The 288358-nt window shown below is 39.5% G+C and overlaps 14 protein-coding genes across 32 annotated transcripts in view; 3 read left to right on the top strand and 11 right to left on the bottom strand.

The window, feature by feature from the left end:
- The window catches only part of LOC127352010 (uncharacterized), a 62091-nt gene extending 26109 nt beyond the window's left edge, over window positions 1–35982 (bottom strand). The window contains exon 1 of the mRNA XM_051380094.1: window positions 34873–35982. Within this exon, the coding sequence (XP_051236054.1) occupies window positions 34873–34983 (111 nt within the window). The 5' untranslated portion in view covers window positions 34984–35982. The remainder of the gene's footprint in view (window positions 1–34872) is intronic.
- Window positions 35983–45729: 9747 nt separating this feature from the next.
- Window positions 45730–58693, bottom strand: LOC127352372 (dual specificity protein phosphatase 19-like). Of its 8 annotated transcripts, none has more exons than XM_051380742.1 (7): window positions 58454–58625; window positions 55966–56038; window positions 55532–55781; window positions 51672–51718; window positions 50380–50451; window positions 49275–49427; window positions 45730–46811 (listed from the first exon to the last, which is right to left on the bottom strand). In XM_051380742.1, the coding sequence occupies exons 3-7, from the start codon at window positions 55755–55757 to the stop codon at window positions 46629–46631; spliced, it is 681 nt and encodes a 226-aa protein (XP_051236702.1). In that variant the 5' UTR covers window positions 55758–55781; window positions 55966–56038; window positions 58454–58625; the 3' UTR covers window positions 45730–46628. The 8 variants fall into 8 exon arrangements, with proteins under 8 accessions (XP_051236702.1, XP_051236661.1, XP_051236707.1 ...); XM_051380701.1 differs by lacking the exon at window positions 58454–58625 and adding an exon at window positions 56171–57719; XM_051380747.1 differs by lacking the exons at window positions 55966–56038; window positions 58454–58625 and adding an exon at window positions 58635–58693.
- On the top strand, window positions 57720–89122 carry nckap1 (NCK-associated protein 1). 7 transcript variants are annotated; one of them, XM_051380200.1, is made up of 32 exons: window positions 57720–58011; window positions 63404–63421; window positions 68927–69037; window positions 71688–71774; window positions 71870–71926; window positions 72422–72564; window positions 72756–72846; window positions 73421–73558; window positions 73679–73727; window positions 73819–73975; window positions 74279–74335; window positions 74771–74867; window positions 75714–75820; window positions 75972–76104; window positions 76409–76490; window positions 76726–76784; window positions 76918–77063; window positions 77265–77397; window positions 77476–77631; window positions 78580–78719; window positions 79267–79398; window positions 79912–80130; window positions 81015–81145; window positions 81276–81373; window positions 81710–81803; window positions 82164–82246; window positions 82992–83072; window positions 83162–83255; window positions 83884–84000; window positions 85139–85248; window positions 85916–86005; window positions 86655–89122. In XM_051380200.1, exons 1-32 carry the CDS (start codon window positions 57904–57906, stop codon window positions 86769–86771), a joined length of 3435 nt encoding a protein of 1144 aa, XP_051236160.1. In that variant the 5' UTR covers window positions 57720–57903; the 3' UTR covers window positions 86772–89122. The 7 variants fall into 7 exon arrangements, with proteins under 7 accessions (XP_051236160.1, XP_051236151.1, XP_051236169.1 ...); XM_051380191.1 differs by having other exon boundaries at window positions 71682–71774; XM_051380226.1 differs by having other exon boundaries at window positions 57721–58011; window positions 71682–71774; window positions 77512–77631.
- Window positions 89123–93647: 4525 nt separating this feature from the next.
- Window positions 93648–104432, bottom strand: LOC127352452 (protein phosphatase 1 regulatory subunit 1C). Of its 3 annotated transcripts, XM_051380859.1 has the most exons (6): window positions 104241–104431; window positions 101530–101587; window positions 99642–99679; window positions 99115–99169; window positions 95578–95781; window positions 93648–93977 (listed from the first exon to the last, which is right to left on the bottom strand). In XM_051380859.1, exons 1-6 carry the CDS (start codon window positions 104319–104321, stop codon window positions 93922–93924), a joined length of 492 nt encoding a protein of 163 aa, XP_051236819.1. In that variant the 5' UTR covers window positions 104322–104431; the 3' UTR covers window positions 93648–93921. The 3 variants fall into 3 exon arrangements, with proteins under 3 accessions (XP_051236819.1, XP_051236825.1, XP_051236808.1); XM_051380865.1 differs by lacking the exon at window positions 95578–95781 and having other exon boundaries at window positions 104241–104420; XM_051380848.1 differs by lacking the exon at window positions 93648–93977 and having other exon boundaries at window positions 94001–95781; window positions 104241–104432.
- A 4504-nt stretch (window positions 104433–108936) lies between these two features.
- On the bottom strand, window positions 108937–112588 carry LOC127352269 (uncharacterized). Its single transcript, XM_051380534.1, has 4 exons — window positions 112278–112588; window positions 111367–111434; window positions 111150–111226; window positions 108937–110081 (listed from the first exon to the last, which is right to left on the bottom strand). The coding sequence occupies exons 2-4, from the start codon at window positions 111389–111391 to the stop codon at window positions 109062–109064; spliced, it is 1122 nt and encodes a 373-aa protein (XP_051236494.1). The 5' UTR covers window positions 111392–111434; window positions 112278–112588; the 3' UTR covers window positions 108937–109061.
- A 115-nt stretch (window positions 112589–112703) lies between these two features.
- plekha3 (pleckstrin homology domain containing, family A (phosphoinositide binding specific) member 3) lies at window positions 112704–123055 on the bottom strand. The gene is made up of 8 exons (XM_051380795.1): window positions 122688–123055; window positions 120629–120745; window positions 120387–120536; window positions 119931–120052; window positions 119476–119580; window positions 119079–119122; window positions 117436–117530; window positions 112704–116960 (listed from the first exon to the last, which is right to left on the bottom strand). The coding sequence occupies exons 1-8, from the start codon at window positions 122725–122727 to the stop codon at window positions 116851–116853; spliced, it is 783 nt and encodes a 260-aa protein (XP_051236755.1). The 5' UTR covers window positions 122728–123055; the 3' UTR covers window positions 112704–116850.
- A 1553-nt stretch (window positions 123056–124608) lies between these two features.
- On the top strand, window positions 124609–132048 carry LOC127377729 (follistatin-related protein 1-like). The gene is made up of 11 exons (XM_051425864.1): window positions 124609–124871; window positions 125220–125294; window positions 127830–127919; window positions 128471–128600; window positions 128715–128744; window positions 128942–129063; window positions 129312–129430; window positions 130219–130331; window positions 130655–130765; window positions 130899–130999; window positions 131497–132048. Exons 2-10 carry the CDS (start codon window positions 125220–125222, stop codon window positions 130997–130999), a joined length of 891 nt encoding a protein of 296 aa, XP_051281824.1. The 5' UTR covers window positions 124609–124871; the 3' UTR covers window positions 131497–132048.
- Window positions 132022–137684, bottom strand: runx2a (RUNX family transcription factor 2a). 3 transcript variants are annotated; one of them, XM_051425842.1, is made up of 7 exons: window positions 137525–137684; window positions 136905–136962; window positions 134647–134837; window positions 134297–134456; window positions 133583–133687; window positions 133426–133491; window positions 132022–132617 (listed from the first exon to the last, which is right to left on the bottom strand). In XM_051425842.1, the coding sequence occupies exons 2-7, from the start codon at window positions 136951–136953 to the stop codon at window positions 132274–132276; spliced, it is 915 nt and encodes a 304-aa protein (XP_051281802.1). In that variant the 5' UTR covers window positions 136954–136962; window positions 137525–137684; the 3' UTR covers window positions 132022–132273. The 3 variants fall into 3 exon arrangements, with proteins under 3 accessions (XP_051281802.1, XP_051281813.1, XP_051281792.1); XM_051425853.1 differs by having other exon boundaries at window positions 136905–136959; XM_051425832.1 differs by lacking the exons at window positions 136905–136962; window positions 137525–137684 and having other exon boundaries at window positions 132023–132617; window positions 134647–135252.
- supt3h (SPT3 homolog, SAGA and STAGA complex component) lies at window positions 135575–143205 on the top strand. The gene is made up of 12 exons (XM_051425821.1): window positions 135575–135671; window positions 136748–136851; window positions 138255–138339; window positions 138813–138899; window positions 139267–139363; window positions 139462–139604; window positions 139764–139839; window positions 141067–141179; window positions 141292–141396; window positions 141504–141632; window positions 141818–141907; window positions 143091–143205. Exons 2-12 carry the CDS (start codon window positions 136760–136762, stop codon window positions 143130–143132), a joined length of 1059 nt encoding a protein of 352 aa, XP_051281781.1. The 5' UTR covers window positions 135575–135671; window positions 136748–136759; the 3' UTR covers window positions 143133–143205.
- Window positions 143206–143333: 128 nt separating this feature from the next.
- Window positions 143334–151759, bottom strand: cdc5l (CDC5 cell division cycle 5-like (S. pombe)). The gene is made up of 19 exons (XM_051425809.1): window positions 151545–151759; window positions 151066–151169; window positions 150745–150906; window positions 150415–150542; window positions 149981–150080; window positions 149719–149845; window positions 149512–149603; window positions 149109–149253; window positions 148801–148992; window positions 148151–148299; window positions 147772–147943; window positions 147373–147537; window positions 147186–147266; window positions 146602–146853; window positions 146361–146468; window positions 146124–146213; window positions 145893–146024; window positions 144330–144410; window positions 143334–143731 (listed from the first exon to the last, which is right to left on the bottom strand). The coding sequence occupies exons 1-19, from the start codon at window positions 151587–151589 to the stop codon at window positions 143618–143620; spliced, it is 2439 nt and encodes an 812-aa protein (XP_051281769.1). The 5' UTR covers window positions 151590–151759; the 3' UTR covers window positions 143334–143617.
- A 1024-nt stretch (window positions 151760–152783) lies between these two features.
- napba (N-ethylmaleimide-sensitive factor attachment protein, beta a) lies at window positions 152784–162022 on the bottom strand. 2 transcript variants are annotated; one of them, XM_051377476.1, is made up of 10 exons: window positions 161770–162022; window positions 159148–159227; window positions 158398–158514; window positions 156054–156100; window positions 155890–155967; window positions 155704–155759; window positions 155042–155126; window positions 154486–154590; window positions 154311–154379; window positions 152784–153896 (listed from the first exon to the last, which is right to left on the bottom strand). In XM_051377476.1, exons 1-10 carry the CDS (start codon window positions 161865–161867, stop codon window positions 153744–153746), a joined length of 888 nt encoding a protein of 295 aa, XP_051233436.1. In that variant the 5' UTR covers window positions 161868–162022; the 3' UTR covers window positions 152784–153743. The 2 variants fall into 2 exon arrangements, with proteins under 2 accessions (XP_051233436.1, XP_051233440.1); XM_051377480.1 differs by lacking the exons at window positions 156054–156100; window positions 159148–159227; window positions 161770–162022 and having other exon boundaries at window positions 158398–158505.
- Window positions 162023–163816: 1794 nt separating this feature from the next.
- On the bottom strand, window positions 163817–190469 carry LOC127379475 (1-phosphatidylinositol 4,5-bisphosphate phosphodiesterase beta-1). The gene is made up of 32 exons (XM_051429106.1): window positions 189903–190469; window positions 186898–186975; window positions 185624–185692; window positions 184170–184310; window positions 183988–184067; window positions 182805–182858; window positions 182069–182144; window positions 181426–181526; window positions 180522–180685; window positions 179491–179637; window positions 178592–178749; window positions 178016–178098; window positions 177759–177843; window positions 177440–177605; window positions 175637–175692; window positions 174159–174255; window positions 173570–173654; window positions 172933–173057; window positions 171911–172065; window positions 171532–171699; window positions 171329–171428; window positions 170440–170544; window positions 169764–169876; window positions 169525–169675; window positions 169320–169373; window positions 168736–168913; window positions 168365–168497; window positions 167883–167959; window positions 167295–167384; window positions 167072–167129; window positions 166789–166875; window positions 163817–166236 (listed from the first exon to the last, which is right to left on the bottom strand). The coding sequence occupies exons 1-32, from the start codon at window positions 189999–190001 to the stop codon at window positions 166084–166086; spliced, it is 3486 nt and encodes a 1161-aa protein (XP_051285066.1). The 5' UTR covers window positions 190002–190469; the 3' UTR covers window positions 163817–166083.
- An 11783-nt stretch (window positions 190470–202252) lies between these two features.
- On the bottom strand, window positions 202253–207595 carry crls1 (cardiolipin synthase 1). The gene is made up of 7 exons (XM_051428735.1): window positions 206991–207595; window positions 206034–206171; window positions 205330–205459; window positions 205153–205238; window positions 204904–204972; window positions 204009–204100; window positions 202253–202867 (listed from the first exon to the last, which is right to left on the bottom strand). The coding sequence occupies exons 1-7, from the start codon at window positions 207438–207440 to the stop codon at window positions 202774–202776; spliced, it is 1059 nt and encodes a 352-aa protein (XP_051284695.1). The 5' UTR covers window positions 207441–207595; the 3' UTR covers window positions 202253–202773.
- Window positions 207596–207770: 175 nt separating this feature from the next.
- Window positions 207771–217086, bottom strand: mcm8 (minichromosome maintenance 8 homologous recombination repair factor). The gene is made up of 21 exons (XM_051428720.1): window positions 216931–217086; window positions 216089–216423; window positions 215730–215795; window positions 215517–215599; window positions 215195–215344; window positions 214532–214629; window positions 214244–214442; window positions 213964–214049; window positions 213571–213716; window positions 213273–213347; window positions 213043–213178; window positions 212906–212936; window positions 212609–212746; window positions 212423–212483; window positions 212237–212317; window positions 211089–211284; window positions 210752–210965; window positions 210448–210657; window positions 210204–210280; window positions 209422–209611; window positions 207771–208939 (listed from the first exon to the last, which is right to left on the bottom strand). The coding sequence occupies exons 2-21, from the start codon at window positions 216414–216416 to the stop codon at window positions 208847–208849; spliced, it is 2658 nt and encodes an 885-aa protein (XP_051284680.1). The 5' UTR covers window positions 216417–216423; window positions 216931–217086; the 3' UTR covers window positions 207771–208846.
- Window positions 217087–288358: the final 71272 nt, after the last annotated feature.

The following is a 288358-nucleotide window of genomic DNA, read 5'->3' as shown; positions in this document are numbered from 1 at the left end:
GTCATTTTTAATCTTTTGCAAAAGAGAGAAAATATGCACGATATGTTGATCATTTTGTGGTCCCATGATGTGGCAGATTCATCACTGGGTCGCTTTAAAAACGAAGGACAAAGTCACAACCTTTTCTGAGACCTACCGTGATAAAAGGCAAGAAAATTGATTTGGTGGACAACTGCAAATATCTGTTGCTGATTGCAAAGGGTGCGTCAAGAAAGAACACAATCATACATGGAATGTGCAGCGCAGAATTTGCAGATTACCTTTTCTAATGTTTTTCCATTGCAGATTTTTGAGCATTTTGAATTGCAGCTTGGGTTAACAATAAAAACAGATTAGTGAGCTAGGTGAGAAGTAGCCTGGAAGGTTACGGGCGTGCAGCAGGAAAAACTGACTCAACCTATGTGAAGCATATGGGCGAGGAGAGCTAATTCTGCTCCTGACTGCCCAGGTCAGCCCCTTCGAGGGCAATGTGAGCCCCCTGGGTAACAAATTCAAGAGTAAAATAATATGACATTAACTCTGTCCCTACAGCGGGGTAATTGCTGTATTTGTAGACAAAACCATGTAGCTTTTTATCTGCGCGAGAACGTTTCCACTGATAATCAACTTTTTATAGGACTATATGGAGCTATTGACTCTGAAGCTATTTTTTTTGTCTGTATATTGTTTGCTGTTGTAATAGTCCATGTGTTTTATTGTGCTGTTTAATTGGTTTTATTATTGTATGTTTTTCATCATAAATCCTGTCTAGAAAAAATGCCTTCTGGGACAATAAAGGTTTAAATTAAAAGGGAAATGAAGTGAAATGAAATGAGTGTGTATGGGTGTGTTTGTGTGCCCACATTAATATATACAGTACACTATGTGTGTGTGTGTGTGTGTGTGTGTGTTTAGTGGCCAAAATCCAACATACAATCAGAATAAGTGCATTCTTCTAATTAAAAGGAATGGAAAACATCTAGTTGACCTTCGCACCACTGCCTTATAACGTTTTACCAAATGCACCACTCAGCTCTCATAAAAGGAACTATTATATTGTATTATATTATATTAAAGTGTATTATATTAATGGACTGTTCTGGTCTTCTAGAGGGAAATAAGAGTTTATTAATTTGTTGTGAGGACATCCAGACTTCCACATTAGCAGACCAGCAAACATAGAAACCAACGTTTGGCTTGTAAACTGTAACTTTAAATTTACAGCAGCTCTTTCTGCCCAAAGTAGATCTTCTGTTTCAAACCAAACAACAAGTTTTATTCTTTTAATTTTCTCTGTGGGAGTTAAATAGATTACTGCTCGCAAGGTCTGTTAGCTGGGCAAATGCGTTGTCTCTTGTTCATTTACTGGAAATTGGATTTAGGTCAAGAACAGAATGACCCTTCCTCCTCTCATTTACATAGATATAACAGAAAACTGAAGTGACCAGTCATAGAAGCTTAAGAGATGCTGTGTTTGTTAAAATGAGGCAAGCAGATTCGTTCATCATCCATCTTAGTATATGGACAGAAAATCACAGGCCTCTGCTTTTACAGAAAGACAAGACTCAGCACTTGTCCTTGCAGCACTGAACAAGCTTTTGGTACTTTGGTTGAAAAAGGATGCACTTGCAATTTTTCATGACATCTAGATCTTATTCATGTCCAGTTTAAATTATTGTACATTGCTTTGGACAAAAGTATCTGCTTGATCAGGGAAATCTAATGAAACTAACGAGAGAGAAAATAAGAAAATTCATTGTGGAACAGATACAGAGGCTCTCGGTTCTCTATCGCCATTTTCTTCAAAAGAGAGAAGAGGGGGCATGTATGAGGGGTGTATAATCACCTTAATATAGGAATCATTATGTTTCTGTTGTTTCGAATGACCCTTAGTTTCTCCTTAATAGATGGAAGGGGAGGGTAAAGCGAGGAATTTGAAATCTGCAACTACACCACTAGATGCCACTAAATCCTACACACTGGACCTTTAAGTAACTAGAGACAGAATCTAGTATTTTGAGATATTTTCAGTAAAAATACTCATTTGTAAACATTTGTAAAACAAGTCATTGAAAAATAAACCCCCTCAGCACCTAAACTCTACTGTACAAACCTCTCCATTAACACTAAATATTAAGACTAAAAAAAACCTGGCAACCCAAGCTAGCCAGTCTTGTACTTGCATCCACAGTTATCTTAATTAGCAAACAGGCAACAAGTTCATGGTTTCAGAATTCAGATTCATTATTTCAGGAATGTGATCCATTAGAGGTATGATGTGCATTATTTCCCCACAGTAATAGCTGAAAATATGTAAATATTCTTGTGGTAGTTGAAAATTGTTGCCAGTAAGGGCTTTATAACCAACATGTTGAATAATCAAAAAAATAAGGGCAGGGCAAAGTTTTGCAGATTTTCAACTCATCAATCATCGGTGACAATAATGTTCTGTTTATCACCGCACTACCACTCCCGTACTATCCACTGGCATATTCTCACATAAGCTGATGGTGAAAGGGCTACACTGTAGAGTTTGGCTGCTTTTCAGGTCTTTGCCTCTGGGGAGCGCTCTCCTGCTCACTCAACCGTGGGAGTTGCTGCATTTCAGCTTGCCAAAACAACTTTCCAGTTTGTACGCGCAGGGGACCTCCTGGATCACTTCACATTTTATAAAACGTTGTCAGAGTCAAAGCGTGCTTGTGGAGCCAGAGCTGTGCAACAAACAAAAAGAGGCTGAGGCTCAGACTGCTGCCCGGCAGCGGGAACTTTAACTGGGACTACAGAAGCTGAGCCGCCCGGAGCCGACTGGATGTATCTGTTCTCCAACTAACCACCGTGCTGCAATGAGAGTATCTCTAGACTATCTATTTTTTTGTTGTGGAATTTTGTTGCTGACACCAGCACTGGAGGAGTGTGTTTGACAGTGGGGGGCTGAAAATGTCCTCAAAGGCAAACTGAAAGAAACAACCAATGTACATAGAAGCAAGAGAGCTTTAATTAGCATCAATGAACTAACTAATGTTTCTGTAGGCTTACGCTACCCATGAGTATTAACTTGGTGATTTACAGGACCTCAAGGCATCAAGGTGAAAACTGCATTAAATTTGGTTGAAAGGGAAATTTACATACGGGGTACCTTAAATCACAAACATTATCATCCAGTTATAACTGAGATGCCTTGTTTTCTTTTGTCCTGCAGATCAACAAAAGGTGCAGTGTGTTTGCACACAGCCAGGAGTGTGAGAATATATTATTTCAGAATGCTGTATGTGGCTAGTATAGCCTAAACATAACCCATAGTAGAGTTAAACGTGGGGAAATTAATTTGCTTGCCTCTTTCTATTTGCATTAAAAGACCCATTAATTGTTTGTTGTGTATTGTTGAAAATGCAATAATTATTGTGTTTCATATTTGGCAGATAGGTGGAACAGCATGCTTTCTGCAGTTGAACACAAAATGCCTACAATACAGCCAAATAAATGTACTTCAGTCTGAGGGTTTGCCACATTCTCGTCACATCATTCAGTGCCTGAATACGAGCAACCAAATGGGAAGACATTCACGTTAGGCTCATAGCCTAATATAATAACAAGTAGTGAATATAGGGAATTTCAGATGGCTACCAGATCTCCCAGTTGATGAAAAAAACTGCAAAACTGCCAACACATCAGTGCCAAAATGGCAGCAAAGCCACCGTTACCATTCAATGTAAATAAAACCTAATACTTCACTATTACAATTGATTCGACTAAGTAGAAATGTAAAGTATAACATTATGTTCCTTTGTATGGGGTTTAACTTGTTCATTTAGGCTTCATTTCTGTATATCTGGTGTGAGTATGGCTCTAGCAATCTTGAAAACAATGTGTGAATGCTCCTAAGTCATAGCTGTGGTGTGTTTTTGTTCTTCTCATTGTGCCAACATGGCTTGCATAGATTGCAGCATATGGAACTCACATGCAAAGCGTACTTGTACATGAATGCACTGTATGGTAGGATCTCTTTACTCCACTTGCCACCAGCACAAGACATTTGAATTTGCACAAAAACTTGCACAGCCGGTAACTGAAAATGAGACCATTCTTACAATTTTCATGGCAACTGGAGAGATGTTTTGATCCAGCAACATTTGTCCCACAGTGAGCTGAAGTCCAGCATCAAAGATGCAAAAACAGAACACAGTAATTCATGAAAAAAGTCAGGTTAAGGGTCAAGAACAGATCTGTGTCTCTCTGTGTGTAAGGAGATTTGGCTCATGTCTTCATAGCACATTAAAAGGACTTCTTTAGACCCACACCCACATGCGGAGTCTCAAACACAAGGGAAGATACTGTGTGTGAATGTGGGCTGGAGCCTAAAGACGTGAGAGATCAAACGTATGGCAGTGCCTCTGGCTTAATATTTGTTATGGAGAATTTTATGCATATTTTACAAAGTTGTGTTGTTTAAAGAGGCAAGGATGAGTAACATTTGGAACGAGGCTGTGCCAGAATTTAAACTGATCCTGGTCCTGACTACCTTTGACAATAGCAGATCCAAAGAACAGCTAGTGTGGATCATGAATGAGTGTAAAGGTCTGAATTGAGTATAAAAAGCCATATATGCCTTTGGTAGGGCTTGTTTTGAAGAAGTTTTTTTTTCTCCTTGATGGGTCATATTTTTCACAATGTTTTCCTACAATGTTTTAGACGTTTATTGGACTGTTGTCATCTGGTTCAGTCCAGTGTTTCGTCCCCTCTGCGCCTGGTTAATTAGAACAAGATAACTTAATTATCCTGATGGGATATTACTTCACTTAGAGCTTTGATTGACCTCTGTCAGGAACCAGGTAATTGCTACAACATTAAAAAGTCTGTGGCACTATCTGTAGCCTCCGTTAATGGACAGCAACCATTCATTGGGTCAATTGCAGGTCAAAAGAAGTTTAGCTCAAAACTGGGCTAAATTCGTTTGAGAAGTTTGTATGGATAAGGTCCTAATTAGTTATTGTTAAACAACAATTGTAGCTAATGGTGACAAGTAACAAAACTTTTCACATGTAGCTCTGTTTTAAAGGAGGATAACATTTCAGAGGATCTAAGAACGTAAATATTGGACGGATTTGCAAAACCTGGCTTGTGTATAACACAATGTTTTTGCCTTCTGCAATCTGTACACAACAACTACAGTATGGTTACGTTTAGAAAATTGAAAATTGAAGAAAATTGTGAAAGGTCATTCGTGGAAAAGCCATAATTTTAAGACAGTAATGAGTAAGCAAAATACAGTACACAGAGAAAACTGACAGGCCTTTATAAACCAGAGGTCTTACTTATTACATCTTCACCATCAGATACCATCAAACTGTTACACACAGTACTGGCCATTTTTCAGTGTTGTGCTTTAATTTCGTGAATTTTCTTGTGAGATTTCTGGCTGAGATCTCCATGAAACATCCTTTCTCCTTGGATGGTCAGCTGTGCAGCAGCCAGTGAATTCACAATTTTTAGCAGCCAATTTGATTTTGTGCCTGCCAAATTATTTTTTGGATCACAAAAGTCGGATCGAACATAGGTGGGCTACCTTCCAGAGCGGCTAGTAGACCCGACAGACTTCAAAGCCAGAGTCAAAATGAGCCACACACACACACACACACACACACACACACACACACACACACACACACACACACACACACGTATGTGCACAGCCTGCCACCCACACACATATACACACACTCAAATACACTCACAGAAACTCTCTCTGTGTCTTGATGGCGAATATTTCATGGCTCATTTGTCTGAGTGTCTGAACAACAGAAAGCGAGAGAGACAGAGAGATAAAAACTAATGATAGAGACAGGAAGAGGGAGGATGAATAATAGAAAGAAAAGATGAGAGGGAGCGCGAATAATAAAAAAGAGAAGATGAGACTGTAGAGGGAGTATGGGTGTTGGAGTAATGATGCAGGGATAACATCCTCCTTATTGTCTCTGCTTCTCCCTCTGTGTCTCCTATCTTTGTCTTGTTCTCCTTCTGTCTCTTCTCTTTGCCTCTCCATATCTCCGTCTTTCTTTGTCTGTCTCTCATCTTTCAAGTCATTTCATCATCAGCCACGCAGTTGAGACAAGGCCAAGTGAAAAATCATTTCAAGACTTTTTTTTTTTCACTTGAACTGAGACCGCAAAGGACCTCTTTCTGGTTCAGATCCATGGATGGATGACTGAACAGCTCAGTGAAAGGGCCGCAAAACAGCCGCAATACGGTCGCACAGAGCCACAAAACGACCATAAAGATCTGCAAAATGGCCACCGAGAAATGCTAAATAACCACAAAGAGACGTAAAATGACTTAAAAGAGGCGCAAACGGGCTACAGAGATGCAAAACAACTTAGAAGAGATGCAAAAAAACTACAAAGAGGCGCGGAACAAGTTCAAAGAGACACAAAACAACTTCAAAGAGGCACAAAAAGGCTACAGAGAGATGCAAAACAACTACAAAGAGATGCGAAATGGGAACAAAGAAACGCAAAAAAAGAATACTGTAGAGAATTCCAAAACTATAGTAATTGAATCCAAAACAGCTGCAAAGATACACAAACGTCTAGAAAGAAATGTAAAATAACTACAAAGAAACCCAAAACTGGCACACACCTTCCAACAGATGCAAAATGAGTACAAAGAGATGCAAAACTACCATGAGATGCATTTTGTGTCACTTTCAGTGTCCTGCTATTATGTCGGAGGGACGAGAGGCCTTTAACTTTTTTAGGGGCCCGTCTATGTTCACATCTGATCATCTCAACTTTCAAGAGCCAGAGTAGGATTCTTAAAGCAGGGCTTTCTTTCACATCTTCAATTAACATGCAGCTCATATACAGGTAGATCCCAGACAGGAATTATCACCACATTTCTGTTACATCTACCATTTAATAATGAAATTCAAATATATCACAGCAAAATGCACATAGGTGTCCCCCCGCCAGGCACCTTTCTCTCACAGCTCATTTAAAATGACTGGATTCGTGTGTTTGAAATGTCGAGTTTCCATCTCCAGGGAGGTCCTTAGGCTGCACGTTACATTTCTTTAACTTTTGAAACTAGCCTTAATTAACACCCCACAGGCATCAGCTGCTTCTCCTTTTCAGAACGCTCTTTTTGAATCAGCGACCAAATATGTGCATTTTATTATTCTGTTACTTTGAATTATGTAATGGCAAATAAGCTTTTAATAATACAAAGGAATACAGAAAACTCGGCAAATCTTCAGTGGAAGGGGGGATGAGTTGCATGTCTGAAGAGCAAGTTCTTTTGATAGGAATGTGACATCCCCGTCTCATGACTCCTTTCTTCTCCGTCTCTTTCTCTGACCCTCCCCTTTCCTCCTCCTCCTCTCCTCCTCCTCTGCTCTCTCATTATGAGCTGCTTTAATTAGCCCGTCTGATATGGCAACTGGACTTCAGAGAGACAGCAAGAGAGGAGGATAGAGAGATAGAGACAGGAATGGAGGAGGGAAAAATAGAGAGATAAAGGAAGAAGTAAAGAGGGTTTTTGAAGTCGACAGTGTACTTTGTAGGTTAATTACACAGGCTTTTCCTCCCACTTCTCCTTCACTTTTTTATTTTGTGAAAGAAAAATATGTGCAGATGGAAGGTGTTGCTGTTGGATGGAAATTTCCTTGCAATAAGATAATAAGATAAGTGGATAACAGAGGCATATTATTATATGATATATATATATATATATAACTACGATAAGTAGATACATTTTCCCATGCTGCTTGTTTTGCCATCTTTTGACTTATTGATTACACTATGATAAATACATTTTATATTGTTTAAGAATGAAAAGAATCCAAAGTTGCCTCGTTTTTCCGACACTAATAAGAATGAAACATTGGCAAACTTTTTGCATTAAAAGTTAAAGCTCCAATAAACATTGGATTTGAAGTTTGATCGAATGATTTTTCAAGCAAGCTAAACATTCTCTGAATTTGCTGCTTTTGTGTTTGTTTTCTATGTTAGAAAACTGAAACGTTGGAGGTTTTGACTGATGGTCAGACATAACAAGGAATAAGTCAACTTGTAGTGGGTAGAGTACTGAAAAAACTATACTCGAATAAAAGTACAATTATTCCCATGAAAAATGACTAAAAAGTAAAAAAGTACCTGGTTGATTACAAGTTAGTAGAAGTTATATTCCATTTTAATATTTTCTTAGGGTGTGATTACTGCAATTATCAATGTAACTTTGAAGTCATTATATTAACTGCTTTCTAGCACACCCATTTAAGACCAACACACCACTACCTACAAGCTAAGTTATTGTCATTATCACAACATCAAAGATGAATGTTACATGTGAACAAATTAACAAAATTAACGTTAGCTAACTTACTATATTTTCACCTACAGTCTGTGCAGCTTCAATGTGGTTGCAGAGGTTAGAAGGGGAGTTTTTAAACCTCTCAGTATTTTAAGGAGGCACAACAAGCACTTCATGTAACTGTTGTCTTTATTTGGAGTTTGTTATAAAAAGCATCCAGATGTGGCGAGGGATCACAGGAAGCTTTCTCTTGTTCTGGGTTTTATGATGACGGACCATGGTCAAAAGACAGGTGGTACTTATTTTTTTTCCCAGGCAGCTGGCAACTTGGCATCTGCAGTAGAGGTGCAGTGGAGGTTTTGACTGATGGTCAGACATAACAAGGAATAAGTCAACTTGTAGTAGGTAGAGTACTGAAAAACTATACTCGAATAAAAGTACAATTATTCCCATGAAAAATGACTAAAAAGTAAAAAAGTACCTGGTTGATTACACACACACACACACACACACTCAATCCCAAAGTGACAAAGGCAAATATAGTGAAGTAAAAAGTAGATTACTACTTACTTACTACTTAAAATATACTCGGATAAAGCGTATGAGTATAAAAAGGAACACTTTTGTGTTGCTTGCAATCCGTCACTACCCACCCCTACAGATTAGCTCATGAAAATAATAATTGCAGGTCTAATAAAAAATTGTTTCAAAAATAGTGTATATCTGCTGCTGGTGACTTTGGTCTGAAAATATTTGTATCAGCCTTCTGACACCATATGGGTTCAACTTCATTGTGTACGTGTTGTTGTTGTTGTGCCTCAGCATGCTCCCACACAGGCCGGATACTGGCCAGATTGCCAATTGGTGTTTAATGCCAACAACTTTTTAATGGTGATTTCGTACTCAGTGTGAAGTGTTATTATATGGGAGTCATGCTCATTCATGCATCCAGTCGGATGAAGCTCAAAGAGTGAAAACTAAATGTATTCATGGTAACTTTGATGTTGCACCTGATAATATGTGTATCATTATGGTATGAGTAGATAGATAGATAGATAGATAGATAGATAGATAGATAGATAGATAGATAGATAGATAGATAGATAGATAGATAGATAGATAGACAGATAGACAGATAGATAGACTTTATTAATCCCCGGAGGGAAATTGGGTCGTCATAGCAGCCAGGTACATTAAATTACAAATGAGTACAAAGTTTAGTTCCTTTATTTATCCTGTTGTCACTGATTCTTGAAAACAATATACATTTACTGCCAGTTGTGTTTTTCTGCCTCATCCCTCACTGGCTTCCCACATATTAAACAAAAAGAAACCTTTTTTGGCATGTGACTCTTTAAAACAAACCAATGCCTCTTTGAGACCCCTTGAGGCTCATTCGTATGAGTTGTGAACAGATCAACAGAAGAGTCTTTAAATTATTTTTAGAGGCCTGAACATGTAAAACCATCCAGAGTTTCACAATAATCTGCAAATATTAGAGAAAAGTCAGAAAAAATATTTTTTATTTCCAATGCTATTAGTTACCTTGCAACCCTTGCATGCACCTAGGTCTTTGCACTAAAACACCTAATACTAAAATGATTTGTTATTATTAGGTGTTGTGTTAATGTGTTAGTTAAAATCTGTGGAATAAGTAGTAAATAACTCTGTGTTTCTGTTTCTGCTGGCATTAAAACAAGCGTGATTGGCTCTCCTGGTTATCGCTCGCATTGTGTCAGAGGATATTTGCATAAAGCTGAATTTTTCTCCTTTGAAATCTCTGTAGCTCAGTGGGCAGCAACGGGCTGCAGCACCAGGTCCCATTCATAATGAATAGCAGCCTATCGCTCTCCCAGCTTTTGGGTCCGTATGAACTGCCCATTAGTTCCCAGTATGGGTCAAGCTGCTGGATGATTTGCTGGATCCTTCATTTCCCATAGTGCTTTTTTTTTTAGACCGTCTTTGCTGAGAAATGCCCACTGATGACATTATCAGTGTTATTTGTTCAGACTAGAGCCACAGAAGACATTATACAAGTCGAGCGCCTGTGACTTTTTTTTTTGTAAAAGCAGTGGAGTTCCTCTTTAGAAGTTGTGTGATTAAATTTCAAAAGACTTTGACGCACTTCTTGCATGCAAATCCATCTCTAATGTATGGTAAACTTTTCATGAATCTGGCCCTTTAAGAAGTCCCACCAAATCTGCGACGATGAGATGAAAATGAGAGGGGCATATTGACATTAATATTGCATCACTTTCAAGAGTGTTTGCCATGTTGTTTCATGAACACGACCCAGAATCTAGCCAAACAGTCTAATCCTATGAATAAACATTGTTTAAATTAGGCAAGACACACAGACACACAGACACACAGACACACACACACACACACACACACACACACACACACACTGTTTACAGGAGAGTCCTCTTCACTAAGGCTTTAATGCTGGACTCTCTCTCACAGTTATGGCAGTTATTTCATGTTAGACTGTTCACACTGGATAAAAGAAGGAGGCAGTTGTGTTGTTTTTGATGAAGAGGGAGGCTGAGCATCACCTTTCCAGCTCTTAAAAAACGAGAGGCTAGGCTGCTCTGAAATGAGCCGGTGGGTCTGCTATACACCCTCCACCTCCACTTTACAGTCAATATTAAAGGCTTTTATCCGGCAGACTACAGAACCTGGAAATCATAGAGAACCACGCTGATTGAAGATGTAGATTAAAATGCATTTGAGGGGCGGCTTTGATAAAATGTTGTCAGTATTATTTTCAAAAAAACGTTTCAAGTGTGGTGGGTGAGGACCTTGGCACACCGTGGGAACACCAGTGCCGAGTGGATGTACCATGTTAGTAAATGTGTGTGTGTGTGAGTGTGTGATGTAGCAGAGAAGTATCTGCAGCCAGAGGGCCAGATGGAGACAAATGGATGATCTTTCAAGACAACAGCCCTCCAATTAACACACAGACACTCTCACAAATCACACTCACACACCCCACATCCACACACTCATGCAAAGCAAACACACACACACACACACACACACACACACACACACACTCACACACACACACACATCAGCCATGCACACACGCTCTCACACATTACACACACACTTAGGGTACAGTTCATATATTCATAGAGATACATATGCAAACAACTTAAAGTATAACAGGGCCAGTCATAGTTTTGACTCATTTTCTAGTAAAGATATTGGACCACTCAAAGGTACATTGGTGTCATGTTGGAGTGATTTGAGAGAACTTGTTTTATCCACTAATTTTCTCGTACTTTAAATAAACACCTGGTCAAACAAACAAACGATATATGTCTAAAAGCTGAAGAGTGTAACCGGTATTGAATTCCAAATGGTTTGAATGTGAATGACACCCAACCCTACTCTTGTTTAAAACCGGGCTAAATTTAGTTTGAAAGTTAAAGCTAAGGTAACATGACTGGTTTCAACACCATTTTATATCAGTGTGAAGCAAATCCTAACTGCACATTGAAATAAAGTACACACACAGTTAGTGTACATATTACCTAGACGTCTAGAAAAACTTTTCAACTATATTTAATGCAGTTTTTTGTTGTTATTTTCTTCTTGACAACAAATCCCATTAAAGACCAAAACACACCATGCCTCATATAGCTAATTTAAATGCCAGCCATTAAACTGGAACGTTTGGCAAATACGTACAATATTGATGTTCTGTCTGTTTTATCTAAAGAGGAACATGAAATAGTTGCATACAGCATATGTAAATTAAAGATAAAATAAAGACAGTCCTGCACACATGAATTCGGAAACACACTAACGCTCAACCATATGGCAGCCAGACATCTTAGCTGTAGCATCTTATATCTCTGATTCAACAACTCTAATGGGAGGAATAAGCAGCTGATGAACTGCCCAACATGTCAGGATTGGGCGATGCTCGTATGGATTTCTTAGAACCTCGGAAAGCAGTGTGACCAGGAATAACGATTTTGGATCACGGCTTCCATCGCGGGATCTGGATAGGTTAGTGCTGCTTGTAGTTTCACAGCCCTGTCTTTAACCTCCAAACCACTCCACCCCACCTTGTGCGCTGCCTATCCCCTTCCTCCCCGAGCGGGCATAGCCGACGTCCGCCTGAACCACTTGAGCAAAGATAGCGTGACCAGGAAGAGGCTTAGTTTCTCTTACTACCTCTGTCCTTTCCCGGCACATTTAATAAAGTGACTTTTTGTTGAACCTGAACTCTCCCTCGCTGCATTCAGGGAGCTGAGTTTACGTCCACGAGGCCGTATCACAAATACACGCTCATATAGATGCCTGCACATACCGTACATACACATAGACATGTACACACACATTCTTGGGGCAGATACTCCAATCAGCCCATGACTCTGTATCAGAGTCAGACACACATCGACAGGCTTAGTTAGGATTAGACCACACACACACACACACACACACACACACACACACACACACACACACACACACTGCAGATATCCACTCGCATCCGCACACACACAAACAGATGCTCGTTTTGTACACACATCCTTTGTCACACTGCCTCTCTCACACACATACACACACACACACACACACACACACACACACACACACACACACACACACACACACACACACACACACACAGTGTTTCTCATTATCATGCATAGTGGTAGTGGTTGCATTGATTTCCACTCTGTCTTAAACTTAGCCCACACAGTGTGTGTGTGTGTGTGTGTGTGTGTGTGTGTGTGTGTGTGTGTGTGTGGTCAGCTTGGCAGAGCTTCTCCAGGCTGAGTGAAGATTATGGCTCAGAGATTTTTCACTTCTCCTCTTTTTTTTCCCTCCGTCCCTCCCTCCCTACTCTTTCACTCTTCCCTCTATTATCCCCCCCTCACTCTTACTCCCTCTCCTCCTGTCTCTTTATTGCTGTTCACTCCATCAATCTCTGTCTTTCCTCCAAAAAAAAGTGCCGTTAAGGAATTTGTAAGAGGCAACTAGAGGGAATGAGAGGAAGAGACAGAAATAAAGAGATGGAAAGAGATTGAGATGAATATGTAGAGAGAGGCCAGGGAGGAGCATAAAGAGGAAAACAGATAGGAGGAGGGATGGAGGAAGACAAGGCGATGAAAGAGAGAAAATGCAGGTGGGTAAATAATGGACAGATAGGCTAGGAGACAGAGGGAAGGAAGGATAGACGGAGGAGGTTTCAGCTAAGATCAGAAATTATTTTGCAAATCATGAAGTGGTGACAAAATCCAGTGGAAAGAATTGATGAAGGAAGCTGTGAAAAGCACATCGTCGCCTCGCTACGCCGCTTTCGGTATCCGACCAGCCTCTTGGACGTCAGAAAATACAGTTGGAAGACTAAGCCTGATCCTCCAGTCAGAGAGGTTGTTCAGCCGAGATCTCTCAGGCATTATAGCTATATTATGGGATGCCTTAACCGCTGGCATTGCTCCATTCTAATTAACTACCTCACAGCGTATATCTGGCTCCTCAGACATTTAGTTAATGGTTTGCAGCAAGGCATGAGCAATCCAATACTGCAATTAGAAAGGTTTACTAACTTCATGCAGGAGGTACCTGCAACATAATTACTTAAAGCCTAAACCCAGAATGGCAAGATCACAGATTTAAATAATGAATTTTAGAGTAGAATAAATGCGGTTAATCCGCTAAAACACTGTCAGATGAGATGACTTGAGTTGTAAAATTTAAAGCACATATTCACATATTTGGATAGTGAATAATAAATGAAATACAGACTATATATATATATATATATATAACAGTTGTGCATTTACAAATTGGTAACAAAAAGTAAATAAATACTGTTTCCTTCAGTAGAAGCAAGCTCAACACTGTTCATAAAAGTTGACATTTGGTAGGAATGTGTTTCCTACAGACAGTATGTTGTTTCTAATGAAGGTGGCTTTTGTCCATTTCATACAGCCGTGTCTGGCACAAATGATTTTATGATTAAGACCAGCAGGATATTTAAAATCCAGCCAGCTGATCATTGTCTGAACACCTTTCAGGAAGATGTCTAGACCTCTCAGTTAAAACTGAAGTACATTTGTTTGAAAAGTGAAAGTGTAGGTGTTTCAGCAGCATTATCTATCAGTGTGAAACAAGCTCTAACTACACTATGATTGAAACAGATATACACAGTTAAATGTCTGGGAAAATGTTCCCTTTTCAGCCATATTTTAATGCAGTTTTAAAGGATTAAGCTGATGATATTCTGCAATTTTCTTATTTAGCATAAATATCAAAAGCGACGGAAACAGCTAGCCAGACGTTGTCCAAGCTAGCACGTAACTCCCCATAAAAACAGCTTGTTCTTTTTAGATTTCTGTTTAAGATGGTGGTAATTATTGGGCTTTAGGTGAGTTGGTGTATTACTTACAGTAACTTTAGAGTAAGCCAACAAAGGAAGTTAAGAGCATAAAGACTGCTTCCAGGTTAAATGCTAAGTGAGGCTAATCAACTCACAGAATCATTAGATCCTGTAAGAATCCATCTTGCCAGGCTTCAATCTATTTGGCCAAACTGGCTGGCAACTATGGGTTGGGCGGGAGCGTACCTATGTTCCCCGGGTTCTATGTCCCCCGCTTTGTATGGGACCGGGGAACCCTAACCCTAACCCTAACCTTAGCGGGGAACATAGGACCCGGGGAACATAGGGATGACCCCGGTTGGGCGCATAGAGGTTAGCGTAGATGCTGCTAGCCTCTGTTATATCAGAACTGGAGATTATTTCTTAATTGAAAGAAGAGCAAAGAACTGTACTGAAGGCTTTTCTCAATTGAAAATATGTTTTTGCTCTTCTCCTGAGTGACTACAGTAAGAGTTCGACTGTGTTATATGGTTCATTGATCAGACTGGCTGAAGTCCAGCCGGGATAGATGGTGATAGACAGATGGTTCATCCAATCACCTGCCTAGGATTTCTTTAAGGTGCCTGCCCTTTTCCGAACAGTTTCCAATAACGACTTCCCAAAAGGTTCTGTGTAACAAATCATTTGGCACAGTCGTGTTAGAAGGTTTCAACCAGTCTTCAGGTATGTCCCAAGCTTAGGTTGCATATTGGATCATGACTGGCTTCCAAACGAGTGCTCTACTACAGTCTCAAACTCAGATTTACGACCCATTAGTCTTCTATTGTCAAACTCTGCACATACGTCATCCTGCACTGTGAAGGTCAAACATCCAAGTGAGGTTACAATCAGCAAAAGACATTTTTGAGGGGGACTGGTAGAAAGTCAGAAAGTATTGATAAATGGATCAACACATTATTGATTTTGATCATTTCATTGGATCTAATGACACCAACATTAACCTAGAAGTCTAGTTATAACTGCTTTGTGCTGCAGGTTTCAGAGCTGTACCACCAATACACTATCAGCCCATTTATTTATAAAGAGGCTTATTTGCTTAAACATCAAATCCCCCAGACTGCTTACTTGTCCTTTCATATGTTGTAATCTGCATGTAATTGCCCCCTACATGAGGAAATTATACATTATACAGTAACAGTTGCACTGACAAATGCAAAGTACAACCTTGCTGCGCCCTACCAATCCCTCTTGTCTCCCCTCTGCACCAGCCATAACTAATTTTTCCCTCTCACCTAATCCCTATACATCTCTTTTTATTCTCTCGCCCTCTATCACTCATTTCCCCTCCTCTACATCTTCCTCCGTCGTCTCACTTTTTCCCTCGTCCGTCTCTTTCCTCTTTCTCTCTCCCTTCTTCTCATCCGTCTCCCGCCTCTCCACCTCCCTCTCTACTCCCATTTCTCTGCCATCTTCATATCTATCTCTCTCTCTGTCAGGGGTAGAGGAGGCAGAGTATCATTTAGAGAAGATAGCTTTCGCAGACATGCCAATGCGCGTGCACACACACACACACACAAACACACACACACACAAGTTAGCCTGGCTATCCATTGTCTCCCAGTGCGTCTCCATGTTTGGTGGGCAGCTGCTAAACTAGATGTTATAAAGTGCAACTGGTGCTCTATTTGGGGAGAGCTGGAGAAGCGAGAGTAATGGAAAGAGAGGAGTAGTAGGTAGAGAAATGGGGGGGCAGGAAGGAGGGGAAACAGTGGATAGAGAGAGACGAGGCGGGGGAGATGGAAACAGGAATGAAACACAGGAAAAAGCGAGGCGGGGGGAAAAGCAATCCTGTTGGCGCTGATAGATTTCTGGGAGAACAATGTTATCTCTGTCTCCCTCTCCACACACACACACACACACACACACACACACACACACACACACACACACTTTCAAATACACACACAAACACTCAGACACACACCTTGTAATAGAGAGAGCTAACAAATCTTTGTGGAGAAGTACATGTATCCAAAGCCTTTATTTTACAACCAAGAAACGCTCTAAAGGCGGCGCAGTAGACTTACAAAGAAGTCGGAACCGGCCAGAAATAGAAACACGGTCGAACCCCGCATACAAATCTGTGTGTGTGTGTGTGTGTGTGTGTGTGTGTGTGTGTGTGTGTGTGTGTGTGTGTGTGTGTGTGTACTTGCTGTGGCATCTCAGTGTCGGTTTATTTACATTCCACGCTGCATGGGGGCGTGTGGTGAGGAATAAGGTAAACTGAGAATGCCGGAAATAGCGGTGACAGAAAATCTGAGACAGGTGATATCCAAGCTGCGGTGACAGAGTGACAAAGACGGCTGTGGAAATATCCTAAGAGCAGGTGATTGGTAGAGTTGACCACAAGATGTTTGAAAGCAGACTTGGCACAATTACTAAGTGGCTAAAGGAATACTCCGCTGTAAACCTTGTAAATATTTTGAATATCAACAACACTCACTCCCCTGTAGGATTGAAATCTGGCTCTAAAATGTTTGGAGCTTGCTCCCTCACGCAGAACGGCAGCTGTATTCAGCTCGGATTCATAACAGCTACAATGGATGAATAGTTACAATGGATGAATAAAAGCAACCAATAGTCACAGCCAAAAATAAAAGGCACAAAACATCCATAGAAACGTCTCAAACCACTCATGCAGCATAAACAACTTCTCCATGGGTGATTTGTATATCCAGAATTCTTCATACTATTGTTGCTTTGCACTTTAATGAGGAGACACAGATGTTGTGAGAAGCTACGAGTGTTTGGAACATACTAATCAGTGTTGCCAGGTGTATGATAACTATTGTATTTGTGCCATAATTTAGCCTCAGTAATTCATTAATTAATCATTTTGATGTCATAGCTTCAGATTTTTTTTACCATATGGTGAAGAGGTTGATTTGTATTATTGAGAGTGAATATTTACTCTAACTACAGTATGCTTGGAATGGAAAATGAAAAACTGACCCTGGACCTTTTAAAAATAATCCGATCTAATATCTGCAGAGATCTTCTGACACAGCCACTGCTGCTGATTAGACAGCTTACAAACTCTTCATAGCTTTGGTATGTGAACACAACAGTTTCCTTTGGTCTGTGGTTCAAGAATTCTGTACCTGTAACGTATTTGCTTACATACTGTGATGTGCAGTGTATATTGTATAATAAATAATGACCTACTGTTGGAGCCTATTTCTGTCAGCTTGGTGAACCTATGAATGTATTATCATATCTTAGGGACAGAATAATAAACTCAGTTCTAGGTTTCCTGCAGTCTGAATTTATTTATATGTACAATGATTTTCCCTGAAATAAAACAATCCTGGAGTCTGGCAACGCTGACACTGAACATACAGATAAATGGTGGAGGGTTGTGTTGTAAGAGTGGTTTGAGACATTTCTGTGGACATTATGCTGAGTGTGTGAATCAACAGCTGTTAGTCCGTAATGAAAGAGCAAGCTGCACACTTTTCTGGCCCACGTGGTAAGTATTTAAAACTCACAACAAGAAGGTCTTAGCTGGGTTCAAACCTGCAGCCTTTACTGTGTAGAGCGCAGAAACTAGAGCACCCAGAGAGTCAAACTACATCAAGGTGAGGTGAAGAGGGAATGTGTGTGTTTGTCCCTGCACTCTGACACAACCAAGTAAAGTGGACCAAGAAGTCAAACTGACCTGAAAAAGAAGACAGCCTGGCTCCTTGTTGCATCCAAATGTTTGTGTATACTCTCATTTCTCACTAGTCGCTTATTTGCACTCCCCTCTGCAAGGAGGCAGCTGGTGATTAACTGCAAACTCCTCTCTCTAACATACAAGACCTCTGGGTTACAACTGGGCTAAATTTGGCTGAGAAGTGAACTTTTAGAAAAAATATACTTTTAAGTTAATTACAGTACAACCGGGCATGGGACGATCTGAATTATTTAACCTGGCCAAAATAATTGTGATTCATATCATGATAATTATATATAAATATGCTTTAAAATGGCACAAATACATACTGGAATATCTTTAAATTTAGTTAAGAAAGAACTATTTTTATTGCATCGCATAGAGGACACTCCCTATCGCTCTGTTTGGAATCTGTAGTATTTCTACACATCCAGGGTGATCTTTTTTTGTAGGGGATACAATGGGCCAGCCAAGCCTCAGCCATTGTGATAGGCTTATAGGCTGTATATTTCAATATGATGCAGATGCCTAACTACATATCAAATTATAGTTATAGTTAGTTAAACACTGTTGAAAGTATGCTTCTAAGTTACACCCAACTCTTCTCACTTTTTAACCAAATTTAGCTCAGTTTTAACCTTGATGTCCAGACATCTTTTCATGTATATTGGGCTGAGGAAACGGGGAATATCAGTGACAAAATGGTCAACAGGCTGCGGTGAAGGAGCAACAAAGGCAGTGGGGAGAATTTGAGAATCTAAGACGGCATCTGATCCGCAGAGTCGACCACGAGGCAATGAACCAGACGGCAGGAAATGGAGATGCTTTTCCACAACGCAACACAACCAATCATGTGGCATTTTACACTTATCACAGACGGTCACAAAGTGGCGGCTGGTGTGTGAAACACTCGACCGGTTCAGCCTGCGAGCCTGTACACATTTGGAAGTACAAAGTCAATGTGGCGCTTCGTGATTTTCTTTTTTTTTTTTTTTTTTTTAATAAATGTGGCCTTTTGTCTGTGCGAACCTGTCAAAATTAGATTAGTTTTCCACAGCAAGCATGGCCTTTACACATATACAAACACACTCCAAGAAACACACAGACAGCTGGGCTCACATTCACACACACATAGAAGGACAGACGGATACACACACACACACACTCAGGGATAGACTCAGCTTCCTATGTGTGAGGCCAATTCATTTTGCCACAAGTGGTCCCAGATTGGATCTGGTCAGAGTCCCATTACGCCTCACCTTGGCTGACCTTAAGCTGCCCTACCCCACCCCACCCCACCCATCTCACCTCACCCCCAACACACACACACACACACACACACACACACGCTTACACATGCACGGAAACACACAGACAAATGTGCTCTCAAAACTATATTAAGGCTCACATACACACACACAGGTAGCCTCACCAAGACACAGGTCAGGTCATCAGGAACAAGCACAGACACACACACACACACACATAGACAGACACACACAGAGCATTATTGATTGAGTGTAACGTTATCTAGATGGGATCATTTCTATTGATTTAGAAAGAGGGGTCACTCTGATCAATGCTATCTGCCCGTCTGCTGTGTCATTAGAGCAGAGCCTGAGTGCCAAAATATCTGACTATCTTTTCTTTCCTCTTAGAAAGGCCACTGAGCACGAGAAGGAATTACTTGTTTGATCTCAGGTATCAACAGCGCCCGACACTGCCGACGTGCCCCGGAGCAAGGGCATCTATATGTCATCTGTGTTTACGCTGTCCACTCTGCTCAAAGGACTTGTACAGAACGTCAGCTAACAACCGCTAAACAGAGATAACAGGGGTAGTAGATCACGAGGCGAGTCCTTTGTAGTCACAGAAGAAGGGTCGACTATGTATGCAGGGTCACTAGGCTTCAAATGTGATGAGGAAATCTGAAAGATATGTCGTCTTTCTGCATTTAAATAGAAAATGACAAAATGGTTCGACTCATCTCTATTAGTGTATCAGGGTAGTAGTAGTGGTTATGTCTGCCTGTAGGGGCTACAGGTTGAAATTAGCTCGTAGCTAAATCTGGTACATCTCTTCTATTTTCACATCAGCCATTTTGCCATGAAATAGTAGGGTAAACAGGTGTCCCCGGTGATACTAATTATGCTCCGTTCCATTCAGGTCAAACAGAGTTAGGATGCTGCTATAGTGTGCATGTTGGGTGACTGGAAATGCTCTGCTACTCTAAATGGAACAGAACCTTAGTATCATCACCTGTGTTTATCCTACTATTTTATGGTAAACTGGTTGCAGTTAAAAAGGTTTATTGCGGGCGCCCGGTTAGCACAGTGGGTAGACCTGGTAACCCATGTACCGGGGCTGAGTCCTTGCTGCAGCGTGTCATCCCCTCTCTCTCTACCCCCTTTCCTGTCTGTCTTTGGCTATAACTATCAAATAAAGGCAATGAAAGGCCAAAAAAATAACTTAAAAAAAAAAAAAAGGTTTATTGCAAAGGTTTACTGAAAATGTAATAAAAAATAAACTGGTAAGTCCATCAAGGCCTCACAAATGTTAAATTCATGTTTTCACAGGTGAAATGTCACATTTCATGCATGAAATGTCTTCTCTTTTATGTGAATGTTATCATATAAATTGTAAAAAGCAAGGATACATTTTATATGGAGTATAATATTCATAGGTATGTTTTCATTAATGTATAATCTCTGTCCATTACAGTGTGTCAGTTGGAGTCGTTGCAAATATTATATGTACAAATGTGTGTGTGTGAGCATGTGTGTCCCTCGAGCTGTTTTGACCAGATGTGTCCCTTCTGCCCATCATTTTTTGCACCACTGCTCCTTAAACTTAATCAAGCACACACTTGTCCACACACACATACACACACACAGGTTTGTATTAATACATACATCATCGATCGCGATGTGAAAAAAAAGCAACAGGATGTTTAAGAAGGTGACAGCGAGAGACATCTTATGACTCAAACGCAAATAAAAATAAATTAGTCAACAGGATGTTTCAATCAACAAGCTTATAAAAAAGTCTTTCAGTTAAATATTATTCACTCAGTCATGGTTTCTGGAGCCTAATCAGAAGTCACTGCAGTCTTTTCAGCTTGATTACCGGTTTCCACTCATTTTATTTTACTATGACGGGAGAGACGCCGCTTCCTGACCTCCAGGTGTCTTTAGTCTGAAATGTTCCCTCGAGTATCGACAAAAATGTTTGAGGATTTATGTCATTTTCCTGTGGCTGTGAGGACATGAGGTTCACACAATGACAAGAGTGAATACTCTCCCTGTTCACACACACAGTCTCGCTTTATCTCTCTCTCTATCTCCTTCACACACACACACACACACACACACACACACACACACACACACACACACACACACTGCAGAGTCGCCTCCAGTCAAGCGTGTCTTATTGGCCTTCTGTTTGACTTCCTATTCAGCTCAGTGTGTGTGTGTGTGTGTGTGTCTCAGTGTGACGGTGTGAGAGATCCAGATGGAGATGGGTTTATAATCACGGGACAGTTGTTGTTTTTATTATTATTTTATCGTTGTTTTTACTGCTCACTAAACTGAGAATGAAGAGTGGAAGGGAGAGGAGAACATGGGAGACGAGAGGAGAGGAGAGGAGAGGAGAGGAGAACAGGGGCAACGAATAAGAAAAAAGAGGGGAGGAGAGGAAAGCACTTACACAAATAGAAAGTAAGGGGTGCAAAGGTCTTGTTGAAACAAAGAGAAGATGGGAACAAACAGGACAGAAAGGACCGATGATGATGAGAGGAGCAACAATTAAGGAAGAAAAGGGAGGAGAGGAGAGAAATGGAAGGAGGAAAAGTAAGGTTGTCAATGAAGAGAAGAGAAGAGTATAGGGGAGGGAATTAAAAGATATGAGAGAAGAGAGAAGTGGACAGAAAAGAAGCAAAGGGAGAGGAAACAAAGGTAACACAAAGTGAGGAGGAGAGGAAAAGTAGATAAGAGGGGCAACAAATGGGAAGGAGGAGGAGAGGTATGGAGTGATGGAAGGAGGAAATACAACAAGAGTAAGGGGGAGGAGAGCATGGAAGTGATGGAAGGAGTTAAGGATAAAAAGCAAGGTTGCCAATATCTTGTAGAAAGGGAGAGGAGGGCAGAAACGAGGGCAGAGGGGAGCAGAGAAGTGATGGAAATGGAAAGAAATTGAGGGGATAAGAAAAATGAGTGAAGGAAAATGAGTGAAGAGGAGAGGAGAAGAACAAAGGACAAGACCAAATGAGGAAAGAGGAGGAGAGAAATGAAAGGATGAATAGAAACCAAGGATGAAACATGGAGAGAAGAAGAAAGTAAGAAGACAGGGTAAGAGATGTAGCAGAGAAATTAGGAAAGAAAGCAAGATGGCAAAAGTCTTGTTGAAAGGATAAGTGGAGAGGAGAGAAAAAAGGGGAGGAGAAAAAAAGGACAAAGAGGAGACGAGCTGAGCAACACATACAAAAAGGGGAGGAGAGAAAAATGAGAAGAAAGCAAGGTTGCCAATGTCTTACTGAGAATAGAGAAGAAAACAGGAGGGGAGGAGAGGAAAATAAAAGAAGCAACAGATAAGAATAGAGCAGAGCAGTGAAAGAAGGATCACAAGATGAGTACAAATGAAAAATGGCAGTGGTGGAATGTAAACAAGTATGTCTACTGTTATTAAAGGTCCAGTGTGGATGTAGTGGCATCTGGCGGTGTAGTTGCAGATTACAACACCCTCGCCTCACCCTCATCTTGAGAAGAGATACTACAGTGGCCGTGAAAAATATGAAAAAGCTCTATCTAGAGCCAGTCTTTGGTTTGTCCATTCTGGGCTACTGTGGAAACATGGTGGTTCAACATGGCGGGCTCTGTGGAAGAGGACCTGCTCCCTCTGTAGATATAAACGTCTCGTTTTAAGGGAATGAAAACACAACCATTCATATTTTGAGGTAATTATACACTAATGAAAACATACCTATGAATATTATTTTCAATTTATATCCTTCAAATAGATCCTTCTAAATGTTACATACTACATCTTGAAATATCCATATAAAATAAATTGTGAAAAGCTACTCTGAATATTTATTATTCATATGCCATATGAAGATTCAGGAGAATGTTGCCATGTTTCTACAGTAGCTCAGAACGGACAAATCAAACACTGGCTCTATATAGGGCCTTTAGTGTTCTACTCCATTACATTTCATATTAAGATTTGCAGAGAAAACATGTGTTCAGTTTACAAAATGAGATAAAGATTTAAGTAATTAAAATTCGACTTGACATTTTGATTACGGGACACTTACTTGTATTTGAGTATTCTATAGTGTGGTATCACTACTTTTTCTTAAGTAAATGGTTTGAATACTTCCTCCACTACTAAAAAAAGGGGATCAGAGGAGTTAGATTAGGGAAAAGACAAAAAGATGAGTAGAAAGGGAACAGAACTGCAGCATCGTACCCAAAACAACATATGTTGTTGTATAAGTGACTACAAGGGAGACTGAAGAAGAGTTAGACAAGACAACAAAGCAGTAGGGAGATATAGGGGAAGGAGGAAAAGATGAGTAAAGCTTCCCAATTTTTTTTTTCAGAGAAGAGGGGAGGACAGAAAGCAGATGAAAAGAGAGAAGCGAAGGAAAAAGGAGGAGTTGCAAACTTCTTAAAACAACAAAACTTCTCTCATCTCTGAGCATTTCAGCGTTCCTTTCTTACTTTTCTCCATCTGCTTCCTTTTCCTCTGTCACTTTCTCTCTTTCTGACTGTGTATCTCTCTCTCTCTCTCTCTCTCTCTCTCTCTCTCTCTCTCTCTCTCCGTCCCTCCCACCACATTCACAGGGTTCATCTAAGTCGCGTTGACGCCCACTCACCTCCAACATGCTACCTCAGTTTCCATGGTAATCGAGTAGCGACTGTGCTACATAAATATATACTTTAACATTCAGCACTCCACAACTCATTAAGAACATCTTCGGATGAAAAATTAATCTCTCAGGGTGTTGTTCTTCTTAAAGGGCCACACGACAGTGACATTAAGGACTTTGTGTTTTTTTAATTTCTGTGAGTGTTTGTGAGAAAAGCAGCGAGAGAGCGCATGAACCTGTGAGGTCTTTGGGATGTGAAAGCGGGAGCTGCTCCGCGGAGCGTGACATGATGGTAAATGTGACCCAAGGGGATTTCATGAGTACGAGGGAACATTTTCTAGTTCACGACTCATGAGAGAGTCAGAACAAAGCTTATTTGGGTATAAAAGCTCCAGCATTGTGTTCACAAAATCACTCTTCCATTCAGCTGTCTGTGAAGCATCCCTATGTGTGATATATTTGTGGGTGCTGAAAGATGAGAGTTGTTTCTGGTCTCTTTCTGTACATGGAAGCACTAAAAAGTTTGATATAATAAAGGTAATGGTAGTAAACAAATTGTGGCTGACATCATGACTGACCAACACCATCAGACAGACGGAGTCCCGCCCCCTCTCCTCGCTTGCATCTGTTCCACCAGCTTCTGTATCTCAATGGGTTTTCACATTAATGTTTTTTATTGATTTTTCTGAAAAGCCTTTATTCATAAAGGGATTCTAAATAGACTATCATTTAACTTATCCTCATTTCTCAGATCTGGAACTTAACAAACACAGACTGGCTTCAACTTCAGGTTCCAGTAAACGGTAAATACTGAAAAAGTCAAGTAAATACATCAGAAGCTCAACAATTCCTTAATAGCCCAAATCAGCCATATTTGCAATTAGTTTTTAAGTGCCGTTATCTTGAGATCACGAGTAAAGTCAAGAAAACAAGCTTTGTTATCCCAAGGTAACCAGAGATTATCGGTTATCACCAGAAACCAAAAGATGGTTTCCTGTTATTACTTCTAATGTTTAACAGAGATCAGGACTGCCATGCCAGCATGCATAGATGGCATATAATAGATGTGTAGCATTAGTTCAACATAATGGACAATGCATGGACGAATGGCATGCAACCTGTCAGCAAATACTTCTTTTCATAGTGACCAAAATGAACCAGCAGCCAGGAAAAAGTGCATCAAATCTGGACACTGCCGGGATCATCGAGCTCATTTAATAAATCTAAATCTCCTCCTGATACATTCTGTCAGTACTGCATCACATTGTCAGGAAATGAATAGCTTAAAGCCCCCTACAAGGAACTTTACTTTTGTGTTGATTCTGGCGAACCACGTGGACTAAAGTGTTTCTACCACCTCGTTTCATTGATTTCAAGGGGAATCCGACCAAGCATTAAGAATAACTATAGGAATAGCCAATTGTTCTCGCTTATGTTTTTGTTTATGTAGGTCATATAGGGGCATCAGTATTACATCGAGACTCCATAACCAGTTAAAAACTCACTGTAGTATGTTTAAATGAACTCTCAGATGGTAACAACTCTATTCAGTCCAGTTATGAAACCTCCTCGACAGTCATGAAGGCTGAAATCAGATGTGATCAAATGAACCAGACACTCATTTTCAAGTTCTCCATTATTATCCTGTGATCTAAAAAAAAAACAAAGTTTTCTCCTGATAAATTATTACATTATCTCAAGGAGGAAATCTTGAGATACCGGCATTGTTTTGTTGGTTTTATTTATTATTCTTTGTTAAAGGAGGGCTCTGTTCCTCCACATGTTTTTTTCCTTTCCCCCCTTATACGTATACTATTATATCTCCGTTCCTGGAGTTTTCTGTCTGTAAATGGATGGATGGCTCAATGGATACCTACTGTAATGCTGTGGGTGGTAAAATACTCTGCATTGTTTTAACAAAGATAAAACAGTTATCATTCTGTGAGCATTTAACAACAACATATGTCTTAGCAGCCGGCTTATTGTCAAAGCCTAATGGGAGTTGGACGAATGCAGAGAGTCTCTGGATTTTGTGGAGATGAAATTAAATCCATGAAGATTTCATGGAGCAGAAGCTTGTGGATTTTGCAAAACATGTTTTTCCAAAGTTTAACTGTCATGAAGCAGCTCATTAAGTCTGATTTTGGTGATTTGCTATCTAAAAAATGTCTAGAAGACTAGTAATACTTTTTCTTTTAATGCCTAGACCTCTAGCTTACATAAAACCTGTAGAAGCCATTTCCAATTTTATGTATTCCTTTAAACACCATCCCTATTTTGAAGAAACTGGGAAGGGATGTATGTAACGAGGGCCAGGTTATAAGGAGTGTCACTGCTTTGTTAGAGAAGCACACAGTGTTTAACCCAATGTCCCTGTTATATGCGTCTATTCTTGGGGTTTTGTACTTTGTGGGGTTTAGTTTTTATGGGAAGGAAACAATTAACTCTGCAGCAGTGCAATGGTTGAGCTGTATTAAGTTGTATAATTAATCTTTTGTTTGTGGACAAATTGGGGTGATACCAGAAGCACATGGCTAAATCTTTCCGAGTAGAAGTCCCTCAGTGGCCTTTTAGGGGATCTTGTGGACATTATTCTTGGCTGTAACAATATGTAATGAAAGTCAAATCCTCCTTTCAATTGGACACAATTACATACAACTGTAACTTTTAAGTATTAAAATGTCTTTCTATTTGTCTGCACATTTGTTCAATAACATTTAAGGACAATGTGATTTTATTGATTTCAGAGTTATAGCATTTTCACTAGATGTGCTTTAGCACTAATATACCATGAATAGACTTGCAAAAGGAAGTGATTCTGGTTGGTTGTGATTGTATTGTTTTATTGTAACTGTGATATATATACATTTTACAGTTGTATACATTAAAAGAGCACAGCCCTCCTACACACCAGGGCTATATACACATTTTTAATACCTACAGTATATTACATTTGTTTATCATTTTTAGCTTTGAAATGTTATCCTTTATAGTTATTATTTCTCATTGTTCTTTTTACCTCTTTTTCTAATATAATATATATAATATAATATAATATAATCGTTCTTTATTATACAGTTTTTAGCATAGCATCAAGAGGAATCATTGAGTCTTTGAGTCAGCAGACCTCACTAAACACAGTGTGGCTATTTGTTAGCATTCAAACCACCACACCCCCTGGAAAACGTCCACATTTAAATGAGAGGAACTGATTAAAAATAGGGAGGACTGAGATTATTTGAGGCCATGATTCAAAGAAAACGACAGCATCAGTTGTTTCAGTGAATCCTCCAAAATGACATATGGTTACATTCAAGTGACAAAGTCCATATAGTGGTATTAGTAATGATGATGAGTAATGTTCTTATGGAGAGATAAAGCTCATGTAAAGAGGAGGTTGGGTTACATCACTGCTGTTTGTTTCCTGTTTCCAATCAACAGTCTTTGTGTTTTTTTAAAAGCATGTTGGCAGTCGTTCCCTAATCTTAACCTCATGTTTATTATTGGGACGGCAAAGGTCCCCTGACCTTAACATTTTAAGCCAAATCACGCTGTTTCATGTTTCCCTCAACCAATCCTTAACCACAGCGTTGCCACACCATAAAACAGATTTGCACTAATTTGTGCCGATAGAAGCATCAGATCAGTAAACACTTGTTTTCTTTCTAGTGGACAGTTACAAATGAGGTAGTGTGTAACACTGAAGATGATCTATTGGCAGAAATGGAATGTGATATGCATAAATGTGTTTTCATAATTGTATTTGAAGTTAGAATGAGCCTTTTATGTCTTCAGCTGTTGATGTACTGTATGTTTCTACAGTAGCCCAGAAGAGACAAGACGCTTTCACAGCCACCATGGCTGCCCTTTTTGTATTTTGAGAGGGAGGGTGAAGTGAGGGAGTCGCAATTTGACCAGACTGCTAGATGCCAAAAAATCAGTCAGTCATTTAATGTAATATCTGAAATATTTGTATCGAATTATTCTGTATCTGTTATCAGATCATAGAAACTAAATGATTCTGGGTGTCTGAAGCATGAACAAAGTATATTTGACAGAAACTGTGTTTGAAAGTATTTAAATATTTTAGCTTAGTGGTACTCTGCTTTGAAACTTCATGATGTCCCACATGCACAAAAAAAACAACTTGTTGGTTCAGCCAAGTAGTCAGACTGTGTCAGAAATTCACACACACACACACGCTGGTATCGCGCAAACACACTCATGCGTAGAGAAGAAGATACATGCGCACACACACACTATCTCTCCCTTTGGAGCAGATGGCTCCACAGTCATAGCTGATGTTTCACACATCAATGAAGCACACCATGTACTCACAACTACTGAATACACACACTCTCTCTGTCACACACACACTCATGCCATGTAAGTCACAACCACTGAACACACACATGCTTGCATACGCACACATGCGTAAGCGCTCGAACCCAGACGGACCGACCATTTCACTCACAACTGTTAAACGCACACACAGACAGTGATATACACACACATACACACACACAGACAGACAAATGCACACGCATGCACAGAGTGTCCTCGTTGGCGCTAATTTATGGAGTGAGGAGCCATGTTGCTGGCGACTTAGCTCAAACCTCAAAACACACACTCCCTCTCTCTCACACACACAGGTTTAAAGCATTAACAGCTGAGAGGCAGTGGGTTATAGTGTTGTATTGTCATGGGTGTTGTTAGGCGTGATGTCAAATAGCCGTTAGCACCAAGTGAGAATATTGTACCATAACCCGGCGGCTCAAGGACATTATTGCTTTTACAAGACAGTCAGCCGCACCTGTGGTTTTAATTGAAAGCAGTTGTCACTTAATACACACCTCTGATAAAGAAAGTAAACCAGGCCACAGTTAACTCGGCTCAAGCTGGAGCTTTTAGTCAGGAGCTCTCAGACAAAACGGAGTCACTTCCTCGAGAGAAACTTCACACATCCGGCACAGGAAGCCTCTCAAAACAAATAAAGTGCTCAAATATATTGCAATATAGAGAAAAATAATTGCTCAGAAGGAATTTGATGTCAACTTTTTGTGCCAAGTAGGGTGTAGAAAATCAGCGTTATTTAACTTACTGGAATCAATGTTTCTATAGCAACACAACTCTGGCCTGGCTGATATTGGGAAAGGTGTGAAATATTCCCTGACAGCTGGTGGGCTATCATGAATTAATGTCGCCGCAGAGTCACTGTGAACTACCTGATTTACAAAAAACACACATATAAACACAAGAAGAGACACAGACACGCCAGGGAGAGCAGCGGATTGAGATGTGCGTACACTTCTTGAATGATTTTAAATGTTGTTTTAATAAATTTATCTTTGGACCACCCAGTGTGGGTTTGAAATGTGCTGCATTGACAGCTAGGATAGTAACACAGAGAAAACAGGCAAGGTGCCCAAATATCTTTTCCACATTCAAGCAATTGAGGTATAGGAAAAAACAACATTTGATTCACGGTACTGAATGATTTATTTTCCTTTAAAGAGGAGAGAATAGGGTGATATCGTATCTGTTTGCTCTCTGCTGCAGCTGAACGCTATCAGGTATCGATATCAGGGAATGAGGATTAAATCTGAAATGTAGTTACAGGAAAGTTTATGTTGAATTGGACATCATATTTTTCCTGACATAAATGATGTAAGTAGTTTTTTCTTAAAGGGTCAGTATACTCAAATCTCCACAAAATAGCAAGGAAACATTATTAGGAAAGAAACTGTATTGCTACTGACAAAAATGATGAATATAGTTTACCTATTATATAATTTCTGTAATATTGGTGAATGCACTTAAAATATATCTGATATGATTTCTAACCTCATTTTTATATTCCAAAATATTCCTATAATTGCAGAAAATAATCCCACCACAAGGTCACGTGTGATTGAAAGCCCCAGAACAGATACTAAAAGGACCCAGAGGTGAGATTATTTTCTGCAATTATAGGAATATTTTGAAATATAAAGATGAGAGATTGGGGGTTGTTACTCTGAGTCAAAGTCTTTATTAAAGTGAATGAAACCCTCATGAATCATAGATCAATAAAAGCCTAATTTTACTCAATACAAAAATAGCATATTGTCAGTATTTAAGAGAGCCCCTAAAATTTCACAAATCATGTCTCAGTCAATCCAGGAAATTCAACCAATCTCTGTGAACTCTGTGCGACCTTGTAACTTTGTCTAATCACTGCAACTTTTCAATTAGAATTTGACCAGTCATTGTTTCCTGCACAAAACATCGAGTCATACGTCACCAAACTCACTTCCTCGTTTTCTCTTGTGAAGATGCAGGCCATGCATGACCATGCCAACTTCTCACTTTTATCCTGTCCAAACAGTGTGATCTTATTCTCACTGGAACAAGTTGTCTTGCCTAAAAACATTGCTCCATGTGCTGCAATTCTTTAGAGAAGGTGCCATGAAATTTCACATTTTAGGCACCAACAATCTAAAAAAAAAAAAAGCCTGAGAAATCCTGGGGGACTGATCACTTCAAAAGTGTCTCAGTAAGGTGTTGGGCCATCACACGATCATTTACACACTCATCCAACTATTCAGTGAGCCCTGCTGCCCTGTGGATGAGGGCATTGTCAAATGTGCCTGCAGGGCATTATTGAACATGTCAGAGAGCATCATAGTTAATTGCTTTATGTTACCATACTGTAGTACACCTGTGTATAAGCAGCTGTTTTTGATGCGTTTCTCTACTGATTTATTCAGGTCTTCCCTTTAATTTGTCCCTCAGCTGTGTATTTACAGTATGTCTAATTTGGATGAGTTTACAGTTAAGGTTTGGTACATTTTTTTTTTTTGATTTACATATTACCATGTAACAATAATTTAAGGGTGAAAAAAATAAATAAAAGAATAAAAATAAAATGTATACAGACTTGACTGACTGTGATTTAGGAAAATTCAAGAATCCTTTATTTTAACATAATACAGAAATGATTAGGGTTAGGCCATTTATATTATGTGAAGTTAAGGAGCTAAAACTAATAAAATAATAATAAAAGCTCGTAAAGTTTATTTGCAGTAAGAATTTTTTTTTCATGATTGATAAAAAATGAAAACATCTTCGCATAAACATGGGACTGAACTTGAGTCATTGGAGTTGAAAGGAAACTGTAGACACTCATCCATCCCACTGATCTCCACACACTCACTTTACACTATTTTGGCTTCAAACTCTGCCACCTATTTCTGCTCATGTCTTTCTCATGCAATCCTTTTGTGCTGGCGCAAACATAACTCTGATTTCCCATGCACAGAGCATGTTATTTGAATTTTTAAGACTTGATCGTTTCATGCAATTTCATCAGACCTGCCTGTGCTAAAGAACTTAGAGATAAAATTAGCTCGGGAATATGAGGATCCAAGGTGACTGGTGATAGTCATGTGTGGTTGTTCGCCAATTAAATCTCTTGATATAGCTTTCTATTCCTGGATTAGGTGACGAACACAGTTGAATACGTGCCTTTGAAATGCCTCCGTTTTCTTGTGTGGGTAATTAAAGAACATTTATTTATGGTATTGTGTTAGCAGAGGAAACTTTACCTTATGTTTTCTGGGTTTGATATCATTTGAACACGTCTGAAAGCTCTAACTTATTAAAGGTGATATAACGGCTTCATTAGTTTGTCATCTATTTAGTGAAGCACAATAATTAATGTGTTAGAAGAGGAGTAAGTGAACGTCTATTTTTGACAGGCTTTAATGAGAAATTCCAACCACGAAGTATGTTGGAACAAAGTTGGAAAGATGCCGTCTGTGGAAGATATCGCAAGGAAGGAGAAGATTTAAGACCGAGAAAAACAGTCAGTTGTTTCAGCAAATCCCCAAAAACATTTGTTGACGTTCAAGTGACGTAAAGACTTTTTGAAAAATCTAATCAGTTACTCTTTTAAAAAGTAATAAAGAAAATTTACTTTCTCAAAGCAAAAGTAATCAGTTACATTTCTTTCATTTTTCAGCCCACCTACGTCACAATAGCTTTTAAAACAACTCCATACCCACACGTCACATTTTCATTGTTCAGAAACAGAAAACGACATTAGGATTGCCGGCCTATACGTTTTGAGTTTGTTAACTGACCATCAACAGCTAACTTAACATTAGCCACACGTCTCTAGGATTAATAACTGTGATGTAATTACCAAAATTACTCAATACTGAAAAATGTATCATAATCACATCACTGTTACTAAGCCTTACTTTACTGCCCAAAACTGACCTACAGTCCCCGTTGGCTCCTTCTGACCACGATCGTTCCCTTACATTAACCAGATGGTTAGTGTTGTAACCATGTCAACAAAGGTTGCCTAACTTTAAAGAAGTACTCATTTTAACCCAACCTACCAACCTGCCGAACACTGTCTTTTTTGTGCCTAAACATAACCAAACCTCAGTCACAGCAGTGTCAGATGAGGAAACAAATTCACCAAAAAGTAAAAAGCAAGGTTATTTCTTTCTGCTGTTGTTCCCTTCTGCGGAGTGCCGCCTTAGTTTTTTGGGGAAAAACTGATCACGTTATGGTGCAGATAGGGACGTCAGAGCAGACAATGCTCCTGTGCGTCATTCTAGTGGAGTGTAATTTGAAAGTTTAAATGGGGGGAAAATAAACTCCAAGTGTTTGTGGAAGTAAATTCACACTCAGGATTTTTTATAAACACTCATAAGAGCCACGTGTTTTGCTCAGCGTTTCATCAAGCTCATGAAAAGCTGCAAAGTGCCAAAGGCTTAAAACACTTTATTTTTTTTGACTACATGTTCATCTTGCAGCTGTCAGCACCTCTGGCTCTGCACGCTACAAGATTAGGCCTACAGCAGGACATTTGTTAACCTTTTCTCAGATCTGTGGTAATCCAGATTTGGGATTTGCCCTATAAGTTTTCATTTGCAGTCATGAATACCAGTATTATGCCAGTATTATATTACGTATTCATGTGAAAATGAAAAGGTCCAACGTCTGGATGTTGAGTTTTTGCTTTTTGTTGCTATTTTAATAAAACAACACAAACCGTTACAGCTGCAGAACACTTCAGTGCTGCTGCCGGCTCTATTATGTTCCTTCTAGTTAATTGCAGGCTAAGTCAGATGCATTGTTGATTTACTGCAGGCCAGTCACTCGCACAGACTTATAGCCCTATCATCCCACCATGACATGTCATCATAATTTATGATTTATGACGGTTATTAAAAGTATTGACATAACTAAAAGTGAAATATGATCTGACAGTGAAATCACATGAGGCAGAACAAAGACATTGTACTGTGCAACCTGTGTCAAAATGAGCGCTATGTTACCCAACACTTTTAATTTATTTCTAATGATCAATACATGACTCTAATCATGTTTTTGCTAAAACATTAAAACAACCTTGTTTTAAAGAGGTTCAAATTTGTATTTTTTGGTTAATTTGAAATGACAGATTAAACGAAAATGAGTAAATGTAATTAAAATTTTGTGAAAAAGGAGTAGCTAGTGCTTTATGCGTAATGAGCCTAGTGTAGCACTGCCCTCACACAACCTCTTGGCGTCTCATCCGATGTCTCTCTTTGAAGTCTGTAGGAATTTTCGGTGCATCCCTACATGGAATTATGTTTGCCTGTAACTTTCAGTAAGAGTGAAGGAGAATGGGTACAAGGTTTAGTTGGAGTTTAGATTAGGAGAAAAAAAATAAAGAAGCTTCTGACTCATCTGGTCAGCTAGAATCTTCCCACATACCGCCAGGACTGAGGATGACAAGCTGGTTCTCTAAACTCGTTTACATTCAGATTTTAACAAAATGCACTCAGGTCTATGGTTTGTCACCAAGTTGTATTTTTAACACATCAAAATGTATTCCAACTATACTATAGGATTAGTATTTTGACTACAGGAAGTGCCAATAAGCTGTTTTTCAAGATGATTAAAATATGGGGATTATGAACAGATTAGGTTAAAATCTGCCACCGAGAATGTGCATGAATCTGTTTGAACATGTGCCATCTGCATGCGTCTGAGGGAGTCCTGTTGTAAAGGTGCATAAGAGCGGAGTCAATTAAGGATTAATGGATACGTAAAGAGAAAAAAAACCCTACTTGACCTCAAACACTGAACACTTAAAAGGTAGAAAACAAGATGCAGAACGTGTTTAAGTGCAGACACCGAGCCAGAGGAGCTCTTAGAGTAAGAGGGAGACCCTCTCCAGCTTCCCCACCCCCATCGGCATCTTTCTGCCTCCAAAACCAAGTCAATTAACCTAATGGAAGTGGCAATTAATTAACTCAGCAAACACAATGATTAAGGACCTGACAATCAAGGGAGTGGGAGTGGTTTAAGCGATGCTGATTTAGAGGTATAATGACTTTCTGGTTTTTCTTTGATGCAGAAAATAAAAAATAAAAGACGCACATGCACTCTGGATTAGACTGGATTAATGTCAATTAAACATTGGTTGATTCAAAACTGAAATGAATCCAAAATAAAAAGCCTTTAAACACCAAAAGCAGTCAGACATGAGTCCCACAGTGTGGACACGCTTAACTTTTCAAAAATAAAAGCACTTCAATTTGACTTTTTTTGTGCCGTCTCACAGCAAACCTAGGAGCTAAAACAAAGCAACCACCGGACACGAGGCCTTACCGTGTTTCTTTGGCCATTGGTTCCTATTGGTCCCCTGAACACCCCTTTGATGCTCCTCAGTTGTCCGTCACGCAGGTGGGTGGAACTGATCACAATGTAGTAGCACGCCATTGGATTTGATTGGGTTTCATATATTTAAATATCTACCTATATATCTATCTCAACAAAAAGTCTGCTCCTTCTTCTTCTGCCTCTTCAACTCTCTCCCGCTCTCCTCATTTCTTCTCTCCTCCTCTGTTATATATAATAAAGTAGAGGAGGGACAAAAAAGAGAAAAGGAGGAGCGCGGTCCCCCCCCACTGCTCTGATTTATTCTCTCTCTTCTCTAAGTTTCTGCCGGTGACTCTTTGACTCTGCCTCCTCTCTGCTCATCTTCCCTTCAGCTTTTGTCTCTTTTTAAATATTTCACCCTCTGCTCCTCCTTTCTTTCCGCTCTTGTCTTCCTCTAAATGCTTTTTTAAAATTCTTCTGGGTTTTTTTTTTCTAAACTCCCTCTAGATTCCTCTGTCTACCTTTAAATAGTCTTTTTCTTCCCAGATGCTTTGCTCCCATCTTTCATTCATCAATCTTTCCTTGTCATTGACTCCCTTTCTCTCTCTCTCTTTCTTGCTGAGTTGAAATTTCTTCCCGAATTCTCAGCCTCTCATTGATCAGCCTTGCAGTTCCTCCAACTATCTCCTGTCCGCTACCTCCCTTTCTTTACTTCACAATCTCTCCAACCTCCTTTTGTTTTCCCTCTCTGTATCTCTCTAAGTGGAGAGGAGGGATACTTTTTCCCCTCCTCTCACTATCTCCCCATCTCCTGTGACTGTCTTTGTTTCTCTCTTTGTCTCTTTTTGCTCTCTGCCTCCTTGTTAGTGTGGAGAAGAAGTACTCAGTCTTCTCCTCCCTCTGTCTTTCTCTCTGTCAGAGCCGGCGTGCAGCTTCCTCTCAGATGCTCCTCTCCTCTCCTCTCCTCTGCTGCGCTGCATGTGTTGGCTCTCCTCCCTCCCTCTACCTCCCTCTCTCTGCTGATCTCTTGCTCTGTGGCCAGCAGAGTGGTTTGCTCCTCAGTTACCCGCGGTTACCATCTGCCCTTTTAACGCATGGAGTGCTGACGCTTGCTCTCTCCTCCCTCTCCCTCTCCATCCCTCCCTTCCTCCATCTCTCTCTCTCTCTCTCTCTCTCTCTCTCTCTCTCTCTCTCTCTCTGCCTCTCCTCTTGCTGTCTTTCTTCTCGCTTTAATCATCTCCTTCTCTCCCTCCTTCTCTTATTCTCTCAAGCCAAAGGAGACAAGCTCCACCTACTGGTAAGCAGAAAACATACAGAGAGGAAAGAGAGAGAAACAGCAGGAGGGATTCTTTAATTCAACCTATGTTGTTTGTAAAAAACAGTTTGGGTTTTTTTCAACCTATTTGCTGGTGATTTATTGTCTTGTTCAAGGGCGCTTAAGCTATGGAGCTCAAATGTGTCAGTTTAAATCCTGGTTCTGGTTCAAGGTCTTTACAACACAAACAAACAAAAAAAAAACACTTAAAGCAACTAGAGAAGGCAATATCTGAAGAAATTGCAGGTGTAAATGCTGGCTGTTGGAAAGCTGACACTAAACTGAATTGCTGGCTTTGAAATTGTGTGAAAGTTGTGGAGTATTTGAAGATTTCTTGAAAAGCGGACGCTAAAATGCATGAAAAGCTAAGCATGATGAAAATATATATACTCATAGTATTACTTAGTATGTCAAAATGTAGGCCTGCCATATATATTTGTTAGTTTGTGGCTCCACCGTAGTAAAAAACATGAAAGTCTGTCACTGATTTACTGAGTAATGAAGTTACAGCATTAGGATTTGACAGTCGTCAATTATGTTCTCATTGATTGTCGCTCACTCCAAATCTATTGCACACTAAGACAAAATATTCTGCTGGTTTTGGATAGTACTATCTGAAGACTAAAGATTTCTGCTTCATTATACATTTCACAAACATCTTTGAGGTCCAGTGCGTAGGATTTTTTTTTCATCTAATGGTGCAGTTGCAGATTGCAATTCCCTCGCCTCACCCTCCCCTTCCAAGCATTTGAAGATAAAAACAGTTAATTCTATGGTAACAACGACTGCTATTTTCAGGCAATTATACACTAATTAAAATATAGTTTTAGTTAATTTCTGCCAATAGAGCCTCCTAAATGTTACACACTGGACCTATAAGATATAAGTGGAAAGTTTTTTTCTTGCAACTGCATTTATAACATTTTCAGAGTCAAACCATGTAATGTTATATGCTACTCCAATACACTTTAAGAGCAAATATTACTGGGACCACTACAGAAAATTGCAGATTCACATTTAATATCCCGGAATTCGCATTATACATACTAACTCTGACTATCTGTAATTACTTGGCCACAGTTTAGCACAGTGACTACATATGGTCCAGCCATATAGGTTTTCAACGTAGCCTTCCAAATAAAATCCAAATTAATGCAAGACAGTCCTCACTGGAAAAACAAGAGCCCAAAACAACCAAATAATCTGATCAGCGTCACAGCAAAGTGTGTGACTTTTAGTTTCCTGTCTCCCAACAATAGTCAACATTGGTTTCTTTTAACCATAAATATAATCTTTTCCTAAATGTGACCATGTATGTTGGCCTGCTAATATAGTCGGTAGTCAAATCAGACAACATTCATATGGGTTGTTCAGGAAAGAACTGACTAACTTTGTCCGGGCTTGTTGTTGTAAATGTCATCGTTCAAAAACATTAGAAATACCTGAATAAATAAGTAATGTAAACAACCAAATACATATAAAGATATTCTACGCTACTCTACACTGCGACATCACTGCACACACATTTACAACCACCAGGACTAGAGGTGTTCAGTATGGGTACAAATGAATCTTCTCAGTGAACTGACACTTAACACACACTTAATCAACATTGTCACTGACCAAATCAGTGGCTCCTAGCAGAGGAGCTACTCTCACTGGTGACTGAAAGCACTGTTGTCAGGCGAGCTACAATTCATTACAGCTATAGTTAAAAGCTCACTGAATAAACCTGATCCATATGCACTAAACCTTGATGTGAGTACTCTGTTGCAAATAGGTAAATTCAGATCTTTATGCTCCCATAAGAGGAAATTTCTTTCTGCAGAAAGGCAACATAAAAGCAAAGAACATAAACACGAAGACGATTGAAGACATTAAACGTGCTGTACTTTGTACTCAGTCCACAAGACACATGGTGTATGATAAAAGCAACAAAAGCTGCAACATGAAGAACAGAGATAAGAAAGAAATTATTGCTAAGCTGCGTGAGGAACCGAGAGACAGTTTAAGAGCACTTATTGCACATGGGATGAATGAAAACTTGAACCTTTTGCACCTGTTTTTGGAAACATGTATTTTTGACCTGAGGTTAGGACACAAATTCCTTAAAGAGAGGATGGTTTACATTTGATAGGATGGTTAAATATCTGGCTGCAAGGCTATTAACTTGTACTGTGTAATTGAATGTAACAGCTTGAACAAGACAGTCAGATTCATGAGCTCATGCGGTCGTGAAGAGTGAACAAGCATACAGACAATTTAAAGGAAAAACCAACACAATCTTAGTCTCTGGACCCCTCTCCATTCTCCCACAGGTGCTCAACTGATTCACATCATTTATTATTCTCATCAAACCATTCAGTGACCCCTTGTGTCCTTTATGAAAGCATCTGCATTTTTCATGTTTCTCCACTCATTCATTCAGGTTTTTCCTTTAATTTGTCCCCAGTCAGTGACTATTAATCTTTAACTGAACTAAACTCAACTGAACAAAATGTTTCAAATCAGCAAAGGGATTTCTAACTGCCACCTCTGCAAGCAGCACAAGTTGCCAGACAAACAAATACCCAGTAACCCAAATAGCTGAATTATTTGAAGTGTGCGTGAAAGGTAAAAAATTAAATATCCATTAAAATCATGCACAGCATTAGAGGACTGTATTTTTGTGAGTTTTTAAGTAAGTAGGTCAAAGATTAACCTGGAAGTAACTCAATGCAGAAGGTAATGCACATTCACAGCTGACAGGTTGGATGATCATTTTGCAATAATGTTTTATTTTAAACTAAGATGTTTGACTAATGTGGTAAAATTGAGGAGTTGATGTTTACAACCTGTCTGATGTCTTTTATAAATGGACATTGTTCTAGTGGCATTAGTCATGTTAGTATGTCGTCATAACTGATGAGATTTGTGGGTAAATCTTCGAGCCGAGACTGCCGAGCTGCTGGTAGTTTTGGTCTGGGAACAAATAAAGAGTAATTTAGCAGAAGATCTAAGGGGCCTAAATTGAGGCAGTGGAGGTCAGAGATTATAAAGCAATGTAGCGCTTTAAAAACAAGTATCAGAACTTTACAATCAGCGCTCTACGGGAGGCCAGTGGAGGGGAGATACTGCGTCTCTGCTTGGTGTCACTAAGAAGCTGGGCAGGCGACACAAAGCTGTCTCACGCAGAGAATCACAAAGATCAAGATTGTAAGAAATGAAAGCATTTAAAACAGCCTCCAGATCTCCCAAACGAAAGAAGGCATTTTAGGTAAGTCTACTTTTCGGCTCAAAAGCTAAATGAGATCACTCTTTTAATCCATACCAAATTACGGTTCAGTTGAGAGAATCTACAGTAATCTCTGATCCACAAAGCCTTTCAGATGGAGCACAATCCACGTGTCTATGACCTACCTTGGGTTATATATTTATTTCACTGCCCTCTAGTTAATTTCTTTCAATTTGTAGGTAAACCTAGGTTTTTTGTCCTTTATAGGGAGGGAAAGACACAGTATAAATCCACAATATAAATGGTGGTTAGGGTTAGTCCTCACACTGCAACGGCAAATAATGTCATTGCCTTCCAGAATGATTTAAGCATTCTGTGATCTACCACCTAAGTCGGTAAGGTTTAAGCAACTTCTTGCAAACGAGGAAGTCGGGTGACAGTTACAAACTGTTTACTTATTTATTTTGGAGGATTTGTTGTTTTGTGATGAGTATTTGCATCTCTGCACTGATTTATTAGTTGACATGCATACAGCTATGCCCAGCCCACAAAGGCTTTCGTCAGCACAAGTTCACATTAGCCGGATCCACAAATAGTAGAAAGAGTAAAAAACACATAACAGATATCAGATTTCCTGACCTTAATGCCTACAACAAATTTCAAATACTGAATGAAAAATATTAAATTAAATACATTTTATTAGTACAGCACCAAAAGGAAGTTATCTCAGGACACTTTGCATATAGATCTAGATCATACTCATTATAAATATCAAACTTTGCCTTTTTTTTTAGGCTTTTGAGAGATTGCAAAACCAAACATATGTAAATAGAACAACCTTTCCAGTTTTGCATCATCTGTACAGCACCATATTTCAGAGTTGTTGCTTATTCTTGTGTATGCATGTGTTTAAAGCTGTTTTAATTAAACGTTGATGTGATATTCTCATGGATATGGTGTGATCACACCTGCTAATTGAATGATTGGGCATATTGTAGTCATAGTATCAATTGCTCAATTCACACATAAAGTGCCAAAACAGCTCATCTGCTGCACGTTATGTGTTCTCACATTTACTTTTACCTGAAGAACACCACTTGTGGTTGAAACCAGTGTATTTTTGTAGTCTTTTTCTGCATATTGTTACCGAGCCACCTGTTTAGAAAAAAGATTTTAATGTGCATGTGCCTCCTGATGATTGCACACCCCAGCTGGACCTTGTTAAGGCAAAGTGCACCTAATGACCTTTGGCAAGAACCTGCAACGCTTTACAAACTCTACTGCAGCTCAAAACAAACCTACAACTTTGTTAAATGCTCAAACATCACCTTTCTTTACTATTACTACACTATCCAGCACTGATGGGAATTAGAGCAGGTGTTTGTGTCCCCGCAGAAACACACATTATTTTGATTCTGTCCAAGTTAACAGAATAGCAGTCCACCATTTTTAAATCTGAAACACTTAACTTCATGTAGTACTGAAGCCCATTGCTGAGATTGCTTATTTTCTGGTGTTCCACTTAGTTTTCATTCCGTAAGAAGCAACACAAATCCTTTCTTGTGTTTCTCACTGAATGACTCTGAATTACTACATTTGCATCGGTGTTGGCTTGTAGAAGGATTTTCCTCAACAGGAAATTGTGGAGACCCTCCAGAGTCTCTCTCTGGTTTAGTGACCGAATATTGTTGAGAAAATAAAGCACAGAGTAAGAGGCTTATCTGATAAATTTCCTTCTACTTTTGGTCCCATGATCCAATACTGCAATAAGCTTAAACCTCCCATCGGCTCCAGTAGATTAATTTTACACAAATACAAATCTAACTTTTTACTCCCTGTTCAAGTCTTCTTGTGGTTCATGCATTGGTTTATACTGTATATATGTATCAGTTTGTTTTTATTTGCACAAATGTGCACATTTAAATGTTCCCCTTGTATCCCATTATTATATACTTTTGTTTGTTTTGTTAATGCAATGGCGAGATAATGGGGGTTGCTGGTGGAGTATAAGTCCTATTTGGGGGTTGGAGAAATAAGAAGGAATTCATGAAAATATATAATAATATTTTGTGTTAAATTAATGCCTGGTTTATTTAATAATATATCACACACACACACACACACACACACACACACACACACACACACACACACACACACACACACACACATACACACACCCATGGGAAAAAAGAAACAGAACAGAAGAAAACAGAAATAATGTTAATGTGTGTGTAATGTTGTATTGTAGTTCTTTGTTTCTTGGTGAGTGGATGCTTTTGGAAGTATTTTTAGTCGTGTTTTAGGACGTACGTGCACATGGGTGACAAATTAAAGAAAAAAAACAATATAAAGTGTCTTAGTAAGGTGTTGGTCCATCACACGCCTCCAGAGCAGCTTCAGTGCTCCTTGAAGTAGAAGTCGGTGAAGCTCTACTGGATGGAGGAACACCATTCTTCCAAAATACATTCCCTAATTTGGTGTTTTGATGATGCCGATGGAGAGAGTCATCTGCAGATTCAGAGTCTCCCATAGGCGTTCAGCTGGGTTAAGATCTAGGGACTGTGAAGGCCATTGCATACTTAACACAATTTTCATACTCATTAAAGCATTGAGCGAGTCTTCGTGCCCTGAATTTAAGCATCTGTATTTGTTATGTTTCTCAACTCATTTATTCATTTTTACTTAAATTTGTCACCCATCTGTAATCTGTAATGTTTTTACAAATACAACAAAAACATTATTTAATTGTATATATAAATATGGAGTAATTTTACACTGGATGCATGGATGGATGGATGGATAGATAGATATGTATTCCCATTACCAGGAAGCTGACATGTACAGAAACATACACTGTAAAATAAACACCTAATTCAATGACTAACACGTTAACATTTACACGTGGTAATGTGCACTTTTCTGAATGCAGATGGCATACATGCAGCTAATATGCATACGTGCCCATAATGTAAATAAATGCACATAAGAAACTGTGCAACCAGACAATAGCGCAAAAGCACTTTTGGCATTTGAAATTTCCTGCACCGTTTATTCTGTCCAGTTTGCGACTGGGTTTTTTTTTTTTTTTTTTTTTGAAAAGAACAAAGAAAAATGGCCATTCTGGATTCTGCATTTTGTACTTCTGCAGTTCATCAAATCTAATGAAAGCTAACAGGCCAGATAACATTATATCCCTTAAGGAGAAATTATTCAACATCCGGTATGTAACCTACATCTCTCTGTCTGTTAATATTCTCATAGCGAGGCCTGCACAGACTGAGATGGTGGTTGGACCCCACGAGACCCTGCAGATGGGACAGCTTGTGCCATACTGTGGGCCTTCACATCCAGACGGTAAAATGTCACAAAAATGTCAGGGGAAACCCAGTTGGCTTCATAGCAGATACTCGTCAGTGATACACCATTGAACAACACCAAAGAAAAGGCCAAACCCCCCTATACTCAAGTGCTGCCACAGACTGCATATTGGCACTGTTGCCATTAGTTACACACTGGTTCAATATTTTATTTGCCCCTTTTTCAACTTAAGACTATAACAAGCAGACGTGTGTATTTATTGGACAGTAGTGTACACATATTGGGAAAAACGAAGCTGTCTGCCCCAAATATTTAGTTATTAACAGTGACAGAATTGCAGTCAGTGTGTGGCTTTTAAGACGTGTTAAATAATCTATGACCTTTATAGGACTACTAGGAATTGCAACCAATTTGGCAGAACTTACCTCCTCCTCCAAGTCTCTGGCACAGGACCAACCTCCACCCCTGCGCTTCCCCTGAGCGACAGCAGCCTGCAACTGACACAGACTACAAAGCTGCATTTTCAAAAAGGGGACCAATAAGGTCTTTAACAGCAAATATGCAGCTGAAATGTCTCCTTTGTAGAGGTATTAGATCAAGATGCAAAATACTGGTATGATAATAATAATCCTAGTTAGTTGGACTAGACTTTAGCTGTGTCCTAAATCCATACTACATAGCCATTCTAATCAGTATACTGAATACTACATTGGCTACTAATTGCCATAGTATGGCTTTCTGTTTTAGCTGTTAGTGTAAAAATAATCATAAAAAAAAAAACATTTTATGCTAACAGGAAAGGGTACAATACATGCAACTTTATCTGTTGATCAAACTGGAACTTTGCAATGACAGCCAATAAAATAAACAGACATAGCAAAATGTTTTTCACCACCACTCATTTCATTTTTAAAAAATCCAGCTGTGAGCTAAAGGTGTGCTGTACATGTCCAGACAAATCTATAAAAGATCAGTGTGAAGGATTTAGTGACATCTCGTGGTGTAGTTGCAGATTGTGAACACGAAGGAGAAACTACGTTGGCCACAAAATATGTGAAAAAGGTGAACGCCAGTGTTTAATTTGTCCCTTCTGGGCTACTGTAGAAATGTCCGTCGGTTCAACATGGCTGACTCCATCGCCAAGGTGACCTGCATTGTCTGTAGATTACAACGATTACTCTATTCAGGTCATTATACACTAATGGAAAGATACCTATGGATATTATGTTCTATTTCTGCTAATAGATCTAAATGTTACACACTGGACCTTTAACACCACATTTTCAGTGAATGGATACAGAATCATCATTGTCACTGAAAGAAGTAGTGAGTAGTTTTAAGCAGTGACTGAGAGTGCCATTGTCAGACCAGTCGGTACATTAGTTCCTCTTTAAAAAGCTTAATAAAAAGACAGCGAACGCTACGGAATCATAATATCATAATGTGATAACTATCATAAATAATAGGCTGCTGAGCTTTAACTTCATATGCAGTGCTTGTATAGAGGGGCTACAGAACTGAACGTAACAGCTGGAACTAGCAACAGACTGAAGACAGAATCAGTGCTCAGTGTCGTGGCGTACAAACATTGATGGGCTCGCTTACTGTTGAAGTGCATTTGAACAGAATACTTAGCATGGAAAAAACTAACTGCACAGTGAGTGAGCACAAATCATGAGAGCATGCTGGTGTTTTCACCATCTTAGTTTAACATGTTAGCATGCTAGTGTTTATCATTCAACACAATGTACAGCTGAGGCTGATGGGAATGTTGTCGGTTTTGCAGCTTTTTGCTCAAATTTGACCCGATGATGGCACTAGATGAAAAGCTGAGGATCGCCAAAGTTCAAATTCATCCTGAGAGGGACTATGGGACTTTGTCGGATGTAGTGGTGGACTTGCAGATTGCATACCGCTCACCTCACCTTCCTGTTCCAAGCATGTAGGAGGAACTGTGCCTCTGCCATTATAGAGCATGCACAGTATGCATTCACCCAAGTAATTTCTTTACAGCAGGAAGTGACTTTTTTGGCATCATCTGCCACTGAATGGCTTTCATTGGAATGAATGGAGCGTCGCCTCCCATGCTGCACGTGATTCTCTTCATACATCCATGGGAGCAACATGGTGGAGTCGGCGCAGAAGGTCACTTTAGTGCTGGTAATGCGGGAGGGGCAAGTGCTGCTTTTTCCTTTGCCCATGCAGATTTTCCAGGCAGTCGGGTTGATTGAACCAACAAACTTTCTGTCTCAAGCTCACTTCTCCAACCTTTAGTCCACCTAATCCACAATTGTACCTGCATATTAATAAATAATAAATAATTAATAAATCCCCCTAAATCTTACACACTGGACATTTAAATCAAAAGTTCAGCCTGAAAACAGAATATTTAAAACCAGATAAATCTAAGCAGCTGGTGAAGTAATCACACAGTCACTATTATTATTCATAACTGCAGTTAAGTTATGGTCATTGTGCGCTTTGTGGCAGTAAAGTCAGGCTTCTTTTATGTCACTGTAACTTTGCAGATTATGTAACTCAGCATGTAGTTTCTGATTTTCTGTCTTACAATTGGACTAATGTATTTAAATTGCATATAATTAAGTGTGCAGAACATCTCCTCCTCCACAGATTGGACAGTTAACTCCAACACTGTGGACATTAATCAATAACAATAACTATCAGTAAATGTGCTTAGCTGGGGGAACAACAAACACACATCTATAGACTGTATTTCCATTTAAACAGAGAAGATTAGAATATGATATAGATTTGTGTCGAGTGAGTTTGCAGAATCAGGAGCTCGTCCCAGCGGTGTTTGTTGATTAGCGTGTGAGCCAACTGGATTCTCCCTCATTATCTATCAAGCTAATTACAAGTTAATTATTTCAAGGGAGCGAGGTTAGCGCATCAACTTTGCAAAGTTGTTAAATTGATAGAGACAATGCAGCAGTGAGGGTAATCATTATAATTGATGGTGTATGTGTTTGTGTAGTGAAAGAAGAAAGAAATCAAGTTGTACCTCATGAAAAACTGGTATGTCTTTAATTAGAAAGCAATCCATACTGCAAAGAAAACTAAGAGAAAGGTGCCTCCAAAATGAACGGCTCTAACAGGAAATCAGTTTCTTAACAAAGATTTTACTACTGTGGAATTAAAGGCTGACAGGTTTTCACTAACTGTGTTTTTATACAATTGTCACACTCAACACATGCATACATACTGGGCACGTGTATGAACAAACATATGGCACATTTTCATTATCTTTGATAAGGAGAACAACAACAATTTTCAAAATAAAATGTTTATCACAGGTAAAAGAAAAGCCAACCTAAAGCCCTTGAGTGTTGTATTCTTTTAAGATGAAGAAGATAGTTGTAGTTCCTTAAAGCAATGTTCTTTATATTAACAATGGATGAAGTCACAATGTGTAATGTGAGAAGAGTCGCTGTGACAAACACACTGAATTATCACCAAATCTGTAGTTCTCAGAACATTTAAACATCTTTCAATAAATTGCTTTTTGGTTCATTCTGACAGCTCTCATCAACATCATTTCCAGCAGCAGGCGGCTGGATTCAGTGAATACTATTATATATATATTATAATAAAAACTAACTATACACTGCCTGCACAGCACCAAATAGCAGGCAGACATTGTTAGCGACAAGCTGGTGAACACAGTGGAGCATTTAGCTGCTAAACAGACAGATATTGTCCTCAGGAGTTGGTGGAGACCAAAGCAGAGCTAGAAGCAGAATGAATATTGAACTCACTCTGTATTGGATGGGTAAAGAGGCAACTGTTTGCTGACAAGTTCATCATATTCACTTCAAAGGTGTTGATATGTCAGTGTTGTGTTCACAACTCGTTTATGCTGCTCCCAAATGGACAAAAAAAAAATCACACACAGCTTTAAGGTTTGTAGCTCTGTAGTTGTTGGTAGAAGCCGGGGTTGGGGTGAATTGAGGGCCTTGCCAGCTTCACCTGACTGTATGCATCATCAAAAGACAGCCCCTCCGTCAACATCAGGTAGCCAATCGCGATAGAGGAAGAGCGTGATACGCCTGCGTTACAGTGGACCAGCACCACACCGCCCTGAGGGAAGAGACAGTGAATAGAAAAGGAAAGGTTATGAGGGTAAACATAATAGAGAGCACATGTTCAAGTTCGGAAAGAAACTGAATAAACATGGATTGTCTGACCTAGATGAAATTATATTCCCCATAAAATGTTGCACTGTAATGATATGGTAAGCTCTGTTAACCAGTTAGCAATGGATGTAGCAACAAATGCAACTATAAGCTTACCAGCAAATGTATAGGGTTAGAAACATTTTTCTACTTATTGCTATCTGATATGCAATATAATATGATTCCTGCTGCCACGCCAATACAATGCAGGTAAATGGAATTTCATTGTACTGAGGTTGTGTCAGAAGTCTCAGAGGCTGATGTCTGAAAACATCAAAAAATAATCTATGAGGCCAGATACAGCTAGTGAGTAAATATGTTATTTTTTGTCATTTAAAAATTATAAACCACATCGGATAGATCAGAAAAATTACAAGTTGAAGAGTCATTTCACGGCATTTTTCCCTGAGAAAATCTGTAATTCCCGACTCTGTGAAAGCAGCATTAGACAGAGCATGTAGGGCAAGTTGAGACGGAATAAATATGTGACTGTGGTTTGTGTGTGTGTCCAAATTTGCGATATGATTAATATTAATGTTGATGTAATTATTTTACTGCCTAGAGTGCCTGGCTGGAAATGAATTTTTTAAATTCCAGCCACATCTTTAGACAATGCGTGCCCATGGCTCTGTTCTGAAGCTCAGCATATTGACACATTTGTCTCTTTTATTCAACATGGAGCCTCCCATCACAGAATAAAGTCTCTTTTGTGGCTGAGATGGAGCAGAACAGAAACCGTAGGCACATTTTTTATTTTACATGTCAATCAATACCCATTGAGGGACAGGAGATTTAAATTAGCTTTGGCTACACAAATGTGCAGAGCCTTGGTTTCTGTAATTGACATGTTATCAGTATTATCTGTGCTTTCATTTCAAAATATAACCCAATCAAGGTGGTCCTCTGGGGAAAATACAATCAAATGAAGCACATATCGAATGGCTATACCAATGATATCAGTCTTTTATATGTTTCTATAAATCAAAGAGGTTTCTCTGCTGCTTTATATTATTTGTGCTGGTGTCTGCAGTCACTATAGTTACATTGGGTCTTGTTTTCTTTCTGTTTGAAAAAAAACAGCAACAAAAAACTTCTGCAGACTGAAAATTGCCTGAGCAAGATAATCCATCACAGTGAACACGGAGACTTAATTTGGTTTTGTCAGAGTTTCTTGTTTTGCTGTTATTTCATTGCGCTCGAGTTGAGCGTTTTCATATCAGTGCTCACATCACATTATGTTCTGCTTACGGTCAATCTCCTGGCACACAGACACACACACACACTGGAAGAAATGCAAGTCTCTGCCAGGAAATAGTCCCTTAAAAAGGACTTTATACAGGATGTGAAAAGACTGAGAGAAAACTAATTGTAAGCAGAGAATATTCTGACTTTCTCCTAAATGAAATGACCCCATCAAGGTCTTCTAATAGGTAACCACCCTCCACCTACCTCGCCTTTGTGCTGAGTTACAGATAACCGACTGCTGTAGATGTCTAAAAATGCATCACAGTGAGGTAGCAGAATAGCTGTGTGCACATACTGGCATGGTAAATTAGCTGGCAGATATAAAAACAGCATTTTTAGGCTACATGAGCCTCCTGAGAAAAAGTGGATGAGAAATATTTTAATACATTTGATGCATTTTGTATCTTAAAAAATATGATGTGCGTGTGTATGTCTGCATCTGAAGGTTAAAGATAAGTACATTTTCTAAAGCAAAATTTTAAGGTACTTGCACTTTACTCAAATAATTTAAATTTCATGTTACTTGATATTTAGTATTTATTTATTTATTTATTTATATAAGTTTCAGCAGGAGATATTGAATTTCTTTACTTTTACAATATTATATATTGCTGTATTTACTAGAAGTTAAACCTATAATGGACATATAACGTATAACTAAACTAACTAAATAAAATTTGTTCATTAAAATGCTGCTTTTAAAAGAATATATATATATATATATATATATATATATATATATATATATATATATATATATTTCTGTACTTTGACTTAAAGAAATAGTTTTAGGACATATGCTGATTCAGTTATGGCTTAAAGTTAGAAGAGACGATTGATACCACTCTACCACTAGCAGGTGGCTAACTTAGCTTAGCACAAAGATTGGAAACAGGAGGAAACAGCTAGCCTGGCTCAGCTTTAAGCTTACGGTATCTACCAGGACTTCTAAAGCTCACTGTTTTATCTCATTCATTTAATGTGTAAAAACGACAATTCATAGTTTTGGTTATGTGCCAAAATATTTCACTGTCAACTATGTAAAAGTGGATCATTACATGCTAATTGTTTCTGTGTGTGTGTGTGTGTGTGTGTGTGTGTGTGTGTGTGTGTGTGTGTATACCTGTTTTCGTGCCTGATCTATGAAGGAGCTGCACTCCCCAAGATATGAAGTGATGTCAGTGTCTGGGAGGTCCAGGATCTGAAGTGTCTTATAAACCAACTGATCTGGAAACAGGTTAGTGACTCCATAGGCAACATTAAGCACATGAGAGACCTGACAGGGAGAAAGAGACATGAAATTCCCTGAGCATTGACTTGTCTGTTACTTTTCGCTTTGGCAAGAACGATATTCTGTCAGCCATATTGATGACATGACACCACCTGAATGTGACTGAGTGAGAGGAGAGAGTGAGGAAGAGGACTGAAAAAAGATGAAGAGAAAGTGAGAGAGGGAGAAAATAGAGGGGGGGGATACGGGAAAGAAGACAGATGGCTCCAATTCATTTTACAGTGTTAGTCTACTCTCACTTAAATTTGGCTTTTCTCTGAGGGCTAAATTCTCTCCAGCTCTACATCTAAGCAACGTACCGGTGTGTCCTATAGAATCAGATGAGTCTTCATAGTATTGAATGCGCACAGATGGTTCACAAGTGCAGGCTATTTTGTGAGTTATATCTATAAATAACTTTCTCAACAAAAACATTTTTTTTAATTCACACAAACATATGTATGTCCGTACATGAATGTAATAAAATCTACATATAAAAGGTTCATACATGTATTTCTGATGCACACTCAAATACTTCTTGTTTTTAAGTAAATGTAATATAAATTCACAAATATATGTATTTAAAAGTATTTGCAATTTTGATCTAAAACATCTCTGGATGTGAACTTCACTGCATTTGTGTGTGTTTTTTTTTTTTCCATGGCTCAAATCGCAAATGCATTGTCTTCAAATAGGGAAATATCTCACTCACACAGGCATAGATTCGAGGGTATGATTTAATGTGATCGCAACCTCAACATGGCGTCTGGCAGCTGCTCTCCACAGGTATGTTATAACTCTCTTGTGTGCATGATTAAAATGTTTGAGTTATGAATGCTGGCTAACTTCATGATGTGCCATTTAACACTAGTGCATACAGCTATATAATGCTGATAGACAGCTAGAAAACATTCATCCCTCAAAAAGATTTAATTATGCGCACAACAGAATTACTTACCTGTGGAGAGCAGCTACCAGACGCCATGTTGAGGCTGACCTCCGGGCAGGTATCTGATGTCCATTCTCCATCCTTCACAGGATTTGTTGAAAATAAAAATCTACAATAATAGCAGCCTTTCTCTTTAATAAGAATACAGGATGATACAGAGCATATTTCATCACTAATTAAGTGTGTTTACATGCACAGTGATATCCTGGTTATAATCAGATTTTTGGAAAATCCTGCTTATATGTTTATTTATTCAGTCATATGTTATTAAAGTAGTTTGACAATGAAAATGCTCTTTGATCAACTGAAAAAAAAGAACTGCATCTTCATTTTTTGTCCCTGCCCGATGTTAAAACTACAACCTAAATATAGAATTTTGCGCAGGTGCGTTCTCAAATCAAGTTATGTAGTAATTAGCCAGCGAAACAAAAAATATCATGATTGATGATGTAATTTGGGTCCACCTGCTGAAATAAAAGTGAATGTCTGACTTTGGTAACACACATGATACCATCCCTTTGTTTGCTCTTTTCATTCATTACTAAAGATTTGATAGAGAAGCTAAATACAGCAGAGTGGGAAATGCAGCAAAGTTTAAGCAGCCAGAAACAAAACTGGCATCATTCTCAACTGTTAACCCTGACATTATTAGAATCACTGAAACAGGGAGATAAATAAGAAGTTGCTTTGACCCATATTGTATTATAACCTGAATACAATGGAAACCAGTATAAGCCTTAAAAATGTGATTCTACAGTGAACATATTGTAAACAGAATCATACCTGTATTGAACAGAGATTTGCTTTCCCCACAGACTACAACACCACCTGATACAGTGTTTTGGTCTTTTTACTGAAACACAAGTTGGTGGTGTAAGAACAGATCCATTTATAAACTGTGATTCAAGCCCACAGTCAAGTCTCTGGACCTGTAATAGCTATCTGGGGAACTTTGGCTGGTTTGCTTATTAGGCAGTCAAAGGTTTCATCCCAGAAACAGGAAGTGAAGGTATTTGTAATCTCTCCAATTCATCATCCTGAGACTGCACAGGCAGCAATATGCTCATGCCTGGGCGCAGCCACTGCAGAGAGGAGTAGTCACATTTCTCTGATATAATCATTTACTCCCTCTACTGAGCTAAATTGTCACTGCATGAGTCATGAAGCTCCTCTGGCTATTGGCCGGTCGTTGCCGAGCCGCAGGAAGGCACACCTACGGGTTGCCTCTAATCTCATGTCACTGCACATGCGATCACAACAAGGCAAGGGCATGCTCGCTCTATTGATCCCTCTGTACTGACCTTATATCTCTGCAGGGTGTCAATGTCGTGGGCTGCATCCTGAGAGGCTGAAAAGGCAGAAAACTTGATGAGAAGACAGACAAGAGGGCATGGCTCCTCCTGCTTACTAAAACGTATCCGCTTCCTGCGGGCTGATAATAATTGCTCAGAGATAAAATGATTTAAAAAAATGATGCTTTTCCTTCTTTCTTTACATGAATATTAATTGGCATCTGCCTTATTATTTTTACATGAGAGAAAATGTACCACTTACAATAATTTAGTTGTATTGTATGTGTTACAGTGGTGATACTGCTGGTTTTGTTAAACTGTACTGCACATTTTTATTCCTAATTAGAACAAAAGCCAATAGTCAATCGGAAGATAACAACTTCGATAATCCATTATTCTTCTGAAACTAAAATGCCTAACATTTGCTGGTTCCAGCCTTTAAAATGTGAGCAATATTTATTTTTTTGTATCATTTTAAGTTAAATATCTTTGGGTTTTAGACGTCAGATGTCACCCAGGGCTCTGGGGAAAATGTGAAAAGCTTATCCCTGCAGCTTTATTCCTGATAAAATAAAGCAGGGAACAGTGTCTTATAAAGAGAGACCCCACAGAAATACAGAGTGGTAAAATCAAACCAGTGCTGTAAAACATCAGCAGCAGAAGGCAAATGCTGCTGGATATCAGCACCTATATCACTTAGTAGGAAAACATTCAGACAGAAATTCCTTTCTGAACAGCTGCAGCACCAAGGAGGGAAGATATCAGTCAGCGGAAACCAACAGTAAAATGCCTTAAAGCTACAGAAAAAACCCAGAATCAGATCATTTGTATGGCAGCTCTAGGGTAGGCTTAAAAACTGCTGAAATAAACATTCAATATTATCTACAGCTGCAGAGAAGGAAGTTTATGATTTAAATGAAAAGAGGGAGCAAATGCGTTTTCATGACAACAGCCTTCAAGAGTTTGAATGACTAATGCAGCAGAGGAAGCAGGTCACTAATGGAAGAAATACAATGAAAAAGACCATGCAGCAAGCCAACCTGAATGACTATTTAAGTTGACAAAGGCAGATAACCATTGAAGGAGACAGTTTAAAACAGAATGAGCAACAGTATCTTTCAATTTGTCAAATAACTCTTCATGGAGACAGCGGTCATAGTCTAAAATAGCAGGAGCTGGATAATTATGTGAAAGAGACATATGGGCAGGAAAGAGAATATGAAGGCAGGACTTCCTCCAGATTTCCAGAGTGGGTACTCTGCAGCAGCTCACTGCCTTCAAAGTAGCAATATTTGCACTCTTAGCAGTAGCCAAAGCCACTTTCACATAATGCCAAATTCATGGTGTTGAGAAGAAAATCTAAATCCAAAGGACAGAGTGTGTTTGGAAATAAGCCAGCTCCAGCCCATATGCCTCATCAGTGCAGAAGGAAAAGATTTAAACTGACACATCTGTGGAAAAATGCAGGAATGCCAGGATTTTTAGAGCATTTTTAGTGCGACACAGGACCAAATTCAATCTGCTACACAACAGACGACAGCTCTCAGTCATCTTTATTCTGCTGAGTAGCAAATGGTATTAAAAATGGCTTTAAATTCTATATTTAGAAATTAAATTATACTTTACAGTATGTTTGCTCAGCAAAAACCCTGAAAACCGCCTTCTGCCTCTCCATTGATTTCTCCTGTGCATTACAAGTACATATTGCCAAAAAAATGTATGTAAAACAATGATCTCAATATTTGATGATTTTTAGGTTTTCAGATGAAGGATTAAATGTTCTTTTGTTGGTTCAGAAAATTATCCACTATCTTAAGAAAAATAACTCTAATAACTCTTGAAATATCTTTACAAATGTAGTGTTTTAACATTAAAGAGCTTTCTTGTCATGTGCCCAGAGAACAGGTTCCTCTGTATAATGAAATTCTTATTTGCTATCCTCTTTGATTGCCATCTATAGAACAGAAATACTAGAAAGCAAATAAGTGTATTTCATAAAATGTTGAGGTGTTCCTTTAAACCAAGCAGTTTTTTCATATTTCATAAAAAGACAACATTTTGGAAATACACAAGCTATAAAAGCCTTATCAGTAATGTATTCATTTTACTGTAAACATTAAGGTCTGTCTGTATAGCCATCCAGGCGGGTTATAGTTATATGCATGGCAAAATAATAATCGTCACTGATATTTAGAAAAGGATGGCAGTTTATTATAAATATTAGATACTGAAATCACAGCATAGTGCTAAAAAGAGCTGAGGGTGTACAAAGTACGCAGAGCGGAAATCATCTCCAGTCTCACTGGGCATATACACATAATATGACAACTGTGACAAGAGCATCACATACAAGAGGCCTCTTGTCAAGCTGAATGATAGCCTGAAATGAAGAAAAGAAAAAAAAAAAAACCAAGCAAATCAAAAAGTGTCTCTATTGTCCAGGGGGACACTGTCAGAGAATCACAACGGCAAAGAGCCATTTCAGTATTGGAGAAAATCTGTCAAAAGTTTAACAAGGTGGTTTACTTAAGAAGTGATCCTGTAAGCTGTAATAACAGTTTATATTAACAGTGAACCGCTGTATGAGAAAGAGTCACCTCTATTGAGCCCAACAGATGTAATATTTTATTGATCCCTGCTGAGAAATTCTCTCTGATTGATTCTGTCCTGCAGTGAGGTCAAAGCACAGCATAAGCTACAGAAGTGAACAGCACCCCAGAGCTGTGAGGGGATTCAATGTCAAGCTCAAGAACACTTGAGCAGCATCGGATACATGCTGACATGTGAGGGTGTCAACCTGCGTTCTACAGCTGAAGGTTACATGCTTCTGGAGACAAATTCAAAATGAATGACATTGATTTATTTGTTATTAGGAATTGATTTATTCATTATTAGTAACAAACCATGACCTAGTGCCTTTGTGATCTGGAATACTGAAGTGACCTGATACACTATGAATCTAATGCTGCTGGATAGTTAAAACCTCACAGGCTCCAGCACAGTCTTTCCACTGTGCTACTATTAACATGTAATGAATTAACATCTGTCTATGTAAAATGGAAAGGGTCAACAGAAAAGTATTATTATTATTATTACAGAGCTGGTAGTAGTGGCAGTACTAGTAGCAGCTGTAGTGGTTGGAGTAGCAGCAGGAGTAGTAGTAATAGTGGCAGCAGCAGTGCTGGGTGTTTTATTTATTAATAGCCGTATTTGTGTAGAAGCCAGGGGTAGAAAGCAACTAATTACTACTAAGTATATAACTGTATATTATCACCATATCAACGTTATGTACAGGTATTATGTGGTGACACCTGAGCAAGTTCCATTTGCTGAAAAGGGTGTGAAAAAAAAAGCCAAAGAGTTTAGAATATTTGATCACAGGTACTTATTAGCACTTTAATTACTGCAGGTGAGGCTTTTTATATATTTGCAGTTTCTTTAATTGACATTCTACAGTCAGACCGTTCTGTTAACTTTACTACTGCTGTATTTTTTCTGTACTTGTAATTTTTTATTTATATATTTATATTCTAAAACACGTCCTTTGTCCTACTTTTACTTCAATATGTTTGGGTGGTGTAACTGCTCTCAACTATTCTTGGAAAAGTGAATAGAGAACAGCAGAGGGATTCTTTTGGAGAGAGTGTTTTACTGAAATGGTTTAGATATGGGACCTGTTGGGACCTCAGAAAGTCTTCAAAAAGGTACTTTTGTACTTTGTATTTCCTCTTAAATAATATTTAAGTCATGAGTACCATACATTATTTAAGTAGTTTCTACCGCCTGGTAGTAGTAAAAAAAATCAATAAAGTCTAGAAAACAACAGTACTATTAGTAGTAGTAGTAGAAGTAGTAACTGTTTATGTTACCCAGCAGTAGGAAGGGTCGAACGACACCGACTTGAAGGTCCAGACTTTTATCTTCCACAAATCCACATCCGCTTCCCTCCTCCAGCTCTTCAACCTGCTCCTCTCCCTCCTCTCCATCAGCCCTCCTCTCCAGCAGCTTCCTGCCTGTCACCGTGGTAACATGTGTGCACTGTTTCTTCAGACGGTTTTTGGAGAAGCCCTGGATCTCCTGAGCCAGCGAATGCATCACACCAGGGTTAACAGGAGTCAGCTGAAACAAACCAAACACTGTTAGGGGAGGCATTAGGTTAAACAGCCCAATATGACCATTTATATCCTGTGAGCTAAAGGTTAAATAAACTATGCTGTACAATACAATTACAAACACAGTTTGGATTCAGTCATTATTTCTAAGAATGTTATCCTTTCCCCACACCGGTTGCTCTTTAACTTACATTGTCAGTGGATTTACAGGATGTTACACAGGATGAACTTAACCTTTTGGTGCATTTACTCACAACAGCTAACCTATGTACAAAATGTGAGAAGTTTTGAATGGAAAAGTGGGCACTGAGGTACATAACACCTAGAAATAATGGTTGATTGTGAACAAAAACACGGAGCTTTTTTCATTTTAGTGTTCCTGCTTCGGGCACCCACATGCTCTAAATTTACTGAATCTATCCAAACTCCCGCAAAGACAAGATCATCGCTGCTTTAAGCCTGAATATAACATTATATTACGGCTAGAGTATTTAACAGAGGGTAACTGTGTGAGAAACAGCTACTGTAGCAGCAGTAAGAGCTTCAGCACTGACAGCGGAGTCGGAAGCTGCGTCAACAATGTGGTGCGTTCAGGATTCACAGTAAAATCGGACGAATCAGAATCAGAATCAAAATAGTTAAAGTTCCCCTCCACTCAAAAATGTTGTTCTTCTTGAGCCTACAGTGGGACGTTTGATCTTCACTGTGCAGATTGATGTATGTGCAGAGTCTGACACTAGAAGGTGGTTTTTACATTTATCTGCTGATAGTGGAAAGTTTCTCGGTGCCCACTGAGGATACCGAATTAAGGGACTACGAGCATGGACATGAACTCAAAAATAGTTTGGAAGTCAACCCTGGTCCAATTTTTAACTCAAAGCAGAAAACTTCAGAAATTAAGATATTATGCATATTCAGATTCTGGAAGTTTAATTACGTAGAAGGAATATAATTTTTAATGTCAAAATGATAGTTTATCCATTATAATTTAGAAAAATATATTTTGATACAGTTAAACTGTATTTTTAAATATCTCTCCACACTAACTAAATGCCAAGCTGTGTGTGCAGAAAATATAATAGTGCAACAAAGTATGAAAACAGACTGGGGCAAAATTTGCATTTTGACAAAAACATCAAAAAGGTTTACTTGTAATTTTACCACAAAAACATAAGATGCACTGATTAGTCAAAGCATGTCCTGATGAAGCACTATGAAGCAGTATTGTGTATGTGTTTATATACATCTACTCCCTCGAGGCCTTAGAATAAGCTTCTGAGATTTATTTTAGTCTATTATACCTTAAATATTTTAGTATCCATCTTGAAAATACACTTTGAGGTAGTTTGCATCAGTTAAGGATCAATGTTGGCCAGTAAGGACTAACTAGCAATAATATTACTTTCCCCAGTAACTAGAAGTGTAACTAATTACTAATAAATCTCCATAATTATATCAGTTACCCCACCCAAAATAAATTTCTAGTTACAACCTTCTTTTTGTTATCACCTCCTACTGATTTGAAATCCAACAATCCAAGATTGAACTGCTTACATTTACCGGCTAGAAATATTCCCATTACCTTTATTTTAACAAACAAAACTGTATTTTAATCGCCTTGAGTCTGAACATTGGGGAGAAGGACCACAATAACCAATTTTGTGGGTAACTAATTACTTGTTGACATGGAGTAAAAAATCAAGCAATACTAATATTGCATTTAAAAGGCATAATGACTAATGAGTAACAAATTACTTTTTAAGAGTAACCAGCCCAACACTGCCCATATTCGATTTTTAACATTATAACATCGAATAGTGATTAACTGGGATACAGTAGGATTATTAACGAGGGTCCGTGAACGCATCAGCAGCCAGCCTCGTTGTGAAAACCAGGACAACTCCTCATCCCTGTGACCAAAAAAAAAAAAAAAAAAAAAAAAACCCAGGCAGGGAGACGGTGGGGTGGAGTACAGGAAGCTGCTGTCCCCGAATATCTGAACATGGGCGAAATCTAAATAACGCCAAACACAAACAGCTTCTTTTTTTTCTTCTTTTACGGGCGAGAGGTTGCGGAGATTTGTGATATTTTTCGGGATTGAATTGGAGATTTAACCGAACAGCGAGAAGATGTCTCGGGGTGTGATCCAGCCCAGCCAGCAGAAACTGGCAGAAAAACTCACCATCCTCAACGACAGAGGCATCGGGATGTTGACCCGTGTTTACAATATCAAAAAGGTTCGCACACACACGCAGTTATATCCTCAGCAGTAACCAGATAGGACCGTTCACAGATCGATTATATGGACATTATCTGCACCTGCACCCCAAACGACTGTCAATATGAGCGCCACACACACTAGCACTGTATGCCAACGCTAGCTAGATTAATTTACCCCGGGTATTCTGTATATTAGCCAGTGTTAATGTTCTTTTAACAGGTAAATATGCGTCGATAGACACTTACATTTCCCTGAATATAACCCCCTAGCGTCCCTGGATATACAGCCAATGCTGTGGGCACTGCTAGCCACAAGCTGTCGCGTTAGCTTGCGGTAAAGCTGCCCGTCGGTTTTATCGTGTAAACCGATTTTCGGTTGCATTAAAGACTAATATAGACCGCTGTTGTAAGCAGTATTGTAACCGTATATCAACCAGAAACTGCAACAACAAGTGAAACCTGAGCAAATGAAGGCTGTGATAAGATATCGGCAACCCTCGGGCCTGCAGCAGCGTCAAGAGCTAGCTAACGTCGCCTGGTAATGGCGGCGGCTGGATAAGCTAACCAAGCGATACTAAGCTAGCGGTCGGGCGTCGTCTCTGCTCTCCACCAAAACACCAAAACACCAAACCACACATACAGCTGCAGTCTGATGCTAAAGGATATTCGGTTGAATCAGCCTGTTCTCTCGTTGTTGTTTTTTAACCCAAGCTGGCAGCTATAAAAATATGAGAAAATGAAGCGAAAGTAACAAGTAAAGGCTGCTTATATTATTGTCGTTTATTTTTTCGCTTCGTTTATCCGATTAATCATTAAAGTCACGACCAACGTTAGCAACTGGTCCAAAATAAATCTACCAATACTCATCATAGCATCATAATTATATACGATGACAAAAGCAGCCCCGTTTATCTGACAGTCAAAAAAATAAATAATACAGAATAATGAATGCATTATCAAATATAAAATGAAAACGGATAAGAGCAAATGTCTCCTAATGTGTGTGCCCTAGCTTTATCTAGTGTTGCTCACTTTATGTTGAACCTGTAATGTGCTTGTCAGTTCATTAGTACATTAACTTAACTAATTGTTTTTAACACAAGTGTATAGCATTTGATATGTAACCCTATCTCAGTAACACTGACATGACATATGCTGCTTAATTTTCTGTGTACATTATTACAGCGCGATGGATGCAGGAATATAAATGTAACACATTTATTAATGTAACTGACTCTTAACTGTGTTGCTCAAGTATTAAACCAATGGTTTGTGTGTGGGAGGAGAAGAGTAGTGGGTCTGTTTGTGTGGGACAAGCCTTTGTGCCTGGGTATGTATGATGTATAAAAAGCGAGAGAAAGAGGTCAGTCATATCCTACAAAAGTTTTAGAGAGAACAGAGTAGAAGTTAAACTGTCTGAATGCCCATACTGTTTCCTGTTGATTGACATGTCAGTTCTCCTAGGCCGTCATTTCCAAAATAAAGGAATTTAGTCGGTGGTCTGAAGGCACCTTGAGTCTACTCTATCATCAGATAATTGGATTCCCAACTAAACATTTCAGATAATTACTAATCAGAAACAAACGTGTATTTCTTTTATTCACTGGAAGTTCTCAGACAGTATGAGCAGTCAGACACAATCACTGAGATTTTGCTGCTGATTACTCTTCTTAGTACGCCCTTCCTTTCCTCCCTCCTTCCTTCCTTTTTTCTTTCTGTCTGTCCCATCATCTTCATATCTATCCTGATCTGCCTCACCATAAGGCTTCTGAACATATCCACCCTGAAATTCTGCTCTAATGTTTTTTTTTTTTTTTTTTTTAATGTCTTCCTTTTACCTTGTAATATTAGAAAACTTTCCAGCATCCAGTAACAACTACATCCCAAAGCTAGAAACGAAAGAACTGGGACAGTAATCTTTGATACAATCAGTGGGCTCATTCTGGACGGATTCTGGTACCCTCGATAGCAATTTGGAGACCAGTTTAATCTCTTTAGCTCCTGAAATTTCCCATGTAAATTCCCTGCTGAAGCGCTCACAAAGATGTCTCTAATGTATCATCAGTGGAGTAGCATTATTATGTTTCTTAATGAAAACAAAGGTGACAGATTTGGTTGTCTTGTTTCTACCTTTGGGAGAGAGTAAGTCATGCTCACTAACAGTTATCATCTAAGATCACAGTAATGTTCTTTTCCATTTTAAGCATATTCACTCATTACACATCATCGACTATCTGCAGAAAACCTTAAAATCTGTTCCTTATATTTTCCGTAACAGTCACCTTAATTAATCTTGGCTGAGTGGCATTAAAGTTTTTGTTTGCTTATCTTTCAGCCAGTGGACCTTCTAACATCATATTTTGTCTTGCACACAGCGCTTACAGGGTATTTATTTTCCTTAACCCTGCTTACACTCAGGTAACCCCCATAGTCTGCTGAGCAAATGTGCAGTTAGTTAAAAATACACGTTTTCAAATGTATCATGACTACAGTCAAAAACCGTCATGGTCTCAATGTTTTTAGCAACTTGAATGGATGTTCTCTAACACCAGCACTACAATGCATTGGCTGTATCCACAGGATGGACGTAACAACATGAACACCTGTAAATTATGATGCAGCTTGGTGTAACAGCCCTGCAGCAGAAGCCCCCTTGTAAGGCTGTAAAAAATGGTTTCATTAAAACCGTGTGAGAGAGATGTTGATTAAACTCACTGTCGATATTGGATCTGTAGCTTCTTCTGCTTTATAATGTCAGATCAAAAGTACCGTTAAGTGAAATAAACACCTCTCTGACACAGTTTTTAGGGGAAGTTTTATCTCTGCTACAACAACTGCATTGGATATTGGGAAATTAGCAGTCAGTTTATATGACAGAGGTTTATTTTAAAGCATAATGCAGTTTACCACCTTCCTTTTACTGGACACTCAGCTGGTGTTATTGAAGAGGAAATGACCTTCTCTGTTTCCAACCAGTTCAGTCTCCACTATTCGCCTGTTTTTTTTTACAACACTGATTGTTTTGTTTTTTGATGATGCAGTGGTTTGTGTGAGATTAGGATTTTCTTCTTCTGCTGGCTGTGTGGTGCCAACCTTTTCTACTGCTTCATACTGCATACTTACTGTCGCTGTTTTCTGATCAACAAAATCTGCTCTTTTTTTGTTGCCCAGAATGCACTGGAAGGTGTAGCCTTGTAATAGGCTTACCTATGGTGGCTCAGAGGGGACAGTAGCTGCAGTCACACATGAATAATTACGTACTGGGGGAAAAAAATTACAGGTTGACATTTAATGAAGGACACCCAGGGTAGTTACCGGGGGCAACTTTACCCCTCGTTTTTAATTTCAAGGGCATTTTATGAGCAGTTAGGGACAAATTGCCCAAGGCCTCAATAAATTTCTCATGGTCTGGATAGCATGTTCCCCTTGGAAAAAAGCAGCACAAACTGAATTCCTTCAGACTATAATATATAGTCTATAAATTTATATATAGTACTATACATTTTTATTTATTCTATTTAAAAACTTGTTTTTGGGGTGAGTTTGGTAACAAATGGGCAGTCAGGCTATTGAGGGCTGAGAGTATGCAGGTTTTCTTTGAAAGTGAAGACTTCACCAGGTGCTTCGTCCCTCCTTTTTGGTGGAATTTTGTGAAATCACCTGTTGTAGTGTTTGGTTTGGATGAAAACCTGCAGACTTCTGAATGTGTGCTGTGGTCAGCATGTTTGCTGAGGGATCATCAGTGCTCAATACATGCTGTTGGAAATACACTCTGAATGAAGTCAGTTTTTCATCATTCGTTTAAAGCAGAGCCAGTTATTCACTGGAAAACCAAGAAAGGGAATACATGAAAGTAATTTTTATTCCAAATCTGCCAAGCCTCTAAATGAATTCATAAGAAATTAAGTGGGTAAATTATAATGACTGGAGTGTTAATAATTCACCTTTTCTCTCGCTGTCTGCTTTCCTTAACTGTTCTTGTTCCTCTTTTTCTTCTACTTCCCAAGAAGAAAGTCAACAGATAAGAAAACCGACCAATCAACAGTGTGTAGTTAATCATGCATGTTTAGTTAACACTTCATTAGGTCATTGAGTCACTGAAGCACTCATTTATACTGTTAACAACCAGGTCATGATCTGCTCACACCGTCAGGACTTTCTAACATACTGAAAGTTGGCTGGTGCAACTTTGGTTCAGGTCACTTCAAAGCAAAAACCAAAGTTTATTTTTAAGCACTATAGCCAATATTATTTTACTTGCATACCTATATGTGAGCTAGAAACCAGTTAGATTGATTGCTGTAACTGCCTCATTATGGGCTGTAATCACCCATGATTCCTGTAGGGGGCAAACCTCTGAAGTCAAGATTGTACAAAGCATTAGAATTTGTATCATTCCTGCAGATTACTGCCTAACTGTAAACAATGTGAAGATGACATGATGAGAGTAGAAGACCACCAATTCAACTTTTTCTCTACTGATAGTCATCTCTTATTAAACATAAACAAACAATCTTGCAATCCTTAGATTTGTTTTTTCTTTGGTACACAAATGAGACACTGTTTCTAAATGACCTCATTTCTAGTTGAGCTTTTTGTTAAAGCACTTAATTGTTACTTATCGAACGTACCATTTTTAAATTTAATTTAATATATATTGGTATATCTCTCAAGCAGTAGAATTAGTACAGTTTCCCACAACACAGAGGCTTTTTTCTTGACCCACTATTTTGAACCAATGCTGAGCCACATATTCGTACCACTTCACAGCCAGGATAAACCCAGTTTCAACCAAAACTGCCAGAAATAGGTAGATAACCAGATATTAAAATAAGCACCCAATGCTTCAGCCATCAGGGAACAGTGCATTGACAGTTACTAAGCAACAGCCATGGAGCAGAAATGTGGAGCAAACATTGCAGCCTGCGAAAACAGCAGGGGCCAAACTTTGTCTTCACACTGTTCTTTATAAGACAGAGTGTCAGCCATATTATTTCAGCCCTACCACACTAAAATGGATGTGTAATTTTTAATGTGTCTGAGTGGGTAGGTAGGGATACTACACTTTGTGTTACTTTGAAGACAGCGTGCGTTCAAACAAGTGTTAATATGATCACATGTTGGTGCAGCCTGCGCTGTTTTTATGTGTTGTATTGAAAAGAAATGCCTGAACGGCTTCCCCTAACTAAACTCTCAGAGCAGTTGTTTTAAGACATGTGGGTGCGTGTGTGTGTGTGTGTGTGTGTGTGTGTGTGTGTGTGTGTGTGTGTGTGTGTGTGTGTGTGTGTGTGTTTGTGTTTGTGAGCAAGTGTGTAGACCAGTGATCCAGCATTTTGTCTGGGTGGGCTCTTTGTTTTGATTTCTTCTCTTCTTCTCTCCGTTCCAATGCTTCCCCCCTCTCCTATGCAGCAAGGACAAGTTTGGAAGGTTTGCAAAGTTTATCACCTTCCACTTATGAAACCCCACCCCTTTCACCCTTCCTCAACTCCCTCCTCTCCCTCCTTCCCTCCCCCTCCTCCTGGCTACCTGTACTGATCTGTTGGTCCTCTCCTTTGTGCCTCACTCCTCTTCATGTTTGAATCTCTAATGCTGAGAGTAAGGCTGGGCTCCATCCACTGTCAGATTTACCGACCCTTAAAATGGAAATTCAGTGTGTTCATTTGCTTAGGATACGGCATTCAAACAGATTGTTTTTCTGTGCTTTGTTTGGGAAAATAAAGATACTTTTTTTATTTTACTAGTTTGCAAAGCAGAAGCCAAAACTAGATTTAAATATGAATATGAGAAAAAATTAACAGGTGGTTAAGTCTTCACTTATGAATATGGCAATAAACTTTGCCACAGCACCTGACAAAATGAGTGAGAAAGAGTGGTTGCTGCATGAATCATAGCCCCCAGACACCATAGTGATATTGGGCTTTTACATTTGGCCGCGCCAAGTCAAACCATTCTGCACTGATTTGCTTTTCCATTACCAGTTTAACGTAGAGCCGCGCCTGAGATGGACCGTCTCCGGAATCGGCCCACAGTGTGTTCTTAAACTTAACTCATGTCTGTACAGCAGACAGACATTTTTAAAAGTCTTAATGTTGAATACCCAAAGCCAAAAAACACAGATTTCCAGGACAAAGTTTGATTGGTCCGCTCTCTGTGCTTTTGTAGCTTCTACCTGAATCACTGTGGTTTGAAGTTTAGTTTCTCTACCGAGTCCTTGTTTTTACTTTCAGATATCTGCTGTTAGTGGATATTCTTCACTAAAAACATGTCTGCATACTGGTTATTTGTGCTTTAGACTCTAACTGCTGTGAAACAATCAGAAAATAATGTTTTATTTATTTGATTCACTGCTTCAATCTGGAGCTCTCTCAACTATTGATGCACTCTCTGCCTTTAAAGACACACCTTCATGCTGGTAGCCCTGTTATAATGGAGATGCAAATCCCTGCCACGCTTGGCCAATGCGGCGAGTCAAACCGAGTAAAGCCAAGCCAGCATGTGTATATGGAAAATGGCTAATAGTCAATTTGATGATCACAAATATGAAAAAAACGTTATTGTATCTATTTTAATGAACCATAGAAAAGTGAAATATCTGCACAATATGTCCTACTGTTTATCAGTAGCCACCAACTAATCACTACTTAACCACTCTGCATGTCTAGAAATTCTCCTCCATAAAGTGACTTCTTTGGCAGACAATATATCACGTATTACAGTTGAAACATCCCAACAAGCACTTTTGTAGATGACCGCTCTTACATTTTTTGTGAATTAGTTTCCAGGTATTCTGGTAGTGAACAAGTACAGCTTTGCTGACAAATGCAAACTGATGATTGCCAACAGGCAGTCCAGGCAGTCAGCCAGCTCTTACCAGGTTGTAGTGGTTCTCTAGTGGTTCTGTTCCTAATCACATGGAACCGTCCATTCTTTGGAGCTTTTTTTTTTTCTTTTTACAGAAGTTAATCCCCCCACTCATGAAAAAGAGAGAGCTCACACTGTAAGGAATGACAAAAAGGAATTCATCTCAGTGAAGTATGTTCTGCGTGGTTTACAGGGACTCTGAAGGATCACTGAGATGGAGTGTTTTAATATTTCATCCGTAATTAGCGCTCAGATGTAGGTTACCCTGGCCCAGTGCTAGCTATTACGGGGTCCCCTGCCATATGTCAGTCAATGCGGGGACCCTTTTGAGAAGCTCAGCTGTTAATTGCTACCCGGAGTGGAGAAACGATGGTGGAGGCGAGCCTAAGGTCTGTTCTGGTATCCAGGCAACAGCTCCCTTACTCCTCCCAATGATTCTCAGCTTATTCCCATGCCCTGTCCCTTCATTCACTGCGTCCTTCCTTTCATCCATCCTTCCATCAGCCCCCACCCCACCCAAACCCAGCCAGCCAGCTTACTGCACTAGCCACCACCAGCACTAATGGACAATGCCACGCCATGTAAATGACAGAAAATGATTAATACATCTTTATGATTTTGTTCTGTGATGCTAAGCAACTAGGAAGCCAATTCTGTTCTGCACTTCTGATAGTAAAATGATGAATTATAGCTGAGTAAGTAATCTAGTTGAAGCTAAATCAGCTGATGAGACACTAATAGTGTGGCCATATCTAGAAAGAAATAATCTCTAGTATATTCGAGTGTAATAGAAATTAATTTGAAGGACCGTTTAACAGGTTTTGCATGTTTTAGCCCATTTATTACAACTAATTTATAACCAGTGCCAACCATTATCCAAATGTTTTGTTAAGTGCCTTTATCTTAGTCAGAGTCTTGTCACTGTCACCTGTAACGCAGTTCTGAGAACAGACAGATTAAAGCTATTCCTTTTTGTTGCTTTCAAGTGCTTGTGGGAATTTCTAATATCTAACATGTTAGAGTCAGCTGCTGTACAGCACTACACCCACAAACTATATAGTCAGAAAATCAAACCAGAACCACAGATGTTTAGAAAAATGTGATTTTGGCAGTTTCTTGCATCATAAAAGGTCGCTGTTGGTAGGTTACCCACAAGTCTTGGATGTTGGAGCTTCCTACAATCATTTGAATGCACCAACAAGTAAGTAAATAAATCAGTAAAGTTTATTTATAGTACCTATCTTGAGCAAGCATCGCAAAGTGATGTACAGGAACATTTTAGTTTAACAAGTTAACATTCTTGACCAACCTTAATGTGTAAGCTGTTGTAGAGCCTGTGCACCACGACAGCAAAAAACTTCCAACTTTATCTTTGAGTTTGGGCTAAAACATGGAAAACACTTGTACCGCCTCTTTAGTCAGCATACCAATGTCATGTAGTAACCGGACAGTGTTTTTTCACTCTACAGTTCCCCGGTGTGAGTCAAAGGGTAACTACATTTTAGTGGCCAATGTAGAGACTAGTCTGCTGTGTAGGGTGAGGCTAGTGGTGTGTTGTCATCAGAAGAGCACTGTATTAGCAAAAACAACAAGGCTTGTGCTTTTGCAACTGCATGGATTTCCCAGTCACATCTTGATTCCTTGTTTCTCATTTAACATAGTTAAAATTCAGTCCGTCTCTCACACACCTTAACAGATTTTCTTTGGCCTGTAGCTGTTGAGTAAACGCACAGTGACATTGACAAAGAGCACTGATGTCTGTTGAAGTTGGAAATCTGGTCAGGTGTGAGAGAAGTGGACGCAAGGAAACAAGCTGAGACTCAAGGTCCAATCTGTGTCATTGATGGGTATTGAAGTCATGTTGGTGTTGTGTGTTTTTGTTCTGTGTCAGATCCCCCCCCAGTGTTTTGTGTGCGAGACCCTGCAGTAGTAGTTGTGATTCAGACCGAGCTCTCCCAGAGCTCAGCATGCCGGTTTCTGGTGCTTTTAGTGAGCAAACTAGTTTCAGCTAACAGACACACTGAACTGGGTTTTGGCTAGGTAGCTAGCACGATAAATATTGTTCGGTTGATTTTGCTTGTGGGCTAACAGTGAATTAAACCTCTTTAACACCATTTTGCATCCCATGTTGAATTATATCAGATGCAAAGTGGCAGCAGATCAGTGATTCCTTTTGAACTTGCAGTTAGGCCAGCAGCATCTACAGTAGTTGCTCTGATGTAATTCTGTAGCTAATCTGTAAATGTAAATGGTGATGAAACTTTAAATCCTCAATGGCAGAAAACCCCTGATCTCTGTGGGATGCCTGTTGCACTGACCACACCCATTGTCAGCAGTGGGATGTATTGCACTTGGGACCGCAACGCAAGACGTAACTACTGTGCAATGCTTTGTCAGTTTTTGCGAGTGTAACTCTCCACTGCTACATGTCAACAAAAGCCAAATTTTCAGCTTATGTTTCATCACATTTGAATCCCCGGGGTTGTCAGTTACCTCCTGTGTGTGAACGAGCATGCGTTGCTGCTTTGTGGTTTCATTTTGTACTGGTTGATGCTGGAAATGTTTCAGCGCCATGCAAACTGAACCTGTAGGTTCATTAGCTGTGATGTGTTATTGCGGGTAGAAACATTACATCTATAGCATAGCTTTGTGTTGTGTAGATTTCATTTTGGTAAATTCATGTTACTTTTTATGGCTTTTCTAAATGTGTGCTTCCACTTCTTAAACTTAAACTTTAACCACGAGGAACTGAATCCTCAGAACGGTCAAAGGCACTGATCTCTTCTAGGATTGCTCCTCTGTGTTGGCAGCCAACAAACTTTATACATTCACTCTGTTTATGGCACATGCATGAAACACATCTTCCTCACCATTCACGACGACACTACCCATAATGCATGAGCGCTGTTGCTTCCTGCTGGATTCAGGGCAGTCAGGCAGATAAAGCAACGCCTACAGTGGATTAGATGAGAATAATTGATGGCAGCTCTGCGAGTGTAGAGAAATAATTAAAACATTGCTGAAGATTCAGCTCAGACAGGGCTTTCTCTCCACTTATCTCTCTCTTTCCTCACTCTGCCATTTCTCTTGAGTCATTTCTCAGTTGACCTATCTATGTGCCCTCTTTACTTTTTCTACCCCTCTTTCTCCCCCCTTTTTTTCCTTCCTCTGTGTGTTTCTCTCCTCTCTTTCATTCAGTCCCTCCTTCATTCTCCCCATCCATCACTCTGCCTGTCATGCAGTGGTACTAACCGGTGATGGCTCAGAGAGACAGTTTGAAACTGAAACCATCTCATTACCTGGGACTATCTCAGTGGTTCTCATCCTTTCTGTGTTGTGGATACCATTTTTTTCTTCTGTTTGATCAAAATGAGGCACACTAAATTATTAGATGCCAATCGAGATCGTAAAGAGGGCCAGCAAATACATTATGTTGTCCGATCTGTAAAAAAAAGTGTAATCACAAGTATTATTTTTATTTGAAATGAACATTTCAGTATCGAGGCTCAGCTCTCCACAACTCAGCAGTTGAGAACCACTGATCAATTCAGGCTCAGTCTTTATTTACAACAGTTAAACCTGGTTTATCCATACATGAAAACCACAGACTTCCAAACTTAATTCAGCAAAGTGGATATCTACCCTGCTGATTGTAAAACATTTTGGAATCTCCTTGTTGACACGTGCATCTTAATGGCAAATTAGACTGCACCGCTCACTTGCATCAAGTTTGTGTGTGTTCGTTTTCATGTCTTGAATATGCCTCTGGTCTGGAAACTTCACTAAATGTCAGTGGTGTCAGTATTTAACTCACCTGAACCCACCTTCTCATATTCTGGGCCGGGATAAACCAGTTTTCACTGTTCGCACTAAATGTTTCCCCTGGTGATGACCACACATCTAACATGCCTGACCATGAGGAAATAAAATGTGATATTAATAGAAATAAAATCTGTCTGATATGCTGAAATAAAGATTAAAGAGCCTAAGTATTTCAGTAGCAGCAGCAGTATATTAAACCATATTTTTCGCTTTGTTTTTCCTCACCTCGTCGTCTTCTCTCCTTTCCAGGCATGTGGCGATCCCAAGGCTAAGCCCTCCTACCTTGTTGATAAGAACTTGGAGTCTGCGGTTAAATTTATTGTCAGGAAGTTCCCCGCTGTGGAGACGCGGAATAATAACGTAAGTCCGCCTGCATGCATGTATGTCTGTGATGTGTTTGTGTCGTATAGAGAGGAAGAGAATGAAAGAGTGTCCGTTTGTCGGTACGGTTGCTTTAGCTACAGGTGTGGAGCTGCACATTCTTGCACAGTGATCACATTTTTTTCTGCACACAGCACAAAAAGATTGTCGCATTTGAACGGGGGTTCTTCAGCTGCACTGAAATATGTAGGTGTAGCTGAGCAGATCTGTAAACTGTATAGAAAAACCTGTTGCACCACAAACTTATTTTCAGATAGGTGGTGTATTGTACAGTATATAAAGGATTCAGAATGTATGAAAAAAGCAGCAGTAGTAGACCTCTGAAGTGACACAACAGCATAACACTACTGGCAGATTCTGTTTTCAGATTACCGTTTGTTTTGCCAATTCACTTTTTTATTTTCATTTGCAGTTTACAGTGTTTGGCCATATATACACCACTGTTTGATATCCCTGGGTAGTTCGCCATGCAATTACAACAAAACTTTGAAAGTGCTTTACATAGCAAGCAAAAAAGTGTGTGTGTGTGTGTGTGTGTGTGTGTGTGTGTGTGTGTGTGTGTGTGTGTGTGTGTTGAGTGAACTAAACTGAGTCATTGCTCATCAAATGTGTCTTTCAGCTTTACATGTTAGCTTAGCTTTTAGCTTCTGGCCTATGTGTTTATGTGAAACTGTGAAGCTGAGGAAACAGCAGTGTGTGTATGTGTGCGTGCGTGCGTGTGTGTGTTTGTGTGTCTAGCTAACTGCTTTATTCAGTATAACTGTGCAAAAATTGTCTCTTACGTTGTTTTCTGCTTTGTTTCTGTGTTTGTTTGTGTTTTGCATGCTAAACTTGGCTTATTCCGGACTTGTGCTTTTTGGTAAGTTTTTGTATCTAAGTTTCTGTAACTTTTGTATTTTAGTTCACGTACCTAAGTTTTGTAATAATGTAATTTTTTTGTACCTGTTTTTAAAGCTGTTTTTGGAGTGTGTTTTGCTTTGCTCTGCTTTCTCTCCTCTCTCCTCTCTGCTGGCAACATTTTTACTTTCTATCCTTCATCCACCGAGTGACTGTGTGGCTGGTCTAACTACCTGGTTTGCCGGCTGTTTGACTGCTAGTTGGTTAGATGGCTTGATGGTTGACTGGCCGGCTGTATGAGCGACAGGCTGACTGTCTGCACTACGGAGTGTTATGGAGCACATATTCTGATTTGACTGTATGTTTCGCAGTTTTTTGTTAGTCAGCCAGTGTCTTAACCGGTCTGAGGTCCTTATGTCTTCCTCTTTCAATGTAGGTTAATTGGTCATTCAAAATTTTGGAGAAAGGGCAGCTTAAAAAAAAAAAAAAAAGATTAAAAGAAGAAAATCGTTCCAAATTCTCTTATCGCTTGACTTTGGGTTGAGTAACAGAGGTTTAAACTCCTTGGTGCAGCAGCAGTGTCAGACACTCTTCACATCATTTCTTACACTTTTTTCCTCTTTATCTCGTACAGTTGCACCGGTTACAGTTCTGACCTGAAACACACAGCTTTGGGGCTGGGTTAAATTTACATCTGTCATTTCTGACATGTAAATGGAAGCTGCTTCTTAGTAGATAAATATAGAGCTTTCACATATTTCAGTTTGTTAAAAGATTGATGTGACAATCTTTTCAACCTGAGCTTAATTTTAAATTTGGGTTTGAAAACACATTGCATCCACAGCTTAACCTTTCCTGGCATCAACAGGTACACAAAAGGGTTTTGTCCTTTGATGCTTCACTTGTTGAATTTCCGTCTCACTAGTTAAAATTACTTTCAAATTAAGCAAGTATAAAATGAATGAATCTTAATTAACAATACATTGTCCCACACAGTCAATATTTATAAGTGAGCATACAGGAGGTATGTCAACTGTCCCAACAAATACTCGTATATATATGGATAAAATGTTCTACCAAAGTAAAATAACTTAGCAGAGTCTTTTTTAATGTATGCTTGTATCTAGTTATTAGTATTTCTCTCTCTTTGTATTAACTGAAAGAAAAGCTAGAGTTTTTCAATATCACTGAATTATTGAGCAGTAGTATCTCATTTATATCAGTTTGCTGATAATTGAGTCAAAATGAAGAGAAACTGTAATTCATTTGAACAAGATACAATAAACTATTGATCCCTGAAGATAAACTTAGTAATTGGATTTTTTTAGTTGGATGGGTTAGAACAACAGATGCAGATATTTCTCACTCTGGTTTAAAAAAAAAGGAAAACAATTATTTCCAGAATTGGATTAAACCCTGTCACAGTTTGAGTTTGACACAAGCCCCATCATCTGTTGTAGCAGCAGCTCGATAGTTGAATATTTAGTTCATAGTAATATAACATCTGCATAAAGTATTTCTGCTGCACAGATTTAAACCACAGTCAGTATGCTTGTAATTAAGAGTGATATGTGCGCTCAGCCTTAAAGTGGTGGAGCTCACAGAGAAACACATTTTAAGGTACATAAAGTATACCCAAAGGAGAGATACAGTAAGTGATAATACATTGACTTTATTACAACAGTCAGAGTAAACAGGCTTTACTGATATATGTCCTATATGCAGTAAATTGCAGATTACTTCACAACGTTTTTGTAACTGTGTGCACTGTGTGCCGTGTTTACAGCAACAGCTAGCTCAGCTGCAGAAGGAAAAGTCAGAGATTCTGAAGAACCTGGCTCTCTACTATTTTACCTTCGTAGATGTCATGGAATTCAAGGTAGGGAAATACACACACACACACACATCATAATATATAATATAATGTGAAAGATTTTATGTTTGTGACTCTAATGAGGGTATTTATATCGACAGGACCATGTGTGCGAGCTGCTGAACACCATCGATGCATGCCAGGTCTTCTTTGATATTGTAAGTGCAATTAAATACAAGCATTGACATTATACATGATTAAACACCAGTATATCTGTTCATAGACTTTTTTTTGTTGCCGTTCAAGAGTGAAACAAAGACTTCACAGAACAAAACAACAAAAATGTAATATACAGTACAGAATGGAAATAAAGTTAAAAAATATCTATTTTTGTTGTTGTTACCATAAAGGTCTTAGAGAAATACTTCATATTCCCTTCTTGCATATTCTTCTCCTCTTCTTGCCCAACATGCTGCTGTCTTGAAGAATCCTGCTGACCTTTTCTTTTCAGCGCTCATCTCTTCTTTACCCAGAACATCCTCTCAGACTTGATCCTTATAGAGCAAAAGCAGTATTTACATATGTTGTCATGTTTGCAGTGCTTATTAAACTGTTGCTCTCATTGTGATTTCTCTGCTGAAGAAATATAGTTCAGGTGAATATAATTTTAGCATTAAGAAAAATGCCCCTTTTTTCTTGTTGTTTTCTGTCAGACGGTGAACTTTGACCTGACCAAGAACTACCTGGACCTGGTGGTGACTTACACTACTCTGATGACAATACTGTCTCGCATAGAGGAGAGGAAAGCCATCATAGGACTGTACAACTACGCCCATGAGATGACGCATGGAGCCAGGTGACTGGAACGTACACACACAAACACACTCTCAAAGTATTCTCTGTTAAAAACTACAAACAGACAGACACAACCAAGACATTGTCTGAACCATCCATGTGTCAACAGTCTCTGTAATAACGGTTGTACTGTGTGTGTGTGTGTGTGTGTGTGTGTGTGTGTGTGTGTGTGTGTGTGTGTGTGTCTCGTAGTGACCGGGAGTACCCCAGGTTGGGCCAGATGATCGTGGATTACGAGAACCCTTTGAAGAAGATGATGGAGGAGTTTGTTCCACACGGAAAGGTGAGATGTTAATATTCAGTAGTGTGCCAACTTTTTCAAATGCATTTTCTTCTGTAAACACTGGCTCTCATTTAAATGGCGGCATGTAAACTTCAAAGGGTTTATAGTATGATTGTCAATGTGTTCAATATATTTGATCTTGTCTCTACAAAGGCACAGTTACCATAGTGTCTTCAGTGCCACTTTTAGATCAGTCAGAGTGGCAGCTCTGCTCTGCAACCGGGAGCTGAAATATCGACTCGAAGGGAGAATAAAGTGGTGGAAACGTCAACAGAACATCTCCACACCTCCGCCACAGTTCTTTATGCACAGACTGATGCAATACAGTGATACATGGTTATCAACAAGAGTGCCAGAAAGCTCAATGTACACTGGTGTTTACAATAATTTGTCTTACAGGTCATTCTCACAATCTTGTGTATCTTTAAGACTATGAAAAAAAACCAACTAATATTCAGTTTATTCCTCTCCTCGGCTCTCCCTTCTTTTTCTTCTTCCCCTCCTGTCTCTCCCCGTTTCTCTCTTCATCTCGTCTTTCTTCCCTTTCTCTTCCTGCCTTTCTCCTCTCCTCCAGTCCCTGTCAGATGCTTTGATCAGTCTTCACATGGTCTATCCCAGGAGGAATCTGTCCGCTGACCAGTGGAGGAACGCCCAGCTGCTCTCTCTCATCTCTGCTCCCTCCACCATGCTCAACCCTGCACAGTCAGACACTGTTAGTATGAACACGACTGCGCATGAAACAGTTAGAACTAAATCTGTGATCTTGATTTCTAATCATAGTGACTGATCTAAGGTGTAAAACGGAATTACTTTTGCTTGTCTCTGTCTTTAGATGCCCTGTGAATACCTGTCACTGGATACAATGGAGAAGTGGATTGTTTGTAAGTACTGTAGACACAGGGATTCAGACCGTCTAGGTTCATGTCAGGGCCTGTTTATTTAGTCATATATTCCTCTTTGTTCTCTCTCCAGTTGGTTTCATCCTGTGTCATGCGGTGCTGAACAGCGACGCAGCAGCGTTAACTTTGTGGAAGCTGGCTCTGCAGAGCTCCACCTGCCTCTGTCTGTTCAGGGACGAAGTCTTCCACATTCACAAGGCTGCAGAGGATCTGTTTGTGAACATCAGAGGGTAAGAGCATCTATATGTGAGGATGCAAATGTGCAGACAAACTTTTTAATCGTTTGTTTTACACAAAAATGCCCAAATCTCTCGGTTATAGCTTCTGAAGTGTGACGTTTTGTTGATTTTCTCAGTTTCATGTCTTTGTCATTTGAATATTTTTTGGGTTTTGGACTGTTGGCTGGACACGACAAGACGTAACTTGTCATTGAACCATATTCTATAGCAGACAAACATCACAGACATGCATACTTTATAAGATACAGTGCCTCACTAATGTTTTTGCGTCCTTTCTGCCTTTGTGTTTTGCAGGTACAACAAACGCATTAATGACATCAGAGAGTGCAAGGAACAAGCCCTGTCTCATGCGTATGTACATAATCCTTTTACTAATCCATTCATCGTATTCTTTTTGTTCCCCACACTCAAATATTTCAAATTTTATGGTTTATTTCACTGCCCACATTTTGGTGTTCTGTTCTTTTCCCTGCTCCTCCATCAGTTTAGCTCTCCCTCTCTCTCTCAGGGAGTCTCACACAGAAACTTCACCTTCATCTTATCTTTATCCTCTGTTGTTCCTGTTGTGTCCTCCCCTCTTTGTCTCCCCCGCTGTCTCATCTCTGCTTTTATCCTCATTACTTATTCCATCTTCTCCTTTCATCTTCATTCTTCTGCCATCACTGTCTTCCAGTTACCTTTGTCCTCTTGCAGGATTGTCCTGAAAGTGTCAAAATACTATTTAATCATGATGCTTGTATGTTTTGATGCTCTGCCCTGACTTCCTGCCCGCCTGTCTCTCTGCAGAGGCTCAATGCACAGAGAGAGACGCAAGTTTCTCCGATCAGCTCTGAAGGAGTTGGCTACTGTCTTAGCTGATCAGCCTGGACTACTAGGCCCTAAGGTAATACTAATTACCATTAATCAGTGAACACTCCTAGATTCATTAACAACTACATTCAGTTTTAGAAGAGTTAGATGAGCAGTGCTAAATAACCAACCTTCAAAAGTACGTATTACTTATTTGCTCAAGGTAAGATCACCTTCATTAGTTTTATTTAGTTTATTGATTTAAATATCCAGTACACACACACATGGCTGAAAAGCTTAGATTATAGTCACCTATGTATAATACCAAACTGCCTTGAAACACTAAAATGCTACCTTAAGTAGCCTTTAGTTCACCAGTTTAGCTCCTCAGGCGTTTGGTAACGTTTTAACAGTAATCACTGAGACCTAAAATAATATGTACTAGTTTCATTTCATCCATTTTCCTTCAATTAATGAAGTCAAGTCTTGTTGAAATTTAAATGCCACCTTAAAACATAACAAATTTGAACCTAACTGTCCCTTAGATTATGACTCTTCTGTGGGAGTGAGAGCCTGTGTGGACTATTGGAACCAAATGCAATGTACAGTTCCACCTTAAAACACTAAAATACCACCTTTAAATAATGGTACACAACACTCTCAACTTATTGGAACGGACAGTTTTACCACCTTTTAAAAAAGCCCTGCAAGTTCCTCTGGCCAGACGGAGACCCTCATAAATGTATAACAGAATATATTTGCTAAGCCTGAATGACTCTGTAAACACATTTGGTTCAGAGGCTGAGAATGTGGTTGCTCCAGCTGCTCTTGGTGATTTATCTATTTAGCTAATTTATACATTTGTTTCCCTACTTTAAAACTGTGTCTCTCACTGCTTCCCTCTGTATTTCTCTATTCCTTGCGCTTTCTGTCCTGCCAGGCGTTATTTGTGTTCATGGCGTTGTCATTTGCCCGTGATGAGATTATCTGGCTGCTTCGACACGCAGACAACATCCAGAAGAAAAGCACAGATGACTTCATAGACAAGTACGCAAACATACACACCTGCACCAACATACACCTTTATACACACAGTAACATAATTATTACCCCCTTTTGTTTATTGTCTATGTGGCTGCTTGTGTTGCTTTAGTTAAAGGTTTATTGACGTATTTGTGTGTCTGTGTGTGTTTTGCAGACATATAGCAGAGCTGATCTTCTACATGGAGGAGCTCCGAGCTCACGTCAGGAAGTACGGTCCTGTGATGCAGCGATACTATGTCCAGTACCTGTCTGGTTTTGATGCTGTGGTGCTGAATGAACTGGTGCAGGTATGAACACACACAGACCTCCTACAGTGTACACAGCTAACATACACACACTCCTACGCAAAGTGTAAACAGGAAGCAGGGTTCTACAATTTTGACAACCTATATGACATATTGAGACTGAAAATTGGCAGTGGAAAACTCTCTAATTCAAGGACATTCATCTTGGGTAACATTTCTGATTAAAGATTGAAATAAACATAGATTACATTTTGGGCCTTGATTGAAAGATGGCTTTTAGAATGTACATTTTTCCACCCTACACATGTCTTTTTAACCAGTTTTCTATCTTGTCTTTATCTGATAGAACCTCTCTGTGTGTCCAGAGGACGAGTCTATAATCATGTCTTCATTTGTCAACACTATGACCTCTCTCAGTGTCAAACAAGGTAAACCATTACCTCTTGTACTTTCAAAAGGGAAGAGTATGAGTGATATCAGGAGCAGTAGCAATATTACAGTAGTACTATAGTGACAGCTGCAGTAATTTAACAATACTAATAAAACAGATGCAGTAACTGGCCTTGTATTTGTTGCCAGAAGCTTGTTTAGTCTTAAATCAGGAACCAAAGTTTTAGTGATAATGTGAGGTTTTGAGTGAATTGTTGTGCTTTTGTCTTCCAGTGGAGGATGGAGAGGTGTTTGACTTTAGAGGAATGAGACTGGATTGGTTCAGACTGCAGGTGTGCACAAACACTTCTCCACTAAATACTTTCATATTCCATCTTTGTGGAATGGAGTGTAAATTTTAAAATTTGAATCTGGATTAGAACGATCTCTTCCTCATACTGTTTCTGACTGTTCTCCTTTCTGTAGGCCTACACCAGTGTCTCTAAAGCCAGTCTTGGTATAGCTGATCACAAGGAGCTCGGTAAAATGATGAACACCATCATCTTCCACACAAAGATGGTGGACTCTCTAGTGGAGATGCTGGTGGAGACATCAGACCTGTCTATTTTCTGGTGAGACACACACACACACACACACACACACACACACATATTAACATACAGAGTAACCCTTGCATTCAAATGCAAACGAGGCTCATATGAAGAAACAACTGAGACAATTAAACTGGCCTTTTACTTTAATATATTTGACATGAAGTAAAGTGTGTGTGTGTGTGTGTGTGTGTGTGTGTGTGTGTGTGTGTGTGTGTGTAGCTTCTACAGCCGTGCGTTTGAAAAGATGTTCCAGCAGTGTTTGGAGCTTCCCTCCCAGAGCCGACACTCCATCTGCTTCCCTCTGCTCTGCACACACTTCATGTCCTGTACACACGAGCTCTGTCCTGAGGAGGTAAATACACACATACAGATTTGCAGTTCATAAATTAAGAGTCCACGTTCATACCTAATGAGAAACATAATTGCTTAGTCGGCCTTGTGTGTTTTTACTCATCATCCTCCACAGCGTCACCACATAGGGGATCGAAGCCTGTCATTGTGTAACATGTTTCTGGATGAGATGGCCAAGCAGGCCAGAAACCTGATCACTGACATCTGCACTGAACAATGTACACTCAGCGACCAGGTAGGAACACAGCCATTTAAGGAAACCTCTCTCGTATCTGTATGGTGGGTATAGGGCTACAGCCAACAGGAAGAAACCGCTAGCCTGGCTCTGTCCAAGCATTAAACCTACCAACACTTGTAAAGTTCCTAAATTAACACGTTATATCCCGTACAAAAACCGAAAGCGTAAAAACGAGAGTTCGCCGTTTTATGTGATGGACTATTTCCTGGCTCTGAGCAGTTGCCAGGCAACCAGTGGACACTCCATTAAGTTACTGGTCCCAACCTAGAAATATTCAGCTAGAGCTATTGATCAGATCTGAGAGTGGCATTGATCTTCTTATGCAAGTCTCCACCAGAAAGCGAAGTGAATTTCCCAAAAGTTCAATATGTTCCTATAAGAATGAACACTTGCTCTGAATTTTAATGTTACAAGTCTGTGATAACTTGAAGTTGAGTGACATCAGGTATTAGATGCCCTGATGTTCTGGGGGTTAAATTCATCCAAAATAATGCTTGTTTGGATAATAAGTCATAATTGGAAGCAGCTGGTATATAAACGTCGAAAGAGTATTTCAAACAATGTAGCAGTTGTCACAAAGAAGAGCAAACTTAAAGCTTGTGCAGGTGCACAGTGAAAGTCCTAAAAGTTTTCTTACTCTAAGAAACTTTTTAATATCACAAGGTTTGACAGAACAGCAAGTCAGAAACACATGGCCACTTATACCCATTGCATAATATTAAATGCTGTCACATTAATGTTGTGAGTCCTTTGTTGATGCATGTCGTTAAAAGCTTCTTAAATTCTTCTATATCACGTCTTACTTTTAAGAACATCAGCCAGGCCATGGATAATCAGTCTCTTCCCATCTGTCTTTCCTTCTCTCAATCTCTTCTTTATCCCCGCCTTTCTCTTTCTTTGCCTCTGCGCCGTCTGTCTCTGTTCTTCCACGTTCCTGTCTCCTAGCTGCTTCCTAAGCACTGTGCGAAAACCATCAGCCAGGCCGTGAACAAGAAGAGCAAGAAGGCGACGGGGAAGAAGGGAGAGCCGGAGAGAGAGAAACCAGGAGTGGAGAGCATGAGGAAGAACAGACTACTGGTCACCAAGTTAGTTGAATAAACTTTTCTTAATTCTTTCCATGACTTTGGTAGAAGAAAGCAAGCCACTCACTCTCCTGTCTCCTCTTTCTGTTTGTTGTGTCTCTTCATGCTTCTGTTAATAAGTAATTACTATAAATTCTGTCAGAATTATTAGTAATAAATAGTTTTTATTATTTGTTTGACTGAGATCCCACCAACACCATTAAGCATCTATCATTTTTCATGCAGTAGTAATGATTACTCTAACAAACAGCTCAACAAATTAGTGTATTATCATTTTGTGCGTATTGAATCATGCTGTTGTTATTTTGCACACAGTGTTGTTGCTATTCCCCCTATGTGTCAGTGGTTTCTTTTTAAGTAGTGGAGGTTCTAACATTGTCACTACATATATCTATTCCTCCTCCATTTTTAGTATTTTCATTAGGTTCTACTGTTTTTTCTCGTGACCGTATTGTGTTGCTGTAAAGACCCAGCTTGCCCACACAGATTATTAAAAATTTCATAATTTTTTCATCAGTCCATTTTGACCTTGTTTTCTTTTTCCCCCTAGCCTGGATAAGCTCCACACAGCATTATCTGAACTCTGCTTCTCCATCAACTACGTTCCCAACCTGGCGGTCTGGGAGCACACATTCACACCGAGGGAGTACCTCACCTCGCACCTGGAGATCCGATTTACCAAGTAAACATAAGCACGCGCGCATAAAACACTTTTTTTTTTTTAGAAAAATCTTTTTTATTTCAAGCTGATTAACTGCTAGACAGCTCTCAATAAAAAGAAAGTGTCATTTTCTAGATCCTCATCATTACAGTACAGTAAGTAGTGCAAAGGTCACAGTCAGTGCTTTTAAACATCTTTTTAAAAGCAGATTGATTGTGCATGTTGTATAAGTGATTGGAAAGGAAATAAGAGCTTAAAAGAGGGCATCTACAAGAGATTTGCAACACTAACAAAGAGGGGAGACTGTTTAGTTTTTTTTGTTAATGCCAAATGAGTGCAGAGAAGTGGGTTGTCCATGGTGATTCAGTGTCTGACTGTGTGCATTTGTATCAAATCTTTCCTCTGGGGGTTGTTGGTACTTACATTTTTATGGGTTTGTGAGGTTTTAAAAGTGCTCTTACAAAAGTATGTTTTTTTTAATTTATTTTTTTATTTATATAAATGTCTTGACTGTCTAACTCTCTCTGTCTCTAGGTCCATTGTGGGGATGACCATGTACAACCAGGCTACTCAGGAGATAGCCAAGCCCAGCGAGCTGCTGACCAGCGTCCGGGCCTACATGACAGTGCTTCAGTCCATAGAAAACTACGTCACCATCGACATCACCCGGGTGTTCAACAACGTCCTCCTGCAGCAGACGCAGCACCTGGACAGCCACGGGGAACCCACCATCACCAGTCTGTACACAAACTGGTATGTTAGTCTGGGTCCTGTGACTTTAAGAATATCCAATAATCCAAAGCAAAAGTATCTTCAAAAACATTATGATGGCAGTGATAAAATATCAGAGCCATGGTGTACTTTCCACTTGGAGGACGTAAGAGCCATTTCATAAAAACATACTTTGGATTGTGTGATGTATTTGCCCAGGCTGTGTCAGTCTAAAGTTATTATTTTAATCTAATACTGTAGACTCTCTCTCAAACATCGCTTCTTTAGAGCTTGTGTTCACAGATTGAAACTCTTTTATTAAAGCCCCTAATAAATCAATTTCCTCTTAGTAGTTTAGCGCTGTACAGAAGGATTATTGTTGCAGGAACAACAACAACAACAACAGAATGCCAGACTTTATTTATTTTGTACAGAAGTTGCAGGATTGTTGTTTTTAATTTCAAGTTCATGACTGTATGTTTTGTGGATGTTGTTTTTCTCTCTCTTTGATTCGGGGGATAAGTTCAGGAGAGTAAGTTACAGTGCTTCCTCTTCTCAGTAATTATTATTAGTATTAAAACCAAACAGAAAACAAAAACAATCGAAATTGGTTCATCATTGTATTAATCAGCCATTCGCAGATTAGTGTTCTGAAGATGGGAGTTGCTGTTAGCACAGAAACCCCCTACTGATGGATTAAAATCCCATTTATTTTATTATAATTACAGATGTATTCATGAAATTCCCTTTGAGAAATGGTGATGGTCCGAATCGAAGGAAGACTATAACATGTAACCCATAGTAAGAAAGTATTTTCTGTGTGTGTGTGTGTGTGTGTGTGTGTGTGTGTGTGTGTGTGTGTGTGTGTGTGTGTGTGTGTGTGTGTGTGTGTGTGTGTGTGTGTGTGTGTGTGTGTGTGTGTGTAGGTACCTGGAAACGTTGCTCCGTCAGGTCAGCAATGGACACATCGCCTACTTCCCCGCCATGAAGGCCTTTGTCAACCTCCCCACAGAGAACGAACTGACTTTCAATGCTGAGGAGTACTCTGACATCTCTGGTACGCACACACACATTCACACAAACTGTGTGTGTACTTAATATTGCTGAATATTGACTGCTGTTGTTATTGACATATTTTCTGCTGTTGAGTTGTATTTGTAATTTTTTTTAATTGTCTGTTTTCACAGAGATGCGTTCTCTGTCTGAGCTCTTGGGTCCTTACGGGATGAAGTTCCTCAGTGAGAGTCTGATGTGGCACATCTCATCACAGGTCGCTGAGCTGAAGGTATACATCTACAGTCACATACTCTACATACAGAATAAAATGTTACCTTTATCGCAGGAACTACTTTCCAACAGTGGTGGAGGAAGTATTCAGATAATTTGCAGTATTAATGCCACACTCAGTAAATTTATGTAGTTATTCAATTCAATAATGAATAACCATTCAATAATTGCTGTGAATTTACAGTGTATTGGAGTAAAAGTAACAAATAATGGCCTCAACACTAAGTTGAAAATATATGAAAAAGAATAGAAATGAAAAGCATAATCCTACTGTATAAACAGGAAGTCACAGTTTGATTTAATGCTGACTCTTTGCGTGTGTGTTTCCATGTAGAAACTGGTGGTAGAAAACATGGAGGTGTTGACCCAGATGAGGACGAGCTTTGACAAACCAGACCACATGGCTGCCCTCTTCAAGAAACTCACCTGTAATTACACGCACACACACACACACACACACACACACATACACACACCCGCTTAGTAGATTGCTTTAATTACTGCTGAATGTGTGCTGTCTTTGTTTCATGTGTAAAGCTTCCCATGTCCATATTTTGAATTTTTACAGATCTGTTAACACTAGTTGTAAACTTGTAACTATATTAATAGTGGATACACAGGCTTGACTGAAAGGCAATTTAAAGTCAATACAGACACTCAGCACAACAAGTAAATTAATTCTATCTTCTCAACTGGTGAACTACTACATTAAAATTGATTAGTGTGACATATACCAACCAGTGTGTCAGACTGACCTTAATTGACTTCTTCTTTTCCTGTTTATGCAGCTGTGGACAGTGTGTTGAAGAGAATGACCATCATTGGAGTCATCCTGTCCTTCCGCTCCCTGGCTCAGGAGGCTCTGAGAGATGTAAGAGACACACACACACACACACACACACACACACACACACACACACACACACACACACACACACACACACAGATTATTGCGATCAATTAATACAGTTGAAAAGTAAATAACTGAAAATACTGTACACTTGTAGTTCGCTTCGTTTGGTCCTTCTGCACCTTAATGTTGATTGTAAGCATTATTAGACTGCAAATAGGCCGCATATTACGAATAATGACAACAGGTAGAGACAGGACGGAAAGGAGGCAGAGTGTACAGCAATATTGTGGGAGGTTTTACTGTGGGGTTGCTGTGTCACACACCTTTTAACACACTTACTGTCAAATGATTTACGTAAACATCCTTTGCTTATACACATCGATCATAAGGCTCAACTCCTGAACAGTCCACGATCAGTTAATGGATTTAATTGTAGTTTATATTGAAATCGTGCTAAAATCATGTCTACTATCAAAATATACTGTGGCTGGTCCTTTTGCTTTCACACCACACAGCGATCGAACCGTCCTCTTAGAAAGAGACCCTCATTTTCTAAAGGTCTTGATCTGGTTGTTTGGTCTGCGCCAGGGTTCGATTAACAGGTTTCACACCAGCACAAACAAACTATACTAACCAGGCAAATGCACCAGGGTTCGAACCAAACATATGGGCACCATAAATGTCACATTTTCTAAATATTTCTTGCCGAGCATTGATGCTGCATCCCTTTCTTACTGCACGGTCCCTGTCTCGCTCTCTCCAGGTGTTATCCTGTCATATTCCTTTCCTGGTCAGTTCAGTAGAAGATTTCAAGGACCACATTCCAAGAGAGACAGACATGAAGGTAAAACACACTTTAAGATAACAATAAAATAACCTCTTAACCTGATGTCAATGTTTCCTCATGTGTACACAATATTTGTGTGTTTCCAGGTGGCCATGAATGTCTACGAGCTGTCGTCAGCAGCAGGTTTACCCTGTGAGATCGACCCAGCTCTGGTAGTGGCTCTGTCCTCACAAAAAAGTGGTGAGACACACACAGGCATAAATTCAAACTGAATCCAGCTTCCACACATCCCATCTACTAATGACCCTCTGTGTGTCTGTAGCCCCTTTAAGACCATTAAGGTAATCTGACGGCAATTGAACGTGTCTGGTCAAGCACTCTGGACACTTTTATGTAAAAGTCACAACAGCAATCTTACCAAGTCGGCCCTGGTAACATTTCCATTTGACAACACAGTATAAGTGTGAATTGAATGCCGTCGGAATAACTTAAAGGCTGCTGCAAACATGCACAGAGGGAGAGATTAAATGCACATCTTGTATCGCCTTCAAAGATCACTGTAATAAATGATCAAAATGGGAAATGATGAAATGGGAAACACTGTGAACGAACCCATTTTAAGCCTTTGAGGAGTCTATAAAAACTATTAAAATAATAATCTGACCAAATAATCTGACCAACAGTGTTCACTATCAATACTTGTTTCAACTCACCGCTGTCCTTTTCTCTTTCTCTGCTCATTCTGTAAACTGAATATAGCCAATGTAAAAGTCAGCTCTGTCTGAATGATCAAACCCATCACTTTAACAGATAGATGAAGCCAGCAACGTTACGTATTCATGACTGAAATGAGCTTCTGTCTGTGCAGAGAACATCAGCCCAGAGGAGGAATATAAGATCGCCTGTCTGCTGATGGTGTTTGTGGCAGTTTCCTTGCCAACACTGGCTAGCAACGTGATGTCACAGTACAGCCCTGCCATTGAAGGTATGACACCATGCTACTGTATTGTATTTGGTTTTTAAAATGTGGGTGAAAGTCACTTTGAACAAATCCGGGTTGTTGTGTTTCTTTATTTTTTGAAACAAAAATGGGGGAAACACAACAGAGCTGCTGACAACTGTTTGCTGTAGATAGTTAGACAACACAAATTTATAATACACAGTCAAACTACAGTATGTTTGTGCTACAAACGGTATAAACTAATTTTGCATAATTATTTTTTCTTGCCCCATTTCACCCCCAACGTTAACTTGTAATAACTTTTTATTTTAATAAATAATGGCAATAACAAGCCTTATGTTGTGGCAGAGAACCGGCTCAGAGCCTGAGAGCAGTTCAAAAGAAAATACTCCACATTATAGGAAACATAATTTACTGCATCAGTGGTGTGAGACTGTTCTGCATGCAAATGAAATGGACCTTGTGCCCTCAGATTGATTCATTCCTGTGCACTAGAGCCACATCATCATCTTCATTATGTACACTTTTACAATGATTTTTTAAAAACATTTTTAAAGGTCAGTTTACTCAGTGTGACCTGTTTAACCTTATTTGTTGTATGTATTTCAGTTGAAAGATTCATTCAGTTAAATAAACCTGATATTCAGTGCAATGGAGACACTCTTGTAGTTAAATGAACCTTTTGATAAGGTATAAAGACTTTTCACTCAAGGATGAATTATCAAGACATTGCTTCCTAACAACCTTGAAATGAAAGCCGCCATTGTTAATAAGGGACATTTGAAATGGATAATGAGCTGTAATGGGCTCCACCATTGTTAGTATGCAGACTGCATATTGGCCAGCAATTGGTTTTCCGACAGCACATCTCAATACAAGGCGCCAGCGCAGGCACACCAACCATTTTGTGAACTTCGAATTACACACTGTTATTTTAGATTCACATACTTTTTATGCATCTCACACACGTAATGGCGGTATGAAACACAAAAATGAAATCCATACTTTACCCGCTGGAGGTTTCGCATTCGGGAGAATTTCTCTGCCGTGAGAGTCTTAAAGAGGCACATGTCAGAAATCAAATCAGAGTTAATTGATTTCCAATTACAGATGATGTCCTCATGTTCTCTTACTAATGACGTGTGTTTGCTGCCCCCTACAGGCCACTGCAACAACATCCACTGCCTGGCCAAAGCTATCAACCAGATCGCCGCTGCTCTCTTCACCATCCACAAGGGGAGCATAGAGGACCGCCTGAAAGAGTTTTTAGCTGTAAGATCATAAGATCTCATTTTAGTTTTTAATATTTTGTCACCAACAAATGATTTGAGTCATTTTAGATCCTGTTTATCTCGTACCTCACTGCAGGACACAATGCTGTCATGTTTGCTGTTTGTCTAGAATTTCACAAAAAAGAGTTAGGCTGAGGTGAACTTGGCTTCATGTGTCTCAGATATGGTTGGAGAGACATGTATCACCTTTATTTGTAATGCTGATATTATTATTATTATTATTATTATTATTATTAGAAAGGGCAGAGTTGTTGGAGGGGTACAGAAACACCACATCCCCAGAGTGGACAGATTATTGCTCTGTGTCACCGTAGCAGCTGATAAAAACACCACGAGGTATACATAAAACAAAAGAAATAAAGCCATTCAGAAAACACACAAAGGCCATCTTCAGCAGCAAGCGGTAATAAAATGTCATGATGTATCAGAGGCATTGCTGCTCCATTCAATAATCATCATGTCACATCCTCTTTAACACATTTGCACAAAGGAAGTTAATGGAAACACGCACCGATATTCACATTTTATTTTGCTGAAATTATAGAAAATAACTCAAAACTTGTGTGGAAAAATAACAAATGAGACAAACACTCTTTTCTCTATAAAGACAATCTTTGTAACAAGTTTCTGTGTGTCTTTCTGTGCAGCTGGCCTCATCCAGCCTGTTGAAGATCGGCCAGGAGACGGATAAGATGACGACGCGTAACAGAGAATCTGTCTACTTGCTGCTGGACATGGTGAGAGAGAATAAATATGGGAGCTTTCACTCATGTAGCTCGTTCATTTGGTCCAGACCAGGGGGAAAATCATACATTATTATTACTATTTTGCAATTTTACAGTTTGAATGTGAATGTGTACGTTTATTTTATTTCTGTCTCTCTTAGTGCACCACCACAATAAGAGTAGAAATAATAATATGTTAATTCCACTACAGGAAAGACTTGATATTCTCTGCAAATAGGTTGAAAATATATGTTCATATAGTCGGCCAAAATGAGCTGGAAAATATCGGCATAGCTGCAAAAATCCAATATCTTGCATCCCTAATTGCTACTTTTGCTTTCATGAACTTTAAATGAACCGCACCGGAGTCTGCTTGGAAGCAGATGGACACCCACCTTTTCATGGGTTCTCGTTACTTGATCTGTATCAAGGTTCAACTGACAGCTTTCATCCCAAACAAACACTAACATTAACCTGGCTGACGCAGCAGGGTTCATTTTAACTGAACCAAACAGGTTAGGTGTGAGAGCACCCTAAAGAGACTTCAAATATCGAGATGGAGGAAGGAACCAATATGGTTGTGCTATTGATGCATTAGGAATGAGAGTAGAAGAGTTCCAGTATTAATATTGTCTAACCCGTGTTATCCTCTGTGTTTCAGATTGTGCAGGAGTCTCCCTTCCTGACCATGGACCTGCTGGAGTCCTGCTTCCCCTACGTCCTGCTGCGAAACGCCTACCACGCTGTCTATAAACAGAGCATCAGTGCTAACGCATAGACACACACTAAACACACAGCGAAGGCCTACCATACTGTCTGCCATCAGAGCGCCAGCGCTCGTATATAGACGCATACACATTCTGAAATACACACTAACAGCAAACACTAAATACACACTAAACACGCTAAACTATGCCTACAATGCCTCAACGCACTATTCAGACAAAAAGAAGCATCGGTGTGCGACATGTACAGACAAATGTCGACACACGTAACACACTAAAGGCGTATTTAAACAATTCTACTCTAAATACAGAACAAATACACTAAACGCCAAAAGAACACCCACAATTCAGTGCACAGAGACGACAAAAAAACTCAATGAGACAAATATGAACAGAAACATTCAGACACACACACTAGCTGGATGAAGTTGGGGGATCAGTGTCTTTATTTTAATCATTGTACTTTTTCATGATGTTGCCAGGGACCATAACCATAGCAACACATAATATACCATATGTTTGGTTGGTATAAAAGAACAAAAATATAAATATATAGTATATATATAGTTGACACTAAAATATTATTTTCTTTTGTTCTTTTCTTCCGATGAAAGATTTGAGATTTTTAGTGGCCAGCTGACAACTTCTATGTGGTGATGGATTTGGATGCTTACTTTGGGAATGCAAATGATTCTGATGTGGGTTTCTTCTTTTTCTTTTTTTTTTTTTTTTTTGCTTTTATCGAGGAGGGGGGGGTGAGGTTTTTTGTGTCGATAACGAAAGACATGTTGCTTGTTAATGTAAGTTTATACACACAGACATCCTGAGAGCAGATATAAAAGTACATACACACTAATCTTTCAACATTACATAGTGAACACACACACACACACTTGTATAACATGGTGATGTTTTCTTTCTTTTTTCAAGCTAGTCGTAACATGGATTTTTTGTGGGTAAAGATATAATATCTGTATTCTACTTTGATGTGAACTGAACTCGTCTGTTTTTAATGTTTTGTTATTTTTATGATGACGACAATGATGATGACGATTTGCCAAATGTGTTGACACTAAAAATTGTGTATCAGGGCTTGGAAGTGGAGTGTTTGGGTATTAATGGGTGAAATGCCATTTTAAGTGTTTCTGGAAATAATGGGCCTGACTCTGCGGCAGCTTGGTTAACAGAAGGGGTTCCACGAGAGCGTTTACAGTTGGAACAAACTTTAAAACAATACAGCAGTAATACTACGGTATAGGCATGGAGCAGTGTACCTGCAGATATTCCTCACAGCTGTTGTTAGTCAACTCTCCAGATTAAGTACAGGTCCAGTAGGTGCTACTTTTTTCTCTCTAATGGTGTAAAGTAGAAATGAAAACAAGCCAGTGCAAAGTATAATTTATATGATCCTCCTAATTTCTCGCAACTTCTGGCATCTGAAAAGAAGGTGAAATATTCATCTTTATCGAGGGAAATTTTGCTTTTCTGTGTCTAATTTTTACAGTTGCAGTCTCGTAGTGCTGGCCACCAACAGGCCCTAGTGAAGCAGCCGGGGGAATAGTGCCTTGCTCAAAAGGCACCTTAACAGCAGCTGTCGAGGGTCCATCATCTACACGCCGTGGTTAGATTAATGTGTTAGTACTTAACTTTAATAGGAGCGATTAAACCGAACCAATTCCTCCACAGAGAAACCAGTAAATCCTAATTGATCTCAGACCTGTGAAAGTCTACAAGAACCTGGAGCTGCAATAAGACAAAAAATAAGTGTATATATATATATACACACACACACACTCTTGGTGATGTTTTCACTGGATTTGTGAACTGCATTCGCTGGGGCATCCTCCAATGAACTTTCCATATGAGCAGTTTTCACATTGGTTGTATGGGACCTTTTAGGACAGACAGCCTCCAGTCAGTCAGACAGACAGATGGCTTTTACAAAGTGCATTTGTTTTTTTTTTTTTTTTTTCCTCAATCAAGTCATGGCAAGGGCTACATATTGAGACACAAAACATGCTCCCTATATGCCAGCCCTTTGCTAATGTATTACTAACACCAGTGCTCTGTCTGAAAGCTCATACTGCATACTATTTTACACAGGACTGTTCAAAGTTAAATCCGAAAGCAAAATGAAGTCATGTACAGCATATAGCAGGAATACACTCAAATCTAGCAAATGACGTGTCTGCACTTTACAGTAGATTACATGTCTATGTCTGCTGTGTAATTTAGTCAGTAGTATGCATTATAAGCATGTTAGGACAGATCCATGGACACATTCTGCCATTTGATGTGGAATGGTTGCTGTTTTTCCTTCTAACCAATTTTTTTGTGTCTCTGGTTCCACCGTGTAACTTAAATTACATGAATAAAATAAACTTTAGGGCTGTGTCAGACCTGAGCTTTGAGTGTGTGAAGGTGGTTCGTGCGCATGGCCTCGGCTGAGCTGTGGTGAAGTGGAAACCGGTAAGTGGTGACACTCAGGTGACCGACCCTGCTTGATCCTATAACCAGTGGTATAATGTCACTAAGTACGGTTACTTGAGTACAGTCTTGAGGTACGTGTGCTCAAGTATTTTCATTCTATGCTACTTTACAGTAGTACAGAGGCAAATATTGTAGATGTTACTCCACTACATTTGTCTGACAGCTGTAATCATTAGTTATTTTTAACTTCAAGATTTTATGAACAAAACATGATCCATTTATAAAATATGTCACGTTACGGATTTAACTACCAAAAAGTACATAAAGGAGGTAAATAAGTTTTACCTCAACCAGCTATAACATTAAAGTTCTGTGTTAATGCATCAATAATAATGGCCCCATTATATAATAACAGACAGGACCCATTCTGACACAAGTGCTTTTATTTTAGATATTTATTTGAGTGAACTTTTGAATGCAGGACTTTTACTCTAAGTAGAGTTCTTCTATAGTGTACTATCACTACTTTTACTTGTGTAAATGATCTGAATAATTCTTCCACAACTGCTTATAACAAAGACAATATCTGCAAACTGTTGTCCAGAGCCACATTAGGCACTTAAAAGTATAATCACCTGAAAAGTGTATGCAGTATCCATTGTACCTGCACGTCAGACAGTTCTGGCCTCCACACGTTCATTAATTCATGATAATGGACACCTCATCTGGCATTTTCCCTTACACATCAACTATTTATTCATGTTAGGTCTTGAACAAAATTTAGTCCCATTTTATGGTATCTGGAACAACTTTTGTCCTATGTCTGAGAGAAAATAACAGCAGTCATGATGAGACTAGTAAATCCAGTCCTGATGTGTCCTGCAGAAACCACCAGGTGGCACACCAAGAAAACAGTATAAAAATGGAAAGAAGAAAAGGGGGTGTTACACATGGACATTAAAATTAGCCTTCATTTTTATATTCTGAGTTTCTTATGTATAAAATCAATGCTTTTTATTGCTATTGACATTGTAAGTCACAAGGAAACATACTGCACATGCGGAAGAAGGAAAAAAAGATGAAGAAAACATAAATCCCCTTATCATTTCATCCATTTTTGAGGCAAAACTTGTGGTGGTTACTTTAAACTGATATTTAACTTTGCATATTGCAGCATCTGTTGAAGGTCCAGTGTGTATCATTTAGGAGGATCAATGTCCAGAAATGGAATATAATATGCATAGGTATGTTTTTTATTAGTGTATAATCACCTGAATATAAGAATCATTGTGCTGTTACCTTAGAATGAGCTGTTTTTATCTACAGACGCAGAGGGTTGCCTTCCACAGACTCCACCATGTTGAACCGCTATGAAGCGCGTGAGTTGCAATCTGCAACTGCGCCACTAGATGCCACTGAATCGTACACACTGGACCTTTAAAGTAGCAGATCAGACTGCTTGATGAAAGGCAAATGGAAAATTCCAAATTGTTGTTTTGTAAAAAAAAAAAAAACAAAGATAGTCACAAAAACACTTTTATAATCAAATGCAATCTAACAGGCCTTTTTCACAGCAGACATTTGACTTAAGGAAAGGCACAGGTGTGATTAATGACAGTAATAATGGACCTATAAGTGCACCCGTCATGAATGTTATTTGCACTATTTCCTGTTAAAATGTCTGCTTTGAGAAATGTCTGTACAGTGCTTCAGAAAGGACTACAAACGAATAGCTTAACATTGCATTTATCTCATTACCTTCTGTATCGTATTCCAATTACTACAGTATATTGTACATGTGTTACTGTCCACCACCTGCAAGTTCCTCATCACACATTTGGAAAACTTGAGGAGAGAAACCCAGAAGATTAGCTGTAAACTAGTAAGATACGCGTCCTGGATCAACACTAGAACACAAAACCCCATTATATTTCTACAGTCGCCACAGAATCATTTAATTAGCTAGCAATCGTGAAATTATTGTATTGAATATAGAAGTTAAGTCAGTTAGTTTATTTTCTGATTTTTACTGTTTTTAAATTTGATTTTGAGAAACTGAAACGTGTTGACAAAGAAAAAGCTTTATATACTGTGAATTAATTCGCTAATCTTGGCTACACTGCAGCTTTTTTCAGCATGTATATTTTGAAATCACATTTATGATGTCAGTGTTTGTTGGTTTATAGAATTAGAACAACGAGTTTCCCGCCAGAAGTGTAAAAAAGTGTCAATGTGACTGTTAAATTTAACAGTTTTTATGTTGTATTGGGGGGGGGGGGATCATACTTCATATTTATTTATGAACTAAAACAGGGCAAACTAAGCTTTAACTGGTGAGTGTGATAAGTTTGTGTGGAGTCATGTTGAGGTGAGTCAGCTCTCACAACCAGGCTGTTTCCAGGCCAGTTAAGAGTGAAGCTGTGCTCGCTGGTTTGATGTGTTTCTTTTCCTACTCCAATTAAACATTAAACATTAACTGCTCTCTCAATGAACTGCAGGTCAACTCTCCCACTGATCAATATCTCGTCATAGGTGCTACGCTTAAAATGGACGCCAGAGTCTGTTGCTTTGTCCAGAATATCTAAGATGAATCGCCCGCTGCTTCTGTGCTCAGATTCCTCTCCTGGATCAGCCGTCCTGAGGGTCGGTTTCCTCCTCCTCTTCCTCGGGTACAGGACTTTTCAGCTTACCTACACACACACAAAACACACACACACACACACACACACACACACACACACACACACACGCACACGACTCAAATGTAACAATACTGAATGATTTAATTCATGTTAATTTAGACATTCCCAAAAGGTTGGTATTATATATCCATTATAAGTCCATTATATCAGATACAGTGATGGAAAGTAACTAAGAACATTTACTCAGACTGTACTTGAGTACAATTTTGAGGTACTTACTTAAGTATTTCCATTTCATGCTACTCTACTACAATACAGACAGAAACATTCTAGTTTTTACTTGACTATGGTTATTTGACAGCTTTAGTTACTTTGCAGATTCAGATTATTAATACAAAATATAAATTAGCTTATAAATTTTATTAAAGGACCAGTATGTAGGACTTAGTGGCATCTAGTGGTGCAGTTGCACATTGCAACTCCCTCGCTTCACCCTCATACACTAAGGCTAACCGCAGCAGCCGGGTTTGATTCCAGTCTGCAGCCCTTTGTTGAATGTCATTCCCTTTTCTCTCTCTCCCTCCTTCCCTGTTTACATTCAGCTTTCTCAATCATTAAAGGCTTGAAAAGCCAAATTTGAATATATATGTATTATTATTATTATATATATTATATATTATTATATATAATAATAATAATAAAAAGTTCCATATTTACCAGTGTCAGCATCGTCATATAGGCTACACGTCGTTGCTTACGGTCACTTTTTTTTGTTATCTGTTTTCTGTGCCCTGCAGACACCACAACCACCAGATCATAAAAATGGCCGGTAAAGTGATGACAATGAAAGAGAAACTAAAAACAAAGAGAAAGCAATATTGTTTTTGTTTTAATTTAGCATCTTACCATCATCCTTCCCCCATTCAAAATGTTGATATCAATTAAAATACCTTTGTAACTAAACTAATTAACCTTTAGAGCACATGATAAACTATATCCTTATATGGAGTCACAACATGTAAACAAATACTGTCATTAACTGAAATGGTACACAACTTTTACAAGTATATATAGAAGTACTGGCAGTAAAGGGTGAACAGCACAAAGTCCCTCTAATAAATCCTCCTGTTTCCAATTGCATGTTGGACGCAGCATCAACAGGAAATACCTGCTAAATCATTGAATAAGAGCAGGAAACAGGCAAAAAATATATCTGCGTCTATGATAGAGAGCTAAAGATGAATCACTTGAACGGAAAAAAACAAACGTGCGTATTAGGGTCAGTTTTTACGATAAACCAGAGGATTCCACGTATCACGAGCTGTTGGTGGATCCCATTTATTCCTTTCCTTCCCCTTTGCAGCACATCCCATCTGTGGACATTTAGCCTCTCAGGGCGTAAAACACCAGGACACATGCTGCATTAACCAACACACTCATTCACAAACACAGAGAGACATGTCAGCTGTTGACTCAGTGATAGGGGATGTTGATCTCCAAATAGTAGGGTCACGCAGATGTGAGGAAGGCAGGCATGTAATGCTATTTATTGCTGCATAAATGGTGCACACAAACAAAACATCATGTCCTTTCTAAAAACCTTTTTTTCTTTAATCTTGTACTCTTAATGTTTTAATCTCTTAATGGTTGTCCCAATGGATCTGTTCCATCCCCGCGTGGGTTTATATGGTACATTTTAGCTATCAAACTCCTGCATGTTTGTTATGGAAGACCACTGAGACATGGACAAACCCCCAAATACAACAAACGTGTGTTAGTGTTTCAGCATAAAATGCACGAGAATATCCAGAAAGACTTTAAGTCAAGGATAAAGAACTCTCACACATTCAGTAAATGTTCAATATAATACATCTTTATTCACAGCCGTTTCTACACAAGCACCAACATCACCTACGGTAATTTAAATTCAGACTGATTTAGTACATTTACTAAAATCTTTATGTGCATGTGTCTGCATGAGAGGGCGAAAGAGAGAGAGAGCAAATCAAAACACACAGTATTTATGTGTCGAGAGTGAAGCAGTGTGTTAATGGGATCAGATGAGCAGCAGTGAGTAAGACGGGAAAAGCTGGTTATTGGGAGACAAAGAGATGACAGTGAGCGAAGGTGGCTATCGGGAGACGGAGTCCGGACTGGACGCTTCCTTTTTGTGGTCACATGACAAATCTGAGAAAAACGGGGTAGTCGGAGGAGTTGGGGGGGGGGGTGTAGAAAAAGAGAATAGAAAGTTGATAGATCATGCAAAGCCACAAAAGGAGAACAGACAAGAGAAAGAGAGAGGAGTTAGTGCTGTTAGTAGTCAAGAGATTTACAGGATATTCACAGTGTTATTATGGAAATGTAAACAGAGTGAGTTATTAGGGACAGTGCAGTGTTCGTTGTTCTGATGCAGTCAAAGTTTAATGGAATATTTTTAGCTTTTACTGCACGTAACACTTTAGCTTAACCTTAAAGCTGCATTTTGCATTTGAAATTATTTTTGAGCAAAAAGCTAATTAAGATATTATGGTTATGGACAGAGCAACTTTATTATTCATTTAGAGCTGTGTCTCTATCTACCTGATGAATTTATGTACAATATTCACTCTCTTAGCTGAGTTCTCCTCTCTTAAGCTGCCAGATGTTCCAGCATGTCTTTTGGTGCTGGGCAGGTATTGTACAGCAGTGTGGAATGTACATTTACTCAAGTACTGTATTTAAAATCTAAGTTACTTCTACTTCACTCAAGTCTTTTCTTTTCATGCCACTTTCTACTTCTAGACATAAATATATAAATATTGTGCTTTTTACTTCACTGCATTTTCTGACAGATTTATTTACTAGTTACTTTACAAATTAAGATTTCTATATACACAAAACATGTTCTAGATGATTCTTACATTATTTTACTTGGGTAACATTTTCAAGTAAAGGCTCTGAATACTTCCTCCACCACTGGTGTACGGTTGCTTTATCAGGGCTTATTTGCTGAACACAGCTGCCTGCAGAGTTTGATAAGAGCAGCTCAGGCGTAGCAAAGAGCTGAGGGAGACAAAAAGTTCCTTAAAGCCCCAGAATTTTAATTTAGCCTTGATCTGGATGCTACAAGCCACTCCTTTCATGTTACATTTGATTCAGTGTTAATATAAGATTCATTGATTAATGCAGTTTTACTGCAGTTTTACTGCATTAATTTGGGACTAAATGAAAATGTGTACCAGTGAAGCAAACAAAGAGTTGGTGACTTATGGATGACAAGTCCAGATAACTTTATATTGATTTATTTGTAGTACGAAATGGTAGTTTGTTATTTTATTATTGCATTTAAACAATTTAAATATATCTGTTTGCTTTTGTTTTGCAACTAAGTGTTGATGAGAAGTAGATCAGCAAAATAATATAGTGGTTGCTGGTTATTCATAGTGTGTTTGTGTATGTAAGACTAACAGTATACTCCAAATAACTTGGATGAATGGGAAATGTTTGCACAATGCTTTTGGGCTTACAGCCAATCAGAAGCGTTCCCTTTTGGTATCATTTACCTCGGGTTGGTGAGACAAACATTAAAATTATTTCTAAAATACACCACTGGCAAACTGTATCATGCTATTGTTGCTTGCTGTGTATTTTTCTCTTACTTCCATGTAATAAAGCCAATTTATTTTTCATTTATCATCTTTAGTTGTAGCACTACGTGAATCTGACAAAAATTAACACAGCATTTAATTTATTTTGGAGTATACTGCTGGCCAAAAGTGTGTACGTTTTTCTGTCTTTAGAAGTTTACCCCCTGAACTGTTGCTCTCTGCCACTCCTCTCTCCTGATTGGCTAACAGCAGACTCGCCTCATTCCCATTGGCTTCCTCTGGCCCATTGTGATTGGCCCACAGGGAAGCAGTGGCATAGAGCTGTGCTGTGATTGGGCTCAGCTGATCGTCTGTGTCACAGAGCCCCGCCCCCAGAAGGTGTTGCTCCACCCCCAGCTGAAGCTCTGAGGAGAGAAGAGCGCCTCTAGTGGAGAGATACTTCAACTACAGGCACGTCGCAATAGAGCGGAAGAAGCCCAAAATAACAACACTAAAATTAATTTGTGATTCAAAATTGTAACTGAAAATTATAAACGCAACTGAACGAGAAAACCAGAAGATACAAAAATCCAACAGAAGATAAACAGTAGCTTTCCCTGACATCTTGTGTAAACCATAAATATTCCGCTCGGGCAGGAGCGTCGAGGGAAGGCGTCAGACAAATTTGTATCACTTAGCAGTATGTTTATAGAAGAAAGTTGCCGATTTATTATACAAAATCTTCTGCCATCCATGGAAAATATCACTAATTAACACCAAACTGTAAAATAGACCCAAAAACGCAAGAGCCAATGTACGTTTTTAATGTGGCCTACTTTTCCTACGGGTCATACGAGTTATATTCAGTTTGATTTGTAGATGTCCGTCAAAACCCTGCGTCATGAGCCAGCAGAGACTTAATATTTATGTAAATGCTAAACCACTAACATGAAATGATCATATAACACTGTAAAACCACAGTGTGAGAATAAAACTTAATCATATTAATAAATAAAACACATTTCTTTATCCTGCTCTATGTAAATCCATGCATTTGGTGCATAGGCTGTTACTCATGAGGCTATTAGCTATCTGGCCTACATAACACACACACACACACACACACACACACACACACACACACACACTCAGACGGGATCAATAAAAGAAAAGCTTTTATTGTCTCCACTTCCCGGAACCTATTCAGTGCTGCACTCACTGGCAGGGAGCTCGGCACACACACTGTTTTTCTTCCTATTTGTCTTCCTTACTTTTTCCTCTGAAGCCTGCACCTTTCCCCACAGACTCATTAAAATAGACTTCTCTGTCTCACATTTGAAGTCAAATATACGCTTTAAAGAATATGAAAGCCTTGCTAAGTCAACCTCTCTAAACTGTTGTGCTAAAGAGAAGTGCTGCAGCACTACTCCTTCTGGCCCAGTAACAGTTTTATAAATTATTCAGTACAGGCGATGATAACAACATGACAACAAAGTCTTACAGCAATAAAAGCCATCATACAGGTGCACTATCGACACTCACACTGTAAGAGTTGTATGTTACTTAGCCTGCACACCCAAGTAATGAAAATAATAATAATAGATAAAAAGAGAAACACAAAATAATAGTAATAAACTAATTTTCATAAACTGAACGGACTGTTATCAGAGAAAGGAGTCTGTGCTGCATTTAAGGAGTGTTTATAATGAAGGTTTTGGTAGAACAGATCAGCCAGACAAACACACACACACACACACACACACACACACACACACACACACACACACACACACACACACACACACACACACACACACTGTAAAACCTGATGAGTTAATTCATCTCAAATTGTTTGAGAAAACCGATTGTCTTAAACTGTTTAAATGTATTACCTCCAACAATTTAAGCATGTACAAGTAACTCAAGTATTTATTGTTAAGTTAACTTGGGTAATTGAACACATTTCACTAGTTAATTGAACTTAAAACTAGCAAGTATATTACACTCATATGCAGGATTTCTCCAAACTTACTTAAAATGTGTTATTAATCTGAATAAGACAACCATAAATACATATTCTGTTGTTGTTGCAACTTAAATTGAATTTACTCGTTTTACAATTTTTTTTACAATTCATCAATTATTATCAAAATGATATCCAATTTGTTTTGCGGTGTCGGGGCTTACATTTCTGTAATGATATAAAGTCACCTTAAAGAAAATGGAAACTGGAATTATATTACCAATTCTGAAAATACTGCACAAAGTTAGTTAGTTATTACTTCACCAATTCATTTTTGATTTGGGTTTAATTCATGGGAGAATTCAAGAGTGACTCAAATGATTTTTGGAGGATTAAGTTATGTTAGCTTACTTCTTTTGTTAAGCTATGTTGTTAGGATTGTAGAAATTTGAAGCCACCATTGCACATCCACTGAGAATGGACTTTACAGTGGGGAGACATCTTGTGTCCAGCAGGAAAAGTTCTGAAATAAATTAGCATATTTATAGATTCTGGAATGTTTTTAATTAGGTTGAAAGAGTAGATGCCCTTTCAAGGATTCAAATGAGGAAATTATACTTTTTTTCCCAGAAAAAAAACATCTCACACACTATTGTTCCAAGCAGACTGTTGAATGTCTCAATATGTCTGGAGGAAATCTTCAAATGTTTTACATTTTAAGGTAGAATTCTCAAAATGTGTTATATTCAAAACCTGATAAACAAAAGATCAAATGGATAAAAGTGTGAACAATAAGAAAAGAATGGATCCTATAAAATATATTTCTTCCTAATATTGTGACATAGAACAAGAACAAGCCCACGAGCCACCTTGTTTCATAATCCATACTTTAAGGAAGTACTCGCCAACCCCCACCACAATCCCCCATTACCATCCCCCATCACCCTGCCAGCTGAGCCTACTGATCTAAAAAAAAAACAGAAGTGGGAGTAAAACCAGAAATAGCTACAAAAACACAGAGAAAGACAAACAACATCTAATAAAACAAAACGAACTGAACTTCCATACAAAAAGCAAACATATAGATACCACACTGGAGACTGTGGAGAGGAGGGAGGAGACTGGTATGTATACAGCTGCAACAAAACCACCAGTACATCCACTGCAGAGCTTAAAGTACATACAGCATCAGTAGAAATTCTTACTGAGCTACGTTATAGAAGCTACGGTTTTCTGACATAAAGAACTGATGTGTCGCTGCAGTAGGTATTTGCTCAAAAAAAAAAAGTCACATCTTTAGTCTCATTATGAGAAACACTGATTTGATATTTAGCTTCTTAAGTGACGTTTTTTCCAACAACATGCTGATTGTTGGCTCGGTCACGCCTTAAATCAACTTTGACTGAACCTAATTCCTGAAGGACAAAAGATGGGTCTGTTGCTAGTAAACCAGAATTAAGAGATCTTTAGCATGAAAGACATGCAATGCTTCTTTCTGCCTCGGCTTTCAATGATATTTTCTACTGATGTTTACAGGCGGCATCACTTTTCTATCAATGCTGCCAAATGACTTTAGTTTGTATTACTGTAAATGTTTTTGTTGGTTCTGCCATCATATGCTGCCTTCCCCTTGTCATTTTCCCATTTTAGAGGCCGTAAGTAAATTCTCCTCATTATCCTCTCCTCAGGGGGAAATGGATTTCTTCCGCTTTCCTTGCACAGAGCATCTTTTATACATTTCCAGACATTGTGCAAAATCCTGAGAAGACCAGGCTGAAAACTGTCCTGTGTTTACCTTTCATGGTGGGCGGGGCGTAGGTGCTCTGCTTCCTCTGAGCGCCATCTGAAGCCTGGAGAACAGAAAGGAAAAACACTGTAACATCAGTCACGCAACTAGAAGAGGAAGCTGCATTTAAAACTATTCTAAAGCCATGCAATGTAATGTAAAAACAATGGATGTAAAGTGGAGGTTCTTTTGCTTATACATAAAAATGAATATCAAGTAGGAGACAGGATAGACCATGTTTGTCCTCCCTAATCTCATTATAGGGAAACAACATTGACTTTCCAGGCAAGCCATCATTTATCTGGCAGATTGTCTGTCCACTGACCGACTGCTGTGAAAATGTCAACCGCTCTCAAGAAACATATGAGGTAGAAGGAAAATATTGATAATATTTAAGTTTTTCCTCTTACTAATTAGAGTTTAATTAGCCCATAGGCCAAAAATTATCCAAGTGACTCTCAGAGATTTGGTGTTTTCTTGCTGGTTTGTTTCCCTACTCCTCCCAGCATGCATGTATAAACAGCATTTATACAAACCTGTGACTCTCCGCTGGCATTCTGTTGGTCTCCAACATCTGCAGGAGAGACGAGACAGCAGCATTGAGCTCTTTATTGATTTGTCGCTAGCTCACTTTTATAACTTGATGGCACATTGCTGTTACCAAATCTGCATGACCGATGTTTCTAAGCCCCACAAGCGAGAGCTCGGGGATCTAATGGTGTTGTGTCAGTCTGTTGCTCAATCAGTCTGCTAGTTCAAACCACATTGGTCAGGTTTGGCAGTGGGCCTTGTTTCCTCTGGGGCCTGAAGCTGTGCTGTGATCATGTTGGGACCAAACAGCTTTTAGATAAACTCCATATGAACAGAACAGCTCTGCAGTTTGTTCATTGTAAATGAAGTTTGCCAGTACCCAGTGCAGGAATTCCTGGAATCAGTATTAAGCACCTTTTTAACACCTGCAGGTGATTACAGTCTATTTAATAAAGGGCCATTGACCAAGGGGTTACTTGGCTAGATGCTGATATTTTTGGCTTTCAGAATACATTTTGTTCTATAACAAAAGTCTATTAACTCCCTTTAACTCACTCTCTCACCACTGTTACAACCAGCAATATTCTTTAGCTTTTATTGTCAATAAATCAAGTGCAAAACCAACAATCTCTTAGTACGTCTCTCAGTGCTTTCTAATTTCCCCAGCTTCTTACAACTACTACTGAGGATGTGAATCTTTAAAAACAGTGGCAAATACTTAAACAGGAAAAATAGTGCACTTGTTGGGGACTATTTTTAGTGGCGGATTAATCAACACTTGGTGCTCTAGTAAGTATTTGGGGCATCAGGATGTTGTATGTGGGACTGGGTCTGTGTTCATGGTAACAAAGGAATATGTCACACAGTGCAGCTTAATGCTCATGTTTTGAATCATAGCTGTAAACTAAATAAGTTTAAAACACCAACAGATTTTTGGCTCTGGAGGAAATAACACAAACTCAGGGGATGTATCTTTTAAGAAAGACCCAACACCATTATTTAAATGTCAGCATTTGTTGAGGACAAACTACTGAAAATAATTCAGTAACTTAAGACATAACATTTGCACTTTTTGTCATATTGATCTTTTTTGTTTCAAAGCTAAGAGCACACAGTTACTTATTGTTTCTACAGCTGGCAGCTGGTTTCCACTCTACAGACTCTGACTGTCAGTGGTATATTGGCAAACAAATAAGAATGAAAATTTGGAAGGAATTTTGTGCACAGATCAACTTTGGGCCAAGGAACACTTTTTAAGGTTGGAAGCACTAAATTTACGAGGGAGAGGGAGAGAAAATGAATTCCAAATTCTATGATATAATGTCTTCCTTGAATTAGAAGACACTGAAGTTTTGTTATGTTGTTATGTTTATGTTTCCAGTCTTCCTGGTGCTTTTGATACCAACATTCTTGTTCTCCGATTTCTTTGAGAAACAGAAAAAGGGCTGCAGGCGCCTGCAGAGCTTTATAAAGCTGCGCTGGAACCAGACTCACAGAGCTGAGCTCACAAAATGGAATCAGGCCGATTATTCAATCAGTCAGTTCCTGTGTAGAAGGATTTATAAGAGCTGAGAGCCGACACACTCACGCACACACACACACACACACACACACACACACACACACACACACACACACACACACACACACACACACACACACACACTTTAGGCATCCATCAGTCCAGTCTGAACACTGAGATCACTTACCAAAAGCTGCAGCACAAATCTAATAAAGGCTCCATTATAGCTGCCGCTTTTCAGCTCTCTCCATCTCCCCCTCATCTTCCCCTCACACACACACACACTCTCTCTCTCTCTCTCTCTCTCTCTCTCTCTCTCTCTCTCTCTCTCTCTCTCTCTCTCTCTCTCTCTCTCTCTCTCTCTGTCTCACCTGTGCCAGGTTGTCTGTAGATCTGCAGAGTAGCAGGAGTTGGTCTTCTGCGGCGGATCTGAGGTAAACAAACGCACAGATGTTTTGGTAAGATTTTCCTCTGATCCCATGTTGGACAATTATTCTCTTTACGTTAGAACAGAAAGCTCTGAGGTCAGACTTAAAGCTCACCTGTTTTCTTCGTCCTATAATGTATAATTTATTGTAACCATCTGGTTGGTTTTATTGCCATTGTTCTTGATGTTTTATCTCGGCCTCCAGCACAAAATGTCAGCTCACTGTCCAAATAAAAGTTAATAAAAAATGCTAACTGGAGCCCAAATATAGTCCAAAATTGGAGTTATGTTTTCTATATAATGAATATAGTTTAATAACTTTTGTTTCAGTAACCTCAGTAGCACTTCATTGACTAACTCGGTTTCTGCTAGTTGTTCCCTGAACTTATATATGAAACGAAAAATTTAAATCAACCTTGGTGTTCGGCCAGAAAGTTTCCATTATTCTTTTAGTCACTGGTCGAGTTAATGTGTCTTGTTTATTTCTGTTCAATAAATGCATCACTACAAACTGTGCAAATGCAAACCTGTTTCCAACGGGTATACGGCAATGGGAATTTACATACACACTTTGACCATAATCATTATTTAGCCAAATAATCACAAACTCACTACAGCAGACGTGTAAATGTATATTTGAAGTAGACAAAAAAAATTAAATCAACAAAGAGAAGATCAAGTGAGCTATTTAAATATTTACAAGCTCAAACTAATATTTACATTTAAGCCATAGAGAGGGAAGTCAAATGCGCCTCACACGCCACACCTACTGACTGCACACGGTGCAAGAGGAGAGGGAGAGACCCCGGCACTGTCGGCAGAAGAGCTGTGCAGCATGCATGGGAATTAATTACAATACAATACAGTATATACCGGTCACTTTTTAGAAATAAAGTCACTGAGAGTGTCTGCAAAGTCATTAAATCTATAGTGACAAAGTCGTCAAGTTGGCAGCACTGGTCGATTTTGTGTGTGTAAGCGTCTGACGTAGCATAGAGCTTGTGCCGGTGCCACCTCACACTTTCCAAATTTGGAAACCTAACAATTAAAATTTTGTATATCCCATAACTAACTGTCATAATTTCATTTGCAATCATACATTTCTCTACCATCCCAGAATTGTCCCAGACACTGCAGCTTTGTGTCCCAGGTGCTATTTTTATTGTCCCCGGGACATCCTTAATTTTGAGCACAGACTTTATTTAGAAGTAAGAATAGTATGACAAACATTCTCTATTGTCCTAAAGGCTAACATACACAACCCATAAATGTTTATTTTCCTGCCTAGTTCTGTTTAAAAGTAGGCTGTAAAAGGACAATGAGAAAAATGTCCTAATAATGACATTTTCTGCCAACAATTCCAATTCTTCTAACACGCTTGTACTGTCATAATAACTACATTTACCAATATAGCCAATGTAAAGATTGGATTACACCCACAGTTCCTTAAAACAAAACTACATAAAAATCCTTTGAGTTTACTCTGCTTGGCTCACAGCTCTCAGATGAAGGTAACAACACTGCAGGAATGTAAATGTTCATTGTCATCCTGGAGGGGAGACTTGGTTTACAAGATGGTATCTCATAAAACCATTGCTGAAATGTATCTTTGACTTCTGGGAATTCTGATGGTTTCCAACACAGGGGCTCCCCCAACAACCACACAGGGGCCCTAATCTGTCACTGTTTATTACCAACGCCGTTAGGAAAAAACAACTTCCGGTTTCCGTCGACTGAACGGTTCGTAAAGACGTCAGAGACCAGCATCCAACACTCACGCCTTACAGAGAGCTGCTCTAACTCACTGATGTAATGTGTAAGCGTGTATGAAAGACCAGCTTCTGTTTCTCTCAGAGTTCTTTAAAAGAAAATTACGCCTCAAGTACAGATACAATACACCTGATTCATCTGTGGCGTTCTGTTCATTTCAGGAGTTACATTGGCCTTTCTATCGCACTGCTCAGCTCTCCCACCTCTATGTAAGAGAGAGTGTCCCATGTTTATCAGAATGGCTTTTAAACACTCCCCCAAGAGAACGGGTGTGAACTTGCTGCAATCAGCTGCAGATTGTCCATGGTGGGGGTAAATTCAACTCAAACTGTGTCAGTTGACCTTCGTCACATTTACATCACCAGCTACTTGAAAAGTAAAGTGATTAGTGGGAGAGAAGTTTATGAGAAATTTGTAACACTGAAACTACAGTAACCATTTCAAGAATGCAGAATTAAACCTCACTGGATGTGTTTTTCTAGTGTTAAATAGTTGTATAAGGTATTTGAGGGTGTCTTTTCCCCTTTAATTCTCCAAACCACCTGCTCACAAACACACACACATTACACCTTTGAACTCTTTGCCAATTGACATTAAAACCAACCAGCTGGCAAAACACTCAAATGTGTCACATGCACGGCCGCTCAAATATGACGGACCCATTAAATACACATGCTGTCACCCAGATACACAAACAGTACTCCTCGTAAGACGGACTTATGCACACATGCTGATCTGCACCCACACACAGAAAATTCCAGTCAAGACTCACAAGATCACAGATAGAAGCTCCATTCAGCCCTCACATGCATGAACACATACCATCCACCCCACTCTGTAACACAAACACACACACACACACACACACACCTCAGATGCACTCACATGTTCGGCAGCCTGTGGGTCCAGCTGTCCCTGCAGCGGAGGTACAGCAAACTGGATCTTCTTCGGACTGCTTGGCTCCATTATTACTGACTGAGAGATAGAAAGAAAGACAGACAGAAGAGAGAGAGAGAGAGAGAGAGAGAGAGAGAGAGAGAGAGAGAGAGAGAGTGTGTGTGTGTGTGTGTGTGTGTGTGTGTGTCAAGGAGGGAGGGAGTAGAGATGGAGGGAGTGGTCTTCTCTCAACCGATGGGGTCCATTATCACTAATTGACAGAGAAAGAAAGAATAGTAGCCTAGTCATTGCAGCATTTTCCAAAACATATGCTCTGATGCAGAGTGAAGTAGAGTAATAATGTCAGACATGTGTATGTTACTTGTCTTTTTAAATCTTGTGATGTTATTCTGAACTGCAGTAACCAAAAAAGTACATACTATGTGCTCAGTCTGACTCATAACTACTACAACTGCTACAGCTATCAGTTTACTGCTAGTAGCCACATTTAAATGCCTGAAAAAGAGAATACCTCAGCCAACATATTTTCTCCTATACATGCTTGGAGGATGAGGCGAGGCCTTTGTAATCTGCAACTACACCGCTATGCCACCAAATCCTATACAGTGGTCCTTGAAGTGCATACCTGTCTTCATCATGGTTTGCATTGTTAGAATTCTGATGACAGAAAAGACCATTCAGATGCACATTTGAGTCTACAGACATGCTATCAGCTCAGTGAGCCTGTATTTGCTTTGAGCTAAATGCTATCGCTTGCTGTTGTTTAGCAGGTATAATGTTTACTAAGTTCACCATCATAGTTTTGCTTATTAGCAGTAAAGACAACACAGCTGAGGTTGATGGGAATGTAATTAGCTTAGCTGCTGGTATTTGGTCATACTGCTATTTGCACAAATTGAAGTTTTTGGTGAAGATGTACCAAATTTAATGGCAGTCCATTCAGTAGTCGTTGAGACACTTAACTCAAAACCTCATGCCAACCTTATGGTGATGCTAGATGAAAACTCAGAGGATCATAGTCTAGGAAACATAAATGTTTGTCTGTGATTCCCTGACATTTCATCTAGCGCCAACAGTAGGTCAAAGTCAGTAGGTGTCATCCTCCTGGCATCATGAATATCTGGGCATGGCAATCCACCCAATAGTTGCCATGGAATTTCAACTAAAAGTGTCAACTTCATGGATCACCAGAGTCTGTAGGCTCCATGCTCTATGGAATTTCTATACAAGATTTCATGTCAGTTCATCCAATATTTGTTGAGATATTTCAGTCAGTTTTGGACTGGCCAGTCGACATTACCATCGAGAACCATTGTTGAAAATTTTAACATAGATACAATACATGATGGGAAGTGTGTTCATGAATGCATGTTTTTACACAATTTGATAATTTAAAGGTTTACTGTGCAGGATTTAGTGGCATCCAACAGATACAGACTGCAACCAACTGAACACCACGCCTGTCTGTATTTGATGTCCTGGGAATGAAAACAGGCTGTGAAGTGTGTAGGAGAAACTACAGTGATCTTGAAAAGCACAAAAGGCCCTATCTATAGCCAGTGTTTGTCTGTTCTGGGCTACTGTAGGAACATGGCAGCTCAACATCATGGACAAGGCAACCTGCAGCATATGTAGATAAAAACTGATAATGAGTGTAGAGGAGGTTTGATACAAATTAAACATAAAACCAACTCAGAAAATTGGTTTTCCTGCATTTCACAAACACATTTACAGATCTTTCAAACTTTGAATCTCAGATTAAGTTATCAGGACTTGCTCACTTTTGTTGAACCAAGATATTAACACAGTTTGTTAATGTTTTATTTCAAAAGCTAATAATTTATATTCTAAGACCTAACAATTTGTAATCCTTATATATACCAAAAAATAATTGTGAGCATGCATCAAAGGGAGAAAGGGTAAAATTTGTTGTATTTGTCATATTTTATTAATTCAGGCAACAGCTCGGTTTCCTGTCATTTATTGCCTAACATGAAGGTCTAAATCCTGTGTCAAAGCCCTGTTCACACTGCCAGCTATATAAATACGGCTAGTAAAGACTTTATTTCACTACCTTTTATTGCATTGCTTAAAAGAAGTCCAATAATATGAGTCTATAAATACTTAAATCAGACAATAAAATACCCAACACGTATAGTTTTGGAGAATGTAAAGTCCCCCAAGGTTGATAAAACTGCTAAATTCCCAGAAAATTGAAAGCGGAGATGATTTCAGCCTTTAGCTACAGAACCTGTGCTTATGCATACTTAACATTATTTCCAAAACATTTTTTTAAGCTTTACCGTAAGTTCTCAGATTTATGAGAGAGAGAAAAAAAAAGTAGCCTATGTGCTGACGTAGAAATCTGTGCACACGGATTAATAAATGAATATCAAGGATCTGCTTTTAACAATTCATGTGCTTAAAGTGCTCAGCAAATATGCATTCATAAGGACAATGAAACTTTCAGTCTGGACCTCAAATGATGGATTTTGAGATCTAACATGCTGTGAGTTGTTGCCTTTTTTCAGTTTATTATGTGCAGGACATTGTATTATTGTTGTCATTAGTCTGTGCTTTAATTTAGCTGGTATGACAATTAAATACCGTATTACATTAAAAACCTTTTTTATGCAATTATACTGTAATATTCTGCTTTTAAATTCTAGACAGATATTCAGCTAGCTTTGCACTTGGTTATGTCCAGTTCAGTTGAGTTTTGTGCACACAGATTTCCACAGCAGGATTTTTCACCAAGGGAGGGGGGATGGCACGCAGCAGGGGGCTGCAGGTCGGATTGGAACCCTGGGCCGCTGCAGAAAGGGCTCAGCCTCAGTATATGGGTCGCCAGCTCAACCCACTGAGCTATCCGGACGCCCGGCTAACTACTCTTCTCTGCAGGTTACTACAGCTGCAGGGATTTCCAGACTGCTTTCTGATGATTTCTGTTTGATTTACGTGAATCCGTATGTGCGCACTCAGGTGTGTGTGTATTTGTGTATTCAGGAAACAGATTGAGATACAGTTTCACAACTCTACACACCTTTGCAAATGATATGGCAACAATAATACCTTCATATTTATAAAGTATCAGATGTCAGAGCTTACATGAGGCAACAACTACAGTTTTTAAAATAGTTACATCTTAACTCAATACCATAATATCACTTTGTCTAAAAATAAAGCAGACCGGTTTTTCTGATTTCAAACTTTAAATCTCTTTAACATTGTCAAAAGAAGTTTTGATGAATGAAAATATTGTCATTTTTTTCTGTATGTATTGTTACAAAGAAATGTATAATGTGAAATTAACAAGGTGAAAGAGATTTTCCATTTCACTCTGACTATAAATGATGTACAAACAGGCTAAGTAAGTAAAGAAAAAGAGAAGTCCTCCTCTTACTATACCTCTTTGTTTCTCTATGCATCTGCCACTTTCTACCCCCAACCCAGAAACCTGCTTTTGCCACCAGTGACATCAGTGTGTGCATGTGTGTGTGTTTGTGTGTGTGTCTGTGTGTTGGCAGTCATTGTGGAAACATTGTGTCTCAGTGGAGACATCTGGAGAGACTTAGTGGCTACTGTAGGTGGAACAAACCACACACATCATACAAAGAGCCTCTTGTTGTTTTTCATGTGGTTGGAAAATGTCCATCTCTGTGAAGGTGAGACAGAAAAGACTGCTCTGTTGTCTGTGGCAAACAAACACCTGCATTTTCCACTCATATTAGTGGCTACAATGGTCAACTTCCTTTGTTTAGGACATGGTGTGAGAATCAGGGTGCAGATTCTAAAGCTACATTGAGCAATGTATTAATAAATTGTTCCCTTTAATTGATACAGTCAAGAGAAGGCCTACTGTCGATTTCACTGAGAATCAACACATCATCAGCATGGCTTGAGTCCCTTTTGTCTCTCACAAACAAACCCTTAATAAACTTAAGAATTTAATACAAATCTAGGAAAGAGATCACCGGTCACCAGTCATCCTCAGGGATGGCAATCACTGTTGGAGGAGTTGAAAGGAAGTGGGTACTTTTTTCATTTAATGTGGGATTGTTGTTTTGTTTCTCTTTTCTGGAAACAAGTAATCAAGAGTAGGGTTGTTCCAGTACATTTTTTTCCCTTCCCAAAACAGATTCCAAGTACTGATCCGATACATGAGCTTTTAAAAAATGACTCATGTTTTGGGGTTAATAAATTACGTGCTCTTGGATTGTTGCACAGATGTGTACTCACTGATACCAATTTCCAATACTGGTATTGGTATCGGAACAACTCTACTCAAAAGTGCCAGAATCTCCCCAGCTGTACTTATTAGGAAATGGGTCTCTCCTAACACCAGGTAGGGGAATCAGTGCTAACATTAGCAAGTGCAGATAACTAGCCTGACAGTTCTTTCCAAATGCTGAATGTTGTAAAAGGACAGACGTGTTAAATCTTCAGTGGTGCAAGCGCACGTTTGTAGACCTCAGAGGTTGACAGTGAATCTTGTAGCAATGCCGACCCTCAAATGTTCATCAGCTGCTGCTATAGGAATATACTGTCAGCTAGACTGCCATTAGAGTATATCAATGCAAATGTTACAGATGAACCAGAGTTTAGGAAAGATAACATTTTCTTCAAACTGTAAAACCTGGGTGCACATTCAAGGTTCAATCACAAAATCACTGAACTCATTACCTCATTTTTAGATCTTTTTATTGTATCTTTCACATACTTAAAGGCTAACATAAAACATAAACATAAAACACTGGAGCTGTGTAAATCTTATTATCTGGGTATCTGTTCACCACTGTAACAGCTTAATTATGGAGAGTAGGGAAAGTTCATACTGTAACAGTACCAGCATGTTTGTGGAGTGAGTGCATGCAGATGTGTCTGGGGTGAAATTGGGACCTGCAGGGGTGCGTGGTGTGCTGAGGGGTGTAACACAGGAAGTGTGTGTAGGGGTGGTGGTAACCTTTGATCCTGAGCTGAGAGAGGGGGAAAGCGTTGAGGTTGTTGTAGCTGGTGTGGTTGTTGTTGGTACTGGTATGACTGCTGGTGTGGTTGTTGTTGGTACTGGTATGACTGCTGGTGTGGTTGTTGTTGGTACTGGTATGATTGCTGGTGTGGTTGTTGTTGGTGTTGGTGTTGATGCAATAGCTGGTGTGGTTGTTGTTGGTACTGGTATGACTGCTGGTGTGGTTGTTGTTGGTACTGGTATGACAGCTGGTGTTGCTGTAATGTTGGGAGTGACCTATGTTGCCACGGTAATCCAATCTGTGGAGGCATCAGATTGTTTCCTCCTCTAGTATTTATCTCCTTTTTCTTCTCCTCTCCCTCAGACAGATGTTGTTTGATGATGTAGAAGGCCTCATCATCATTCTGGGATAACACTTCTAGGTTTAGGGTGGAGACAACTCTATGAGGGCGGGGCAGGAGGGACAGAGGGATGAGGTGAGGAGTAAGGGTGGCGGGAAGGGAGAAAGACTTGACAAGTGGGGCTCTTCGAGTCATCCCCTTTGTCCTGCTCTTATCTTCCTCGCTCTCCAATGTCTCTCCCTTCTCCTCTGGTCCGTCACCATCTCTTTCTCCAGATTCAGGTTCAGCAGCATCTCCAGCGCCCGGAAAGGACTTCTCTGATTCAGGCTCCTCAAGTATTTCTGATAAAGCCTTCGGAGAGCAGCTGCTGCTGGAGCTAGACTCTGCCTCTGACTCCAAGTCCTCCTCGGGTCCAGAGTCTTCGGCTGAAGAGCTAGACTCGCCATGGTCCACCCACTGATTCGTCCGCCGGTAGCAGGCGGAACAGCGAGACAGATTGAGGAATGCAGGGCCTGAGCTGAACTGAAGAGAGGGAGACGGGAGTTATTCAGACGGTCAGTTAGTTGTTAAGAGTAATTTATCTAGTAAATGATACGTGGCTTTTTTTTCTCAGGTTGAACTTCAGTTTGGCATGCTGAGCTACATCAAGTCCTCAAACTAAAACAACAGAATATTGCAGGTCATTTGTCAGAACCTCAAAGCAGCAACAAGGAACTTTTTTTGTTGATTCTGACAGTGTATGTACACACCCATCAGTATTACATTTATTTAATAACCAGTTGAAAACTCCTCGTTGTAGACTGAAAAATTACTTGCATTAACATTCACTGATCTGCCACCGTTTGCCACAGTTTATAGTCTGATTAAAGACTGTGGTCAAAGTTTAGTTGAGAGAAATATTGTTTTAAGGGTAAAAAGAAAATGTCTGCAGAGGCAGGAGGTCAGGGTAGACTGGTGGGTCAAAACAACACTGTTTGTTTCCTGCTTCCTACTGACAGTCAACATTGGTTTCCTTGAACCATGACCACGATCGTTCCCTGACCATATTCAAGTGGTTATTGTAGCCATGAGGATGGAGATCCCCTTACCAGCTGCAATTTAAACCCAAACCACAATATTTCTGTTAACCTAACCTAACCTTAAGAGGAGTTGATTCAGCAATATACTATACAGTAGGTTGCGCTTATTCTCCAGCCAGGGGCCATTAGACCATTGTAAAAGAAAAGTGCCCAACCAGATGACGACATGTAGAAAACATGATGGAAATATGTAACTTGTGTTTTTTTATGTATTAATTTGAGGAATCTGATGTTTTTGTCGCAGACATGTTTTGTCTCCTCTGTGGAATCTTCAGTGGATGTTCAAGTCACGACATGCTTCGTGTACGTCACAATTTTTTCACCAAGTCTGTTTCCATTACACTTCCATTGCCGAATTTTGCTTTTACTGATATGCCAACTTTTAATCCTCAAGCCAATCATAAAAACCCAACCAAGAGTTTCCTTTCTGAGCTGCTTTGGAGGGATAGTAACAGAAACAGACTGTAACTTGGAAAATACCCAGGTTGTCATATAAAGCATAAATGGCTACCTTTGGTTGGTATGGAGTGTCTGCACACTGGTCCTCAGTGGAGGCTCCAGAGGATGACTGAAGTCCTCTGGACTGGTCTATACAGATTAAACAACAGGGAAGGATGGAAAACATTTTTAAAAAGCATAGAGCGACAGAAGCAGTTAGAGGAGGAAGATTGAAACAGAAACTGAGAATCACAAAGAAAAATTTGAAATTTTAATCCATACAAACTTACCATCACTTATGAGTCCTTCACTCATTGTTCCACCTTATTCACTGCATTCATTCATCCCTTTAAAAACCCTGTTGGCAAGAAACAAATGTGATTTCCAGTTAAAATATTTATTTCTCAATTAGCTCTTCAGTTTACAGCAGGTTCAAAAATACATAGTTAGTTAGTGAACTAGTAAAGACACCAGCTATTAATACTGTTGTTCAGACATTTCTGTGGGTTAAAATGGAGTCTGTCGAGCATATGAATGAATGTCAGACTCCACTGTAGTTGTGGAGGAACTATCCGGATCCATGACTTAAGTGAAAGTACAAATACCACACTGTGAAACAACTACTGTTAAAATTCGTTGCAACTGCATTGAAAATGCAGCTAAATGAAAAGTATGCATTAGTTAGTATCATCATCTTAAACTATTAAAAGTAAAAGTATGTAGTATTATGTCATTAGATTATTATTATTCATTATTATAAGTCAAGTCTCACTGTTGCAGTTGAAGCTCATTTTGAACTACTTTGTATACCTCTGCAACCAATAATTATTTTCATTATGGATTCATCTTAATCCTCCATTGATGAATTGATGGTTCGGTTTGTAAAAAGTCTGAAAATAGTGAGAAATGCCGTCCCATTTACTCTGAGCCCAAAATGAGTCTTTCGCAATGCTTTTGTCCAACCAACAGTTCAACAATTACTAAAAAAACTTTGAATACTTAAAAGAAAATAAAACTTGTTTAGTTTATATAAAAGCACCACATTTTATAAACTCTTCATGGTTTTCTTTGCAAAAACCTGAATTTTTAAACACTGGTAAAAAAATATACATAATACAATATGTCCTTCTGAAATGAGTAGAAGAATGAAGTAGCACGAAAAGAAAAAACTCAAGAAGTACCTGAAATGTACAGCACTTACCCATACTTGTACTTTCACTCCTCTTCAGGTCCAGGAGGCAGGATGAGTGTCAGGTTGTGTGGACAGCTGGGTCACGTACCTGCATTTGTTCAGGTAAATGACCGTTTACACCCAGGTGAGCTTGTGTATCTCCTTTGCATCTGTTGTTGTGAGAGTACACACAATTAATTCAACAACGTCAAAGACACAAAAAGCCCCACAGATAAGACACACACACACACACCCTCTGTAAATACACAGCAGGATCGTCCTCCAGGCCGCCCCAGTCTTCCACAAACTGAAAAAAACTCAACCCTCTCTGGAACCGACCACCAGTGATTGATTGATTTATTCTACTGTTACATTTTCATATCTGTTGACAGTGTTACGCTGTGTGTAAGGGGTTTATAAGCTTGAATAAACAATGAGAAACAGAATTAAATTCACTTCAGTTTAAAATATTTTTATTTGTTTAGACAATGAAAAGTCGCATACAACCACACACGTTACTTCGTGCAGAGACACTTAAGGCATGAAAATCTCTCCACTGGTTTGTCCAAAAAAAACTGGACAGACTGTAAAAAACACAGAATAAAGAAAATATGATTCAGTCGTAGTTCAGCGGTTTAATTCAGGTATTTTCCTCCTTCATCCTCTAAACAAGAAACAGAGATATTTGTGTTGACCAAAGCCTTAAAGGAATAGTTTCACATTCTGGCAAATTATCCACTTCCTTAGGTGAGAAGATTAATACCACTGTAAATATTAACCTAGAGCCAGGAGGTGGTTAGCTTAGCTTAGCTTAGCATGAAGACTAGAAACAAAGGGAAACAGCTAGCCTAATTCTGTCCAAAGGTTACAAAATCCAAAGTTCACTAACTAACACATTATATTTTGTTTGTTTAATCCATACAAAAAAACATACAGATTACCTTTTAAATACCAGACAAATATAAGAGTGGGATCAATCTTCTAACACGAAGACTAACTCTAAGAGAATAGGCATGATTCCCAAAATGTTGTCCTTTAAAGAGACCGTCTGTCCAATATGAATTCATAATGAAGGCCGTTAAAACTGCCAAAACACACAAGAAAACATTCACAAACTTGAGCTTTTGTATATTTTCTTCTTTATATATATTGTTTGATAACCTGTTTTTGTTTAACAATTAATTTGGAACAGATTTAACTGCTTTCCAAGCTCCTGCAGGTGCTTTAAATCCATCTTATGTTTCCATCATGAATAAAATTACCTGATAGGCAACAGGAATATAAATCATCATTTAAAGATAAAATATAGAACTACCATGCTGTTATAAATAATTATAAAATCACAATTTATTTGACATCAGAAGCTGAACATGGAGCCAACATGCGTGGGAAATTAAAAACTGCAGTGGCTAAACTGTCTGATGACAGACTGAACTCTTACTGGAAACAGCTGGCGGCCTCTGGAGAGACATCCTCACAGTATTTAGAGACAGTGAAGGGAAGTTCAAGAAAACGCAGGAAGATAAACAGTTACCTAACAAATACTGAACACACATTTTGGTAAAGGTAATACAAGAAGGAAGTTCTGTATGTTTACATAATGTTACATATAAGGCTGCTGAAACTCCAAAACATCCTTTCAAAATAAAAATATAGAGACTGACTAGAAACAAAAATAGTTTTTTTTTTTTTTAAACATTAATATCAGTTTCACAATCATCATCACTGTTATCCACCACAGTACCTTTGTCACTGGAATCCTTTTTTCAGAGCACCAACATTCAAAAAAGGACATTGTTTTTAACTCTAAAGTGCAAAAAACAACCACACCTATACACTGCATGTTGGGGAGAGTTACTGTACGTGTTTGGGGCAACTGAATTTATTTGATGCAGTCTAATCTCTGAAGGTGGAGTGAAAATACCTGATTGGTGGAGAGATTAAAGCAGCTGTGGTCAGTCTGTGTAGACATAATTCCCCAGGCCAAGAAAACATCAGAATATTAAAGTGTCTTAAAGGTAAATACAAAGTCACGCTAGCAAACGTGTTTTTGTCCAAAGCTGACATTTGTGAAGGAGTGAACTGTCCCCTAAGCTGCTGCCACACACTACGATGGCTTTACAGGTGAAGGTTCACCGTCGAAAGCATACCACAGGACCTCTCTCTCCATAAGAAACAGAATCAGGAGTTTCTTGTAGTTTCCCGTCAGTCCAGTCTTCTAGCAGGAAACTCCATATTCGTCACTGGGGATGATTGTTTACCTCACGATTGTTTGTGTTCAGATGACGTCTTTTGCATGCGTTGGAACACCACAGCGTGTCACAAGACAACAGTGGGCGGGCTTAGGAGGTCATTTTGGCAGGAAATTCGATTCACAACTTTAAGCCGACACTTTGGATTTGTGAGCTAACTGTTCTCCCTCCACCAGGTATATCATTTTTTACCTGAAGACTGATTTGTCTTATGGCAACCCAGGAAAATGAGATACTCCTACATGTTTTTATTTTAGAGGTGAATGCTGATTAATCCCCTTTTGACAAGGTTCTGTTGTTTGCTTTGGCAGAGGAAAGTGCAGCTACTGCTCAGACTGACGGAGAAAGACTACCATGTGCACAAAAGGCATCATCTGAACTCTCTGCTGAACTTCAATCCTCGACCCAGTTCATTCATTTAAGCACTTAATCTACGGCTGCAAATAAGTGAAACACCATCAAAGAAAGGAAACATTCTCAACAAACACATGCTTTAAAAAACAAGTCTGTGAGTATGTTTCCTAATGTTGTTAAGTGTTTAGTCTATTTGTGTTTATTAAGTTGCTGTTTTTGTTTTTCGGGGTCACGTTAGGCTGGAATTCATCACCAAAAGGCAAGAAAACACTCAAGAAATACAAACATTAAAAGGCAGTAACTTGCACATTCACACCTATCGGTAGTTTAGAGACTTCACCAGGGGTCTCATTTATAAAAATGTTGAACTTGAGTATTTCCGACTGTGTGCTTACGTTCCATTCACATAAAAAACCTTGCTTACGCAGGTTCTAAGAAGCGCATTTGTAACAACCACACCTGTGATCTATAAATCTCAAAGTAACTTTAAAGCGACGGCACCAGCCTTAGCGATCTCCCCCTTATATAACGCTTACACATATGAGGGTTTTGTGAGGAACAGCCGGGGCTTTCTAATTTGACACACTATTTATAGAACAGCGCAAACGGTTTTTATTTCAAAACACCTTGCGTCTGGCAATGAACTCCTCACACCTTTAAGGGATCATCCTATCACATTGTTCAAAAAGCGAATGTAAAGCTGACCACAGGCTTGGGTGCATTTACATCCCAAACTGCAACACCCTCACATAACCAGCAGGAAAATCATTTGCATCATGTCTAGACTTTGCTTAGAGATGACATCGTTTCAACGTCAAAGTAAGTTATTTATAAACAACGTGTTTTTCTGTGTGAGTCATACTTAAGCTCCATATTGATCATAAGTGAATTTTATAAATGAGGCCCCTGATCACGCAGCAGAAACAAACAGGAGGAGAAGGTGCAAACTCCTCCAGCAAAGAGCTGCAGATCAAACTGGAGTGTTGTCTTTCTTCTCATCCCAGTTTCAAACACCAAAACATTGTTCTGGCTGAGCATAACCAGCTGAACTGTGGAGACGAAGCTTTACTAGAAAACAGAATGACAGCACATTTAATGTAGATCATTACGTTTGTGCAAACTTTGGCATCTGAAGACCCAAGCTCCTCTCCTCTCTGTATTTGTGTACTCTAACAGAGATAATTGGCTCCAGGAACCTGCAGGGACGCTGTTTATCACTCTGGTTTCATCCTCAGCTATATCAGACCACTACGAGACGAGAAGCTGGCAGGAAGAGGGACGGAGTTCTTCTTTTTACCTTTGCTTTCAGCAGGCAAGCACAATTACGGAGGCCTGGAAACAGAATATAGAAGATGCTTGGGAAGTCTCAAAGGAAAGAAAAAGTTAGGAAAGTCTTCTTGAGTGAGTGGAAAAGGCAGAAAATACTTCACGAAGAGATGATTTCCTTTCATGGTTGCAGAATTTTAGTTTAAATTCAACATTTCCTGCACAATCTCTGGTCCATTTCTAGTAGTGAACAATGATCCCTGGCATCTAAACTGTCCAGAATTCAGTTATTCATACTGTGCCAGGTCACAATCCCTCTGAACTCAAAGGCTACCATCAACTCTTGGAGTGTGTCCATAGTGTGAATGTGGCTACCTGCTGAAATATGAGAGGATGACATTGCAGCATCCTCTCATCACATACTTTATACTCACAACATCTCAGGTTCAAGTCCAGCTTAGGGCAGCTGTGAGATCTCTCCCGCTGTCTTTTCTGTCTCTCCAGTGACAAGACTTAAAAACGTAAAATTAATTGTGACTCCAATGCACATGTGTTTGGCAATCAGCTGACTTCAGTGACCCAGGGGAGGTCAAACGTCGGTCAATTCATCCTTGGTTCATGGAGATGACGTCAACATCTCGAATGGATGCGGTCACTGTCGCTGATATTGATCTTGTCGTGTTCTTGACCTCTCACAGAGTCCAGCAAGTTTTTGGATGGAGGTCAGGTCTTCAGATGGACAGGTCAGTGTCTGTGTCAGTGGGTGTGGTCTTTTGGCTCACACTGCCTCCTCTCTCTTCGGGAATGGAGGGCGAGTCACCGTTGAGACTGGGCAGCACACCTGGAACACACACACACACACATGCAAGGAGTAAGTACACACACATCAGCTTTCACCAGTGGGTTGTCTTTATTTAGGAAGTGTCACACTTCCTACTGAGATCTTTTACTCAAACATATTTTTTTTATGTTTTCTTGAATGGTTATAAAACCGTCTCAATATAAAACTATTGCCTCTATAAACAAACAAGATCATCAGTGAGAAGATGGCTATTTCTATTTCTTTCTCTGCACTTTACTGGATTTTAATGGCTGTCGCTTTGAATGTTCTTATCTTTCATCACTGTCTTCCCTCTACCATGTTTTTGTTTCTTCTTGTTTTTTTATTTTAATTTTATCTTGCCTTTGTTGGCCTCAGTGCCTGGCCCTCTGCCTCCAGAGTGTCACATTGTAAAATATATAAATCAGTTATTATTATTTTTAATAAAAAGAAGTTTTACTTATGTGCGCTATTAAAAAAAGGCAGTGTAACTTACGTTCAGTATCATAAACAGAGCTGTCGGAGCATGTCCGGTTCCTGCGCTGAGTTGACCTTTGACCTCCACTCAAGTACTCCTTAAGCACACCTGACCTGAGGGGGAAAAAGGAAAGAATTATAAAAGCTGACAATCTTAATTAGTGTTTTGGCTGCTTTATTTTCAAACCCACAGAAAAGTTTACTTTGGCTTTTCCTCATTATTAACGACATTTTTTGTTGTTGATTTTTTGGGGGCTTTTTATATATTGATAGACAGGGTAAGGGGAGACAGGAAAGGGGGAGAGAGGGGGGATGAATGACATGCAGGTTGGAATAAAACCCATAGAAGTCACCATTTGCAATGCCCTTCTATTTCTCCAAGAGATTATAGTTATCAGTGATGAACAAAGTGAAAGAGTTACAATGTCTCTATACAGTACATGCCTGCTAAAAGTCCTCTAAAACCTGTGTTAGATCTACTCATAGATCAAGCCTGGAAGTGACAAAGCTTCAAGGGGGATTGGAGCATTTTCTTCATTTCTGTGACAAAAACTAAACAAAATTGTTTTTTTAATTTTTTTTATTAATATTTAAGATCTTACCCTTGAAGATTTGAACACAAGCTATATTCAAAGAGCCTTAACTCTTATCCTGCATTAGAAAGTATGCAGTTAAAACAACCAATGAGCTGATAGAACACTGGCCAACTCATCATCAAAACTCATCTATCAGGAGATAAATCTGCTTCAAATTCACCCAAGTTGCTCGTTTCACATAAACACTGAGTCAACAATCCGTAAAATGTCACTTGACAAGACAAAAAAGGGGCAAAAGGCTGGGAACCACTGTCATAGATAAAAACAAGAGGAGCCTTGGATTTTCACTGCCTTTTATTCTGCACATTTTGAGTTCAAAGGGACTTTTTGAGGAGGAGTCAAGGAACCACAATGTTTCTCATTCATCTGACCTTGACATGCTCGCCTTCATCTGTAGCTGATGAAGAATCAGCCAGAACAAGACAACAAGAGTTGTTTGGTCAGTAAAAGTCAGTTACTGACAAATGTTACTATTTTGACTAATTTTCCCCTACATTATAATATCATGGCTGTAAATGTTACCATATATCTTCCCAGATAACCCATTTTTCAAGACTGTATCTATCCTCTGAGGCTGACACTGGGTAGTGTAGTCTGGGGTAATCAAGCTGTTGCAATGCTGCCTCCTGGAGGTCATAGTTTATAGTAATTTATTATTTTTTGTCCACATGACATCCTAGTGCCATGCATTATTTGAATAAAATAATATATACTAATTATAATATAATAATATAGATGTTTTATCTATTATTTGGACAACAGGTCGGTTTTTAAGTTAAATTTAATTAAATACATAAATTTTTTATATTGCTTGTAATCCTGCCTTTTCAGCTCTTAGATGTTGATGTTTTTTCTTATTTATAGATTTTTTTCCATTTTTTTGTTGTTATTTTCATTGTTTTATGGTACTGTTATTGTTTAGTTAATTTAGTTTATTAATGATATAACACTTTGGGCTGCATCTTTGCTGTACAGATAAAGTTACTTTTACTAATGAGCAGTGGTAGGAGACTATAATAAGGTGGAATGAAGCTAGGTGATACAATATGTGTGTGCTTAAACTCACCTGTCAAAGCTGTATGTTCCAGGATGACTGATTGACCTCTTCATCTGGGCAGACAGAAGAACAGCTGTTTTAGTTTTATGACACATTTGCAATGCAAACATATATCTGCAGAACAAGAAGTTTGCATGGTGAGTTGTACCTCCACAGTTGCACCTACAGCTCAACAACTCCTTAATCTTTGTTTCTTCTTCTAAATAACTGGGTGTCATTCACAATAACTCCCAATATACAATATACATCTATTCAATTTGAGTTATTTTTTCTGGGATTATCAGGATATCCCCAGTTTTGACTTTTGTTCATTCTTACCACCCTGGGGCGATTTTTTTTACAATGTTACCAAAACATATTTCTGTAGAATAATTCTACTTGAATTAGCTGGAGTAAGTGTAATTACCCTTTCAGGAGGTCGGAGGTCAGGGGTCAAACTTTGGTTGGCCAGGGTCATACACTCCTCCAAAGTCCTGATGAAAGTTGCGCAGGTTGCACTGAGGAGAGAGGCCTGCAGAGACACGGAGAGAATGATAATTATCTGTAGTTCTCTCAAAACACAATAAACTTAAACTACAAATGGCAAACTGATCAGGATCTTTAAGACAAATAATACAATGTGTCATTCTACAGTAGATGTAATGCCTCCATCTAAGTCTAAAGTTCAGTTCTTTGATAGTACAAACTCCTCCTTAATAAACACTATCCGAAACTCTCCCCGTCCCTTTACAGGTGATACATGACCCTGCTATAAAACCTAGTGAGGATCTTTCTTAATTATGATAAGAAAAATATGAAAGCCTCAAAGTTATGAGTCTAACTTTGTGAAAATAAAGACAAATGTGACTGAAGATGTGCTACCTCTGAGGTGGGCATGGCCTCTGTGTCGTCGCTCTGTTGTGATTGGATCGTTTGGACCTGCTGGACGAGGAGGTCACAGTAGAGACGAAGTTCAGACATCTTCGTCTTCAGACAGTCAGGACCTGGCGGAGGACAATCAGACACACGCACAGTTGAGATATCTTTGTTATAACGTCACAATGACATATATCTATAGTCAGTGAGTCATACACAGAGCCTCTGAATACCAGCTTTTTATGAGAATTTATTGAAAATACTATTTTAACACATGATGTACAGCATGCCACAACCAAATAATCCAAAGGGCCAATTCAAAGAGAAGTCACTCACTTAACTGTATCCCAACAGATGTTTTCTGAATTTGTTTAAAAGCAATTTTCCCACACACACAGAGCGTCAGAAAGGGGAACAAACACAGATGTCGTACATGGACAGATTTACATACAAACTGTCTACCTTTGTGTTTGTGGCTGTCCAGAGTTCCAGCTTTAGATGAGCCTAAAGCCACCAGCCACCTCTGTCTCTCTGCAGCGTTCACAGCTCGGACGTAGAAATGCTGCTCGCCGGGGATTATCAACTCCAGACGCGTTGGATCTGTCGGATGAACTGAAATATAAGATATGAACAGTGTTTACCTTTAGTACCATGAGTGTGGACAGGTGGGTCGATCTGCCGGGCACATTAAACAGCGGTCTAACCTTTAATGTCACACACGGACATCTTGATGGATCCTTTGCTTCCTTTACCAACGTCGTCCTCGCTGTCATAATAAGAGATGACTCCATTCTCTAAGACGAACCAGCGTGGCTGCCAGCCTGAGAACAGAAATCAACCTTAAAACCGAAATATCAAATATGTGACTTTGTGTGAAGTTTTTACTGTTCCAAAGAACAATAAAAGTGCACATTTGTAGTGTATGTATGTAGTACAGTATTGCACTTCTGTAAAATTGGGAGACTAACAAGAGACACATTAAAATCGGTGCACAAAAAACCCAGATATTGCAAAAATGCTGCAGCCTGTGGTTGCCATTAATGATTATTTTTATTGTTGATTACTCTGCACCTTCTTTTCCGAAAAAAGTGCTCATCACAATTTTTATAAATCCCAAGGTGGCGTCTCCAGCCTGCTTGTTTTAAAACCCAGATATTCAAATAATTCTCACATAAATAAAGAAAAGCAACTTATCACCACAATTTGGAAGCTGGAACCTGAAAAAGAAAACTTGATAATTTATTAATACTAAATCATTTCAGCTCTACATATCCCTTAATGCAACTTTATAGTGTTTTTTCCTCAGATTTTCTGTGACTTGTAAACACAAATGTCTTTCAAACTCCACACCTCCAGGTTGTAACACAGGCTTTCTGTTAAAAAAATGTGTCAATCGAAGACGAAGCCTAGATAACCGTTATAACATCATTAGGGGCTATTTTCTCAGTTTTGACACAGCTCCTCCAGAGCCACAGAAAACATTACACATCTGTTTCCACGGGAAAAACTCCCCAAAAACTGGTGTAAACAAGGCTCTCTGATAAAGTCATAAACATAAGATTTATTTACTTGTTGCCACGTCGTCAAACTGTGTTGAATTGGCTTAAAATCAATTAAGACTATAGACATTATAGTTTCAGTGACATTTTCCTACTATTGTAGCAGAGCAATGCAAAAACTGAAACACCTAAAGGAAGAGTATGACAAAGGAAAACAGAATGACTGAAAATATGTTTAATGTATAGTTTTATGTACACAGGGGCATATGTATATCTAATATTATTCCATTTACTCTGCCACGTGCATTCTTTCAAACGTGACCTTTTATTGCAGTCTTTTTTATGCATCTATGCCTGTTTTATGTTTTTTATTACGTGTTTATGTTCTTCGATTTTATGTCCCCATGGCCCAAAGTTACAGTGCTTCATCTCTGCTATTTTCGCTTTATGGCTGACTTTATGGCACTTGAGTTTGTGCATGTTTAGAACTGAGATCTTTACGAGCAAGAGATCCTATGGTACAACAGACTCACAGACAAATGCAATGACCTACTTCCTCGTCCAAGTGCAATAAAAATTGAGAGATTTGTTCATATGACACTCATTTTATTCACAGATGACAGAAAGCAGGCCAGAGTGGGAGTCATTACAGTCATGTGCAGTGTATAATTGTCCTCCACCAGTATTATTTATATCATGCTATGCTGTTACACTGAGGTCAAATGCCATTATAGTCCCCGTTGCTGTGGGTTGCTGTTTATAGATATCAGCATATAATAATGTGACTGTAAAGTCGTGGGTTGCTCTCAGTTCTCCTGACAACAATACATTACTCAATGTCACATCGTAGCAAAAGCTGCAAGTTTAATGTGTTCAAATAAAGAATACAGAAAGGATACTGTGTCTGTTTGAGGCCGATATGCTACTGCTGGCTGCTCGGACTGTCAGTATAGTTTCACACTACATAAAGCAAAATATGATATTAGTAGGTTGAGACAGTTCAATTAACGCTAACAATCACGGCACTGGCACGCTGGCATATGGCATGTCGCATCCTTATAATAGTAATAATAGTAATAATGATAATATTAGCTCATTAGCGTCGGTTGTAACTGTTAACTTTAAGTCTGACTGCTGAAGATGTTTGAGGCTATCAGCACTGCTAACACAAACAACGTCGTTCATCCTCCAGACACTGTGTCTGTGGCTAGCTAGAAAGACACGTAGCTAAGACAGCAGTCGGACAGACGGACAGACGACTCACCTGTCATGTAATTCGTCCATTTGTACAGAATCCCCTCCATGGTGTCCCTTTACATCGGCTAATTTAGCCTGTTAGCTTTTCGCTGTCGCTCGGCAGGCTAACAGAAGCAGCGAGCTAGCTGGCTAGCTAACGTTCGCTGTCACGTTAGCTTAGCTGTCTCTCTTTCTCCTACCAGTGACAGCGGGTTAGAAAACAACCCCCATCATGAGCTGGTGCTTCTCTATAAATATGGGAACTGTCTGTGGTTGTGAGAGCGGAATGGCAGTGTTGGCAGGTTGATGTCATGTTGAGGGTTTGTTTGTGCTGAGCTGTTCATAAACTGGCAGCTAGCTAACTTGTGGGCAGTCAGCTGATGGAGAAAAAAATGTCAACAAAACAGCAGCTTCGCTACGGTGGACTGCTGGGGCCATTTCACAGGGAATTATACATCTTTGATAAAGTTACACTGCTACTGGAGGAAGTATGCAGATCATTCACTTCAGTAACAACAGCAAAACTACTATTACAACATTATTACAACATTTAAAATGCCACCTAGGTTAAGTAAAAGCATGTTGCTGTAATCAGGAAAATGTACTTAAAGTATTATTCCATTGCAGAAAAATGTCCTCTTATAATATATATATATATATATATATATATATATATATATATATATATATATATATATATATATTATACTAGGCTACAACATGGTTTTACTGTTGTAGCTTGCTGAGGTAATCTACTTTGTATATGACTGCAACTAATAATTGTTTCCATTAATCAATTGATTGTTTGATTAGTAAAAACTGTGAGAAATGCCATCACAATTACCCAGAGCCCAATGTTGCACCTTCACATTGTTTGTGTCCAACCAACAGCCAAACCTCAAAATTGTTACCAATAAATTTAATTAGTCAAATAATTAAAAGGAAAAGCAGCCAATCCTCACATTTGTGAAGTTGTAGCTATGACATGTTTTTGCATCACTAATCAATGAATCATCTCCACTGTACCTGTATATACTGTTGGGTATAGTTTAATTAATATCAAAGGGTCATATTTTATATATATATATTTTTTTTGTAAAGTAAAAATATTTACCACTGAAATGTAGTGGAGTAGAAGTAAAAAGTGTGTCATGAAAAGTAAATGTACTTAGTTACATTCCACCACTGCTGCTATATATATATATATATATATATATATATATATATATATATATATATATGTACAACTAGGGTTGTCAGGTCAGATGATCAGTCAGTTCCTTCAGTCATTTCAGCAAATGTGAGTTTGAACCCCCTGGTGACGCTGGGTCCTAAGCTGGTTTTAAAGGGAGGGCCTGCTCTGAGGTTGAGAGTTCAAATCCAGCTAAGGGCATCATAGCCAAATCCAGCAGTTGTGCAGGGATGATGAATGAGTTTGTAGCATTTAATACAACTTTACCTGTAGGTGGCACTAAAGAATGAAAAGCTGCTGCAGCTAACAGCCTGCAGCTCTCACACACATTGTCTATATACACATTCTAGTTACTAACAGAAAACTTGCTTTATTTCTGTTATCCTTCTGTAAAACAAAATGTAGAATAAAAATATCCTGTTTGTCAGTAGTTTCAGATGATTCAGGAGCAAACAGCACAGTTTAAACCTGTAGAAAGATGTCATCAGGTTTTTACAGGTCAAATGATTTATTATTTGCTGTGCGTTTGTCAGTCAGATGACGAATAACTTCACCTCCTCTCTCCTGTCGGCTGTGCAACACTGTCTGAACATGTCAGCTGGTCGCGTGCTTTCAACTTCTTTAACTTTCATGTGTGTGTGTGTGTGTGTGTGTGTGTGTGTGTGTGTGTGTGTGTGTGTGTTGGGGGGGGGGCAAGTCTCTTGACAGCTGGTCTCCTTTCTCTCCCAACATCCCTCCTCCTTTTCTTTCTTTTTGTAGCTCACACATTGTTTCACTGCAGAGTAGGCAGGCTGGATATAAACTCCATGCTGATAATAACTGGGATCCATACTGATCATTTGGATATTTGGATATGAAGTTACCACCTGACTGACTCACTTTTACTTTTTCAGTGCTGACTGACTGCTCATCAGATATTTTTGGGTGATACTGACTGACTGGATCTTACAGGCTGTTTTAATGCTGACTTGCTGATTACAGAGCAACAGCTTCTGGACAAACTGTTTTTAGGCTGGCAAGGTACGACTGCTTTAATAATATTATTAACAGTAGTGGTAATATTCATATTAGAAGATGTTGGAGTAATACTAGTACTACTACATTAGCAGTAGCAGTAGTAGTGGTAGCATGAGTAAAATGAGTAGTTTTACTGCCATTAAAATGCTTAATATTTGAGATTTATATTGAGATCATTCATTGATTATTTAACTCATAATTACATTCTCGTTTCCTCTCCTCTTTTCTTCACTCTTCTCTTCTTCTCTCCCGTCTTTCCCCACCTCATCCTCCTTTCCTCTCCTTCTGTCTGCTGTCCTCTGCTTTTTCCTCCTCTTTTCACCTCATCCTCATCGCTCCTCTCCTCCCCAGATGTTGACCGTCTCTGTGCTCCTGTTGCCGTTGCTCCTCTCCTCTCCTCCTGTCTCCTCGTCTCCTCTGGCTAAGGTAAACTCGGTGTGAATGCATTTTTCTTTACTTACAACACTGTGGAAAACCCGGCTGTTTACCTGACAAACTGGAGTTATGAGTTACAGTGTTTTCACTTGTTATACAAAAGTGCTAATACCACATTGCTATTACAGTTTTTCACAATTGCTACGATGAATTTCTTGAAACTGTCCACCCTTTTCTAAAAACTGTCCACCCTTTTCTAAAAACTGTAAACACAAAACCAAATCTTTGAACTACATTCACAAAACCTCTGCATCACGTCCTGTTATGTCCTGTTGTCTTTCAGAGCAGTAACACTTGCATAAAAAAAAAGGACAATGTTAAATGTAAACCAAGATCAAACATAGAGTTAGGGAAACACTACAAGGAGAATGGCTGAAAACACAACAGATGACTTCAAGGTTCAAATATTTCCAGTAATGACATTTCCAATTTTCACTTTTTGTTCATCACAAGACCGCAGTAAATCCTTCACAAGTACTCAGAAAAGACTGATGTTGACCTCAGGACTGAGGAAAACAGAGCTAAATATGGAATATCCCCTGGCATGTGTGTGATTTAGGAAGGTGTCGGCAGGAACATAGAAGCTGCACACACACACACACACACACACACACACACACACACACACAGACAGACATACAATGAGCAGGTTCTCAGGTATGTGTGTGATTAGGACTGTCAGCAGCTCATCTCTAATCATAGCCCCTCCAGCTGTAATGCTGTTTGTTTCGAGAACCTCTGGTGTTGGTTCACTATATTTTCATGTATCTTTATCATTTCTGACTAAAATACAATAAAACAAGAGTAAAGCAGTTGCGGTAGAATAAGTGAAGCTTCACCTACGATCCTATGGTCAAATCACGTCATTGTAGCCACACAATGATATAGAATATATAAGATTAAGTAGAGAACAGTAAACACATTTTCAGTATATTTTAAGACTGTATGTGTTGGGAGAAAAGGCTGGATTACATTGTTAGATTTACAGAAAAGAAAAAAGTAGAGAGAAAGAGCAAAAAAACTAAGAAAAGAAGACAACAGAAAGAATAGATACATGATGGAGAGAATAAGAAACAGAAGGAAGCATAAGTAGAACAAATAATGAGGATAAATGGGTTGAGGAAGAGATGAATCAAAAGTGAGAGTAAAGGAGGAAAAAAGGAGAGGCAAAAAGAGAATAGAAAAGATTAAAAACCAAGTGGACAAATTGTTTAACAACCAAAACAGGATCACACATGAACTTGTAATTGCACCACTGCAGTGTGTGTGTGTGTGTGTGTGTGTGTGTGTGTGTGTGTGTGTGTGTGTGTGTGTGTGTGTGTGCATGTGTGTGTGTGTGTGTGTGTGTTTTGCTGCAGTCAACTGGTTGCTAACAGCAGGTTTGTGGTGTAGCAGATGTCAGCTGGAGGCGACAGATGTATGTATTGTGTGAGTGTGTGTGCTTTTGTACATCCTTGAGTGGAACAATTTGAGGTGTAGATCATTTAAAAAAAATACATATATGTATATTTTTGGAAAGGTGAAAGCTGCGCTGTTAGAGTTTGAGCTGATAATGTAGGTCAGGGTCGGGCATGTATTTATGATGATTAAAGTTAGGGTGAGGGTATTCAGTATATCACTCCTCACAAGTACAAACGTGTGCATGTGTGTGTCGGGTTTGCTGACCTGTAAGTACAGAGGAATGTTTGGAATTTAAATGTCTGTTTAGGACAGTCTATGTTTTTATAATCTTGAGGGTGTTGAAGTGTGAAGTGTACACACAGTTGCCGGTTTATTAGGTACACATTGCCAAATCTAATGCAGTCTAATACAATGGTCCTGCTTTAGAGAGGTATTGATTCAACTTTATGATCATTTTGCAGTTTGTGTTGCTCTATACTGACAAGTGTCTTTATTATTTTGTCCACCTCATTTTCATAAATAAGGTTAGGCTAAATAACTAAAACACCTCTCTGTGTCACACAATACAGCTCGAAATACACTTAGATAAAAACCTCTCAAACACAGAACTTTATTGCTGAGATCTGGGGACACATCTTCAATGATTTATCATATTATTTAAACTCATTTAAGACAAATTGTCATATTTTTGTATGTTTACATTTAATTTCACTTCAAAATAAGCACTACATGTAAACTAGGAATTAGTTAAAAAGTTTCACCACTTGTTGCCAAATGGACCCTGCTGATGTCACCATGCCGCCAGATCTGGAATGGCGGCCAAAGCACAAAAAAGCCAACCTTTGAAGAAAAAAAAAAAAAAACTCTCAAAATGAGCTCTATCGCTGTCCAGCTGCCTCGATAATAATGTGTGTGTGTGTGTGTGTGTGTGTGTGTGTGTGTGTGTGTGTGTTGAGAGAGCCATTGTCATTCAAAACGGCATGTGCCTCTCCCAGTGGGAGGTTAAAGATCACCATCTGGAGTCTGAAGCACACACAGACTCACACCAACTTCCCATTTCTTCACATTGTTTACTATATACAACAGAAATACCAAGAAAATGAGATACATCTCTCTGTGCCTCAGGATCAGTCGGTGTGTGCCAGGACTTTCTGTGGTGCAGGTCGAGAGTGTGTATCAACGGACAGAGGAGAACCAGTCTGTCGCTGTTTACAGGTAAAGTTACTGAATTCACAACAACCTAAAACTAATTCTTATGGGACAATATACATCTGAACTGGACTGTTCCTCTTGTTAAGTGAATAGTCGCTCAGACTGTTTTCAAAATACTTTTTAAAATGTATCCGATTACTTCTTAGATTACAGAAACTCTGTATACATCTGCATCAGTCTCTCTGAGACTCGAATGCATAAAAGCCTTTGTCCCAAGATAAAAACAATCAGCAAATCACAGAAATTATTAATTGACTTAATGATACATATCAGTAGAGAATCTAACTGAAAAAAGCATATACATAGAATTCACATATTTGATCACACACACACACACACACACACACACACACACACACACACACACACACACTAATCATTTAGGTTTATAGGAAATATGGGTAAGCGTTCCCATGGGAGCCCAGTATTCACGTTAAATGGTGTGCTGACCTATCACTGGGCTCTGCAATGGGTGTCAGGTTCTGCCATCTTAAACCTACTTCTGCAGGTTCTTTTTTTGGGAAACGTCTCTTGACCGTCCTCTGTCTCTGCAGCGGTGTGATGTGACAGAGCACTGGGTGTGTGGCAGTAACGGCAGATCGTACAGAAATCACTGTGAGCTGCACAGAGACGCCTGCATCACCCAGACAAAAATACATGTGGAGCACAGAGGACACTGTCTGGGTCAGTATAAACACACGTATACAGTGATGCATGCACCTACAAACAGTATGTAGACATGCAGACTGTTAAAGCAGTATGTGACTCATGACAGTGGTCTGTGTGTTTTATTTGCAGAGAAACCTACAAAGACAGATGTGAGCCCCAGTAAGTCTGCAGCTTATTATAGAAATATAACAAAACCATGTAAAATTCAAATCATTTTCTGAGTTAGTTCATATTCTGTGCACTCATTTTGTTGTTTTTTTTAGTTTAAGGAGCTTACGAAAATTTTTATTGCCATTTTATATACATTTTATACAGTTTTATTTGTTGTTTGTGTGTTCCCGTGTTTGCATGTGTAGTCGTGTGTTTCCTGTCTGATCGTGATTGGCTGAGAGAGAGAGTGATCCAGTGGCTTCAGGAGGAGGTGGAATCTGCCTCAAATGTGTCCTCAGCCAATGACCTCCTGCAAACGTACTTCAAGGTCAGAACTTTCACCATCCCTCACTTTTTATGCCAATAGAGTGGTTTTACAAACCATGAACTTGATTTCAAATCATAAAAAGATGGGTTACCTATAATTATTTCTGTTTTTAAAAGGATTTCAGTTGCAGATTTTGCACCTGGACAAAACTTGACTAATTATGAGCCAAGTGTGCTCCAACTATAGGAGAAAAGCTGAAATTGATATTTTAAATTCAGTGTTTTTAACTCTGTGTTTGTATGTTACAGACGTATGACAATGGGGATTCAGAGCTTGATTCCAAAGAGTTCCTGAGCTTCCTGAAACATAATGAGACGGCCCTCAATCTCACATACTCTAATACTTTGGAGACAAACTTGCTACTGAGGTACACACAGACACAGTGATTTGATGAAGAAAACGGTCAGTGAGTAATAACAGTGAACAGTGAAGCAGAAGATTATCTGGAGGTAGTTGGGACTCATCTAGTTAGTGTGGTAGTCTAGCTGTTATACAGTATATAAAGGTTTCTTCAGTGCTACTGAGATCTTCTATTTAAGTAAAAGTAGAAATATCACAGTGTAGAAATACTCTGTTACAAGTAAAAGTCCTGCATTCAGAATTTTACTTAAAGAGCCAGTGTGTAGGATCTAGTGGCATACAAGGGTGTAGTTGCTAATTGCTGGGCTGCTGTAGAAACATGGTGGTTCTACATGGTGGCCTCCATAGAAGAGGACCTGCTCCCTCTGTAGATAAAAAAATCTAGAAAATGGAACCTTACAACTGTACAAAAAGTATAGCACACAATGTGCTGAGTTACTTTCCACCACTGGGTCTGTTTGATTATCATGGGTAATATATTTGGTGTTTTGAGCATCACATACTGTACAAAGTGTGGTTCACCACCTCATATTGAGATATGCAGCTCAATGAAGCTTTACTGGATGACTAATCCTTTCTCTATGCACACATACACCTTTCAGCTTCATATGTCAAATATTGGCTTAGTTCTTTGAATTGTATAAAAAATGTCAGTCTGCAAACATAGTCTGAACTATACATTTGATTTGTTTCAAATATGATTTACTGAACGAATGTTGTAATTAAATCCTTATAATCAACAGTTAATGTGTGGACTCTTCCATTAATGCCACTCTCTCTCTCTCTCTGTCTCAGGTCTCTGTGTGTTGATGCTTTGATAGAGCTGTCGGATGAAAACGCCGACTGGAAACTGAGTTTAACTGAGTTCATCAACTGTCTGACATCCACCTACCATCCATATGAGAGAAGTAATCTCTCACACACAGACACACACACACACACACACACACACACACACACACACACACACACACACACACACACACACACACACATACAAGTCCATCATCAGGGTCCAGAACAATGCCAACAATACATAGACATTACATTAAAATATATACATCCTGTCTGAATCTGACAAATGCATTTTTTTAAAAACCCAGTTTATGCAGATTATGTTGGAAAAAATATAAAAAATGACATGCAAAACACAGCAATATCAGATTGTGTTGACTAATAGCTGTTTTTCTTATACATCCATTTACCTGTATGTTTTCTGATGTGTGTGCAGAGTGTGCTCTGGAAGACGAAGTGCTCGAGGACGGAGCTGAAACTCAGATGGAGTGTAACAAGTGTGTGTGCGCCTGTGGAAACTGGGTCTGCACTGCACTGACCTGCACTGGTGAGGACACACACGCACATACTCACACTGCTATGTTTATTATCAACAAAAAAGATATTGTACTGCAATAATGGCTTTTCTTGTTCCATCTGCTGGTGTTTTTATCTTTGTAACATAATCAACTGTATTTCAGGGGAGCACCAGGTAGAGGAGAATGATAAGGAAGGAGCAGAAGAAGAAGAAATGACAGAAGAGGAGTGGAGCAGGAGAGTGGCTGAACTCAATGCTTTATAGGTGGGCAGTCAACACAACTGCTGCGATGGGGAAATGTAATGATTTTAATAAAATGACTCATTACTCAAAGAGGAAAGTATTCTCACCACTTCACTTATAGAAGACGGTGTTTGACTGACTAATAGACTGCAACATAATTTAAAGGTCCACTGTGTAGGATTTAGTGGCATCTAGTGGTGTAATTGCAGATTGCAACCCGCTCGCTTCACAAGCATGAAGGAGAAACTATGGTTGGTAATTAATAAAGCTGACATTTATTTTGATGGATTAATTTTCTCAAGCGAGTTTAAGTCTCTGCAAGTTAATTCTCTTAGAGTTCATAAACAAATAAAAAAATATAAAGTGTCCATCATCCATAGTAAGTTGTTTAAAACATGCAAAACAGTGTGGTCATTTCGAGCCAAAGTACTGGGACTGGGGTTTCTCTTCCTCTTAATTATATATACTATAAAGAATACCTAGAGGTGAGTGAACGCCCCTTTTATTTCTTCCAACAGGGGACCTGAGGCCACACCCACTGCACCTGTACCAGCCAATCAGCAGCCGAGTCTTCTTGAACTCCAGATAAGATGAACACATCATAGCCTCAGTTTTTTATCGTCACAAACGGTTTCTGTTTTTAGTGTCAAGCTAATACAGATAATGTTTTGATAGTTTCACATATGAGTCATCATGGACCATTAGCTTTCTATATTTTCATGGATCTGTGGATCTTTGTTGTTTTACATATTCAAAGATTGTTTGGCATCTCACTGTTTTCTGTACATGTGTAATACTGGCCGTTTTTAGTTCAACTTGTCTAAACCTTGAATTTTGTCACTATTTACCAACAAATATTTAAGATTTAAGTCACTATAAATCAGCAAAGAAAATTCCAAAAACTGATCATTGGTTGAGTTTGTCAAAACAGTTTGTATAGGCTTGTCAAACACTCAGGGGGTTGATTCAGGGTTAATTGTTTTATTGTTAATGAACTTTTGTGTATTCAGAAGTTAATGCTGTTTTTTAATACACTTGTTGCTCTAATAAATGCTTTTATTGTATCACAACTGCTGTTATTGTTTAACCCGAAGTATATGTAAAAGTATTAAATAACTATTAATAATAATTAATGAATAAATATTTTCACAACAGTACAATAAATAAGAACAACATAATCACTGTGGCACACAGAAGTTAGGCATGCTGAAAAACAAGTTTAAAGATTTCTTTTTACAGGTGGGTGGGAGGCTGATTCTATTATAAGATGTTGTATAACACAACACATCCATTTATCAATAAGGCCTCCACACAGGCTCCTCCCCCCTTAAAGAAAGACACGCCCCCTCAATATAATTGGTCAGAGCTGTGACAACGCTGCGATCATCCCCCGTTGTTTGCACCGGTTGGTTCGGTCCGTAATAGAAGCTGCTCGGCTGGAAAGGACCACCATGGCTCAGCGGAGGGGGAGGAGGAGGAGAACACAGGTACGAGCTGTATGGTGTGGGCTGGGTGGAGTAGGAGAGGGCAGGCAGGTGGTGCATTCTGGGACTTGGAGTGAAGGAGGAGGTCAGAGAAGTCACCTGGCCCAGGAATGACGGCTCACTGGTCCACATAGAGGAGGAAAAGGATCTACAGTCTGGAGAGAGACAACATCAACAGCTTGGCCAAACAAAAATCTGAAACATATAATAAAAGTCCATTGTTAAGATTTGAAAAAAAGGTTTTCCAGAGCTTTCAGCTGCATTGCATGGTCTTCCTCAGTGCATGGGGTTTGTGCAGTTATGACATAATTATTTAACCTCTGTTTTGACCCTTCTATATGACAGCTGAGCAAACTCCATCCACTGAAGAAGACATGAGATGCAGCTAAGTCAAAAGATAAGATATGATAATTTTTATGATATTTATTTCCATTTCTAATGATTTCAATTTTATATAAATTGTTACTATATATACTTATCAATTTTCCACTTCCCTGAGTAACACAAGCTATTTATTCAAGTACTATAATACAATTTTGTAGTAGTAGTTTCAGTTTAAAATTAAAATATAGTGTATTTTACTCCACTACAACTATAGTTATTAATCACTTCGCCTAGAAAACAAAATATTTAACATAAGAAATCCCCCCAAAATATGATGCATTAGGCTATTATTGTTCAGACCCCCAACAATATACAGTAATGCACAAGTACCTAATTATAATACAGCCACATCAGTGTGCATAATAAATATAGTAAGTATAGCAGTAATTAAGATAAATGTTGAAACATGCTTTTGTGGACAAATGCACACTGTTGCAGTCTTAGAACACTGACATGGTTTGTTGAGCAGGGAGATAAATGAGTGCTGAGGTTGGACAAACACTCAACACGGCTTTCTCACATTTCTACTTTCACCTAATTTAAAAAGTGAGGATTTAAATAACATCTGTCCTCTCGTACCTGATGATGCAGTGCTGCTGCTGGATGACCTGAACATTCCTGACTTCACATCCTTCTGCCTCTGTCCTGTGAGAGAGGCGGAGCGGAAGAAAGTCATTCTAACTGAACTAAACCTTAGATAATCATAATCATATCATTTTCTCTGGTGTGTACTAACGTCTTGGCAGCCGCTGTCCATCCACAGTAACCTTGATAGCTCTGTGTAAGGTGGCAATCTGAGGGGGCGACGTCAGCACATTGATGGAAAGTGTGAAACTCTTGCCTGGAAAAATAAAACACCCATTCACATGTACAGGTAAGTTATAGAGGTTTTAAAAGTAACCTAAAGTTAACAACAAACCATAGTTACATAGGATGACCTGTTATGGTAATTCATGTTTAAAAGGTACTCAAATCAAATAAATTTGTGTTCGTAGTTGGTTGTTCATTATACTGTCTGTTCTCAATCCCTCACTAACATTGTTTTGAGCAGTTGAATCAAGAGTGTAAGGATAGATATGTTGCAAACATTGATTGCAAAGCCCTCTGAGACAAACTTGTTCTTTTGGATCATATGAATAAACCTGACTTGAAAAAATGGTCACTTGATGGGTTGATACTGCTTGTATGTGATGAATAGTTGATTGAATCAGAAGTCTTCTTTCTGTTTATCCTAACTTTAAGATTATAGATATTAAGTGACACAGCACAACCCACCATACCGGAGGTTAGATTATGAGACAAAACTCCTAATTTCTGCGTGAGGGAGGGCATTTCAAGTACAACATTTGGAAATCAATCGAGGAGCAGGATGTAAGGATGATAGGCTACAATGTTTTCTTCAGTGTGTTGAAGTTTGACTCATCCTTCAGTTGAGTATCTATCTAGCTACCTCTCCCGCTGCGACCTATGAAGCGGAGGTCATTAAAGTGGGCGTAGCCTTGCTTCATGGTTGCTGTGGCATTGCGTAGCTCAGCGCTGCTGTTGTCTTCATTGCCAGCCATCACTGTGACAACCACGCCGTCTGGCACGTCGTTGCCCAGGGCAACCACCTGGAGGATGGAGAAAGGTTAGGACTGGTCCTTTACCCTAAGACATTTGACAGTCTGAGAATATGGCCTGTCTGGAAGGATACACTCTGGTTAAAAGATAGATAGATAGATAGATAGATAGATAGATAGATAGATAGATAGATAGATAGATAGATAGATAGATAGATAGATAGATAGATAGATTCCTCACAGTGAAGGCTCTCGGCAGGGTCTTGTTACACCTCCAGTGCTGTGGCAGGCTGCTGCAGAGGAAGTTCGGGCTGTCAGTCTGTACCAGGCCTCTGTGTGGCGCTGTGCTGCGCTGGTGGAGGGGCCTCACCTCCTGGTCATCCAGTTGGTGGTTGGTGGGTGATGGTGTTGGCCGATGCTTTACCACAGGATCTGAGAGGGAGCAACAGAGAGACAGAAAGATTTTTCTACCTTTGTTTATTCTTTCCTCTAAAATGTCGGCCATATCAGTCTTTAATATGTTTTTTTTTTTTTTTTGCTGAACCTGCATTAACTAATTAACTATTATTATATTAACTAACTAACTATATTAACTAATCTTTGTTCACCTATTAGTGATGACTGTAATTCAGCAATAAAGAACAATATAAAAGTGAGAGAAAGAGAAACAAGCAGCAGTAAAATCCCTTATATCTTTTACAACTATTTAACTTTTCCAACCGAGTCATAGAGTCCTTATAGTTTATTTATTTATTATTATTTTTAATACTTTAGTTCCCAAAGACTTACAGATGGCTGGTTTACCCTAAACCCTTAGTTACAAGTTTAATTTAGATATGAAGCTAATGACAAAGTATTTCTCTCACTGTGGTTTGAAGCCTCTCTATTTCACAAAAATACTTCCATGCAGGGTCCCAGTCTTTAGTCCAATAAGAAAAAGTTAATGTTGAACATCAGCAGTATGTGTTGTTGTTTTTATGTTGTCTAAGTAAACAAAACACAGATATTTAAACTGGTCTTTAACAATTATCAACTATATCAAGCTGGTTAAAGTATTTAATCAACCTAGCATTGATATTGATAAATAAATGAAAAAGTATTTCGAAAACCATTGAGAGGAAGCGTTGACCAGAAAGTGCAAAAAACTACAGCTACCAAAGTCCCGCGCTTCCGGAAACAAATTACGTCATCAAATCGCGCCGAAAATCATCAACCAAAGCGAAAAGTGTCAACAGGAGCAGCGAGTGCGTCTTCTTCACGACTTTGGTGAGAATTTTAAAAGCTTTTCTGTCTCTCTCTCTCTCTCTGTCTCTCTGTCTCTCTGGCTCCCTGTCCCTCTCTCCCTCTCTCCTCCTGTCCGTCTTTTTCTTTCTCTTCTTCTTCTCTGCTTTGTGTTTTATTCACCGCAGTGTTTGAATAGGAGGGAACGGCGCTGCATTATCATTCAGATTTTACTGCCGGAGGGGAAGTTACTGCGGTCACACCACCTGTCCCCCCTGTGTGTGTGTGTGTGTGTGTGTGTGTGTGTGTGTGTGTGTGTGTGTGTGTGTGTGTGTGTGTGTGTGTGTGTAGTCTGTTGATTTGCTTCCAATCTGTTCTGCTATGTTGTTATTTTAAGCTCAGTGTCTGTTCTGTACTTCATAGCTGAATAGGTTTGGTTTGGTTGAATGATCCCAAAATGCCAATGTCTACATTACAGACTACATTTAGAGCACTGATGTCTTTTGTTGACATTGACCATTGTATCTTTGTGTGTGTGTGTGTAAAGCTAATGCAGTCCTACAATAAAGGTGTAGCAAATAAACTGGCGATGGACTAAAAACTGAATATTAGTTTGCATTTCCATTAGTTTGCAACTACATTGTCTGCATTGTGTAAAACTGTCTCTGCCTTCACAACACAACCTTGAAACAATCTGAGACAATCAAGCAGGCACACAGCATCAACAAACAACAAGATTTAAAACATCAATACAATAAAGATTCAACGTTTGAAGGTTGATTGAAGCGTTTAAGATCTGGTTGTCACAGCAGCAGAAGATGTCAACTGAAGGTGATGAAGAAACACTTCAATATGTTTTCTCGAGCTAAATAAAGATACAGGTTTACAGGTTGGAATAGTTGTGCAGCCGTTTTGTTATCAGGTGTGCTGCTGGGAGAAAAGTGTATCCAGACAACAGAGGTCAAATGTTAATCTTGACATTATGGAACAACACGTTCGGCTTGGTTAGATTTACTGAAATGAGTCTGGAAATGCAGAATATGTACTTGTGGTGGGATGGTGAAAAAAAGTTAATTTCACTTTAATGTAACTTAATTTTTTTGTTTTGTTCATGTCGTCAGGTGGCTGTGGTTATGAGCAGTCCCATGGCTGGCTCCGCCGCCTCCAGTTCTAAAGACCGTCCAGTTTCCAGGACCAGTTTCATTCCAGAGCTACAGAGCATGATGTAAGACACACACACACACACACACACACACACACACACACACAGAGACTCACCCCAGTACATCATTGGGCTGCTGCTGCTGAACAGACTGTTGGAAGCCATAGAAACCTGCTTAACAAATGAAAGAGCCACAATAAGTATTTTGGCTAATGATACTTTGTACAAACCAAACTGCCTCCAGACAATAAAACTAAAACCTCAACCTTTCTTTTTGATACATGGTGTGAGACACTCTATAAAGCATTGTTAGAAAAATCACTTGTTTACTTTCTAAGTGTCAGTTTAAGTAAGAAAGTTACAACAAACAAAAGAAACATTAGATACAATTAAAAGTAAAATAAAATAAATTCTCAGGTACAGCCAAAATAATAAAATAAATTTCCTGAAACCAAAAATTAAAAAATGTTATCACAAGAACAAATGTATTCTAAATAAACAGACAATAAAAAAAATAGAAAAAGGACAAAGACAGTTGTACAACTGTTCTTGTTGTAACGTAAATATTAAGATTATAGAAAATCTGAATGATGTATGTGCACTTGAACTACATTCACTCTTTGACTGCTATGTAACCACACGCAGTTGTTTTTCTGTCACTAATTAGATCTTCCTTTCGCCTGTGGTGTGGCCTCTCATTAGTGTGAGTGAGTGTGTGTGTTTTTGGGGTACTCACCTTGTGTTGTGTGTGGGCTGCAGAGAGTGGTGGTCAGAGAGGCTGAAACCCAACTAAACCCCAAAACCTAAAACCAACTCTCAGCCTGAAGTCAACCCTCCGAACCTGAAGCCAACGTGCCCACAACCCCAAACCAAAGCTATTCTCAAGTCTCACCTGTGTGACTGACAGCTGCAAAACAGCCAATCAGAGCGCAGATGAGGGGTGGAAGGGTGGGGGCATAGAGTCAACAAGGGGGTTTGTACGTGGCAGGGAAAGAATAGATGGAGAGATGGAGGGAAAGAGAAGAAATGAGACAAGGAAGGAGCCTCAGGATGTGGGTTTAGGTTAGTCTGCCATCATGGAAGTGGCTTTTCTGGATGCAAATTCTGGTTTGACCAAATTGTGGTCAAAGTGTGTGTGCGGCCTGTCGACCCCAGCGGTGTGTGTGTGTGTGTGTGTGTGTGTGTGTGTGTGTGTGTGTGTGTGTGTGTGTGTGTGTGTGTGTGTGTGTGTGTGTGTGTGTGTGTGTGTGCGTGTGTGCAGGCAGGAGAGTGAGAAATGTTTAATTTAAATGTACATGCACTCCTGATTTAGTCAGATAGATGTGCTGATTTATTAGTTTTATTACTTAAAGTTAAATGAAAGACTGTATGATATTTATATATGAATAAATGCAATAAATGTCTACCTTACTCTGATTAATATTTTTGTGTGTGTGTGTGTGTGTGTGTGTGTGTGTGTGTGTCAGGTTTGCTCTGGGAGATGCTCGCAGGCCTCTGCACGAGACAGCAGCTCTGGTGGAGGACATTGTGCACACACAGCTCATTACTATGGTAACAGAAATGCAGTTCTGCCATCAGATTAAGTTAAAATCACTTTTTCAATGAAACCCTATCCAGAATAAATATTTAGTTTAGTTTGTTGACAATTTCAAAACTTGAGTTTTTATTTCATTTTAACAATCTCCTCAAACTCAATATTCTGTTACTGAATCTTAGTTATTTTACTTTATCAACTTCTGAAATTACAGATCTTTTTACAGTTTGTGCACTTTTTGACAGGCTTTAGATTCTTTTAGTTTTGCTTTATGGCAAATTAATCCAAGATTAGAACTAAAGATACACAATATATATTGTATTTCCATGACACAATACTTATCACCAAGATAGATAACTCCCCTGCTTCTTCTCAGTCTGCAGACTTCAGTGTGGTTTAGTTTAAAGACAGAGTACAGGAAATGTTTAATGTGTCTCTATTTATGTAAATAATGTTCTATAATGCTAATTTAACTGATGGAATTTATCAGCTGCATCAGGCCTGTGAAGGGGCCTCTCTTCGTGGGTCGAGGGTCATTTCAGCTGAGGACATCCTGTTCCTGATGAGGAGGGACAAGGTAAACAAAACACAGAAAAAAAAACACTTCAAGTACACAAAAGCAAAAGGTCCAGTGTGTAACATTTAGGAGGCTCTATTGGCAGAAATGGAATATAATATTCATAGGTATGTTTTCATTAGTGTAAAATCATTTGGAAAATAAGAATCATCATGTTTCCGCAGGTCGCCTTCAGTGGAGGCCACCATATTACAACTACACTGCTAGATGCCACTAAATCATCACACTGGACCTTTAACTTCAAAATATCATAGTCACCATTGGTGGTTCATAGCTTTGAAATGAATAACTAATAATATTAATTGTCCTCATCTTGCTTTTTCTGTTCATATCTCTCTCTCTCTCTGCCTTAATGTCTCTTGACCAGTTGAAGGTGGCGAGGTTATTAAAATATCTCCAGTTTAGAGATTATAAATCCAAACTACTTAAAACTCTAGACGATGAAGAATCACAGCAAGAAACAGGTATATGCACACTCACACATACACATCATCCGTGGTTTTAAATGAGAGAATATGAAATTGAAATTAGAAAATTACATTTTTCTGCCGGGGTGGTGCAGGTGCTGCTGGTGGTGTTGCCGGTGGTAACCAGCGGAGGCAGCGATTGGCCCAGGATTTTCTGGTGTGGATGGATCAGACCGGTGACTTACTGTCATTGGCTGAGCGGCACGAAGTAGACCCCGTCAAACAAGAGCGAATGGAGGTCAGAGGTCACGTCTTCAGTACAGCAACCACTCTGTTCTTAACCAGTTTTAATGTCCTTGACACACACTTGTAGCACTGATTTGATTTCCCTGAGATTGATGAAGATGATGGTTAAATTATTATTGATTGTTTATGTTTTGTGTGTCTCTATCTTCAGCGTTTAGAGCGTCAGACTCGAACAATGGACCAGGCTCAGTACTCTGAGTTCTGTGAGAGTCGGCAACTCAGCTTTGGTAAGATTTTAATCAAATAATGAAATCTGTCTTTAATCATCCGTTGATCAAACGAAAGTGATGGAGGACTATGTGCTATTCAACTACAGTACATCTTCTTAATGATTGACCAGGTTTAAATTAAATGGTAAATAAATCAAACTTAAGCAAAACATCTCAACAGTTGAATCCCTGTGCTCACTGCCTATAATTGTAGACCAAATATTATTAATTTACCATTCATACAACAGGATCTGCTGTCTGCACAGATCCATTAGGGATACAGTCAAAAACAATGCAACAAAGTTATGTTCCTAAAAGCAAAATAGGCAGACAAGACTACAGAGTAGGTGGGAACTTTTATTTCAATGGAAAACACTCATTGTTAGACTGTCATTTTTACTATTGATTAATCTGTTGATTTATTTATTATTGATTAATCTGTTGATTTATTTATTATTGTTCAGTTTTTAAAATGTTAGAAAATTGTGGAAAAATGCCCATCACGATTTTCAAGAACCCAGATCTTCTTCAAATCTTCTTTAAATGTGTGATTAAAACCAACAATCAGTCCCAAACCCTAAAAGCCCATATTGTTTCATATAATGGAAAACAGAGAAGAGCTCACATTTGAGAAGCTGGAACAGGCAAGTACTGACTGAGTATTTGCTAACTGACCTAAAACAAGAAATCCATTATCAAAATTGTAAGTGAATACTTGACTAATTGGTTAATCGACGAATTGTTTCAGCAGGAAACCTACTGAACTGTCAACTGAACGTCAAAATGAAATTGTATAATGAGAGGAGAAATGTACTATATTGCTCTTGCCGCTGACCCGCAGATGGGAATCAGCTACACAGACCTCATTGTGTGTGTCTGTGTGTCTGTGTGTGTGTGTGTGTGTGTGTGTGTGTGTGTGTGTGTGTGTGTGTGTGTGTGTGTGTGTGTGTGTGTGTGTGTGTGCGCTGTCGACCTGGCTTGTGTGTGTGTGTGTGTGTGTGTGTGTGTGTGTGTGTGTGTGTGTGTGTGTGTGTGTGTGTGTGTGTGTGTGTGCGCTGTCGACCTGGCTGTGTGTGTGTGTGTGTGTGTGTGTGTGTGTGTGTGTGTGTGTGTGTGTGTGTGTGTGTGTGTGTGTGTGTGTGTGTGTGTGTGTGCGCTGTCGACCTGGCTGTCTGTGTGTGTGTGTGTGTGTGTGTGTGCGCTGTCGACCTGGCTGTCTGTGTGTGTGTGTCAATGTGTTTCCAGCTAAGAAAGCATCAAAGTTTCGGGACTGGCTGGACTGCAGCAGTTTAGAGCTGAAACCCAACAGCATTGCCATGGAGATTCTGTCGTACCTGGCCTATGAGACTGTTGCCCAGGTAACGGGTCATGTTATGATGTCACACATATCCTGTAAATGTGTGATTAAAAACTTCCCAGCGTTATAAAAATCGGTCTGCTTTTTCTTTTCGCCATTCTCTCTCTCTCCAGATCGTGGATTTGTCTCTGCTGGTAAAGCAGGAAATGGCCACAAAGACCAATCCCATCAGTCATGTGATCTCTTCCAGCTACATCCACTACAACACTCACACTGAGGTACACACACACATTACACATTGAATTGTTTTTAATCACTGAAACCAAGGTACCACTGTTATATTAGTAAATAAATAACATTTGTCTTCAATCTTTCTCTCTGCCAGGTAAAGAAGGATCCAGACTCACCTGAAGCCACGCCCCCTTCCACCCCAGGCTCCTCCCACTCTTCGAAGCCCCTCTTACAGGGTAATGGCAGTCTGGACGGTCGCGCGAGACAGAGGAAACGCAAAAAGGTGTGGTTTTAGTCTGCAACCTTCTTACCTGTGAAATATAGGTTGTTTACAGGTTTGTTTGGTGTCAGTTGACATAAACATACTCAAACAAAGGTTGTGTGTGTGTGTCTATATATATGTATACACACACATACACATGACCTTTGGTGTCCTGTGTTGTATTAATGCAGTGTGATTTGTTTCAGAGCTGTCCGGCTGCAGTGGAACCTCCCAGTGGAGCCATCCAGCCCTGTCACATCAGAGAGGCCATTAGACGATACAACTACAGACACATAGTATGTACACACAGCCACGACACTGAAAATGACATTGACCAGGCTAGATTCACACAGTACATGTTTATCTTCTTTATTTTAAGGATTGCTTTATAGCATTAAGTCATTCCTCGTGTCCATAGTACTGTGACTACACTGTAACAGACAGGGAACAAAAACCAGTCCTAGTTCTGTGCATAAATGCATTTTAAAGTTCACTCAGAGCTAATAAGATGCTTCACCAGTTAAAGTGAGCGTCCTTGAACAGTAACATCTGTTGTTTCTTGCCGAGTTGCCTGTAGGTTTACTGATAGAACAAAAAGAGAATTTCATACTAAAATACTTCACCTTCGGCTACCTCAAACAGCAGATTGTTTCCCATCCTTTACAGCGGAGCCCAACTAGGACTCCGCTGCCAGTAGGGACAGAGTGAACAGGGATATGTAGTTCACACGTACGTTGAAAGTGTAGTTGTTGTAATTGTTGAACATATACATGGACATGCAAAAAGGTGGCTAGTGTGCACACCCAGTTGGGTGCAGGTGCAGGACAAAAAACAGAAAACAAAGAGAAAGGAGAGGTTGTTCACACACTGAAATTTGCAAACTCCCAAAAGTTTTATTGATGCAACGTTACATCCCAAAAGATCTGCATCAGGCAAAACGGTCAATGAAGGAAACTTTGCAAATTTCAGTGTATGGAAAATGTACTGTGTATCATCGGTTCTTTGCATATTCAATATAGAATCCAAAACCAGAACATTTAAAAATGTAACAATGTAGTATTTTGTCAGAGGCAAATTTTCCTAGATGTAGACAAAAAAACCGTCTCCCATTACTGCCCACAGCCTAACTCACTGTATCCATGGCAACATTCTATCTCCTGTTTCTGTTCAAACAAGTGAAAACTTTTAATGTGACATTTTCCAAAATATATACTTATGTTCAAGCTAATATTACTATTAGTGATATTGCATTAAATCAGATAGTGGAATCAGCCACGTTTATTTGTTGCCCAAAATGAAGCTTTTGGGATGGGATTTTCCCATTTTGTGTTCTATATTGAATTTTAAAAGAACAAAGGATAAACAGATTGTGGACAACCTCTCATTTTTCGTTTTAGTAAGACTAGAATGTCTCCATTAAAACCTCACACCCGATTCAGTATCAAACTGTATTTTAAACAAATCCTTTTTCTCTCTCAGCGTGCTTATTCGAGGAGTGGGATGGCCTTCCTCAGCTGCTGAAGATGCAACACATTTTACAAATACCTGCACAATCTTTTTCTGTTCTATTGTTGTAATAAAGATTTTTCAGTAAGCTTCTGTTTGTATTCATGACAATGATTCAAAAATGTTTTCCCACCAGTGTTGTTCAAATATACCAGATTTGTATTATTTTACAGTTTGCATAAAATCTACTCTAGACAAACACTTACTGCAACTCTGTCATTGTTGAAAAGAAACTTTATTGGTCACTAATACAGAAACACAAGGGACTACTGAGCATGCTCAAAACTCAGCTTGTGACATCATAGCAACAAGAGCACATGGAGGCGGGACTTATCTCTGGAATTGCCGCAAATATTGAAAAATGACAGACGGGCTCAATACGACAATCGGCTTTAGAGGGAGAACTCTCGATTGTGATTCTCACAGCAGCTGTTAGCTTGATGTCAGTGTCTCTACGATGAGTGTGTGTACGATGTATGTATGATAAGCGTGTGTGGGGCTCAGTATTTCTGAGCACTGTTGATCAGTGCCTCCCTCTCCATCAGCAGCTCTCCATATCTCTGCTGAAGTTCTCTCTCCCTCTCCATCTGCCTCTCCACGTCCTCCCGCAGGGCCTAAAACACAAACACACACACACACACACACACACACGCATGATAATAATCTGACGGCAAAATCCAGAGACGGGATATTAGCATTTTGTTTCCCTAGAAGTACTTAGGTCTGAAGCATTGATAATAAGATAAGAACTCCAAGAGTTTGGTAATCATGGTAATCTTGTTCTTAGGATATTTGGCCTACTCAGCCTTTTACACATTTAACCCTCACAGGCTTTAGATCTTTAACAGAATATTTCTAACTGCCCACAACTTTAGAAAATGGAGTACTATGGGGAGACAACGACAAATCATTTAATTAATAATTTGTTCAGTCTATAATAATTCAGCAAACTGGAAAGTCTGAGGTGAAGTCCTAAAAGTGCTTGTTTTGTCTGACTAATATTCCCAAAGAGATTCCATTTGAAATTATACATACAGAGGACATTTTACTTAATAAATAATATATTTGTTAAACAGGTTTAGCTAAATAAATGCCCTAAATGATTCATCAATTATCAAAACTACAAAATAGATTGATTGAGAATTGTTTCAGCACTGGAAAAGAAAGTATTTTGGTCAATGTTGTAAATTATTGTGTGTCAAATGTCTTTACCTCTTGTCTCCTGGGAATTGCAGTATCCTCTTGTTTCTTCAGCTGATTAAAGGTCTGGAGTTCTGTGGCTGACTGCTCCACCTGGTGGACACCATGAAACAATAATACATTTGTAAAATACTAATTTATTACAATTTCCAAAAATTGCATTGTTTTAGACACCACTATAATGTACAGTCTGCAGGGAAACTGACTATCAAGTAGGTAGTTTCCCTCTTCACTCAGTTTCAGGTTAATATTCATCAATTATAATATTTCAGAGATGCATCTTTGAGCTTTGATAAGGGCACACAAATGAAATAAGCCATGAATGTCTCAAGTGCAGAAAAAGTAATGGCATCCTGCTGAACAGATCCCTGCTACACCTGGAGGACAGCTGGAGCACGGTGACACTATCCAGCCGTCACTGCTCAGAGTGAAGATGGAAAGTGTGGGAGTGGACCAACACCTGGCTGCATGGACAACAGACTATCTCACCAACAGACCACAGTAAGTGAGGCTCCAACACTGTGTGTCTGACGTTGTGCATTGCAACACAGGTGCCCCTCAGGGTGCAGTGCTCTCTCCCTTCCTCTTCACCCTTTACACCTCGGACTTTACCCACAACCCTTCACACTGCCACATCCAGAAGTTCTCAGATGACACAGCCATTGTTGGATGCGTTTGAGGGAAACAAACTGGAATACAGGAGTGTTATCAGGGACTTTGTCAGCTGGTGTGAGCTCAACCAGCTTCAGCTAAACACTAGCAAGACGAAGGAGATGATTGTTAACTTCAGGATGAAAACATCCCACTTCACCCCGGGTAAACATCCAGGGATTGGACATTGAGGTGGTAGAGAATTACAAATTCCTGGGTGTTCACCTCAATAACAAACTGGACTGGACTCACAACACCCATGCTCTCTACTAGAAGGGCCAGATTCGCCTCCACCTGCTGAGGAGACTGAGGTCCTTCGGAGTAAGCAGGGCTCTCCTCAAGACTTTTTAAGACTCTGTGGTGGCTTCAGCCATCTTGTATGCTGTGGTCTGCTGGAGAGAGGGCAGTACGGACAGGGACAGGAAGAGACTCAAACTGATCAGGAGAGTGAGCTCTGTCCTGGACTGTCCTCTGGACTCCATTAAGGAAGTGGGTGAAAGGAGGATGTTAGTGAAACTGACATCCATCATGGACAACACCTCTCACCCCCTACATGACACTGTGGGGTCCCTGAGCAGCAGACTGTTACACCCCCGGTGTAAGAAGGAGAGGTTCATCCTTGCCGCTGTCAGACTCTACAACACCTGATCAATGTTGTAGTTTCTGTTTTTTCAAATAACCACCATACCATAGCTTTACCACTTTACTGTAGGTTTTTTTTTTTTATATTTATTTCACGTAAAATGCTGCTGTGACAAGGGAATTTCCCTGTTGTGGGATTAATAAAGTAATACAATACAATAATAAGTCCCTTCTGATTAAATATGGCTGTGCACTCCATTGCACTAAGAATAAAAAATAAGGAGGTGATGGTTTTTGTTGGAGTTGCAGATTTAGAAGTAAATCCTGGCAGGCGTTCAGTACCTGTTCCCAGAGTTCATTGTGCTGCTTCAGGAGCCCCAGGGCCCTGGACTGAAACCCTCCCAGGAGGATTTTGAGTTTCTTCTCCAGTTTAGCTGCTTTCCGGGCCTCTGCTGTCATGTGGCCACGGTTTACCTGGAGGTAGGGAGACGTCAGTGTTCAGACCAAAGCTCTTATGTTCCACTTTATGAAAATGAAGCTCTGGAAAAGTAAACAATAAGTGCGCTTTCTCACATCTAGTTTTTTCTCCAGACTTTCAATACGGTCTTTCTTTGAGGCCAGGTTAGCTCTGGTGTACCTGTTCTGAGAGGGTAGATATAAAACCTGCAGAAAGAAAGAAGCAGACCAGATGAACAAACTGCTACTGACCAACCGTTTATTTCATGTGAGGATGAAAGAAGAAAAATGTCTCTCTTTCTTTTTCCTATGATCCTCTTTTATTTTTGATTTTGGAAAAAGAAGGATGCTTACCTGTCCGTAGCATTCCTCCCACACCTGGCTGTAGGCTTCCATACTGAGGTCACCATGGCCCATTCCGGCCTTCACCACCTCCATTTCTCCTGCCAGTGCCGCCTTTGCCTGTTCACACAAGTTATTAATAACCACTTCTATATACACAGTATATCTGCATACAGGTTATACCGCACGTTTTTCAATTCATTGTTTGAATAACTTCTGAGGAGAAAACAACACTTTTGAAGACGTGTGTTACCTGCTCCATCTCCTCTGTACTGACTGGCTTGTAGGAGTGTGTTTCCAGGTACGCTATGTGTGACGCGTTGTTCGATGTAGAGGTGGGGCCTCTGGTTTTGCCGCGCTGCAGTTGACTGGCTGCGTTGGCTGAGGGGTGGTGCAGGCAGTCGAAGTGCAGCATGGTGATCATCTCCTGCTTGATCAACTCCTCTGCCAGCTGGAGGTCAGAGAGCGGCTCCATGGAGGTGGGACGGAGGACGGACTCGTTTACCTGCAGAGGCGATCGGTAACACGCTGATATCATCAGGCTAATATGCATAAAAGCACTAATGTTGATACTCGTCATCTTCCTCATACAACAATGTCAGTCTATTCAATTTCAATTCAATTCAATTTTATTTGTATAGCGTCAATTCATAACAGAAGTGATCTCAGGACACAGTGTCCTTACATTTCTAGGTAAGATTGGTTTTTTAAGCTGCCAGAAATGATTATTTGACTGCACAGGAATTTGAAAGGGGCTGATGTACACATGTTTTATCAGAGGGTCAGCGGTGTTAACATTGTCAACTTGATCAAACTCTCAGCAACTTAGTTTGTTACCTCGGTGGGTCTGGGGAGACTCCTCTGAACAGAAGTGTGTCGCAGCTTCAACTCCTTCTCTCGTTCTGCCTCCCGTATAGCCTGCGCGCGCACGCACACACACACGCGCACACACACATTAAATCTTAATTTCATGTCATGCCCTCACTGAAACTCTCAAGTGTTACTGTGTACATGTGGGGCATACCTGCTTGCGTGATTCCACGTCTGCAGAATCCTCTACGAATCCCGTCTCTGTCTCTGTTTCTTCAAGTTCTTTCTCTGCGTTTTCCGGAAGAACAATCTCAAAGTCGTTTTTGGGAACAGGAAGAGACATCAGGCCCTGCCTCAGCTGCTGCAGGCTTTCTCTTTGCTGTGTGATGGGAGAGAGAGCAGTTAATTCATTTTCTTATTTTAATTATAGTTATTAACCTTACTAGTCTAACTTTGTTGACATTTTATTTGACCTGGTTTAGTTTTATATTTATATTTACTAAATACAACATACTGTACGGCACCAGAAAACTTGAACTGAATAATTATTAATGTTTGAATTGATGTGAGAGTTGTGCATTTACAGTATTACATAGGTGGAATGAGTATTTACCATATGTTTGGCGTATGCAGGGTCAGCCAATTGCTCCTCACTGTTAATATTCAGTTTGTCTCTCAGCGGCGTGCGGACAGGGGTCAACCCTGGTGTAACTGCCCCGCGTGGGGTCATCACTCCTCCTGCTTGTGGAGTCATGCCCTCTGACCCCTGACCTTGTCCAGGGGTCCTGTAAAGGATGAGATGACCATCAATTTTACCATTTACAGTACCAGCTGCTTTGTCATTTAAATGCACAGTGTTACACTTTGTTCACACTGCCAACCTGAGCATTGTGCGGCGGCTGCCTTGCTGAACGCCTGAGGTGACATTCCACCACACACACGCACAATGTGAAGCGGGCTTTAAATCTGTGTAGCTGTGACAGAATCATTACCTGAATGGCGTGGTGAGAACAGTGTTGGGTGTTTGTATCTGCTGGCGCTGAGGTGTCACGCCGCTGAAGTCGCTCTCATGCAACGGAGTGTTGAGGCCTCCCTTCAGAGGGGTGTCAATGTTGGTCAGAGCCATCAGGTTCTGGGCTTCCTGGAAATACAGACGGACACAGGTAGTAAATATTTAACACAGAAAGTTAATTAACATCCAAAGATGTGTAATAAAGGATTTCCGCTTGCGCTGATGTTGATATCAGTGAGTAAGAAAATATTGCAGACGTTTTATATTATTATATACTATATAGAATCGGTCAAAAGATTCCTAAAAACATAAACACTCATTTTTAGTAAGAATCTCTAAATTCAATTGAGAGTTGTGTGTGTCAGAGTTGACACACAGCAATTTTTTAAAAAGGTATATGCTGTAAATGTTCTTTTTTGCATTTACACATACATACGGTTCTGTCTGTAATAAGCCAGTATGAGCTGTACACACATTTGTCTAACTCAAATTGTAGATATTAGTTACTTTTAATAGTTAGTTTAGCTAAACTAATTCACATAAACCATCACTGACAAAACACTGTGCTGCTTGTCTTACTCTCACTCAAATGTTCAGTGTGTGTTTATCCACGTTCACTCTGTCTGTTACCTGCAGGATCCGGTCCTGGACAGCAGGGGTGCGTGGCGTACGCAGCCCCGTTGCCATGGTGTTGGTGACGCTGTACTCTGACAAGAGGGCGGAGGAGGCAGAGTTACCGCTTTCACTCTCCTCTGCAGCTTGACGGGCAACCTCGCTTGCGACCCCCAATTTGACGACTTCCTCAAGCTCAGCATCACTGATCTATGAAGGAAGTTAAATTAAATACATACATACATATAAATAAATAAATAAATAGAGTAACCAGTAAAAGACGTTAATTAAAAATATTACAGTAGTACAGGTGTTGCAGTGGTTACCTGTGGTGTAGGTAGAACCAGTTTGGAGCGTTTCTTGGTGAACTCAGCCACTCCACTGGTCTGCAGGATGGCAGATGGGAGATCGCTCTCCTTCTTCTTCTTGATTTTCTGTTTATCTTTCTTCCTCTCCCTCTCCTCTTGCTCACTACCAACAAACACACACACACAAAATAGTTTATGAAAGAAGGCCATAAGTTCATTGGTTTGTGTGTACATGCTTACTGTGTCATGAGTGTTTCTGCTTAACCTTTAACATTGTATTTGTTTATATGAAGTTGAACTCAACAGTGTTATTTACTGATAATGTAATTGTTTGTTTTCTATTAACTGTATTAGTATACTATGAGCCTCTTGTGTGTGTTCCCCTGTTTTCCAAATGGTATGTGTGTATAAAATTACTGACTTGCGTAGTTCTCCATCCAAGTGCTGCTGTCTGAGTCGTTTGAAGTTTGGCTCCAAAGCGACGTACTGCTCCATGCTGGTGTCATAGAAACCCTTAAAGTAAACAAAGTTAAACAATTAATAAACAGGTACTACATCAAGCCCAAATGCTGTTCTGTTCTGTGTTGTGCGTTCTGCTCAATGAATGCCAACAGTTGATCGTGGTTACCGGTGCAGGTTTCTTTTGGAAGGGGATTTCAGCATTGTAGTCTACTCCTCTCTTCTTCTTCCTCTTCTTCTGAACGTCGATTCCTGCCGCTCTTAGCTCTCTGCGCTTCTGCAGAGCAGCCAACCGTCTGCAGCACAAAAAGGGGGACACTCAATGATGCCTAGTTTTTGGACTTTGTCGGCCTTTCCATCCCTGTAGTTCCAGTTCAAGAACATCAGGCATGAAAATAATGATATTACATCTCAGACTGTGTGTATTTAACCTGGCTTCCTCCAGCTGTTTCTCTCTGGCCTTCCTCTTCGCTTTCTTGCCCTGGGTATTGGCCAGTCGAGCCCTGGCCTCTGACAGCATCTCCAACTCATCTACAGACAGTGAGACAGACACAGAATTTATCATTACATTTTCATTTATTTTGTTAGGACACAAGTTCAAACGGCTGTCCCCTACAGTTACAAACATGAAGAAGAACTTGGATTTGGTTTATCTGATCGACCTTCCAGAGGATGCCTGCAGCCTGATTTGCTACATAAGACTTTGACAATCACTACTAGAAATGTAAAAGACAACTGTGAGAGAACATAAGTAGATATTTTAAGGACCAGGGTACATTATGTCCCTTTGGTATGGTTACAGTTCAAACTAAAGTTTCAGCAACAAGTCAGCCTCTTCGTCATTGTCTTAAGTGTGTTGACGTACCTTCATCCATGTCCACAGGGTCGGGTCTGGCAGGTTTAGTTTCAGGATTAGGGTCAATCTCTCCTGGTTTTAACTTCCTGGGGTCATCTCCCACTTCTTCCTCATTGTCTCTTTGTGCTGCCTTGTCTCTAAACACACACAGACATAAACACACATTAACTGTAACTCAACAGCATTTACAATAATCTGCAGACACTACTGCCAATGATCTTATAATCAAGGTCAAAGGGGAAAGTCTGCTTTGAACTTAAAACATAGTTATAAATGTAGTTGTATATATGTACTACATATGTAGTGTATGAATGTGCTTTATATCATATAAAACCATACAGCAGGTATTCATAGTGCTCCAGACACTGGGCAGCAGTGCGTCCTATGATGGGAGCAATGGTCCTCCATTGAGTGGGCATAAGCTTGGCCAAATGAAGCAGCTTCTCCTCCTCTTCTCTGGACCATTCTGTTTTCTTGATGCTGGGGTCCAACCACTCGTACCTGCAAACAGACACAAAGCCAAGGTAGGACTACGACTACATATAATGTTACACTAAGTTCTGTTTTAACTTAAAAAAACTTAATGAATCCAAGGTTTTAGATTATGTTTACAATTAAATTGCTCTTATTGACATCACATGTCTTTGTATCAAGACTCACCATCTGGCTTTACACTGTTTGGCAGACTTGCGGTGCAGCAGGGAGGCGATACGAGACCACTGGTTTTTGCCATATTTCATCACCGCTGCCTTGAGGATCTCATCCTTTATGAATGGGCAGACAGATGGTTATTATCTTGTCACGTCTTTGATCCAATCAGACTGTATAAACACTTAGGATCAACAATAGGTTTGTTGACAGACATTATTACTGCTATTATCACTTATCGTTAGCTCCCCTGCTAACATTTGTTAAGTCTTGTAGGCTGTAATAATGTTTGCTAATGACGTAGCCGGTCAAACTGAAGCAGTAACTGAACTGCAGCATAAATACATATACAGATAAACCATAGTTGCTACGGCTTGCTATGGCTAAATCATGTAAGTTAAGTTAGCAGCTAGCTCCAGGCTACCTCAGGCTCATTATTTACTTGTAGTGGTTAGCATAATGCTAACGCAGCTAGCCATGTAAACACGTACCTCGGTGTTGCGCCAGACGCCTCCTTTTATCATGATTCGCGGCATCTTTGCGGCTTGTTGCTCTCTCCTCCCGCAGTGAAACTATTACAACTGAGTCTCGACCAGTTAGGGAGATAAGTGGCGGTCACAATTTCCACCCAAACAAAATCCAACACAGTGAAACGCGAGGGAGCGACGAACGTGCAGCAAACCGGAAACTAGTGTCGAAGAATTCAACGGGTCCCCCGAAATGTATTGTGGGTATTATTGTAAAAGTGTCGTGTTGAAATCGGTTCCCCCGCCGATTAGTGTCCCACGGTACCGCAACCTGAGCCCACATTTATTCCTTTGACCAGTCCGTCGTTTTTTGCGATGTTGAAATGAAACTCTGTTTGACCCAAATCCCAAATTAAACATAAGCGACCCACGAAGCTCGCGGGCAAAGGGACACTTTAAGAAGGGGGAACAGACTTCGACGTAACACCTTGACAAATTAAAATCTCCATCTGGGCTCTGTTTAAAGATTTCTGTATGCAAATAAAGAGCGCTACACCTTTGTTACACATTTGTTTGATGTTGACACAATTGTGAGGTCTATAAAATTAGTAGTAGTTACAGTCAATGCGCAATGATAATATTATTAAAAGAAATCACACATATCTTATGGCTAATAATGACACACGCTACTGATCGTGAGACAAGCCTATGTAACCCCCCGATCTGTTAAATGCAATAGTACCCTCTTGTGGTTATAGGACGTACCTGCAATTGCCAGTAAATGTGCTTAGACCTACGCAGTATAAAAAGGCAGGTTACAGGGAATATATAACTAATATTTTAGGATTTCATTTCACCTAAATATTCCACCTCTATACAAAAGCAATTACATTATTGTATCATGACTTTACAGTTCAGAGTTGCTTCTAGCCTCGTTTTCAACTGTTTTTATGGTGGGAAGGTGCAAAAGTATGCCAAAAATCCCAATTTATATAAACTCAAACACCCTTAAATGGCATATAAAAGGTGTATTTTAAGGGATAAAACAATCTCTAAATGTTTGGTATAAAAATCAAGCATTGATTTTGGTCCAGATTCGTGTTGCCATTGCTGCAGCATGACATCATGGCCTACTAGTTGTTGCATTAAGCAAAGTGCATTCAGTGCTACAGTCAGGATGTGACCTTGGTTTACAACCTGTCAGTGCTGTAAGTACTTAAAGCAAGGTGCAGCCACACTGAAAATACACCAAAAACACAAATCTGGAGCGATGATGTTTTTATTTCAACTCGGCATCTGAGGTACATAATTACTGATTTCACACAAATGATACCAGGCTACATGTATGTTCTTCACACATTAGCACAACACGGAGAACACTTACATCAACATGACAACAGACATGCACAAACAAGGCAGAGACGGGAGTAAGCACTGGTGGCTGACTCCACCGACCAACCGTTGGCCAGAACACAAAGAACCGACCAATCACAATGGGTGATATTACTGACTTGACTAGGGGTGAGGAGTGGACGAGGGGAGACAGAGGAGGAGGAACAGATGAGGAGAGAAAGCGAAGGAGAATAAAAGAGGAGAGGAGAGGGGCTAATACCTAAATATTAAGACAAATCGTAACACTGAGCACCATAATAAACAATAAATTATATTTTCTGTATTGACAATAAATATTAATAATCTCATAAATAACATTATTATCCCTTTTCAATAACATATACCCTTAAATCTGACATGAGCTGCACACTTTCCCATTAAATATTATGATTTACCTTACTGCAGTGTACACACACACACACACACACACACACACACACACACACACTCTCACACATACTCTGTCAAACACACTTTTTATTTTCACTCTTTCTCTTTAAGTACAATTGAGTCCAGTGTTACGAGAGCAATACTGTAGGACCAGGGACACAGGGTCATCTAAAGGTGGTTCAAAGGTGATGCTTAGCTAGTTGGGGGTCACATGCAGACTGATATGTACAACTGTAAACTCCCTCAGTCCCACCCTCCGTCCCTTGTACCCTCCCCCCTTTCATCTTCCTGCTTCTGTGTCTATCTTTTTTTGTCCACCAAAACACATTCTCCTCTCCCTTCATTTCATTTCCAATCCCCTCTAGTATATCCTTTCCTCTGTCTTTACCATCCCCTCTCCCCCTGTCCCCCTCCCCCTTTCTCCCCTATCTCTACATTTGTCTATTTCAGGTCCCCAGCGTCTCCCTGGATGGTCTTTTTGATGCGGAGCAGCATCGTGGTCAGCCACTGGTCCAGACGAGACACTGAGTCGAAATCCTTAACTGCCTCCGTGAACGCCTCGCTGTTCTGCTCCTCGTGGGCTTCTAGGAGTTTCTGTGGCAACAAAACACAGAACTTTATTAACACTAAGGATTAGTGAGCATCATTAAACCCTCATGATCTCCCATTTTGCCAAGGAAGTGCTCATATATTTAATTAAAAGACATGGCTTATAATTTCAAATCAAGCAACACAGTTGTAGAAGACATTACTTTTGCTTTTTGTCAGATAAATTGTTTCTACTATTGTTAATATAACTGATAATTAAAACTTTTAAGATCGTGGGCTGATAACAGGCAAACATGATCTTTAATACAATATTTATGCACACTCATAAGGTTATGTGTGAATATGATTCATAGTTTAATGAATACTGGGCTAATCAGAAACCTTTTTTAATACATTGAAGCGTTAACTTGAGCTGAACATGTTTACTTTTATAAAATGTTTGAACAGAAGACATTTTACCTTTAACAGTTTGAGCTCTCTGGAGTCTGAGAAGGCTGGAAACATCTCCTCGTATTTCTCTATGGCCAACTGAAACAGACACATACTGTATTTATAAAATATTTAAAACTACTACACCGCATCCGTGTGTGTAACAGTGTGTAAGTGTCTGTCTGATGCAGTGTGTGTGTATTACCTTGGCGTTCAGTTCGTCCACTATGAAGTGACACAGTGAAGCCTTGAAGAAATACTCTTTAGCATTGTACTTCAGCAGGGGGTTGTCCATGGTGTTCATAGCAACCTGAAACACACACACACACACACACACCCCACACACACACACACACACACACACACACACACACACAAGCAGAAACACACATAATTACTGACTCTTAAGGCAGCATGTGGTCAGATTCTACCGACATTCATCAAAAAATGAATCTTTTTATTTGTGCAGTTTCACTTATGGTTGCTATAAATTTTTGTTTTTAAGTTTGTTTTACACACTGTGGAGCATTTGACAACTCGGCTAAGAAAAATGTCTCTATAAATAATGCTTATTCATATTATAGAAACCTTAATCATCCCATTAGACCTTACAATACATTGCAATCAAATAAAATGACATCACAAACTGCAGTCAGTGTATAGTTGAGTCAACTGAAACATTTTATTATTTACAAATGTAATATTTATTAAAGGGAGATTCTCTTCATTACCATATAGAGATATGGTGATTATCCTGTTACCTGTTCATAGATTTCAATCGCTTTCTGGTACTGCTCCAGCTGAGCACTGTAGTGTCCAACCTTCAGAAGACATTTGTTGGCTGAGCTGAAACGCACACAAACAAAGAGACCCACAAGTTAACGGGTAATATTTGAGTAATTACTGTCTCCGCCATTATGCTCAACGCTTGGAAGTATAAAGAGAAACATTTGCCATGCAGAACTTTCACATAGGAGCCCAATTTAGATGATGGATGATGTGCCACTGTACTGTAAAGGCCACCAGGCTTTGCTATTATACATTTGTGGGAGTGGAGGTGACCGCCTCATCATATTGTTGCCTTTTTTAGTGTGACTCGCTGCCCTTTGGTGCTATGTAGGATACACAGTGAAAGTATATACATGCACAATATATATATTGTCATGTAATGATTATATTTCAATTTGCCAATTATGTTCAAAAACCTAAAAAAAACACAACAGTCCAAAAGCTAAAGATATTCTCATTACTGTAATGTAAGAAAAGGAAAGGCAGAAAATGCGGGAATTAAATGTTTGGCATTTTTGCTTAAAAGTAGATTTAAATGATCAATTATTGGACAAATCATTTCCAGCTCTATTCATATATATGTGTATTATGTATGTGTTAGTTTAGCTTTCACTGCAAATTGAAACACATATACCTGTTAGATTCTTCTCCCTTGTAGTAGTCAGCTGCCTGCTCATAGTGAGCAATGGCCTGAAAGCAAAAAGACAAGCAACAGGATATGCAAGTCATCAGAAGATCATCATTTATATTAAAATAAAATTAATTCATGTGCAATTTATACTAAACAAAAACATAAAATCACAAAGGCTGGGTCACAAACCTTCTCAATATCAACCAGCTCAGACTCATAAACCTCAGCTATAGTGATGTGATGTTTGGCTGCGATGGTAAACCGACCCTGTAACCAACAACACATACAGGGTATTATTTAAAGATAAGAATGGCTGTAACAGGAAACAGTTCCACGGTTGAGGCAGAGCTTACCATGTCAGTGTAGATGTCAATGGCCTGATTTAGACAGTTGATGGCCTCTGGAAGCAGACAGATAAGAAGGTAAGGAGTGATATTATGAATACAAGGAAACTGAAGAGAAAAAGAGTCTGCTGAAGCCCTCTGAGTCTACTCTGTCAAATTAAAACTATTGCAGTTTCCTCCCCCTGTGACTACTAACCTGCTAACCCACAATATTTTATTAAGCTAAGCACAGGGAGGCAGGAGGGCTGCTGCAGCATAACCCAGATATCAATTTTCCTAGAGCAAGTCAGGGACCCGTTTTAATCTTCCAACAATACCACCTCAGGGTCCTGACTCTCACTGCGAAGGGATACAGAGGCTTCCCCTTTGACCAAGTGTGGCGTGCCTGTGTCATAATTATAAAGAAAAGGCGGTGGAAGATATATTCTGATCTCTTACTTAATTAAAAGTAGCAATACCACAGTGTAGAAATACTCTGTAACAAGTTAAAGTCCTGCATTCAAAAGCCTAAGTACCAGAAGCATTAGCATCAGAATATATTTCAAGTACCAAAAGTAAAAGTAGGCTACTCATTATACAGAACGGCCCATTTAAGAATAATATGCTATAGCTAGTGATGCATTAGAGGGCAAATATGAATTACTTTATATACTGCTGGGTAGTGTGTACATTTCCCACTGGGGATCAATAATGTATTGTCTTGTGGTGAAGTTGCAGATCGCCATTCTGAATACCATTCAGCCTTCTTAGTGTGGAGGAGAAACTACGATGGCCACGACACTCACAAAAAACGGAGAAGGCCCTAACTAGAGCTAGTCTTTGATTTGTCCATTCTGGGCTACTGTAAAAACATGGCGGTTCAACATGGAAGATGACCTGCTCCCTCTGTAGATACATTAATGAAAACATATTTATGAATATTGTATCCTATTTCTGCCAATAGATCCTCCTGAATGTTACACACTGGACGTCTGAGCATAGTACTTGAGTATGTGTACTCTAACTGTTACTCAGAGTCCTAGCATGCATGATATCACTGAATGCATGTTTTGAGGTACTGGGTTGCCACTGCTGTAACATCTTGGAAATAACCGGGTCCAAGAAAATCAACAATGTTAGACACAAATGTGTGTCCAAATGCCTCCCAGAGCTGAGGACAGACGGCGAAGCAGCAACCGCCACAGCTGAGTACAATATAGTTGATCAGGGAATTGTGCTCCTCGCTTTAGGCTGTAATGTTTTAATAAAAAAGCTTTTCAATAAGGCGACATCAATTGTGAAGCAATCTCTACATTTGTTAACTGTCAGATTCTTGCATACCGTTAATATTGTGTTTAATGTCTTTATGGCATGTTGGGTTTTATGTAATATTTGCATCAATGTAATGAATTGTTTTGTCAGATTCTTCATCCAGGTAATTTATCATATCACTATATACTGAATATAGTCTATATATATTGATATTGTGATATAAAATGACATGTATCACACTCACTCCACACTTTCCTGCAACAATAATCCGATCTGAAGACCATTGAAACTTGCAAAGACTAGACAAAGACTGATTTCTGCCAACATATGTTTTTAGTCTCAGTAGCTAGCTGAGTAAATACAGAAGGACAGCACAATGCATGACGCGTAGACCACAGTGCAGATCTTCAAATCCAGCGAGAACACAAACTCCTGCATGCGCCTGTAGCAGTGCAGATATGGACATCAATAAATAAATAAACGATTACCCTTGCTTCTTTATGTTACAATTTATGAGAAAAGGTTGAAGAAACTGAGGAAAGAAGGCACATTTGGGACCATTTCACCCAAATTTGCCTTCTGTCCTCAGGTTCTTAATCCTTTTCTCATAAATTGTAAACTGTAACATAAAGATATGATGGTAAACTCTGCAGAGAGAGCTGGAGGTGCTGTAGGTGAACTTGGTTCATCCACTAAAAACTGTTTAAAAGAATCTTAACAGGAACGACTGATAGTAACTGGATTGGAAGGCAAACAAATAAAGTCCCTAAACAACACATACACACACTGTTCTAACACTGTTCTCTGAAATGAGAGACTGGAACTCACACAGTCCAACAACTCGGTCTGATGAGATAAGTGATGTCCAAATTCAAATGATAATAAGCCCAATTATCTGTGTATCCACTTGCATCATATTCTTTCAGCCAAACATGAATGCCTGATGTTTATTTTCTAATGTAACAAAAGTGATAAACATGTTTATCAGTACCAATGGCCATCTTTGTTTGTAGGAGTAACTGCGACAGAACAGATCTGCACTGGAGTAGATACTGGATAACTGACTCAGCAATGTGTGTGTTTGTAAGACAGCAGTTCTCACCCTGCGGGTCGGCCTTCTTGTAGGCGTTGCCGGCGTCGACGAAGCTGGTGGCAGAGTCCAGTTTGTTCTGCAGCTGCATGTGGAGCCGAGCGGCCTGGCAGAATGCATTCCCCGCAGCTACACACACACACACACACACACACACACACACACACACACACACACACACACACACACACACACACACACACACACACACACACAGCGATTCACAGTTTGATTGGGACAAGCTTAAATAAACGCAAATGTAATCCAAAGTCAGTTTCTAGTTGCACTTAACCTGTCTTTGACCAAACACTAATTTTTTACTCTCACTGAAGTACGGGACAGTGCTCACGATTTAGTCTTCATCAGGCAGCAGACGCATCAAAACACACATCTAAACAGCTAAATTCTGCTCAGCATGAGCTATTATTGGCACATCTAGAGCACACGCCGCTTTCTGCAGCCATGAATGTCTCACTTATTTGTCCCTAATGTCCTGAATTTTCAATCCAGTGTGTGTATACGGTATGTTTAAACCTCTCATTGCTGTATGTGGTAGTATAATACTCTTTGCAGGCTGTTGAATCATCATCATATCCTGATAAATTGTGGAAAAAAACAACAACATTCAAATAAATGTGTGTGTCTGTGTGTGGGTGTTTGTGTAGGAGTTGTTTATTTGTGCACAGAATTATGTGTGTTTTTTCTGTTTATTATGCAGTATGAGTATGTGTACGTATATGTTTGTGTGTTTGTGTCACCTACCACTCCAGTTCTTTGCCATCTTAAACATGTTGGCTGCTCTGGCGTACATTTCACAGGCATCCTCCACCTTATGGTTTCCCCTGCAACACACACACACACACACACACACACACACACACACACACACACACACACACAAAAGGCAAAAAGAAACCAAATTAATCATTTGCTTTTCTTTTTTTTTCAAATTTAATTTCGACTCCTTGAGGCCATTAGTTTGTGATGTATTTTTAAAATAGAAAAAACATTTAATTTTCACTCTGCCTTTGTCCTCCAATATGAAAGAGTATTTTAAACTAACATGCAGGGTTGTCCAGCTGAAGGACGTCATGGAGGGCAGCTGAGGATACGTTCACCCTGCAGCTAAAACTCTCTAAAATCTAGTTACCCTCCTGTGAGGAATGAATCTGTTTTTTTTTTTAAAGCTGTAACAACAGGAATAAAAATCTAATGGATTTTAGTTTCATATTTGACTCAAGTTTGACTGTATATTTGATTTGTTAAGCCAACAATGACACATTTTTTTAATGAACATATGTTGTATAATAATCAATCCACCTTTGTGTTAAATGATTTTGTGCTCACATCCTATGGAGATTGCAGGTCACGGATCACAGTATAGTGTTCTTGCATCATACACAGTCACAGTATGAAAAGTCCTAGTTTCTACCAATGAAATGAAAGGTTTCATCATCGCTTAATTATCTGCACACATTTCCATATCATGCATGTCCACTAAATTACCAGGGAAATATGGTGGATCGCCATGACCTGCCAAAACCACCGAATAACCCCAGCTGAGTTTGCTTCATCTCTTAACTCGGGGCTGAGGCTCATTAAAAAAAACATGCTGGTACCCATGTGGGGTAAACATATTTGACCCATTTCAGTTCTCAGGTTTGAGGCCTGATTACAGAAGATATTATCATGTTATTTATCTATAACGTTGATTTTATACCATGAAGATGTAAAAAATGTGGAAAAGCTGATTTGAGTGGTGGGGGGCTTTCGAACGAGAGGAGAGCATCATAAAAGAAACAGATTTGTATTCAACTAATTTGGGTTTAAAACCTCAAACTGACAAACTCCAAACTGTCTGAGACCTGCAGTATATCTGCCCCTGTATTTGTCTGAGTTACTCAAGTATCAATCAAAATGAAAACTGATTGATACAAATGTTAGACCTCGCTCGCTCATTCTTATTGTTTTAATGGTTCTTTTGTGGTTCATTTTTAACTCTTATTTGATCTCTTTGTGAACAGATTTTATGTGTTTGCTGAGTTTATATTTATTGTTTCAGCTTATGTTTAATTTTGGTTATTTAGATTGTTTTGTTTGTATGCTTTAGGTCTAAAAGAATGGAGCACTGTAATTTTCCATGAGTTTATGGATTATACAAACTGAATTAAAGCTGCAGCTGACTAGGCCTATTTCCATCTTCGATTAATCTGCCGATTATTCTCTCAATTAATTGTTATTAAACAATGTCTGTTAAAAAATGAGCTCCTAAAGCCCCCTGCCTTGCCTTTCCTCATCAACAAAACCCAATATTATTCAGTTTATTATCACATTAGACAAAGAAAAGCAACACATTAAAAAAAAGATTTATCACCAATTACTTTCCTGATGTTCAAGTAATCTGTATTTTGTGTGAATTTGTACTCCTTTAAATGTATCCAGAATTTCTCTAAATGCAACATTTAAAACATAAAATATAAAGTTAGGCCTACTAGTTGACTCAGCACAATGACAGAGCATAGATGCTGGCTCAAAATGACCACTTCAGAATGAGCACTCAATATATCAATAGTCTTAGTCAGCCAGTCAATTTATCAATAAGCCAGTTAATCTATCTGTCTATCTATCTATCTATCTATCTATCTATCTATCTATCTATCTATCTTTGTTACATCACATCAAATTTATATTTCAGGGTTTCCATTTTACTTGTAAACATCCGCCCCTCCCACACATGAAGGCCCACTCCCACATACACACCATAAAAAATAAAAAATAAAAATCAGCCCCTGCATCATCACATCTCCACCGGCTGATTCCTCGCACACCGTCCTGGCTGCGCTGCTCTCCCCGCCTCCCCGCACCTCCTGCGCGGCCTCACGCTCAGTGCGAGCCCGCTCCCCTCTTCCGCAGCAGCAGCAGCAGCAGCAGGCGATTTGCCACATTTACATTTCTCTTGCGTGACAGGCCACGACACGCAGGCCACATTATCTGCGATGACAGCTCACATTTTGAGCCTATAGCGGGTGAAAAAAGGCGCTATGCAAATCCCTGGATAGATCTATGAGAAGGACGCAGTGTCATAGTGGAAGTTCCTGTCAGCTCCTGGGAGGATGCATAGAATCAATTATAGGAACAGCCTATAAAACATACAATAGAGCAATACAGGGGTTTGATCGGGCCTCATTAGCTCATGATCGGACACCACAGTAACGCAACAGTACTATTTAAGGAACATTATAAGCATATTAAAGCAATTTCTCCGTCAAGGAAAGCAGAAACACTTGGCAGGCTTCGATGGGCCCTGCGTACAGGAATCCCCCCCCCCCAAACCAAAATGAGAGGTAAACAGACAGAGAGAAGAGAAACGAAAGCATCCTTTACCCGAACATCCCTCCGAGGAAGGATCCGGACGCTTTGACCTTTTTGTCGGCTTCAGCCATCAGCTGCATGGCCTCCTTCTCTTTCCCAGTGTTGTCCATGGCGAGCTGGGACTGCCGCTGGCGGAGCGATGGGAGGAAAACAGGCCGATGTTCCGCAGTGGAGAGGAGAGAGGAGAGGAGAGAGCAGAGCAGAGGAGAGGAAGGAGGGAGACGTCTCTGCTGGTGCTGATGCTGATGCTGAGGAGGCAGCAGCTCTTCTTCTACGGCGGGAGAGAAAGGTCCTTTGCGGCGTATTGCCACCATCTGCTGGAAAGAATAGGAAAGGCAACAAGAACATTTTCTCCCTTACCTCTGGTGGTGTCCGGCCATGCAGATACAGCAGGCTGTTTTATGTTTGCAGGTTGTGAGATATTGTCTCTTAGATTTACATCCCCTCTCTGGTGAAGTGGGGTTGATTTGGTTTGTGCTGCACATGACATTCATTAATAACTAAAATAAACATTTAACAGCAGCACCTCTTTCAAATAACTCTGCTCTGATTAGTCACAGACATCATTGTGAGATATTTCCTTGTATAAAGTTCCAAAAGTTGTCAGTTTTAAAGCAAATCAAAGCTTTAATGTTTGACCTTCAGATTTCTCAAAATTCCCACCACTCTCACTCTCGCTCTTCACAGCGAATGCAGTCGGCCATATGTTAATGTTCTCCAAGGCTTGGTGCTGATAAGGTGCTTTCATTGACATCTGGCCACTTGGGGGAAGTAGAACCCCACAACAAGCTGAAACGCAGTTCTCAGGCATAATATCAACTTAAAGCAGTGGTCCCTAACCCTTTTCCTTAAGGGACACCTTGTCATCACTGAGTAAACTGATGACCTCTAATGACATATTTTTGGGATATTTCATATTTAAAACTGTACAATTAACCAAAACAGTAAAGGATTGGATGAATCTTGAGTAAATTATTTCCTGACTTTTTATACAATTCTCTGTCTGTGTTGTGTATTTTCTGTAATCTTTAAACAACCATACACACTTAAGAGGCTTATTTTATGACAAATTCAGTGTTTTCTTGTCCCTGGTGCTTGGCCATTGTTCTATTAGATCATTTACTCAATTTTCTTTACATTACATTTACTTTTCTTCACAGAAGTGAATCAAATGTTGACATATTGGGTTGCTGTGTGTATTTAAGTTTTCTTACACACCTTAAAACGAAGAAGGCTTTGTGACCCCCTCCATGAAGCTCTGGCGACCCACAGTGGGGGTCCCACCCCCCAGGTTGGGACCAGTGTGTAGGATTCAGTGAAGTTGCAGATTGCAAACATTTGAATGCCGCTCAGTGGTTGTGGTGGTTAATTGTTAATATAAGAATAATATTGATTAGAAGAGCTTTAAATCCCAGATGTTATTTTCTATTGGCTGCAGAGTTTTTGTGCATCATTGTAAACACATTTTTATGAAAATATATTTGTATCTCTGAGTATAAATGAAAGGTTCTGTGGATTTGAGCAAGGCTTTACCAACCTTAACACAGACCAACTGGATGGCCATTTGAAGTTAAAAATGTTGTTAGAGAAATGCAAATGACATGAGAAAAAGGCAACACATTATGCAAGTGAGGTAAAAGTTGTACTGCCAAGGTAAATAAATAAACAAACAAACAAGCCTCCCACAATAAGCAAGAATAAAAACTCCAACATATAATGAACACATGCATAGCACTATTCACTGAATGTTCATAGTGTAACACAGAGAGGCAGAAACTGACAGACCATCTCTCAGCTTGAAAACCCTCCTCCACCTTCCTCCCCCGCGACAGCTACAGCACCCTGCCTGTCTGTGAAAGCCCACATTATCGTGCTCATCCACCAAATCACAGCAACAGCAACGGTTTTGTGTACAGACACAAATGCAGTGGGTTTGTCTCGATGTGACTGACAACAGCAATTACCTCCTCTCATTCGCCTCTTCAGTGCATCCTAAAAGTTAATACAGCTTAGATCTTGGACGGTGTAGCACTCTGAATATCAACTGATAACGCCTCAGTTTTAGATCAAATATTTTTTAATAGTCTTTCAATTAAAATTGCATTCAGTAAAACCAAGAAACAATTCAACTGGCGGAGAAATCCAAGACAATAAAGCATGCTCAGTTTAATCACTAAAGCAGGGGTGCGTTCAACAAGGCGTTTTGTTGGAGAACCTCAGCCACTTCGCAGACTTAAAACATGTTTTTAACAGATCATTTTGACCTAAGTGGTGACAGAATACTGAGGTACTTTAATGTTAGCACGCAGAGTAAGCAGCTGAGTCGAAAATATTGCCATCGAAATTGCAGTGTAAGCTACCTTTAGGAGGTCAGGCCAAGATAGTTTGATCTCAAGCAACAGTGGCTTAAATCTGAAGACACGGTTCTCTGCAAAAAGGTTGTTGAACACAGCTTAAGCCTCAGTTGTTACAACAAATATTTTCTGGAAGATCACTGTACAAAGAGTGACAAGCTCCATTCGGTTCACATTTTTACAAAAAGGTCGACTTTGCACTCTGAAACAATTGTTAACAGCTTTAGAAATAGTTTATGCTCTTGATCCTTAATTATCATGAAAATAACAATAAATAAATAGATCATCAGAATGATAACTATGTTAAAACAAGTTTCACATCAAAAACAAATAAATCATGCAGTGACAGCAGACTTTGAGGCTCTTCCACATCTAGCAGGACATCCAACTGTCAGACCATTTGTGTAGCAGTTGGAGGGAAACGATGGGATGTTGCCGCTACTGGTCAGAAAAGTCTGATCGTTTTTTTTTTTTAAAAGAAATCAAAAACAAGTGATTTTGCAAGATTGTTTTTTCTCATCCCCTTATCTTTCTGTGCAAATCTCCTCCCTCCTCTAAATGTCATAGGCTAACAGTCATGCTATGATATAGAACTTTAATATCTTAACAGAAATAGACACTGAGAGTCATTTCATCCCAAATTAAATAAATAAATAAGTGCATAATCAAAATATTGAGGTTGTAATAAATGATCCAGTGGTAGTCTATGGCATTAATCTCATTAACTAAAAAGTACAGTCAGTTCTCTTTCTCTACCCTCCACCATCACATCAAACTAATTCATTGATATCTTCACTCAAAATCATTTCACATAACAAGTGTGGCAACATGCTCATTATGCCTGTTAAGGTCTTGGATGACTGTCAGCTTCTAAATGAACAATCAGGTACAAAAGAACCCAAAATGTCCTGATAATATGCTTTTGAAATATTTAATGATACTAGATGCATTGATGTAAACATAAAACCATGATCACAAAAATCATTGAAAAACACTGTGTTTGTGTGTGTGTGTGTGTGTGTGTGTGTGTGTATGTGTGTGTGTTTCCTATATCCTGGAAAGCATACAGTATTCACATTACACTACGGTACGTGTGTTATCTTGTGCTGCTGTGCACATCAGCCTGTTATCAATTATAGTATGTAACATTATTTCTAATTCTACTATACTTTCTAAATGTTAGACTAGTAAAATGTGGATGAAACTGCGTAGGAAAAGTAAGAGAGGAGCATATGCCACTCCTTCATTACCACCACTGAAGTGCCCTTGAGCAAAGCCATTAACCCCCAGCTACTCCAGCAAAGCAGACTGTGGATGTACTGGGCAGGAGAGAGAGTGTGTGTGCAACTGTGTGTGAGTGTAACAAATACAGCATTAATAAATAAATAAAATGCAATAAATGCTTTAAAAAAATCCAGCTGAGGTGCCAGCAATTTTCTTTCTACGTTAATTCGCACTTTAGTTTTTGATTCGTAGCGATTGTGTACCATTATATAACGTCTCCCCATGAGCATATAAAACAGACAGCACAAACTGTCAGATAGATAGAGTGATAGATAGATAGATAGATAGATAGATAGATAGATAGATAGATAGATAGATAGATAGATAGATAGATAGATAGATAGATAGATAGATAGATAGATAGATAGATAGAGTTGTCATGCAGTACAAACTGTTGGGTTTCAGTTGTCTGTCAAAATAACATGACAGAAAATAAGATTAAATGGGTTCTGATTAAACGCTGGAATACAGCAAAGTGCATGCTTGAATGGAATCCAGAAATAAATCATTAAAGCATTCTTCCATTAAAAAGAAAAGTAACAGTCTTTATAATATATCTCCTCTGCTTTCATTTGCTCCCTCACTACCCTTTCATCTGCTGTTTTTGCCTTTCTTACTTCCGTGTATTTTGTTTTGATCTGTTGCACTTTCTTGATTCTCCTTCTTCATCCTCCGCACGTCTTTCTCCTCAGTCCTCCTCTGATAGAGTTTCATGCGGCGTCGATGGTCGGGACTTGCTGTGACCTCTAACCTCTGGCTTCCTGTCCTGCAGGAAGTCTTCAATCTCACCAGGCAAACACTGGAACTTCTCTTGGAAATCCGCCTCCACGGCCCCTTGCAGCTGGAGAAAGACAAGACGGTGGTGGTTTATATTGATTATAGATTCCTTTCGGATTGATTGCCCGCTGACAGCTTCAGCAGATGCCGTGATTATCTACTGCTGCAAAAAAAAACTGAGATTATATAAACACATACTCGGTGAAATATATTGGTGATCACTCGGTTCCCAGTAAAAAAACAACATAGAAATGTGTTTATTTCCTACTGTTGAGACAGATGGGTTGTACATTTAGAAATGCAACCAGCTGTTGTCAGCCATTACTGCCAACAGTTGAGCAGCTCCAATATGGCTGCCAGAGGGCACGTTACATCACTCAAACGCCCCGTGTTGACGTCAGTACTGATTCTACACTGTGTGGGTGTGGAGCCACAAACAGCAGCAGCAGCTTGGAGCTCCGTGTACAAAACATTTCTTGCTGTGTAGCGCATTCAGGCGTGAAAGTATGCAAAATAGTAGGAGGTACATCTCACTGAGGCAGGACAAGAAATAAAGAAATTTAAGAAACAGGCAATGATGGGCAGGTTGGGAAGACAATTTGCATGAGTTTTTTACCTTTGGTTTCTGGTCTTGTATCTCCTGCAGGAGGTCATTGTGCTGTTCCACCAGCTGATCGTGGCGCTTCGCCTGAGTCTCCTCAAGCTAGAGACAGAAAAACAGACAGTCAAAGAGTCTTATGGAGCGTTTTATGATTGCAGAGAGACTACATCTACAGCTAGACAGAGAGATGGTGTACAGATAGAGACATAAAATTGTCATCATCGTCTCAGCAGTCTATAGAAAAACCCATCAAAAAATCCTGTGCTGCTTTAACCCAGATTCTCCATCCTCCGCTCACCCGTTTTATGTTCTGGACGACTTCATTGACGTAGGACTTATTGATCTCAATCTTCTCCCTGGGAACACACAGTCAGATGGGTTGAGTTTGAGCAAAATATTTTTCTCTCCTGACAAGACTAGCGGGATCAGTGCATGAAGCAGATGAAGGAAGTACAGCAGGTATCTGGGGTGAGGTGCAGTGGATTAATATCGGTGTGTGTCTGTGTGTTTATGGATCGTACTCTTCAGCCAGGTGTTTCTCTTTGGTCTTCGCTTGGTTGATCTTTTCTGTTCTCCTTCGATCCATCTGCCTCTTCAGTTCTTTTTTCTCCCTGCAGCAGCAGGAAAAGCATTGAAAATGGAAAAAGTGGTTAAACATGTTCTATTTGGTATTGAAAATGGTTGTATCGGCGCCCGCCGGTAATCTTAAAACATAAAAGTGTTACAGAAAAAGTGGCAAAAGATGCCTCCTGGCTGACCCTTAGATGTTCCAATCCCCCCAAAATATCAAAGATAAAGCATCATATTAAACAATTTAAGGACACATATACATTTTATAATAATTCTAAAATCCAAAGATGGCCCTTGACAAAGTCAGTTCTACTTATAATCTTAGGCCATTAAAAAGCAGCTGTTCAACTTTCAAACATAATAATACATTAAATCTGTTTCTTAAAATTTTACTTTGTTCAGTTCCATGGCATACTGTAAGCATGAGGAGATATTCAGTGTACCTGGAAAGGCTCAGAGGAAAATGCTATTCAAGCTACGGCTGTTATGAAAGTAGCTCTTAACAATGGAATTCTCCCATAGAGATTTAACAGCCTTACTTTTCACAGATGTCTTTGAGTTTCTTCATCTGGGTATTGTGACTCTCCTCAGCCAGGCTGCTCAGTCGCTCTGTGAGCTGGAGTAAACAGACAGGTTACATTGTACATACACAATTAAAACATACTGGGCTAACATATGACATAACATCGGGTCTGTGAAACATACATAGAACTAATTATTACAGAACCTGCAGCGTTGGTTTTGACCTAATTTTACAGAACCTAATCATAGCTTTTTACTGGAATCTGAATTGTTTTTGTAATGTAATTATATTGTTATGTCCTCTTATGTCTATCATCCAGTGACACTTATTCACTTATTTTGTTATTTATTTTGAACTGCCCATGTCAAAGAAATTGTCCGCAACAGAGAGGGAGCTTTAAAAGAGTTCATCCAAATATAGATTGTCAATTTTTAGAGCCATCGGCTAGGCTTAAGGTCAGGTTAGGCAGCAGCAGCATTTGGTTTAGTCAGACTTTACCATTTTAATATGTTCTCTCTGTAGATATTTCTGACTGTAGTACTGTTCCTGCCTCAGAGCCAGGAGCTGCTGCTGCTGCTCGTCTCTCAGCTGCTGGAGGCGCTCGTCTTTCTCACTGTCGGAACATGAACCCCTGAAGAACATATAGACAGCAATAAACACACAGACGTGCATAATACAAAAACAGAGGACAAAGTGTAGACTGCTGATAAGCTGCAGACTTTTACATTAAAAGAAATATCTCACTTTATATTGAACAAAAAAGTGTAATGAGCTTTTAATGTGTACTAACTCACACTGACTCAATGTTAAAGTAATACGATGAGAAGAGAGAGGGGTAAATACACTAATTACACCTTATGTGTGTATACCTGCTCTTGCTACACTGTCGGGCCATCTTCTTGTACTTGTTGTTGAAGTCTCGGAGGAGCTCTGAGGTTTTCTTCTGGTGCCTCCTCACTAACTCCTTCAGCTCTTTGAACTGACGTCTCTGGTCCTTCTGGTAAACCTTGGACTGCTGCAGATTCTCGATGGAGCACACTGGGACATCTGTTACCGCAAGTGATCATACAGAACGTTTTCAAAAATCTCTGGTCTTTTTTTTTTCCTGTTGCTTCTGTTAATGCTGAAAAGGTTATTATTAATACCTTTTTAGTCAATCATCACCAAAATGTTTGGTTAAACAAGTCTTTCCAACATGTCCTGCTATAAAAAGAATACAGTCCTTGTATTTTAGATAATACAGATGGATTGTATCACCATTACCAGTTAACCTTCAAGAAAACCAAACACAAGCACATTTAGAAGCACAGACACACCTACCTCCATGTCCAATCGGCTTACAGGCTACAGTATATACACATATATTTGGTTTTAAGTAATTATAATAATGATATGGATTTATTGCATACCAGGACTTTTACAAATGATTAGAAAGCAATATGTAAACACTGACCTATCAGAACACTTAAAACCAGATCTTCACTCTTTGCTGCTGGTTTGGCTGCATCTAAAATGTAGAAAAGACACAATCAACATCAATAACCACAGTACTGTTAGCACTAGAGCTATTTCTAAAGTGATAATATGAAAACATCTAAGATTTACATCAAACACTCTTTAAATGAGTGCTCATATCTCTGTTTGTATGTGGAAGCTACCTGTCGTAGCTACTTGCTGATTGGCCGCAGAGGCTTTGGGCGTGGTGGCGATGGGGGTGTGGCCTGCAGGCCCAGAGGCGGGACTGAGTCCATTCTCCAGTGGAGCTGATTTCAGATCGTTCTTACGCTCTGCACAAGTGTCTGCCTCCTCCTGAATGCAAACACCAACAGGAATTACAGCGTTCAGAACAATGTGCAATGTTCTGCTTTCAAGACAAAGACAGAAAAACAGGGCCGACCTCAGTCTGTGTGTCCTCCTCTACGTCGTCCAGTGTCAGAGCTGCCAGCTGTTTAGACCTCTGCTCCAGGAGGTTGACATATCGAATAGGGTTGGACAACGCCTCTATCACATCTAGAGAGGAAATATATGGAAGTGGATAAATACAGAGCCTCCAGTTGTACTTCGGAGGGTCTATAGAGACAAAGTTAAAGTCTCTTGTATGTGCTACTCAGATATAGAGTAGTACAGCAGAAAATGTGTTTGAGAGGTGGAAAGTAAAGTAAAGTCTCCCTTGATGCTGCAACATTGCACAAAAGCATTTGTTTTGTATTGTGTTTAAACATCTAATGCTAGAGAAAAGGTATATTCCTACTGAGAACATAAATGTGCTCAGGAAACTTGTTACAAGTCTATCTTCTGTGCATGGTTGAGTGTTTGTGGTGCCAACGGCTCTAGACAGCTGAGTAGCATGAATTTGATGTTTGGATTTCTTGTGAACGAGTGGACGTTTTCACTGTAGTGCTACAGGTCAGAGGTCACAAAGCAATCCTCCTTGCATGAATATAAATCTGCTGGAGGTTTTATGTTTAAATTTTGTTTTATTTTGTTTTATGTCTGTAATCCCAAAAGAAATCATTGAATTCCTTTCTACGACACTTTGTGTTGAAAGGGAAAGTTTGACTTGAAATATGTACCTGCAAAGGTGTCTGGGACGTAATCTTTGACCACAATATAGACAAACACAGCTGGTAGAATCAGAGACTGGTTTTTCTCATTCCTCAAGCCGATGTAACGATAACCTAAAGGAAACACTGATGTTACTATCGTTTGGGTTGAACATTTGGAGAGAACAATAATGTAGACATCTTCCAAGAACATTGACAGAGAGAGAAAGAGAGAGAGCGAGAGAGAGAGGGGGGGAGCGAGAGAGGGAGAGATGCAGTTGATTTCACACTAAACATCAGTCATGACTAAATTACAAGGAAAAGAATTACCAGTAATTTCATTTAAAGTGCCGAATGACATTTTTCCAAGAGCAGCATGTCTCTGCTTGCTGTTCTAAATTAGTTTTTAAAAACAGCGAGAACCAAGAGGTAAGGTAAGTGGGAAAGTTTCTGAATAATGTGACAAATAAATTTGCGTATTTAGAGTCTACACAGCCATTGAAATAAGTATGCATGTTTTAATCTTTCAAGTTGGGATTAACGTAATAATGTGTGTCATTTGCATGTAAAGGCAATGGTAATATATCAGAATTCCAGTTCAGGAAGTTTTGACAGTTTTAAACAATCGTCATCTGGTGAGTTTTCTGTTATAGTTCTGATTTTACACCAGCAAAACACAATTTTTGAATAAATACAAATGTAGAAAATGTAGGGAGGTAAAAAAGGAGTGAAACTCAGACTTTACTGGTATAAATAGATGAAGACAGCACACTGACTGGGTCTCTGGGAGGTGCAGTGCATAAGTTAGCACCAAAATATAAATAAAAAAAAACAAACAACTCACATATATCCACTTTAAAGTTTCTAAATAGAAAGTTCTGGATAAAGGGGTTGGAATACGTGTGACTAAAATAACTACCTGGTCTAATGGCAGACACTGGAATAATCCGATGACCAATAAACTTCCCTCCTTCCTCAAAAGCAGCGATTCTCAGTGAGGCCAGGGTCGGAAGAATCACCTGTCAGAGAGGTCACACAGATGAGACAGTGGTAGTGTAAGATTAGATCTGACTGAAGATCTAGATCTAGATCACTCCCTCCTGTCTCTCTGCTGCATCTCACCTTTTTGAAGACAATGGGCTCTTCGTCCCACACTGGATTGATGGCGTTGTTGTTCTGGGAGGTTTTGGTCTTCAGCGCTTTCCTCCTGGTGTCCGCTGGAAGTCCAAACATCTCCACCTCCACATACACACCCACCCGCCGCTCAGTCAGAAACTGGCCTGAAATCACCTACGACACAGAGCCATATAAACAGCCAGACACAGACAAATGTGTCAGTGAATATCATATACTACAGTAGGGGCAGTTTACATTATATATAAAATGATGATAATGATTCAGCAGGATCGTCTCTTTCTGTAATTGTGAAGTTGAAGTGTAAGTTGTAGGAAGCTACAATAACATAAATAGCTTTAACAAAAGTAAACTTCTGCTACTGTACCTTCACAGAGAGGGTGTTGGCTACGATGCCATCCACTGTGTTTTCTGTGAAGGGGTCAAAGTGTTTGTCTGGCCGTCTCATGAACTCAGGCTTCAGCCTGTAGCCACTCCGACCGTTGTACTCGAACATGAAGAGATTCAGCTGCGTGGACAAATCTGGAACAAAAAGCTAATGTTGTGTTTAAGGCTACAAAGGCTTGAGGTGAGCTGTTGCACTCCTTCAACTGAAGAGTAGCAACGTAGGAGGAATGATAGCACACGACCAGTGTGCCAGAGGACAAAGGCACTTTCATCTGACTGGTGTTGCAGATTTCTAAGGCTCAGATGAAGCGCTCCTGATTGAATCCAAAGTACAAAATGTGAAAAAATCCATACATGAATCTTTAAGAGACATGAGTCAAACAGCGCACTGCAGCGAGGAACATCCAGTCACCGGAATTCTTCTGATATGCCTCCAATGGCTGCTTGAGGTTTTTGAAGCTTTGAATTCATTAAATATATTTTCGGCTTCAGCCAGTTTACTTATTATTATTATTATTATTATTATTATTTACAATTTTGGGTCAATTCAGCAACTTTGGTGCAGTGTTTGCAATGACGGTTGAGTCATGGGAAGTGTAGTATTTACAGCTGAAAACGAGTAACAATATTTATAACCGCTGGCCAGAACATATACTTTTACCATTAAAAATAATGTATTATAAAATAAATCTGGGGATCATGAGATTCTATCAAGATAGGAAAATAAATTGTAAATTAGCGAATTAGTGGATAATTTTAGTTGTTTATCCACGTAAAAATTATTCAGATAAAACAATTTGAGAAGAAAAAATCTCACTGTGGTTGAACTGGTCACAACCTAGAACCTTGAGGAAAATAGACTTAGCTTTGATTTAAGGCCAAAAAGGTTGTGAATCACTGCTCTACTGCATAAAAGCTTCATGCTAAACTTAATGGACATATAACTACAGTAACAATCTATTACAGTAACAAACTGGAGATCAGAAGTCGAAGGACTCTCACCTATTGTTTGGTAGTTGAGAGCCACCAGCTGACAGCCAGCGTTCCAAAAAAGTTGAGGCATGAAGTTGGATGAGTCGACTCGGGTTCCTTTTGGATAGATACGACTCAACTGGGATTTATTATATCTGGTAAATGTATGGTTAAGAACAATGCAAATATTGTTTATCCCCATGTCATGCCAAACATTTGAACATGCCACAAGGGATTGAAAGACACTGCTGTATTTCAAAGATGAAAAATGCTGCAAGACTACTTCACATGTACAAAACCAAAAGAAAGACATTTCAACATTATATGTACATGTAGATCATTTTAGGTAACATTTGTTTCTTATGTATAGATGTTACTACAATTGCTACCATTACTGTGCTACTAAAAATAATATACTTTCTAATAAACTTTCTGCACTTATTCCATAATATATATTCACATAAAAATATATTATACCTGCTACACACTGGTATAGAGACTTCCAATGACAATACTGCGGTTACTGACATTAAAACAAATATTAGAAGTTGTTCAGAGACGGTTTATAAAAACAATGAAAAAAAAAAACATCAAAAGAGGCTAGAAGAACAGTATAGAGGCGGTTGCCATGGCGTGGTGCGACTGTGGTAACTGTTTCCAAGGATACTCTACAAACTCCACTGGTGACTTTGTGAGGTGCTCCAAAGCTTTGGTCTCCACAAAAGACGACATGTGGTAACAGCGGGCTGCCTCTACACACACAGCGAACACAGCAAACACACACACACACACACACACACACACACACACACACACACACACACACACACACACACACACACACACACACTTGTTTCAGCAATTATCTTGGTTTCAACATGATTTCTACTTTGTCTTTGGATATAAATTGAAATAACTTTCTGCTGTTAATTCATTTTTTTGTTTCTGTGGGAAAATGCAAGGCCCCAAACTCTGCACGCCTCGTTTTAAAACCTAAAGGTTAAAATGACAAATCAGATAACGTATTGTATTATTTTTTACTTCTTATTGAAATCTTATCAAACAATGAGGTCAATGACAGAGAAACTGCTCCTGTATCATTGTAAATGTTCCTCAGAGGTCATCCTCAACATATGAAATGTTGATCCTGAAATGAAATTGAAGGATTTCCCAGCTTTGTGTGAGTACTGTTCCAAGAATTGTCTTGCAGACAGAGAAATATAAAGCAGAGTGTGTGTCAGTATGTCAACTCTTACTCTTGGAGGCTTCGAAGGAGTTGAACTTTGTTGGCTGGACATAGTTTACCAGAGTTGACATTTCCTCTGTGGCCACGGCCTCTCGCTCTGCTGAGCCCTGAAATAAATGACAGCAGGAGTAAAGTTTAAGAGTAAAGTTGAAATCAGACAGCTGAGTTTAATGGTCTGATGGCTGCATCATTTCCAATAATGTGAACCGGGCAAATGTTGGGAAGGAAGCAGCTCAGTTGAACTCAACAGGTTCAACGGATACACATGAACTGTAGTTAGGAGTTTTCAGCACTTAGTGACGAAAAACAGCATCGGATGGTGACCAGTAATACAGACAGCAAATCAGCTCCAACAAGACATCCACATTTCAAACACAAATACACACACACACATGTGCAAACACACTGACCTCTCACTGCAGTCTCTACCAGATCTCACAGCAGACCTGCTTTTCTTTTCAGTTTCTTGCTTTTCTTGTTATTGTTTTCATCCTATTCTTCTCTGCTCTATAGTGAATTGTGTTTCAACACCTAACACACCTGTCTGCTCTGTTTGATGCCTGTTTATTTTCTTTTATCTATTTGAATGGGAATAGAAACAAATTTCGATCAGCAGTTTCATTGTTTTACTAGATTGTGTCTCTTCTTGTGCCCCCCCCAAAATTTCTCCATATTTAGCTTCTGTGTTTGTGAAGATAAACTCTAAGGGGAACTCAGCTGATTTTGATCATAGTGTAGGAAGTACTGCTACAAACAAGTTGTATAAAGCCTTTTGTGGATCCAAAGGGATATGTGCAAATTGCCTCAAGTGATGTCATTTGAGTCAGCGGTGATTGGGGTTGCAAGTTTGGGAATAAAAAGAAATCTGGGGGTGTGGAGTGTGGATCTGGAGGATCTAGCCTACAGTAGCTGCTACTAGCGTAACACAACCGAATCACCGACCAAACTGTCTGCAGTCTAGTTGCATTGTGGGTACTTAGGCTCCAGGTTTTGAGAAGGCAGAAAAATGTGTGTGATAAGTAGAAATACGTCTGGTTGTGCGACATTCATTTGGATCATTTTTAAATGTCTGTTGTGAGTCTGACAATGTTATAAGAGAGCAATGCTAACCTGGTGGAGGACTATTTTAATCAAAACTCAATCAAACCAGTCAACAGTAAGCCTTCACTGCTTGTTAACATTAAGGACAAGAAAAATAGCAACAGGACACATTAAGAATAAACAACAACAACGACGACGACAGCAAAAATGACTAAACAAAAACACACTGCAGAGACAACATCAAAAACAAAACACAAATGACCGGAGAAAGCAGCAAGTGTTAACAAGGAGCAACAACAATAACATTTAGAGTACATAAGATTAACAATGACAATGGCATAAAGAATAAACAACAAAACAGTGAAAATAAACAACACTTGTAAACATTAATGGCGACAGCAGAGAGGGTGACCGCCCCTCGACTTTTTGTGTAACGTCACCACTGACCTTTTTACCATCATCATCTTCATCATCATCATCTTCCTCACTCTCAGCCTCCATCTCTGTTAAAATTAAAGTTAAACAAGTCTTCATCCTCATCGTCTCTTCAGCCCCCTTCTTCTCTTTCCAAATATCAAAGACCAGTATGACACTCTTTACACAGGATAAGCAGTGGAGGAAGTAGCAGACCCTTGACTTTAGTAAGAGTACTAACAACACACTGTGGAAATACTAAACTACAAGTAAAAAGTCCTGCATTCAAAACATTAATTGCTAAAGTTATGTATCATTAAAATGGTCCCTGTCATTGTTGTACTAATATATGTGATGTTTTAATATTACTGCTGTTTAAGGTTGATCTCATTTGAACTACCCTACATACTGCTGGGTAGTTTAATCTAAAGCAGTGAATCATATTCTATAAGATCACCATATATTTGCAGTGTGGCTGAACCACTTACCTCTAAAAAGTCAACTTTTCATGAGCTCAGAAAAACAGTTTTCAGCTTTGTGACAATATATTTTCCAGCTAATCTAATAGGGTTTTATTTTATCCACCCATAAAGGAACACTCTGATACAAATTCACCAATTTATCAAGTCTGACTTAAAGGCAGACTTGTTATCAATTACCATCATATAAACACTTCAGTTTGATGAGAGTCCTGAGTCAGGGTTAGAAAAAAAAAACACTATATGGGAGACATTTAGATGCAGGAAAATAGCAGATCAAATATGATGTAGATTATCATTCAGACACTACACAGCAATATGGCCAATAACCTAAAAGCTTCCTTATTGTTAAGAGCGGTGTCATCTGTAGGAGTGTCTTAAACTTTGAGTCATTCTGCAAGAATGAGAGATTTTTGCTTTGTTACAATCCATCCACAAATAAACAGGCAACAATATCTGAGTGATACAGGACACATTTGTGCTGTGATTTAAAGCAGGAAAAACACACAAAACAAACAGAATATAAACCAAACAGATGCCTGTAGTTTTCTAAACAACCCTCTGCTTTAACTTGGTAGGTGATTATTCAGCCCACTCAAGCATTCACTGACTGAGGGGTCATGGCCAGTGTATGAGTATGTACTTCAGCATAGCTAATAGTCTGCTTTTTGGGTTCGACTGGGCTCTCAGTCTCAGACCTGTTTTCAGGATTTTGCACATCAGACATGTCAATAAGGCTCCCTGATTTCCCTCTGCACCGCTGTTTAATTGCTGTTCTGAGCTTCCGACCTCTTCTGGGATGTCCTGCTCATTACTGAGACATCCCAGATGAGGTGCAAAGTGCTGCAGAAAAAAAACCAAAGAGTGCGACCAGAATTGTCACTTTGACCAAAATCATGATGGAAATGATGATAGAATAATGAGAGGTGTTGTCTGACGGAGGCACTTCCAAAAACACCCTGAATCCAGAAAATATGAGAACATTTTTTTGCGTGATAATACATACAATTACAACATTTGGTGACTTTTATGTTTTAACTTCAATTAAAAACATGTTTTTATAAGCTACAGTAAGATAAACTCTGTAACTGCCATGCTTATGATATTCTTCATAATTGGCTAGGGCTCATATTTGAGAGGACGTATGTTTGTATATATAAATATATATATATTTGACAATAAGTACGACTAAATTAAAGCCCGAATACTCTTTGGTCTTAATATTTTCAAGCCATATGCAGTTCTGGTAGCCTGAGAAACCACAGAGTCATTATTGTGTTTTGACACAAAGACTGTCGTTGTGTCACTGCCGAACACATTTCAGGCTGAAAAAAGTCCTTGTGTCTTTGAGTCTTACCTCCTGTGTTGTTGCTAGGAGACACTGGATCGTTGCTCTGATTGGCAGGTTGGTCCGTCAGTCTTTTGGTGTCTGTGTTATTGGAGGGTTTGTGGGATTTCTTGTTCTTGATGAGAATTTTGCCCATCAGCTCCTGAGGACTGGGCAGGGGAACACCTGACTCCAGCTGCACACACACACACACACACACACAATGGAGACAACATTACAAACACTCAGACAAGAACCAGAACACACAATATGCAACTGTGTGTGTGTGTGTGTGTGTGTGTGTGTGTGTGTGTGTGTGTGTGTGTGTGTGTGTGTGTGTCTTACTTACAGGGTATTTGTCCAGAGGGTCAATCAACAGTGCTTCTCCGAAAATAGATTGACAATATTCAGCCATTTTAGCCTGCTGCTTCAAACTGATAGATAGATAGATAGATAGATAGATAGATAGATAGATAGATAGATAGATAGATAGATAGATAGATAGATAGATAGATAGATAGATAGATAGACATCTTATATTGTAATCCATCCATATAGTTTAATTTACACATTAATCAATATATAAATATTGGAAGTGATTCTCACGAGTCCACGTGGTTTTCAAAGGACAGTATGACAGGGAAAGGTGAGGTCTTGAAGGCGCATTCTGCAATAGCTTCAATCACTTCCTGAAAAAATAAAAAATAAAAAAAATTGTAAGATTATCCCCGAGATGTTTTTGTGTTCACTAAATATTTATATAACACAGTTAATTCTAGAGAGAATATACAATTTTGGGGCATTTTATGCCTTTATTAGAATTCACGGGAAAGAGATGAAATGAGGGAAGAGAGATGGAGAATTTGTGCAAGAAATAACCCCATCTGGCACCAGAAAGCCCATTAAGAAGTAAAATGTTATAATCAGCTCTCAAACTATTGAGAAACCAATGTGAGGAGAATGCATCTGATTCAATTCACTTGTTCTTATTGCCAGTCTGTCAGAAACATTTTGAGGTAGTCACAGAAACAACAATGTGAGAAATTTCCCCTAAATGGTCTTCAAAACATGTTCAATGGACATAGAATTGCTAATCTGGTACACGAACGTACATTCTGCCAAGCTGCACTATGAACGTGCCTACAGATTACCTGTAAGGGACTCGTGACACTGCATACACACCTTAAAACAGATTTCTGAAGTCATAGTGAACCCATGTGTGATGACGGGTTCCTCCTCAGCAGTTCGTCCTTTCCACACATCTAATTCCACACAGCGGCATCCAGCCAGAAGAACCTGTCTGTACATCTCTACTGAGGAGCTCCCTGCCAGCTGGCCCGCTAAAACACGAGGACAAGAAACGAAATAAGATATTATGACAGATGAAACAATGCAGCTACCTCTTGTCCACACTGACAAAGTCGATCAACCCTTTTTTGCTGGATGTCTCAATTAAAGCTTGTAAAGAGAATAATGGAATATCACTTTCTAGGCCCATCTCTGTTTCTGGTAACAAAGTCATGTGTCCTTTTCAGGTCAGATACTGATTTACATACCAGTGAGGTCCTTTTTTTACTCTACTGCACTTGAGGTGTTTAGGGTGGCAGTGAGGTGATTTTCTGAGATGTTTTTGAGTTCAGTGCCACTCTGAAGAACTATAATGGCTCACAGAGTGGAGCTTTGTGTTCCCCTGACATTCTGCTTTGTTCACAGAATTTAAACTGTCTTCTTGTTTAGAGATGTTGGACGTGTTGGAGTCACAACAAATAGAAACTTCCAATATGTGCCCTTCATTGTAATTTACCTTCTCTGCTGTTCTGAAGTGAATAAATAAACAAGCACTAGAATCAGTGCAGACTGTTGTTTACCCACATTTCACGTTCTTATAGGTGTCAACAGCAAACATAATCCTTGAGTTGGTTGTTGTTTTCTGTAAAAACTTGTGCTCTCTTTCCTACTACTATCATACAGCCATTGAGTGCATCAATCTCTTGATGCAAATGAACCATTACTGGTAATGAACTTTAGAAGGGTCAGTTTTGTGTGTGTGTGTGTGTGTGTGTGTGTGTGTGTGTGTGTACCTGTCAGGTATGTATTATGTGATGAGTTGATGAAGTAGTGAGAGAGGGGGAAGCTCATGTCTTCAGACTGATCCAGTTTCTCTGGTGGGATGACTCCATTCTCTTCACTGGACAGATAAGTGGAGAATGCCTGTAAAGAAATGACCCCTACATGACACACACACACACACACACACACACACACACACACACACACACACACACACACACACACACACAAACATGACACATTATAAGGAAATAAAAGTAAGAAACTCATTCCATCAAAAAAAACATAAAAGCCTCAGAGAGAGCAAATTCATCTTTGTGGTATTTCTTAGGTATAAATATTTTACAATCTGCAGACATAACATCTTGTTGGTTTTCTAATGTCTAGACAACACTGCCTTCCTTAATCAATGTATATGAGCACATTTTATTTAGGCAAATAAAACCATAGCAGGGATAAAAACATCACAATACTTATGGCTTTGCTACATGTTTTAACAAATGAGCAATGAAGTGGTTATTCTGGACGCTCCTCAAGCTTTATGTAAACATTTCAATAGGGATTTCTTTTTTAAATATAGTGAGTCCTGATACACAATTTTATTGTCTACATTAACACTATAAAGTATTTCCTGCACCACATTTGTTGCAAAGTCATTTCTAGCAATATCTGACTAACATAACAGCTTCATTTGGACGATATATATATATATATATATATATATATATATCTAGTATATCTGATGGATAGCAAATCGTGCAAGATGTGGTGGTGGATTCTAGGTAGGTGCCACATTTTCTTTTTATAGCATCCAACACAAGTGTGAGCACCTTAAATGCTTATTTTAGCAGTTTACTGTATTCTCTGTGGGTATATGCGTGGGTTAGAAGAGTGTTTTGGTACCATGTCCATGTACAGATACAAAAATACATCTTGCTAACAAATGCTGCTGACTAGCTATTTAGGAATATACAATGAAGCGAGTGTCCTCAGTGTCAACCAGACACTGTGTGTGTGTGTGTGTGTGTGTGTGTGTGTGTACCGTGCTTCAGCTGTGCCTGGTCATGTTGGTACCTCTCCATCAGAGCGTTTGTCTGTACAGGACGTAGAGGCGGGTAGAGGATTTCATTCAGCCTAGGGTCTCTCTGCTTGTTGTTGATGAACTCCGTCATCTGATCGACTGACAGCGTCCCATCATCCCCTCCTCTACAGAACAGAGCAGGGTCAGGGCTGAGGTTTTGTGTCTACAGATCCTCCAAGTATCCCTCATGATCCTTTGTTATCCTTCAATATGTCCACATGTTTCACGTGCTATCTTCACACCAGCACTGACACAGTCTTTAATTAAGCTACATGTAGAGAGATTAGTGGAAATGAACTTTTCCAAAGCTGATATACATTGTTTAACAAATAAACAGACCTATTTCATCGCCCTTGAGGAAAACTGAATTACAGCTAAAACAATCAGCTGCTGCAATTATTCATTTGCAGCTTTTTTCTATTTCACATCATCGTAAACTGAATTCCTTTGTGTTTTCTTACTGCTGTTCAGACAAAATGATTAAGTGGAAGATTAAAAATTACCTCTGAGTCTGTCATGGGTATTTGTCTGCATTTTACAACCTTTTATAGACTGATGAATTGAAAAGAATAGATTGATTAATCAATATTGATACTAATCACCATTGCACTTGCAGCCCGATGTTGAATTTAATGAGGATAAGCGTGTTAATACTGTTCAAGGTAAAGATACAGCCTCTCTCTCTAATCTGACACTGTGTATAAGTGGGACAGATGATGAATCATTATTCATCATTCTTCACATACCAAACAAATTGGCCTGAGGGAAATAACACATTTAAAAAAAGCTTATTTTGTAGCTTGTTCAGCATTAACAAGCAATAAAGCTGAGCTCAAATAAGGTGAAGGGTTTTCTGAATACTTACTGCTGTTTGAAGATGTTGTTAAGCTCAGTACGAGGACACAGAAAGTCCAAAAAGCTCCTGTAAACTTCTAGTGTAAAGTCCTCCAGTTTGATACTGTCACCCTGTCGAATATATACAGGACATAACCACATCTTTTTAACGTGTCGAAGACAGTGTGTCAGCTTCCAGCATCCCCTTTCTACTTGCTGTAAGAACGTTTTTTAAACCTTAAAAACAATCATCGATTTCTCCTCATCTTCGCTTCATTTCCCCGACTCTTCTCCACTGAAACGGATCTTGCTCACAGGAATATCCAATGTGAGATTCAGTGTGAGCAGAGAATTCGACTCTTACATTTTTTTCTTGTCACTGGTTGTTTCAAGACTTGATGACCCAGATATTTGAGCTCATTTCACCCCTCCGTGCACTGTGAGTCATTCTGGATAAAAAGCATCAGATAAAAGCCTCAACAGCAAACAGAAAATGAAAAAAAAAGAAGGATACAGTTGAAAAAGACTTTGTGTGTGTGTGTAGTTATCCAAAGAGAAGACTTTTCAAAGCATGCATCCATGGCATACTCTAATCAGTTAAGCTATAAACTCTCATGTGTATCTACAGTTTACTGCCACTAATAATAATACAAACTTCATTTGTTTGTGTTTACCCGGCTGTAGGGCAGTCTGCAGTTCTCCAGGGCATTCTCTACTCTCTTTCTGTCTGATGAAAACAGTCGAACAATGCTGCAATAGACAATGAAATCACACAACATTATCAGCTCAACCTTAACCACAACATGTCACCAAACCAGAACCTGCAGTTTAACTCCTTAAAATATCTCCTCCAGTCTCCCGCCCTCTAATTAACTCCCCCAATTGTCCTCCTCTAACTCAATGTAACTTGAAACGTACTTTATCACAATCCCAAAATATCCCCTTACCTATCCCAAATCTCCTGGTTATGGTAACAGTGTGAACTGTCCTGAGTTAACATCGCCTAAACCTTTCTTTCCTTAAAACTTCCCCTCTTCCCTCCTTTACTTCCAAGATATATCAACTGACCTTAATTCTACTCAAGGTTTGCTTCTAAAATACAGCTTTCCTTCATAACTGTATAATCCATCTCATGCTCTGGCAGTGGTTGATTACCAGGTCAGTGCTGAATTAAGCACCTTCATGAATCCTGTCCCTGTTTTTGCTTTCCCAAGTGCACATGGAATTAAGTGTATTTTTGGAAGCAAGGGACAGGAAAGAGCAAAGTTTGAGTTTGTGCGTGTCTCTGCAGATTTCGTCGGGCTATTTTCTCACATCCTCAACCATCTACAGTAACACGTGCCTCAAAGTTAACACGCAGACAGAACCATTGATTAAATATTAGGAAGGTAATAATAAGCAGGAACTCACTTCTTGACAGGAATTCTGCCCTCTGTGTTCAGCTGGAGCGTTAACCTGACGTACCTGAAACAAAGAGTAAGAAGGTTCAGAGCTGTATATCACAAACTGCACAGAAGTTGATTACCTAGCAAAATGAGGAGGAGTTTGATATTCTGGTTAACAGTGAATATATGAGAATAATTATCATGGTCAATGGAAGTCTTGAGCAGAAACTCTCACTTTATAAAATGGAGGCCTGTGGGGTGTCCTTGTTGCAAAAACACTGAATAATGTCTTTTATAGACTTCTGAAGAAATATTTGTATTTGGTATTGGTTATTTTATTTTTTGATGGAGGTAACAAACAGATCTGATACAGAGTTACATACAGATGTGAAGAATGTCCTTTGGTGCCACTAATGTAGCACACTAAAAAGTGAAAATGGTAAATCTAATTTAGCAAAATGCAGATTTTACCAAAGTAGTAACCGACACTCTTTTAGCAACCTTTACATAAGGGAATGGGATATTTATGTGATTTTATGCTCATTTAGACACATTTTCAAAATGTTAAGCTTTTGAAGAGCTCAATGTGACTTCCTTCTCATTTCACAGACATCTAGTGGACATACAATAGATGTCACAGTAGCAGTATTCTGGGACACCAAATCCGATGTGAACTCAGAGCAGATTTATAGTCAAGTTAAATATAGTAACCTGGATTCAAATTTACTTGAAAACTAGTAACTTGATGAGTTTGTTTAATGTAAAAAAAAAAAAAAGAAGGTCCTATTAAGACTTAGCTTAGTTTCTGGCAAACAAGACTAAAACAGAAGAAAATAGCGCATTTGCTGGGGAATATTTTCAGCAGCGGATTACCACACATCCGATGCTCTGGTGAGTATTTATGGCAGCAGGATGGTGTAGGTGGGCTCAAAATAAACTACAGTGTGTGTGTTCATGGTAATAAAAGATCATATCAGTCAGTGCAACAGTGTGGCTCACTGAGGTGGTTTTAATACATTCTGGACAACAATGGAACTCTGAAGGAATAAAATACACCAGGCTTTGGAAACACACAATCACACATTAGTTAGCAGAATGGTTTTGGTCTTTTCCTAGGATTATTATTCGACAATAAGAATGACATGCATTCATGCATGTTATTGTGTGTGTGTGTGTGTGTGTGTGTGTGTGTGTGTGTGTACACTCACGCTTTCAACAGAGCGTGGTCTCTGTTAAGATTGTGGCTCAGCAGGTTGGAAGACAGGGAAAACAGTTCCTCACACCATACCTACCGAAATCAGATACTCCATCATCATCATCATCATCATCATCACCATCATCATCATCATCAGCTTAGTCCCTGATATTATCACTGTAGTGAGTTCAGAACCTTAGCTTCATCCTCCTGTGAAGCAATGAAGTTGAGCTGGTTGACGTTTACAAGGTCTGAAGCCGTAACCACGGTAACCATGCGGTTCTCAAGCCGGCCAACCAGGTTTCCCACATCGAGCAGCTCCCGCAGCTTGGCCTCCTATTGGACGACACAGACTAAAAGCTGTCAGCTGAAACACGCTGGAGCAGCACAGAGGAGATGGACGAGGCGAGGGCTTCTCATTTATCAAAGATAAGCATCTGCTTATTGATAAAGTGTCCTGCTCTTATGGTGAGAGTGTTATACAGTATGTTCAAATAGATAATCAAAGATAATCAAAGTTTACATCCAATGTTCAATTATATATTTGTAATAGGCCATGCCAGTGTATGGCATGTTATGAAGTGGCAATGGTGTGGTACCAGCTGTGGTAATACTTCTTACTCTAAACTCCCAAAAAACCTGTGAAATATCCGTTGGTTCAACATACAAAACCTCTTACACTGCTGTTACTTAGGATCTTTGTAACTATCACCTGGGCTAAACTTTAACTCGTCTTTGGACAGCTTGTTGGCAAAGACAGTACATTGATTTTTTTCTATTTGAACTCAGGCAGGACAAGGCATCTGAAAGATATGCTGTTTACCATAAAAATGGTACATGGTATTTTGTTTCTTGGCTGTCGAAGCTGTCAGTTCAAGTTGGCACAAGTGGCATGTGCCAGTTCATGCGGAAACTCTACAGATCCCCTGCAAACTGCCAATGTGTTGGGTTTTGGAGTGCATGTACGATTTGCCCTGCACCATCCATTATGCTCAATACACAATATGTATTTAGTCATGATTGTACAAAAAAAATCTCAGGCATATTTGATCCAATAGAATACAAGACACACAAAATAAAGTGTAACATAATTAATGGACCAGACATCATCACAAAAAATAAAAATATAGTGTTAAATTAGTCATAAATTAGTCTTATTCTAAGCCTGCCTTCGTATATCACTCTTATTAATGGACCAAATGTCAACAAATTAAATTTCTTCAAAACTGAATAAAATGTGTACACACATATAATCCATTGCAGTTTCCTGTTTGACCTTCAAGTTTTCTTAATGTAGTCTTTATTTGAGTGTGATCACAATAAGGTTAATTCCCTCCTCTACCAAAACCGCAGAGACTTAGTGAAGAGGAATGCCCCAGCTTTTAAGGAGCTTAAATATGAACATCAATTTCTGGGTGACAAAAAGTGGTGGATGAATGGATTATATAATATATATTCTTTGTCACTGATATAGCCTAAAAGTAAAACATCTCACAGACGGCAACAACAATTAGAACAGCGGTGGTTCGATGTAAGGGTGGCAACCACTGGGTGAAAGGTCACAGAGAGGTCACATAGATGCAGGAGCAAAGGGTTCTCTAAGGAGCGAGGTGCAAACATGAGATAGCAGAGACCTGACACATAAGTACCTTGGGTGTTTTGGTGCTTCTCCCCGTTCTGACATCTTTTACGAGGGTCAGGTCCAACAACTCTGTCTCCTAAAGAAAACACACACACACACACACACACACACACACACACACACACAGTCAGCTGGTATCTGGAAGGTAAATGCTTCATCCTGTTTCCTGCTAAGGATTTAAGCCCACCCAGAGAGAAAGTGTGTGTGTGTGTGTGTGTGTGTGTGTGTGTGCGCGCGCTTGTTTATAACAATCAATGATCACATGTTGTCTATATGCTTGCTCTTTGCAGTTCCTCATCAGTTGTCCCTGCTGTCTTTCATTGTGCTATAGTTCTTGTATATTTATAATTTAAGTCAAATGTCTGCTTTCTCAGTAACAATCCACTCGATTAATCATGTAAGGAATAATATTCCACAACGTACATAAAAAGCGGACATTGTATAAGAGAAGGATGTTAGCATTGTGACCTGCACTGTCCTGCCGTTACTTACTCTATGTCAGGGTATCCTGTGTTGAATTAGAGCATTTTTTCCAGAGCCATTTACCACAGGAGCAAAAAAAGAGAAGCGTGTCCATTTTTAAAGGTTGTTGGTAGTCAGACAGTCCATGGTTACCTCCGTTTCACCAGTGAGATTTAGCATTAGCGTAACTGTTAGCAAGTAGCAGGTACTGTTGCCATGGATACAAGCAGCTATTTTGGCTGCAAATCTACAACAGTGCTACAGCTGTTGGAAGGAACTAATGACCATGGCTCTGGTATAATTCAACTAATATGTAGTTAGTTTAAATATCAAAATGGTAGTGGTGTAATGTACATTAAAGTACATTTACTCAAGTCTAAATTTCAGAGGGAAATATTGTACTTCACTACAATTATTTTCCGTTTTCCTAATTATCCTTACAGACTTTTACTTGTGTAACACTTTCAATGTGGGATTTTTTTCACAGTGTGGTATTAGCACTTGTACTTAAAAAAAAAAATCTGAATTATTCTGCCACTACAGGAACATTTGAGAATATTTGGCCTATTCACATTCAAAATAGAGTATATAAAATAAGAGGGTAAAAGTAAGATAAATATTTAAAGTAATATGTAATGTTAGCAGATTAGTAATTAGTCAGAACTGTGTCTGACCCAATGAAAGAATGAAAATTGATGAGTCAAATTTAGACTAAATTAATTAACTTTTTTTTTAGCATGAGGCTAAATTTGTTCATCATGATCTGCCTAGTTAACAATATAGGCCTAGAGGCGATTCAGGCCAGCATATGCGCTCAACCTTGTTTTGGTCGGTCCAGTAGAGGTAAAATCCATGTGGATCAACGTGTAGAGTCACTGGAGTTACTGTAGACAGATCCTAAAGAAGAAAGACAGGTGGAACCAGTTAAAGCAGTCTGAAAAAACATAAAAAAATCATGACAACAGCTCTCAAACATTTTCTCCACTACAGAATGCACTCACAAATCCCCACAATATGACAAAAACATGAGTGCCCAAAGAAAGTAATACTTCATCACTGTTCACTTGTTACTGTCATTTTAGTAGAAATGACTATTATGCAACGCTACACCTGTCAGTGGTGGTGAAAAATGATGATTCATAAACGTCCAGAATCTCATTTTCCTGCTCACACCAGAGTCAACTTTAATGTGCTCATCAAACAGGGAGCATTGAGTGAGTGAACAATGGGCCGATTCTGACACCATGTCACTCTTAGATGTTACGGACTAAAGTTTGCTTCAGTTGTCATGACATCCAACTATTGTCCCAGTTACCATAGTAACCCACCATGACAGTTTGTAATTGGTTGCAGGTGGAGTCAGGCAGTGCAGCTGTCCTGATGTTTTGCTGTTTGAAAAACCTTTGTACAAGTTATTAAATCTAGCATAAGCTGTGCGATTCCTAAAATTATTTCATCCAAATCTTGGCAGCGAATATGAGAGTCAATAAGGGGAGTTGCAGTATATGCTTTAAGCTTGCAGCCAAATTGGAGTCACAGTGAAGTGATGACAAGAAGGCAAGAATTAATATGGTTATGGCAATTTTAAACAACAAACACACACACACACACACACACACACACACACACACACACACACACACACACACATGCATGATTTAACAGAATTTAACTACACACAGTTAAACCAATGTTCTATTTCAGTGGTTTCAAAGGAGGTTGTATAGAAGTGGCTTAATTTCCTTAATACGAGTGTAAACTATTAACATTTTGTTCAGAATGAAATTGCTTTCAGATGGTTAACAATTTGATGTCTAGAGTCAAAGATTAAGAGTTAACAAGGCATCATGCAATGGATCACATATAACTCAATTCAGTAACTTGCTGTAGCTGTAGAATCAATACTGCAATCACAATAAACATTACACTATAGCACGGGACCCAGGAAGGAGCTCCACACAGAATAAAAAAAATAAAAATGGGATTAATGCTGAAAACCAGAGTGCTGCGTTAAAAGATATCTGTAACGTTCCACATGTTCAAACTACAATGGTGATAAAGCATCAAAGGTCATATTTTTATATTAATTACACTCCAGCATATGGATTGATATTACATTTAAATTAAACACATTAAGACTTCATATCGAAATGACAAAATCAGTCTTTCTGTATTAAGTAGTATGAAATTAAACTGATTGCGGTTAGGGAAACTTTATTATGACAAATAAATAACTCCTGAGGTGTAGTTAAGGTAATGGCAAGATTGTCATAATTAACAGAAAGCAATGCTGACTACTGAAGAAAGACAGGATGCGAGCCCAGGTCTCCAGTGTCGAAGGTGAATACCTGCGACCTCCACATTTTTAACAGTAAGCAATAAGAATCTACTTCCCGTTTTGAACATGAACTGAACATGAACATTAAATATGTTGTTGGAACAAACAACCAACTATGACATATTTCTGGAGGGTTACAAATGCAGAAAGACCATATCTCCTTCCATGTAAAATGCTGTTTCTATACTCTGGAGTTAACAATTAACTGTATTATGATTATTTAGAAATCAAAAGGTCACAGACTGTGTAAAGCACAAAAGGTGCACATTTAACATAAGGTACAGTGACCAGCTTTAGTTGAGTTTTTATCCCTGGCATCCAGGATCTCTTGTGGGACACAGTCCGCTAAGATATTTGTATACATGTCAGTGCTTATAAAGTTGTGTATATTTCTTTGCATGTGGTTGGAAAAGGTCACATATTCTGCTGTCTGAGCTGCTTTCCTCACAACAGTGCAGCCTACATTCAAAAGAAGCAAAACTAGAAGAAAAGCTCAGAAGATGGTTAACTAGATTCCTGGTTGTCACTCGTTGGCATAGCAACCAATTCTATTTTTCATAAAGCTCAGCTCTACATGTTGGAGAAATCCAAATATCAAAACACACACACACACACACAAGGTTCAATCATGGTGAATGGATTCAACAGTATATTGGATTAGCTCTTCCATGAGTATGATTCATGATATCGTATGGCTCAATACATTGATTTGCACACACACACACACACACACACACACACACACACACACACACACACAACGAAACAAACATGTATTCTTTCTCGCACACATCAGATCTGTTTAGGTGCTGGTAACCATGCCAGTTACCATGGCAACCGGACAGCACGTTTCTCATAGTCAGTGCCCGTACTTCAGCATACCAGCATACCAGTGCACACACACACACACACACACACACACACACACACACACACACACACACACACCCTTATGCACATAAACACACACATTTCCACAAATGCCTACAATTATATGTTTGACTGTGCACGTGGCAGCATTGGAGGATTTCTGCATGTATGCGTTGCATACACATTTAAATGCACACTAGCAGAACAGTAAATGCATACTAATGGCTTCCATACCAACAGGTGGCAAAAAAGAAACTGACGACAATAGCATTTCACTCTCACACACACACACACACACACACACACACACACACTCCTCTCTATCTTGCTGGCATCTAATCCACAGGTACTTACTGCCAGCTCAATCAACAAATGAATAGTAAACACATCTGACAACATGGCACATTTCCTCCTCTTCCTCCTCTTTTCCTCTTACTCCAATTCAACTCAGATTGATTTCATTCAACTGGGCATAATAATGACAAGATTCTGACACTGACTAAATATATGTATATATTACAAAAATAAACCCGAAAAATTACATCATTTTAAAAAGCCAAAAATATTTTTAAAAAAATCTTTGGCTTAAGTACTGAAGGAAAATGAGTCTCCTTACCTCGTCCCATTTAATGAAGTTGCTTCCGTTCCTCAGTGTGTGAGACACAGAGGGAGGCTGGAGTTTCAATGCATGGACCCCTGGCTGAGCGCTCGCCATGGCTTCACACACATTAACACACTCTCACACACACAAACTGGAGATGCTCAGACTCAGACACTTGGATGCTGCATCTCTGTCATGTCCGAGCCCAAACTCCTCAGAAGTCAGGCAGAGACGCTCAGATGCAGCAGCATCCTCTCCTCCTCAGGTTTTGCCCTGTCTTTGCTGCACTTGTCTTCCCTTTCTGTTTACTTAATTTCAGTCTTCTCTCTCCTATTTCTCTCTGCTCTATGTCTCCTTCCTCTCTCCTCTCTTTTCTTATCCCTCCCTCCTCTCTTCTGCCTGCCTTTTTGTCTCCCCCTCTCTCCTCTGTTGGTGCTGCATCTCACAGAGAGACAGACTGAAACAGATGCCTTCGTGGGAGACAGGATACGTGTGTGTGTGTGTGTGTGTGTGTGTGTGTGTGTGTGTGTGAGAGAGAGAGAGAGAGAGAGAGTGTGTGTGTGTGTGTGTGAGAGTGTGTGTGTGTGTGTGTGTGAGTTTGTGTGTGTGTGTTTGTGTGTGCGTGTGTGTGTGCGTGCGTGCACTGCCTCCACAAATTGACTCATCGGCGACATGCGCACAACGGCAGCTTCCCACAGATGGGGGAGGGATAAGAGAGGGAGAGCAGGAGCGACAGGGAGAGGTAGAAAGAAAGAAAGAAAGAGAGTGGGAGAGATGGAGAGAAATGAAAAGAGAAGAAGAGGAAGGAGGGAAGAAAGAGAGAATAAAGAGCCAGTGGGAGAAAAGGGAAAGAGAGTGGGTGATTTAGTGGAGGGTGAATCAAACCAAACCAGGATTTCGGTCAAATGAGGCCACTTTTGAATATACACTACATTGCCAAAAGTATGTGGACATCAAACATTACACCCTTATGTGATTCTCTAAACCATGGGCATTAATCTGCTGCTATAACAGCCTCCACTCTTCTGGCTCCATTAGATTTTGGAATCTGGCTGCAGGGATTTGCTCTTGGTCAGCATTAGTGAGATTTGGCACCGATATTGGACGATAAGGCCTGGCTTGCAGTCAGCATTGGTGTTGAGGTCAGGGCTCTGTGCAGGCCAATGAAAATCTTCCACACCAAACTGGGAAATGGGCTTCCTCTCTTTAGGTTCTCTCTGGTACCACTGATACTAATTTAGATTTTGGGTACTGATACTAACGTCAATGGGATCTGTACCTAATAATTTGGTGGTAGTGAAAATTATTATGCACGATATCTTTTCAGGCGAAACGATAACAGATAATTACCTGCTTCTCATGGCCGATACTGATAAGATAACTGATAACTTCAAATTTCTGTATTCTAAAAGGATGTTCTTCACATGTGTTTACCTGAAGGTGCAGATGTAGCGAGAATATATGCATGATTTAATATTCCATAGCTCTGCGCTAACCTATCACTACTGTTAACACAACAACAACAAACAGCATGCTCTGATTCTTTAAATGTTCAACTACTAAGTACTAAGAAGCTCATTAAATACATACTTTGGTTTTCACAGAACATAAAGCCTATCAATCGTTTTGCATAATAATGTAAAATAAATTCTACTGAATATCAACTGAACTGCTCTAATTAAATTGTCCCGATAAATTTCACATTATAGGTCGATAATTTATCTGTCCCAATAACTATCATGCATCCATAATGAAAATGTATTTAGAAGTTGCATATTAACAACGCTTTCCCCTTTTCATAATTCATGACACATGGCTTTCCACTACATAATAAAACATTAGACACTTTAAAGGAGTCATATTATACCATATTTCTACAAGTTAACCTAGTTCCCTGGTGTCCTAATGTAGTGTCTGTGACATGCTTTGGTCAAAATACCATAAGGATAAAGCACCATAGCAGTTCAATCACCCTGCCAAAACAGCCCTGTTCAGAACGGTCGGTTTTGAGTGCCTGTCTCCGACGCCGCCACGCTTCACGCTACCATGACAACAGTTAAACGTGAACCCTGGGAGAAAGATGGCAACTGGAGGAAACTTTGTGGTCCAACCATATATGTTTGAACCAGAGTCAGACCCTGAACAAGAAGGAGTTACCGAAGTAAGTTGTAATGCAGTAAAAGCAAATACTGTCTCATAATGTTTTACTTTGTATCCTTAGTACCGACCAGCTACATCATAAAGTAACGTAACGTAATGTAGTTCAACGAGCAGAACAGCTGATGAGGCTTGCCGCTACAGTTTGTTAGCTCGGAGGTCACGTCTCTGCTCATTCTAGCAGCGACACACACAAGCATATACGAACTGATATTAATGCTGTTTACTGGTGTTACTTGGTGTAAAAGGGCCTTTCCCAAACTGTTCACACAAAGTTGGAAGCACACTCTTGTTGAGAAGAATCAGATTTTATGCTGCAACAGTATGATCGTCCTTAATTAGAATTATGAGGCCCAACTCAAACCATGAAAAACAACCCAAAAAATATGTACTGGGTGTCCACTTATGTTTGGCAATATTGTGTATTTAAAAATACACAATTGGAATTAGATTTTTTTTATGCTGACAAAGACAACTACAGAGGAAGGAGGAGAGTGGGCGAGACAGTGTAGATTCAATAATTGAATATTGGAACAATATTGTAAAATAAATAAAAACAGTCAATGACAAACAGGCAGAAAGCAGTAACGTGTCTCTGCCTCCAAATGCAAAATCTGATATTGGCCGTTTTGGTGCCTGAAGAGTCCAGTAAACAAGAGAACATGGTTCAGAGTGTGAGCATGTGTGTAATGATTCAGAGGATCAACAGGCAAATAAGGACATTTAAGGACACGACCCTGCGAATGTCTGTAATATCTGCCCCTGCGTGTGATGTTTAATAATAAGCAGTGGATTCAAATCCAGTCCTGCTTTCTGTAAAGCAATCTCAGTTAAACATGCCGCTGAGTGGTTGCAGAGCAGCTGACAACACAGAAATATAAGTACAATAAAATGCTCATAATAATGCATCCTCACTGATATCACAGGGACGTCTGTGGCCAAAAACCAAAAAACAAGTTCGCTAATGTATTTATCCGTCTTTGCAAGGATGTAACTAATGATTAGTCAGATTGCAGCTTTCATTGGAACTATTATTTTTTTTGTAGAAAGTAGTCCTGATGATTCACAGAGCCGATTTTCCAGACTAACAGAGACATTGTTTCTTACAGAAGCCAATTTCTGCCAGAAAAAGTACATCGGATGAAAGGTTAGGAATGATAAAAACAAAAATACTCATTGTTGACTTTTTATGTCAAAATCATAAGTCAGCACCCACTATTGCGATCTCATAATTTACATTTACCAAGTCCAAAATTGGATTTATAAATATCATCATTCCACATTTTCTGGAAGGAGATATTGCTGTTGAATTTTTAAACTGGCATTTTTGAGTGCTGTAAAAAGGGCAGATTAAATTCCAGTCACCTCCACTGTATTGTAGTGGCAGTGACAGATATCTCAAAACTTAAACAAATAAAATTAAAAATAACCAGCAAACTCTGCATGATTAAATACTACTAGAGATAATTAAGAAATAATGTAATGTGACCCTTTATATGATGATATGTCTTTGATTCATTGGTTAATCATTAATTCAATAAAATGTAATAAAATGAGGGAAATGTAATAAAGTAATGAAAAATTCACATTACAATTTCCCAGATCTCAAGCTGATGTCTTGAACTTGCTCGTTCTGTTCGACCAACGGTGCCAAACCCAAAGACATCCAATGGAGGAAGGAAGGAAATCCTCATATATGGAAAGCTGGAACAAGAGAATGTTTGCTATTTTTGCTTGATAAATAATTTTTAGATTACCACAATTGTCAGAGAATTGACTATTTCGACTACATTATTTTCCCAAAACACACAAGAACAATGAATTGTCTTCAAATCACCTCTTGTGACTGATTAAAGCATATTTAATGTCATTAGAGTCTGCATGAAGTCATAAAAACAAACACTGTTAACCAGCAATATAGCAGTTTGCCTTAACACACGTTCCCACGCACTTGCAAATATAGGAAAATATTGATGTAAATTTTAAGATACAAGAAGACACAGCTTTCTGCCAATGTCACTGTATGACCCTGTAACCTCCACACTGCCTTACACACAAATATAATACATCGCATATGTGATACTTTTTCAAGGCCCACTTTATCTGCCTGCAGCCTCCTACACACTCACACTTTAATGCATAAAGACACGTGCAGAGACTCATGTTGCCATGACACTGTGAGTTTGTACCTGATACTGTTAGTCAGTGCCAGCACCACATGTTTTCGGGCAAATATCCAAAATGAATAAATTGTTTGATACAAAATTGGCTCTACATCAAAAGACGAATGCATGGAAAAGACACGATTGTTGTCTTCACATCTATCATCGTGGGATCACAATTAAGGACAAATATGAAACCGGATTTTGCATTTACAGAGCATAAACAGTGCAAATGCTGTTTAGTCCAGAGAACAATCCAGTATTGTTCACATAAACGCAGCAGGCGCTCTGCTTCGGTAAACACTGGGGAAGCATTGCACCGTTTTATGGTTGTCAGCACAAAAGAGCAGTTAAGGTTCTCTGTGTTACACCTCAGTGAGATGAGACAGAGACTTTGAGGAGCTCCCACAGCAGAGGTGGGAGGTTATGTCTCAGATGGATTTAGTTCAGGATCTTCCTGTTGGATTTACACACAGAAAGTTAGATGAGCAGGGTATACATATGCTACCATTGGCAGTCAGGTACTGCCTGTTTATGGCAGTTTTGGTGCACAGATTCCTCCTATGGATTTCTTTTTTACATTAATACTTGCAGAGACTGACTATCACTATTGCAACTCACTGTATGTCTATTAGGATAAGCAACACAAGCATTTAGAGACAGCATATAATTATGGATAATTCTTCTCCGTTTTTGTAAGCTGTAACATAAAAACATTCATTTTAAATTAATTTTCGTACTCCACGCATGCAAAGTACGTTCTGCAAAAAGACACTGTTTATAATAGCCTACAATAAAAAAACATTATGCAAAATTACACTTTCATTTTACAGAGTTCTGATTATGAGCAGAGGAATTTGCTGTAGTTTTTAAATGTAATGGACAATTATAATGAACGTATGAGTAATTTCCTAACTTTGCAATTCCACACAATTTGGTTGAGATAACAGCCTGTATCATTGTCTAACTGAATGACCTACTTGCCCTGACAGACTTCATTGTGGTGATAGCACAAAATCTTGGCATCATAACAGACAATAGCTAAAACTACAAAAACGAGATTGTTAATTAAAAACTGTAATTCTTCCATCAAGAAATTTTTTTCTAATTTGCTGCACACTGTATAACCAGCAGAAACCCACTGACAGAAACACATACAAATGTTTCCACACACTCACATATACTTACACACAAGAATCAAGACACTCCTACTGCCCACACACTGGCACTCACACAGACAGAGGCGCACATGTGCACACACACAAACAGGCACATGCACTAACACACACACTTGCACACACCCCAGTCTTCACCAGCAGATCTCCGTGCTGGGAGCTTATATAAGGGAGAGTGGGAGGCTGAGAGCTATTTCAGGACCAGAAAAGACGTAAGTGTGCGTGTGTGAGCGTGTGTGTGTTTATGTGTGTGTGTGTGTGTGTGCATGGCTATAGTACCCATATGGATTAGTATTGGGTGCTGCTGTGTGTGTAGGCCTGCTGTAAGGACTATAAGGACTCTGATTCAGTGGGTTTCATAACCAGTCAAGTTTGAAGTGAAGTTTGGCTCAGAACCTCTGGCAGCTCAGAGTCTCTGTGCCTACGACACGTTCAGTCACACCCCGGAGCTGCCTGCACACACATCTAAAAGGCAGCGATCCCAAAGAGCAGCATAGCAACATGTTTACTTGTTGTAGCCACAGACATGTCAAGTGCACCCGGATGTTGTGGCAGCAGCATCCTTTCTCTCTCAGCTCTGATAAGAGCCTTTCCAAAGCCTTCTTTTAATTGCAGTCTTCTCCCAAAAAAGCCCATCTGAATTTCCCGAGATCTCTGGGAAACATTTTACGTGGTTGGTTCACTACTTTTCTTAAAGCGTGTTTTGTGGAATATGGGGACCTTTAATGTGGAAACATAAGGGACACCTTGCCAGCAGCTCCATGCTATGGGGGAGACAAATCAGGGGTCTCGTAGTCATGAATGTCAAACACCTAATTTCTGGCATTCTCTGGAAATGTTAGGCACCAATTTAAAAGTCCTCTGCCACTCTGAACCTGAATGTAAAGGAAATAAAGAGTCAATAGAGTAAGCCACAGGTGCATCAGTTATATTAGGATTAAAACATCGGATCAAAGATGAGGGCAAAATGTTTGGTCTGTCAAACTGTCAAAATAACATAAATTCCTTTTTTATTGTGAAAATGATCAAAACAACTCTGCTGGATGTAGGCACTGAAATAACAATCTACCTGTTCCAGAGTGAAGGAAATGTAGAGAACCAAAATAATTGCTAATTTATTTAGGTTGTGTTAACCTACATATGGGTCCATGTATAAAATGAATGTAATTTTAACCTTCAGTCCAGCACTTTTCAGGAAGGATGAGGTAGCCTAGCCTTAGGAAGATTCATTTCCACCAAGCAGGTTATTGGTTAAATCTCTCTCTCTCTCTCTCTCTCTCTCTCTCTCTCTCTCTCTCTCTCACACACACACACACACACACACACACACACACACACACACACACACACACACACAAAGAAGGGGTGGGTCTTCTTCTAATATCGTCAGAGAGCTGTCAACTATCTGGAGAATGGCAAGACGGTAACTCTAAACCACTGACTGTATGTCAGACACAGTACGATCTAATAACAACAGCACAGTTCTGAGGTAGTCTATCATGCACTGAGCAATTTCACTCTGCGTCCTCTGCTCTCGCACTGCTTGGATGTGCTTGTCCTGAGCTGAATGTTGCTTCAGGTCAGACAGCCCACCACGGGCGACAGAAAATACTCTATTAATAGCCCACTCATTCCCATTGACAGGACTGATCCACTTGTGGTCCTTCTGCCATTCAGATCTGTATTTGGAAAGCCTCTTTCTTTTAATGGGCGGACTTGAGCTGGAGGTATTCAACACGCGTCTCCTTAACCAGGGCAACGATGAAACTGAGTGACAGACAACTTGTCATTCTAGGTGTCTTCGCAAATTCTGATTTAATGCTTCTCTGCTATATTTTGTGAAACTCTCTTGGTTTTATCATTTCTCATGTCATGGCAAGCAGGTGAAAACGTAGTTTAGAGGTTATGCACAAAAATACTGGTCAAACGGGAACAAATCAGGACGATCCTGTATTGTACGGATGGGTGGCAACCCTAATGGGGACAAACAGTCTGCTGAGTTTTGTAAATGTAACTGGTCTGCTGTCAGCACCACAAATGACATTTTATTCAACTCTGTTGTGCTAGGGTGGAGTTAGAAATCTTTATGGATTATGGATATCTCCAAACTTGATCAAATGAAACCAAAACTATCTGCATGACTGCATGGGGTATGTGAGAAAATATGTCTTTTTAGCCCTGCTGACAGGGCAATGTTAACTGGTCGATCCATCATTTTGATCCAGACTGAAATATCTCCTCAAATATTGTTTGCCAAGATTGGGAATGACGTTAACCTTGGCATGTCCAATAGGCAAAAGAGGGTAAAAGAAGTTCACATTTATGTCTTCCTCTAAGACAAAACAAATGATCATGCCCAATGCAGAATTTTGTTCACAAAGCCAGCTGTCTTTTGGATCGTCCATTGTTGGGCTGGATGTTTGTGGTGTGGAGCAGGATTACTGAGAAACTCATTGGACTGGAGCTTGGATAACACAGTGGTCTTGTCTGGTAGCTTGTATCAATCAAGGACTGGAACTGATTGACAGTACTCAGAAAGAAGTGGTTTTACATTCTGACTAAAAAAAACCTAAATGTAGGGCTGTAACGGTTTGTGTACCTGTGCCGAACCATCACGGTACAGGGGTCACTGCCCGGTTCACACAGCTGCAAGGCGACTACACAGTATGCAGATTGATACACATAATGTGGAACCAAAGTATGAGATCTGACTGGAAACCTTTAGCCGCAAACTGTTAGCAACATGTGCCGAGATTAGCCCAACAAGGTCACTGAAGCACAAGCTCAAATGAAACGCCGGAGCTGGCAGAACTGCCTGTGTCAGTTGTTTGGGAACAACTTGGGTGACTGTTCAGCTACAGCACCAACAGAGAGAGTTGGTTTGTCGACATACTAACGCACATTGGACGGCATCGCCCAAAAGAAAAATATCATAATACATTTGTTTTTTTCCCACTACTGTACCAAACTTACACCAAACTGTGACCGTAAACCAGGCTATGAATGAACCTTGACTTATGCGTACCATTACACCCCTAGTTAAATGCGTTCTTGCATGCTGTGAATTTTTTATATTTGTGCAGGACCAAAAACTCTGTCAAGGGAAAAGGAAATAGAAATCCTACACACTCTTAGGTGAAAGTCAGCTTTGTGAGTTGTAAGCGGGAGATAAGGTATAAAAAGAGCAGAAGCATGTAATGCTTTCTACCTGATTAGCCTTTGGCTAAGCTTCATGTGTAGCCACGTATAACAGCAAAATAAAGATTTTCTGCTGGTTTTAGCATTTGCCATGCATGTATCCACGTCAAATTAATCTTATTTCCTGCTCAGTAAAATAAATGGGACAACAAAGAGTCTATCCTGTTGAGCAGAGCTAAGCTTTCTTTAGCTGTGGAGGAGACAGGATTCTCTCACTTGATGCAGGACTGACTGTAACAGTGAACGGTAGCCGGAGGGCCGTGCTGACATAAGCATACAGATCCAAAGTTTGTCCTTGTTAGTGTGATTCAGCCTGTCTGTGGGTTCTGGAGAGCTGGGCTGTGAAGTGTGAAGGCACATTTGGCTGCTCTCGCCTCCATCACTAAATCATCTGCATCAATGTTTTACTCTTACTGGTTCTTGCAAGCCACTTTAAAACCTAGCCCCATGTTCTCAAAACAAGGAGTGGTCTCTAGAGATCTGAATTGTTTTCAAGTGTGTCTCGTCAAAAATGGAAGCAACACGTTACCAACACTCACAGAAACATGAGGAGTTAGGAACAAATAAATAATAATAAAAAAATAAAAATAAAAGTGAGAGAAATGTATGAAAAAAGGCTACATAATGGTAAACAAGTAATAATCTAATTTAATATGTTTCTGCAAACGTTTTCCGAACACTTCCCCCGATTTCTTCCTACAACCTCTTTGTGGTACAGCAAGCGCGTTCGCCTGCAGCGTCTCTCACTAAATTGCACTTTTGAAGGATTTCAGTTTGTCAATAAAGCGTGCTATGCAGTATTGAATGACAGCACAACTGTTACTCTGAAACTGCAAGGTGATATTTTGCACATATACTTAATACCTTTAAATATAAACATTGTTAGAACAAGCAAGCAGAACAGGGATCCCGTACTTCACTTACGAACTGCATTCCTGTCATGGTAAGAAAGTCTCAAACTAAAAAATACTAATTCCTTCAGACAAATTGAATTATTTTACATGTAGCTGCTCCTTTTATGACCACATACATTAGGTTTATTCACTGTCACATGTAGGTTAAACAATAATTATAGAGTTATAGAATTAGTTGTTGCTTAGTATTCTATATATAGTATATAGTATTTTAATATAGTCCCTGTATTAAAAGACCTGTAATGGAATATGTCCAATATCCAAACACCATTACATAAGATCTGATGCCATTATATGATTTCCTTTACAGGACTATTTGCTGCTGAGACTATCACAGTATCCCTCTTACACATGGAAAACGACGATGAGGGTGAACAAGGCTTCTAATATAACTAATGTCCAGTAAAAACATCTTGTGAGTTTCTATCTGGTTCTTCCATCTAGTGGCTGAGAATGGGTCTTACAGTGGCTTACTTAAAATGCTTTCAGCAGGGTGACTGGGCAATTTGAACTAACTAAATGAATTTAGCTTTAGTGCAGTGTTCTGATACTGTAGGTGCACCTGTCATGACAAAATGACATTAAAAGTCCATGACAAATATCTACAACACTATTTGTTTTATTGGTATCAGACAAAGTGAAGTGTAATATTATTAGTTTTACAAGTTTTACTTTATATTTTGAAGTGGTTTTAAAGAAACTCCACACATAATTAATCAAAGCTGTTCTAGTGACTTGTAGCAACTACAGTTTTGGACCAGTAGACACAAACTCTTCCATTTTACATTGAATCTACTCAAATATCAAAAGGCGAATGGGGGTCATTTTCTCCGTTGAGGGCATACAACATTTTTAATACAACTGGAAAAGAACATACTGTATATCTGTATACTATATGTCAACAGAGCACTATTAGGCTAATAGATTCCTAACTACAATAGTCTACTATGATTTCTGAAGAATGAATAAGTTGCCATAAGAGCAGAAAACCCTGCAGTCACAGGTCAAATCTGCATGCAATTGGTTGATGGCTGCTATTTTTGACCACTAAAAATGTTTTACACTTTATTTATATTAAAAGAGTCTTGTCCTATATCCTATAGTAATGAAGACTGACTCTTATTGAAACGTGTGCTTGCATAAACAAGTTTGAAATGAATGTGATATTTTCTAGCTTCAGTTCATACACCATTCCTTACTTTCTAACTAAACCACTTTAGTGAGACTGAATAAATAAAGCTTACAATATTTGTCAATCCCGATCACTTGTAGCACGCTCGAGTGCAAGTTCACCAGTGAGAGCTGGAAAAAAAAAAGAGCAGTTAGATTTTTTTAGTTTTTTTTAAAAGCTTTCATCTCTGAGGCTCTACTAATTAAAGAGCCGTTCCCCAACACTACATGAAAAGCCTGTGGGGCATCATCTAGTACTTTCAAATTATACACTTCCAATCTGTGTTTTCAAATATGGACTTAAGTAAAAGAAAAAAGCACCACAAGTTCTTTAAACAGTCATTTAATGAGCGTAGGTATCAATTTGTTCCCAGTGATGGATATCTCATTTTAGAATGAGACTCTTTAAATTATTCAGTGAAGAGATAATGAGCAGACATCCCACACAAGGCCACAAAAACAACTCACACAAGCCTGGCAGTCATTGGCACACTGTGGATAATGAAACAGCATTACCCAAGTGATGCAGAAAATTGCTGGGAAGTAAGTGGAAGAGTTGAAAAGGTTACGCAGCCACGTTTTCCTCATCACACTAGTTTTCTTGAGGGGTAAAATAAGCGGCAGAGTCGGATTCAACTGCCAGGGGTTCAGTGAAAGAGGTCCAGCTGGTGCTCTACCCAAGGCTCTAAATAACCTCTGGCTTGCTGGTCTTATTGATCTTGAGACTGGAAGAACTTGAAAGGAGTATTACAGCAGGCATGGTTCTTTGAATAATCATAACAGTGGAGGTGCAGGGAAATAAGCAGAGGATTCAGATACGAGTGCTGCACCCGAGTGAAAGACATTGAGAGATGTGAGAAAACAGACAATTACTACAAACACTAATCTCAACCCTTCACTGGTTGTAGCTGGCCATATAGCTCAAATGTGAGGCTTTGCTGATTTTGTCTGTTTTATCTTTTTTGCTGTTCGGCAAAAGCAATTTTAAGGTGTCATCCTCTATTTCATTTAACAGAGGCAGCGAAGATTATTTTACAATGTGATGCAAATGTGCATGAGCAGGGTGATGGGCATTTTTTTTACTTCTGGCATCTATAAAAAATCCCAATCTCATCAATAATCGGGCTGCACCTACAGATTATTTTCACTGTTGACTTAAGTGCCATTCATTTTCTTAAGTCTATAAAGTGGCGGGGAACCCAGTGAGGCACATTTTTGCTTGAACAATGACTCACTAATTAAATTCCTATTAACTGATGAATCAATTAATATAATAATTAATTCTCCTCTAATAAATAAGCATGGAGAATATCCATTTGGTGGCTCTTGGTCCACCTGACCAGCCCTGTGCTGATAGCATGTCACTGCATTTGTAGACCCATTTTTAAATCCTTAATGCTGATTTCAAACAGATACAACTGTCAGATCTGTGTCTCATAAGATTAAACATGTGTCACCCTTAAGAAAGCCAACCCTGCATCCAAAACAGTCACATGCACACTTTCACATGCACACTTTCATCATACACACAGACACAGAGACACACACAGACACACACACACACACAGAGAGAGAGAGAGACTAACCAAAACAGATTATTTTTTTAATCATAAATCATTAGTTTACAAAACTGACAATCATGTGACTAATCAGGCTGACGTTGCCACCTCTTGATTGAAAAACTAAGAAAAAAAATAGAAGCTCTGGCCAGATCACTTAACATATACTTGACATGTATGTTTGAGAGTGTGTGTGTGTGTGTGTGTGTGTGTGTGTGTGTGTGTGTGTGCGCGCGCAGATGGTCTATATTTGTGTTTGCTGTTTCTATCTGTGTGCATGTGTCTCTCGTCCACAGCCAGTCCAGAGGCAGTCCAGATGCAGAGCTGCTGTTAGGCGTTTCTGTAGTGTCACAGTAAACCATCTGCGGCCTCGGTTGCTTTCCGTGTGTCATTGCCATGGCGACTCATAAATGGCTGTCACAGCTACTTGGTTTCAGAGCTCCTGGCAATTGTCCATCTGTCTGTCCGACTTTTGCCACAGCTTATCAATGTCTCTGCCGCGGTTGTTGACTGCTTTTGTTCTGCTTTCTTGGTGTTTCCTGGTGTGGTTGTCATGGTGATCTGGTATTTAGCACCTGGACAGTCTTGCGTCCGTAGTGCCAGTAGCTATAGCCGGATGCTGCTGTAGTCACCGCTGTAACGTACCTGCAATATAACACAACACATGACATAGACGGCAATTCAAATAATAGTGCCTTTCCAGCTCTCTGATTGGTCAAATGAGTTTATTTTAAATGCCAACAGCATCATTCATCAAGTTATTTTTGTATATTATTATTGATATAATAATGATCCTCCAGTGGGTTATAGTTGATTATTAAATTGAGACACTTGTACTGCATTATTGAACTCAAATTGTACAATTAAATTCTGTGTAAAATTTTAAAATGTGTGACTTAACACCCCAAGTGGTAATATCAAGACAGATATTTTAGCATAAGGAATGCATGCATGTTTTGAAACATAATTTTACAAATTGAAGTTTTTTATTATAATAGCAAACCTAAATGACAAGCATGTTGTGGCATCTATCAGTGAAGTTGCAGTTTGCAATCATTGTAATACTTCCAAGTGCGTATGAAAAGCTATGGTGGCTGCAAAAGGCCCCTGTCTGGAGGCAGGTTTGGTTTGTCCGTTCTACATGGCTCACAGTTAAATATGGTGGACTCTGTAGAAGAGGACCCGCTGCCTCTGTCTGAAAACATGCTTATTAACATTATATTCTGTTTCTGCCAACAGACCCTCCTACACTGGCCCTTTAAGCTAGGATAGTATTAAAGTATTAAAGCAAGAACAAAAAAAAAAATCAAGAAAAAATAAAAAGGGCTTCAGCGTGGTTATTAAGTCCCACTTGTATTTAATGTAGGTGTGCATGCTGTATGTTGGTGTCAACAAAAATGATAAGGGTTGATAAAATAAATTCTAAATGTATGTCAGCTGAAAAAGAAAAATTACAGATGCCTGTGTACTTTAGTTTACCAGTCTGCTGAATTTGTATAAAAATGTAGGTTACTGTGACACAGTAAAAGGTTTGTCCTGAGTTGGATCTCTACTCCAACTCACTCGGAGTTGTAGATTGAAATGAGTCAACGCACTTAACCCGAACACTCTGCTGGAATAAACAGCATTTATGTGCTTGACAGAGAGGAAACCATTTGCATTCAATAACCCTTTACACAACATTTTTGTTGTAACCATTACATTGGAAAGGACATTCTGGATGTTAAAGTCAAGTGGATGAGACCTACATGTGTATGCATATGTAATATACTGTATGGAGGTTTACCATAAGCACTGCAGCAGGACACTGTCTGTATACTGGAAGACTGGAGCAGCTAGAGAAGCTGCAACCAGAAGGAACTGGATGGCTGTGTTCACCTAAGATAAAAAATAAATAAAAACACACACAGTAAAAACATTACAAAAGATGAACAAACAAATGACGTTTGGCTCATTATTTCAGATAAAATCTGTTGAGCATGTAACATGGGTTGAGGCTGGCTCCAAGAACAAAACAACACTTTTTGGCAGCTAAACAAAATGAGTAAATAACACTAATCCTGCCAGCCACCTTTCTTCCAGAAGTGTATTCTACATATTCATATGTATCAAAATAAATGATGCAGACACATTTCTGCATTCATGCTACAGGACTGTAGGATTCCAATATTGTGGACTCAAATCAAATCTGGTATCGAACAATGCAAAAAATGACTGAAATGTAAGATCGAGATTTAAATCATGAATGTTATGTTAATCAGAGATTTTATTTTTCAGTCATAATTCCCAGCCCAATATATAGGGTTTAGGTTGCAGATTCAAGTTTTAAAGGAATGACAACATGATGATAATTTTCTGTTGGTTTGGTTTCTTTCCTGACTTTGGTCTTAATTCTGTAATGCACTGTGTCATGCGTAATGCACTGTGTCATGTTATCAGTTTCTGCATCTGGTGACTGTCATGCACAGGTTTTAAAAATCTGAAAATATTCATAATAATAAAATAATCACACATACTAATTAAATCCTGCTATTTAAGGCTCCATTGTTGCTAAATCTCCACTTTACTACAGAAATGTACAAAATGTTCCAGTGCATAGTAAGAGTGGGTGGCTGGTTTGGTTAGTGTGTGTGACTGTGTGTGTGCGTGTGTGCGTGTGTGCTTGTGTATGAGTGAGTCACCTTGCTGAAGAGTGTGGGCTTGAGCTGTGCTGTGGTGTAGCAGGGGTTAAAAAACTTACTAAGGGTCACCTGGAGGAAAAAGAGGCAGAGAGTCTACAACAGTGGCCATTGTAATCCAGAGTACATTAATATTACTTTATACTTCTGACAGGTCTTGAAGGTTCTTCAGCTACAGTCTCAGTTTTTAAATTCTATGAAACAAACTTAGTTGAAGTGGGCTTGTTTAGAGTGAAATGTAATGTGTCTCACCGGTGGAGGTACAGTCTTGTATCTGACCCAGAAAACAGCAGCTATCAAACCAATGTCTCTGGAAATCACTAGAGCTGTCAGTGGAGCTAAAACGGAGTAAACACCACAATAAATAAACTTATAATTCTTTAATACATTTCTAAAACTGTCAAACAAAACACAATCCTGGTGCAATACCTGGTATAAGTTGCGCATAGGTGAGACTGACATATAAAATACTGATGAGGATCTTATCAGCCAATGGGTCGAGAGCACTGCCCAATGCAGACTTTTGAGTGGGCCACGTCCTGGCAATGTAACCATCCAGCTGAGTGAGACAGAAAGAGGTAGAAAGAGATGAAGAGAAGTTTTATTAAATGGCTTTTAAAAAGGTCTAAAGAAGCAAGTTTTCAGAAAGGTGACTGCACTGACATTCATTCAATAATAACCCATCTCACAGTAATATCGGCCCAGACGCCACCTTACACAATTAACTTTTAGGGTCACCAGGGCTATCATGGAGCCTTGTTGCCCACTTACAGTGAGAAGGTTAGCACATCCCCTACTTAATCCCTGATCTACTGAGCATGTCAGGGATGTCCTGATAATTATCAAAATATCTTTAATTAACAGAATTTTGTAAGCTGTCTTTTAATGTGGCTGGTTGAACGAGCAGATTTGTCATTTTGAGCAATCTCAACACAGACATTACAGCTAGATAAAGTAGGGTAATGTTCTCTATCAAAATGCTGTCTAGTCTTCTTATTCCACTTCTTCTTATCAGCTCAGTTTCAAAAGGGTCAGACATTAGTACAAATTGAGTCCTATTTTTAAAACAATAGAAGAAACAGAAGGAGAAAAGTGCAACAAGTGTTTTGTGAAACTGTTGAGATCTATATTACCAGGTCAGTTGCGCCAGCCAGCATGAACAGAGCGAGACTGATGTGAAAGTGCTGCTCGATGATCAGATGACCCAGAAATGGAGCCAGCACAATCCGACAAACACACAAAAAATTGGGGATTGTCCATGGGTTTTCATACTGGAGAAAAACAGACCAGAAACATGTGTCAATCCACAGATCAACAGTGTGTTTAACAACTTAGATCTGTCCAATAGCATTGACATAGCTTACACAGGTAAAGCAGTCTGAAACTATTCCAGCAGCATTTCTAAGCTTGGAATGAATCTCTGAAACTCACGTCATATACGTCAACCTAAGTTTCAAGAGAGTGGTTCTGATTCAATTAATTATATGAGGATGCACAGTATGTTTCTCCTCAAACCACCACTGAAAAATAAGACAAAAAAATAATAATAATAACTTGTAAAATATACCTGTGTGTGCTCCCTGGTGGACAAACTATGTAACAGCTACACAGTTTCTAAAATAGCTGTAACATATTTGTACTGCAATTTCTCCTTACTTGAAATTGGCCAACATCAGCAGACATGTCTAACTCTATGCACAGTACAGGTTTACAATACTTTACTGGAGTATTTCCATTTCATACCACTTTATGCTTCTACTTGTATTACTCCACATAACAGCTGCTGCTACTAGTTACTCATTATCAGATGTTTACAAACAAATCAATAATGACAGAATCATCTTTCCAGCTGTACCTTCACCAGAAACAACATTAACATGCTGTTTACACACTGTGCATCAGTAGAAATAATCCTATGTTATAAAAGATCATTATATTCCAGTGATGGGAAATGCTAACTATGCTGGTAACATTTAGATACTTTAACATGATAAGTTTTTGATTGTAACACTTTTAACAGATTAGTTTACACTGTTGTATTGTTTACAGTTTATAGTTAATAGTACAGCTGTGCATTAAACTGTCCTCACCAGCTCTTTGAACTTGAATAGCCCGTGTCCCGGCACCGGACTGGCTTCATTCCGGTCCGCCGCCGGGGAGCTGTCCGGTGTCTCCTTGGTCTTTCCACTGCAAAGCCCACGAGCTTTGGGGTACAGTAGAGACCGGAAACTGGCCACCGACCTCTCGTGACCTCCCCAGTACACGGGGGAAGCGGCTCCTTGCGCGTGCCAGGGTGTTGCCTTTACCTGCTGCAGGATACCACTCCAGCACGAGACACGGCTCTCCGTACCCTTGAGTCTGAGGAGCCACGAGCCGCTCACCGGGGACTGTTTCAGCCTCGCGCACTCGTTGACAGGTGTGAGTCCGTGCCGCCATGACACAGGCTCGAGCCAACACACACCCGCACCTCGCGCCAGACAGCGAACATTTGCTGCGTTACGGCACAACGGAGGGGACATCCTCCGAAAACACATCATCATCTTCTCGAGCCCCCGTTACCAGCCTGCTGGCCTCGTGCTGTCCGTCCCCGGGTTCATGGTGAAGTTTCCGATTGTCTGACAGTCAGAGCCGACACAAACCCAGATCAAGCCAGCAGGCTGCCATGTTGCCGTAAACTGATACAGCACAAAACGTCGTAAAACCGCCAATGGCACTTGTTTACAGGACTTTTATTTTGAAAGTAGGTAATCTTGTGTCTTGTGTGGAGAGTCTTTAAAATAGCTTGGATATAAAGAAAAATAATAATAATAATAGTATTTTTTTTTTAAATCACTGTCAACCATTTAACTACAAACAACAAAGTGCTGAAATACATGGGGAAATAAAATGATTTATTAACTGTTTAATGTTAACTAATAAAGTGCATACAGTACAAAAAGAAGCAAGAAAAGGTAGACCAGATCAATGCAAAGCATTAAGACAAAATTGAGGAGCAAATGCTGCACACTTGCTGGATTTATATCAACATAGCCCAACCAATACTGGATTTCAGAGGCAGATTACAAAGTCAACATTTGAGAAAATGAAAAAAAAATTGTACAACAATACATTGCCAGCTTAATACAACATCAGAACGGATCTTCAATACAGTCAGTATGGGTAAGGGAGGTAACATCAGCACTGTACCAAAGGTTTAATCCAATCCAAACTTTCTGCTTTAGTTGTGGATTTAAAATGTTTAAATGAGCTGCAATTCTGGATACTTATAACATGTGGATTTAGATACTTAAAAAGTGTCTATAATTGTTCAATATTTTAGTTGGATGAGTGACAACCCCAGTGGATGAATGTTCATTGCGTCAATAGCATGGTGCCACTGCTATTGCTGAGTGCTGTGTAAATTCTGAAAAGTTTTGATATCTTTATTTAGATATTAGTATCTGTGACACATCATATCAATGAAGAGGTGGGGTATTAAATTACATTTGCTTGAAGTCTTGAATCATGTCTGAAGTCCCACGTAACTGATGCAAGTACAGCCAAATAACAAGTATAGTCAATATTACCACATTCAGTTTGAAGCTTTTTGTGTGTAAATAAATGCAGACTATTTCAGCAGAGATGTGTGTGTACTTGAGTCAACTGAGCTTAGTTCCTACTCTTTAGTGGATTTGTGCACACTTAATTAACTGTAGATGCTGTAAGGCCAGTGAGATGCTCTCTGTGAGATTTTAGTAGTTAAGATGATATGTCCTGTCTTTGTCAGTTGTTGTTACAGACTCTTCAAAGGGTTAAACAGTAGTGGTTGGTGGTTTTGTGAAAGTGGTCAGGACAGATGGTTTCTTTTCAATACAGAGAGACCCTGTTCAATTATCCCACACACTGACCTTGTAGTGAGGCAGGAGGGAGCAGGGGTGTACTCTGAGTCTGTAGCAGTTGTCAGTAATCAGACAGTCTGCAGCTGGTAAAGCTTGGGTCCTTTCTTCAACAGGAAACCGTGTTCATTCAAGGAACTCACCAGTCGTTCAAAATCCACCACCTGAAAGGAATCATCCAATGACTCAATAAATTGTCCAGCATGCATAGAGTGTTTTTAGAGTAGCATCAGGTTTTACTGCATGTACTCATGGCCTAAATTACTGAGAACGTTTGTGCTGGGAGGAGACATTTTAACCTAGAGAAATCTGTCCTTTCATTTACGCAGTTCTTCATGTAATTTCTCTAATTGGTTTGTTCAGTGATTCCTACTGCTTGAAGTTTTTGAGTAGTAGACACCCAAATCCTTTTTTTTAGGTGGAGTTGACATGCAACCTTGAATAATTTGGTGTGTTAACTTTAGCAGTATTTCCATTTCAGCACAATATTTGAATTTCAGTGACACACAGGAGGTGTGGTGACAGCCAAATCTGACTTGGAAGGACAAAATTCCGAGTTAGGTACAGCCCTTCACTGGACCTTTAAGTCTGACCTACTGTTTTTATCTAGTGTATGTGTATTTCACATGCATTTGAATGTTTTCACCTTGATGTTCAGTCTGTCAGCCATAGATCGAAGCATTTGTAGGTCGAACTGATTCTGACTGGTCCTCTGGGCATGCAAGTGCAGTGCGTTGATTAGTCGTTTTCCAGCACTGCGCTGACTCATTCCTGACCCAAGCTGAGAGCGCTCAAAGTCCAGATTGCCCAGACCATCTGAGTATGTGTCAGCCAGACTGTACAACAAAATAACACACAGAGAGGGAGAGAGAGAGAGGACAGTACATTCAACACCAGGGCAGAACAACTAAGATATAATCTTGATTTTCTTACTGTATATCATCTCGGATCAGTTCTTAGTCAACTATTTTGGCAGAGTATATTGCTATGCACACTAGTTTTAAAAAAAACAACTCTATATATTATGCTGAACCGAATGGACAAATTTATCTGTCACAGGTGAGAGCAGCAGTCACATCTGCAAATCCAAGTTTCCTCTCCCTAATCTCTTAAATTTACTATTTGACGGGACACTTACACACCAGAGCTAAAACAATAAATGGATTAGTTGAAATAAAATTTGCTGCTTTTCTTTAAAAATGTGATGGTTAAATGAATATCTTTAGGTTTTGGAGTGTTAGTCAGAAAAACAAGCTGAAGAGATCACCTTGGGCTTTAGGAAATTGTGATGGGAATTTTCTATTAGTTTCTGACATGTTATAGATCAAACTATTAAAAGATTAATTGAGAAAATAACAGTCAGATTAAATCGATAATAAAAAAATATTTACGCAGCTTTAATACACACAAAGACTCCTGTACGGTCACCTGTGTTTCATGATCTCCACCACATCCTCAGCATCACTCTTGGTAGCAGTTTCTCTGAGCTCCAATCTGGCTCTTGCCTGCAAAAACACACAGTCAACCACATAAGTACTGGGACACTAGATGAAAAATGTTTCCTTTTGTTGAACACATGAAAACTATATTTGGCAGTAGCCTTAAAAAAGATGACATAATCACATGCTGCTGATGGCTGAACTGAATACACCAAACATAAAGAAACACCTACCTCAGTTAGTCTAATTAAAGACTCAAGTTGTCGTGTGGTGATCGGTGTGGAATCAGCAGTGTGTGCCTGAGATCTCAGTGACAGGTAAAAGTCCTGAATTGTCTGTGCTGCTTCAGGAGAGATCGAGGGCTGGACATACTGTCGAGCGTAGCTTATATACTTCCTCAACAAACATGCTGGAATGGGGTCTACAGTTTCGCCTGCTGGGACCTTGACACAGATACACACATACTCCATAAATCCAATAAATTATTTTTGACAGACATTACTGTCTTTCTAATGGCGTACTGTCCATTTTTTTTACCTGCAAACGTTCAGACAGCGGCATGTCTGAGTGCTGTAGTAGGATGGAGGTCTCTGACTCACTGTTAGTCCTGGTGACTATGGCGCTGCTGGTTTTGCCTCTTCCTGCCCTGTTTGCCATAACGTGTTCTGACAGGCGGCGGTCATGTGACTCATCTGGGATGTCCAGGAGGAGGAAGATGACGTCGAATCGAGAAAGAAGAGGTGAGCCCATTCTTAAAACAAGAATGCACAACTGTAACTATAAGGCAATAACGTGCATATTTACACAGATATACTATAATATCTTCCAGCAGTCGCTAAAAAACACAATTACTTTACTGATTGTCTTAACTTACTTCAGATTTTCAGAGACGGTCTTACTTCTGTTGTAATGACCACCAACAGGGTTCGCAGCAGCTAGAACTGACGTTCTGGCAGGAAGAGAGGAAACTATTCCAGCCTTAGCCAGACTCACAGACTGCTGCTCCATGGCTTCTAGCAGAGCCTGCTGTTGGTTACCCAACTTATCAAACTCATCAATGCAGCAAAGGCCTAAAGAGAACAGATAGAGAAAGAGAATAAAAGGCCAGGAGAAAACAATGAGGTGGAGAAATAAATAAATGAGAAACAAGCAGGCTTGAGAGATGGCGTGGGTGGGTATTAGGGATGAACAATATTGGATTTTTGCTAATATCTGATATTTGCAGCTCATTTTGGTCGATTGCCACTGCCAATATTTGCTGAATTTTTCAATCCAATTGCAGAGAATATTACCGCGATGGACCACTTGCAGAAGCAGACATATAATAATGTACACATTCACAATGATTCTTCTTTAACAGGCTTGGATGATGCTCTCCCTGAGACAATCCTGACAAAAACCAGGGCAAATCTGACCTACTACACAAGTTGCAAAACATTTTAAATTAATTTAACCTCTGCACACAGCGAAAGAAAGAGCATTCTACAACAGTACAGCAATTAAAGCCAACTAAAATAACATTGATATACATAGTGTACTGGTTTTCACACTGTTAAATAAATGATCCTAAATTAGAAGGCTACATATGCTTTACAGACCGTTGTTTAAAATCAATTACATATTAACTGAATAAATTCATTCAAAGTGAAGGATTACAGCTTGCAACTCAGGTAAGGCCACACTTGAAAAGTTCACAAATCCAACCATCTTCACCAAATGAAAAACAGCTAGTTGTCCAGAGCAATACAGTCCATGAGTTTCTGAAGCTTTGCAGAAAGCATAAGTCTCCTATTCTGATCATTCCTTAGCTTTTACTTCAAGGGTTTTTTAAATTTCTCTGCGAGTTGAGAATATTTCAAAACCTAAATATTAAAGCAGGTATTTTCCATCAGCTGTTAAAAGTAAAGTAACAAACAAATACTTATGACTGATGTCTTTTGGCCAGCACAATGAATCAATATACATTATGTAAGATGGGCACAAATACACTTTTTAAACCAAAGTTTTCACTCTCTTTCCTACCTTGGTCAGCCAGCACCAAGGCTCCGGCCTCTAGAGCATAATCCCCTGTTCCTGCGTCTTTGGATAAACTCACAGTCAGTCCTAAAGAAAAAATATACATTAAATATTCAATTCCCAACTTGATTATGTTGTAACAAATCGGAGTACAACATTATTTAGGGAGAGTAGTACTTTAACACAATTTACCTGCGGTGCTTGTGCTGTTGCCACATACATAGATTCCTCTGGGAGCCACATTACACACTGCCTACACACAGAAGAGAACACATGAAGTATTACAGGTTCTGGACCAACATAGCACAGCTTGAAAAAGTAAAAACGCATTACAACTTCAGCGTCAGAGTAATAAAATTAGTGTGTTTTCTGTGTTACCTGTAACATCTGACTCTTTCCCAGTCCAGGGTCTCCCACCATCAGGATGTGTGGGTCTCCTCTAACTGGGACGCTGTTCTTGCCTGTGTGTTTCTGTCTGCCTCCGAACAACACCAAGGCTAGAGCAGCCTTCACCACCTAGGGACACACCAGAATACAGGATGCTGGACTGAACTTTCATGATTTCTGAAAAATAATCATGAAAGAAAATGCCCTGTATTCAACCAAATTATAAGTGATGAAAATGTTGTTGGTGTTCTTAACCTATTGAGAAGTGCAGAGCATCACACAACTCACCAGTTGGCCATAGATGACAGGACACAAAGAGCTGAAAGAGGCGAGAAGATCACCTTGTGGTCAAGTCAATATGGAAGAAAACTGAGTAACTTTTTAAAACCGTGAACATGTTAGAGTGTAGGTACTAATTGTCTTACTGTACTATAAGTCTCAGCAGGTTAGGCTGTGACTGGATCTCCTGGATGGCATACAGCTCCTTCAGACTGAACTCCTCCCCTCCAGAGCGATCTTCAAGTGACCCTCTTGATCCCTGACCTGACTTTGACCGCTGACCTACACATTTAGACACTCAGTTACATATATACATATATATGTGGATTATATATATATCCACATGATTCAAGTCCAAACACACATGCTTCAGTACCTTTAGTATTGCTGACTGAAGTGGCTTCAAGGTAGAGGAGGAACATACACTGATCCTTATGGCCCCGGGAAGTACCTGCAAACAAATAACAAGCATGAGTTTTTCACAACCAAGGCAGAAGAGCACTTTTTTTATTCATTTCCTACCCAGAATTTCCATAGTTAAATAGAGGTTTATAGTTTATACAGTATACATATATACAAATATATAGTGAATCGATTTTTAAATATCATTAACTAGCTTACTCTAAACTACCTCCCACCCTGGTTAGAATGTGTGTGTCTCAGTGTGTTTGTACCATCGTTGGTAACTCTAACTATCCCTGTCACAGTAACTGTGTCTCCGGGGACGCAGCTGTCACAGAGGTCAGAGGTCAGGTGACATTCCACGGTGCGCGGGATTCGTCCAGTCTCCCTCTGCTCCCCACCCATCAACTCCTGCACCCTGAACAAATTTTAAATGAAGCATGTAAAAATGCTGACCCAGGATTGGAGAATGTACATTAGAATACGTCGTGAGAAAAGCTGCAACTTTCTCCAAATATTACACTTTTTAGTTGAGATGACCTGCCACAACTGCATTTTACACTTTCAAGGAGACACAACTAATATAAACATATTTCCTCTGTCAAGGATTTTAATCAGCCAGGTCTCGTCACAGTTTTATAGACATAGGCAGATGATATGCTTACTTGATGATCTGCCAGTCTACAGTGTGAGTAAGAGGAGAACTCCGGATGGGGGTGAAGGAATGACTGCGACAGTCAGGCTGGATACACTATGTGATGAAAGACACACATATATGCAAACATTAAAATTAAAAGTTAATCTGCAAATCTAAGTAATGATGTCACAGATGGCTATGTGTGTATGCGGAAAAGAAAGTGTATGTTAACAGTTTTCCTCGTGTAAACCGAGTTGTTGAAACATTACAGTAGAAAAACAGTGAGCTAGAACAGTGTGTGAGCATACCTTGGTGGGTGTATCGTATTTCCCATGCTGCAGTGGCAGAGACAGTGTGCGCGAGCAGACCAGGCACCTGAAGGCCATCCTGGTACACAGAGGTCTGATATTGCTAACTCTGACCACTGTTCCCCTCACACACACCAGCCGTCCAAACACACTGGCACGCAAGGTCCGCAATGGAGTCAACGGCTCATAGTTATACAGCCTGTGGATGATTCACGCAATTAAAGTCATCTGTATTCATGATCAGCCGGTGTACAGCTGTCAAGCAAACAACTTCACTGTGTGCATTACCTTGCACTAATGTGAGGGATGTTGATGATTGGTGTAGTGACAGGAAGTTCTTCTCCTTGCAGCTCAGCAGCCTGTTTCTCTAAATCTGTAGTTAACACCTGAAAGACACAAACAAACACTCCTGGTATGAGCTCTCAGAGAGAGAACTGCTAATAATGACATAATGTGAAATATTACATATTAGGAATATTCAGCATGCTTTATCACATTAAATATGAACTTATCAAAAGGCTTATGGGTATTTAATACTATATTTATACTAGGGATGGGAATGAGTATTCAAGTACTTGTTTGGACATCAGTATTCGTTCAACATATTGAGTGCAGCCGCAGAGCACATCACTCATCTAACGTTACAAGCAGAATGGCAACCAGGCAAAAAAGTGATTTTTGGAAGTATTTTGTAATAACATACAGTGAAAGCTATGTAACATTAAACTTGTGTATCATAGAATAACAACAAGCTCAATGGTTAAACATTTGCGGATTAAGCACAAGCAGAAAACAACGGAGACGACAACCTCTTAGTGTCAGCAAGCACCAGGGAAGAGAAAATTAGCAAAGTACTCAATAGTAATACAATGCGAATACTCAAATATTCTGGCAGACTTCAACTTGCAGATGACAACATATGTGTGTAGGAGTGACTGTGTATGTGTGTACCTGGTGAATAGCCACTCCCAAACAGTTGAGTATCACCTCTGGCTGTTCCTTCAGCTGTGTGGTCAGATCAGGAAGTGCTTCTCGCACAGTTTTGTGTCCAGTCAAGTCTGCATAATCCACCAGAACACTGCCCTGGCGCTCAATCTCATCCTGCGCACCAACAAAACAAGAACTGTCATTGTAACAAACAAATCAGGATACAAAGTGTAAAAATTTCCATTGAAAGAAAGAAAAAAAAATGTCAATGATAGACTATACTGAGGTATAATAACCCTAATGGTCAGTCTATTACACAGAAAGATACACAAGCAGACAGACTGACCTTGTCATACAGGTGAATCTTGGAAGTAAAATATTTCTCAAACACTTTGATCTTCTCCACACTCGGTGAGCTTTCTATGAAGCCTGCACATATTACCACATATAAAGACATTACAGACAGAAAAAGACAAACCATCGTGACTATTACATGTAACCCATGTCTACAGTATGCACTATCATCATGTAAAACAGAGCTATAAACACACACGCATACCTTCTGTGAAGTACAGTGTCCATCCTTTGTACGGACACAACACATCTAGAGTAGCCTGAGAAAGGACTGAGGAGGCAGACAGGCAGGAAGGAAGGATTGCAAATTATGACACCTATCTTTTGCAGCTTTTCATGTTCAGTTCAATTCCCATTAGATAAACAGTGGTAAGGACATTAGATGCTAAGATTTGTCTTCAATTTGTGTCAAATTAAAAGCCTTTCTCCCTCATTCTCCTATAATGCAGTAAACAAAAGCACCTTGTTTAAGAAGCTGTCAGCAGATTTATTCATACAAAAATACATTATTTCTTCAAACTTGATTGCTGGATATGAAAAATTAAAAAAACAAATGGAACTCACCTCTCTGATGGTTTCCTGATCCTCCTCCACCTCCAACACCTCCTGTTGCTCCCCCTGAGCCTCTTCCTCTTCCTCCACCTGCTGATCCTCCTCTCCATGGTCTACTCCTCCATTCTCCCCCTCCTCTCCATCCACTACTACTACCTCCCCCTCCTCTCCATCCACCACTGCCACCTCCTCCTCCTCCTCTCCATCCACCACTACCTCCTCTTCCTCTCCATCCACCACTACCACTACCACCCCCTCCTCTTCCTCTCCATCCACCGCTACCTCCTCCTCTTCCTCCTCCACCCCTCCATGAGCCTCTGCTGGATTCCTCTCCACTCATTACTTTCCTAACACAAAACAAGAACAAATAAGAAAGAAGTAAGTGACAGCGAGGTAGTTGTTTTAGACAACCATTAATCAGCTAACGTTACATGTATTGCACCAGACACACAGGTGTGGGGAGCTAACGTTAACTTTTATAATTCAGCCGTTACAGTTCACTAACTAACAGTTAATTAGCTAACGTAAGTTAGTAACATTAACATTAGTTAACTTAACGTTAACGTTAGTTACCAACGGAAACCACGGACAAGAAATAATGTTAGCTGTTAACTTATAACGTTACTGAAACACAATTCTTCATCATGTAACGTAACGCTACTGAATTAGACAATGTTAGAGCATTTTCCAACGGACACTCGTTTCCGCATATAAATGTAAGATGTGTTAAATTATATTAAATTGAAGTCGGCTTTAACGTTTCCGTTTGTTTTGACCTCGTCTATCGTTGTTAGCTAAATTAACGTTATGTTATATTAACGGTGACGTTTTACTGTGTGTCGGTTGCTACGAACCTTTGGTTTTGCCTTAAGGAGAAGGACTGAGGAATGTCGGCATTAAACTACATTAACATAAACTCTAAACATTACGAAGTTGTGAATGTTTACACTGAACAGGCTGTCAAAGTTCCCTCCACGGTGAAGCTTCTTCTTCTCTTTTTTACAACACTGTAGGTTCCTCTCCTCTCAGGTCGTTGTACTGCCCCCCACAGGATACCCAAAAATACTACAGATAATAACATGCATATTCTCTTGCCAATTGCCCTTATGGAAAACTGTTTTAGCGGTTAATTTATGGACCAGCAGTGGTGTTGTACTAGACTACATTATCCTGAAATGTGTTTCTAATATCCTTCCCCTCTCATGTTTGTAAATGGGATTGGCAAAACATTCAGTAAGTATTTCACTTCAACCATTCAATTCAAAAACCATTGGTTCCTATGTTTGTGCTGGGTTTAATATACATTTAAAGGTCCAGTGTGTAACATTTAGGGGGATCCATTAGCAGAAATGGAACATAATATTTATAGGGATGTTTTCATTTGTGTATAATCACCTGAAAATCAGAATGGTTGTGTTCTTGTTACCTCAGAAAAAGCCCTTTCCACAGAGGCTTCCATGTTGTACAACAGGTGTTGTTTCTACAGTAGCCCAGAATGGACAAACCAAACACTGGCTCTAGATAGGGCCTTTTGATGCCATCATGGTTCCTCGTACACACTTGGAAGAAGCTGTATTCAAATGGTCACAACCTGCAACTTCACATTATGTATTTGTGCTCAAATTAAGTGATTTTCACGTGTATGAATCGGATTAAATGCTTTTTTTAAATATAAGATATAGATTCACGTATAATATAATGAGTGACTTAAGGTCTACAATTTGTATTAAAATTGAACACTAAAGACCTGATATCATGCCTACTGTATCACCCATTGTCAATTAACATCTGTATCTCATAATCAAAAACATTAAAAATGAAGTAAACTGGCTTTGAGAAGGAGGACATGAGTCTTTGAAAGCATTATTGATATATTAACACAACATTAAAGCATACATAAAGATATTTAATGACTATGACTTTCACTGAAAACAGAAATGTGAACACAGTCATCTGCTGCCATCTTCTGGAGAATGTGTGCCATTACAGATATTTAGCTCATTTGTTCTTCACAGATTAACACATGCAAATTCAGATGTTGTACATTGTTGTCCATGTCTGTCGTTGTCTACTGCGTTCTTACGCTCTATCTTCCCTCCTTCCTCACCCTCTTTCTCTCTCTTTTACTATTCTATACTTGTGAGGACCCTGACTGATATAAATTGACTCAAGATTAACTTTACTGTTATTGCATAAAGTAAGTGGCCGGGACAACATAATGGAGTTTAGCATCTAACTAGAAAGACACTCTAAAAGTGGAATAGGTCCACAGAAAGATAAATGTATGAGAGCAAGCTCACTCACACACCATCTCAAGGGAGTGGTTTGGGGGGGACAGAAAGACAGAACGAACAAGGAGAAAAATCAATACCTGAACTACTGTGGCCTGGAGTAGTTAGAGGTAATAGCAGAGTGCTGAGAGGGATTGATGCACACACACACACACACACACACACACAGTATGTAGGTAAGGTCAAAACAGCTCTTATGAGGCAAACAAAGAAATAAAGATAGAGTGAGAGACATGTCTCTTCATTTTCCCCTATCATTATCTTCATAATGCAGAGAAATGAAATAAGACCTCTTCTCTGGTGTGTGTGTGTCCGGTCCCATCTCTTCACACTCAGTTGTTTCAGTGATTCGATCTCTGTGATGATCGGTGTTTTGTGGAGAGAGATGGAAAAACTGAAGGACTAGAGACAATGGCGCTGTGCCACTCAGCAAGGCATTTAAACTCTACTTGATCAAGTCCATGCGGATTCAAGGCGATTTAGCAGTCAAGAAGAGATCATTTTTCTCTATGGTTTGTTTTTCAGCCGGAGTTTGTGACTCCAAAGGTTAGTAGGTGGTGAGTCACTGCAGCTGGGTTTGTGACACAAGAACAAGAGTATCAATATGTTTTGAATGAGTGTGTGTTAGGGAGGGTTTGTATAAAGTCAAACTGAATTATTTTCACAGCAGCAATCTTCAGTTTTGGATAATCTGCTTCTTTCCTGAACTGTTTGAAGTCTGTTCTCAATGATCTATTCAGTTTCTCACCTGGAGTTTGAGTTTGTCACTGTGCTAACCCACAGAGTAACCATGAATTTGTTTATTCCTTGTCTAATGCCCCCACTGAATCATGATTTATATCATATCAGTTATACAACTTTGTGCAGTTCTATTAAATGTCACACTGGCTCCCTCTCTGCAGGCAAGTGTGTACTCAGTTTAATGCCTCACATGTTTTACATGAACCCAACTAATTAGCTTTTTGTTCTCATAGCAGATCAACCAATGGTTGTGGAAGAAATGGCAAAAAAGTGGAATTCCATCATCTAAATACACATTTATTCTTTACCTGCCCTGCAAAGGCAAACCGTAGTAACCACAATTTTGGTCAAAATTGAGTCATGACTGAATTGTAACTTTTAAATGATTGTTTTCCCTTGTGACAAATTCTAATCTAGTCAAGTGTAGTCTTGCTATATCTTAGAGAAAACAATTATGGAAAAATTGCAGAATCCAAACTGCAGTAAGTGTTAGTGCTTCAGCTGCAGTTACTGCAGCTTCAGTGTCTGTAAATCCCGTATTGTAGCCAATTTTAGGACAATCTAGGGAATCGAAACAAAGGGAATCTTCATGTTCTCCACTGGGAACTCTTACTTACTCTATCTGTGTATTATTAGCTAAGCTGATTGTAGTAGACAGTAATAATTGTTCAGATATTTCTGTGCTAGGGCTAACTGGCTTGACATCAGATGGTATTGCTGTGCTAATCAAAATAAAACGTGTCATAAGTGAAACCTCACGCAATTATACTTAAATTCTAAATTACTCATCTAAATCAACTTTTACACATAAAACAATAAGAAATACATACAGATTTAATGGAATAAGACATCAGATTAGAATTAGATTTTCTCAGAAAGAAGACATTCAGACTGTAGCTGCCTTTGTACTACCTATATATCTGTTTATGGCAAAACAAAGACAGAGTGCAGTATCTGTATTTTAGGGGTCATAGGTCAAATAGCGACGGGTACAAGATGGTTCCCCCCAACTAATGCATTGCACAGTGATCAGTTGTGGCTCCAGCAGACCAGCAGAGGTCGATAGGCGCAGCCAGGCGGCCTTCACCTGTTATCTGCAAAGAGAAATTGAGCTGTCAAACCTTTTTCTTCATTGTTTTTAACATCTTTTTCCACAGCAAACACTGTGTGTGGAAACTTGATGGGTAATGGGGCTGATGATTTTACAGAAAAGTGGTACAGTAATAATGTATATAAATAAATAAAATACAGGCAATAAAACCAAGTTAGTAATGATATATTATTATTATATTAACATACATATATTAACATTAAACCCCAAGACTGGACTAAAATATATTAAGAGGTACTGTTACTGCGTGTGTTCTGCTTCTTGCGCCTGCTTGTGGTCAAAAATAAAACAAACAAACAAAAATGTTTAACATTTCATATGAACATCTTTTAAATGATTCTGATGGAATAAGTTTCTGTTCCTAGAAATGTATACTATTCCAGTAAAAACAGGTGAAAACAAGGAACAACACAATGCCAAAGTCACAAAATTGGGATTTTAACTGCAAAGTTCACTTGTACATTTTTTATTTTTGTACTTTTGACAGAGCTAAGCTAGCTCTTTGTCCAATATGCTATGATAAATATGCCCTGGACTAATCTCTGCACTGGACACATCATCAAATGTCAAAAGAATCTCATTTCCTGAACTGTTTCTTTAACTTAACAATATGAAAACAAAACTGAGGACAATAATTCCCATAATAGACAGCTGTACAGCTACAACACACACACACCACACACACACACACACACACACACACACACACTGTGAAATAACTACAAAATAAACACAAACACACTCACAAGCATACACAAAAGTAAAAATATCAGTCCAACCCACGAGCACAATCTGGAAAAAGCTGCTCTGGCAATTTGCTGCCGAGCCCTGCTGACATTTCTGTCTTCTCTGCAGGCCACCAGACTACAATTACAGATGGAGGCATTTCAGCTGTTATCTGAGAGAAACATATGCATGAAGACACCAGCAGAGACTTCGAAACACAGAGAGTGAAACCTGCCTCCTCTGGCCTTCTGTGGGCAGCGGCTCTTTTCTTAGCTTACCTCTGATGGGAATGTCAAGGATCGCACAAGCTAGTTATTCTTCTTTCCCTCCAAACCCTTCACAATTTAAAAACAAAATTGATCTCATGCCACTTTTCGCTCAATGCCCACGTTAAGGGGGAGATGTATAATCATCATCTGACCTCTGTGACCTCTCTCCACCTCCTGTCTCTCTTTCTGTCTCTCAGCAATGCGAAAGGCCAGAGAATCTGTCAAATATGTCAAATTCTTTCCCTCTCTTGATTCATGTTTCCTTTCACCATCCTCCATTACTCTGCGGTACACATACCGCAACCCTACACACACAAAAACACGTATGAAGACACAGAAAAGTCCTAATGAAAGAAAATTGAATGTCTATGATTGCTGTGCAAAGTAATATTTCAGTTAAATGTCTTTATTGACACGTTGTATTAGAGTGTGTCTGTGTGTGGTTTATGGCTGCCTATTAGCTCTGAACCCCAGCGGGTCGGTTTCTTCATCTCAACTAATTTGTGTTTTTACTGCACACAAATGGACTATTATGAAACACGGACACACACATGCAGTCGCAGTAGTCGTAGTGTGTGCCTTGGTACTTGTGGGTGGTTGGGGGAATGTGTGTGTGTGTGTCAACTTAGCAAAAGAGTTGCTTTCTAATAATTAGTTTCAAGCAGTGAGGATAGATTGGTTTTAACAGAATATGCGAAATGAGCCCCTGTTCAACTCATTCAATTAGATTTTTACATTTCCCAAGAGGAAACAATTAGCTCACAACAAGTGCCACTTTACAAGACCCACATTACAATAGCAGAGGTAGAATGAAATGTTCAATTAGCAATACATTGTATAGATTTTGGAGGGAAATGTAAACATGTTACTCATGGTAATTGTCGCCTGTTAATTTATTTAATATTCTTCAACGATTACTCTTCTAACTGAATGATCTGTCTGAAAAAAAGCTTCACTAGAGGAGGTTGGTTTAACAGCATGGGCAGATTCTTACCTCAAAAGCTGAGTGTATTCATCTTTTCCTACGTGTTGAACCCCATTAAAGCGTATTTTTCAAAATGTTGAAATATCTTGCTGTCTGAAAGCACTGTAAAAGGTATGGGGAACTGTAAGATCGCTCAAGCGGCAAAGGCAGGAAGGAAGGGACCTTGAAACTGTTCAGTCAGTCCAACTTTCTTTATTTCCCTTTTTCCCAAGCAGTGGATCAGTGCAGCTTATTTACAGTGAGGATCAGCTTGGCCCAAACCGAAGAAAACAACAAACTAACTAAAAATGAAAACGAATAGACATAACTTAGGAAAAATTTAACTAGAGGTATCAAAAATAACCTCAACTCTGCTCAGGGCTGTACCCCTTTTAAGGTGGGGCCCCTGGCAGCTACCAAACCGCGTGGCCTGCTCACCAACATCCTCAAAAGTAGTCTCCCCTAGAGAATCCTCAACTCCTGCTTATATGTGCGGTAGCTCCTCTTACCACAGGAAGCCACAATTAAGAAAACATTTAACCTTTAGCATTCATTTATCTAATACCCAATAGTTAAGTCTTATAGGTCAACAGTAGAAAGAACTCACTACACATATCAAAAGAGTAAAATAGATCCAAACTGTTCAAAATAGCAAATCTCCCAAATGCCTCCTAAATCTCCCCCTCATCTATACTACACTTGGCACATTCCCCCAGGAACCTGACCATAAAAGGAGTCCACCTGGGTGGGGACTGGTTTGCCAGTTCCTGGGTCCAAATCAGAAAATGCCAAGAGCAATCTAAAGGAGAAGTGAGAAACACAAATTAATCAAATGGAAAACATTAAAAATGTAACTCAAACACAAACATAATACAATTTCCCTTACCATGTTTCAACCCAACATCCGTACCAACTACCAAACCCCAGACACTTGCTGGCTAGATGGTATGTAAAAAGTGGCTGAGGTGGACAAGCACTATGTTGTGTTACATTTAGGTTACAGGTCACAGGGCATCCCCATGACAGGAACTAAAAGGGAGAAGTTGGATGTAAGGGGTTAAATAAAAGAATGTGAAGAAATGTCAACAAGAATATTCTGTTGTTTTGAAGAAAAAAACGTCATGCAATCTGTCTCTGAGCTTATTATGAGGGCATGGATGTGACAAAGTTTGTATGGTTTCGAGGGATTATTTCCTTTCATTTCTCTCTGTGGGTGTCTGGTGATTGGCACTAAGCAGAGCGTTACTTAATCCCCACACTGATATGAAAATGCTCAACATGGGCACAATGAAATAATGATGAAACAGAAACTTCGACAAAAATAAATTAATACTTCATGTTTGGTGCGATGCATAATTGAGCTCAGGCAATTTTCAATCCATGGAAGTGTTTTTACTCTCTACAAGAATAAATAACTTTCTTGTAAAGCTAGAACAAATAAATCTTTAATTTGTCCACCTGCACCAATCGGGTACAGCGGCAGGAAGAATGTAAGGGAAACAAGCATGAACTTGAAACTACAAGTAAAATGAAGTGCTTTCACAGAGAAGTTAAAAAATATAGATAAGAAAAGCATCAGGTAATCCACCTTCCTAATGATTCGCTGATTTCTAAATACTAAAATAAAAAATGGAAATCACATTTTCTAATTAATGCTACACTGTATTGTCAGCAATTAAAACACCAGTTTAATAAGAATTGTGCTAATAATAAAAAATAATAAAATGACATGAAGTTAGAGCATGTGTGTCTGCGCCATGTTTTCATTACATTGTGGGGACTTTTCTTACCTGCATCTGGAGACAAACATTTTGCCCCAACAAGGTTTGTTATTTAGTTTAGAGTTGAATGGGGGTCTGTGAGATGTCTGCCTCCACCTCACTGAAGATTAATGGCACTTGGTTTGTGCTGTTTAAAACACTGAAAATTACATTTGAAAAACCCAACAGTGTCTCGGTTACTTCAGAAACTTCACTGTGAACATTCTTTATAGGGACTAGTTCTAGTCCCTAAGGACAGTGTGTAGGAATTAGTGGCATCTAGAGGTGTGGTTGCAGATTGCAACTCCCTCACGTCACGTCTCTTCCAACCACAGGGGGGATCTACAGTGGCCGTGTGCAAAAAACACGAGCAGCCCTTATCTACATCCAGTGTTGGGGTTGTCCATTCTAGACTACTGTAGAAACTTGGTGGTTGAATGGTCATGTTTCTACAGTAGCCCAGAATGGACAAACACTAGCTTTTGTATTTTTTAATGAGTTCCATGGCCACTAGTTTCTTCTACACACTTGGAATAGGGAAGTAAGGCGAGGGGGTTGAAATCTGCAACTAAACCGCTAGATGCCAGTAAATCCTACACACTGGTCTTTTAAAGTACAATAATATTGCAATAGTATCGTCTTTGTTTCTAGTAAGCAAGAGACACCATGTGGCTGTTAAAGGTAACCAGTATCCTCTCAACACATAACACAAACACAAAATGTCCCATAACACATAGCATCTTGTTGCAAAGAGGATATCGCTGTTAAGCTTTGATTTCTTTCATATTCTGCTAACATCAACATCAAAACCATCATCACCACCTTAATTCTCTCAAACCCTTTCCAGCCCATCACCTGTTTTATGCCACAAGCACACAGCAGTCATGATATAGCAGTGTGTACTGTGCACAGAGAAAGAGAGACAGAAGACTGGCACTTCCTGAGGATGCCCCTCTCCTTCTGTGGAGCCATTTGTGTGTTTATACGAGTGACTGAATAAACTGTGTATTTGTGTTATGATTTCTAGAGTCCCTCTCTTGTGTCCTTCTTGATGGTCTAAACCTGTCAGCTCCTGCACTTTGACAATGTAAGCCTTTGTTAAAACAAACAGCAACTGCAAACTATTTCTGCCTCTGGAAACCATGCTGCCTGTTAGTTGAAGGTAAACACATCGTGGGTGTTTTGTATCAGGAACAAATAGCAGATTTCTCTGCTAAGGGCTTTATAAGCAGCAGGATATTTTTTTTGTCTTGGTGACAAGGAAGCAGACATATTTTTTGTTTGTATATCCAGGGGAATGGCCAGCACAGGATTGTTACACTCAGTGACTGTCTCTGATGCAACTAACCCCTGTTTCCATTAAAAAAACTAGTAGCTAATAGACCTCCATCTGTGCCAGCAAACCAGGCCAGGGAGCCCTCAAGGGATCAGTATGTGCGTAAGTTTGAAAATAGTTGCCTTTTTGTCTCTGGGACTAGAGAGGTAACAGGGACACCACCTTCAGGGACTTTTTCATTACAGCTAATAGAGCAGGATAGCTGCTAGTTAATGTGCCCGTCGACCGGCACCGTTCCCCAGCCTTTACCCAGAGAGTCCTTTGTTTTGATCGGTGCTAACTGTGGAGGGAAGGGACTGCGTGGTTCACTTTTCCAGCACATATTACACTGGAAGCGATGAGCCATTAGTTTGGTAACATGCTGTGGAGAGACAATGACACTATAAACTGCCACTGTCACTATAATTAATGATACATAGTTAATGAATGCAAATCTGAATTATTTCAGGTGTGAGGCTGAGCAGGGTGGAACAGAGCAGGAACTGTGATTTGAATATCAAAAGAACATTTTTTGGTGGAGAGCAGCTGAGTTTAAACGAAGACATATCTCAATTAACCTCTTTGGCAAAGATACCTCCATATGTGTGTGAGAAAGATATACACCTGAGATGAGTTAGTGTTGCTTTCATGTGCAGAAGTTATTTATCTGTTGATGGTTCTAAAAAGAAAAAAAGAAAATAAGTCAGTGAAGTGAAAAAAAAAAATCTATTGTAATTTCATCAACCAGGCACTTGAATAAGAAGCAAGCAGATAAATGTTTGATTCAGGACAAAAAAAAAAAACATTGAAGGCAGAAAGCAGAAATATTTCTCAAATGCATTGTTTTCTGAATTCTGTTGTGCAAACAAAATATTTTAAATTGATATTCTTTACATTCCAACTGCCCTTGAGTCAATGTTGAACTATATTCAGAGTACATTTCACACTCTGTCAGCAGGTAATGAATTGCTAACTCCCACTAATCCATCACAAGCATCTTGTAGTTCACCAGCTATGTTTTATTCATTCTCAGAGATCTTATGTATTTTGTTATGCCCAACAGTGTTTTTAAAAACCCAGCTCACTAATGTGGTTTTTAGAACATCGTTGTGAGTGAACATTGGATGACCTCTGATTTGGGGGTGCTGCTGAGTGCCATTACCAAATTAGTGAGTGTACCAATAAGGTACTTTTACATTGACAATATATCAGGAAAACTGTCTTTACTGTCAACAAATTCCATAAAAATAACAAAAACTCAACACTGAAATATTTCTACTAACAATTATTATCAGTGTATCCAAGGCCTGTTATATTTTATTCCTCTGTCCCATAGACATCCAATGTAGTCCAGAAACTATTAAAAACACATGGATGAGCCACACTATTTGACTGGCTGAAAATCAGACATTTCACTATAAGATAACTGTTCCTCTGCCTTAAAATCTGTGGAGCTGTAATCCTCCACCCTTCATCTGTCCCAGTATTGTTCTGCAGGCTTCCCTTGCTCCTCCTGTGAGGAGCAGCAGCTTGTTTCGGCTTCGCAGTGAATCATGAATGCTGACTAAGTCTCCTCTTGTTCTGTGTTAAGAGTGTCAGATAAATGCAAGCGCTAAATGCTTCTTCAGCGTGATCCTAAGTGGTGTGAAGCAGAGGTAGATAGCACTATGAATGATCTGAAATAAGTTGTGTGGTTCTATTCTGTTTGTTTGTGGTTATAGCTTTGAACTGTGCTAGGCTCCTATGGGTGCTTTCAGATACCAACAGCAATGTATTGTTTATGGCACAGGGCCTCAGGCAGACAGAATGATGGATTGAGCCGTTCTGTTCTCTTCTGACAATCCGTCTTCAAAGAAACAAATCGATCTGGAACAGAGAAGTAGGGGAATGGGGAAAATCACAAAAATAGACTTTCTTTATAGTGCTTTGATGCTGTGATGTGTTAGTTTGTCAGGAGCGTTTTAAGGTGAAATCAAAGTTTACCCTTTGGAGCAGAAAAGAGCAGAGGCTTACATTTGTATGAATTTTTATGTTTGTGTGTGTGAGTGTGTGACTCATGTTGGGTTAGTGTATGTATCATAGTGAGTAAGCAGCAGTAGCAGAGAACTATTAGTTAGAGCAGTGTTGCATTGAGGGTCCTTTTACGAAACTTAAAAATCTATCCATATATAAAAAATTTAAAATATTCTATCCAGCCGCCTGTGAAAAATTAGAAACAGGCTGAGAAAACATTTAACAACTTTTGCATTCACATTGATTTATGTTTTGCAGTTAAAGTTCAACAAGCTTCCTTCAGTACTTTGTGACTGGCAACTTCTCAGCCTATTTTGTATTTTTATTTTTTGTATGAAGCGTAAACTGCTCGGACCCTCTAAAAAAATCATGTCAAAGTTTTTTCTTGGAAAGTTTATGTATGTATATGTCTGAATACTATGATCTTGTAGCTGTCTGACATTTTCTGTACATCAGCCTGTTGTGTGCTCAAAAACACAATGTTGGCTGCAAAGGTCTCTGTAGATCTGTGATAATCTTTAAATCCATATTTACACTTCCAGGAACTCACATATTATTTTAAGTGTGCCTGTAACCATGAATTTGTATTTATCTTTATGTAGATGATGCTTATTTCTATATCTGTTAAGCCACAGTGGTTATCATTACCCAGATAACAGGCCAGTTATCCCTCTGTTTATTCAAAACTTGCTTGTCCCAGACAAGTAAAACACATCATTTAGTGTGTGTATATTCTATGAAACAGCAGATGGAAAAGAAACTATATTATATCAGCCTAAATGTCTTAAATAACTGAATGCCCATCTGATGAAGGCCCATTATATAAACATAATTTTCGAGAGGTAGAGGGGAGAGGTCAGGAAGTGTGTTAACCCATTAGTGACTAACAACTATATTTACATAACGATTATATTTAATTATGTTAAAGAAAGGCTCCACAGATTTATTTCTGTTAGAGGTGGAAAAAACTAAATCTGCAGTGGAAATGACATGTGGCTACTCATGAAAAAAAAGTTTTGAATTCACATATTTATCATGCCTTAATTGGTAGACTTTGTTTAAAAATTAAAAAAATCTCAATCCTGTCATGTGCACCATGTGTCATAGGACTACACTTCTGCACAGTATAAGAGCAAATTCTTCAAAAATAGACAAATTGATAATGATATTTCTTTGGAATCACTTAGGGAAGTTTTTAGGCGATTACATTTAGGATATATATGAATATTTCACAGGTGGGTATCCAGATTTAGGATTTTGTGTGTGATTCTCCTCATGATGTTGGCTGGGGTCTGAACTATAATTGGTGCTGTTGAATTAAAATTATGAAAATGTGTCTTACTGAAGTCAATTTGTTTGTCAGGAATTCAATGAAACAGAGCTTTGATCTGATTGACAACTGCCGGATTTGAAATGACTGGTATATTGGCTGCAGGCTCTGCAGACTCTCTATCTTGAATCAAACTCAAATCAAATCTATAATGCTAATTTTTTGTTTTGTGCTTTCTGAATAACATTAAAGTTACAATTAAAGTGAGAAAACTTGAATGACTCTTAATTCCGCAACCCACCCTCAATATATGCATTACATTAATGCACCTCTACAAATTATTTGAAAGGAGACAATCAATAAATTAAGTTTTATAACTAGGTTCTGGAACAAGGACTACGCCTTGCACTCATCTCATTTCCGCTCAAAACATACTTAAGCACACCTTATCCGTTCACTCTCTCCTTGACTCAGTTCCCCCCCTCCCCCCCCCGAACCTTTTCTTTCCTTTTTTCCCTGCCTCTCTTATCCAAATACAAGAACCACTGGGGCTCTCTCAAGAGGTGGCCCCCCCCACTCAGAGTCTCACAACCCACTCGATTCCCTCTTACCATCTCACCGAACCCCTCCGTCCATTCATCCATCCTCTTCATTAAGTGCAATAAACCTTTTCTAAATTCCATACGTTCATTGGCTTGGTCTTTGTTAGTGAATAGGACATTATACAGAAACGAAATGCTAATGTATACTTTGCAAAAGTATATTGAAATAATTGTTTTATTTCACTGTGTATTTTATGTTTTACCTCAGGAAAGGCACACAGTAGGAAGTAATGGTACTCCTCAACAATCCAAGTCTACAACACAAGGTTGTATAATGAAATTCAGATATAGTTACAGCTCTTGGAGAAAATATCAAGACTTCTCAGCCATTAATATGTATGTCCGCATTTACGGATTTGTGTACATATTTACAGATTCATCTGCATATTTACAAATCTCAATACATTTGCAAATACAGACTTGTAGATTTGTTTTTACACATTTACAAATCTGATTAGGCACACACTGATTGAGATACAGTTACAATTCTCCACTCACAATTGTAAATAGATTTGTTGCATGCTCTTGAATAAAGATAGGAAAATAGCCCCATATTGGAAGGGAAGTTTCTCAAAGCACTTCAACAAAATTGGGGTGAGTGCCCCAGGGTGGTAGTTGTTTAAACTAGATATTGCAGACATAATAAGGCATAGGGATGGTGGTGACTGTCTTGGAGCAGGTGTGAACACTCGCTGTGACAGTGATAAAAATGTCTATGACATCAACTAGCTGATTAGCGCATGTTTTTAGTATACGGCCAGAGATGTTATCAGGCCCAGCAGCTTCACTCTCAGCAGGATTCTTCTCACAGCCACTGTGTGAGAAGATCACATCCCTGCCTGATATAGATGATGAGTTGGAAACTCTGCAAACATTAACCCTTTAGGCGCCGGGTTTTATTTTTAAAAATACTAGATTTTGACATCTAAATTTCAGAGGGCTCTGGCTTGAAAGTGGTTTGAGATAGAGACAAAGTGTAAATGAGACAAATATTGAGAATGACCTAAAGTTTATCTAGGGAGTAAATTTCCCCATCTAATTTGCATATTATGACGTCATATGGCGGCGGCCATATTGGATTATGTAATTTTCATGAAATACCTGATATTTTGAAAGAGAGTGTAACTTATTTCACCCCCCTCCATCTATTTGTTATGTTGTCCCAAACCAAATGAACAATGAAAAAGTAAATTGTAAGCCAACAGTCGTAAACTAGAACTATTACTACACCACAAAACTCATGTAAACAGTAGGCGATTTTTATGATTTTTTTTTGTGCCTACAGAGGCCTAATGTGTGCCTATCTATCCAGATGACACTGTTTATAGTTTGTCAGAGTGTGGAACCTCTCATTACATGGCACAGCACACAGGCCTACCCCACACTGATTGCACCTGTACTGTGTCTGATGACGACCTTTAGGACGGGTACGATCGGAGCAAACTATGCAGTCTGGACGAACGCCAGTGTCACGGAGCCAGTGGCATTCTGTAAGCCTCTGTGGCATTTCTCCCCCTCTGCTGAATACCTTCCCCGTACTTTATTTTCTCTCTTGTAGAAGCCCTCAAGCAAAGCAGTGATGATGTCCTGCACAAAGGCCTTCAGTGGCTTGTGTGGACCAGCAGTCATGCTGCTGTAAATGATATGGGCATTGACCATACTTATGCTCAGAATGGCGTTCACTATACGATTGTACCATTTCTTTGACCGATGTGGAAAGAGGTAGGTTTTTTATCCTCTGATCAGCAGTGTCTACTCCCCCCATGAATGAATTGTACCTATCCACACACACAGGTCTGTTTACATCCCTAAACCCACTGTCTGTATGTTTGGACCTGATCCGTTTCCGGACACACGAGTTCCCATGAAGAGTGGACAACAAATGGAAACGCTTTACGTCATGCCACGCACACGCCAACATTTTGCCACGCCTCATGAACACTGGGTCATCTCCTCTGGCCAAGGGCAACTCAGTCTTTCTCAGGGCCTTTGGCATACCTCGCCTTTGGCTACTGACTGTCCCACACAAACCAGTTTCATCATTTGCCAACTCAGTTGCTACAGCTGGTGATGTGTAGTAGCTATCCATGTACAACTCATGCCCTTTCCCTATGTGCTGGGCCATCAGCTGCCGAACTAGAACATGGGTGGCACCTAAATCAGTGACCTCATCACCATGCTGTCCAGTGTACAAAGACCACTGCAGAACGTATCCTGACTTGGCTTCACTCAAAACAAATGCCTTATAACCATATTTGTTCGGATTGTACATTTTCAAGGTGGACTTTCCCTTGAAAGCTAAGGTCATTTCATCCAGTGACAGTTGTTTGTGTGGGCCATAGACAGCTGAGAAGCGTGGAATGATCAGGTCAATTATTGGGCGCACCTTGAACAGTCTATCATAGCCTGGCTGGCCCCTCTCAACATACTCCTCATTATTGGCAAAGTGGAAGAAAGACAGGATAATTTCAAATCTGTTCCTAGACATCACTTTCCCAAATCCTGGTGTAAAAGTTGGCCAAAATTCTGCCCAATAATCCTCGATCTCTGATTTATGTACCAGGCCCATGCTCAAATGGAGTGACAGGGAGGCTTTCATTTCAGGGACAGTGACATCATACCATTCATGAAACCGTGAACTTGGCATTAGTTCATGAGAGCCTAAATACTGATGAGCATACCGATTTGTCTCCATTGTAATGTGACTCCAGAAATCATCAGTCAGAAAGAGGGACAAAAAATCTATAGGCCTTGAATCAGTGCTAAGCTCTCTGTCACCACGATATCCAACTTGCTCATCAAAGGACTTTATCCATTCCTGATATACTTCCTCATCTCTCAAGTTAGCCCAGCCACCATTACCATCATCATCGTCATCATGTCCAGCCCTGTTCTGCCTTCCCCTGTTGCCTCTACCACGTCCACCTCTCCTATGGACACTGCGACTTCGTGTACCCCTGCCCCCCCTTCCATTTTGCAAAGGGTTGACAGACTCATCATCACTACCCCCCCTGCTGCCTCTACGACACCCACCAGCCCTTCTACATACAGTTCGCCCACGTCTCCCCCTGCTATCCCCACTAATGTTGGGAGAAGAGTTGGTCTCGTGTGTGTTTTGTGCTTGGTGAACACTGCTGCGTCTCACAGACGCACCACTCCCGCCCACAGACGCACCGTGACCGGCGCTGTAAAAAGAGTGAACGCTAACACCGCTGGTCCCAGCGCTATTCTCACCAACCCCGCTACTTCTACTAGCACGCTCGCTAATCGACCGATCATCATCTCCCAAAGGTGGATTTTCCTCTTCAGAATCAGGATCAGCAAATAGGAGACCCATCACTTCCCTAAGCGCCAACTTTTTGCTTGCCATTTTCTCTCAATAACTCCTAAATCCAGCAATACCGCTTCAGCATAAATGGCTTCGTGGCACACTATCTCCGATTTCTCACCCAACAACTCCTCAGTAGCTATTCGCTGTCCTAAAAGTCACCTAATTTGCATAATTATTTTGTGTGAGAGTGAAGAAACTTTTACATTTTCACCCCACTCTGTATGCCAGGGCAAGAACGGCGGTGCATGCGTGATTCATTTGCAGCCTGGACGCGGAGTGGTGTGTGTCTCCTCTCTGCTCTGTCTGCAGGCTGGGACTGCTGTGCGGGGCTACTGTGAGACTGACCGCCTGTGAGTGCTTTTGGACGGGGGAGGGACTCACGGCAGCACCCGCTGCTCGTTGAGCACACTGCAGAGTGATACGTGCTTTCACGTCAGAGTCTCCAAACACCAAAAAAGTCTCTAATAACACCAGTAAAAGTCGCTAGATTTGACGCTAGTCGCTTTTGACAAAAAAGTCAAGTTTGGATGGGATTTCCTCGAACATTTTGAATTGAAGCATGACGTTTTTCTGAGCTAAGGTCTAAGTACGGGATGTCTGCAAACTAGTGGAAGGGAGTATGAATGAGATATAACACTCTATTAGGAGAAAACAGCTGTTTGATTCAGTACCGCGTCCTGTCGCAATTTTGCGACTTTGGCGCTTAAAGGGTTAACTTTCACGGCTTTAAGGCTTTTTTTCTCACCGAGTCTTGAAAAGTTGTAAAAGTTGATAAGTTATTGTAGGGACAATTAAGGTCCTTAAAAAATATTAAAACGTCTTAAACAGAATTTTCCGAGGTATTCAATTTTCCAGTTTTTCAGTATTTTTCCAAAGAGGTTGGATGCTTCAAGTTTAAGCAAAGGCTTATGTTTGTATGATTTTTTAAATGTGTGTGTGACTCATGTTTGGTTGGTGTATGTGTTTGTATCATGGTGAGTAAGCAGCAGCAGAGAGCCATTAGTTACCAGAGCAGTGCTGCATTCAGGTTCCTTTTTACAAAACTTAAAACCTATGCATATAAAAACAGTAAAATATTGTATTTAGCCACTTGTGAAAAATTGGAAACTGGCTGAGAAAACATTTAACAGCTTTTCTGCATTAACATTGAATTGTGTTTTAAAGCCTTGGGCACTCTAAAAAAAAATATGTCTAAGTCTTTTCATTTGTGTCTGTAAAATATGAGTCTTGTAGCTGTCTGACATGAAACTGATGTAAAATCTTTATGGAAAGACATCCTCTGTATAACCCTGGGGCCTGTTGTGTGTTGTGAGTTTTTGTACATGTGTGAAAATCTGTAAATTATCACAGAGTGTCAAGGAGATGCCTGTTTAGAGTCCTGCTGAGCTGTCAAATGCTCAACAAGACGATCCTGGCATTGGAGAGGTATAGTCAGCTCTAAGCCATGGAAATGCCACACAAGTTGATCAGACAAAGCACAAAATCTGCCCTCTGCTTTTGAGAGAGTCGGACTGGTTAAAGATACAACAAGGAGGGCAACTGGACCTTGTATGTATGGAATTTTTGTCCATTGAACCAGTGATTAAGGAAGGAACTTTGAGAGATTACCTTATCTGTGAGGTACTGAGTGCGCTTGCGGTTGAGAAATCAAGAACTATGCCTTTCCATCCTCAGGGGGATCTCCAGCCTGAGAGATTTAATAAGACATTATTAAACATGCTAGGGACCTAGGGAGCCAAACAGAAAGAAAAAGTGGAGTCAGCAAATTGGGCACCTTGTCCACGCATACAATTACACTTCCAATAAAGCCACTGGGTTTTTACCCTTCCTTATGTGTGGGCATGAAGCAAGATTGCCAGTGGATCTGTGTTTTGGAACGTCCAGTGATGGCACACCTCAAGTACGACAGCACATGACAGGAAACTTACCCCAAGTACGAGGATATGAGGAAGGTGTTGAAAGCTGAGTAAGAAGTTGCAGAAGCCATTGCTGCCAAGCAGAACAAAGGCAATAAGTGGAGGTATGACCTGAAGATCCATTCCTCAGAGCTATTGCCTGGAGACAGTCTTGATAAGGAATTTAGGAGTGCAAAGGAAGCATAAGTTGGCAGTTTGCTGGGCTTCAAACCCATATGTGGTGGACAGTCAGGTGCCAAATTGACCAGTGCTCGGGAAGATGGAAGCAGACAAATCAAAATTCTCCACCAAAATCACCTTCTGCCTGTTTTCTCAAGTGTGTGAGTTATTGCCAGTTATTTACAATGGTAGGAGATTCAGTGGTTGTCACAGGTGTTTTCACCAGCACTGTGGACTATCTGCTACCGGTGAAGGTGTGGTCCCTGCTGCTCATCTCTGCTGTGTTGCTGCAAAATGAGTTAGGTATAGCGGGAGGGATTTCTACAGATGTGATAGGGGATGTTTTCACTCCACACAAGGAGATACTGCTGCTTTATTTACTTCATGAGCTCCAACGTTAAGCATGCCAACAAACTTTAATGCAAGCTTACTTAAAGAACAAATTAAATCAAAGACTGCACTCAGGTTAACACAGACTAAAGACTAAATTACCCGGGTCTTTCTATTTGTTTTCTTTTTTTTTTTTCATATTGGGTTTTCTGAATTTTGTGAACTTTCTGCATTCAGGTAATACAAAGTTGAAACTGAGGTACTGTGTTTATGTTGTTATCTCTCATTGCAGGCTTTAACTGTGCAGGATAATTTATATTTCTGTAGTAACATATTATTGGGTTAAAAATAAAACAGTAATAAGATAAGGTTCAAATACTTAAAACAGCATAGGAGTGGTCCTATATGGTGCACCTAAGAAACAAAGGTCATACAGAGGTCACACAGAGACTTGCACCTGCATCTGCATCTGCACCTGCAATGTAACAATATAATCTAAAAATAGACAAATTAGAATCAAATCCATGTGTGTGTGTGTGATTGTATTGCTATCTTTGTGAGGACCACCCCAAACCTATATTAATGAGGTTTCAGTCTCTTTTCTTTTAACACTCAGCATTTAGTCAATGTACAACAAAAACATTTGATGGTCAGCAATACACTGTGATCTTGGTGTACTTTAGTAGAAGGACTGTATGTACTTCATATTTTAACATCAGTCCAATCAAATAATATGTTGACATATACATACAGTATTTATGGATGGTTTAAATTCCAATAGCAGATAATTACAGATTTTTGTCAGACTGGGTGTTAGGAGGTTAGATTGTTGTTAATTTTACACATGCAAAGGCTCTTTTTGCTATATTTTGTATTGGGTGTATGTACCAACCCACACAGCAAAAGGACTCCGCCGTGGAGGTATGGCGGCTTCAGGAACGGACCCGCCGCGGCTCCGCGCTGCATCCGCGATTAAAACCTTACCTCCACATACATCTGCCGCGGACCCGCAACGGACTCATAAAAATCCTGGCTCATCTGGCCCAGGTCCGTTTTGGACCCGTTTATCTCATTTTCAAAATCCCTTCTGTTCTTGCTGTAGGATAAAATACGATAAACTAAACTATAGGATAAAACTAAAACTATCACTAGGCGAAGCCTAGGCTATTAGGCCTACAGCAATATAGGCCTAAGCTTAAATCTGCATTGCCTTGTATTTTGAACCTACCAATATTGTCAGAAAAGATTCAGGTCAAGACATCAATATACTGTACAAAAGTAATCACTACTCAATGGAAATATAAAATTGACATTTAGACCAAAGTTATAGGTTATAGCCTACTCTATTTTTGTTAGGTTACTCTACATTCATTTTGTGGTCAAAACCTAATTTAGTGCTTTATAGGCCTACGTCGGTGCAGACATAAAATATTTTATCTATTAGGCTACAACTTCAATGAAACGCTGCGCTATGCACAGCTAAAATATCAGAAAATGAATAACTGGTGAATGACAAGAATTTCAATAAAAATATATTTTTAATTCTTATTTCTCCTGTTAGGCTACTCCGTTTGTGTGGAGGGTGGCGGGACACGTCTCCTTGCTGCCCAATCTAGCGCCAGGTTGAACCACCTGATGGCATGCTTTGTGACCTCCTCGTCCGTGGCTGACCGTGTCACTGACCTGTAATCAATCAAACAGATATGTTTGTGTTTAGCATGTAGCATCCAAAGCCAAGTATGCTTACACAATACAGTATATGAGATATTATTAAGGAGTATTAAGAAGATTAAATTAAAAAAGAAACATGACTTATTAAACTATAAATTCGTGGGCCAGAGATTAAATTTAAAAATGACGCTGCAATGCGATGAGTGCGCCCAAAGACTGCAAGGTATTTCCTTTTAGAAAAGAGAACCACTAACAACTCACAATATGTTTGTTGATTGGCTACTGTTAGCCGCAGAGTAGCCTATCAGAGCAAGACAAAGCAGCTGCCCTGTTCACAAGCAAATCAATCAGCGTCAGTGAGTACATCGGGAGTCATGAGCTGTCCGGGAAGTCGGGAAGTTTGGCCAACTTTCGTAGGGTGTCAGTAAACAAAACCACAACAAATTACTAACCTAACCTACCCTAAAGTATCCATCAGCTGCTCAGGGAGTCATGGTCATACTATGTTTGATTTCGAGTAAAATAAAAAGACATAAAACATAACAAAAAGTCTATGGTATAGTAGCCTACAGTCTAAAAAAGGCTACGCGGTCATATTGGTATGATGGTTGCTACGATTTTTAAGACTGCCCCAACATTTATAAACTATTGAGTTTGAACATATTTAATATTACTTTGAATTATATCCTTACTGTAAAGCAAGGTCTTCATTGCCATCCTGCTGAAGGGCTTTTTGTTATTAACACCCTTCCAGTTGATTTGATGAAACACCTCATCTGTGAAGAGACTTCCCAGGATGTTCCAGGTCACCTTCTTCACATCTTGGCCTCCAATGGTGACCAAAGAAGCAATCTAAAAGGCAGACATCTTTTTTAAATAGACAGCATAAACCTAATGGCACCATTCATATTACCGGTAAGTAAGAAAACTCACCACTCTCTGTCGAGCAGCGCCATTTGACGGTTCCTTTATAAAACATCTCAAATGCCTCCACTTCCTCCAATTGTTCCAGGGGAAACTGAATATTGTTGGGCATCTCAACATCTGGCCCCGTGGTGCTGTTCAGCCTGCTGCTGAGGTAGTTCACCCTTGCCACAAGCTGGTCTTGTTGCTGTTTAATTGTTTCCAGCAGGATTTGGACCTCAGCGGCTCTTGACAAACATGTTTCAGTGTTTATCCTCATTACTCATAATACTTACATTAGTTATTGACATTAGTTAATGACAAAAGTTATTGACAAAGTTTGAAGAAAATATGTGATGGTTGTAGGAATTTTTTCCAAAATCTGTGGCACAGAATGACCCTCCAGTATTTGTCAGTATTTGTCAGTTATTGCTCACCAGAGCAGGGAATGGCATCGGCCATTCTTCCCCCTCGCCATGTTGGTCTATAGACCAGGCTTGAACAGGGCTTCTCTGTTCGCCGCATGTTGAGGGCTGGTGCGGGGGGTGGAGAGAGCTGAGGAGGGACTGCCGTTCCTGGCCCATAGTGAGGTGGGCAGTGTGCGAGAGGGGGAAAAAATTGTATTAAATGGTAGTCATCTGTTAACCATGACTGATAATACACATGGGGCCTTTCTATTCACTAATATTTCAGAGATCAGTCCCTACCTTGAGTAACTCTCTGCATGTTAATTGCGGGTGCAGGGAGTTGAGGTGGTGAAGGGTGTTCGAAGGTGGCAAAGTCACCATTTACTGGCTCTTCTTCACTGTCATCTGAGTCCCCAAAACAATGGCTGTAAAGTAACCATATCATTATGGTTATTGCAGTCCCAAAATTGCAAAATATACATATAGTACAGGCATCTCTGGTCTATTTTTGAATGCTACGGGAAATAATCTTCCTATTACTGTAGAAACATAACAAAAACAAGACAGAACACACTTACATTGGCTTCCTGACTCTTTTCTCTGGCAGCAGCTCACCTTCCTGTTCTGCCTCAGACTGTAGGTCAGAGGTGTTGCAGCCGGTCTGATACTGGTTCATAAGCCTAATGGCGTCTTTGTAGTTGTCTAAAATTGAATATGTTAAAATGAACATGAGTTTTAAATTAGCAATTAGCATTAGAAAGGAAAGGGGTATTTATTATAATCAAAAAAGGAATAACATGGACTAAAGCATACACAAGTGTACAGTGTATACAAATAAGTAAGATGGGCTGAAAGTTAACCTGAATGGTTCCCCAAGGTGGGAAGAAGTATAAGGAAGGAAAAAGTACAGTTCATAATAGTTAGGTAGAACTTCAGCTAAACCGTAAAGTAGGGTACTATTGCAATTTTTTGGCAGAATGTGTTGGGGTGTTGTTTCATAATCTCGCAAAAATCATTGCATAATGCTATTAATATAGTGGACTATGTAGGATCCATGGTATTGAGAAAGGTGGGGCATTTTGAGGGATAATACGTCATCTCATATTTTGAAAACATGAAATTATGGGTGTAGTGTATACATGGAAAAATACCAACTTTTGTGAAATACTTACAGGAAATTTTCATCCAGAGTAATGGAAGTCAAAGTCAAAAGTCAGTAGTCAACTATATTATTAGAGTTGTCGGACCACTTGTAAATATCTTATATTCCAGGATTTGGGTATGGCTCTGTCTGGGACCTCCTTGTCCTTCGTGCCCGTGAAACCTGGGGAGCCCTCCCGCCCTCCGTGTACATGGTTTAGACAGGGCGGCAGCGAGACCCCAGGTACGACAGCGACGGTGACATTGATTAATTAGAAACAACATAAAAAGGGGGAACTGGGGGGGGGGGGGGAGAAAAAGGTTTGAGAGGGGCAGAAAAAGAAAGGGAGGGGAGAAAAAAAAAAAAAAAAAACACCAAAAAAAATTTTTAAAAATATGATTGTTGAAAAAAAAAAAGGGGTGAAGTAAAAATATAATTTGTAAAAAAAAAAAAAATAAAAAAAAAAAAATAAATTTATTTTAATAATAATTTTGTTTTATTGTACTGTCTTTCTGCCTGCCTAACTAACTTGCTCAATTTTTTAACTTGAACTGATTGTTTAAACTGATTGATCCCATGCAACAACAATTGGGCCAACAAAATGCTACCTATTCAGAGTAATGTCTGCATCAGCATCCAATTTGGTAGCTGTAACCTCTCTGAAAGGTGCGGAATGAGCTGAGCTAGAGGGAACTCAGGTTTTCTGATGAGTTTTTTTATTTTCCCTAGGTGGTTCTCATATGGGAACGCTGAAAAAGAGTCCAGACAGCCATGCCTTTTCACCTTGTCTGCCAGGTGGACCAGACAGTGGACATTGTAAACAATCTGGTCTGTCCCATACAGCTCACCAAAATGGTTTACAAAAGATTTTAGTAGTTGTCCAGCATAGTCAGCAAGGTTGAGATGTTCAGGGCTTACCAAAATGGATATAGCAGTTGACAGGATAATTAAATTGTAGTACATGTTCCGGTCCACGAATCCCTGGACCGGAACAGTAAAAACAGTAAAAACTCTCGGAATTCAGTCGCCTTCCAGCGGTCCAACTCCCTAAGTGACCGTGGTAAACTCAATTGGCGCGTAGGGCCTCATTAACTGGACATCCTGTCTACTATTAATGCCGGCAGTCTTACTGTTAACGGACCCCGGAGCCATGTCTGGAGCAGTTTCCTTACGATGCCCAAACACACTAGATGCATATAATCCAAGGGAAACTACGATACCATGCCAACCTTGACATTTTTAAATGGATGTGGCCCCTCATTGTGGTGTAGTTCATCAACCATCAGGTTGAATGAGATGTCAGTTCTCTGGGGGCCCTCTGGTCCAGGGAACATCATACAGCGGTTCTGGTATTGCCCTGGGTGTTGGCACTTATCGCACCCATGGTAAGCATTATGGGCCTTTATGTTTTTCACAAAGGCCCGTGCAGGGGTATCACAGACTACCATGTGAAGCTCAATTTTAAGGTTGTTATTTCCAAAGCAAAACCCAGCCTCTGGCTCCTGTAGTTCATTAACAAAATCAGATAAGAACTCTGTGGCCAAACTAGGTTTTTTTGGTCCACAGCACGCCCAAAAGATCACAGGTTCCTTCATGGGGACGGTAGCCAGTAAGCCAAGGATGTCCCTGTCCACAGCTGTACAGTGGAACTTTTAAATAAAGGTAGACCATCTATATTAATCTGCAGCCCCAATGTCATGCCCTCTGCCAGTGATTTGGCATATTTGCTTATAGTGGCCTTCAAGGAGGAAAGGATGCCAAAGTGATGGTAGTTCCCCCAGCCTTCTCCGGAATAGTTTTGTCTGGAGAAGGGTCATCCTTTGGCAAATTGGGATGGGTTATACGGAGTATACTCAACAGTGCAGTCAGGGCAACGATGGAAATGCCAAAACTCACTGCCCAGTTGGCAATGTTATAAGAAAGTGATGTTAGGTCATCATTTTTGAATCCGAACCTGATGTCCCATGCCCATCACACCCATCAAATACACATCATCAAATCTGCCTCCAATTCCTGTCTCATCAGCAAAAACGCACCTCTGGTTGCATGTGCAGCTGAAGGGCGTGTTCTCAGAAAGAACTCTGTATCTGCCCCTTTTCCTGTCTGTCCATGTCAGTCATGTCGTCATGTCTGTCCTAATTTGATGAAGCCTTTTTAACGTCTACACGTGCCCTTTCTTACGGTTGATAAGGAGACAAGCCCATCTTTCTATTCATTTTGTTCTAAAGAGACATTTCGGAAAGACAAGTTGAATCGGGTGTGTAAAATTGATCATTGTTTCTAATGTTTTAAATAAATACATTGTTGATGGTGGTGTTGTGTTTCATTGCTACAAACTGACAGAACTGGAATGGCAACATTACATTTTGTTTTGCATTCCCAAAATTTGGGATGCACTTCTTGATTCGGCCCCATGAATAGGCCTATATTTACATTGAAAATATTGATATTATAATAATATATTAATACCAGTGCCAATTTATCAGCTTGATCTATAGTTTGCATCGCAAACATGAACTCATATAGGCATTAGCAATAACTTGCAAAATGATGCAATCGTGCTTAGCAGCATGCTAGCTAACGTTAGCAGCTACAAGCCTCTAGCATAGGCTACATAACAGTCAGCGACACATGAAAACAGACCAGACCAGACCAGACCAAATAACAATGTGGGTTTTTTAATCACACTACCATAACTTATTCTGCCGAAATCGCTATCCCATTTTAACTCAAATAGGCTACAGACTCACATGATCATCACATCTCAGCTAATAGCCTGTTGCGCAAAATGACAAATACCACTCTTTCATTCATTCATTCATTTATTCAACCTTTATTTATTCTCGGAGGTTCATTGAGGGTAGTCCTCATTTTCAGTGAAGCCGATATTTACAGTAACAATAAAATAAGATTATATTCTCTTGTTATTTTATAATAATTGTATAATTGTGTATACAAATGTAAAGTTCTACTGCTAGTCCTAATATCAAACAACGTCATTAAAATCATTAATATACATGATGATTAAAAAACCACAAAGGCCAATGCTTACTGTGAATGTAGCAATATATCAATAAATCAATACATCAATACACTTACTCAAGAGGGTTCAGCGCAGCAAGCGTGTCCCAGAAAAGAAAATCTGATATGACTCTGGCGTAGCCTACTGTTTAGTTCAACCGTTACATCCGCATCCGTGGATCCGACACGGGTCCGCTCAGGAGCCGCTGTTTGACAGTAGAATTTACGTCGCCACCCGTAGTGAATGTGTGGGAAGTGTGTTCTGGTGCATAAATAACACGGTAAAGCAATTTTCTAGAAGAAGAATACATATTGATAATATATTGAATTGTTATAGAGACTATTAGTTCTGAGTACCGTATTTTCCACACTATAGGGCGCACTGGATTATAAGGCGCACTGTCAATGAATGGTCTATTTTCGAACTTTTTTCATATATAAAGCGCACCGGACTATAAGGCGCATTAAGTGAAACAAAACAGTCGGATAAGTCAGTCAGTCAAACTTTATTAAACACGTTCACAATAACTCCCAACCTTGTTCAGTTGTAACACGTAAAAAAAAAAACACAGTCTGATACCAATCATGCGTTTCCAACCCAATGTTTTATAACACGTAAAATACAACACAACATACAACATTCTCTCGCAGCTGCTCTATTCCCATGTTCTACTGCGTGACTGATAGCCTTGAGTTTGAAGTCCGCGTCGTAAGCGTGTCTCTGGCGTGCCATTTTGGGGTCTTTATACACACACACTGTAATATTATGGTGAAGCACGTGTATTACTCCGCGATGCTCCTGACTACGGTAGCCATAACAACCAGAATTAATCCATATATAAGGCGCTCCGGATTATAAGGCGCACTGTCGTTTTTTGAGAAAATTAAAGGCTTTTAAGTGCGCCTTATAGTGCGGAAAATACGGTAGCTCAACATCGTCTTAGACTAGTCTTAGACTTACTATGAATCTAATAAGAACTAAACTAAACCTTGTAAATATAATATGTTGACACTGCTCCATCATTTTGAGATTTTTTTCAAGAACTTTAGTGATCCTCTTATACATGTTTAAAATTAGTTTTTGGTTTTTTTTCCCCCTTAAATTAAAAAAAAAAAAAAAAAAAAAAAAAAAAAAAAAAAAAAAAAAAAAAAAATTTTTTTTTTTTAAAAAAAAAAAAAAAAAAAATCAGCATGGTGTCTTTGAGTTTTCTTCATGGCTGTAAGAATCAAGAGGATGATGACTGAAACTACATTTCAAGCTTTTTCACATGGTTCTTTTAAATGAAGCTTTACCATATGAATGAATAGTGATGATGACAAGATACTGATAATGTCAATGATACACCCGCAACCCCTCACATGTTTTTTATTTTGTACAATGCAAGCTAAGTCGCACACTTTGTTTTCTCTACCATATACTGTCTGTAATTTAAATCAGACACCTAGATCTGATTCATCCCCTGACTCCCTGTCACCACTTTCAACCTTGTTATACTGTAAAGCTTCATTTTCTTTGCCATATTGTCTATTGTGCTTCCACCTTAGCTTTCAGGTTTGCTGCTAAAGACCCTGCCTCCCTATGTACCTTTGGCCAACAACCCCACCCCTTTTTTAAAAAATTTTTTTTTTCAGCAATCTAGTTTGACTTTTGCATATTTTTGACCACAAGTAAATGTTTACTTATCCTGTCTGTCTGTGAGTTGTGCATGTAGGTTAAAATATTTAAACTAGGTTCATTACATCTTTTGAGATTCTTTTGTGCTTACTGGATTCTGCTTAATGCCTTTAAAGAAAATTAAACTAGGTAAAATCTATCTAAGACAAGTAATCCTGTGGTAATTATCATGTGGTCAGTGGCACAAATAATTAGAAATTTAACATCTACTGCATTTTGATATTATGGAGAATAAGTGTGAGAAAGACATAACTTTGTAAGAGCATATATTGGTAGCTGGGTTAAGCTATTTAAAAAGTATGAGAAAATCATGAGCTCCTAAATTATGTATATTTCTGTATTTTTAAGTCACCTCAGTTGCCTCCCAACACACTTGTAGATAATGCCACAAAATATATTTACTTACACAGACATGCTTTTGGACAGTGCTTCGACTTATTATTAATTAAAACACATACATACAATGAAGAATGAGCAACTGTACTTCTCTCAGCAGTTACAGGACAGGGATATAGTACAGTAGTACAGAACAACATCTTAATGGGTCTGATGTTTGGGGGGCACTGGCATGAATACCAACTCCACCTGTATTTGGACAGTTGACTGTGGCATCACTTTGGACAGCCAGTCACTGACCTGTTTATCTCCAGGGACAATTTTCTGTGTCCTGCCTGGTGTTCCTGGCTATGCTACTGGGACAAACTAGCAGGCCTCAGCCACTCAAAAACTGTGGTAGCCAGTGAGCCCCCGCCACAGCTATATAATGTGGCTGTATGTGGCTTGGGCACATTGACATAATCCCTTTCTCTCTGCCATATTGGAGTTGGACACTTTAAAGAAGAGCTTAAGTGCTAACTGAAGGTAGTGTGGGGTCTCGCGGGTTACCTGCGGGTCGGGTTGGGTCGGGTCAAGAAATTATCACTTTATTGGCGGGGCGGGTCAAGCGGGTCATACTTCCTAACAACACTGTTGGGTAAATCCACCTGCGACCTGACGTCACAAAAGCGCCAAGCAGCGGCCACAACAAACCAGAATCAAAAGAAGCGGGGAAGATGGAAGAAGAAGTTAGGGAAAGAATACGGTGGGGAGAATGCAGAGTTAAAAGAAAAGCAGGCCAAGCTGCTAAATCTCATGTTTGGGACAATTTCTGTGACAGCAGCATTGGCTATGTGAAGTGCAATTCCTGTGATAAGCTATACACCTCAAATCTGAGGTCACCGACGCCTGTGTTGAATTGTGCTGTCAAGATCTGCGGCCCTTTGACATTGTTTCTGGCGATGGATTCTGTACTGTAGCCCAGTCACTTATTAACATAGGTGCACGTTACAGATGTGTGGATGCCAGCAGTGTACTCCCTCACAGGGACAGAGCCAAAGCGACGTCCACAGAAAAAAAAGAAATCCTCGCAAAAGAGATTAATAAAGCTCTGGATTGTGGCATTGCAATTACCACTGACATGTGGACTGACGATTACAACAAACGGGCATATACAGCATTTACCGGTCACTTCATCAGTGAAGACTGGAAATTGAAGAGTCGCGTCATTACAACAGCTGAATTTGACTCTACTCTTAAAAAGACAGCTTACAACCTTCACGAGCAGGTGATCAAAGAGCTGCATGACTTTGGTATTGAAGCTGATCGTTTACCAAAAGTCATGTTCGTGAGTGACCAGGCAGCCAACATCAAAGCTGCCCTCCGCAGCTACAAGTGGATACCATGCGCAGCCCATGTCATCAACATCGTCCTCAAACACACATTTGATTTGATTAGAGGCACACCAGCATACATGCAAGATGTGAGTCATGTAATTGACAAATGCAAAAGCCTTGTGACTTACCTCAAGAAGTCCAGTACCGTTGTACACCTCCTGCACGCTGTGATACAGGAATGTGAAACACGGTGGAACAGTAAAGTTGCAATGATGCAGTCAGTCAGCAAACAGTACCATGAAATCCAACAAGCCATGGAAGAGAAAGATCAGCTTGACAGACTGGATGGCATTCAGATGGACGTGTTGAACACGATCACTGTGTTCTTGTTGCTTTTTAAAACTGCGAGTGAAGAGCTGGAAGGTGACAAGTATCCAACTATTCAACTAGTGGTGCTTTGGTTTTATAAACTAAAGAAACACTGCGAGCCACAATATGGTGACCCGGAGAACATGGTTTATATCCGAGCATGGGCAATGCAGCTCTTAAACGAGAAATTGTCCATCAGCGTCACCCACAAGCTTGGGACGTTTCTTTGTCCATGTTTCAAGTCCCTCAAGATGTTTCCAGCTGAGGAGAGAAACGCTGTCCACAACCAGGCCAGACGACTTGTCAGGGAATTTGACAGAGTGCTTACATCACCCCCAGCAGGGGAGCCAGATGCCACTGTTCGAGGTAGGTAGCGCCAGTGACTATAATAATAGGCTTTATAATACTAGGCCTAATAATAAATACTCTATAGGCCCAATCTTATAACAGTGTATTAATACAATGGTTTATTTATCAACAATTTCCTACGGCGGAATAACGTAAATCAAAATAGTAAAACTATATTTTTCCATTTTATTTTTTAGTTGAGGAACCTGAGAGAGCCAAAAGAAAAAGGGATGAGTTCAGCGAGTGGGAGGATTATGGTGAAGAAGATGGCGAGAAAGACGAGGTTCAGTGCTACATTGACAGCCAGTTCTTGTGGGATGGGGATGATCTTCTAAGTTTCTGGGAGTCACAGTCAAAGGCCTTCCCTCTGCTTGCCAAGGTGTCAAGGATGATTCTCTGCATCCCAGCAACAAGTGTATCGAGCGAGCGGACGTTCAGCTCAGCCGGCCGGGTGCTCGAGTCCAGGCGAAACAGGCACAGTTGATGCCATTCTTTTTTTGCACAGTGCCGCACGTTAAATGCCATTGCCTTCATGAAAATAGCCATTTGTGGTACAGTTTATAATTCTATTATGTGCGATAAGAAACCTTTAGAAAACAGGTGTAGCCTGTAGGTGGACGCTCTGTTTTAGCCTATGTGGTTAATATTTTCTTTTATTCTTTTTATTACAAATAATACCTACGCAAATGCAAGCCTAATTTTATTTTATGATTTATTTATTGTTTATTTTTATACGTATATATATTTATTTTTTAAGATTTGAATTTGTTGTTGCCAGTTTCCAGTGCCACTCGAAGGGCTGTTTTCAAGCACATTTGTCAGACCAAATAAAAGCCTTATTCAATGACATATTTAACGTGTATTTAATAGCGGTGGGGCGGGGTGGGGCGGGTTGTGAAAATAGATGCAGTTGTGCGGGGCAGGATGGAGCGGGTCAAATTATTAAAAAATGCGGGACCCGCGGGTTGGAAAAAACCCCGACCCGCGCATCACTAGTAGTCAGGGCTCTGTCCTTCCACCTCCTAGTTCTCAAGGGTACCTGCAGCTTGTATCTGCAGTCCCTGTACCTCCACAATCTCCAAAGAAAAACTACATTCATATTGCTTTGCTATCTAGCTGGCTTCATATTAGCCTACATACTAGTAACTCAGAGAGCTCATGTAATGGATCTTAGGACCTTTACCAGGGACACATTAACCCTGATTCATTTCTGTGCAGAAATGAATATTTTTTTTTTTTTTTTTTTACTCTATTACATCTTTAGTTACTTTGCAGATTCAGATTAAGGATACAAAATACAAATACATTATGATATATTAATACAGGTAAGATGCAAGATGATCTCCATTCAGCTACCTTGCAGTGTATAAAGTTATTATTATTATATTGTTAGTTATAACCTTCATTTAACTGCTTTAACTATACAATATAGTTATAGTTATATCGACTATACCTTACCAATTTTGGTTAGTTTGTAGAAATATCTTCAAATGCAGTTCATAAAAATTGTTCTTGTTGTGTTTACTATTGTGTCCTAACTTGTATCATGTATGCATGTAGCAGGTTATAATTTTGAAATATATGTGTTTATTCGACGTGTCCTAGAAGAAAATATGAACTTTAGGTTATAGTTCTATGCCAATTCAAAAGTAAAAAAAAAAGTGTCCCACACTAAAGATTTTACTACTCAACTAGTAGCTGTTAGTTCAAGCCGTTAGTAGATCAGTTGTCAAATGTTTAAGATATTATCGTAATTATTACAACATATATATTTTAACAGCCGCCTGTTAAATGCCAACAGAAAAAGCAGTAATGACTCTGAGCTTTAGGTAAATGTAGCTTTATATTTAGCATAACCACATGAAAGTGGTGTGATCTTCTGATCTCTTGGAAAGAAAGCAAATAACTTCTCAAAATAATTCCTGTAAAAGTAAATTGAAATGAACACATGTCAACAACATAGGTTAACATGTTTTCGTTGTACTGAGTGTGAATGAATGCAGTCTTACATAAAGTAAAAGTATATTAAATGTATATGTACAAATTGTTTAATCTAAATAAAATAATAAAATAAAATCTGGGATGAGAAAAAGTTAATCCCTTATCCTGCTCTGCCAAAACCCTCCCTTTAGCAAAAAACCCTCTTCCTTTAATGAACTGGTCTAAAAGCCTACAGTAGATGTTTCACCATATTTGATGTAGTTTGATAATTTCTTATTTTATCTTATGCTCTCATTGGGCTGCGAGCTTGTAGAAAGTTACAAGATTCTAGCTTTAAATTGAAACATGTTGTATATTTACTTAGTTGAAATGTTTTAATGGTTTATATACTTGTCCCTTATAAGTAGAGCTCATTGCTGGAAGCCTCAATCCTAGTTATCTGGGATCTCAAGTAAGTGGAAGAGGCTTAGGGCCCTATCTTGCCGATCTGAAACGCAAGTATCAAACGCAAAACGCAAGTAGCGTTGTGGGCGGATCTCGGGCGCTGTTGCTCTTATGCCGGCGGGTTAAATGACTCTTTTGCCCGGCGCAAATCTAAAATGGGTTGGTCTGAAGAAGCTACATTAGTCATAGGTGTGGTTTGGGCGTAACGTGCAATAAACCATCAGAGCGTCATCTCACATTCCCTTTAAAAGCAGGTGCGCTTGTTCCATGGCGGATTGCTATTATAATGGCGGATTTGCCAGGCGCACGCCAGGAGCGGTTCACAGCCGAGGAGACCGACGTTCTCGTCAGGGCCGTAAAATACAGAGAAGTGACATTATTGACATGAAATAAATGTAACACAGCCATACAATCAATCAAAACGATGTAACGCAGTGCGAACACCAAGGTGCAGAGGATCCAGACCCACTACACGCCGGAGGACCACCCGTTCCTGTAGCAAACCGGGTTTGACATGCTGGAGCGGGAGCTGTCCGGGATGCGGCAAAGTATTAATGCCCGTCTTGACCGGGTGGCGATGTTGCTGCTGCCTCTCAGGCGCATCCCCTCAAGTCTGCGCCCTTAAAATAGCATCTGAATAAGCGCCACTGACTTTAGACTAGGGTTTTCCTGGTCTGTGGCAGAATTGTTTTCTGAAAATACAAAATAGCACCAGGGAACGTTTGCGCCAGAACACGCCTCCTCTTTTCGCTGAACCGCCCCACGGAGCGCAAGTTCATTCCCTAATTTAAGGACGTGCGTCGGTGGAGGGAAAATGCCAATGTGCGTCGAGTGCAAAATAGGAATTATACAAGCGCCAGTGTGCAAAGTCAATTGCGCTGAGTGCAAGATAGAGCCCTTAGACTTTTAACTCACTGTGTTGTTCACTCTTTCCTCCATGTACTGTAGCTCACTCGATAGTGTGCTGTACATTGAGATTTCAGAATTAATTAATCATCTGACAGCTGTTGTGTTTGAACATTCCCATTTCTATAAAATGTGGCACATTGCATCATGGGATTTTAGCAGGAAGAAGTGCACATTTCATGGACACTAATTTTAGGCTCCTCGAATGAGCATAAATTGTCATTTATAGTTATAATTTGGACACTTAAGATAAAGATAAATGGTGGCGGGTCAATTTAGTGCATCACACATAGGTCATCATGGAAACCTCATTTATGGAGCTCTACAACAGTAGTCTTTGTATTTGAGGATTTGAGCATTAATATTTTTGCCGTTTGTCATATTCCACAGGTGAAAGTCCCTCATTGACCTCCATCACTGTCCCACAGAGGTGAAAGAGACGCCGCAGGGAGGTCGATAATGGTACATTTTTAAAAATAAGGATGCTTTAAACCTGTCTATGTAAACATTTGTATGTTTGATGCTATCAATTGCAGATACAGTTGCTTTCAGTATCCTTTCCTACACTGGACAGTATGAGCTGTCACTTTTGTCACTCATTTGCTTTTGTTTTTCAGATGGAGATTCAGAGAGTTCAGCCATAGATGGTGAGTTAAATGGCTTTTATTATTATTCTTTAGTTCATCAGCAGTAGTTTTACTACAGTCAATTTGTAGCTTTATTGAGATGGATAATCCATACCAGTGAATATTTAGTGCTCTTTTATTGTGGCATTTAAATTGTTGTCCTCTGGAACTTTAAAATTTTTAAGGGTTAGCAGCCAGCTGTCAGGTCTTGGTGGTCATATTTGAATGTCAGCACATGGACCTTCATATCCATTATACCTGAGATCTCATTAACTAACAGAAACTAATGTCAGTCTGTTATTGTTGTAGATCAGAGCCCAGGAACAAACCTGGTTAAAAAGCGCTCACAGAAAAAAAGAGGAAAAAAGAAGGTGGCAGTGAAAGAAACAGGTAAGTTCTTAAAGATTTGGCAAAAAAAGCAGTTAATAATTATTGTTCCTAGAGTCAACAAATGTTTAAAATATTTAAAAAATGTTTCACATTCATTGCAGCCATAGCAGGGTTGTTAATCAGTGCTAGCATAGCCTGAAAAAGTGACTAATGCACATCTCTCATGTAAACTCATATTGTAGCCCTCTGTACAGATACAGTTGCATGCTTTCAGTGCGTCTTCCTTTCCTACACTGCATTTATGAAATGTCACTTTGTGTTTGCTCTTGTTTTTCAGGTGGAGGTTCTGACCTCTTCTCCCCCAAAAGACTCTTGAAGCCCTCACCGAGGATAGTTCAGATATGGATGGTGAGTTAAATTGCTTTCATTATGACAGGTTAGGGTACAGTGCAAGGTTGAAATGCACCAAAAACCCTGTATTTTGTTAAAGAACACTACTGGTTGTTTTTCCTACTTGAAAACACAAGTTTAAAGGTCAATATAAATTACAGTACTTCTAAGTAATGAGTAGTTTGCTCAGGCAGGTGGAGGAACTGGTGATTGGCAAATGTCACATAAAAAACACACTGAGGACAACTGAGAGTCGTTATTGGACAGATAAACATAATAAGTTAAACAGATGAAGATGACTGTGAGACTGAAGTAGTGGTCCTGAAATAAAAAAAAGCTTTATTGAGATGGGTGATCCATCACAGTAAATATTTAGTGTTCTTTTTTTTATATAACAGTTCAGTTATTGTCCCCCTCACAGTTGTGAGCAAGAACTACTTTGTAATGTTCAGGGACACTCTGCTGGTTACAGTATTGACCTGTAGAATTTAAGAGTTAGCTTCCAGCTGTCAGGTCTTGAATGTCAGCAGATGAACTGTCACACCCATTATACCTGAGATCTCATCAACTACCAGGAACTAATGTTTGTCTGTTATTGTTGTAGATCAGAGCCCAGGAACAAGCCTGGCTGAAGAGGTCCCACAGAAGAAAAGAAGAAAAAAGAAGGCAGTGAAGGAAACAGGTAAGTTCTTTAAAACTGGGCAAAAAAGCAAATACTTCATAGCTACTGTTATGTACTTTCTGTGACTGTGCCAGCTGCCAAGTCAACAAATCTACATTTTGGTTGATATATTAAATGTTACAGAATCTATATTGTCTTCTTTGTCATCTGTAGTGGCACCAAAAGTCCAGAGGCCGTGGAGTGATGCAGAGAGGACTGCTGTCAAAAAACAGTTGGGGAAGTTTATAACTGAACGCCAACTTCCAGGTAAAGTGGACTGTGTCCAATGCATTACAAAAGAGCAAGCCTTGGATCAGAGGTCCTGGAAGGATGTTAAGAACTTTGTGTATAACACAATTATGACTCTTAATCGAAGATCGGCGTCACGGACACTTCGGTACTGAAGACATCATTTTGGGTTATGATTTCTGTTTTATACTTTGAGCCAATAATTGGCATGTTTAAAAGTTATTCGTTTTCTAATGTGGATCAGTTTATTTACAGTTGTCTAACATCTTAAGATGCTTTGCAGATTACAACTTTTCATACACTTCCTGTCCAGTGAAAAGCATTTGTTGATTTTGAAATGTTAATATTTCGGATAAACTGGAGGATTAAGTGTTTTTGATCAGTAATAGTTATATTGAGAACATCCATTTCCCCTCAGAATGAGTACTTTTATTTTTGATACCTTAAATACATTATGTTTAATATTTACTTGGTAGGGTAAAAAAAATGTTGATAGACTTGCATATGGCAATATTTTGTTTTGTGATATTGTATTGATTCTCACTCGATTTTTGTGTTGTGTAACCCCCAACTGCTCGATAGCAGTGTGGTAAACTTAAACTGAGGGCTGTTTAATGTTGGATCTTACAGGGACTTTGATAAATAGAAATGCAGATCTCATTGTTCTGGTTGCATAAAAAAAGTAAACTTTTTTTAACTCTGATATTATGCATATGGTGGTGTGTTCTTAAAATATTACAGTTTCCCTAAAATTGTATATTTTTAAAATCACAATATATCACCTTCCTTACAGTATATCAGAATATATTGACATGTACTTAGATATTCTGTTAATATATGAATCTCAAACTATGCAACTCATTTCAAATACTTTCAGACTGATTTTTTATTATAATATTTGTCTTTACTAAAACACAAAATGGCAGCAAAGAATAACTGCAAGCCAAAAATAGACAGTCTACTGTCTACTGTGAAACGGACCCAACAGCGCCCCCCATGAAAAGGTCCTCACCCTGGTGGTAAACTGGTCTAAAAAAGTATATTTTTCTTTTGTGTTTTTAAAGAAACTGGGGTGGAAACTGGGATCAGGTAGCCACCTACTGTGGAAATATAGCATTTGTTTGTCTACGTATAGCAGAAAGGGTGGTCCTCACTCCCTATGTTATTGGACTAGGTCCTCACTATGGTGCTCATACAGGAATGTGTGTGTGTGTGTGTGTGGATGAGGGGGGGTGGGGTTAATAAGATTATAAAAGGTACCAGAGCTGCCCTTTCAGTGGCAGAGGTACAGAGGTCATGGCAGCAAGACTCACTCTTGAAGAGGTCCTTGATCAGATCTTCCACGATGAAGAAGCTGAGAGTGATTTGGAGGAGGATGTGTCTGAGGAAGAAGATAACATGGAAGAAAACTTTGATTACAGCCAATCTGATGAAGATGCCTCTGAGGGAGAGGAGCAGGCAGTAAGAGAGAAAAAACAATGCCATCTGTTGGTCCTCACTTTCACAGCAAGTTTCAGGCAGGATGGGCTGGCCTGAGCCTGGCCCTGATTAAGTCACACAAGAAACCAACACAAAGGGACAAAAGAGAAGGAGATGCAACCTCTGTTCTCCAAAAAAGGACTGCAAAACAGGGACAACCTGCAGCAAATGTGGGAAGCACATTTGCAAGTCCCACACAAGCAAAGTTTCTTACTGCTGAATTGAATGCACTGACTAGTTTGCAACAAACATGTTTTATGTGTTGTGTTTTGAATGTTGATGTTAAATTAATATTGATAATTGTTGTTAATATAATGATATTGCAGTAAGGACAGTGTCCAATGGTTGCAATAGTTATGTGGTTATATTATAACAGTTCCAGAATGTTCTTGCCATTTTCACTATTAATAAAATATATTTAAATCATTATGGCTTTTATGTTTTAATGTCTTAGGTAAAACAGCATACCCAGCATAATCATATCAAAATTAGTTAGTTGCAAGTAAGGATGTCCTGATCCGAAGTCAACTGATTGGTATCAGCTATATTAAGCTTTATTGATCCAATCAGATTTTTTTCTCCGTCGGCTCTCACACAACTGTTTTTACACATGAAGCTTTAATGCACGGAGCAGCCATTGTCAACTCTCTCGCTGTTTCTTTCCTCCACACTGCTTTGTAGGGCTACCTGTGCTCGGAGGAGACACGGTAAGGAGCAAACACAACCACACTCAACACACCACTGCAAGTGCAACTAAAGTCCTGTTAACAAAATGCCAATATCAATAAACAATTAATCAATTAATAAAATCTGTGCAGACAACAGATATCAACAGTCAGCAGAATTCAGAAAGTTAATTCAAGTAACTCAGGTGAAGGCTGCACTGAAGGACCAAACACTTGAGAAAGAAACTCCCTCCTGACAGCGACAAGACCAAAAAGATGAAGGCAGTTACTTAAAATTCCAGCAAGTTAGCGACTTGCCCAGTTAGCCTAACTTATTTCTACTAAACTGAAGAAAGGGTATAAAAATGAGTGGGGGAGCTGGACCAAGTAAAAAAGCCAAAAACCTACCTCTTCCATACGGAATGGGAGGAAGACTTTTTTCTCACAATGTCCTATTCGAAGTGCGTTTGCCTCATCTGCAAGTCTACCATTGCTATTCCGAAGAAGGGAAATGTGGAGCGGCATTTTCAGACTGTTCATAAAAGCTACGACACTGACTTCCCTCCAAAAAGCGAACTGAGAAGGAGAAAGGTGAATGAACTAGTGATGGGAATTCCGGCTCTCTACAAAGAGTTTCTTTCGGCTCCCAAGTGGCTCCTCAGACTTTTAAATTAATTTATTACCAAATTATGTGTAAAATGAATTAATGTAAAATGTAAAAAAATATACAATATATCAAATGTTTATTATTTATATGGCTTTATTAATAAACCCAACATGGAACACATACATAAATAATTTTATAATACAAAAAAAGACCCATTTTAATTAGACAAAAAGGTCTAATCTCTGATTGTGTATATTATTTGTAAATTTGCAACTATGTACAGTGAAACAACACAACATCAACCAAACATCACTCAACTAAATATAAATTAAAATGTGCAAAACAAAAAGAAAAAGCAGAATCCAGGTGACGCAAGTCTTTAGCGAAGATTGGCATTCAGAAAAACCAAGGGCCTCAGCTTTGAGGGGTTGATCCTGTTTCTCCTTTCTGTAATGATCTGCGATAGATGTTACTACAATACACAGTCTACGTGCCATCACATGTGTAAGATGTGGGTAGACGGAACACTTCTCCCACCAGCTCAGTTGGTCTGCAGTTCTCTGGAAAAGGGGCTCCTCGAGATATGATCTCACTTCCACCATTGCATCTGCTGTTGGATTCCTTGTACTTTCACAAGTTGCTCGTTTTTCAAAGAATCTCCAAACAGTAGATGCTTGTGGTTCCTCTTGTTCTTGTTCTGCTGCCTCTTCTCCCTCTTGGCCCTTGGCAATGGACTTGACTGGTTGGATCTTGCTGCTGCTGCAGTTATTCCCTGAAGAGCTTCATCAACCACTCTATTTTCAGTGAAGGCCAGCTCTTTGAATCTTGGGTCAAGAATGGGGGTTTCTGACAGAACAGTGTTATATTCCATTCTGTGGAATTTTCTTTCCATGGATGCACAGAGAGCATCCACTAACTCCTTCACTTTCCCCATGGTTACTCTGGTTCGGTGCACAGCTGTCACTCTCTGCAGACCCTTGCACAGGATTAACATTTTAGAAGCTGTAACATAGCTGAAAAAGAGTAATAACAATAAGTGAATTATGCTTTGTTTTATTTAGCAGTATGTATTTATTATATATCCAGTCATGTCTAATCTGCTTTTCATACTAATAATGCAACAACAACAACAACATGATAACTGAAAAGTAATAATAATAATAATAACATAACATTTGTACACTGTACCTGTCTGCACTGATCTCCACAGTGTCCTGCTCAAATGGCTCCTGAACAGTGCAGGCCTCCTGTAGTGCCTCCTATTCCTCTTGGGACAGAGGATCAACATGTGCATTGATAACAGCCAGGGTGGAGATTACTGCATCCTTGAGTCCAGAATCAGTTTTGGCATATGGAAGGTGCAGTTCCACCTCGTAACACACTCCTGTTTCAGCTTCAGCTCAGGCATGCCCAGCTTCTCTGTGGCTGTTGTGCTCCTGTGGAAGAATTCCACTATCGCCTTAACATTGTCCACAGTGGGCTTCATGCTTTGCCACTTTGAGCAGCTGCTCTGCTAAGTTCTCAGAGGTGTGTCTGTCACTGAACTCAGAAGTAGACATGACACCATTTTGTAGTTTTCAATAAAGTGGCATGTAACTGACATGTAGGATGTGGGGTTTCGGGATATCCAGCAGTCAGTTGTTGGACAAACACCTGTGGCTTTTTTGACCCTTTCTAGGAGTGAAGCACGTTCTTTGGCCTGGGAGGTTTTTTTGGGAAAGCGTTTTCTGACTTGGAAGTGCACACAATGGATTAAGAGCATGAGTATAGACAATCCTTTGTCTTCCACGATTGAAAATGGCTAAAAATCTTGTGCAATCATTTAAGCCAGTTCCTTATCAATTGAGTTTCGTTTTGCTGGGGTTATAGCATTTTGCAAAAACTCATAGATCATAGAGCATCCCAGAGCTCATAGAGCTCTGGGATGTAGGTCTAGGTGGTTGTGGTGGTATACTGGCTGATGCTGCAGACATTGTAGGAGCAGCAACAGTTGCAGTAGACACACTGGCACCTTCATTAATAGCAGGTTCCCTTGCTTGTCTCTTCTCTTCTAATTGCACTGTTGGATGAACAGTTTGTGTATGCCTGTGCAGGTTGTTTGTGGAGCCTGCTCGATATGAAATTTTCACTTTGCACTCTGCCTTTGATGAGTCTAACACGTTCAAATGTGTCCAAACTCTACTCCGTTTCCTGTCACTCATTTTCGTTTGTAGCCTTGAAAAAAATCGCAAAGTTCTCTCGCTCTCTCTCGTCTCCCTCCCTACGTGTGTTCACTCTGCTGCTGTGTGTGTCTGTAACCCCCCCGCTCAATGTAGACACACAGATGCTACCACACATCTTGACCAATCACGTGCGGCTTTAAAAGCAAAGAAACAAATAAATGAATAAAAAAACGATCCCAAACATTCGCAACCAACCCATCACTAGAAATAACTAAAATCCCAGTTGTCCAGACAGCAGGCCTTTTTCTCAAAGCTTACCACAAAAGCGAAGAGCCCCACCGTAGCATCGTTCCCTGTGAGTCGCGTCACCGTTAAACACAAGAAATCCTTCCAAGACGGACTGATGATAAAAGAGGCATTCGTTGAAGTGGCTGAATCGTTGTTTCAAGACTTTAAAAACAAACCAGAAATAGTATCTTCAATCAAATCTCTCCAGCTGTCAATAAGTACAGTTACACGTTGCTGTGAAGCAATGGCCGAGGATGTGACCCAGAAACTACACACGTTACACTCGCACATGCGCACTGCTCTACCACTTAAAGGAGCTACGCTACTCTTATAACAAACCGACTAAATAACGATCAATGGCTACTAGACTCAGCATTTTTAACCAATCTGACCAACATGTTGAATGACCTTAATGTTGAGCTGCAAGGAAAAGACAAAACAGTGGTCAATATGATCAGCTCAGTTAATGCGTTCAAACCAAAAATGCATCATCTGTGCTCAAAGCTGCAGCGCCATGATTTGGCAAACTTCCAGAACCTCAAATCAGAACTGGAGACGCAAGGGAAGGCCTGTGCGCAGCTTGACAGTGAACGCTACACAGAGCAGATTGAAAACAAACGGTTTCAAGACTTTGCTTTATTGGAGCCAGTCGCTACATTTATGTGCTACCCTTTTCGGGAACATGCTGAGGTTGATTTACTGATGATGGATGAGATCCTGACACTACAAGCTGACATTGAGTTCAAGTCCAGGGCTCATGGACAGTTTTGGAACTTAATCACAGAGGAAAAGTACCCCAACATGAGGAAATGTGCTAACTCCTTGACTGCATTATTCGGCTCCACTTATTTATGCGAGTCAGCCTTTTCCCATATGAAGATTATTAAGTCCAAATACTGTTCCACTATGACTGATGATCATTTGGAAGTGTGCTTGAGGCTGGCTATCAGCAGCTACTGTCCGGACTATGCATCCATGGCTGACTCCATTCAGTGCAAGTCATCAACGTGAGGTATGTACTCTATACTCTCTACTATATATAAATAAATATATGTTTAGCATTTGTTAATGTAGGTAGATCAGTTTGTCCTGGTCATTTTGAAAGTAGCTCGCAAGCCGAAAAAGTGTGGGCACCCCTGCTTTACGCTATTCAACTGGCACCCAGTGACATATCTAGTGTCATTTTGTCACTTTGAATTAAAGCCTAGGGCTTTAATTCAAAATAAAAAAAGAACTCTCTGGATAACTTTTTAATACGCCTTGCATTGAACACTCTGTCACTCTGACACTGACACTAAATTTAGTTTGTTTTCAATATTTTTCCAAAGTTTGCGTGAATTTAATTATTGCTTAAGTGCATAGTGGGATTCTGTAGTTTTTTTCAACTTTATTCAACAAAACAAATGTACACATTCCCTCAATAGTAAGAGCTGATTACAAAAATATAAAATATAGTATATAACTATAGAGAATTAAGGGATGAAAACTAAATGAATTAAAGCAATGAGAAACCAATATTAAGTAAGTTGAAAATATCAAATTATATCTTTAAAGGTGTCATATGTAAGAGGGGGGCCACAAGGCTTATAGCTGGGGAGCACCATATTACTGGCGAGTGGCAACATAGTCGTGCATTGTGAAAATAAAACCATTTGGTGGTAAGGAAAAACATCCACACAAATATTGCATTGTCATTGCTTTCCTAATAATCTGAAGGAGAAATCACTTTGGTGTTAATGAATGCAAGGAGACGCATACCGTAAAACTTCCAATAAAAGCAGGGTCCCTAATAGACGCAGGCCCCCATTAAAAGCCTGGTGTGGCTACACGTTTTGACAAATAAACGCAGGCCTCCAATAGAGGCCTGGTGTGGATTTTATCTAAATTATTTCAATGTATAAAACCTCTTAAAACCCACTGGGTTGCCCGCTTGAACGACTTAAGCTGTTTAGATCGCCTACACAAAGATACGGTAAATGTTTAAACGTCTGTCAATATGGACATAATGCACATTGCTAGATCAGTTAGATTCTCCACAGTTCAATCCTTCAGTTCATTTAACACAAACTATGAACACCGACGCATAATTCATTCAGACTTACCGGTAGCATGGTAAAGGAGAGACGGAAAAAAAGGGCTGACTTCCAACTTTTGAAGCGATCATATACTTTAGCATTATTGTTGTTAAAAGGCATTGTGGTCTACCTGATTTTTTGTTTATTACATACACCACTGATTTGTTAAAACCTGTGCAAATAAAACCTGAAATCCCAAAACTATGGTAAAACCTTCAGCTTTCATTCTTTCTAAGGTGCATGCTCTCTTGCTCTCTCTCTCTCTCTCTCTCTCTCTCTCTCTCTCTCGCACGTGGTTGGCCTAGATGCGCTGTCTCTCAGAGCTAGATTAAATGAATGATTAGTAATTCATATGTTGTTTGATATCCTAATTTTAATTTTTTTTACAAATAAGATTGATACTGCTTTAAATAAACAATAGTATTTCCCATATTTGGTGAGCAAGAATTTTGTGCTAAATTAAATTAACACCTGTCCCTAATAGACACACGTCCCCAATAAAAGGCTAGGTGCTTTCAATGATTTAAGCAAATAAACGCCCGGGCTATTATTTTAAGTTTTATGGTATATTGATCAAAATGCATTCAAATGCTGGGGTTTGGAGACTGAAGACTGAGCTGTTTTGTAACATTTTCTCCTATATCACTGCTGTTGAGTGGGACAAGCACTTTCTCAATTCCATGGCAGCGAAATATTCTGCTAGCTTAGCTTAATTAAACGGATGTACACCAGATTACTTTTAATTTCCAAATCTTAAATTCCTGTTAAACGCGTAAAACATTACGCAACAGCATTCTAGCTTTACAGTATATTTCCATTAAACACAGTCATGAGAAAACATTGACATTCCCACTGGTTCCCACTTTATGGAGCTGAATTCAATGTCATGTAACTTTGGCCACCGACCAGGATGATGCACGCTCAGGCCTACGGACTGTGTACAGAGTGTTAGCATGAGTTTCATCAGCATTTTCTGCAAGAAGAATAAGAGTTATCAACATCGACATATCTGGAGATTATAGATTTCACTGGATAGTAAAATGTTTACTTTTTTGCCTTGGTTAGGAATACAAAAATGACCAAATTCCTCTTGGGATTATTTTATTTGGAGTTATATATTCTTTTCAAGTAACTGGAAAGTTGTGTCTAGTTATAAAAAGCTCATAGGACCATAGGTGTAGTGAGGAAATAGAAACAAATCCAGACACATTTTCTTCAGTGTTTGAAGATCCAATCATCAATAAAGCCTAGTGTCATGCAAGAGAGCATTGTCATATTGACATTTCAGGTGTGTTGATAGATTCATAACATCAACTCATGCAATGAGTACATGCATTCCACATCATTGTGTGATGGATAAATCATCACACAATATGAACTCATGAAAACGTATCAAACAAGAATATACACGCGGTATGATACTAAAACTCCGCAAAGTCTGAAAGCAAAAACAACATCTGGCAGCCTGTGTTTGTAGGCCCAATGTGCACACGCACACACACACACACACAGAGTGCTGTTACACACATTGTGGTTGAGGTGTAGCAGAGCTGTTGTAACACTCATCACCTCTTGAGGGCAGAATGACTCCACAGTAAAATAAGAAAATCAACATTTTAATCTTTTTCTCCTTCACTTTCACTCCCTCTGATTTCTTCTTTTTACTCCCTACCTTCAAACTGCATCTGTTGTTCTTTCTTTCTTTCTTTTTGTTGATCTCTCCATTTTTCTCTTTCTCCCTCTCTGTCTCTCTCTCTCTCTCTCTCTCTCTCTCTCTCCTCTCTCTCCCTAACAGTGTCACAGGCTTCACTGCTTTACCAATTCCATCAAAAAGCTATTTAACAAACCGCAGGCCTGGGCAGCCGTGCCTTCAGTGCCTCCACTATACCTTTATTTTTCAATCTCTCCCCCCCCCCAACTCTCTCTTTCTCTTACTGTCTCCCTTTTTTTCTGTCTCTACCTTCCCCCCTCTTTTCCTCAGCATCCCCAGTTCCATCTTCCTCTGTTTCTTGATTTCTGTTATTCTGTCCTTTCTTCACCTTTCTCCACCCTCCTCTCCAGTTTATTTCAATGCCACTCTCTCTCTCTTTCCGTCGATTCAGACAAGCCGAAACTGTTGCAGCGAGAGGAAAAAGTCTCATGTTTTTTAGTCATTGTTTTCCACATGTAATGATGTGCATCATAAACAAGCTGCAGATGAATAATAAATTAAGAGCAAACTTTAACAAAGACAATATAATCAAATACTACAACCACCCAATTATGTAGTGATAATATTGATACTGACATCCATACAAAGGCTGAACTTAAAGGCAATTATTTTGCATACAAAACACAGTGCACAGTGTTTACTCTAATGGATACATGACTATGAGCTCATCAGAGGGTCATATACAAGTGTCTCTTCACTGGACGTGCCACCATGGGAAGGAGGAAGAGGAGCACAGAGGCAGATCTCTCCCAATTCCAGAAGAAACCACAAGACTATGACAAACTGTATTTCATGAGTCTTGAGTCTTGTCAGCACAGTTAAAAGATTTTCTCAACAGACAAAGGCTGTATGATAATTGAGTGAGTTCTCTATGAAGCCGAGTTTGACTAGAGTGGAGTAACAATCAGTGGAGACACAAACACAAACATGTTTTTCTGGGAACATACGCACTTTTTTCCATACATATTTTTTTATCGGATTTTCAAACGTGGTAAATACATTTATATTCTGAAATGAGACGAGGAGGTATGCTTTGTCAAAAATATATTTATTGCATCAGTATGTACATGTACAAGTATCATGAGGATCGCTTTTGTCAGAAATTAGATAATGTGTTCCTGCCATGGCACTGAACCTTCACTGAGTGAGACGTACTATGCAAAGTCCTCCCTGATGGTGATAGCCTCTCACGAGGCATTGTTGCTGCTCATTCGGCTGAGATGCCCCATTGCCCTGGCACTGCACTTAGGCTCTGATGCTACACGTGTATGGTCTTCTGTAAGAAATGCCTTCAAACAGAGGATACAGGTAGCTTTCACTGCTTTCTCTGCCATTTCTGGGGTCACTCACAGTTCTCTCTTGTGTTGAAAGTATAAAGTTAATTGTGCATTCAACCATCCGCCCGGGACAGCCTGTAGTTGTAGAGCCTTTTTTCTCTCCCTATGTTTTTGCCAGGATGTGGTCACGTCATGTATCGTCGGAGGGGAACTGCTTCATCAGCAACGACATGTATGGCATAGGACCCAGATGTTCAGAGCCAGGGACTCATCTGGTAGGTCACGACCGCCATGACAAAGAGCTCTTCCAAATGATCAAACAGCCAACCTTCGGCCAAAAGCCCCAACATCCACCACCCGAAGGGATTTTGAGCATCCATAACAGCAAGAAACACAACTGAGACAGATCCCTATTGATTAAAGTAAAGGGATGCGACAGTCAGGGAAATAACACAACTGCTTAAAATCAGCTGCAATTCCTCTCCAACATTCCCAGTTAGGTGGCAGCATGTATTTTTCTCCCAGGTTAGGACGTATGGCTTTACACACATCTTTAACGACTAGTGCAGTGCCCATAGGAAGTATGTATTGCTATAGAAAATGGGAGGTTAAGTAGCTTTTTCATGGATGGCCAAATGAGGTTGTGTTTTAAGGTGGGATGTCAGGGACATTTAGGTTTGTTGTGAAATGTGTAGATTGATAACTATTGTGTTTTCATATAATTTGTCTTTTAGCAAGGACACTGTAGGGAGATGAACCCCATTCCACTAATGTGAAAGTACCACACCTCATGGTCAGCACATATAAATTCTGAAAGAAGAAAGTGAACTACATCTGAAATGGGATGAAACCTGGCAGCATAGCCTAGTAAATGAACTGGGCCAGACATATTATTTAGCCCTGTAATATAGGCTAGCATACATCAGAGAGAAGAGAGAGAGAGAGAGAGAGAGCAATGGCAGTAAGGGTTTCCACATCAAAAATTGTTTTAAAACTACCAAAATACTGGAGCGGGGGGGGGAGGGCAAAAAAACTAAAAAAACCAAAAGCCCCCCCCCCAAATTAATAAAAAAAATTGTCTTACGAAACTATTTTACGGAACAACAGTAACGTAGTAACTGTAACTGTCTTTGGAAACTTACATGAGGAAAAAAAATACCACAGCTGTACATGGAGAAGCGTCTGTCCTCCTGTCTGTCCTCCTGCCTGTCCTACCGACTCTTCGTCACATTTCTGCCCGAAAAACAGAGTCTGTCACCGGCAAAAAACTCACAGAGTGTTTGTGATCAAAAATCACTGCGACTGCCAGCCCTCCGGACCGAGACATCAGTTTACTTTCCACCGGAAAACATTCTCCATCTTGCGAGTGAGGGAGTCAGACAGTGTCCAGTTTACTGCTGGTGATTATGTATAATTATGTAATTTAGAGTGAAAAACTTAACTTCGTCACTTTCCAGGATGTTTGGTTGGTCAGGATCTCAATCACTACACATTAGGGCTCTGCAGTGATTGGCTCTGGTGCGCACGTGGCTATGGCGGCTATGGTAATGCTAGCGGAATTCTAAATAATTTATTAACAGTATCTTTGTAGTCCAAACAAAGCCGACGTTTCACACCCTTAAACCACACAGCAGCCATGTTGAAACTCTCAGGTCAGTCTGATCCTGATCTGCAGAGATATTTGAGCCACACACACACACATAGCCCACACACCACACACACACACACACACACACACACACACACACACACAGACATACAGAGATTCCTTGCTTTATAGATAGAACATAGATGCCCACAACTGTGGAGTGACCCACATAGGCCACGGTCTTAAAGGAATCTCCAGTTGTAAAATACCGTTTAACAAACAAGGGCCTTCCTAGATGTGGCAAGATTAATTTAATCTAATGTTATTTAAATGGTAAAAGGTAGCCTATTTATGACTTGGTAGGTATAAATTAATGGTAAACCTTGATCTGGTCTGTTTTTTTTTTATCCTTGTGGGTCCAACCTAAACTAACTGACCAGACTAGGTAATCACTGACAAAAAAAGTATTGGTTTCTCTACAACTTTGAAAGAATTTCAGATTATCTGTTTGGAAAAAATAATTAAACACTGCCTTCCTTTCTTCTTAGCCTTCACTTATCGTTATGCAGTCCACAGGTTTTGGTTGCTTAGTAACGACAGGCGCGACAGCAGCACAACCTCTTTAACACCTTGGATAAAAGGATCATCACGCAACATCTGAACGGCCCCTTACAGTCTTTATGCTAAGCTATTAGCATAGCTTAGTATAGCTTAGTATAAAGCACCTCCTGGCTGCAGCGTGATACTTAAAGCACAGACATGACAGTGGAATCTTCTCATTAAACTCTGGGCAAAAGAGTGGAGCTTATTTCCCAAAATGTCAACCTGTTCCTGCAACAGTTTATTTAGTTGTATCCTGAAACAGGATGGTTCTTCTCAAGAGGTCTATCCTTTAATTTTTGTTGACTAGTTGGTCTACAGCAGGTTCTGTGTCTTTTGCAATTGACATACAGTAGCACTGCAGGAACATTGTCTATAATTTCTGATGGGAAATGTTATTTTTTTATTCATTATTTTAGATGCAACACACCACAAAGTACTCACTGTTTTGCCTACTCACTGTTGGTCTTCTGCTCCACAGTGGCAGTGAAAGACACTGTTGCTGACCTTGTGTCTCCAGTCCTCCTTCCTCCATCACCCCATTGACTTTTCTCTCTTTCTATATTTACTATTTGTTGATGTATTTTTGTTGACAGTGGTTTTGTGTGAGCTCTGCTTTTTCTCTTAGTGCTGGCTGCATGGTGCCAACATTTCCTTCTGCTCCAGGCTGTGCCCTCAGTTGTTTTCTGATCCGTTTTTTCTCGCCCAGAACTGCCAAAGGTAATGCAGCCAGCCTGTGTCTACTGGTCACTCTGTTTAGCAGTAGCTGCCTTTGTTACATTTATGTATTATCATGAGACAGACCATAAAATAAAATGCAAAGAGAGTGAGATACAACAATCATTTATTTGCGTTTTATTTCAGGCCCTTTCTGTTAAGATTTCTAGAGCCTATAGAAGGTTCAGTAGTGAGCTCCAAATTGTCAATTTTGTTTTCTATTTCCAACTGTTTCCCTATTTACTTATTGCTTTAGGTGCAGTTTACTTCCACATTAATCTTAAGGGGAATTCAGTGGTGGGGGGTCACTCTCTGGGCAGCAGTCATTACTCAGCAGCTCTCTGCGGTGTGAACATTTTGTTCCTGATAGCACCAGGTGACACCACAACCTGCAAGATTTTGCCTCAATCGCAACACAAGTGAGAATCAGCTGTGATGCCAGGAGGGGCTCACAAAACTTAACATGCAGCTATTATCACATGATTTCTACCTGCATTTCACTCCAGGGCTCCAGAGTTACATGCCATTAAAGTAAGAGTACTTAAAGTGGATGGTAAAATTGAATACCTTTAGCGTTATTGTTACCAACAGATTAAATATTTAGGTGTTTGTTGACAACATATGCCTGCTTCCTGATACACACAGTGTGCTGTGCACTTAAATACTTAAATACATAAATATACATAGTTAAAGTTAAAGTTAAAGAGTATGGTCTATTTTTTTTTTAATTACTTCATTGTAGTTTATTGTTTATTCATAGCTTCTTGTTACACATGATAATATATCACATGATAAAACACAATTGTTGATTCCATCTGTTGATGAAGACAGTGAGATATGGTCAAAAGGATCAGGAAAGTAAGTGAACTTTGAGCTGATACTGTTTTGTTGGCTGTATTTTACATGTAATACCAACCCTTACAGTATCTATCTACACACACAACACACATCGGCTAGTGTGTTTTAAGCAGATGATGGCTTGACTCTGGAGGTCACGGAGGTTTTGCCCTTGGTGTGCAACTCTCCTCATGCTGTTGTGGGAATGTGTGTATTTGTGTGTGTATTTGTGTGTGATGAGTAGGGGGGGAGGGGGTTGTTCAGCAGGAGGCCTGAGATTGTGCTGAGACAAGGGGGATATGTCAGGGGCACGGACAGTCTGGACATCCTGGCTGACAGCAGGGTGCAGTCTGTTTTTTCTCTCAGTGTTCAGCATCTCCCACTCCCCTCTATACAACCAGCCTCTCTCCTCTCCCCTCTCCTCTCCTGTTCTCATCCCTAACTCCCATTCTCACTCTTTGTCTCTACCTCCTTTACTCCCTTTTCTCTCCCATCCCTCCTTTTTGTTTCCCTCCCTCTGTCTTTCTTCTCCTCACCTACAGCGCTGGCTTGAACTAAGCAGCACTGGCAGTAATAGACATTGAAATACAATTAATCCCGCCTCACTCAATTTGCCAGTAGTTATCAAAAAGAAAAAGAAAACGAGGGGGAAAAGATGAGAGCAAGAGGAGATAAGAGAAGATGCGGTAACTTCTGTGATCGTATTTTCATTCAATATTTTACCATGCTGGATTAGTGTTTATTTGTTGCAGTTACATCACAAATAATGCTTATTTGATTTGAGAGCAGAGAAAAAGACGAGGAGAAGAGGGGGGCAGGATTGGGAAACTACAACAGTTTGAAAAGAGTGTTTTATTCTCATCGAGTGTGTGCTGGAGCAAAACACAAAAACAAGAGTGTTATTTGCTGAGATAACAGAGATTGAGGACATAAGTTAAAATGACAGCGAGATTTAGAAAGACAAAAAAAGAAGGAGATGAAGATGTAAAGGCTACCCTCCCTTCAGCGAGCTGGAGTTCACATGGCAAGGTGACGTGGGTAATTCCTTAAACCCTGACCAGCCAGCTGTGCACTAGCTTGAGCACAGCTGGTTGAAAAACACACACACCGACAGTTAGGGGAGACACAAATAGAAGAAGGAGGAGCGTGATCTGTATTTGCAGTGTGTGAGGCCTGAGAGCTCATCCTTGGTGGTCAGTCTTTTCCACTAAGCTAGTGGTTTCCTGTGGATAAAGGCTTTGCTTGGCGCAGGGAATCACAGCGCTCTGCTCGCGGATGTCGAATTTGCAGCTTTAAACAGGTGGCATATTACTATCTGGCATTTGGAGAGCAGCGCTGCAGGGCAGCTTTCGCAGGCTTCTGCATTTCGCCGCTCCAGGCTCAGTTTCTGGGATGGCGATGGGCTTTTCCTGGAAGCCGAGTTTTTGCCTCTCTCTGTTGTTGTCTTCCGCTCTGGTGTATTGTGTTCCAGCGAGAGAACAAACCCAGTTCTGTCCTCCCTTACAGCATCATGGGATATTTGTCAAATCATGTAGCAGAAATGGGCTTTTTCCTGCTCAGCCATAATAGCCTCTCTCTCTTCTCTACAGAAAGGAGGTTTTGCAGCTTTTCGACACAAGCATGTCCACTACATCACTTGTTCTCAACTATGATATCCAGACCCAGGAGTGTACCGGTTTTCATTCCAGTCTTAATGACACAGTCTGCCTGTGTTCTGGTACTCTGTGATGTAACACTGAGTGTGGGTAAATATGTATAGACAGTATTTCTAAATGTGTCATGTCATGTCATCATGTAATTTCTCCTGTGGTGTGTCAGTTCATTTGTTGACCAGCTAAAAACCCCACAAGGTTTTGCAAGACACATTCCAGGGTTATTAGATTGTTTATCACTCTGGTGAAATCATCATTTTGGATCTTTCTGGCTGACTGGCTTTTCATTTTTATTCGATTTTTTTGGCCACAAAGACACCACAACAAGCTAACAAACGCAGCTTGACATATTCTGACCGTTTAAAGTTGTTCTGTTTGCACATCCAGCAGACACAGAGGCACGGCTGAATTTAAGTCCAATATTCACTCTCCTTTTTAGCTGTTATACTCTCTATAATCTAATATAATATATAATCAGCTGAGAAAAATATCTGGCTCTCTATGGCTAGATTTTTTGATTTCTACCCCAGCTAATGTGTTGGCTAGTGACGTTTGGCGCTGAGCAGGTAACATACAGTGAGTTACATCAGCTGCAATTGATAAAAAGCCATGGTCAAAAAGATGAGCAATGTCATTTTTCTGTCAGGTATGAGACAGTAGTCAGTGGCCCTCAGCTATAGAATATACATACAATCAGTGGCGGTCCTTCCTACAGCCGACATAGGCGTTTGCCTAGGGCGCCACCTAGTGAGGGGCGCCAAATATACGACGAGAAAAAAATTATAATTAAAATTATAATGTCTATTTATTTTTTCAACAGTTTTTGCCATCCCTCTGTCTACAACAATACTGTGACATAAAAAATAAATTAAACTTAAGTAAAAGAAATGACATCACGGTCACAACATGCTAGTGCGCACACTGATGCGCAGTCGGTCGGTCGGCTGTGTGTCGATGGGTTACCATGGTTACAGCTACAGTCCATGGAAAATGAAACAGTAAAAGCCATCCGGAGCGCACTTTGGAAAGCGCAGAAAAGAAGAGCAGGAGAAACGTGCAAAAGAGAAAGGTTCGTAATTTTATATATTTATTAAATTCACCGAGCATTCATGATATTATCATGCTAGCTAGCAGTAGCATCATGTCAGTCGGCCCAATATTGTCACAATAAGACTGTCATCAGACTGGTTCAGACTGCTGGCCTGGATTAACATTGACTGGCTGGCTGTTTTTTGAGAAAAACACTATACAAGTTGATGCTAGCTACAGTATATAGCACTTTGCATCTCAAATTGAGTGGATGTGAAAAGTCTATTATTACTGTCCATATAGCAAAATGAGATTAGATTCAGTTTTGGATTAGTTTTAACTTTACTGTCAAGTTCAAGTATCGTGAAATAAAGTTTTACATCTAACCAGAGTGCAAACTAGTAAAGTGCTGAGTGAGTCAGTGCCTCATATGCAGATGAGGATATCAACATGTGGACTTGACATGACTTGGCAAAAGATGAGCATATGTTATATACTGATGAACAGAGATATTGTAACAAAAAAGTTGAGCATAATAATAATAATAAATGATTTATACAGGTAGAGTTATGTTTATGCAGAGAGGTATGCACATAGAACTGTGAGCATATGGGACTGAGGCTGTGTCCTGTATCACTCACTACTCCCTATATAGTCCACTATGTTGGACTCCCTATGTAGTGACTAGTAGGGAATGAGTGAGTGATTTCAGACACATCCTAAGTGAATTTATATAAAAAGAATGTCAAAATTACAATGCTTAGCAACTTAACAATAATATCATTTGAAAAATGGAAATGATTTACTCCATGTTGATAATACTCTTGTTTGTTATATCATTTTAGATTCACTATTAAAATATTTGGGACCACCTGCAGCTGAATCATCAGACCAGGAACAGCCATGCACCTCAGCTGCTCCGTTTCCTCAGGTGAGTTTAATGTGTCAGTGAATGTTTGTGATGATAAAAATGTATTGACTTAACGTTACGTGAAAATGACAATATGTTGTGCCATGTCTCATCCAGTCAATGTATTTGCTCCTGTGTGTTCTCTCTATGTTTATGGACCTAGAGCCACCAGAAGAGACACAACAAGAGCATGCTGCTCTTCCTGCCAACCTCACCCTGCCTCTAACCACTGAGCCTGGATGACTTTGCTGCAAGGAAGGCCAGAAAGATTGCATTGTGAATGAAGTGTGATATTAGTGTGAAGTAGAATATATTATTCTATTCACTTGGGGTGAATTTGAACCTTATTTGTTTATTTTGTATGTTATATTTTGATTAATAGGTTATATGAATCACATTTTACAGTATCTAATTTTGCACACAATGTTTTATTGTTAGTTTAATTTTTTGTTTTGATTCTTTGGTGTGCACTTTCTGTTCTCAGATGTTGCACTACTGTTAAAAATATGTTTTTATAATAAGTTTATTTTTGTATATTTATAATTGAACAGGTTTATTCTTTTGCACATATTGTTATATTGTTTGTATTATCATTGTTTAAATAAATGTGCAATTTTTTGGACATGAGTTTTTTTCTCTAGCAGTAAAGCTCGCTTAGGGCACCAAATGGTCTAGGACCGCCCCCGCATACAATATACAAAATAACGCTGTATGTACCCCTGTAGTGTCATTTTTAGATGCACAGGGCTCCGCAGTCAAGTTAACAACTATAAATATCCAATGTCCTTTCAAAATAAACCTTGCATTACTAATGTTGTTGCAGCTTTGTTAGGTTTATGCACATAAACTTAATGGTTAAGATTAGGAAAAGGTTGTAAGTTACGTTTCATTGCTGATGTAACTTAAGTAGATTAATAAAATGTCACTTACACAATTTAACATAAATGGAGCGAAGCCTGCGAGCTAGTTCAGGCAGGTCAACTCGAGCTGCGCTGATTACACACATGCCATGCCTTATTCCATAATCACTAACCAAGCGCTCCCTTCCAATCTGGCGGTCTATTTAAACTGCACAATTTCCCAGCTCTCCCTCTGCTCTGTCAATGCCGCTGTTGCCTTGCATCCTTATTGCTGCTGCTGCTCTGTAAGCTATTTCTGCCTGCTGCGTCGTAAGCCCCACCACCAGCCCAGCATCCACTTGTAGGCTCCGACTGGGGGTTAAGGTATTTGCGCATCACTCCCCAATATCTCTATGTAAGCATATCTGCGGGGAGCGATGAGGTCGGAGCCTAGACGCCATCTGAATATGCTATACTGCTTAATAAACATTCCAAACGTGAGTTGGCTGACTGAACTTTAGTTACTAGTTACCAGTACATGAACAGCGCTCTCCCGGGCTAAACTCCTGTGTTTGTTTGAGCCATCCATCCACCCCACCACTGCCACATCTGGACTTCTTTATACTAAATGCAAGATGCAATGTTTAATTCCAAAGTTGACAAAGAAAGTTTGTCATCATACATCAAACTGTTCATGGTCTCTTAAATAATAACTTGTCACGGCATGTTTCAGTCATGTTTCAGAACATTTGTTCCTTTAATAGACACTGCAACTTTCTGCAGCCACCGCATTGTTTGCATTCCTTCCTCTCCAAGGCCACAGTTTTTTTCCTTTGTAGATTTAGACATTTGTTTTCGATTTGTTTACTCAAAGAAGAAAACAAGTTAAACTGGAGGAGGAACAAAACTTCACACTGTGCAAGTGAGGTCAGGAGCTGCATGCCTTATATGATTGGAACCGGTAAACAAAACAAGGCAGCAGGCACCAGAAATTGGAATAAACCACAGTTCAGAGTTGTGACATGTTTAGCTTCTGGTTTCCCGCCAACATTCTTCTCTCAAAGCTCAACCTGCTTCTTCATTTTCTTGGTTTTCTGGTGTGTTTTATTGTGTTAAACTATATTTAATTTGCTGTCTTCTAACCTGTGTTAATCACGGTCTCTCCACTGAAGAAAAATGTAAATAACAATTCATTATCTTGTCTTACTGTTCACAGGAAACTGTCAAATGTAAGTGTCACACCACATATCACGACAAAATCATCTGAATAAGTGCTGGTTGTGTCATTGTGATGAAAACCATGGTTTTATATTCCATAATTAAGTATCCATGCCCTTCACTTAACTGACTCAACATGCACGTAATCACAAAATAAATCTTTAAATAGCAACAAAGACACTGTCTGCTTTTGAAAGAATGACATTTATTTTGTAAAATAAATGAATAAAATGCTTTCACCATTTTACTGCTGCTTTTGTTCAGTTACGTACATCCTTCCTGTATCACATCCATCAGACCAGCTTTGGTTTAAAGAATGCGGTGAGTGCGGAGAATTTCAAGGTAAATCTCTCTGAATCACAGGCTTTCATGCCAGCAAACAATGAGTGCTGGTTCACCTGATTATATCTAACTTATGTGCGACAGCAGCCAAGAGGCTCCAGCACACCTGGATCCTCTGTCAGACACAGAAAATGAGGCTCCAGATTACACTGATGAAACCTGCTGCAAGGTTCCCTCATGTTGAGCATCAACAGTGCCTCATTTATAGTACAGGCTGTTATTTAAGCTGTTAGCACCTTTCTCTTGACACATGCTTAACGCTAAAAATCTGTATTATCAGAGGCATTCTTCATGTTGTCATATCTGATAGGATTTGTTGGATTGCAGTAGTCTGAAAAATCAACTGGAGCTTCACAGCTTCATATCTTTTGTCCTTTTTTGTGTTCCAGCATGTTTTGATATGTGCTAGTTAACACTTGTGTGCAGCTGCACGACTACAAAGCTTATTCTATTTATTAAAACTTGAGACTTGATGTGGACCTTTTTATTTTTGTCTTCATGTAATGAGGTCGGATGATGATGTTTCTGCACATGCCAACAACAATGAGCCGAAACTATAGATGCTTGAACGTGCAGCAGGCAAAGAATAAAGCAGCTGTTATAGAGTGGTAGGTTTAGCTGATTTAAATTGTTAAAAACAGACTATCGAATGACAGTGATGTAACATAGAGGAACGAGGCCTATGCTCACATTTTTAGACGCTGGAACCAGAAAAATTTTGACCTTTTTTGTTGAATAAATAACTGAAACTATTAACTGATAATCAATACTGTTGGCTATTTTTAAACATGGAGAATATTGATAAAAAAGATAATGAATCTTGGTATTATCTGATATTATTTGAACATGTATGAATAAAATGCAGCAGACAATAGCAACAAGCAAACAAGCTATCCTTTATGAATGATTCATGAAAACGTCTCTAACTTTTACATATATTTTTTTTACATTTTGAATAATGACATTTCAGCATTGAGAGAAAACCATTATGGATTCTTTAATGCACTTCATTTTGAAGACAATTTTCTGTCTGTGTCTGCGTCCCTCCCGCAAGGCCACTTGAGGTTTTTCCCCTCTTTCCTGGCGAATTTACACTTGCAGATGTTATCTGTTTGCACTTAAATAAAAGTCAAATGGATCAAGTTTGTGCAGGCCTGGACGAAAGCTGAAAGGCTTTGAAGGGGTGGCTCCTCTGATGAACAAAGCAGACAAGGAATAAAAAGTGTAGATTAAAGTGACATCAAGTGAAGCCTTCATTCCTGGTTTGCAGCCAACGTTGAGCTCACACACTCCAAGGTCCTGTCTGAATTTTCTATTCTCTGCTAAAATGGTTCTTATACTATGGGTCAGTAAACAAAATGGGTTGTGGGCCAATAAATGGTCCCTACGGGGCAAGAGTGGGACTATTTTCCAACAAATTGCTTTGGGTGTCAGAGAAAAAAAGGTTACACTTTTCATTTAGATGCTGTGTTTTAAAACTACTGATGCTAAACTGAAACAGTTTGGAAACCTACCTTTTTATTTGGGAAATTGAGTCTTTCACTCATGATATAGAGCACAGGTAGCACTCACAGTATCACAGGTTTTTAGGTTAAATCAAAGGTTTTAGTCAAACGTGTGGCCTATGTAATCACTAAAAGACTGAAAGGAGAACTGCAGAGTGTGTGATATGATCAAAGGCTCTGGAACAGCCATTGAGAGCCCTTATGGTCAGACTGTTGTCAACCCCTTATGTTAGTTTTAACTGCTGTAGCAGAATTTGAACAATATTAAAACTGGCTAAACTACTGTTAACCTGTAGAGTAACAGTTAAACAAACGCTTTGCAACAACCAGTTCAGGGATCAATATACAAAATTAATTACCACCAGTTGTCGCACTAGAGCACCAGCATCTCAGAACAAAATATTGGCCACTACGGCAGACCAGACTCCATTGACAAAACCAGTCATTTTAATTAGCAGGTAATCTCTCTTCCACAGTCCAACAATTACCAACACTGTTTCGGACTAAGTAAACCTTTAATTTGCCAAGTTACATGAGAAAATAACTGCGAAACTGCTGCCATCTATTCCTCTTGGACAACTTTTCGTATCAAAGTAAAATTAATGCCACTCACAGGCTCAGATTGATATTCCTTAGGTCTTTCCACACCAAGTCTGTATTTTTCATAGGCCTTTTTTTTGGTTTTTTTAATCTGTCATCCGCTCAAAATCATTCCACATGGAAACCTTGAGCTTTATTATTATATTATTATTATTTATTACTATTATTAGAATGATTTTGTGGTCCTCTCATTTGAAAGTAAACAAAGAAAAAAGAACTGTTGGGTCCAAGGTGTCAAGAACAAGTTTCACCTGCTGAGCTGTCTGGTCCTGCAAAGCCTGACGCTATTGTCGCTTTGTCTTTTGTTCCTTCTGTCTCATTTCCTTCCTTGCTTCTCTCCACTGGAGGTACCTCCCCAGCTGGCGCCACTGTCTGCCAGCATCTTGGATTTGGCACCGCGACCACCACAGGCTGAGCTGTCCTCCCTCTCTGTCTCCACACTGTCGCTCTCCTTCCTGTCTATGTGCTGTCTTCATACTACTGAAGGGTGTGAGAAAACGCAGAAAATCAAACCTATTCTGAAGACTTTAATGACTGATGAAAGGTTCAGAGTCGATCTGTCAATGTGATGGACACAACTTGAGGTATTTTTAAGTTTTAAACGTCTGACAATTTCGGATGAAAAATACAAACTTTGGTGTCGAAGAGCAAACAGCAATTTTACCTTGCATATCATTAACTTCATTGAAAGTGGAGAGAAACAAAATAAAACTCACCAAAACTGTCCATTCAAGTCTCTCCACTCTTCCAACAAACACCAACTCTGGTTTGGTTGGGAAAAACAAACTTAATTCACCGACATACTGTAGATGAGAAAAAAATGTTTTCAGTCACTCTCCTCAGTTGTACACAGAGGGCCTCATGCACTAACATGCAGACCAGACCAGATTTGTAAACACAGAAAGGCTGATAGCAACACAGGTAAAGGGAGTGTGTCGTCATTCTCTGCACAGGACACCACTATCACTTTACTTAGCAAATAGTTGTTTACTGCTATACAACCTTTAAGTTCAATTTATTTATTTTATTAATCTTTATTTATGCACTAGTCAGTTTAATGAATGGATTATCCACATTCCAGGTGGATTACTTTGTAATCTGAATGCTGCATTTGTACAGTTTACCTCACCATTGTCAGGACAAAAAATCTAAAAGTTCCCACTGTGATAACTTTTCAGCATTGTAAAATCTCACTGATACCTTAAACATCATGCTGTGTTGTTTTAACACAGGCCTGCTTGGAGTTATAAAGGTTTCAGCATGCTTCAAACAACCTAGTTTGTACAAAGCATGTCTAAAGGCAATACTGTACACACAAATGGTCATACTCCACAGTGACGGGGAAAAGCCTGCTGCCTTAGAAACAGGTGAGACAAGACAAATTGTACAAATGGGGATTATAGTGCACCTTTTTTGGACAGTCTCAAAGGCATTCATGTTGTTGCACTTGTTTTTTCTCATACAAAATGACAAGCAGCTGTGTGAGGAATGAAAAAAGAGGGCTTGAGATAGAAGTTTGAGTCTTGCCTTACTTTCTCACCTCCACACACCTGGTCTCGCTGCATGAAATGTGCTTGCTTGTCAGATTGTTGGTTTTGGAAAGTTGGAATTGTTAGTAATTCTGATGTTGGAGGGTGTGGGGGAAGATGCTGTACGATGATTCGACAAGAGCTCTGTTTGAAACATACTGACGCCGTAAGGTAAGGGTAAATTTCCAAGGAAGGAATGTCAATTCTTTAAAAGCAATGCCCTCGGGCACCCGGTTAGCTCAGTCAGTAGAACTGGCAACCCATATACGGAGTTGCTGCAGCAGCCCGGGTTCAAATCTGACCTGCAGCCCTTTGCTGCATGTTGTCCCCTCTCTCTCTGCCCACCTTTCCTGTCTATCCTCAGCTGTCCCTATCTAATAAAGGCATGAAAAGGCAAAAAAAACCCAATGCCCTCTTTAATGACAACTGGAAGCGTGTGTCTTACTGTCTGCAGCAGCGGTGAGTTAAAGTTTTATTCTGGTGAGGAGCAGAGAGAAATGGATAGTAAGACGGTCCAGATTTTGGGATAAAGCTCGTTCAGGAGGAAGAGGCTCTGCAGGAGACGACTCAGCCTCCTGCTGTTTTCTCTGACGTGTGGTGAATGAAAAGTAGCACCACCACCAGTAAGTTCAAGCTTCAGCAGATTTATGTTGGTCAAGTCAAACGGTGATATATTGTAGAGCATTTAATGCCTTCTTGTAATCAATGCCTGAATCTGCACAGAGCCCCTGAAGGAAGGCGAATACTAATGTCTGAGGGTCTGAGGAAAGAAGAAAGGCTGCACAAGCCTCTTAACTTCTTTTAATAATAAAAATGAAATGTTTATTTTCTAAAATCTGGATCAAAATACACATAATAATACACAATCATAGGGACATACATGTATGCGGGAAAGTTTTAAAGATGAAATTAAGAAAGTGCCACAGTTCATGAGAAGAAAGCAAAAATGTTCAAAAGTGCCCCTTCTCAGTGTTAAAAAAAATCCTGGATCTACACCAAAAACACCCGCTAATAGATTCTCTTATTCCTTGGCAAGTGGCCCGAGTTTCCACCAGATTTAATTGAAATCTGTTAACAAGTTTCTGAAATATCCTCCTAAATTACAAACAAACAAATGGGACCAAAAAAATAATCTCCTTGGTGGATGAAACAACTGTGTGCAGGGGAGGTGACAAAAAACATAAGGGAGCTTGTGAAACGAACTGTAAACCAATATTTTGTAATAAACTGCTTTTGCTAACATGCTGATGCTAAGCAGGTAATGCTTACCATATTCACCATCATAGTGTAGCAGGCTTATGTTTGCTAATTAGCACAAAACACAAAGTAACTGAAAACACAAGATGACTGCAACAGTCCTAGCATTAAAAGTCAGAGGATTGCAAAGTTGTTGTACATCCTGAGTGGGAAATGAACATCGTATTTCAATATCCAACAGATGTTGAGACATATCACTCAAAACTACATGCCAACCTCACTGTGATGCTAGAGTAAAAATCTGAGGATCGACAAAGTCATTGGCATTCATCTTCTGCGCACTATAAATGGCTGTGCCAAATTTCACATCAATTTATGACTTGTCACATAACTCAAAATGTCAATGTGCTACTGGTGGTTCTAGAGGAGAAGTCACACCAGGAGTCATCTTCAGGTGAACATGAATTGTCTTTAAAAAATTTCATGGCAATCCATCCAGTAGTTATAGATATATCAGCCTGGACCCACCGACTAACTGTCATTGCAATCTCGAGATGACAAATTACTTACTACACAATATGAATATGAAAGTAGCCATACCAGTGTACTTATAATGTATAAACATATCCCTAAATATGTATGTATCAATTGTTTATTTCAACTCTACAGTATTATCTCATTCTTATGCTTTAGGGCTTACCATCGAGGCCCAATAATGACTGATGTGAAGTGACATTTCCCTTTTTATATGGACGGGTTGGCTTATTTGTGAGAACACAACGTGGAAGCTGCGGTAAGTGGCTCAAGACGCAGTCTCAACATCAAATGGAAGAAAATTTATTTCCCCTCAAAGGCTCGATTCATAACAGCAGTCAGGCGCTTGCTGCTGTCTCAAGAGCCGGGTTTGTTAATGTAGTGATTTATAGCACTTGATATGTTTAAGATACAATATAATGTTGCTGTTCCATGGTGCCCTACAACACCTTGTAACATTATACAAACACACACGTTCAGTTTCTCTACCTTACCTTTCAATTTCTCTCCCTCTTTTTCTCTAATCCGCTCCTCCCACCTATACTGTTCTCCTCTATCACTCTCACACCTCCACTCCTCTTCTCCTTTCATTCCACATCTCTCTCTCCACCTTTCCCCCCTGCTCTCTGTCTCTCCCTGGTTCTTTGCCATCCGTCTGCCTCTGTGCCTGAGGTGCCGGTTGCTATTTGGATGATTTAGTCGGAGAGGGAAAGAGGGATTTCATTAGCTGTTTACCTGAGGGCCTCTGGTACCTGTGGTGCTATAAGGCTGCTTTATTAAAAAAGCCCACATTCGGCTATGGAGGAGCACAGTGGCTCAGCGGGTTAAGGTTCACCCTGTGCATCTGGCCATGGGTTCGAGTCCCCGGAGTGGGTGTGCACCTTTGGGCCTGCGATACCTGCAGCACTACCAGAATGCTTTATTTATTTGATGGCCATAAAGACTGGGGCTCAGCGGGTTAGGGTGCACTATGTGCTGTGGATTCGAGTCCTCTGAGTGGGTGTATACCTGTGGGCTTCTAGTATCTATGGGGCTATAACACAGTTTTATTAAAAATCTACACCATGCTGGTAGGGAGTACACTTCAGGTTACAGTATTCAGGTTGTGAGTTTGAGTCCATTTTAGAAAAAAAAAAGACTGCGAGAAAGGAGCTATTTCATTAACTGTTTACCTAAGGACCTATGATGCCTGGGGCACTTCAAGCCTTTTTTATGAGTTCTATTCCAGGTTATTAAAAGAAAAATCCAGTTTATTACAACATCAGTCTTAAATTCAGTATTTTTCGTTCATCATGTATGTTGGTTATGATAGTCAATACCCGGGAAAGTGGATCACATAACTTACTAACAAAGTCCTACAGAACAAGAAACATGAGCCAACCTGAGTCTCCTAAAACATACATAAATTGATTTGTTTTCACTGCAATACTAGAAATTATGTTTCTGAGTTGTGAATGACTCAGCATGTCATGATTTTGTGTCTGATGCAAACACTCAATGCCACCTCAGGATGTGATGTGTCGTTTATGTAGCATGGCTAACAGCAAAGTGTGGAGGGTTATTTTTGTCGAAAATTCGTCTTTTTCTTACTGTCCACTGCAAAACCCTGTCTGTGGAGACAAGGAGGATGTTTGGTACTAAAAATACTGCAAGGTTGGTACACATTTGAGAAGGTACAGGATGCAAAGACTTCTCCACTTTGCTCATTGTACCATCAACTATCTCCCTATGTGGTACAAGAACATGCTCAACACAAAACACATTAAGCAAATGCATTGAATATGACATAAGGAGCTGGTGGACTCAGGAGGAAGGAAATTCCAAAAGTGCCCTCATGCGTGTCTCTATAATAGAAAACACTTGATAAAGTGCCGTGGACGTACTGGCTGACATTCAGCCTTGGAATTATTTTTTTGCCAGTAATATTAACATTAAAATCAATCATCAAAATCAAAGAAAATATTTGGAAACAAAAACACGGACTTCAGAAAGTATACAGGCCAAAACGTTCTCAAAACCCCAAAACTGTCCTACCTCACATCTCTGCGACTCAGTTTGACGCCATCATTGTCTAAAGTCACTGGCTAACAGTGGCCAGTTTGGTTTTTAGCTCTTCTTATTCATTATTTTTCTTTTTGCCATTTCCACCATTCCAACAAAAGCGAGGATCAGTCCAAACTGGAAAGGTATCATACCCCCCCTCAATACTGAACGTTTTGGATTGGCCTGGTCTGACAGGCAACATTCTACTGTATGCTGTGAGGTTGCAAGGGCAAGGATGGACCAAAGATCACACAGTCACAACTGACATCAGTAACTGAAAAATGAAAACTCACCACTCGCCGGTTTGGCCTGCAATGGATTGGCTGTTTGTGAGTCTTCCCAAACTCCAGTCCACCCCTGTAAAATACCCTACAGTGGCCGTATGTGCAAGAGAATGGGATGCGGAGCCCTCTAGGGTTTCCCTCCAGTGGAAAAAATGTGATGCAGTATACTTGTGGGTTTCCTAAAAATGGAGGAAACACCACAAAGGCTGCCCTACATTCTAGAAAATGAGTTGGCCTCTACGTACCTGTAAATGGTTAAATACTTCCCTGGGTGTTTTTATATAAGTGTAGTAGTTATACTTTAAATCTCAGTCACATAATAAAAAAGCTTGGCATTGTTTGAGCATACGCATCACAGCTTTCTGTACACTGATGCCCCACCGCATGCAGCTGGTGCCCTTTTTATTTGTTTTGCCCTTGTCCCTTAGACAGCATGAGTCCACCACTGCCAGAAGGAATTTCTATTTAACGATGTTGCATCATTCCCAGATCTCAGTTGTTACAATGTTATTATCACCAATATGAATGATTGCCAAAACTACAAGTTGAATACAACCAGAACTGTACTTTGAGATACAAACACAGGTGGGTTGGTGGTGAGTTTGAGCCAATTTTATAGAAAGAATTCCATTAACAATTTACCTATGCTACCAGGTTTTATTAATTCTGCTTTGGCTTTATGATGAACTACATGGTGAAGTATTTCACCCTCACTGATCATGTCAAATGTTTAAGTTAATATGATGAATGTGATGCTTTATAAGGCTGTTTTATCAGGAATCTACACCAGAAAGCAAACACAGAACAAAATTAGGAATCTGTTTTTCTGAGCAGAATGAATCAAACATGGATCGGTGGAGGAGAGTTCTGCCTTTTGGCAGCGTTTCATAATGAACCAGCAGTATTTGTTCGGCTGTCAACCTGTAGTAAGTGGCAGAATTAATCAAGCTTATCTTTGTAACGTCAGTTTTAATCAACATTGCTTGGCATGTTCTGTGCCCTTTGACATCATTTGTATGCAGCAGTCAGCTCTCTGCTCTCAGAGACAGCTGTGGATATAATAGGTCACACATAAAATAGCACACACATACTTGCACCTCCAGCACATACAAATATAAATGCACAGATCACAAGTGCAAACATGTACTTGCATGTATGTTATACACATGTACATACCCATGGGCTCTTACATGTGCATATAAATCCTCAACATACACATAGAACTTGCGTCAAGCATAAATACATAAATCCTCATGCTATTCTGAACATACACACACCCACACGTTCCATACAGACACAGTGGGGAAAAAAGAAAAAGATTGCATGGGGGAGGAGTAAAGTTGAGGAGAGCTGGAAGAGAAGTGGGGCCACAGGGGAAGAGTGGAGCCAGCAGAAATTCAGATATGAAGACAAGCAAGGAGAGTGGTGTGTTGTTTCTCTCAGAGAGAAAGTTACACACTGAAACTGGTGTCTCATTCCTTATCAGAACAGTGTGTTACATGTTAATAGTAGTAAAACAGCAAAAAAAAAGCATACAAGATGCAGCCCAGATTACAATGTATGTATTGTCTTCCCCAGCAGTGATACATTTACAACTATAACATTTATTAGCAAACAGACATTACATTTCAAGTCAAAATGAAATGGAAAACAGAGGGTATTTGTGTCTGAATATTTACTTGTTCCTGTGAGACAGGCATCTATAGTGGTCCTGTATACTGACTGTGTCGGACTGGGAGATCCAGTGAACAGCATGGCCAGACCGCGTCAGAATACAGCATTTGAGGCTGATGGAGGTCAGTTTGATGACAGAGAATACAGTACTGAGGTGGCGGTTAGCAGAGTTGAGGTAGAGCAGCCAGAGGACATCAGAGGGAAGGATGAATAATATTAACAAACAAAATGTGGTTAATTATTTGACAAATAATCTATTCACTATTCATCATGAATATTAGACTTTAAGTAACTGCTGCTTCTCCTGTTAAAATATGAATTTAACTGCTTTATATCATCATAAATTCTTAGTGTTTGAATAATGAGATTAATGCTAGTGGTGTGTCTTCTGCAGTGTGCTGTTGGTCCGTTGGTTGCTCCACTGAAATATCTCAACAGCAGTTATTGGATGGATTTCAATGAAACTTGGTATCAGACATAGGCTTAAAACTACCCAAAACAAACATGAAACACCTTTCGTACTAAAAACTCACTCCAGATTGCTCATTACTAGGCCAACATCTCATTCTTCATCCAGAAAGACAGAGCCATCACTGACACATCTGGCTCATGTTTGGGTAAGACTGTATGCCTTATGCCAGTGCTGGTTAAATGCCAACTGTGCCGGATTCAGTCCATGTCTCAGCCAGATATTTGGTAATTTCCCCATTTGAGACTGTTGAAATAATCCATAGACATCCCACTTTGCTTTGATGGGGCTCCAGAAATAAGTAAAACAAAGAAAGAAAGAAAGAAAAAACACTTTTTATAGGCATCATGCTTGCACCATCAACAGAGCTCACTCTTTGTGTGAGTCTTCCTCTTGGCATCAGTTGGAAGAGATAACGCTGACTGACAGGCGGCCCGGTGAAAAGGTTGCTTTGGAGGCCCATCACTCTGGGAGAGGCCTCCGAGCTCTTCACCGCCTGAAAACCACCAGTGCTACGATAGGGCAAGCATCCTGGGAGGCCTTCCTTCCTCTCTGATGCTCCCTCGCTGCTCCCAAACACACACAAGAGCTGTCTAAAAGGATTTCCAGCACACACAAACATACCTGGTAGCTGAGGGAGAAACAGAGATCATAGGAGGTGAACGGTGTCGCAGCTGGAGCTAGAACATTCCTCTTCCGCTCCCTCTTTCTTTTTTTCCTCCATCACTCTTGGTGTCATTGCTTACAGTTTCTCTCCCCCCTCCCCCTGACCTTTCTCTGTGACCTTTTCTTCTGACCTCCTGTAATCCTCCCACCTGCTACTCTCTCCCTTTGTCTCCTTCCCTTCAGCTGGCTCCTGTCTCTCCCTCTTGCTGTTACACCCCCTCTAGCCCCTTTCTGTCATCTTCTCCCTCCCTCACCCTCATCCACTCTTGTCACCCCCAAGTATTCCTGTCACCTTTCCATCTCTTCTCATTCCTTACTCCTTTCACCCCTAAAGTCCTTTTCTATCAACCTCTCCCCTCCTTCCGATAGCCTCCCTCTTATAGCCTGCCTGTCACTTCAGCTCCTTTTCGGTTTCTCATACTTAGCCCCTTCCCCCGCCACCCCGTCAGTCTACCTTGTTACGTGACCTACTTACAGTAAATCCTGCAAACCTTCCTCCCTTCACCATCTCCGATATTGCCTCCTCCCTTCCCTCTTTCTCAGTCACCTGGTCAACCAGCATGTCCTGTCATCCCTGTCCTCCACACACAAACACACACACACACACACACACACACACACACACACACACACACACACACACACACACACACACACACACACACACACACACACACACACTTGTCAGTCTATATGACCTACTTCTACCACTATGCCTTAACCTTTTCCCATTAAAAGCCAGTGGCTGAGTTAAAACTCTACCAGCTGGCTAGTGTGGTTACTTCTTGGTTTGCACTGGTAGTTCTTTCTGGGGCTTGATTATTTATTGGTGGTTATAGACAGAAATACCAAAGGCTAGGTGTGAATTTGTGCATTTGAAAGTCAATTTCAAGCATTCAAGTATCATATGCCTCCTACAAACACTTTTGATAATTCTGAAATACTACTCACTATAAAAACAGGCACAGAGTAGTTTTGAAAACTTTAATTTACAACATTCTGAGAAGACCGATAGATAGGACCCAAGCACAGACAGAATGCTGTCAGATGCAGAAATAACTTCACCAACAACTGAGGATATGCCTATAAAAGGTTGCATCTTTAGTGACATTATATTGCAGCCAGGAGTCCTGCATATACCAGCTCTGAATAAAGTTCCATTGCTGGTTGGGCACAGGGGTACTTCCGCTGGCTGTCGGTCTGCATTTATCACGCTGTCCAAAGCAAACTCAGTAGCAGTAAATACATCTTTCTTGTTGTGAAAAACACCAACAAGGGTTGCTATGACAACTGGGGGTGCTATAGAACTGCATTAACTGGAGAATGGGAGTAACAGCAGTGGAATAATGGAAACTGGACATAATTTAGCGTTTTATGAGTCTGGTAATTCTTGTTGAAACCTCTTATAGCCTCTTCTTGCCCCGTCCTAGCATTGTCTGTGCTTTGCTATTACATACTGTGATATGTCACATGCCCTCTTATATACAGGTTGTTCTATTAAAAGTTGTAACATTTTGTTGAGGGAGATTTTCTTTAATGTCGGGAAAGTGCATACCTAAGAAAAAAGACCAAGTTGTTGAGACGTCGCTCAGCTGTTAGCATGCAGTACAGTTTAGATGTTCCTCCCAAAAGGGTGACTATATTTTCTTGTGACCGTATCTGAAAACACCAGTTCCACTAAAATGTTAAGATCTTTTGCTCATCATTTTCTATTAAAACTACTGGACACAAATGTGCACAAGCATCTCACAAAGAACTCATGGACATGGACAATATTTTGCACACTCCTGCACAAACTGTACACCTTCCATTTAAAATAACTCTATCGTACATATTGTCTTTATAATATTTTTCCAAATATTACTTTCTAGACTTGACTTGCAGCCCTTGTTTTAATCTTTATTTATATATTTCTTGTTTTATGTTTATTGTTATGCACCAAAATACCAAGGCAAATCCCTTGTATGTGAAAACCTACTTGACAATAAAACTGATTCTGATTTTGAAAATCACAAATGTTGCTACGCATGTATTGCAGCTTTTTCATATGAAAACCTAAAAAAGCACAGAGCCACTGACCAGCTTCTGGGAACCTTCTCTACTCTATTCAGGCCTTATTTCATATCATACAGACCTTTTGTGCTGATGTAGGGAGAGCAGAAAAGAAAGGTATTTGAGTGCTGATTCTCCCTTTTCGTCTGGCCTTTTGTGTGACCATGACGGCAGAGAGGTCATTAACTGCTTTCTTTCACTCAAGAGGGATGAAAAGAAGGGATGATTATGAGGTCTGGTGGACCTTTTACTTCATTTATTTAGGTGCACTGACACTATTACAGAAACTATTACAAAAAGACTGTTGTCCATTTATTATATGAAAGATATATGGACATGAGTATTTTCTGTACAAACACCAACCTTTTTGCTCTTCCTCACAATCAATGCTGTGTGGTAATTTAGAAACAGAGGTCTTTAGTTCATGAATAATGGTGAATAATTAGGTCATTTGCAAATACAGTCTGTGTTATACATACTGTGCGTTTCAGAGTGAACATTCTTTTAAGTTTTTTAAGAGTTTCTGTGATATCCAGAGAGATGTTATATGGCTTTAAATGCACGGACCACAAAAAAGCATGGACCATTCATAATAAGATTTGTACACGACAGGTCGATTTATGATGTTTAAAATATGCATATTAAATAGAATATACTCTGGCAGCTGCAACAAAGTAACAGAACAGCTTCCTCTTTGCTGACATGTTTAATATACTATCATCAAAAAATGAAGAACTGAATAAAAGCCTCAAAAGTTTAGGGTTTAACTCTGGCAGAATTTTGACATGACCTTTTCAGGCTTTTCACAACACAGACAATTATTTTTTTTTGCGGGGAGCTGAGACAAAGCTAAAAATCTTCATGAGGGAATATTTTTAGTATATTTCAGTTCTAGATCTCCCCCATCTGCCCTTTAAATGGTCATGATTCTAACTCTGTAAAACTAATGTGTATGCATCACCAAACGCCTCCCATCAGTCATCAGTTAGTCACCTTAATAAATCAAAATACTTGCATAATTCATGATAGTTTCGGCCATTTGCCTTTTAGAGTGTTGCAACCACCGTAGTATCTCATATACACGACACAGCCCATTCTCATTCCCAGATTGGTCAGACGGGAGCGGTGTTCAGTTAGTTGCAACCAATTCCACTGAATCCCACACACTGGACCTTCAAGGAGAAAACAGTGACAGGCATTTGGAACACAAGCTGTGCTGAATTTCCCTGTATTGTATGTGAAAAAGCAACCTGTTGACTAATGCTGCACTGTTTTCACTATAGGTTCTCAAGCATCGGGTATGCAAATGTGTATTATGTTATAAGCATCCTATTAAGTTCCAGCTGAAATCACATTTAGTCGTCCCTTTTTGTAGTCAAATCTAATGTCAACATGTTTTCTAATTCCTTCCTTTTAATCAAGTTTTTATGATTAACTTCCCCACTAGATGCTCTTGTGCAGCAGGCTGCTGTCTGGATCAGTGTTACCGTCAGCTCAACCTGTGATACAGGATACAACAATGACATCAGTGCTTTATGCCAGATTTGATTGGCTATATCAAAATAAGGTCTTCATCTGTGTAGATGGAAACCTTAACGGTATTCCTGTCAAATTAATGCAAAACTAACAAAACATTTTTTTTATGATAGGAGAACACAGGACAAGTGATTTATAGGGCAGACATGTATGATGCAGCAGACCAACCCCCCCCTCAAAAAAAAATAAAAATAAATCAAAAGCAATTTAATTTCAGTTGAACTTTAGAACTTATCCACCCACCTTTAAAATGAAACCAGGCTCTACTTTTTTTTCTTTCTCAAGGTTTTTGCTGAGCTTTTTGTATGCAGTGTCATGTTCCTCCTCAGTCTGTCTTGCTGTCTGCTGCTATCTCCGCCTCAGTGACTCTCAGTCCTTCCGGCTACATGTAAACTACCTAGCATATGCGGGGCCATTTCCATGCTCTACCTCTGACTGTCTGCCTCTCTCTCCTGCTCTGTGTTCATGCATAAGAACATGCATTTGTGTGCATCCATGTAGACAAACTACTTATGGAAATACCACTGCTCCCCTGTCTCTCATTCTGTCCCTGTTCGCTCTGTATGCACATAGTTTTTTTCCCTATTTGATTGAATCTATGTGTACATTCATATAAATCCATCCATCTTTATGTCTTCCTCAACTTTATCGCAGCTACCTGAATATCAATGCGGTCCATAGTAAGAACCAGTGATAGGAAACAGTAAACAACAGCTAGCTCAAAGTTCAGTTCACACAGATTAAAATGAACTAGTTCACTAGTTTTAAGTGAGCTGCTTTAAAAATGATTTAAATTTGACTTGGTTAGAGGAACGTTTCGGCTGTTGGCTTGTGGTCTTACCCTTTGATAATGACTGCTTGTGATCATCATTTACTTAATGAGCCTGCTTTCCAGCATTTTCATTTCCTCTCCCTTCAGCAGTGCGCCAATGTAAATAGCTCCGCTGGAAAATGAAAATGAAACTTAAGTTCCGCATGGCATCATTTCATGTGTACTCCTTGCTTTAACTCAACAGTCTCATGGGAGTTAACTGCTCTCAAATGCGTGTTCATTAGTTGCAAACATGTACTTTAAGTTCACCAAAAACATGGGCACGTTCAATTAACGGCGCTATTTTAGGTTGCTTAGGTTGTTCATGCACAACACTGGTAAGAACTGGTCTCAAAAATGTGATGGAAATACTCAAAACTGCCTATGTTTTTGAATGTCATTATTAGGAGCCATCATTTTCTCAACTCAACCCAGAGCTTTTACTGTATGGTTCAGTCTCACTCATCAAACTTTACTCCAGCAGCCGCAGGCAGCTGTTTCCAGCGCATAATCCCACTTTATGCTACATACCCAGCACCAAAAAACAGACAGACAAAACTAGTTGGTGAAGAAAGTGCAGCATTTATCAGCTATAGAGGCAGATATTTCCCTCAGGTGTTAGGACCAAACTCAAGCTCATTGGAGAGTAAATATTGGATGCAGGTGGACAGAAATCTAATACCAAATGAATGCTTTGAATATCAGACCTGTGTCTGACAGCTTTTAATTGAGTTCCTCCGCCCCCTAGTGGCCAAAAACAAACAAATAAAAAATCAATTAATGAAGCTTTGAAATTCACGAAGGTATGTGGTTTTTTACACAATAACAGCAAAAATATTGTGCTCATCTGTACAGTAAATTGAAAGGTGTCTTTCCTTTTGCACTCTGCAAAAGGCCTTTGCTTTTGTATGCATTGATATATATATTTTTACTGCTTTTAAAGGTTCCCTATCTCTGCCCCCCCACCCCCCATCTCCCTCTTCCCTCCTTTGCTCTCAGGTGTGTTATTTATGAGTCAGCCTGCTGGCCTGTGAATGTCTCTCCCTCCATTTTATGCTCAACTCCTTCAGAACTCATTAGACTGTGAAGGGCAATCTACCCACCGCTGAAAGAGAGCGAAAGCGCCAATTTTTCCTCTTCTTTTTCCCCCTGCCTTACGGCCATTACATATGGCTGTCTGTTTTCAAAGGTGGGCTGTGTTGCTTTCAGCAGAGGTGGGGAATGGTAGCTGGGAAATCAATTTGGATAACAAGTGAGTGCTATGAGGAAGTGTCTAGCTGAAGTAGCCTGCTGGATTTTCTCAGCTGTTGTGTTTTCTCTCTTTCTTGGCCTCTTACTTTTTTAAATGAACATTTCAGGTAATACAATCACTGTGCATGAACTAACAGAGGCACAAACCTGCAGGGTACCATATTTATTAATTTGTTCTCCTTACCTTTCCTTAAGGGAAGCAAAGCAGGAAGTCAGTTGATGTTATTATTAAGTGAGTTGCAGTAAATGGATAGGTCAACAAAACATAGGTGACTACTGTTCGTATCTGGTTTGCAACAGTCAATTAATTATCTTTTTTTTGGTAATGGTTTTGGAAGGCACAGACAAATGACATCATCCTGCCAATAGGGGCCTGATATCAGGTTCTCTGTTTTATTCTAGAGGGCATGGACAAATTATGTATTTGTCATTTATTTTAGATGACTTGTTGTATAATTCACTTTACATAAGTAAATAATTGTATTGTGCATCCATATAATACTAACATCAGGGGTTATATACTTATATACTCAAGGAAAAATAAAGGAAAAAATCTATCTTGAAGCTGTTTTGTGTGTAGTGTTCAGAGCTATATTGGTGTAT

The sequence above is a fragment of the Dicentrarchus labrax genome, unplaced genomic scaffold, assembly GCF_905237075.1.
Source record: "Dicentrarchus labrax unplaced genomic scaffold, dlabrax2021, whole genome shotgun sequence".
NCBI lineage: Eukaryota > Metazoa > Chordata > Actinopteri > Moronidae > Dicentrarchus > Dicentrarchus labrax.
The sequence above is the reverse complement of the archived record's forward strand: the minus strand, read 5'-3'. Positions and strand labels throughout refer to the sequence as shown.

Bases quoted from the DNA above. Each gene is read 5' to 3' on its own strand.
- crls1 (XM_051428735.1), bottom strand. From the start codon at position 207,440: ATGATGATGTGTTTTCGGAGGATGTCCCCTCCGTTGTGCCGTAACGCA. The intron at 204,101-204,903 runs GTGACTCACTCA...TTTTTATCTTAG, and splicing joins AGCCCACACTCTTCAGCAAG to GTGAACACAGCCATCCAGTT. The intron at 202,868-204,008 runs GTAAACCTCCAT...GTTATATTGCAG, and splicing joins GTCCTGCTGCAGTGCTTATG to GTACGTTACAGCGGTGACTA.
- LOC127352452 (XM_051380848.1), bottom strand. From the start codon at position 104,321: ATGGAGCCAAGCAGTCCGAAGAAGATCCAGTTTGCTGTACCTCCGCTG. The intron at 99,680-101,529 runs GTGAGACAGAGA...TCTCTCCTGCAG, and splicing joins CTACAGACAACCTGGCACAG to ATGTTGGAGACCAACAGAAT. The intron at 95,782-99,114 runs GTAAACACAGGA...TTCTCTCCTCAG, and splicing joins CGCCCCGCCCACCATGAAAG to AGCTTCAGCTGGGGGTGGAG.
- cdc5l (XM_051425809.1), bottom strand. From the start codon at position 151,589: ATGCCGCGAATCATGATAAAAGGAGGCGTCTGGCGCAACACCGAG. The intron at 150,081-150,414 runs GTACGTCAACAC...CACTGTCTGTAG, and splicing joins CCCTGTGGACATGGATGAAG to ATGAGTTGGAGATGCTGTCA. The intron at 143,732-144,329 runs GTAAAGACATTT...TTTGTGTTTTAG, and splicing joins CAATTCCCAGGAGACAAGAG to GCCCTGCGGGAGGACGTGGA.
- nckap1 (XM_051380191.1), top strand. From the start codon at position 57,904: ATGTCTCGGGGTGTGATCCAGCCCAGCCAGCAGAAACTGGCAGAAAAA. The intron at 69,038-71,681 runs GTAAGTCCGCCT...CCGTGTTTACAG, and splicing joins TGGAGACGCGGAATAATAAC to CAACAGCTAGCTCAGCTGCA. The intron at 81,804-82,163 runs GTAATTACACGC...CTGTTTATGCAG, and splicing joins CCTCTTCAAGAAACTCACCT to CTGTGGACAGTGTGTTGAAG.
- supt3h (XM_051425821.1), top strand. From the start codon at position 136,760: ATGAGCAGTCCCATGGCTGGCTCCGCCGCCTCCAGTTCTAAAGACCGT. The intron at 139,364-139,461 runs GTATATGCACAC...GGGGTGGTGCAG, and splicing joins AGAATCACAGCAAGAAACAG to GTGCTGCTGGTGGTGTTGCC. The intron at 141,908-143,090 runs GTATGTACACAC...TTTCTCTCTCAG, and splicing joins GATACAACTACAGACACATA to CGTGCTTATTCGAGGAGTGG.
- mcm8 (XM_051428720.1), bottom strand. From the start codon at position 216,416: ATGAGTGGAGAGGAATCCAGCAGAGGCTCATGGAGGGGTGGAGGAGGA. The intron at 215,600-215,729 runs GTATGCGTGTGT...TAATATGTGCAG, and splicing joins GACACTGTACTTCACAGAAG to GCTTCATAGAAAGCTCACCG. The intron at 215,345-215,516 runs GTCAGTCTGTCT...GTTGGTGCGCAG, and splicing joins AGATTCACCTGTATGACAAG to GATGAGATTGAGCGCCAGGG.
- runx2a (XM_051425832.1), bottom strand. From the start codon at position 134,955: ATGCAGGTTCAGCAAAAAAAAAAAAAAAACATATTAAAGACTGATATG. The intron at 133,492-133,582 runs GTTAGTACACAC...CCTCTCTCACAG, and splicing joins TGGACAGCGGCTGCCAAGAC to GACAGAGGCAGAAGGATGTG. The intron at 132,618-133,425 runs GTACGAGAGGAC...GTCTCTCTCCAG, and splicing joins CAGCAGCACTGCATCATCAG to ACTGTAGATCCTTTTCCTCC.
- LOC127379475 (XM_051429106.1), bottom strand. From the start codon at position 190,001: ATGGCGAGCGCTCAGCCAGGGGTCCATGCATTGAAACTCCAGCCTCCC. The intron at 184,311-185,623 runs GTACTTATGTGT...GTCGTCCAATAG, and splicing joins GAAGCACCAAAACACCCAAG to GAGGCCAAGCTGCGGGAGCT. The intron at 168,914-169,319 runs GTCAGTGTTTAC...TTGCGGTAACAG, and splicing joins GGTTTTAAGTGTTCTGATAG to ATGTCCCAGTGTGCTCCATC.
- LOC127352269 (XM_051380534.1), bottom strand. From the start codon at position 111,391: ATGAGTGAAGGACTCATAAGTGATG. The intron at 111,227-111,366 runs GTAAGTTTGTAT...TAATCTGTATAG, and splicing joins TGAAGGACTCATAAGTGATG to ACCAGTCCAGAGGACTTCAG. The intron at 110,082-111,149 runs GTAGCCATTTAT...CCCTCTCTTCAG, and splicing joins ACACTCCATACCAACCAAAG to TTCAGCTCAGGCCCTGCATT.
- LOC127377729 (XM_051425864.1), top strand. From the start codon at position 125,220: ATGTTGACCGTCTCTGTGCTCCTGTTGCCGTTGCTCCTCTCCTCTCCT. The intron at 127,920-128,470 runs GTAAAGTTACTG...CTGTCTCTGCAG, and splicing joins CAGTCTGTCGCTGTTTACAG to CGGTGTGATGTGACAGAGCA. The intron at 128,745-128,941 runs GTAAGTCTGCAG...TTGCATGTGTAG, and splicing joins AAAGACAGATGTGAGCCCCA to TCGTGTGTTTCCTGTCTGAT.
- LOC127352372 (XM_051380692.1), bottom strand. From the start codon at position 56,091: ATGTACCTCAGTGCCCACTTTTCCATTCAAAACTTCTCACATTTTGTA. The intron at 55,782-55,965 runs GTAAGTTAAAGA...GGTTTGTTTCAG, and splicing joins CCTGTAAATCCACTGACAAT to CTGACTCCTGTTAACCCTGG. The intron at 51,719-55,531 runs GTAACATAAACA...CTGCCTTTTCAG, and splicing joins TCGACCCTTCCTACTGCTGG to CCTCTCAGGATGCAGCCCAC.
- plekha3 (XM_051380795.1), bottom strand. From the start codon at position 122,727: ATGGAGGGGATTCTGTACAAATGGACGAATTACATGACAG. The intron at 119,123-119,475 runs GTAATTACACTT...CTGTCTGCCCAG, and splicing joins ACCTCCGACCTCCTGAAAGG to ATGAAGAGGTCAATCAGTCA. The intron at 116,961-117,435 runs GTAAGTTACACT...TGTGTGTTCCAG, and splicing joins CTCTGTTTATGATACTGAAC to GTGTGCTGCCCAGTCTCAAC.
- napba (XM_051377476.1), bottom strand. From the start codon at position 161,867: ATGGACAACACTGGGAAAGAGAAGGAGGCCATGCAGCTGATGGCTGAA. The intron at 159,228-161,769 runs GTAAAGGATGCT...TGTGTGTTGCAG, and splicing joins TTCCTCGGAGGGATGTTCGG to GGGAAACCATAAGGTGGAGG. The intron at 155,760-155,889 runs GTTTGTGACCCA...TTTTGCTTTCAG, and splicing joins AGCTGGTTGATATTGAGAAG to GCCATTGCTCACTATGAGCA.